The sequence below is a fragment of the Dermacentor silvarum genome, chromosome 2, assembly GCF_013339745.2.
Source record: "Dermacentor silvarum isolate Dsil-2018 chromosome 2, BIME_Dsil_1.4, whole genome shotgun sequence".
Taxonomy (NCBI): Eukaryota; Metazoa; Arthropoda; class Arachnida; order Ixodida; family Ixodidae; genus Dermacentor; species Dermacentor silvarum.
This window is the reverse complement of record NC_051155.1, coordinates 71,547,397-71,750,812: the sequence shown is the minus strand read 5'-3', so window position 1 is coordinate 71,750,812 and position 203,416 is coordinate 71,547,397. Positions and strand designations below refer to the sequence as shown.

General features: G+C 48.1%; 1 protein-coding gene across 1 annotated transcript; it reads left to right on the top strand.

Moving 5' to 3' along the window:
- Nucleotides 1-46,508: 46,508 nt before the first annotated feature.
- LOC119441555 (probable ubiquitin carboxyl-terminal hydrolase FAF-X) lies at nucleotides 46,509-187,882 on the top strand. Its single transcript, XM_049662784.1, has 10 exons — nucleotides 46,509-46,568; nucleotides 79,185-79,256; nucleotides 110,883-111,008; nucleotides 126,701-126,905; nucleotides 154,113-154,225; nucleotides 157,507-157,619; nucleotides 164,432-164,537; nucleotides 181,208-181,575; nucleotides 182,836-183,076; nucleotides 187,595-187,882. Exons 3-10 carry the CDS (start codon nucleotides 110,907-110,909, stop codon nucleotides 187,880-187,882), a joined length of 1,536 nt encoding a protein of 511 aa, XP_049518741.1. The 5' UTR covers nucleotides 46,509-46,568; nucleotides 79,185-79,256; nucleotides 110,883-110,906.
- The last annotated feature ends 15,534 nt before the right edge of the window (nucleotides 187,883-203,416 follow it).

Genomic DNA, 203,416 nt, shown 5'->3' with positions numbered 1-203,416 from the left:
CTGGAGACTGTACCACTACGCCAAAGTCTTACTCAAGATGGCGGCTGTATGACGTATGTTAAGACACGTTCTCCACCATGTTCAATTTCCTTCGCAATGCCATTTTTTTCTCCGGGATCTCACCTGGTGAGTGAATTTTTCTGCCATCATTCTGGGCATATCATATTCTCTCTGACATTGCTCTCTGACAAATGCGGAACCAGCGGTCACCGCTGAAAGAGTCTTTCTTTTCAAAACAGCGGCTGACCGCTGCATTGGCTAAGGAAGTTGCTGTCGACATTGACGTTCCGGGCTCACGTCTTCTACAGCCTGTAGTCTCTGAACTTGATCCCTGCACACACCTGCAGTGCAAGACGAGAAAAATAAAGTGCTGGTACCATTCACGTTCCTGCCACCAAAGAAGACATCGCTGCTCCTGTTTGCAATTGAGAAACCCTCCCGAGTCGTATCGGCTGCCTCATTTTCAGAACTGAGGCAGATGATTCTCATTCTCAAGCGGAAGTTGGCAATTGTGTAGTATCTTTAAGGGCACAGAAATTATGTATGCTAATAAAGATAAGGCAAAGAATAGCGTCAACGCATAGAAGATGTCGCACAATGCAATAGCACGAAACATCAATAAGGTCAATACAAAAAGTACAGCTGAAACGAAAACTAAGAACGGAAAGAAGTATGTTCGAGAAGGCATTATTAATTAGTGCACTAATATCATTGTTCTACAATGTTGCCACACAAACGCGGAAATAGCCATATCCATTGCTGAATCACCGCGACGCAATATGAAAAAAAAAAAAAAAAATAAGCTCGCCATACCAGTCCTGTGAGAATGGATGTCCAGCGAAGCTGTTGGAGGCCAGCGCTTCAACTGGTAAAGGGGGTTTGCAATGCTTTATGGCGTTAAAATAATGGTAGTGATCATATTTTAGAGTAATGTTAAGCAATGGGAGTAATGGTAATTTTGAAAGCGCGCCGCTGCCCAATGCAGTGCTGCAACAACAATGAAATCAGTTGCTAGGCTGGTTATTTTATGTACGAAAGGCTAGGGGCGTCGCACCCGACACGTCGCAAGCTGGCGTCGCCGAGGCAACTTGCACAGCAACAATCTTTATCGGGAAACGTATGCGGGGAGAGCTATGTTCTTCGCTTTGCTATCACGAGCGCCTTATGCTCAATTATGTGGTTTGGATGCTAATTTTGAGCTTGATCTTTATTGAAACGTATGCTGTTGTGTACGTTGTATGCGTGATTCCATAGAATGTATGCACTGTTAGCTTCACTTTGCTGAGTGTTTGTAGCCTCTGCCTTACGGGGCTGTAAGCTAATGCATTTTTTACTTGCTTGCGGGGGTATGAGTGCTTATGGGGGTATGAACCGCTGGTGGTGGTGGAGTTCTGTCGACGGGCACGAAAAAAGATCTCGGAATCCTAGCCATAGCCACCTTCCCTGTAAAAAAAAAAGACAGGCTTTCGCGGCACACGCAGCACATCCACAGCGTACGCTGGAGAAGCGGCTCCATAGAAGCTCCTTCTACTGCACAGAGCACAACAGGGTCTTCGCGGCTTAGTGTCTTCGCGTCGTTTTCACGAGAACAACTTGAATTGTCCGCCCGGTGTCGACGGCGAGCTGCGGCTTGTGCTGCTCTCTGCACAGCGGTCTGCTGAGCTCCATGTTGCCTGGTTGCTGCCGCGCGCGAAGCTGTACGATTCCCTTCTTGAGCAGATGCTCGCACCTCGCGAGGAGGGTGAAGAAGAGCTACGAGTGAGGACGAGCCCACATCGGCTCTCGTTTGTTCGATGTATTCGACTGTTTTTGTAACGAGAGCTACATTGGCCGTATTCTCGCCGTTTCGCTGCGGCCACTGGCCACACCGCGAGCTGAGCCGTCGCCTAGCAACCACCGCAACTGGCAGCACCGCTAGCCGCGCCATCTGGCATGACGTCACAGGAGGAGCCGGTGAAACTACGTTGCAACAACAGAGGAGGAGCCGGCGTTGCATCGTGTATATATATACACATACATACACGGTGTCCCAGCTATCACGCAGCGCTATTTTAAAAAAAGAGGAACGGCGTTACGCCAAGCAAACCTAGGGCGTATTGTTTCCAGTGTAGTGGAGTAGCCGCGAGTAATTTTTTCATTACTGAAATTTCATTAGCTAATTGTAATTAATTATCTAACTCCAAAGGTACTGTCCTAATTATCAAAGTGTCAATGAGAAAATTGTAGAGCAACATGAAAAACTCCCGATACAGCTTTCTGTGGCTCAATACGTGCTACATAAAAGTGTTTTTCCGAGCGTGAAAGGAGCCCGCGAATACACGCTAAGTGTCTCGAGTGGCCAGTCGCGCGGCAATTCTGCGTGTATTCTCGGGTTCCTTTCACACTCGGAAAAACACATTTATGTAGCACGTATCGAGCAACAGAAAGCTGTATCGGGAGTTTTTCATGTTGCTCTACAATTTTCTAATTCACACTTTGGTAATTAGGACAGTACTTCTCAAGTTAGATAGTTAATTACAATTAGCTAATTAAACCTCAGTAACTAAAAAATTACTGGCGGCTACTGCACTGTACTGGAAACAATTCGCAATAGGTGCGATTCGCGTAGCGCCGTTCCTCTTTTTTTAAATCGTGCTGCGTGATAGCTGGGACACCCTGTATAAGGGGCGGCTCGGTGGGATTCGTCGGCAGATATGGAAAGTGAGTCGGAGAGACTGAAAGAAGCCAGGCTTCGTCGTCGGAACGAAACCACGAGGAGGCAGCGAGCTGAGGAGACGGAGGAAGAACGAGCCGCACCCCTCGAGAACCTTCGTAAGTACGAAGCGGCTAGGCGAGTGGATTCAGATGAGGATAGCACCCGAAAATTGTTCAAGTCACTCGACGACAACCCCTTAACCTTCCGCCTCGCCGACCATCGGGCCGTCTTTGTGGCAATTGGGAAACAACAAGATGAAGACTTTCTAATAAATGCGTTACACTTTAAAAATGTCTAGTGTTTAATGTAACCATAACTTAACGCGAGGTAACAACCAAACATAAACACTCAGACGTACGAAGCTAAACGATAAAGATGTAACCGTAGACAGAACCAAGCTAAACAATAATATTAACCATACCTCTCTCTACGCACACCCAGTCATAACTGAGTTAGTCCACAGCCATTTTTTCTGAAAAGGATCCACGAAAACTACACCTTTTCTGAAGCGGCAAGTTCCGATGAATCCGCCGATAGAGGACTTTTATCGGTGGATGTGACTTTTCACCATTTTGTCGCGACTTTGAAGCAGCGCGGGAAGGCCTAGGCCTGATCCCCACGCCTGACGCCGGCGCTCCCGCACGCTTATCGCGCGGACGACCGGCCTTCCAAGCGAACTAATTACCAAAGGAAACCGTGCCCGGGACCATAGTCGTCTAGGGGTGGAAATCAACCCGGAGGAGCTCGAGGAAGCGGGATGGACGATCCACGAAACGGCGAAAAGACGAATGTTTACGCTTGCTGCTGGTCGACCTCCCTCGTAGCAAGTGAAAACAATCAACGAGTACACTGCCATATGGCGGGCAACGTGTCATCAAGAACATGCCGGTTGGCAGACGCACGGCCAACTCGCTGGCCGAAAGTTTCAGGAAGCAGGTAACGGCGGCCTCTAGGCTACCGAGATTACCCAAGGACCAAATCAAGATCACCGTCCGCCCCAAGGGAGGCCTCGACGTCTCCAAAATAGGATATCATACTTCTCGCCCAAGCCCTGGCCACGGCGGTGGCCTTAACTGAACAGCAGACTGGCGAGGACACCGTGTGTCCAAACAAGGTGCAGAACATCTTGGTTATCTCTACCCCTCACGATCCAAACGCGAGGGCTTATTCAAGAAACCGGAAGATACATACTAAACTCGACGCCTTTGAGGTGTCAACCTACTTCGCTGCCCCCGATGACACGTGCAAAGGTGTAATAATGAACGTCGACCCTACCCTTGACCAAGGCGCCGTTAAAGCATGGTTCTCAACCACAGAAACCCTACGGCATTAGAAGTCAGAAGAATTAAGAACACACAAGTAGTTATATACTCTTCGACGGCATACGGGTGCCCAACACAGTCCTGTGCGGCGCCACCCTCGTTCCGTGCTTTCTGTACAAACGGCAGGTGGATGTATGCTACGCGTGTGGCCACGTGGGACACCGAGCCGACGTGGGCACCAGTAGCGAAGAGGAAAAGAACAAGTGTCGCGGCTGTGGGACAGCTAAGTCGCAAGAATCAGAAGAGGGGGAACATTAGTGTACGCCCAAATGTGAGGCATGCGGAGGCCCCCATATCACCGGAGATAGGTCACGCACACAACGCTACCAGATCCCATATTTCGTAAGGCATCGGTGCCGAAGGCGACGACAAATAGCACGAAAAGCACAGATGGCCGGTGGCGATGACGTCAGCATATCCTACGTACAGAGCGCAAAGCAGGCTCCCTGCGAGCCCGCTCGCAATCGGGGGGGCGGTCTTACTCCAGAGGGCGCTTTCTATCCAAGAGGCGACCCGGCTCAAGGAAAGGCGGGATCAGCGGCGTATTCAGATCGAGATCACAGTCCCGGTCCCGCTCCGGGACCATGAAGCGGGCGACGTGGGCATACACAGTCAAGGGCTCCGGCACAGCGCCCTCGACGTTAATGAAGACTACAACAGTCAAAACAGCAAGTGGTGATTCACAATCAGAGCATGTGAATGATCCCCGAATCCAATCACTTGAGGCGGAAAATCAACAGCTCATGCGCGAACTTGCAGAGCTTAAGGAGGCCTTAAATAACATTAGAGGGCAGATGTCGAACCGCGATGGGGATACAATTACAGCTCTAGGCCCGTTGGCTGGCAAACCCAAGCGTAAAGTTCCCAACCAAGAACCAGTGAGCGAGACAGAAGAGTATGAGATGGCGGTGCCGAGCAAAGAGAGAGAGAGAGAGAGAGAGAGAGAGAGAGAGAAACAACTTCATTGAGGTAAAATAGGGTAAAGGGGGCGGGAGGGTGGGTCCTTAGTTTAGGACTCCGGTGGCCACCGCCACGCGCTGCGCCTGGTCGAGGAGGCTCAATTGAGTCTCGAGGGCCGTCAAGGCTAGGATGGCTGCCCAAAGCTCCCTAATGGAATTTTGTGCTAATCGGGGTGAATTTGAATTTTGGGGTCGTGATTGGCACTCCCATGTCACATGGGGCAAGGGTGGCCTCTCTCCCTACCAGGGGCATTGATTGGCGTATCTGGTTGGGGAGATGGCATGCCATCGCCCCAGATGTGGGTAGGTGTTTGTCTGGATTGTTTTGTATAACCGAACCTCCTCCACTGTTAATTGCGGGTTTTGCGCGGCGAGTTCTTGGCGAGAACGACGTTGATGCTCTAAGGCATCGCAACCTAGTATTTGATCGTTGTTTCCCATTGGGGTGTCATTCTTTTCTCGGATTGAAGTCTCGTGAGCAAGAGCGTCTGCCCTGTGTTACCAGTGACACCAACTTGGCCCAGACACCATGCAATGTGATGTTCTTGTCTTAGTCAGAGCCATCATCAGAGGCGCGTACAAAACGGCCCTGGGTCTCCCTGTTACCACCTGAAACGAGAAGTTAGCGGCTCTCGGGATCCACAACACCTTCGCTGAGCTGTCGGACGTGGTTATGGCTTCGCAAAAAGCCAGACTACAGAACACGGCGGCGGGCAGAGCCATCCTCCACCGGACCGGCACGGCAACGGAGCTTCGTGCCCTCGATGGGCCACGATCACTCCCGTCCGAGGTCAGAAGCAAGATCACGGCGAACCCCATACCAAAGCACATGAGTCATGAACTCCACGAAGGACGACGCAAGGCGCGGGTCGACGGACAGCGCCGACAATTCAAGGATGACTCGAACGTAACGTACGTGGACGTGGCGGCGTACCCTGCAGGGGGCCTCTTCGCGGTAGCTGCCGTGAATGGGAGAGACAACTCCTAACCCTCGCGGCCTCCGTCAGGGCAGAGACCCCTGCTGCGGCTGAGACCATAGCCGCGGCGCTAGTACTAAAGCAACATGGCAGGGTGGGCAGGGAAGTTCATGTCGTTACTGACTCGCAACAGGCCTGCCGCAACTTTACCAACGGACGAACACCGGTGCTGGCAGCTAAGATTCTAGGCGCGAGGCTGCAAGAATCCCATCAAATCACGTGGACGCCGGGTCACGTGGGACTGGAGGGGAACGAAAGGGCGAACGCCTTAGCTCGAGCGCTAATTAACCGAGCGGGGCAAAACCAATCTTCTGATCAATCCCCACCCTTTACCTTTGTGCCCCTGCCATCAAATTACTGCGACCGATTCGAGATCCAGCGACTCAACCACAGGATTTATCCTCCCCCTTACAAAAGCTCAGCACTGAAGAGGCAATAGCCCTCAGACTTATCCAAACAAGCACATTTCCAAGCCTACACAGATACAGCAAAATATACCCACAAACATATCGCGGCATCTGCCCCTGGTGCGGCGACACACGCCCTACGCTCTTTCACATCTCGAGGGGGTGCGGGGGCAAACCAGAACATTTAAAGACGCCTAACACGTGATTTGAGCGGTGGGAGGTACAGCTGACCGGCGGTACCCTGGCGGGACAAGAAGCTCTCGTCCAGCAAGTACGTCAAGCAGCCATGGCCAGTGGAGTGCTGGAATGAGGACACCACCCACTCGTCCTCAAGATCAACTCGATGGTCTAAATAAATTTTTTTTCTCTCTCTCGCTCTCTCTTTGTCTTAGTTGATCGCCCAAGATGTTGAGGGCGATCCTAGGGATTCTTCCGTGGAGGAAGAGTCGCCAGGCCGCCTGGGAGTCCGTGAGCATGTAGGTGGGCCTGTCTTCTCCCTCCCGTGTCTTTATCGCCAGGGCCACTGCAGTCGCCTCCGCTGTGCTGGTGCATGCTGTGCGGACTGAAGCTGTTGTTATGGTTCTTGGAACACTGGAGGTTCCCGAAGCAGTCACGATAACGCGTCCCTTAATGTCCCGTGCGGCGTCTGTGTATATTGTGTCAGGGTTATTGCTGAATCATTTTTCTAATTGTCTTTTAGGCCCCAGCTACCGCCGCCGCTCCTCCTGCCAAAACAAAGGCCAGAGACAAGCTACCTTCCATAGAAAAGACCCTAGGACGCATGATGTAAATGCTCACCGGGATGGAGACGAGGCCAACTCAACTAGAGAGACCCAAGGCCCAAGCCAAACGCAGACTTACGGTGCCGACAATACAGACTCAGGCAAACCCGAATCCCGAAGGTGCGGCTAAATGCTAATTGATCATCTTCAGTAGGCAAAATGGCGAACGCGAATATCAACAATCTAAAAATCTGGCAGTGGAACTGTGCAACTGTCCAGCGGCGCAAGGCCCCATTGGCACAGCTTATCAGGTCTATTGCGGACAAGCCGCAAGTCATACTGTTACAGGAAACTATGTGGCGAAGAAATTTGTCTCTCGGGGTACCGCACGATAGCATACAGGGGAGAAAAGGGCAGAGGTATTGCTACCCTAATCAGAAAGAACATCTTGTTCGTTGAGCACAAGGTCCGCGCGTACAAAACGGGCCGCGAAGCCCAGCTAATCATACCCAGCAGAACAAGCAATACTAATGCTTTCATTCTAAACGTGTACAGCGCGTCATCGCATAGGAAAAGAGGCTTGAAAATATTACTAGGCACCGCGGCTAGGGCGGCGGGAAATGCACTTCTCGTTGTGGCGGGTGACTTTAACGCCCCCAATACGGAATTGGGGTACGGTTAAAAAAGTGCAAAAGGGACGAACTTGGCCTTCAATGACTCAGAGCTCGGCTTGATACTTATCACAGATAGGCTTCTCAGCGGATCCGGCAATTCGGTTAGTTGAAATACGATGCCCGATCTGACCTTCCTCCGATGTATCGAAGGCACGTAGGACAACCTTCTGGAGGGCCTAGGCAGTGGCCATCACATACTCGAAATTATGTTGCGTGTCAAATCCAGACAGCCCGCGAGATATGAGTATGTGGTCTGGGACCTTTTTCGGAAAATCAGAGCAGAAACAGCCCCGCCAGACGAGACGTATGAATTCTGCTAGAGAATCTCAACAAGGCAGTTAAAGGAGCAACCTAAAGAAATCACTACGGATCTGGAGGTTCCTAAAATGGACTCGAGACTAGCTCACCTTCTGGAGGCAAAACGCGCCCTCTCAACCAGGTAGAAAGCCCAAAAGCGTAATCGTAGACTCATAGCGAAAATCGCGCTTCTTAATAAGGCGATTAAGTCCTATTCGGCCCAAATCGCCCGGCAGAAATGGAGTGAGACGTGCACCGAAACGGACGGGCGTATGCGAAGAGGTATCAACTGAGCTTATTGAAAAGTTTATTCAACGATAAACAGTCTTAGATAACAGACCCTTAGATAAACAGACCCTTAGCCTCGCGACAATTGGCTCATAAATAGGCAAATCGCAATCGGTCTCACCGAGAGGGAATTAGCCAACAACTTAGCATATACCCATTTCCCCCTCGCCAAATACGGGGATCGCCCGGTAGAGCATGTAAACTAAATGGGACTCTCGACACCTGATCTAGACCAAACCTTCACCGTCACAGAGATCAGACATGTTCTCTTCAATTTAAATGGCAGATCAGCCCCGGGACCCGATGGAGTCACCAACAAACTCCTCAGGAACCTAGATGATAGGGCAATCGAGATAGTCACGGCTAAAATAAATAAGGTGTGGAAAACCGTACAGGTCCTGGTAGACTGGCGCACTGCAAACGTGGTACTCATACCAAAACCAGGCAAGCCCCTACATATAAACACCCTACGGCCCATCTCCCTTAAATCATGCATGACCAAGGTTGCGGAGCACGCGATACACAAGAGGATCACTGCACAATATTGAGAACAAGGAGATCTTTAGACACAACTTCATCGGCTTTAGACAGGTGTTGTCCACACAGGACACTATGCTTTTGCTTAAGGGAGCAATCTTTGATAACACGACTCGTGACGTGAGAGGGATCCTAGCAATGCACCTATCCAAGGCCTTCGACAGTGTCGCGCATAGATACATCGTAACAGAGGTGTCCTCTTTTAACCTGGGTCAGCATTTTCATGACTACATCAAATCTTTCCTCTCGGATCGCAAGGCACACCTCCGACTAGGCACGGTCTCGGAAGGGCCCTATGAGCTAGGCAACTCCGGCACCCAGCAGGGCTCGGTCCTCTCCCCACTCTTATTTAATATAGCCATGCACTAGCTCTCCACTTGCCTCGCTGCAATCCCGAACGTGGTTCATGCCATTTATGCGGACGACATCACGATCTGGGCGCCGGGCGGCTCGCTAGCCATGCTGGAACAGTCGTTAAAAAGCGCGTTGGAGGCTAAGGAAGACTGTCTTTCCAGCACGTGCCTTGAACTCTCGCCCGCTAAATCAGAACTACTGTTATACCGACAGTCCAGACAAGGTGTCAGAAACCTTGAGCCTCTGGAAACTCTGCCGAAAGAAATTCGAGCTACGAATGGATATCCCATACAAAGGATGGACTCGGCCAATATTCTAGGTCTCCTCATTGATGTTAAGGGCTCTAACTCGACGCCCTCAACAGGCTCACTGGACAGGCTAGTAATGTCCTGAGACTTGTAGCCCGCATCTTAAATTGAAGAGGCAGTCTCAAAGAGGACAATCTGCTCAGAGCTTACCAGACATTCTCCCTAAGTCATGTTACCTACATCGCGACGTACCTTAATTGGGGTAAGGCGGAAAAGATCAAACTCGACTCTCTAATCAGACCGGTATCAAGCGCCTACTTGGCATTCCGCACTCCACAAGCACCGAGAAGCTGCGGAAGCTATGACTCCACAACACTATCGATGAGCTAAAAGAAGCTGACACAGCGGCTCGAAAAACGACACTATTATCCTCTAAGCGAGGGATCAAGATTTTAGAGGAAGCGGGTATCCAACCTACATATGAACCAGCCACCAAAATTAGCCTGACCCGGGAAACCAGAACTCGCATAATGGTTGACTCTGTCCCGCGAAACATCCACATAGTGAATAGCGAGGGTAGAAGATTGGCAAGAGCCAAGTTCATCCTTAAAAAGATCAATCAGCGCAAACTAGGGGCTCTCTTTGTCGATGCTGCCAGATATGACAGGGGGGATAAGTTCGCTGTCTCGGTTGTGGTGGGCAACCTGGTTAATACAGCTCCTCTGTATACTAAGTTTGCTCATGTGGCGGAGGAAGCGGCGATCGCTCTGGCTTTTTGCAGCGCAAAAGTTCCCCCTATCGTCTTCTCGGACTCACGCACGGCGGTTTGATCTTTCTCGGCCACACTAGTGTCTGAACAGATGAACAATATTGTGAACAAAGCACTTCAAATAACCCGGGAGAGCAGCGAAGGAGGATACCACATCTCATGGTTCCCAGCCCATCTAGATGGCTCTGTTAACCCTCTCGGATGTAATCCTAACGAGCAGGCGCACCGGATAGCGCACGATTTCACGTACCGCGCTGTCGCGGGTAGCCAGGCTCGGAACGAGTTCCACATCCCCAAAGATCCTTTATGTACTTTCCAAGAAATTGTTTCCCATTATCGTCTCAACAGGAGGACGTTTTCACCCCCTCCTCCCCACCGCAAACGGAACAAACCTCAGGCTAGCACACTCAGACTTCTGCAAACCCGTTCGTATCCCACTCCTCCGTCCCTTCACAGGATAGACCCTGACCACTCACAGTCGTGCCTCAAATGTGGTCATGACTCATGCTATTTTGATCACATGCTCTGGTTGTGCCCAACCCTTAACGCCTCTCCACTCATCATGAAGGAGCAATAAGAGGAAACCCTCAACAGCAGCAATCTTCACATTCTACTCTGGCTGTCGAGAGGGCCTAGACATCGCGACGGGACTTTGTCTCCCGGTCTCATCGTGGGCGGAACCACCGACTTAAGGCTCCCACAGATCTCAGTTTCTCAGGATTCAAAGTTCTTGTCATGTCATGTTGCGAGATGACGCTACAACGTGTACCAAAGAGCAAACACAGGCATCCAGACTACTTGGCGTACATTTCACATCCCCTGTCCCGTGACGCGATGCTGTTGATGATGAGAACGATGATGGTTTATTAGCATCCCCTTAGAAACGGAGTGGTGACAACTCGTCACCTAGCCCACTTCAGTTAACCAGGTACAGCTACATGCATCATGTAACTGGGGGGAAATAAACTTTATTATATAGAGAGCGAAAGGTAAAGGGAGCCCAGGCTGTACCCCCTGGGGATTAGGTCGGGGTCTAGGGAGCCGCAACTCTAGCCGAGCACTCTGCCAGCCCGGTTTGAATGACCAGGTCTGTCGATCGCAGTGAGCATGCAACTGCTATATGCCTCTGCTTCACGTCGGGACACCTCGGGGAATATAACACAATTCTCATGCAATGTTTGTACCTTTCGACGCAACGCGGCGCTCATGTCACATCGCGTGATAAATGGCAAGATACGATGCTAATGATGATGCCGATGATATTGTGATCAGTGGACGTGACTGCACGACGTAGGAACAAGCTGGCGAAACGGATATAAATCTCTCTTTCTACGATGCGAAGTGAAACAAAAACACGCAGACATTCGGTTTGTATGTTTTATTATTTCTCGAAAGTGTAATTCGCCTATTGAAGCAACAGTTTAAATAAGTAACTGATGTTGCCTTCAATAATTCTCTAAGTCACATGTCACTACGTGCGATGTCACAGCAATGGGAGCTACGTAGGCGCCCTTGTGCGATTAACGTCGAATCTCGGCTGGCAGCGCGGAGACCGCGAGAAGTGCGAACGGCGTTTAGTTTGAAATTTAACCTGTTTCCGCGGCGCGTAGAGGTGTAATACTTAGCAGACCCGATCGTTAGGAGCGCATTGTATGGACTGCGCTTCAGCTCAAAATGGCCAGATCTGGTGAGGGGCCCCGAAACTCTATATTGCTAGGCGAAATCGCCTGTCCACTGAAAACAATCATCATCAGCATTGGCTCGAGTGTCGTCGTCTTCTTGCAGAGCTCCGCTATTTCATCAAATTTCGCAAGCTTGGAGCTGGCTTAAATTTTTCACTTGCCTTCTGTCATCGTAATGGGGAGGCCGCGTTTACGAGGGTACGAGCCAATGCTTAAGGCGGTATGAGTCATTCCTTGTCTTACGTGACGGACAGGTTTCATTTTGAAGCAATTTAATTTCGAGGAATCACAAACGGCAATGGCGGGCGAATGCTCCTAACCACGCCTCTAGAGTGTCCTACATTGGGGGAGTAGGTCCAACGAGGGCTCTGTGCTGAGACATTTTTTATTGAAAATCCAGGTGGCGCATCGTGGCATCTCTTTCTCCCGAATGAGTGGCCCCGCTCGCCGGCCGGACGCTTGTCGCGTCGGAGACCGTACCTCAGCCGCATGGAGCTTTGACAGGCGGATACTCGGTGGCCGTAACACTGATATTATTCCGCACTGATCTATTGTAAATAAAATGTAAATAAATAAAACGGACGCTTGCCAAGGCGTCCGCTGGGCCCACTCCCCCAATTTAGTACGCTCTAACGCCACCGAGCAAACTGGAGACATCGAACGTACGGCGTACTGCGGGCCTTCCGTCAGTGACATGATTCTCTCCGTCACGGCCGAACGTGCTTGTAACCTCATAATTTCAAAATATTTTATTAAACCCTTGGGATTAACCCAGTGATAAACACCGGGGCCGCACGTTTAAGCTTCGCTGGTTAACCATGTTCACGGAGTGTAAGGGCCGACGTTTTGTTTTGCTTGCTTGCGGGGGTGTGAGTGCGTGTACGCATTGGTGGCGATAATTTTCTGTCGACGGACGCGAAAACATCCCGGGATACTTGCCATAGATAGCTTCGCTGTAAAAAAGAAAGACAGGCCGCAAATAAGCTCAGCCATCTACTATAAGCTACAAGTTGAGTGCGAATGAACGATGTGTCAACCTACGCATGATTTGTTTGAAAAAGTAGAATAAGAGACATGCCATAAGTACGGAATATAGATAAAACAAAATCAGTTGATAAGGCGGAAAAAAGGTACACTATAAAGCCAAGGTAGAGGAGATAGCACAATGTTCGAGGCAGAGCGTGAGGCCGAGATGAAAAATTGCCTGCGATATATCCAGTGAAAATCTTCTTGAAACGCGAGGAAATCCGCATGTTGAGATCACGCGCGGTCTGCCTTCTACGGCCGCCTGTGAGGCCAACACAGCCACCGGCAAACACCACCATCACGGTGCAGCCGGGCACGTGCAGCCCACTACACATTTTGCCTGGAAGCGCAGCGATAGGCACAACCGGTGAAAACCCTGTCAGTGCGCACAACCTCCGAGGACATGCACTGCGTATCTAACAAAAACAATTCGACAAAGATGTTTGACAAAAGCCGAGTTTGATGACGCTGTGCATGGTACAAGCGATATCGCATAACCATCAAATAAATTCCGGGGATTCCCTATGCTAATGGTTGGCATTTCCCGGACATTCAAAATAAAAAACAGTCTTGTATCAGCTGTCCCTCTATTGCACTACAGGATAAAGAAATCCTGTACCTGAATGGTTAACGTGTTCTGTTTTTTTTGGTTATTGTTGCGTTGTGTGTGGCCACGTGTGTGTATAAATCTGCTCTGTGATGTGGAATAAACCTTAGTTGTGAGTCGGCGCTTGTGTACGTGTGTTCTTTCGTCTGTCGTCTTCCTTGTTGCGCCCTTCTAAAACCATGCATCCGTACCAACTCGCCCAATTGTCAGTGCTACTCTGTTCAGAAAGCACATAAGAACTTTAGAAAAGTTTCACCTGCTGCATATGGCTTTAAAGCTACCATCCATAGTGCCTATACACAAACAAATACACAGGCGACAACAGCTACACAATTATGTGGGACGTAGGCCCAGACGCTGCTGGTGGCGTGGTAAGTGGTTCAAAGCTAGGGAGCCTACATGCAAGCGCTGTTTTCATATAGGCTCCCTATTCAAAGCCTATCTAAATCTCTATGTTTTTGTGCTGCTTTGAACCCTTGCAATAGCAACTATGGGCTCATCAAGCTGCTGTTGTGTTGCAGTTAAGGTGTTCGTGGTTCGTACTCAGGCGTCGCACAGAAGTTAACCTGCCTACGTACGCCGCCGGAGCGCCCAAAGCATGTTAGCTGGAGCACGATCGGAGAACTTTGTTCGAATCGCATTTTGTCATTTGCTGCGACGTCACAAACTGGTAGTATGCACATGTTTTTTTGAGAACGGGAGGGAAACAGCAGCCAATCGGCAAGCGGCGAACCATTCCGTAGCCGGAGCCGCCATTTGGATCGAATCCAATCCACCAGACGTGCCATGCGAAGCCGGTCTCGTAGCGAGCGGATGACTGCTCGAACTTCACATCTCTCGTCGCGTTCTTCTCCTAGCCGACCACGTGCTCGTAATCAAAATGACTGACAGGAGCGTGCTGTCACTTTGACGTCACCAAAAATGACGAACTCCAAGGACGTTCGTCTTCCGGGGAGTTCACCGCTTGCAGATTGACTGCTCTCTCCCTCCTGTTGTCACAAATTGCCCTGTTGCCACTTTGTGACGTTGCAGCAACTGAACAAACAAACAACGATCTCCGATCGCGCCTCTGCGGTGTACGGGTACGTCACACTAAGTTGACTAATGGACCTATGCCGTCATCCCTCTCTATCGCCGAGAGTTGCTTGTTGGTGAGGAGGTGATGTCACCAGGTTGAAGCGAACGCAGTGGTTTATTTACATATTTACAACGCACAACTGGCACCCTGTATATAGGAGCACACTCAATGTCAGAGCATTTTGCATGCCTGATAGCACTACATGTCTGAGCACACACAGCACAAAATCCAAAATGTGTGATTTTTACCGCGAAGCGGTTTATAGTTATGCTTCCGTGCATTTTTGTTGTGCGTGTGCATAAATGTGGGCCGATCGTGCTTACAGTGCCGAAAAGTCCCTACCCCTGTTGACTTCGGGTAGTGGGCTCCGGGACCTGTCACGCGCCCTTGAACTACCCTTGTCACACCTGGGACCCAAAGAGGTTCCAGGAACGAGGGTAACAAGAGAAGTGTTTAGAAAAATGTTTGTTACATTTTTGCGAAAACAACTGTTTGTAAATGACACAAGACACTAGAGTTTTTTAGTTTTTGAGCAGGCATGAAGTTGCGTCTTCGTTTAATGTTTGTTGAATATTGTTTAAGTTCTTGGGCTAGCATGGAAGTGTGTATTATTGTAGTGTATGACTGCCTAGTGAAGTATACTTACTAGGCAACTGATTCAACTGAGAATCAGGAGTTGACGCTGTTACGATGGAAAGCGTCGACGTCGGCCCCTTGCATCAATTCGTGTATTCTAGGTGACGGTCAGCTTGTAGCGATTTCCGGAGCCTTGCCTTGACGGTCGTTACTGCTTCTACTGAATGCAGTGGTTGCTGTCAAATCGAAGGGAGCTTCTTTGTTTGTCCGCAAATGGGCAGCGCCGAGCCCCGTCGTCATGTAGGCGGGAGTTCGTAAAGTGGTCGTTTCGTGCGAAGCATACCAATAATCTCTTTGCCGTTTTAACGCGATAGCGTTATGGGCCCCGTGTCACAGAAAATCCGGTGTCGGCGCACCGAACATGTCGGTGTCCGTGGCGGAGAAAATCATCCCCAACCACCCCGACCTCGCAGGCCTTCCTCGTGCTGCAAGGTATTGGTGAACAAAAATTCAACTTCTCACTGTGAAAACCGTCAGAAAAATGGTAAAGGACGACTTAACCACAACCTACAGACTTGGTGGTGTCAGATTGTAATTTTAATGTACGAGAAAACACAATTCTGTAACGAGGAAACTCAAACAGCATTTCTTGTCTTGTCCAGCATTTCATTTCTTGTCCAGCATTTCTACCATAACAACTACTGCCTGTTCGGGTAGTTTACTTGCGAAAATGCTATCCATATGGCACTCGCATCCTCGGCAGGTTAAAGCCCCTGATTTTTCCAGGTGCTTTACGGCAGGTCAAATTGGCACTTCGTCTGCCTAATGCGTTTCGGACACGCGCGCGCGTCGGGGCAATAGCAAAGAATAAACATTTAACATTTTAAACATTTTAACCTTAACATTTTAATGTACCATGACTTATATTCCCCCTGGAAGAACGTCTTCCCAGCAACGCATTTCTGTTTAAAAGTGAAGCCGACTTTAAGGGGATCGGTGTAAGCGTGGTCTTTGTAAGCTGGCTATCGACGTTCTGTGTTTCAGTGGGACTCTATCGCCGAGAGTTGCTTGTTGGCAGGAGATGACGTCAGCAGGTTGAAGGAAACGAATTTGTTTATTATTGCGATAGCAATGATATGAACACCCCAAGCGGATTTCAGCCGTCACCGTCGCCGTGAGGTTCCGTATGGCGTCCACGGGTGATAAAATTATCGCCGCGCGCCATATGCTGTATGTGCGATTGAAAGCGTGCAAGGGATGTGCTCTTTCATGGAGAGCGAACGCGCGGCGGAGAGCCATTGCGGAGCCTTCCGTTGTGCGAAAGATCGTGGGGGGTTGAGAGGGAGGGCAAGCGACGTTTAGCTGCGGCGCCAAATGCGTATCTTGCGACAGGGTGCAAGGGGAACTGGCAGCTCAATCTCCCACGCGAAAGCAGGCAAGCGGGAAGGCAACGCGGGAGAAGAGGGGGGGGGGGGGGGGGGGCTGCGGCTTCTACTCTGCCAGCAACAGCGTACTTGTACTTTACATGGCTGCGGGCGGTCACGCGCACCGTATCTTGAAAGCGATCTCCACACGTCTCTTACCTTTGTATGCAATGTGTTTTCGCCGCTGAGTTTCCGTTGAAGCGATAGACCGCACGAACCCTCACTCACCCACCGTGGTTGCTCAGTGGCTTTGGTGTTGGGCTGCCGAGCACGAGGTCGCGGGGTCGAATCCCGGCCACGGCGGCCGCATTTTCGATGGGGGCGAAATGCGAAAACACCCGTGTACATAGATTTAGATGGACGTTAAAGAACCCCAGGTGGTCCAAATTTCCGGAGACCCCCACTACGGCGTGCCTCATAATCAGATCATTGCTTTTGGCAGGTAAAACCCCATAATTTAATTTTTTTAACCTTCGCTCGCGGCTGCAACCGCGCTTGCTCACGCCAACGTTTCGACAGTGGTTCTCTGCGTTGATCGAGTGTGCTCTATTCATGTTTGCTTGTGCGGGCTGTTCAGTTGGTAAGCGAATGCGTCCAAATTTATGCAGCCGATAAAACTAATATCATCACTCCCTACTAATTTGCTATCGTAATTGATGCTTCGCCTTTCGGGCGAAACTGCGACTTTATTTACATATTTACAACTCACCACTGGCGCACGTACATAGGCGAACACTCGATGTTGGAGCACTATACCTGTCTTATCACACTACGTGTACCGCCGCGGTGGCTTAGCGGCTATAGTGTTTCGCTGCTAAGCCTGAGGTCACAGGATCATATCCAGCCACGGCGGCCGGATTTCGATGGGGGCGAAATCCAAGAACGCCCGTGTCCCGCGCATTGGCGGCAGGTTACAGATCCCCTGTTGGTCAAAATTACTCCGAAGTCGCCCACTGCGGCGTCCTCATAATCAAGTCGTTGTTTTTGGCTCGTAAAACCCTAGAATTCATTCGTTCATTCAAACTACATGTCTGACCACACAACGCACGGCATCCAAGGTGCCCGCTTTTGATACATATAGCATTCTTTGCTCAATTCAGCCGTTTTGAGGCTATCTATCTATCTATATACCTGCCTCTTCTCCTACTCGAACCCAGTGGCCCAAGTTGTATACCAGCTTGCGTCCATAGGAATGTGCTCGTGGTCGTGATGCCATCGCTGTCCTCCCATCGTCGTGATTTCAGCTTCACAATCTGGCACTCGTGATGCCGTCGTTGTCACACCTTGTACGCCTACCTAGCAGGCCAAGTTGTCTAATAGCTTGGGCCTCTAGGTATCGGCTCCGGGTCGCGATGCGGTCATGGGAATTTCATCGTCATCGTTTCAGCTTTGTCATTCGATCGTCGTCATGCCTTCGTAGTTGCACAACTGTCGTCATTGAGCCCTCATGCTTTCGTAATCCCATTACTGTCATGATGCCTTTGAGGCCTTTCCCATCGTCATTTTAACTATGTCACCGAACTCTCGTCATGCTATTGGCATTACACAGTCGTCGTCGAACCATTCTATTCACGCCATCGTCATCATATTGTCGTTTTACCATCGTCATCACTACGCTAACGGCATCGCACTGTCGTCATGCCGTCGTCATCGTTAAATCGACGTCAATCCTTCTTCGTCATTCTATCGTAATGCACTGTCACCATCGAGAATATAGTGTCGCTGTCATGTAATCGTCGTCATTGTGTCGTCCTGAGACAGTCGGTATCGTGCATCCGTTGTCATCCGCCGTCGTATTGTCGTTGTGGCCGTGTCATCATCATCATCCCTCCAGCTCACGTCACCCGACTCTGTTCATGCCGTTCTGGTCACGTCATTCTCGAAATGCAGGCTTCGTAGCAAGCGCATGAAGTCGTAGCAAGCGCACGTGAGTTCTGGGTGTTGTTACGGGCGTTTACTATGAAAATGATCTCACTGGTGAAGACAGTTGCCAAGCTCTAATCACTGCCTGCGCAAATTTTCCCATCTTCCCTTTCTCTGCACCTCCGTCAATCCATGCGTTCTCTGGAACTTGAAGAGGTATGTACATCCTGAGGTCCCTTCGCACGGCTCTTGTCATTGTTGTCGCCGACACATTCAGCTCCAAGACCAGCCTTCTGAGGCTTCTCTATGGCTGTAATTAGATTCTTTTAAGGTGAGAAGGTGCCACAGAGAGAGGACGACCACTACAAGTCAAGTAATTATGCTTGCCTCGTTTCAGAACCAATGGACAACCTTGCGGTGAATTTTTAGAATTTTGTCGATCTCGGAAGGAGAGAGTTCGGCCTTGCTCGAAGCGCTATTCGGATGGCGCCGCGAGCTATTCCTGTATGTAAAATAAAACACAAATGAAATTATCAAGAAAAGACACGTCGATCGAGAACCAAACTCACGCTTCCGGCGCGGGAGTCTGCAGATGGTACCGCTACGCCAAAGCTTAATTAAGATGGCTTGTTTATGCCGGATGTTATGACACGTTGTCAAGTATGTTCAATTTCCTTCGCAATGACTTCTTTTTGTGGATCTCGCTTTGTAAGGATATTCTCCTGCTATCATTATGGGCAAGTTATATACAAAACCTGGATCTCAGAGAAATGCGGAACCAGCGGTTACCGCTGAAAGGGACTTTCTTTTCGAAAACAGCAGATGACCGTTGAGTTGGCCAAGCAGCTAGGATGGTGTCGACATTGATGTTCAGCACTCGCGTCTTCTACAGCCTACAGTCTCTGCACTCAACTCCCTGCACACACCTGCAGTGTAAGACGAGCAAAATAATGTGCTGGTACCATTCACATGCCTGCCACCAATAAAGACATCGCGGCTCCTATTTTCAATTGAGAAACCCTCCGAGTCCCATCGGCTGCCTCATTGCCAGAGCTGTGGCACACGATCCGCATTCTCAAGCGGAAGTGGGTATTTATGCGGTGTATTTATGGGCACACAAATCACTATGCATGCGTATGCTATTAAAATGAGGCATTGAAAAGCGTCAAATCATAGAAGAATTCTTCGCACTCCGCAAAAGCACGCAACATTAATCATGTCATTACAAAATGTACAAGTCTAACGAAAACTAAGAACGGAAACAAGTATGTTCGAGAAGATACCAGTATTTCGTACACCAATATCATTGTTCAAAAGAGTTCCTATACAAACACGAACATATTCATTGCTGAATGGCCGCTGTGCAATGTGGAAAAAACTCGCCATCCAGGCCCAGCGGAAGTGGACGTCCAGCGAAGCTGTTGAAAACCACCACTGCAACTGCTGAGGGGATATGCAATGCTTCGTGGTTTTAGAATAATGGTAGTTGTGCCATTTAGAGTAATTGTAATTCTGACAGCATGCAGGCGCCCATAGCGGTGCTGCAACACTATTTAAATCAGTTGCAAGGCTGCTTATTTTATATATGAAATGCTAGGCACGTCACACCCCACGTCGGAAGCTGGTGTCACCGCGGCAGTTGCGGGGAGCACTACGTTCTTGGCACTGCAATCACCAGCACCTTGCCCTGAATGATGAGGTTTGGATGCTTGTTTTGAGGTTGTTTTTATTGACACATATGCTGTTGGGTATGCTGCGTGCGTGATACTAAAGAATGTATGATCTGCTCACTTAACTTTGCTGAGTGCTAGTAGGCTCTGCCTTACGGGGGTATGAGCCATTGCATTTTTTGCTTCCTTTCGGGGCTATTGGATAATGATGACGATAGTTTTCATCATGAAATTCTCCATGTTGTATGCGTGATTTGAAAGAATGTACACACTGTTCACTTCGCTTTGGGGAGTGCTCTAGCCTCTGCCTTCCGGGGGTATGACCCAATGGATTTTTGCTTGCTTACGGAGGTATGAGTCATGACTTACAAAAGTATGAGCCATTGATGACCATACTTTTGAACATACTGCTCTTTATGTTGTATGCGTGATTCCATAGAATGTATGCACTGTTCGCTTCACTTTGCTGAGTGCTTGTAGCATCTGCCTTACGGGGCTATGAGCCATGGCATTCTTAAAGGGCCCCTTACCAGGCCACATAGCAAATTTTAGTTATACGCTAGAAGTCTTTACGTGCCCGCTAGGGAGTGTTCTGCCGCAAGAATTTTTCAAATTGGTTCTTTAATAGCCGAGATATAAATATTTCAGCGCCGCGAAACCATGTTTTCAAGAGGCGAGCGCCACTGCCAAGAGGGAGACTTCTCCCCCTGTCCCGACTAGCCTCCGCAAGAGAAATTCCTTCCCTGCATTTTTCCATGCCGAAGCTGCAGAATCGCGGGACACATGCGCACGGGCCCTGCCTCTTTTGTTTTAGGCGAAGTTTTATAGGCTCACAAGTGTCGGCGGTGGTGGTGATGTCATGCTGAAAAGTGGGCCGATCCTAGCGATAGTGCAGTAAAGGCCCAAGGTCAATGGCATACCCCTGCCGTATGAGCCAATCCTAATGATAGCGCAGAAAACACCCAAGCTCAATGGCACATACCAGACACAAAAAAGAAAGAGAGAGAAAGAGAGTAAGAGAGAGAGAAAGGTAGAGAGAGAGAGAGAAAGATAACGAAAAAGAAAAAAAGAGAAAGAAACAGATAGAAAGAGAGAGAGAAACATAAAGAGAGAGAGAGAGAGAGAGAGGTAAAGAACGAAAGAAAATCACCAGCCCTTTCCCTGTCAAGAAAATGGGGGTAAGCAAAGGTTGTGTGTGTACTTGACCTACTACTTTCCATTCCCTTTCCTACTACTTCTCGTTCCCTTTCCTTTTACTTTTGTTTCTCTTTCGTGCAACTTTTCCTTCCATTGCTTTGTACGTTTCCTTCCCTCGATGTATACATTTAAACAACCTTTATGCTTGATTACGGTGACATGTCGCGAACTTTACGTTATTCTGACGAAACTTCAATGCACACACGACGAACTTCGCTTACCCTCATTTTCTCGACTATGGAAAGGCTGGTGTTTTTTCTTTCTCTATTTTTTTTTTTTTTTTTTGCTGTGCGGCGAACTTCCGGTGACGGCCTGGAGCGCGAGCTGTAGCGTTTGCCTTCAACAGTCAGTGCTACACGAACACTGATGCAGACGCAAGCGGATCAGAGAGCATGATATCGCGCTGGAACACAGTAGAACATGACAAAATTTCGTTGTCAGTGCGCGTGTCTGCACGACGTAGGAACAAGCTTGCGAAACGGAATTATATCTCTCTTGTTGCGGTGCGAATTAAAACGAAAACACGCAGACATTCGGTTTGTATGTTTTATTATTTCTCTAAAGTTTAATTCGTCTATTTGAGCAACAGTTTAAACAAATGTCGGATGTTGCTTTCAATAATTCTCGAAGTCACGTGTCAATACGTGCGACGTCACAGCACTTCGAGCTACGTAGGCGCCTTTTTGCGATTGACGTCGAATCTCCGGCTGGCAGCGCGGCGACGGCGAGGAAAAGGGCGAACGGCGTTTAGTTTGAAATTTAATCTTTTTCCGCGGCGTGTAGCAGTGTAATACTTAGCAGACACGATCGTTAGCGCGCATTGTATGGACTCCGTTTCTGAGCTCAAGGAAGGAAGGAAGGAAGGAAGGAAGGAAGGAAGGAAGGAAGGAAGGAAAGAGTGGAGAAGGAAAGGTAGGAAGGTTAACCAGTTCAGCACAACCGGTTTGCTACCCTACACATGTGAGCGGGATGAGGGGGATTGAAAGATGGGGAGGAGAGAGAGCATATAACACAGCACACTCATCGTCAGTTACAGTCCGTCACTTTTGCGTGGTACGTGACATCACTGGCACAGCCGCTTGTCTAAGGCCGTTTATTTTAAAAACCTAAGTAGTCCCTTCGTCGCCTTCCGCTGGGATGTCTTCTGTTGACGACACGTGAGAATCGTTTCAATTGACATTGGTCTATTGTCAAGGTGCGCTAGAACGGACGCCAGGGACTGTCTCGGAACATTATATTCAGGACAGTCGCATATAATGTGCTCTAACGTCTCCTCGCAAAGACAGGCATTGCAAAAAGCGTTGTCGGCCATTCCAATGATACATGAATAAGATTTCTTGAATGCTACCCCTAGCGATACGCGATAAAGCATAGTGGCCTCTCTTCGGCGGAGTCCAGTTGGTATACATAGATGCATCAAAGAGGGCAGGTGGTATTGACGATTGCTCCGGTTGGTCTGGCTGCTTGGCGTGCACCATAGAGAGAGCGCGATCTCCTGTGCAAGCACATGAAGTCTGCTGGCTGCGTCAGACCGTGAGAGTGGTATGGCCTCTTCCTGTGTGTCGTCAAGAGCTGCCCGAGCGGCATTATCGGCGTCATTCATTCCCTATGACGCCGCAGTGACTTAGAAGCCACTGAAACGTCACCTGGTGTACTTAATCATGTGATGTATGGAGTAGGTATCTAATATCGAATACGAGCTGTTCGTTATGGCCCGCGACGCAGAGCTGATAGCACAGATTGTAGGGCTGCCTGTGAGTCACTGAAAATTGACCATTATCCTGGTGGCTCCCGATTGACGAAACGACGTGCAGCGCTAAGAGCTAGTTCCGCAGATGTCGATGTCGTTGGGTGTTCAGTTCTGAAGCTAATAGTAATAGCTCTTCCTGGGACAACCACAGCACCGGACGAACACTAGAGGTTTATGGAACCATCAGTATAAATATGTATAGTCAAAATGGCCAGAATTGGTGAGGGGCCCCGAAACTTTATATTGCTAGGCGAAATCGCCTGTCCACTGAAAGCTATAATCATCAGCATTGACTCGAGCGTCGTCGTCTTCTTGCAAAGCTCCGGAGGATCATCAAATTTCGCAAGCTCGGAACTGGCCTAAATTTTTCACTTCTCTTCTGTCATCGTAATGGGGAGGCCACGTTTACGGGGGTACGAGCCATTGCTTAAGGCAGTATGAGCCATTCACTGTATTACATAACAGACAGATTTATTTTCAAGCAATTTAATTTCGAGGAATAGCAAGCGGCAACGGTGGGCGAATGCTGCTAACCACTGCCACCGAGCAAATTGGACACGTCGAACGTACGGCGCAATGAGGGCATAGCGTCAGTGATATGTCGTTCTCTCCGTCGCTGCCGAACGTGCGTGTAACGTCATAATTGCGAAAAAGTTTATTAATCCGTTGGGATTTACCCAGCGATAAACACCGGGGCCACACGTGTCAGCTTCGCTGGTTAGTTCACGGAGTGGAAGGGCCGACGATTTGTTTTGCTTGCTTGCGGGTGTATGAGTGCTTGCGGGGGTATAAGCAATTGGTGGTGATAATTTATGTCGACGGACGCGAAAACATCCCGGGATACTAGCCATCAATAGCTTCGCTGTAAAAAAGAAAGGCAGCCCTCAAGTAAGCTCAGCCATCTACGATAAGCTACAAGTTGAGTGCGAATGAACGATGTGTGAACCTACACATGATTTGTTTGGAAAAGTAGAAAAGAGACACGCAATATGTACGGAATATAGATCATAACGCTGCTAAGTACAGTCAACCACAAAAATTTGCGGACCACGCGAGCACGTGCCAGACTGCCTATCCGCGCCACCTAGCGGTACGCCACCTAGCGGCGACAGGGGCGCTCTCCCGGATATGAGCCCTCTTGGTACTCGCCTGACTGTTAATTTTTTATTCCCGTGCATGACATTGTTAGTTCGTTGTGTTGACGCAGAGCGCTGTCTGCGATAAGACGGCCACATATCTGGCTTGATAACAGTATCGGAGAAATCACTGCAACCTTTGTCGACTGGTGTGCCAGTGGGTAGATAAGTTTCACGAAGCGCTGCGACGATTTTTTTACGCGACGTTTACTGGCGCACTTTGGTTGGCAGCATCTTGGTCCAATGAGTGTTGCTGCTTCTGCGTCTTGAGAGAAAGGGTAGGGAGGTGTTTCACTGTCATCAAAAATAAAGAAAAAGCGGATGCATAGAAAATTTTCTTTCACACATAGGCGCATCTTCGCATCAGTCGCTGAAAACGTAGTAGACTTGCTTCAGGCGACGTGGTGATTGCCTATTTGGAAAGATGCCGCTGCGTGTTCCACTTGACGAAAGAAGGCACATTGTGCGTTTATTTATAGAGGGAATACCTCAGCGCGAAATCTGCCGCCGAACCAACAGGAGCCGGACTGCCGTGAATAGGATTATTCAAGCTTTCCGCGACGATGACAGATTCACAGATATGGAGCGCAGTGGGCGTCCAACGGTCACGACTTGAGGAAGAGGACCGCCTGATTATGGCCGCCATCGTGGCTGATCCTTTTCAAAGTGCAGAGGATATCCGAGAAGCGCTCTCGCTCACGGTATCGTCTGAGACTGTAAGAAGAAGGCTGAGTGAGCTTGGCCTGCAGTCTTTCGTAGCAGCACAGAAGCCCTGCCTCTCAGACAGCCAGCTACAAGAACGACTCATGTTCGCTACAGCAATGAAAGATTGGACAACAGAGAAATGGGGCGATGTCATCTTTAGCGACGAGTCAACTTTTTCCACGCGCTGGGACCAACGGAAGCGGGTTTGGCGTCCACTAAACTGCAGGTGTGTTTACAGTGTATTGGCAGTTAATTCACGAAGCTAATTCTGCATCACAACATGTTTCACGTAAAATGAGCTTTTGGACATTGCGAGATTTTTCTGTAGTGGTATTATGTTGAAAACATTAACGATTGTTTCATAGTACTACTTACTCTGAAGCTAATTAAAAGCTGCCAGTGGGTCTTTCAGTACTATCTAATGATGTTTGCACGTTTTCTATTGCAACTCTATAACAGCATTATAAAGTTCATACGCAAGAGGAATCACAACATTTTTAGACGCGCCACTGGAACCCAATTGTATGCTATTTCTTGCAGATATCTGCCTAATTACACACAGAGTGTTCTATCCAGTGGACGGTGTTCCGTGAGCGTGTGGGGAGCAATCAGCAAAGATGGCCTTGGTCCCCTTGTGCGTCTGGAAGGGCCCTTCACTGCGTCACGGTACTGCGACGTCATCACTAGACACCTCGTTCCGTATGCGCTGGACGGTCCCTTCAGCGACGGCTGCTATTTTTTTCAACACGACCGCAGCCCGATCCATAAAGCACGTATCGTCCAGTCATTGCTACAAGAACATGCTGTTTGCCAGCTTGAGTGGCCTCCATGTGGCGCCGACTTGAATCCCATAGAAAATGTCTGGGGCATGTTGAAGAAACGGCTGTCCACACGAGCCAACCGCGGCCGCACGGCCGATACGCTGTGGCAAGCGATCGCACAAGAATGGGAAAGCCTGCGCGGTCGACCGGAGATTACTGAATCTTTGTACGAGTCGATGCCCACACGCATGAATAAGGTGCTAGAAAACGGCGGCACATTTCACTTCCTACTAGATCATTGAGAGACCTATCTTTCATGACACTTCTGTAAATGTCTTGTGAATAAATTCATCCCCTTCAGACACGAATTATGATGCACTGTCTGCAAATGCGTCAAATGCGCATGGCATCATTTCAAGACGCTCACTATTACATTCCAAGAAAGAAGACGAAGCAAGGTGCTGTTTTGTGCGAGTTTCAGTAAAAAAATTAATTAGCGTATAACTCATTATCTAATTATTCTGAAATCCGTCAGCTTCAATGCTTGCATAAAAAGAATCAACTATTAGGCCCGAAACGCATGCACACTTGCTTTTTCGGTTGTATTCGTGTCGACCGGAGAAAAAAAAATACTCTTGACGTTGGTCTTGGAACGCGGCACGTCGAACGATTGTCTAACATGGTAGTGTCTCCAGCAAAGTGATCATCTGCAGCAATACGCAGGACAACTGAAGTTAACTGACCGCTAGTTGTCCCATCAGGAAGCGGACACGAATGTGCACACTGAGTTTTAGGTCATTTGAAGAAACACGTGGCGTGGGACGCGCCTCCGAAGTTCGAGTCCCCAAACGAGGACGCCGTGTCGCAAAGGGTTATAAAAAGAGTCATCGCACCCGATTATTTCTTATTTTTCTAAATGTAACCGCTATAGCAGCGCGGTGGTTCGGGCTTTGCGCAGCAAAACCTGGGCGCAGGCGATCAAATCCCGGCCGCTACTGTCACTTAGCGATGGGGGAGGAACGGAAAAATTCTGCCTACTGACTAAGCATCTGTGTCCCATGGCTGCCTCACCGCTCACTCACGCACTCACGAAAAAAAAAAAACAGCGTGGCTACGCGAAAATAGAACTGATAACAGCCGAAGAATACGCTGTCTGATTAATGTACTGATATTCTGCTCTCAAAATATAAGCAAGTAGCCCTGACTAACTAAGAGCGCGTCACGTTGAAAGAGATAGGTAGAAAATATTTGCGCGCAGTGCGAAAATAGACAGACCATAGATTTAAGGAGGGATGCGTCTTCAACGTAGCGCTGCTGTCGATCGCTGGTGACGTAGCGGAAGTGTCGCGAAGAGGCTCTTGGCCACGCGCTCGCGTGGTCCGCAAACTTTTGTGGTTGACTGTACCTTTTTTCTGCCTTATCAGTTGATAAGGCTGAAAAAAGGTACACTATAAAGCCAAGGCAGAGGAGATGGCACAATGTTCGAGGCAGAGCATGAGGCCGAGATGAAAAGTTGCCTGCGATATATCCAGTGAAAATCTTCCCTGAAACGTGAGGAAATGCGTATGTTTAGATCACGCGCGGTCTGCCTTCTACGGCCGCCTGTGAGGCCAACACAGCCACTCGGCAAACACCACCATCACGGTGCAGCCGGGCACGTGCAGCCCGCCCTACAAATTTTTGCTTGCGAAGCGCAGCGATAGGGACAACCGGAGAAAACCCTGTCAGTGCGCACAACCTTGGAGGCCATGCACTGCGTATCTAACAAGAACTATTCGTCAAAAAAGCCGAGTTTGATGAGCCTGTGCACGGTGCAAGCGATATCTCACAACCATCAAATAAATTCCCGTGATTCCCTATGCTAATGATTGGCATTTCCCGGACGTTTGTTCTGTTCAGAAAGCACGTAAGAACTTCAGAAAAGTTTCACCTGCTGCATATGGCTTTTAAGCTACCATCCCTAGTTCCAAGACACAAACAAATACACCACGGGCGACAACAGCTACACAATTATGTGGTTAGCAGCGTTCGCCCGCCATTGCCGCTTGCGATTCCTCGAAATTAAATTGCTTCAAAATAAACCTTTCCGTTACGTAAGACAATGAATGGCTCATACTGCCTTAAGCAATGGCTCGTACCCCCGTAAACGTGGCCTCCCCATTACGATGACAGAAGAGAAGTGAAAAATGTAAGCCAGTTCCAAGCTCGCGAAATTTGATGAAACAGTGGAGCTCTGCAAGAAGACAACGAGCTCGAGCCAATGCTGATGTTGATAGTTTTCAGTGGACAGGTGATGTCGCCTAGCTATATAAAGTTTCGGCGCCCCTCACCAGGTCTCGCCATTTTGAGCTGAGAAGCGCAGTCCATACAATGCGTGCTAACGATCGTGTCTGCTAAGTGTTACACTGCTACGAGCCGCGGAAAAAGGTTAAATTTCAAACTAAACGCCGTTCGCGCTTCTCCTCGCGGTCGCCGCGCTGCTAGCCGGAGATTCGACGTCAATCGCACAAGGGCGCCTACGTAGCACGCAGTGCTGTGACGTCGCACGTAGTAACACGTGACATGTGAATTATTGAAGGCAACATCAGTAATTTGTTTAAACTGTTGCTCAAATAGACGAATTAAACTTTCAAGAAATAATGAAACATACAAATCGAATGTCCGCGTGTTCACTGTAGGACTGACTATTGAAGGCAAACGCTACAGCTCGCGCTCGAGGCCGTCACCGGAAGTTCGCCGCGCAGCAAAAAATGAGACAAAGAAAAAAACACCAGCCCTTCCATTGTCGAGAAAATGAGGGTAAGCGAAGTTTGTCGTGTGTGTATGGAACCTTCGTCAGGTTAACGTAAAGCTCCCGACATGTCACGGTAATCAAGCATAAAGGTTGACTAAATGTATACATCGAGGGAAGGAAACGTACAAAGCAATGGAAGGAAAAGTTGCACGAAAGAGAAACAAAAATAAAAGGAAAGGGAACGAAAAGTAGTAGGAAAGGGAAGGAAAAGTAGTAGGTCAAGTACACACACAACCTTTGCTTACGCCCATTTTCTTGACAGGGAAAGGGCTGGTGATTTTCTTTCGTTCCTTCTCTCACTCTCTCTTTGTTTCTCTCTTTCGCTCGCTCTCTCCATTTCTCTCTCTCTTTCTCTCTGTTTCCTCCTCTTTTTTTCTCTTTCGTTATCTTGCTCTCTCTCTACCTTTCTCTCTCTTTCTCTCTTTTTTGTCTCTGGTATGTGCCATTGAGCTTGGAGGTTTTCTGCACTATCATTAGGATCGGCGCACACGGCAGGGGTATGTGCCATTGACCTTGGGCCTTTTCTGCACTATCGCTAGGAGGACGCCGAAGTGCGGCGACGGGTCGGATGGGCTCTACATCTGCTCCGCTCAGAAGCCACATTTTCGGCGAAATCACCCCGGCCTCCAGATTCTACGTAATCATCGTGTGTCTGAAGTCAGCCAGAGCACGTCGACACCGAACTTGAGGGTGTAAGTGCTATATTTTGCATTTTACGGTCACATCAAGTTTCGAAGCGGGGCCGCCCCGCTAAACCCACTACGCTATAGGCTTCGGCCGCCGCACCGCTGCAGATGGCGAACGCGTTGCGCAATACCGACGCCGACAAAACCCACCAATCGTCCACCGAGGCCTCGGAGGACGAGGACATGGAAATTCGAGAATCGCAAGGACCTCTTCCGGCCGCTGAGGAGAACGAAGAAGACAGTGAGCCATGGATCAATGTTACCAGTCGTGCCCGTCGTCGTCGGCTGCAGACACGCTCGACTACGCCCCAACTATCCCAAACACCACCGAAGCCCATTCTCCGCCAAAGCCGACCGGTGATGCGCAAGCCCCGACAACCGCCCCTACCTGCCGACGATTACAAGTTGGCGGTTCGTCCACGGAACGGCCTGCAGCTCAACAAGGTGAGCCCAGGGAAGTTAGTAGACGCCATCACAAACGAAGCAAAGCTACAAATCGGCTACACCGTATTCAAAATACGCATCGACGAAGACCAAAACATCCTTGTTCTGAGCACTGCCTCAGAAGCTACGGCCTCAGCACTAAGCAAGATGCAGAAAATTACCATTGGTGCAACAACATATGATATTGCATCATACGGAATATCCCCCGATAACTCGTGCAAAGGGGTGATATACAACATCGATCACGACACCACGCCAGAAATGCTACTTAAACGCGTTGAATCTCCCGGATACGAGGCGCTGACATGTAGAAGACTAGGAAACACAACAAACATGGTGATCACATTCCTGGGCAAAACAGTACCATATTACATCGAATTTTCCGGCCTTCTTCTGCGGTGCTACCTCTACAAGAGGACCGTGCCACATTGCCGAACCTGCAACGAGACAGGCCACAGAGAGGACGTCTGCCCGCGTCCCCCTGCCACACCCAAGTGCAGGGAGTGCGGCACTTCGCTAGCGACGGAGCAGCATGAGTGCCACCCTCGGGGCTCTCTGTGCGGCGGGAACCACCCGACGGCAGCCAAAACCTGCCCCAACAGATTCCTGCCACCCGTCAACCGTCGGAAACCGCAGCAGGCCCTGAGAGCAGGCTCCTCGTCTCCGACACCACGTGGCGAGCGTTCAGCTTCCCGCAAGTCGCGATCCCCGAAACGACGCGGAGCTGTCCTGGAGAGGAGCAGTTCCAGGCCGCGCTCCGGTTCCGGTTCTAGGCGCAGGACCTCATCGCGACGACGGACGCCATCCCATGGCAGGACCTCGAGCCGTGGACGTTCCGCAAGTGGCAGGAGGGGAAGCAAGGGAGCAGCGCAGGTCACGCAGCAGGTGAGCTGGGCACAGGTTGTTTCTCCCAAAGCTCGTCCCCCCCCCCCCCCCTGTTGACACAGAGCTGGCACAGGCACACGCCCACATTAGGCGTCTCACTGAAGAGAACGCAACACTCAAAGAAGAAATCAGTAAAGTACACGCAGAGTTCGTAGCACTTAAAGATGAATTGTTAGGAAGAAATAGTACTACCCCTACACAAAGCACTTCAACCCCACCCCCGGAGAAGCGGAAACGGGAAGAGCAACCAGCGCACACAGTCACTTCAAATCCGACACCGCAACGAGCAACCGCCCAGCCCACCACACCACAGGGAGTCATTCCCGTCCAATATGCCACTCCTCAGAAGGTAGAGGAGATAGTAGCAACGGCCATTCAGAGCCTTCAGACATCCCTACAAGCTACCATGCAACAACAACTCACAGCTATACAACAGTCAGCTGCACAACAACAACAATTCGCAACTCAACAACAACACTCTAACACTGAGATGGCGGAACGCATCATGAGACTAGAGGAACGCATACTAGCACTGGAAGCTCGTCAAAGCCGGCGCCCCAAGAAAGCAGCTCATCCGGCCCTACCAGATTTGCCAGATTCTCTAGGCTCACCAGAACCCCACCTGGTGCGCGCATCACCACCCCTTAATAACCAAGGTGGCTCCTCCTCAACATATATGCAGTAAGCGCGGGGACTCCCCCGGCGAAACCACGGTGTGGCAGTGGAATTGCCGGGGCTACAAGAACAAGCATGGATCGCTGATGCAATACATCGCCACATCGACAAGACCACCTGAAATCATCGCACTGCAAGAGACGAACACACACGTCCGCCTACCCGGATACGTCACGTATGGCACCGATACGGGTGACAGCCTTCACACCCTGGTCAGTAAGAAGCTAGTGGCCGTTCAACACCATCTCCAACAATCCGAACCGCTTGCCATTCTGCTCGAAATTATCCCGCAGGCAACAAAGAAGAAGGGTCCCATGTTCGTTCTAAACGCCTACTGTCGGCCGAAAAGCACGCCATCGGTCCTCAAACAGGTTTTGGAGCAAGCCACGCACGCAGCAGGCAACCATCCGCTTCTAATAGTGGGCGATTTCAATGCAGCCCACCCCCTCTGGAGTTATACGTACACCAACCCCAGAGGAAACCTGCTTCACAAAGTTATTGAGGACATGGACCTCACACTCGTCAACGATCCAAGGAGTAGCACGAGGCTCGGCACAAGTGTTACAAGAGACACGAACCCCGACTTAACCCTCACCAGAAATATCCCCCAAGCTTGCTGGACCAATCTGGCGGAGTACCTAGGCAGCGACCACGCGCTGCTAGCCACCACTCTCCATGGCCTCGAATACAAAGCCAGGATAGGCACTGCTCGCCTCACGGATTGGACCAAGCTGCGGGAGATAAGAGAAGAAAGAGCTACAAACGAACAAAGCCTACAGCTTCAGTCAATTAAGGACTGGATCACTCAGCTCCACCAGGATGTGAAGGCGCATACTAAAATACTTGAAACGTCCACCACCACTCCAAGCATCGACGCTCGCTTGCTCCACATGTGGGAAGCCCGGCGTAGCCTGCTGAAGCGTTGGAAAAGGCAAAGATTAAATCGCAAGCTCAAGAGGCGAATCGCAATACTCACACAAGAGGCTGCGGAATACGCTAACACACTCTGCCGCGAAAATTGGCTATCCCTCTGCGACAGCTTGAGAGGAAGACTGAGTACTTCCAAGACGTGGAAGTTATTGAGGTATTTAATCAACCCGGCCAGCAGCAAAACGGAATCCCACCACAATATGGCCCGAGTAATCCACCAATTTCCAGGAAACGAGGCGGACCTCCTTTTGACTCTCAAAGCCCAGTACTTCCCCACACAGCCATCGGAGCCTCTGCCACCCTACACCGGCACACCAAATGAGCTCCTAGATGAGGACATTCATCTACATGAAGTAACAGCGGCGATAATGGGCTTGAGACGCCACACAGCCCCGGGAATGGACCAAATCACCAATAAGGCACTTGTCAATCTTGACAACCCCTCGCTACTAGAGCTTACCGCTCACCTTAACGAAGTATGGAGGGAAGGAAAACTTCCCGAGGACTGGAAAATGGCCGAGGTTCGTCTGATACCGAAGCCAGGCAAGCCACCAGCCATTGAGAACCTACGACCGATCTCCCTCACTTCGTGTGTAGGAAAGCTCCTAGAGCACATCGTCCTCAACCGGCTACAACCATTCCTGGAGGACTCGGGGAAACTTCCAACAACGATGATAGGATTCCGTCCACACCTCTCAACTCAAGACATCCTACTTCAGCTGAAAGAGGAGGTGATTGTACCAGCGACACGCAACTCCCCCACAGCTATCCTCGCCTTGGATCTTAAAGGGGCGTTCGATAACGTCAAGCATACAGCAATCTTACAGAGGCTAAACACGCTGGGCTGTGGGGCCAGGACGTATTCCTATATCAGAGATTTCCTCTCAGATAGAAAAGCCATTCTAAAGGTCGGGGACCAAGCCACAGACCCCTTTCTACTGGGCGGGCGCGGCACACCACAGGGCGCAGTGTTATCCCCTCTCCTTTTCAATATCGCCCTAATAGGCCTCCCGCCGCTCCTCGATAACATCCCGGGGATCCGGCATGGCCTATATGCAGACGACATTACCATCTGGTCGTCCACGGGGTCCATCGGGGCAATGGAGAGCCGCTTGCAAGAAGCAGCAGACGTGGTGAGCGACTATGCTAAGTCTTGCGGCCTCAACTGCGCCCCCCAAAAGTCAGAGCTACTCCTGGTCTCACCGCGAAAGAAGCATGCATCCGACTCGCCCACTATCAAAATACAACTGGAGGGACACACCATCGTTCCGTCTCAGAGCGTAAAGATATTGGGAATGGTTTTCCAGTCGGATCGCACCAACACAATATTAATTAACAAGCTTAAGAATACTACAGCCCAAGTTACCCACATGATCCGGCGAATAACAACCAAGACAAGAGGCATGGGGGAGGCGGACACGCTTCGGCTTGTCCAAGCCTTCGTCGTGTCTCGAATAACTTACGTTATTCCATACGCACTACTGAACGCAACGGAATTCACAAAAATCAACACAATGATCAGAAAGGCATATAAGCAGGCGATGGGCCTGCCGATCAGTACGTCCACAGAACGCCTACTACGACTAGGCGTGCACAACACGGCCGAGGAGCTGATCGAGGCACATTTATCCAGCCAGCGAACAAGGTTGGCTGTTACGGAAGCGGGGAGGTCCATCCTCTTACGCCTGGGGCTATCTGCTCCTCTCAGCCATCCGCCGCCTCAGACTGTTAGCTTACCCCATGCCATCCGGAGCAACATCACCGTACCTCCTCTACCTCGCAACATGCACCCAGTGCACCACGCACAGCGAAGGGAGGCCCGGGCTCGGGCCATACACAAGCGATACGGGACTTTGCCCTCTACAGCCTACACGGATGCGGGGTCTTACCCCAGACGCGCAGCCACAACAGCCACCGTAATCGTCAACAAAAAACATCGGAGCAGCATTTCGCTCACCGGATACAATCCCCTCCAAGCCGAGGAAGCGGCCATAGCCCTCGCGCTCGCCCAAACACAGGTTGAAGTCATAGTTACCGACTCCCAACAGGCGTGCCGCAACTTCGCTAGCGGAAGAATTCATGCCACTACGCTCAAGATAATTAATCAAAAGCCGCCAACCAGATCAGTCATAATCATCTGGGCGCCAGCTCATCACGGCATTCCTGGCAACGAGGTCGCCAACCACGTGGCTCGAGATTTGACCCACCGAGCCGACGCCGAGGAATCTGAACCGGAGCGTATGCACCCTCTAGTCTCATACCAAGACATCACACAACACTACAAGCTAACCCGCAGAACATATGCACCCCCACACAAGTCACTACCTAGAGAGCAGGAGCGATTCCTCCGAGCTCTACAGGTTAACACATTTCCCCACCCAACCAGAAACCACCTCATAGCCCCTACACAATTCTCTCCGCAATGCCGCTTCTGCGCAGAGCCCGGGTCCCTCAGGCACATAGTAGGGGGCTGCAGAGAGGCACCACTCAATCCTCCGAACCCCTACCACACCAACGAGCTTTGGGAGAGAGCCTTGGCCAGCTCCAACCTCGAAGATCAGCAACGGCTGATTGCGAGGGCCCAGGACGCGGCCCGAGCTCAAGGCATCCTGGAATGAGGACGCCTCTCCAAAGCTGCATTTATACATTAAAGATGTTTATTCTCTCTCTCTCTCTCTGGCAAAGTCCCGGAATGTAACTTAAAGGGACCCTGAAACGGTTCGGACAAATTTTGTAGACGCGTAGGGTGCAGCTACAGTAAAACATTCGCGTCACAATTTAAGTGAAGCGTCTCCAATTTAGAGAGCTACGGACGATTACAAGTTACCCTCCTTTTCACTGGTGACGGGTCCCCGGTGCCCAGAGTGGACTCACTCCGAATATTGGGGATGTTTATCGAGTCTAACGGTGCCAATGGTGCCGCACTCAGCAGGATCATCGCCAAGACGGAGAGTGCTCTCGGCCTCATCTGGAGGATCGCCAACAGGCACCGGGGAATCAAGGAAGACAATATCATCCGCATTATACATGCTTTTGTGCTCTGCCACCTTTCATACTCGGCATCCATGCATAATTGGCATGTTGCAGAGAGGAACAAGTTAAATTCCCTCATCAGAAAGGTCTTCAAGCTTGCCCTCGGCTTACCTGTAAGCACTCGCACCGAAAACCTGTTAAAGCTCGGAGTGCACAACACGCTCGAAGAAATAATAGAGGCGCAAGAGCGTTCACAGCTGCTCAGGCTATCCGGCACCCCGGCGGGCCGCAAGATACTCGACGAGATGGACCTCTACCCTGTCGACCAGTGCCCCGACGCCGTGCGGATTCCCAGCGACATCTCAACTGCACATCGCGCCCATTCCCCGCAATATGCACCCCGCACACAACGTCAGCAGACGTCGGGCCAGGGGTAGAGCTCTACTCGTCTCCGTAACAACCACATTGAGGCAAGCTTCGTGGATGCCGCGGCATATGTCCAACAAGAGGCGTTCGCCGTCTCCATCGTCGATTCCAGGATCACTTGCTGCGCTACAGTACGCACTTCGAAGCCATTAGTAGCCGAACAGGTTGCAATCGCGCTGGCTGTGCTCGATGGTCGCAGAGAGGCAATATATAGCGATTCTAAGGCGGCCATTAAGGCCTACCAAACCGGGATGGTCTCCCCTCAGGCCCTTCGCATTCTCCAAAGCTTGAAAAGTATCTCTTCGCATTCTCTCATTTGGTTTCCCGCTCACTTGGGGTCGACTGAGGGCTCTCCCTCTAACCCTATATAACGAGAGCGCGCACGAGGCCGCGCGAGGACTCACTGACCGTGCCGCCTCCGCAGTCCCCCTACCCCGCGGGGGAACCATTGATGACGTGTAATGAGATCACCAAACATTATTATCTGTCAAGACGGGTATTCCCCCTCCCACATCCTGCCTTATGCAGGGCGCGGGCGGTGACCTTTCGACTTTTACAAGCTCGTGCGTATCCTAACCTTGCGGTTCTTCACGCTATATACCCTGAAAGGTATCCCAGTGCGGACTGCCCTGCCTGTGGACTAACGGCAACATTGAACCATGCGTTGTGGGAGTGTGAAGCCATCGGCTCCGCCTTCAGCGAGGATAGGTGGGCTGCGCTTTTGGGCAGCCCCGAACGCAACGACCAAACCCTGGCCGTCCAGAGTGCCCGCGATCGCGCCACCTTGATCGGGCCGTCAAGCTCGGCTTGGCGGTCCCTACGTGGGACTAGCCGGGTGGCGCGGGGTCTCCACTGTGTCTTCTCTGGACCTCAATAAAGTTATTTCACTCACTCAGAAGCCGTGATGATTTCGTATTCATGCGCTTTCGCTGAGGCAACGTATGGCGCGCCGCCGAAAGCGCCATCTCATTTCTCGAGAACAAACTGCTCCGCGAAAAGGGTCAATATCCCGAAATGGTGCATGGTCATTAGAGGTATGCGCCGAGACGTCGGCTCGCCGCCGCCGACTGTTCTCGAATGCTGGAGTACTACCGACAGAGACGTTATACGTATCCTCCTCCCCATCCTTCACTTAACAGAGCAGATGCCGTCGCTTGGCGGCAACTGCAAACTAATTCATTCCCTTGCCTCTATATGCTGCATCTCTTTCATCCCACTCTATACCCTTCCTACTGCCCCTACTGTGGATCCGAACCAACAGTCTATCATTCCACGTGGGAATGCTCTAGTCCACGGGGCGTTCCTCCTATCCCCAACCCCACCCTTTCCTCTTGGGAGTCTGCACTGCTCAGCTTAGGCCGGCAGGAACAGCAACAGCTGGTCCAGCGGGCTCGCAGGGTCGTGCAAGGCAATGGAGCCAAGGAGGTTATAAAAAAATGTCACAGTTTCGCCCTAAGGGCGAAGCAATGAATGCGATAGCAACACAGCAATGTCATACGAAGTAAGGTGAGCGGCTTTGGTAGCAACAACACGCAGAACTGTTGTCGACGCCATCGGCGTTTTGCCCGCGTTAGCTCAAAATGCGTGCGGCGTTGGTGACTGTTGCTGGAGCCTCTGATATAAATAGGCACTTGGTGCCGCAGCTAAACGTCGCCTCCCTTCCCTCCCCCTCCCCCACGGCCTCTCGCGCGTCCGAAGAAGGCGCGTTTGCTCTACATATATGGTGATTGTAAAGGAGAAAAGAGACGCCTACTTCTGCAGCCCTTAAGCGAGCACGGCGCAGAACGCGCGTTTGTTCTCCGCCGTGCGTTCACTCCCCGTGAAAGACGCGCCCCTCGCGCCCTTTCACTCGCACATACAGCGTTCGGCGACGATTTCATCTCCAAATGACGTCATACGGAACCTCACGGCGACGCCGACGGCGACGGCGACGCCGACGGCAGAAATCTGCTTTTGAGTGTCCATATAATTGCTATCGCAATAAAAACTTCTGGAGTGGAGATGCCGCGCCGCGGCTGACGCCGGCGACCGCCATATTGCTCCGGGCAGAAAACGCAGCTGCGCCGCTTCGGCCCTTGCGGTACTTCGGCAGTTGCGGCATTTATGCACTCTGAGTGCTTACTTACGTTCTGCTGAGCGGTAGTTCTGCGTTTGTAAGAGAACATCCAAGCTCTGCTGAACGGGATGGTGAACGCCTGCGTCGCCTTCGGCTGCACGAATCGTGCGAAGCAAAAGTCAGGAGTAACGTTTCACGTGTAAGTAGCGCGAAAAAGCCTTCAATCGCTCGTCTATTGCTGTGCACTATCTCCGTCGAGGAGCGCTGTTGTACCTGAAATCTAGCTTTTAACTGGCAAATATAGGCTGAAACAAGCTTTTTTCTGCGTATGTTTGTGCGACAGGTTCCCGAAAGAGAAAACGCTGCGTGACGCATTGCAGCCCACTGTTCGCAGAGATGGCTGGGCGCCTAAAGATTCGGATGTTTGCTCGGTGCACTTTGAAGAGGGTTGTTTTGACACAGGTCTGGTCAAACGACAAGGCTGCGACAGGGCAGCATTCCAACCATTTTTCCAGCGCTCCCCACACATCTGCATAAAAAGCGAGTTCGTAACAAATGCTTGCTGTTCGTATATATTTTCGGTGCGCTTACATATGAGATTCGGCTTGTCGAGAGGAATTATTTACTACTTATTTATATAAAATGATACAGCTCTCAGACCTGGTGGACGTCGTAGCTGCGTCTAACAAGTTGACTGTTTATAAGCGTGCATAAATATTGGCACGCAACTGTTTCGCGTCCAAGCAAGAAATAACTGACGTAACTGGTAAATAAAAAGTATTGCCAGTCACATGTTGTGTGTGTAACAACACGGCATGTGCCTGGAGCAACAACAGTTCTTGTGGAGCCATAGGTATCCTATCTCGGCGTAATTTACCTTAGGTTGGATCGCGAATATTACTGTTTTTTGAGATCAAGTTGCTGTTGCATGCCGTTGTGTAAAGTCATATGCAAATCCGAGTTCATACAAATTCGTCTATTCGACTCACGATCTTTACAAAATTTAATAGCCATTATTCGCAGTTACTGAACAGCGTGCCTTTAATTTTGGGCATTGGTGCAATTTTTTGTTTTTGCGCATGCAGCCAAAGATATGTTTGTTTTGATGCGTTTGAATTTTATGTATGCCTGTTTGGTATTGTTTTCCTATAGTATACACTGTGATGCACCAGGTAGTTATGCAATATTTTATTCATTTTTTCCACCGTGTTGTTTTATGCTTATTTTTATCAAAATAGCCAGGACATAATAAAGATTTGTTTACCACTTTACTGATTTCACCTTGTACTTCATGTCACTTCGGTAATGTGCCAAGCTGATGCGCATAAAAGGCGTTACAGCTTCAGCCCACGTATTCTTGCATTAACAACTGCCTTGTGCATTTGTCCTTCTTAGCCTGACATGACAAAGATTACTGGGAATTCCTAATGACACAACTAGGCGACATGAAACCCTAGCGTCGCTAACTCAATGATACGACGGCCGCTTTCCACTTCTTTTACGGAGGCTTCGTCGCTTTCTTTCGTCACAAGTTTTTCAGCAAAATATCACTCTAAGTTCGCCTAATTCACTTCTCTGTGCACTCATTATCGCCTCAGTTCAATTGCGTAATCACTTTTAGACTGTTAAATGTGGCTTTCTCATCATCATCAACTAATCCGGCACCGCGTGTTCTTACTCCTATCACCCAGCTAAACCCCTTTAATCCACCATTATTTACTCCTAATTCAACATTATTGCAGTCTTAATACACTTCATTCGCCTCTACATATTCATTCTTACTTGAGTTCACATGCCTAATTATTATTATATACTTAATAGTGGTTTTGCGCGCACTATCGCCTCTTATCCTAAGAGATCATTTCGTGTCAACAACACGATTTTGAAACGGCCTTGAGACAGACACCCCACCATGAGGTATGCATAAAAGGATGTTGCATTGAAAAACATCTGCGCTAAATAAATCATAGTAATTCTCTCGCTTTCATCATAAAACGCCACCTCGAAAGCGCACTGGTTACGCTACCAGCGCGCAAGTAGCGCTCGCTCTTGCCCGGAGCAAGATGGCCGCCAACCGGTTTCCCAGGCTTCAGCCGGTCGCATGGGCGCGCATAGGGGATCTCCACTCCAGAAGTTTTTTTATAACCTCCTTGAATGGAGCCCTGGACCGAGGGCCCCACCCAACGAGGAAGAATTACCTTGCCTTTGTGAATAAAAGTTTATTCTCTCTCTCGGGGCGCCGCCGCCGCCGTTTTTTCTCGGCGCGATCGGCGCGCTATTAAAAGTAGGAATAAAGATAAAAAAAGTAAATCCAGCTTCGTTTGAGATTTGTGTTGCCTTGTTGAATTCTTTTTCCTTTCTCAGGCATAGTACCATAGGGGAGCAATGAAGCAACATAAAACAAACAAAAGCAACCCTGCTCTCCGCGCGTCTGCGCATGCGTGTCGTCACCAGTCAGCGCAACGTGGGATTCCGAAACTTCTCTTTCAAAAGCGCAATATAGAGCGACGAGAGGGAACAGCGGCCTCAGAACGTTGGAATGACGACTTGACAGTTGTGGGTACTCGATCTTCTGTATTCATGATAACTACAGCCTTTGCAAATCTTGCCTCTGAACGAAATTGTTCGATCCAATCATTGTTTTGTTCCCAGTTGGTTCGTTTCCTAAATAAAAATATTTCTACATGTCTACTGCATGGTGCTGTTTCTTTGGAACATTCACATGAAAAATCGAATGCAATGACATCGATAGCTGCACTGAATTATAAAACAGTTTCGACGTGCAGGTTAAAAGAACTTATTTTTTCCCCTGAAGTAATTGTGCCTGCATGTCTACTAATCCGCACTTGGTTCAAACAACCTGGTGATGATGAGTTATCAAATTGAGCAAATTTGTTTTGAACCGGATCATAACATATCTCAGCTGAGAAAATACTCACCTGAAGCAAAAAAAAAAGCATTTTGATTCATTTTTCTTCCGGGAAAAAGGCCGTTATTAGAAAAGTTACTTGAGCAAAGGGTCACTAATATTCAGAACAAGTGATTTCAATTACTGCTTGACTGCTTAAGAGTTGAACGCAGCAATAGATGGTCATAGTTGGCAATAGATGGTCATAGATGGCAATAGTTGGCGAGTTCTGCTCTATTTTTTGTTTATTTTTACACAAAGCGACAAGTGGAAGCAGGATTAACATATCTAGAGTGTCACGTGCGTCGGTGCTGGTTTAGCAATTCTAGACGAATTCACGGACTATTTGCTCAATGGAACAATATCTCATATCAACCGAGGCACAGCAAAAAAGAAAACAATTGTGACTACGACGCAAAAATTAAGCAAGGTTCTGCATATTCGTGGGGGATGAAATGTACAAACACACTTTACGCGCCTTCAGATATGTGCTCAATGTTTTTTCTGAATGTGTCGGCTAAAAGAGCAAAATATTATCAAAACGTTTTGTGTTTCTCTCACTTTCAACGCCTCTGTATTCGGTCCTCTCCGCCCTTATTATGAAAAGCCCAGAATTTCAATCGGTTTAGCAATGAAGGATGTAGCGAAACAGCTCTTTAAATTTGTGGTTTCGGTTCCCACGCCGCCGCCGCCGCCAACGAAAAATGGCAGTGCTTGCTTGCTTGAAAGCCTTTATTAAAAACAAAAGAGAGAGGTGGAGCCCTTAGGGGGCTTCGCAGTGGGTGGAGTCCCTATTACGGGACCCCATTGGTACCAGCCGCCAGCTTAGCCCTCTGAGCCAAGGAAACCACGCAGGCCCGCCTCCCACTCCTCTCGGGTTGGATTAGGGTTGGGGGGAAGAGCTGAGTTGAGCTGGCAAGCCCAAACCATGTGGTAGGTGTCAGCCACCTCCCCACAGTATTGGCACTTGCCAGTGAAGGAAGAATCGAAATGTTTTAAGATTGCCGGGCACAATAAAGTGTTAGTGAAAAGTCGGAACCAAATGCGTTCATCAGCCTTGCCCAGCCCCTTTGCAGGAGTTGGGTATTGGCGGTGCCTGTCCTTGTAATAGGTCGTGATGTCTTTAAAAATAAGAAGATAGCCGCCTTCGGGTTCCAGGTACTCAGGTTCTAAGTGGGACGCCCGGTGGATGAGTGCTCGGCAGTGGCGTAGCCAGAAATTTTGTTCGGGGGGGGGGGCTGAGGTTGCAGCGCGGCCTCCTCCTTATAGAATTTGTCGAGGAATCAAATACATGAATAATAACTGTATTGCCAATGTCATTGTATATTAGATGCTGCAAACGAATTATTGAACGCTACGCACTGTCAAGTAAAATATGTATTTTTTCATAAAAGAATATATTCGTATGTCTTAAAAATTCTGGCAGAAATAACTGATGTCAATGCGGCTGCGTTTTTTTTTTGTCTATTTAATAAGGAAAGAAAATATCACACGGACATTAGAACTATATGAGTTCGAAACCAGCAAGGCAATGTATACAGCTGATATGAAGAACGTAAAGGCCATCTAATGAATAAGTTGAGGACAAATATTTTGATGAATCTTCGTCATTCAAGAACCTTGTTTACATTTTTGCACATATGCAACGGCCAGGAAAAAACCTCAATGACGCTGTCCCTCGTTGCAATAGATTACGCAGGAGCAGCTGTTATCGGTCGTGTATTGTAATTACACCGAGATTATACTCGCAACAGTGAGTACAAATAAAAAGTAAGAGAGAGAGAGAGAGAAGTCATAAGGGAAAGGCAGGGAGGTTAAACATGCTGAGCCCGGTAGGCTACCCTGCACTGAGGAAGGGGTAGAAGGGATTGAAAGAGAAGGAAGAGAGAAGTTCACAGTTCACACGTTTCATATTTATACAGTTAAGCGTTCATCGCTGAGTTTCGTCACAGGCGGTCATACAGACTTGTGCACTTCAAAAAACACAGCAGCGCCTTTATAGCCCTGCACATAGCAGACGCACGAGGCCACGCGCCCAAGATATTTTCCTCCGTAAAAAACCTGTCGTCTAAGTGCCCCAAAGCCGTCCGAAGGGCAATCCTCTCTTCTTCGTATCTGTGGCAGTCACATAAAAGTAGGAGTTCTGCAAAATATACATTAGAAATGCGAAAATGGAATGGAATATACAAATGAGAAGATCCAACTTGATGAAGGGCAAAAAAGTGTCGCTGCAGAAACAAAGTTCACTGCTTGTATACACAGCACCTCGCAACGAGATATTTAAATATACGTCTAAGTCTCCAATGAATCTACGTATTTAAGCAAACGTCACTGTATATTATGCGTCAAACAAGACAAATAAACACGTTGCGGAGTCAGAGATAGTAAACTTTGCGCACAGAAAGACAGATGATCTAGGCAAGAACAAAACTATGATCGCAGACATCACGATATGTACTCGGGCCATGCAGCGGTCGCGACAGCACCATACAGGTAGAATAATGGAGGAATAATGCAGAAATCAGTACAAAAATGTGTAATTTAACTGCCTGCACAGCGGCAACAATTATTCTGCACCCAAAATTAAAGGAGGGTTTTGCTTCGTTTCAAAAAAGAAATAAAAGCAGGTAGCTAAAAAGGAAAGAAAAGGACAAGCGAAAGACACAGATGATGCGACAAGTTACTACCCAATATCCGAGTGTATTTTTGGCAAACGCATCGTGGGCCGGGCTTTCAATGAGCAAGGTCGGTCAAAATTGGTTATTGATGTCCTCGTAATTTTCGTATTCGAATGATAATTTTGATCATGATGCTAACTGCTAGAATAAACGGCTAAAATTTCTGCGGTTTTAAAAGCTAACGAACAGTCATACGTTTTCGCAATTACGAGCTTATGGACCTGAAGGAATAGAGCTTTTTAGTTGCATTGATTTTTGCTGCGTCGCTATCTAAAGGACAAACTTCTCTCGGCGGGGAAGTTGAGCGAAGCGGTCAATGACTTCGGACACGTTGATGCCGACGTCTTTGTGGGTGTATAGAAGCACCAGTCTAACCATGCGTTTCACAGACATTGTGGAGCGCAAGTAGTTTTTTTAGTAAACTCTTGTAAAAAAATATTCTCTCTGCGCTGGCAGTGGTCACTGGAAGGGTGACTAGAATCTGGAACCGTTTGTACACATTTACATAGAACCTGCAGTCGCAATGAGACATGGGCATCTATTCCGGTGCTAAAACCTAAAACACTCCCTCGATGTCATTGGCATCCTTGTTTAGGTACTTTGCACAAACAGTAGGCTGTTCGATTCCGGCGATGTCCGTCGTTTCGTCAGCAAGTACGGAGAAGCAGCCTGCTTAAGCAACTAGGCTTTCTTTGATAATTCCGCCAAAAATTTCTATAATTTGGTTTTGTGCATCTGGGCTTAAATACGAGGCATTACTGGGGCAACTTTCCAAATGGTTCTTCAGATATTTATCTCCACAATCAGCTCGCATGCGAAGAAGCGCTCTGAAAATACCTGTATTTTCAGGGAGGCCTATGCTTGAATCCATAGGGCCACTGTCCCTCTGGCCAACGAGAGCCAGACCTTGTAGCCCGCAAAAAGAATTTCCTCAATAATAGGCCATTTCCTTTCTCCTGTTTTCTCAAATTTTACTTTGCCTGCCCTGGTCCAGCTGATCGATCACATTGGGCACGCGTCCTGATAATGTTTGGAGAAAATTATCAGCTGCTAGCTCACAGTCACGGTAATATTTAGTATTTTCGTGTGTGTGGAAGATTGCGAGCGCGTGCTTTCATTTCTGGAACGGCTTGGACACGAGGGCTCCAATGCATGCATGTTGGTCCAAGTTTATAACAGCATTAACCCCATAAAGTTCCAGAATTGAAAATCTTTTGAAGCACGCCTTTAAAAATGTCAGTGCACCTTTCGCGTCAAAAGTTTATGAGAACTTTACATGTGCACCCATAAAATTTGGAATTGAAATACATGCGCTCTGTATATTCCGCGGCCGCTGCGAGATGCCGCAACGCGCCCGCTCGCTATCGAAAAGCCCTTGAAAGTTTGTGCTCGGATGGGGCTCCTTGCGTTACGTGACCCCAGGTGCCACGAAATTCACCACAGGTGCCACGAAATCCAGCCCGAGTTCACAATGTTCGTGCCGAAATGTCTTTCGAGCGTGAAAAAGACATTGTAGACAGAATGCAGAATGATTGAACATAGCTCGCCTACACGAACATGTCGCAGCTTGATACACTAGGACACCTGAACAATGGAGAATTCTGCACTCAAGAACTAATTATGGTCAACAAATGCTTCGACATACACTTCCGACTTCACCTCAGTAACCTCGCCTTGCGAGAAATAGACCTTCTGTAATTATGCAGCCTGCACAACTACTTTCAGTCAAACTAATCCTTGTTGTTTAATGAGTTTGTTCATATGCAATACTGTATGACTTTCCCCCCCTTTATTTGCTTTAGTTTATGCTTCACTGAATATAGTGCTATGTTATGTTTTTTTCCCTATTTTTTTCCTGTTTTCGTGTAATAAGACTTTCTTTATGTAATCTATAATGCTCATGTATAAATTCAATATTTCCTTGTTAATGCAGACTACGTGTTTTTCTAATTGTTAAAGTGTATTACTGCCTGTCTCGTATACACATTTTTTTTTAAATTGACACCTTCCCATCTGTTTACTCACATGTGAGCGCCCGACGCCCTCTGTTGCCTTTGATGGGTTTTTGGGCTGGTCAAGTTGCCTGCGTGCAACTTTTTATCCAGAACCCCACCATGTCATTCTTTTCATGGGAAGTAAATTATTATTATTATTATTATTATTATTCCCGGCGTCGGTGGTAGTTTTGGTCGGCGGTGCATGCCGGCACGAAAAAATTTCGGGGGGGCTGAAGCCCCATCAGCCCCCCCCCCCCCCCCCCCCCCCTGGCTACGCGCCTGGTGCTCGGGCCACCGTGTTTGCGGCTTCATTCCCTATTAGGCCCTGGTGGCCCGGAGTCCAGACTAGGCAACGGGGGGTAGGGTCGATTCCCCTGTTGCTATAGTTCTGCAATATTCGTTCCGCTAGCGGGGTTACCCAACCAGCTTCATAATTTCGACAAGCCCCACGCGAGTCGGTTATGATATATTGAGATCGGGGATCAGAGGCAGCTAGGGCGATAGCTACTTCTTCAGCTTGCGTTGAGCCCGGGGCTTTGAAAGTGAGCCCATCTACTTGCTTTTCCTCGTGTATGACCGCTGCCGTATACCACCCCCTACGACATGGACCGGCCACATCCACGTAGAAGACAGTGCGCCGCCGCCGATCAAATACCCGGCGCCGCTATGGTGGCTAGCGCCGCGCCGACGACGCCGCCGACCAGAAATGACCACCACGCCGCCGCCGGTCGTAACCGACACGGCGCACACCTCTAACCATGGAGGTAAGAAATACCATGGAGATGCCTCTAACATTGGTCATTGGCATAGTTTTTTTTTCCTTCCTCCATGGTCATTGGTACATGATTTGGATCTCCATGGATGAAGTGTTGTCTCTGGGATGCTAATTTTCTGTCTTCTCGCTCTCTCTGTCTTCATAAATGAAACTAACTTAAGCTCCTTTACTATGAATATTCATTATAGTATACAAATATAGTCTTCTTTTCAAGTTGTAAAATTCTGTTTTAGTTTTTTTTTTCTCTTCTACTACCTCATCCTACAAAGTGGTATGAGCACCTTGACGTCACCGAGCAGCCTTTTTGCCGTTGTCGTCTGGCTACCGTGGGTGGTGGCTTGTTTCCCTGCTACGGCAACCCTGAATGACGATACTTGGCGAGATCTGGAATTTCTGATCAGGCCTACTAGCCTACGTCCCTGCGTGCTCTGGCCGGCGCGGTGCGCGTTGTGTGTCTGTCAGAGTGCCACAAGAAGGACTGGCATCGAACGGCGGCGTGGCCGATAGTCGAGCCTGCCGCTCGTCACCTCCTCCCGGCCGTCGCCACATCGGGCTGTCAGTGGCCCGGCGGAGCGTTCCCCGCACGTATTTCGGACAACACTCATCGTGTCGATCACGTAAGTGCGTTACGACGTGGATTTCGGGAGCCGGCGCTGATCGCGGTACCTCAAACAGTGTCTTGGATCGGCCTGGGTTTGTTCGCGGCACTGCGCTGACAGGCCGTGCCAGCGCCCCTTGCGCGGCTGCCCGTCTGCTTTAGCGCTGTAGGCTGGGACGTCTTGTGCACGCAGGGCTGTGCACAAAACGATCGCGGATGCACGTTTCGCCAACCTTCCCCCGAGCGTTCCTGCCCAAAAGGAGCGCACATAACGCAAATCATGTGCGCCATTCCACAGCGATTATCGTGATTGCCGACTTTTCTCGGGGAAGCATCCTCGCCCTGGCGCACCTCCAAACAGATCTGGAAACACGCGCACCAAAATGAATTGGCCACAAAATACTTTTCTCGTCAGCAAATGTGACCTTGCCTGTTTCGGTTGTAGCTCAATTCAACCTGCTTTCGCTAACCAAACACTGACGGCACTCTTTGACCACCCGGCAGGTGGTCAACTTGGGTATGATTTCTTTTTTTAACTCACTCGGAGATAAAAAGATAGTTAAACAGTTGTGGCCTGCTGTGGATGCAGGCCTGGGGGGACAGTCTTTTGATCTAACATTGTTGCCGAGTACAGGGAGGTTTCACTCTTAACAGTGTCAAAGACGATGACGTGCTCGAACAAGCGGTGCCGTTCATTTTTTGAATTTCATTACTTTAAAAATGCCATAAGGGCATTACACAAGAGATGGGGGTACATATATTCATTATACAGTAGTTAGGAATTGCAGAGCATGAGTGAAGTCCTCAATACAACACGCATGAACGATACGTGTACGTAATTCTGAGAAGTACATACACGGAATAGCACAAATAATGAAAGTGAGAAAGTTATCTCGTAGTTGATTATTGATTTTTTGCATGAAGGCACAGGCAAGTTTGTCGCACAAAAAAAGATGAGCCTGTGAGTGTAAGGGTGGCCAGTACAATATGATAGGCAGGCAGTGGGAATGATGTGCGGTGATTAAGTGGAGTGTGATAACACTTACAAAGAAGAGAGAGAGTTGGGATACGGTGGCAATTAGCGAGGGCTCTTTTTTTTAATGACGGCACACTGACATCATAAGAATATGTTGAATGAATGAACGTAACCTTTAACAGTGTACTTATTTGGAATTCTCTGCCAATACATATAAAAGAAGCCCGTAACTTCAGGTCTGCTGTCAGAAAATACTTTTTTGAAATACTGCCGATGAAAGTACACTTCTTTAATTTACATTCTTGCATAAGTTGTGCGTGTCAATTGCTTAAGTTGTGCATGTCAATTTCATTGTTATGTATTTGCTTTGTTCGCTCGCGTGCGTGAAGGATAATAGAACACTGAGGTTATAGTTACATTTGTGTATGAGTTATGCATGTTAATATTACTATTATGTATTATGTCTTCTGTTTCTGCTTGCTCGCGTGCTGCATTTCATCCCCTAAGTTGTTTGTGGACCCGGGACTAGCCAATGGCTAATGGTTTTCTATATTGTAAAGTATGTGGTAAATAAACAATGAAAAAAACCTTTTGGCACGGTTTTGCACTAGTGCATTTATTAACTACAACTGGGGGGGGGGGGGGGGGCCCCATCCAGCACATGCTTATTTGAGTTTAGGTCAGATTATGGCTTGATAGACTAGCAATTTCAAATGCTTGGGGGCTTGCTTTAAAAACCCAGAAATTTAATCAAGAATGCAATTACATTATGAACATGTGCGCTCCAAGACAAGGTATTTGCCAGACTGCGCAGTTTCTACGTGTAACTTATTTAATGTGCATGGACCCATGCACATTGTTGACCCATCCGTTGATGGGAGAAGACCGTAGTAGTTGCACTTATTCGGGTTAAGCATCATTAGCCAGCAATCGCACCATTGTTGTAATATCTTCCTGAAGGGATAGTTGATCAGACATGTTAGTAACTGTTTTGCAAACGATGCAGTCAAACGCAAACATGCGGATATTGCAGGATACATCCAGTGGTATATCAATAAGCAGAGGCCCTAGAACAAATCTTTGTGGAGCCCCAGTTGAGAATGAGATGTGCTGCTGTCACAAAAAATGGACTGTTAGCAGCTTTTGCGACGTGTAGATGTATTGCGTCTGTCTGTTGATTAGTATCTAGATTAATGTGAAGCCCATGAAGGAAAACTGCTACTTGAATTTTGCAGGAAAAGCCTTTGCAAAACCCATAAGCAGCACTGATTTCCTCAGTATTTTTTTAACACTTTTGAGTTTGTTGTCTACTCCAGCTGAGGATGTTAGTTTACGATAGTGAAATAAAGGCGAAATACCATTAGCAAGAAAAGTTACCCCATGAAGACTGCCTTTAGGATGAGTTCGGAAGCCTGTGACAGCAGCCGTAGACATTTGATGCTAGGATTGTACCTCTGTGTGCAAGCACAGGTGGCAGTGACTGACCTAAAGCAGCTAAGACAGCAGTGCCATTCAATATTTTGCTGTCGTAATTATGGGCAATAGAAAATGACAAACTTGATTGGGAATCCAAATTTCAGTTATTCTTTAATGAAATTTATGGCCACCGTATGATGCTCTGCCTTTGCACACAGGCTCTAAAGGGAGTGCAAACACATAGCAGCAAGATTATGTTGAATGGTTTCCCGCTCTCCCACTGTAGGCAGCCCCTAATAATCACCCTCCGCGTGAAGCTGACAGGAATGGAAGCTGCATGCAAGGTGCACAGTGGGTGGGGCCCGTCTCGGAACACACTCTTGTCACGGTGGCGCTGTTGTTCCTGCACTACTAACCAATTGACAGCCCTGTTGACACCGCAACACATCAAGGAGGCACCGGAAAGGCCAGGAGAGGAGCACGGGATTGATGAGCAGGGCAGGAATCCGTCGACCAACACAAAATACTTTCGAGCCGTTTATCTTGGGGTACACAAGCAAACGTAACCTGCAGAAAGCTATCTCATACATCTGGACTGATGGCTTGTTGTTGCACAATTTTCTCGACGTCTGGCAAAATTCAAATATATCACGCGCTCTTCCAGGCACATATCAAGTATTGCAGCGTAGTATCGTTAACAACTACTGAGAGAAACAGTACGAAAATTCACGTGGTAAAAAAAGAAAAAAAGATTGTTTGATACATTGCAAACATTCCGCACTTATCACACACTGACGTTGCATATCAGACCTCTAGGATTATGGCCTCTCGTAACATGTACAACTTTCGTATTTTGCACTCAGTCTGTTTTTCAGCCAGCTCCTTTCACAATTTCCTTATACACAGCATCACTAAAACCCGCACTAAATAACATATGCACGCGAAACCCTGACTTGTGGTTTATACCGCGTTTCTGCATCAGCTACAAGTTACAAACACTTGAACATAATTTACCTAATATACCTTTTAGGTGCAAGCATACCAAGGGTTTTACTTTACTTTGAAAGAGCTAAAAGAATATTTTCGAAACATGTCGCCTTATATTACTGCAAACTTTCAGTATGCTATGCAGATTGTACAAGTGTTTTTATTTTCAACCCCAACTAAACTTCAAACCTATATTATTGTTGGAAATGGATATGTTATAAATTTTTACTGTGTGCTATTGAAGTGTAATCAGTTTATTTTTGTATATATATGTGTGTTATTATATATGTTAGTATATGTGCAAGAATATGTGCATGTCACTTGTATGTGTTATTTATTAATGGCTGTGTTTTATCATTAATCATCTCCTGGATGCCACCACTGCTAAAAGTCTCCAGGTTGCCCGGGCCCAGTCAGGCTGTCTAAAAACAGCTTTTTGCCCAGGTATCCCTACCAGAAACATATATTTTTTTCTGGAAAATAAAACTGAAATGGGGAATGAACGATCTTTGAACTTGAGGCATTCCTGCTGCTTGTAGTGCAGCTGCATTTGCCAGAGATGATGGTCACAGCATTCTCTATGCGATCAGGGCATTTGTTTGAAATGTGTCAAAAAATGCCAGAGGGTTGTTTCGGTACCTTTAAAGGGCCCCTTACCAGGCCACATAGAAAATTTTGGTTATACACTGGAAGTTGTTACGTCCCCTCTAAGGAGTGTTCTGCCACAAGAATTCTTCAAATTATTTCGTTAATAGCAGAGATAGACATATTTTAAGTGCCGCGAACCCATGATTTCAGGATGTGAGCATCACCACCGACATAGACACTCTCTCCACTTGCCCCAGCTAGCCTCCGCAAGCGAAATTCCTTCCCTGCATTCTCCCATACCAGAGCTGAAGAGTCGCGTGACACATATGTCATGGGGCTTGCCTTTTCTTTTTTTCTCTCTCTCTCGCGTTTTTGCCGAGTGGTGCACATCTGGTGACGGTCTTGTGCGCGAGCTGTTTGTCTTATTTTGTGCAGCGGATGATTTTGCACATTCTGCACGAGAACACCTGATTAGCGGTGTAAGTCAGTGCCATAATCACGAGCACTGAGGCAGACGCAAAAGGATGAAAGAACATGATTGTGGTGCTGGAGCACTATAGAAAATGACATAGTTTAGTTCTCTGCACGTGCGCCTGCACCACATAGGAACAAGCAGATGAAACGGAAGTACATCTCTCTTGGCTGTCATCCTAATCATCAGCCCTTATTTATCTCTACTGCAGGATGAAGCCCTCTCCCTCCTGCGATCTCCAATTGCCCCTGTCTTGCGCTAATTTCCTAACTTCATCACCCCACCTAGTTTTCTGCTGTCCTCAAATGTGCTTCTCTTCTCTTGGTATCCATTCTGTAACTATGGTCCACCAGTTATCCATCCTACACATTACATGGCCTGCCCAGCTCTATTTTCTTTCTCTTAATGTCCACTCGGATATCGGCTGTTCCCGTTTGCTCTCTGATCCACACCGCTCTCTTCCTGTCTCTTAAAGGGACACTTAAGAGAAGCCGGAAGTTGATCTTTAATGGTAGATTATCCTTTCCTGATCAAAATCATGCCATTATTACTGCAAAGAGAGGTTTAATAAGCGAGAAAATAGCAAAAAACTGAAGGATAGGTGCTGATGTCTTTTCGAATTTCCCGCACTACACGTTCGTGACGTCTGAGATCACAAACGCAGCCTGGTCGCGATTGGTCGAGAGCGATTTATCGCTGTTAATAAATCGCAAAACGAAATACACCTTAAATGTACATGAACAGCATTTGCTAACTTTTTAAACCGTTTCAAGCAAGGAAGTACAAGTTTAGTGCAAAATTAAATAAATAAGAAAAAATTGCATGGCACTACGTGCAGGTGTGATAGTTTCGTTTTTGCTCCATGCATTATTGCGCGCACCTGTTCGGCTCTACAGTGTTGCAGTGTTTGGTTGCGTGTTGTGTGACTCTAAAAACATTGACTTTGCGGGAAACAGCCAGAAAATGCTTCGTGTGTGTAGTGTTGAGGGCTGTATAAACGGCACAAGGCGCTTGCTCAGGGGCAGCGGCAGTGTTGACCCGACTGTGTCCTTTCATGTGGTGCCGCGCGATGAGCCCTGGCGTTCGCAATGGCTCAGTGCTCTGCCGATCATAAAACGGCAAAAGAGCCAGAGAAACCGATGGTGTGCTTTCTGCATTTCTCGCCCTCGGATTATGTATATAATCCTGCCCTCGGAAAGTATTTTGGCGTGCCCCAGAGGTCAGTCCTTTCTCGAGCAGCTATTCCCTCAATGTCGCCTTCATCAAATCCCCTACTGTGGTGCCCCTGCAGCAGCAAACTGCCAGTTCGGTGAGTGCTGAATGTCATTAAAAAAAGCCACGAAAAAACCATACCGAGTACACGCGCAACTTTCTATGCTTAATCTGTCGGGAACATTGTTGCCTGGCGGACCGGATGCCTCGCCTTCCGTCGACAAAAACGAGGCTTCGCTTTCCGTCGGCACAGCTGGTGGCTCACCGCCATCGTACGTGGGAACACCTACCATGCGAGCACAGAGGATCATTTCGCGCTCCGTTTCACTGAAGTCGCTGAAATGCAGTCCTGCTGCCCTGGCGAGCTCTTCGTTGCAAGGTTCAGCGTCAGCAACGGTATCCATCGAGGCCACATAACACTTAAGCAAAAGTCGCAGCGAACACAAACACAGTGGCCATGCAGCCTATGATGCAGCCAGCGCCTTGGCCGTTTACGCAAGCGGTGACTTATCATGGCGACCTCTGATTCGCTGAGAGCAATGAAATCCGTGACACTGCTTCAGCGCCGAATCTGGGGTGAGGGAAATTGAGCAAGAGATATTTGGGGGGGGGGGTCTTTGTTTCGAATTTCTCCACTAATAACTCATATTTTTGCACCCAACAAAAACTGCAGGCATTCCTGAAGGTCCCTCTTTTATTCCAGCTGAACTTCCCGTTTCTCTTTAGTGTCCCTTTAACGTTAGGCCTAAGATTTTTCGTTCCATCGCTCTCTGTGTGGTCCTTAACTTGTTCCTGAGCTTCTTTGTTAACCTCCCAAGTTTCTGCCCCGTATGTTAGCACCGGTAGAATGCAATGATTGTACACGTTTCTTTTCAACGACAGTGTTAAGCTCCCAGTCAGGATTTCGGCAATGCCTGCTGTATACACTCCAACCCAAATTTATTCTTTTGTAAATTTCTTTCTCGTGATCAGGGTCCCCTGTGAGTAATTGACCTAGATAAAGGTACTCCTTTACAGACTCTAGAGGCTGACTGGGGATCCTGAATTCTTGTTCCCTTGCCAGGCTATTGAATATTATGTTGGTCTTCTGCATATTATTCTTCAACCACACTTTTACACTTTCTCGGTTAAGGTCCTCAATCAGTTGCTGTAATTCGTCCCCATTGTTGCTGAACAGGACAATGTCATCTGCAAACCAAAGGTTGTTGAGAATTTTGTTATTGATCCTCACTCCTAAGCCTTCTCAGTCCAAGAGCTTGAATACTTCAAAGCGTGCAGTGAATAGCATTGGAGAGATTGTGTCTCCTTGCCTGACCCCTTTCTTGATAGGTAATTTTCTACTTTTCTTGTGAAGGGAACCAGTGTAGCTGTGTAATCTTTGCAGATATTTGCCAAGATATTCACGTATGCCTCCTGTACTCCTTGATTACGCAATGCCTCTATGACTGCTGCTATCTCTACTGAATCAAATGCCTTTTAATAATCTATGAAAGCCATATAGAGGGGTTTATTGTACTCCGCAGATTTCTCGATGACCTGATGGATGACATGGGTGTGATCCATCGTAGAATATCCCTTCCTGAAGCCAGCCTGTTCTCTTGGTTGGCTGAAGTCAAGTGTTGTCCTGATTCTATTGGAAATTATCTTGGTGAATATTTTATACAATACTGAAAGCAAGCTAATGGGTCTGTAATTCTTCAATTCTTTAATGTCTCCCTTCTTATGGATAAGTATAATGTTGGCGTTCTTCCGGCTCTCAGGTACACTTGAAGTCGTGAAGCATTGCGTATAAAGGGCTGCAAGCTTTTCAAGCATGATATTTCCTCTAACTTTGATTAAATCTACTGTTATTCCATCTTCTCCAGCCGCTTTTCCCCTGGTCATGTCTTTCAAGGCCCTTCTAACTTCATCCCTAGTTATAGAGGGAGCTTCTGTACCCGGTTCATCACTATTTCGAACGAAAGTACCTTGACTGTTTTGAGAACTGTACAGGTCAGTATAGAACTCTTCCGCTGCTTTTACTATGTCATCTAAATTGCTGATGATATTACGCTGCTTATCTTTCGTGCATACATCTTGTGTTGCCCTATGCGAAGTTTCCTTCTCACTGATTTTGTGCTGCATCCATTCTTTACGGCTTGCTCAATCTTCTTTTCCATGTTATAATTTCGAATATCCCTAAATTTCTTCTTGTTGATCAGTTTTGACAGTTCATCGAATTCTGATCTCTCGAGTTGGGCACTTTCATGCCTTGTTGTTTCTTTATTAGGTCCTTTAATACTTGGGAGAGGTTACCTACTGGTTGCCTTGGTGCCTTACCTCCCACTTCAATTGATGCTTCTGAGCCTAGTTACAGTTTCATTCATTACCTCTGTGTTGTCCTCATCTTTCTGTTCTAAAGATACGTATTTGTTTGTGAGCACCATCCTGAATTGGTCTGCTTTTACCGTTACTCCGTCTAGGTTGGCCTGTTTCTTCGTGACTAATTTTACTCTTTCTCTCTTCAAATTGAGAGAAATCCTAGACCTCACTAACCTATGGTCATTGCGCTTTATCTTATCTAATACTTGTACATCCTGCACTATGCTGGGATCGGCAGAAAATATGAAATCTAGTAAATGGTCGTGTGGCGCAGAGGTAGAACACCGGGCTTCTAATCTGAAGGTCATAGGTTCGAATCCTCCTCCAGTCCACTACAATTTCAGGCGCCTGATACCGGCAAAAAAATATTGCCGAGAGCCAGTGGGGCTGTTCAGGTGCAACCAAAAAACTAGGAAGGCCCACTAAGCTTCAACACCCTCACCATTGGCCTCCCTGGTGCAGTCTTCGCCCACTACCTCCCTGCAATTAACTCTCGCTATGATGCCAAGTAAAACAAAAACACACAGACACAGGTTTGTAGGTTTTCCTATTTCTCTGAACTCATCTGTTGAAGCAACGGATTAAACAAATAACTGTCTTGAATAGTTGCGTGTCACAGCACTGCCATGCACATAGCCGCACTTGTGCAGTTGATGTCAACTCTCTGGCTGGGAGCGTGGTGCCCGTGAGGAGAAGGGCAAATGGTGTTTGGTTGGAAATTTAAGCACTTTCTGCAGCGTGTAGGGATTTAATGCTGTTAGCACGCATTGTATGCACCGCACTTGTCGGCTCAGTCAGCCCAAAATGGCCAGACCTGGTGAGGGGCCTTTTCGGGCCAGTTGGCAATTGACACAAGTGGATGCCAGAATGAAGAGATAGTCCAGCCTAACAAGACAGCCAGCTCTCACGGAATATAATCTTTGTTACTTAAGTTATGCATGTTGTTTTTATTCCACTTTCTATAGGACATGACTATGCTTCACCAGCAGTGAATCCGCCAAAATAAAAGCATTTAATATCTTAATTTGCTCAACTACAGTGTCCCACACCAATGGCAGATGTGAGGCACATATGTTTATGCTGTTCATTTTGATTGGTTTGACTTCTAAACGAAAAAAAAAATGTCTATTATGCTTTTTAAAGCTACATAGAGGTCTCACTTGTGGGCTATGTAAATGGAAATCCTGTACAACCGACACTAGGTGCACTATCCAATGGTTCACACAAAGCGCACATGTGTATAGGTGTTCTCTGGTGCGCTTTTCACATCGCTGGGCGCGGTGGCAATTTAGGTTCCTCAGAGGTGTTTCATCGTTTGGGGCAACGCATAGTACCTCACTTATTTGCAGGATATTGGCTTCAAATTCTGTCATATGAGAGGAACTCATATAGTTTTAATTTGCCTGTAAAGGTATCACAGCTGTCTACCGGTACACTGAAGACAAGCATACATGATGATGATGATGAAAATGTTGCATTATTGGCATCCCCTTTGAAGTGGGGCAGCTTCAAATAATCTCCTAGTCTGCTTGATCTAATGAGGCTTTACTAAATCTATCAGAGTCTAGAGCGCGTGTACACCATCTACTAATCCTGCATGTCAAAAAGCAAACGCTTCAACTTGCCAAGAAAGGGATCAACGTATGTAAACAACAATCAGCAAAGCCCTGATTGTATACCACCCCAGCTACCACTGTGAAATAGCCACATGCAATATGAGATGCTTCCTCGCACACCAGTTTATATTACCTGGAAGACGAGAGTCCACCTGTTTACTACACATGTAGCATGACAGATTTTGCGAAATGCGTCAAGAAAAGCAAGCATGTGCGCCTAATTGCTGTGCTTGTGGCTTTGAAGACTAAAGCTGCAGCAATTACACAACTCGTGAAAGGCTCGCATGATGGCACACAAAGCACCAATGTAACAGACGCGATAGCTGAGTGCACAATATTTGCCGTCTTGAATGCATGAAGTACACAGAAGCACACAGCATCTTTCACAACATGGTGGCAAACGTCGTGGCCGTCATATTCTAGTTGCTTGTGCTGGCTCGTCCAAAAATCTGTTGACAGCTCGGAGAGTTCACGGCAGTCCTCGTATTCTGGTCCGCGATAAACAAATGTGATTCTGGCAGCTCTCAGATTGGTGGGCGGAGCTTCCTAAGCGGTTTGAGAAAATTGAATGCGAGGCAGCAGTCCCAAGCACTCTGGGACGGTCAGGGACGGATAATCGAAGAGGCTTACTGACGCATCACAAACGTTTATTTGGTGTTGTGGTTGAATAAATCGTCAGATGTTGCTAAACAAGATCAAACAGAAGGCGTGGCTCTGGGTGGCTGGCAAGAAAAGTTTCGGTATCGCGGGATTGTAGGCCGCATTTTGATTGTAAAGAGCATTGAAATGCCAAAGGGTGTGTCCTTTTGAATTTGTGTTGAACAACTTTTGTTTGCCTACGTCAATTTTGATAGTTCGTTTTGCATTCACCTCAGTATAATGCAAGGAATGCATTGTGGTGCTAGACCTGATAAGTAAAATGAGGCCTTGCGGCTATGTGTTTCAGCGAGTGAGACATTTATGGTTAAACATGATCACTCACTATTTTGGACGTGGCATGTGCCAATAGGTGTTGCTTGGCACAATTTATTGATGTAGTGCTTGTGTCCTCTGATCAGATTAACTATGAATACGTTTCATAGGAACATACTCGAAATAATAATTAGACCACGCGCGGTGACCATTCTAACTAGATCAAAGTGATTTTTTTTGCTTTGCCATTGATGCCGATGGCAGACGTTTCTCGATTTGGTCACGAAGGTATAGCAGATTTTAATTTACCATTAAGGCTGCGTTTCCGAACTTTATATGATAATGCATGACTGCGTACTGCATGAACCGAACAGCCCTGAGTTTGTGTAAGCAAACCGTTCTTCCCTTTGTGCTTTGAATGAAAGCATGTGCGCTGTACTGACAAAAACTTTCTAATGTTGTGAATAGCAGGATGTCAAAATTGTTTTCTTATTAATGGTGAGAAGGTTGTACATTATTAGTGAACTATTAGAAAATATTCTATATTCGATTTGCCTCTGGCAGTGTTCAATTCGTATTCGATTCTGTCTCAAAAACTACTATTCACACACTTGTGATCTTGGGCGATGTTTTGTGTAATACACACAAAAGATTTATTGAATTCCTTGAGCAGTCTCACATCAGCCTCAAGTGCATTCGAGGGCATGAGGCATTGTATAGTGCTTTGCATGGGCTGCCGTAATTTTTTTTAAAGCTATTGCTATGACCAAACACCTGGCTATTATCACCTGTTTGATAAGGCCTGTATGTGTAGCACATCTATAGGTGGCTGTACTCTATTGCACTTGCTTAAGTGTTGTGCTTTTGGGCCCTCCTTATAAACTGCTAGATTCTCCACATTTGTCTGGCCTACTGGCGCTATCCTCTGATAGGGGTTATTTTTGTGTGCAATATCCTCGCTGCTCATTTATCTGCTTTTGCCACAGAGGAAGACAGAGCTGGCTTGCGCCTACAGGGATGCACCAATGGTGCCATCTTACACCAAACCATCGAGCTGTGCCAACCTGTGCAAAAACACTAATATCGAATCAAGTCGCTAAATTTTCTGGCATGTGCGTGTTATGTGGCAACCGCACAGCTATGTGTTGGCTAGCCATGGAATGCAAGCCTAAGCAATGCGTTTCATCATCTTTGGAGTGTGTTTGGTGGAGCATTGTAACTTGGCTGCAGCAAAAAAGAATCATTTTGTGCGGCATTACGAATGTTCATCAAAGGCACGAAGCTACGAAGAAAGCCCACACTGTGTAGCAAAGCTTCGTAGTTGAAGAAACATTCGTCCAGGATTCGAACCTGGGACCTTTCCATTGTGGTTTATATAAGCATGCCATGCGAATCAGCTAAAGAACAGGCTCTCAATTTGTGGGACAGTTGGGAAAGAAAGCCGCACTCTCAGCTGAATTCGTACAGTCTATTATTTAGCTTGTAGCTCAGCAGTTTCGTTATACATTTTAGGGATTGCTGGTGCGCCTTATTGGTAAATTTGTGCCAATGAATGGCGCACACCCGTGCGTGTAACGTTTCAAATATAATTTGCTTCACGTCCAGCTACCTGGGTGATGTAGTGCGGCACGTCGGCAGACGACCTGCTTGCTTTCGCTCTTGGCCAGAGATATCCAGTTGGCATCCGTAATCGTCACTGAAATTTGGACTTCGGGTACTCTGTTTTCTGCATGACGACACGACACAAAATTAGACTTTTGCCGCCACAAAATGCAAGCTCAGCATGTAAAGTTTCCGTTTTAGTCAACCTGAGTGGCCAAATGGCAGTTGTGAAAGGTTGGAGAATATGCAAACTACAGAAACTGCATTCACGGCAGCAATGTTAACGACGTCAGTTGTGCAGATCGAGTCCGAAAATTTTAATAAACCATCATTCGGCGTCCATAATATTGGTCACCATTTTACAGTGCTCGCCAGCCTCAGGGGCGAGCAGCGAACAGACGTACAGTTTAGGGTTGGTAGTATTGATGAACGATTAATCGATGAAAAGTATCCCGCAAAACGATGAATCTTCATTGATGTCAACCTTTCATTGAATCAACTGAATCGATTAGACCTGTTCGATTAATCGTTTTTGAGAGTTTGACAGGAGTGGCGTGACAATATTGAAATCATACTGGAATGGCGGCGCACGAGTAGTGACTGTGCGGCTGTGGTAGAGAGACTGTTTTTTCCTGAGTCCCGAGTGATGCCGAGCCGAGTGTTTGCCCTCTCTTCCCCCACATGTGCACCGTACACGCCACCCAAAGCCGGAGGCATGAAATTTCCTCGCAGTTAGTCGTTTACCACACTTCAGTCCGCTAAAGACATGACGCAGCATGTGCGCCAATTTGGAGCATGTATTTTACATAGCGATGGCGTTCATGTTAATTCCAGCCAATCTATAGCGTCCGAGCATTTATTCTCGCATGCTGATTGTATGGCCATTCAAAGATGGCGTAGGTTTCACTCAAACATCCCAGCCAATTGACATTCCTACGCTCTGTAGAAAAGAGCATGTGGTTTAAAATCCTAAAGAAGCAACTTTCTTTTACCCTGTGCATACTGCAATTTCTTGCAGTTGGACTTAACTTTTCACTTTTGCTATTTTTCTTGTTTCTTGTTTAACAGTACTGTACATGGATTCACCAGTGTCATTTATCTTATTTAATTCTGTACTAAATGCCATTTTATAACATATATTATTTATCATTTCAAAAGCCACTAGTTCCAACTATATTTAGTCTTTAACAAGTTAAAAAAATTTTAGGGTCCTTCAGCAGTAGATAAATGTGTTTAAACCTTTTCAAAAGTGCCAGGCAAAAATTTCAATTAATTAATCGATGAAAAGCCCTGCATCGAAAGCAATTAATTGATTAAAGGCTGACATGATGAATGATTAATCGTTAATTCAATAAAAAAATTAATCGACCGTCCCTAGTACAGTTGACTTGATTTAATTAGAGATATCATTAATAAAAATAAGGAACAGCAGGGGTCTGAGTACAGATCCCTGTGGAACCCCAGATGTTACATCAACACACGGAGAACATTTACCATTCAGAACAACTTACTGTTTCCGTGATGTCATCAATACTACCAATAGTCCATTATCCATTTTTTTTACCGAGTTATCAATGTTAATGTACACAAGTTTCTGTATTAATAACTGATGCGAGACAGTGTCGAAGGCCTTCTGAAAATCATAAAATAAACAATCAATCTGTCCTCTACAATCGAGACTGGAGGCTATATCGTGGTAAAATTTGAGTAACTGAGTTGTACAAGAAAAACCTTTTCGAAATCCATGCTGTTGAGTATTTAAAAATCCCATTGACGTAATGTGTTTAATTAACGACGTATAAACAATGTGCTTGAAAGTCTTACAACATTGTGGGGTGAGAGATGTAGGTCTATAATAACACACGTCTGCTTTGCTACCTTTTTTAAAAAGTGGTACTACGTACGCTAGCTTCCAATCGTCAGGTAGCTGACCTTCACTGAGAGACTTGTTGAAAATTACAAAAGGGTATTTAGCTTCCTCTCAAGAGCAGTTTTTTGAAATTCTAGGAGATACGAGGTCTGTTATAAATGTATCTGACCTTTGGCCGAAGAAAAAAAATTGGCATAACTGGAGCGTTGGAAACCTAATCACCCTCAAAGTAGTCTCCTTGGGACTCCACGCACTTCTTCCAGCGGTGCTGCCATTGTTGGAAGCATTCTGAGACCTCTTTTGGAATGGAGTTTAGCTCAGCTGTCGTTGCAGCCATAATGTACTCTCTTGTCTGAAATCACACTCCTTTCAATGGCCTCTTGATTTTGGGAAACAGCAGGGTATCAGGAGAATAAGGAGCCTGTTGAACTACAGGAGTCTGGTTTTTCACCCAAAAAGTCTGAATCAAGTGCGAGGAATGTGCAGGAGCATTGTCGTGATGGATGCGCCAATTACCTGTTGACCACATCTCCGGTCTCTTGCCCCGCACAGCATCACGTAGGCGACGGAAGCCATCCCTGTAGTACTGTTTGGTGATTGTTTGACCCTGTGGTGCGTACTCGTGGTGGACCACACCGTGGGAGTCAAAGAAAGCAGTCAGCATCACTTTGACGTTGCTGCGCACTTGGTGGGCCTTCTTTAGTTTTGGGTGACGTGGAATGCTTCCATTGTGCTGACTGGGATTTGATTTCCAGGTCGTACCCAAGACTCGTCACCAGTGATTATGGTGTTCATCAAGTCGGGGTCACTGTTTGTGGAATCCAGCATGTCCTGTGAGACTTCAACACGAAGTTGCTTTTGCTCCACCGTGAGCATCTTTGGCCCGAATTTCGCCGCAACTCTCTTCGTGTCCAAATCTTCGGTCATAATGGAATGTTAGAAAAAGTGCTGATGCCCACCTCTTCCGCAATTTCTCGGATAGTCACACGACGGTCCTGCATCACCTCAACGTTCACTTTGGCAATGACCTGGTCATTTTGGCATGACGACTGGAGCGTGGCTCACTCTCCACCGATGTGCGACCGTCTTTAAACCGGTTGTACCACTCTTTAATCTGTGTGCTGCTCATAGCATCGTCACCGAAAGCCGCCTGGATCTTCCTAATGGTTTCCACTTGGCTGTCGCCCAGTTTTTGGCAAAATTTGATGCAGTAGCGCTGCTCCAGTCGCTCCGTCATTTTCTTTGCAATAAAAAACCAGACGAGAGCACTGTGTACTACCTCACTCAAACGCTGCGTCCCAGCGACTGACGCTATCGGCAGGCGAGAAAAATTTCGCGCATGCGCACGAAGGTTCAAGGTCGGCTGATGCAACGCTCTTGCTTCATATCCATCAGGTGTTCGCAAAAAAAAAAAGAAGGTCAGATACTTTTCTAACCGACCTATCCGGTCCTATACCTATACCATCCGGTCCTATAGCTTTACATTCTTTGATGTTTTCAAGAAGCTTTATTATACCTTCCATGGGAAATCAATATAGGCTCCATTGCTGCGTATTTCTCTGACGATGGTTGAAGCGAAATCGTAGCCTTCGCAGTGAATACAGATTTGAAGAAATCATTAAGTACGGCAGCTTTTTCTATGTCATTGGTAATTATCCTACTATTATGTTATCTGGAGGGCCAGAACACTCCGTACTACACCTCTTAAAGAACTTCCAAAACTTATTATTATTTTTGAAATCGGTGGCTAGCTTTAAAAATTAACGGTCTTTACACTCCGCTAATTTAGTTTTATACAGTGCCGTCAGATTCCGTAATTGGTTTAGAGATAATGATCTTTTTCTTTTGCAATGTTCTGAATACGCTCTCTTGTGCCGACGGATCAGTCGAATTAGGTCGCCATTGATCCATGGCTTTCCCTTTCGCTTTACTTTGTTACTTCGAGCACTAGGGACGTAACTTTGGGTGACTGAAAGATCAACCATAGCTCATTAGTATTTAGGGAATCGGCTAAACACTCGAATGATAAATAGTGGTCGTCCAACTGTTTTGAAATTTCTGTGTAGTTTGCTTTGTGGTAAAAGTAAATAGTGCGGGACTCACTAATTTTGGAGGGCGGAGAAGCAATAGTGTGATGAGGAAAACAACAAACTCGCCGGTTTCCAGTTGGGCCCAGGATCCGTTTAATAATGACACGGCAGACGGGAGCTTGCTACACGAAACACAGACTTTAAACAGACACGCTAACAGGATACAGACGATTTACATACACATGTACATGGCCTATAGTTCGGAAGTTGTCCTTCCATATAAAACACGTGCCTAACATTCGCCCGTATGCATCGTCGTTGTGGTGCCCGTGACGGTGGTTGTGACGGTGGAGCGCTGTTGTGGCTACGTCGCTGCTGTCGCGCCGCACCTTTTCGCACCACGCCGCTCCTTGTCGCGACGTGGAAGCAGGAGAAACAGCAGGCCGGTAGAGCACCAGGCCACTGCTGTACTGGCCAGTAATGCCTGACCTGCAACGCCTCGGCTGCTAAAACGGCACTCTCGGTCGGCGGACAGGTAGCTCAGGTGCCCCGGTGGCCAGCAGGAAGCACTGCACCAGGCCGCTATCACAGCAGGCCGCTGGTACACAGGAGAGCAGAGCCACGAGCCGGATCTGCGACCAGGTCCGCACGGTAGCAGGACACCCGGTCGCCAGTCCTCGGGCTCGCTCAGCAGGCTGGTAGCGCAGGTGTTCCGGTCCACATCATGAAGCACTGCACCAGGCCGCTATTACAGCAGGCCGCTGGTGCGCAGGAAAGCCCAGCCACGAGCTGGATCTCCGACCAGGTCCGCACGGTAGCTGGACACCCGGTCGCCGGTACCCGAGCCTGGAGCCGCCGTTTTGCGAGCTTGCGTTCGAGGCTGCCGCTCGCTCTCACGCTCTGCCTGCTCTCGTGCCACTTCTTTGTTCGTGGCACGTGGTGGTCTTCTTCCATTACCATCATCACCAATCCTCTTCTTGTAGCCACAACACAATCATCATTCGAAGCAGGTCTTCTCGCCACCGCACGCCACTATCCACATCATCACAAATAGCCAATCTAGCAACAACAACGTCATGGTCACTTATACCGGGAATAACACTCACATTTAACAAAACATCCGGGACATTGCAAAACAAGTCAAGAAGATTGGGGCACCTTTTTGGCTGAGAAACATGCTGATAAAAACCGAGAGAATCCGACAATGTTTTCAATTGACCAAGGGCTCGAGAAAGAATAACAGGAGGTGAAACTATGGGCCAGCGCGAGCCCTTGTCGTGATGATGTCACGCTGGGTCAGGAGGAGACTCGTAGCTTCCGACGCGCGGGTGGCGAACGTTCGCGCGGTGCCCCTTGCAGCGTCGCAAGGAACTACTTCCCTCGCAAAAAGTTCCCACTCAAAGAATAAAAGACCTGTAGACCGTTTTAGTATAAATATTTTTTTCAAGAATTCAATTTACGATCACATGCTTTTTATGTGGCAGTAAGAGCAAGAAACTAGTGCACTTGAGAGATCAGACGATCTGCAATCGTAGCCAGGCGCGAACAGAAAAAGCAGATGATCTGCAACCATAACCATGCACGTATAGAAAACTGCACTGGGTGCTTTTCAAATTTTCTGACGTAACGAAAAACGAGACTTTGTTCTTCCTACTTTAATGTCATGCGTCATAAAAAAGGCCGATCAGAGTATGCGATAAATAGCTATTGTGCGGGAAGGTTTCTGCAGCACGTTTGAGGCAATGTGGACAGCAGAGCAGAGCAGACTCTGCCGCTCGCTTCGAGCAGTCCTTCCTTCGTAACTTCTGCAGTTCCTCAACTGCTCCTCTACGAGAAGTGTTCGCCATGTATGCGTTCACTGATTATAGAAAATGGGGCACCGATGCTTCGTCCCAAACTATGTGGGGATGCGTGACTCTCACACATCCCCTATGTTGTTTTCCCCGCATGGCTCTTGTCTCCTGTAATCCGACTTCGCCGTGTGGTGTTACGGCGGCAGCGTATTACGAGCGATGGCGCTAGTGTTCCGCACTAAAGCCACCTAGCGGCGGGGTTACTTGGGTGCAAAAGGACAAAGGCGCTTCCTCTTGGCTTGGGGGGGGCGGTGAGCAGCACGCACAAACTGTTTGTGCGTGCGCCGGCCCGCTTCGCGGGACCGTCCCGAGAAGGCTTATGAGCAAAACACCGGTATGGACGAACACGGATCGTTCGAACGCACCACCATTCGCGTGACCGTACGCATGAACGATTACGCGCTGGTGTCATAGCATGGGGCGAACATATTCGCTCGCTATCCAGTCGTGGTGAGTCGGACTTCCTTGATTTGTTGCATGCCCATGTGAATGTTCTATGGGTAGTAATTTGGCTAGCGTGTATCAGTGTATGAAAGGTGCAATAAATGCCCTTTTGATTGTTTACACTACTGTGTTGTCGTTCCTTACCCGCCGTGGTTGCTCAGTGGCTATGGTGTTGGGCTGCTGAGCACGAGGTCGCGGGATCGAATCCCGGCCACGGCGGCCGCATTTCGATGGGGGCGAAATGCGAAAACACCCGTGTACTTAGATTTAGGTGCACGTTAAAGAACCCCAGGTGGTCCAAATTTCCGGAGTCCCCCACTACGGCGTGCCTCATAATCAGAACTGGTTTTGGCACGTAAAACCCCATAATTTAATTTTTATTGCGATAGCAATTATATGGACACTCAAAAGCAGATTTCTGCCGTCGGCGTCGCCGTCGCCGTGAGGTTCCGTATGACGTCAATGGAGATGAAATCGTCGCCGCGCGCCGAACGCTGTATCTGCGAGTGAAAGGGCGCGAGGGACGCACGCTTTCACGGGGAGTGAACGCACGGCGGAGAACAAACGCGCGTTCTGCGCTGTGCTCCCTTAAGGGCTGCAGAAGTAGGCGTCTCTTTTCTCCTTTACAATCACCATATATGTAGAGCAAACGCGCCTTCTTCCGACGCGCGAGAGGCCGTGGGGGAGGGGGAGGGAAGAGAGGCGACGTTTAGCTGTGGCACCAAGTGCCTATTTATATCAGAGGCTCCGGCAACAGTCACCAACGCCGCACGCATTTTGAGCGAACGCGGGCAAAACGCCGACGGCGTCGACAACAGTTCTGCGTGTTGCCGGTGCTGCTGCATGTCCAAGTTTATACAGCTGATAAAGCTGCTATCATTACTCCTTATAGCTCTCTTCAAATTTGCTATCGCAATTGATGCTTCGCCTTTCAGGTGAAACTGCGACAACTTTTTTTTTTGTTGTCGTTCCTTTGTCCCAAGAGCACATGTGAGACCCCACATCTGGCTGCCCAACGTGGACCTCTTGGGACATCGGACGATAATTTTGACAGTTTTGCTCGGTTAGAGACAACCTTTGTTTGAACTGAAGCGTATTTATAGCGTCGATTTTGATCGCTAGCGTAGGTGGCGTGCTTTCTTGAGCAAGGCGACGGTTACTGTAGCGTGTTTAAACTTTTCAACATCCTTTTCGCGAGTGGATGTCCGGAGTTAGCCATGATTCGTTAAAGATGGCAATGTCGGTATCGCTGTCCTGAAGAAGAGCTTCCACGATATCCTTTTTTGGTAAGTAACTACGGCCGTTCGAAAGCACACCCTGCATAAGGTGATAAGTTACTTCAAAGACAGGAGTGGGAAAGTCAAGGGTGGAAGATGAAAACGGGGGAGTAGAAGCACGTGTTGGTGGCTAGGATTCAAATTCAATACAGAGTCAGTCTGAGCATTGTAAGCAAAATGTTCATTGTCTATGATAAGTTTATCAAACCTGATAAGCCTTCTCTCCTGCGCTTAACCCTCTGCGGTCCGTTGTCGGGCAGGGCCCGACAACGCAACACGGCCATAGTGGTCCGCTGTCGGGCACCGCCCGGCAAGGGTGTTTGGAGGTTAAATTTCGCGGTTTTTCTCACTGCGATTCGTGCGCATTCTTTGTATACATGATGCGCCATCTCTTGAGGGATAAATAAACTTTGTTTGTTGAAGTTTACTTTTTTTGCACTAGGGTGCAGCACAATGTTCAGCACGGCTTCTAGATTTATTTTTTATTTATTTCATAATACCCCTAAAGGCCCCCGAAGGGGTATTACATAGGGGGTACGGATACATGGAAAAAATTCGAGCTTTGCGCGTTACCGAAAAAAAAAGAAAAAAAAAGAATTATACATAAGTACGACGACTAGCAACATACACAAATAAAACAGTATACGAAATAGATTAGTCGAGTAACAACTTAAAACAAATTAAGGGCATAAATAGATACAGTGTACAAGAAGCAATACGAGGTCTTGCTGGAAACTGCGTCAGTTGTCATCTTAACAAATTAATAAGACATGAATACACTTATACAATGTACACGCAGAACGGTAAAACAAATGATCAAAACAATATATACACTGAAAAACTTATGAAGAAACGCTAAAATAGTACATGATGGATATTTACGCGTAACCGCTGCGTAAAAGTTCCTGAAAGGTTGCGAAATCGGTTTGAGTAGCAATGTGTGATGGCAGGTTATTCCATGCAACTATTGTTCGGGGATACCAGATACCAGAGCGTTCTCATTTGCGCGCGGAACAGCACGTTCGCACGCAATAAGCACGCAATAAGCACGATGCGCCATCTCTTTAGGGATAAATAAACTTTGTTTGTTGAAGTTTACTTCTCTTTGCGCTAGGGTGCAGAACAATGTTCAGCACGGCTTCTGGATACCCGAGCGTTCTCACTTGCGCGCGCAACCGCAAGTTCGCGCGGCTTGCTGAGAAGCGTGACCACATTTTCACCGCGTGCGTTTTATGGTGGTGCATTAAGTGAAAGCTTCTAGAGCTTTCCATTTTCAATAGCTTTATTTTGAGGTGCACACAGCTGCAGAATCATGGTGAGAAAGAACAGCGACACCTGCAGTACCGCCGCAACCTCATCCTACAGCTGGTGGGTGACGTGAGGGCTAGAGCCAAAAAGCGAGGCCCGTCTGCGCGAAAAGAGTGCGAGGAAAGGCTAGATGAGAGGAGCCATTTCATCTACAAGCTCCCAGGCCGAAGCAGCAAGGACTGTGCCGCTTGTAGCGATCGAAAAACAAACAGAGGCAGGAGAGAAACTGTGTGTTTCTGCAAAACCTGCCTAACAACCCTGGCCTGCACCCAGGAGAATGCTTCGAGCGGTATCACACGCTGCTCAAATATCGGTAGAGGAGTTGCCTGCAGAACGCAAGGGAAAAAATAAATATCCTGCGAGTTTTTCTTCCACAGTTGGTGGTTTTGTTAGCGGCGCCACAAACTGGCAAAATAGTTTCAGACCGGAACAGCCGGAAAGTGGGTAAAAGTTTCGGACCGCAAAGGGTTAAAGACAAAGTTTTTTCCTAGCCAGGCATACACATGCGGAATAATCTTCGCAGCTTGCAGGGTGCTTGTCCATCCTCCAGTGACACTATTCAGAATGCTAGTCCATAAATCACGTTTGGCAGACAGTGTCTTCTTTAGTAGATGTTTTGTTACTTGCACTCCCTTCGTTGCCAGCCCATTTGAGCGAAGGAAATTGCGGCTTGAAATGATATGTGTGAATGGCACTTTTTTTTTTGCATAGGAACAAAATTCTTGGGAAGCGATTTGTGGGCCACCATTTGTGCATATTTCGAGGGGAATTCCATGGCGTACAAATATAAGGCCAAGCTGATCGTTTACATGGCAGTTCATAGTTTGTGAAAGGAGGTGCAGTTTGGGGTAATTTGAGTATGCATCGTGTATGGCGGGGTATGTTTTCGTGTTGTGTTCAAAGAGGTCAAATCCTACGTGAGCTCATGGTACAGCAGGCATATGGCCTGTTGGCAGCCGTGGTTCACTTGGTTGCCGGTATGCAAGGCGTCGACATGTGAGTCATTCAGATACTGTTTCTGCTATTGGTGAACCCTACCTGGTGGCCAGTACTAGCTTTGCCATCCCCTTGCATTCTGCCATGCTCAAGCGCACTTCATGTAGTCATTGGAGCATTGCATTCCTGAGCCATTTCGAGATTATGACCTTCGATCCTCCCACTAGTATGCCGTTTATGCATGTTAGCTCCGCTTCGACTGGTGCTAGTGGGCCTGTGACACTGTGGCCACTTTCTAAGGCCTCAATTACCTGCCTTAGGTGGTCGTTTTCCTTGGTTTCTTTTGCTAGCCGGTCTGCCATTGTGAGGCTGAAGAGTTTATTTACGGCTAATGCTGCATGGATTGTGGTGTTGTCTGTCTCATTTTCACGGAACCGCCGTCTGCTACCGTCTGCTATCCTGGACAGTAAGTCGGCCTAAAACAGGTTCTTTCCGGAACGTACTGCAATGAAATGTCCAAAGGCATTAAGTGCAGGAGAAAATGCTGGAGACGAGGTGGCATGTTGCATAAGTTCTTTTGTGCAATTGCAAGGAGGGGCCGGTGATCTGTTTCAAATGTGTGTGGAAACCAATAATAAAATAACGGAAGTGTTTTTGCATGCATACATTATTCCAAGCGCTTCCTTTTCAATTTGGGCATATCTTGATTTGGCATCAGACAATGAGCGGGAAGCATAGGCGACTGTGTATCAGTTCTTGCCATGCAACTGAAGAAGAGCTGTACCCAATGTGAATCTCGATGAATCTGATGTTGTCTTTGAAGGTTTTGATAGACTGCTAGCTGTTGAAAACGTATCGCGCAACCCTTTCCACTCGTTTTGTCTGCGCTCACTTGTTCAGTAAAACAAGTGATCGGGTTCTGCACACATGTTCTTAGTTCTCCCTGACAAGATTGAAATAAATCTGCCAAAATAATTTATGGTGCCCACCAGCTTCTGTACGCCTTGCTTTGACATGGGTGGTGGCATGCTCACGACGCAATTTACCAGCTTTCCTTGTGGGTTGATGCCGTCTTTAGAAATGAAGTCACCCAAAAATTGTACCCCTTCAACGCCAAAAACAAATTTTTCACGGTTGAGGATTAGGCCGGCAGCTTGTGCTGTGCAGGGCAGCTCGAAAGTGCCTGTCGTGCTCCTCTTGGGTTGCGCCCCACACAAGCACGTTGTCGATGCATGTTCCGTCTAGGCCATCGTAGATGCTATTCATTGCCCTCTGAATCACTTTGCATGCAGTGCGAATTCCGAAAGGAACACTAAGAAAATAGTACCAGCCGAATGGCGTGCCGAATGTAGAGATTTTGGATGATGCCTTGTCGAGTGGAATTTGGTAAAACCCACAATTGGCGTCTCGTTTGCTGAACACCTTGGCACCCACCAGCTCGGCGTCTATTTGGTCTCGAGATGGGAGCTGATCATTGTTTTAAGCACCAATTAACGTGTCTCAGGCCCATACAAATCCGTAGACGGCCATTCTTCTTGGGGACAGCACCAAGTCAGAGGGTTCATGTAATCTTTGGATGATTTTGTGCCGTTCCATGCCTGCAAGCTCAATACGTTTCGGCTCTTGAATGGTGTGTGGAATTCGGCTGTTGGCAGCACAACTGGTGTTCCAGATGAATGCTTCCTTCGAGCCGGTGAACAGCTGTGGAAATTTGCTGAGCACCCGAGGCTCCCTTTGAACCTGCAGGCATTGGACTCTCTTAGAGACCAGATCGAAGTGCTCATAAGCCTCTAGTCCTAAAAGTGCTTGCCTACCTTTTTTGCCTATAGAAAAGTGTGTCGGCTCCTCGATTTCACCAATCCTGAGCACGACCCCAAAATGCTCGATAATGCCACCACTGTAGCCTGTCACTACTGTGGCCAAGGTTTTTTACCAAGCTCGACGGAAACTCGTCAGGAAGTCACACGAGAAATATTTGGTAACAAAGGCAACATTTAACTATATTCAAGGCATCAATACAAAAATGTCTTCTTTTCTCTGTCCCTTGGTCCGATCTGGCTGTCGTTCCGAGCCGCCGTCGCTCGGTTCGAGCTGGGGAGAGGGTTTCTTCCTCGCTTGCAGTTTTATTTCTTCGGGCCCCTCTTCATTCCCGGGGTTGTTCTCGCGCCTTTTGCAGAAGATGGTCCCCGCTTCTTTTCTTTTCTGTCTTTTTCTACATCCTCTCCTCCCAAATGACCAAGGCTGAACGACCTTGCCGAAGGGCAACTTGACGACACAAGACCGACCCGCACGACTCCGTCATGCCCTTTGAACAGCTCAGCAATGCAGCCAGTTTTCCACATATGTGATGGCGAGTGGTCTTCCTGCAAGATGACGAGATCGCCAGTCTTGAGGGCCTTGGTTTCACTCAATGATATGCAGTGAGCTTACTGCAGCTGTAGCAGATATTCTCTTCGCCACCGTTTTCAGAAGACATCTGTTAGTGATCGACGGTACTTCCAACGTCGACCAATGTCGGTTCTTGAAGAAGGGACGGCTACGGCTCTTGCTTCTGGCAAACTTATCACTCGACTCCCTGTCAACAGGTGAGATGGAGTCAGAATTGATTCTTCACCAGGCTCTTGTCCATCATATGTCAGTGGATGCGAGTTGATGGTAGCTTCTATGTCAGACAGTGCTGTGAGAAGTTCTTCAAAATTGAGGCTTTGGGGGCTGAGAATTTTCCACAAGGAAACTTTGACGGATCTCACCATCCGTTTCCACCAACCGCCCCACCAGGTGGCTTTTTCTATGATGAACTTCCAGGTGATTCGCTACAAACTGCAGTAGTCCTTCGCTTCGTGACTTCGTACAGTCTCCCGATATCTTTTGAAGCTCTCAAAGCATTGTCACTGTATATTGTTGTTGGCAGCCTTCTGCGAGCGATGAAGTGCTCGAGTGCAAGTAGAAAACATTCAGAGGATACATTTGACACCAATTCTAGGTGAATTGCTCTCGTCATGGCACAGGCGAAGAGAGCAATGTAGCTCTTCGCGCTGTTGTTTCTCGTCTTTGTATACAGGGGCCTGCAAAATCAATGCGGACTACTCCAAAGGCCTGATTGCAGTTCACTCTGTCGCTAGGAAGGAGCGCCGTTGGTGCAGTAGCTGGCTTAATTTGGTGCCGCAGGCATATCCGGCAACTTGAGATTACTTTTTTCATAAGCTGGTGGCAACCTTGTATCCAAAAATGTTCTTGCAGCTCTGTCATGTTCGCCTGCACACCTCCGTGCAGTGTCCTAAGGTGAGCGTCGTTTACCAGAAGCTTGGGGACAGCGTGTTCTTTAGGTAGTAGCACTGGGCGCCTTGGCTCGTGAGGCACCGAGGAGAACTGCAGGCGACCTTTCACACGCAGAAGCCCCTCAGCGTCGAGGTAAGGCTGAAACGTAGTGACTTTGCTGTTTGGGGGTAAGCTCTTCTTTCGATTAAGGGCCGCAATCTCTTGCGCGAAGCCCATCTCCTGAACGTGGCGAATCCAATAGTTTTCAGCTTCGTGCAGTTCAATTGAGGTGAGATGTGCATCGTTGCTACGTACTCGTTTCCGACAGTTGCTGTACTGCTCTGCCAGCAGCAATGGCGTCATTTGGGATACTTCTGTCAACAGTCCCACGATGTGCTTCTGTGTTTCTCCATTGATTGGCGAATTAAAGCAAGTAGTGTCCTCATTCATTGCAGGCCATACATCCGGCATCTCGACCAACCAATTTGGTCCTTTTCCACGACAGCGCGCTTTCACGCAGGGACTTCGCCCTCATACCCCTTGTTAGGCAATCCTTTCCTGGACAATGCCTCCATTTCTCCGGACTGCTGAAGCTTTGTATTTCCCTCAGGTGGTTCTCTACAAATGTCTTCCATTCTTTAGCTGTGCTCTTTATCCAAAAGAGTGTTATGGTGGAGTCTGACCACAGGCACACTGGTATGGGCTGGCCTATTACACTCTGAAGGTAAGCAGCCATTTGAGTCCCAAATAACGCAGCCATCAGCTCAAGTCGCGGCAGAGATATCGCCTTCAGTGGAGCCACACGGGACTTGGCAAAAATGAGGTTTGCACTCACCCCTTCGATGCCACTCTCTTCTCGCAGATAAGCGCAGGCACCGTATGCTCTCGGGCTTGCATCACAAAAGGTGTGCAACTGCCATGAAGCTGTTTGACTGGGCACAAAGCAATGCGGGAACCAGTACTCTCGTAGGCTGGGGATGTCCAGACACCAAGCTTTCCATTCTTCCGCCAAGTCTTCTGGAAGCTGTTGATCCCATCCTAGTCCTCATTCCCAAAGTTTTTGGAAAAGCATCTTAGCTGTAACCATGAACGGGGCGAATAAACCCAAAGGATCAAATACTTGTGCACTACCCGCACAATCAAATACTTGTGCCTGTAGCACTACCCGTTTTGTGCTGACACCTGTGTTGACAGCATTCAGCACTGCACCTATCGATATTGTCATATGGTCATTCATGGGCGTCCATAGCAACCCCAATACCTTCAGTACTTCATCTTGTTCTTGGGAATTGTCCTCCGTAAGTACCTCACGAACCACTCCTGAATTCGACGACCACTTTCTCAGGTGCATACCAGCATCATTTATTATTTTCTTAGCGTCTGTGGCTATGTTTAATGCTTGTTTTACTGTGCCAGCGCTGGTCACCAAGTCGTGAACGTAAAATGAACTTTTCAGTATAGCGGCTGTCTCTTGAAGCTCACCCGTCTGTTGATCAATATGTTGGAGTAGGGTGGCCGTCAGTAAGTACGGGCTTGCCATTGTGCCAATGGGTACTCTCGTCATTCTCCATTCTTCAATATCTGGCAAGTCGCTAAAGTTTAGCCGTGGGCGACTGTACGACAAAAATCATAGTGAATCTCTGTCTTCATGTTGTACCTCGCTTTCCAGAAATGCCTTTTCGATATCTGTTACGAGCGCCACCCTTTGTAGACAAAACCGCAACAGAATTCGCCCCAAGTCGCTGATGAGATTTGGGCCATTTTTTAGATGTTCATTCCATGAAAATTGTCCCGGCGCATGTGATGAGGCATCGAACAGCACTCGTAGTTTTGTAGTAGTTGAGTCATTCCGAATTACTGGTTGGTGCGGCATGTAATACAGTGGGTCGGGGGGGGGGGGGAGTGTCTCGGACTCCGTCACGTATTCTGCATGCCCCGATTCCAGGTATCCTTGGATTGCTTTGTCATATTGCTCAGTGAGTTCTTTGTTACGTCACAATTTCTTTGTCAATTTTCTAAGCCGTTGCCCCGCCATATTCCGGTTGTCGGCCAGATCGGTTGCTTCTTTCTTCCACGGCAACGCTACCTCATATCGCACGGCTTTCTTCGTTATCTTGGCAATGCTTGAATGCTCGGTCGTGTGATTCTGGGATTTATCTGAGATGCCGATGGGTGTCCAATTCCCAAAACTTCTGCAGCATCGTTTCCACATTCTCTGCAGTGTCCATGCCGATATTTAAAATGCAGACATTTGCTGTTATGACAAAGCTGGTGTTTACGCTGAAAGGGCCCTGGAACGTCCAACCGAATGTTGTGATGATAGCCGCCAGCCCCTGGTTCTCTTCGCTACGTTGAACATCCCCGGTTAGGAACTTCCAGAGATGGTCAGCTCCAATTAACATTGCAATTCCAGGAACAGCTGGCATGTCCTTGTAAAGGAGTTTATCGGCAGTTATTGCTTCTTCTTGTTCCAACTGCTGTATGAAGGCATGTTCTACGGGAACTGGTAGAACGTCCTTGCATGTGAAGGGCACCTCGACAGCTTCTATAGTTGTTTCCTTTCCAGTGCACTGACTCTAAACTCGAAGTTAGACAACACGGCGACTTCGGTCATCAGCCACAGTGCTGTCGAAAGTGTTTAGGTAGAAGTCGGTGGGTTCCCAATGTCTGCAAGTTGAGTACCTTTGCTACATCTTCTCGAATAAAAGTCCTCTGGCCGCCGCCGTCTATGCCGCCTCTGAGGTAGCCCCACCTACTTTCGCCAATGGTCCAAGTACGGAACGCTTGAAGAGCCACTTCTTTGTCTTTTTCTTTTTTTAAGGCTGCATGCATGTTAGTCGCGAGTACCTCCTTAAGCTCTGTTGCTCTCCAGTCGGGGTTGCAAACGAAGGAGGCATGTCGTTTATTGCAGTGAACACAGTTTACATTTCTTTTACACTGCTTCGACTGGTGCCCTCCAACTGTGCAGCGAAAACAGCGCCCCGCTCGTCCCATCTTCGCTAGCTTTTCTTTCAATGGGATGGGAGCCATGCAGACCTCTGTGTCGTGTTCCCCTGACTTGCAGAAGAAGTACCTCCTCACCCGCTCTGGGTGCGTGTGAACTGCTGCACTCGGGGTGGCTGGCGTCTTTCGTGATTTTCTTGGCGTGTTTGCTTTGGTTTACTGCTCTCCTTTGCGGAATGCGCAAACTCCCTGCACTGCTCCCTGCTTCCTGTTTCAAGAAGAAGAAAGTCGAGTATTTCGGAAAGTTTTTCGTCTACACCGGTCACCATTACACTCAGGGAGGACGATGCTTGTCCTCCCGATTAATCCGCAGACACGTTAGATCTGCTGACTCGGCTTGCTTGTCTATGGAATTCGACGATCATATCTTGAGGGAGCGATGATAGGATTATGTCACACAGCATCGCCGAGTACGTGGATGCGCTGACGCCTAGTCCTCGCAGACCACGAATGTGCGTCTGTATGTGGTCAAACAATCGACGCAGTCCCCATACATCAGCCGACGAAGACACTTGTGGTAGTGACCTTAATTTCCCAAGATGTTCTTGTTGTATCCTTTCTTTGTCGCCGTATCTACATTGTAATATGTCTATGGCATCCTTGTAGCATGCTTCTGTCGCTTGCTGTCCTTTAATGGTGGCCATAGCTGGTCCTGTGAGAAGCGACCTTAGGTAGTGAAACTTCTGCGACTTTGATAGACCGGCGTTGTCATGCACTGTCTGCTTGTAACATTCCCAAAAAGTTTGCCTAGAGGATAGCTCTTCGCTGAATGTCTCCAAACGCAGCGTTGCTAGTTCAATTCCATGCTGTTGGACTGGCATAGACGTGTGCATTGACTGTGTTGTTTGCACATTGCTTGGCAAAGTGATTGTCGCGACAGGAGCTGTAATCCTAGCCTCGAGAAGCCCCATGGTGTTGTTCGCTTTTTCGTCATACTGCATGCATTCGGCATAGTCTTCTTCGAAGATATCGTCCGGAAGGCACATTTCCAAGTCTGTGTTGACCTTTCGTAGTTTGCTGTTGTTCACTTCAAGACGTTGTAGAAGAGCCGATAGCTGCATGACGTCTGTGCCTTCCAACTCTGTGGTAGCCTCTTTTATTATGATGGTGTTCTGTCGCCGTAGGGTCCTTCGCTTTGCCTTGATTTTCTCCATGTTGCCTTTCCCTTGTTCTTTCTCGCGGGCCGTTGCGCACCTTTCAGACGATGTCATCCATCCCGGGTTTCGGCACTATGTTGTGTTTTGTAGAATACACTTTGTTGACGGAAACTCGTCAGGAAGTCACACGAGAAATCTTTGGTAACAAAGGCAACATTTAACTATATTCAAGGCATCAATACAAAAAAGTCTTCTTTTCTCTGTCCCTTGGTCCGCTCTGGCCGTCGGTCCAAGCCGCCGTCGCTTCGTTCGAGCTGGGGAGAGGGTTTCTTCCTCGCTTGCAGTTTTCTTTCTTTGGACCCCTCTTCGTTCCTGGGGTTGTTCTCGTGCCTTTTGCAGAAGAAGGTCTCCGCTTGTTTTCTTTTCTGTCTTTTTCTACAAAGAGTGTGGGGAAGAAGGTTGGCCTGCGCACCCGTCTCAGCCTTACATCGTGATTAGCCAGCTCGGCTACCCATTCCGAGTTTAGTTGCTGGCGCATTCTCAAGGTGTAGCAATCATTCGTTTAGGACTACAGTACCCTTCAAACTTCTGTACACTTACGTTGTAATCCTTGCTTTGCTCAGCCGGCAACTGAAAGGTGTTGAAAATATCGATTGTTTCCTGACCTGCCACGTAAAGGAATATCACGTTAAGGAATATTTTTATTGTGATAGCAATTATATGGACACTCAAAAGCAGATTTCTGCCGTCGCCGTCGCCGTGAGGTTCCGTATGACGTCAATGGAGATGAAATCGTCGCCGAACGCTGTATGTGCGAGTGAAAGGGCGCTAGGGGCGCGCGCTTTCACGGGGAGTGAACGCACGGCGGAGAACAAACGCGCGTTCTGCGCCATGCTCCCTTAAGGGCTGCAGAAGTAGGCGTCTCTTTCCTCCTTTACAATCACCATATATGTAGAGCAAACGCGCCTTCTTCCGACGCGCGAGAGGCCGTGGGGGAGGGAAGGGAGGCGACGTTTAGCTGCGGCACCAAGTGCCTATTTATATCAGAGGCTCCGGCAACAGTCACCAACGCCGCACGCATTTTGAGTGAACGCGGGCAAAATGCCGACGGCGTCGACAACCGTTCTGCGTGTTGCTGGTGCTGCTGCATGTCCAAATTTATACAGCTGATAAAGCTAATATCATTACTCCGTATAGCTCTCTACAAATTTGCTATCGCAATTGATGCTTCGTCTTTCAGGTGAAACTGCAACCACTTTTTTTAATCCTAGATGAAAGGCTGAGCATCACCCGCTGCGGTGGCTCAGTTAGCTAAGGTGTTGCGCTGCTGAGCACGAGATCGCGGGATCGAATCCTGGTCGCTGCAGCCGCATTTCGATGGAGGCTAAATGCAAAAACGCCCGTGTGCTTGCGTAGGGGTGCACGTTAAAGAACCCCAGGTGGTCAAAATTAATCCGGAGCCCTCCACTACTGTGTGCCTCATAATCAGAACTGGTTTTGTCTCGTAAAACTCCAGAAAGAAGATTTGTCCGCTCTGGTATCATAGCGGTGGAGGAAATATCATCCAGTTTTCTGCAGCACCCTCGAACAGCTCCCGTGGCGGCAATGCTTTCATGGTGCCGTTTCAGCAGACAGATCAATCGGCTTTTCTGACCCCAGGTAACATCAGGCTCAGAACGAAAGTGGTCTTTATTGCAGTGCCTTTCATACATAGGTTAGTCATCATCCTTGCCAGACTCACTACACAATTCCAATACACCATCTGGACATTTGTGGGGAAAGAACTTGAGTCGTCAGCTTCTTCGGACCAAGTGTGCCAAGCGGCAGTTAATGACAAACATTACTTTCTTTCCTGCTGTATGTACTTGTGGAACTGCAAAGACTAAAGTGCTTCTTCGTCCCGCTGAAATTCTGTAGCCGGCCCTAGTGTCCTAGAAGCAAATGTCCTCAGTGCCTCTCTATCCTGGTCGTCATCATTGTGAAAGGACAGCTTTCAAGTGTCGTAGGAAATGAGAATCTCTTTCTTCTTGTCGCAGTAAAGTTTGAAAAAGGACCAATCTCTTAAGCTGGTTGAATGTTTCTAGGTGTTGCACGATTCTTGCAGCAAATCGTTCTCAGGTAGTTTGACAGGCTTGTGCACATTTGGCACTTCCTGATTTCTCTGGCATAGCTACTTTTATGTCTTACCAGAATGTCGCATTTTTAGACAAACGTGCGCAGCCACACAAGAGATCTCGGTGACTTTCAATTTGGGCTGTTTCAGTCTATCATTTACGCATCTGTCCTTAGCTGGCAATGAGAGTTCATGTGCGACTGCTTCTCCACACATTTGACCAACTGGTTGCAATGACTCTTCGTCAAACTGGACGCAAGCTTGTGGCACGATATGTTCAGTTTATACAGTGCAGAAAAAAAAAATTATTCTTGTACCCTTAATTACTCTTGTACCATGGCTTTCTGTCCGGCTTAAGTACTGAACAACTGCAACTTTTGCTCACCTATTGATTATCATTAACTCGTTCATTGCGTAATTGTGCTAGGTGGTGATTAATTTTCTGCTTAAATGGGCCCATCCCTCAAATTGCCTCCATTCATTGAACACAGACTGTCTCATTGCAGCAGGTATATGACTTCAAGAGAAGTCGGTGCGCAATGAACAACTTGTGCTCTCCTGATGCAGTTTTGTGCACTAAATTTCAGTACTTGCTGCACATTCAGTAATGCACTATTGTCGGCATCGGCACAGGGAAGGAGGTGAAAGCATTTCTCGCGCCTAGTAAGAATTGGTATCTTAGGAATTAAGGCCTTCCAGTCACCAAACACCAAAAACGGCAACATGACACTGCATTTTAGACACTAAACATGTAGAAATACAGTCTGGCAATTTTGTAATTTTAACTTGAAGAAATGAAAGTTTGGGCATATTGCTATTAGGCTTATTATCTATGTTACCCAATTATCTCAAGGCTAGTTTGCAATTATAGTGTTATGAGCCTTATCTAGATAGTGTCCCTGATGAAAAATATACTCGTAATTTTGCTCTGGAATTGTGTTTGAACTGAAAATAACAAGCAGTTGTCACATGGAGACTTAGTATACAAAAGGTAAGGTACGAGGTGTGCTGAGGAAGACGACTTAACCAGCTGCTGCTGCTATGGTGAAGGCTGGCTAAACATGCTGTCAAGCACTAAACAAGAGTGCCTAGGTGCAGATGTGTTCAGTAAATTCATTGACCTATGGGGGGATAGCTGTTGAGTGACAGCTCCCTGGTGTGAATGTGTTGAGATATCCATTTTTGTTTTGTTTTGGTGCCTTTTCAACCGCTTCTGTGCAAGATACAGCTGTTTTTCTGCGCTGTGATCACTTGTGCCCTGCAATACCAGATGAAACAAATCCTGCCCTCTCATATCTGTGCAGGCCCCCGCAGAAGAGGACCATGACTGGCAGCTGAGCACTGCCTCCTCCCGATCCGCCGCCCCCACAGCACTGGTGCGTCCTCATCTTGCAGTGAAGCATAGCCAGCGCTGCTGTGAAGCATGCTGCGCTACAAACGTGAATCAGGAGGCAAAGTTTAGGGTAACGTCTGCTGTCGGGCTAATTGGTAATTGGTACATGACTAGAAGAGGTTTGAGGCACAAAACTTACGACACATACTACGAATAGACACTAAGAACACACACAACTCATTTATTTCTCTAATGCTTCACTATGTATAAGCCCCAGACATTAGCATAACAACACAATGAATGACTTACCAACAGGTTGACAACAAATTATCATGGCCAATCACCAAGGAACTGAAACTCATTTGTGTAGAGCGACAACGAAGGTACACTGATGAACTCTTGATAAATGAAATCAATTGCGAGGGTGTGCTTGCTTGGTATCGATTCTTAGTTTGTGTTTTATGTTGTGCTTTAAATACCTTCTAGTTCTGTAGACATTTTAGGGATTTAGCTAGTTCCTTCAATTTTTCTGTAATTCTTCCATAAGACAGATGCCACTATTTTTTCTGTAATGAGCAAAGTGTTCCATATTGGTGTTTAAATAGTGCTACTGTATGGGGTAATTTCAGGTAAGGTTGAGGGAAGGATGGCTTGCTAACATCTCTAATTGGCTTGATATGTTACTGCTTGATCCCAAAAATACATGGTTACATAGCCATGTTACTAAGAAAAGTTGTGCTGTTTTTTTTCTTGTTTTTTTTTCATTGGAAATGAATTTTGCAATTACTCCCAAGCTCTTTCCAGGACTTGACTAGCCATAACCATACCTGCCGAGTCTCCCGGATTATCCGGGAGACTCCTGATTTCGACCATTTCGTCAGGTTGTACGGTTGACAGGAAAATCTCCCAGAGATTGCAGTTGTGTCTTGTTTCTATCCACATCCAGTGCCTTGTCTGGCCACATTGGCAAAAAAAATCCAACCCTATCCAGTTCATTCGGAACTTAATGATGCATAGCATTGTTTAAGGAAGTAGTAGGGAAACCCTGCATGCATTATTTTGTTAACCGCAGCGCCTCTCTTTACCGTAGTGGTCCCAGTCTCATTCTGCTAGCGAGCGAATACTGCGTTCTGCAACTAGCAACAGTAGATTCTCCATCGTCCTCCTTGGCGTCAGCCGCTTCGGCGTTGCATAGGCCTACTGTCAGTCTTGGCTTAAAGCAAGAAGTGCGAGCTCAAAAAGTATCTTCAAGTATTTTTAAAGTAGTACTCAACCAAAGTGGTTCTGCGTATACCGCAGAGCAATGCAGAGTGTGAGCGGCAATTTAGCTCATAGTGAAAAAGACTATAATGTTGTTCCGCTTGCCATGTGTGACGAGACGCTCAGAAATGTCCTCCTCGCAAAACATTAAAGAAATGGAATTTGTTACAATCAAACATATCCAGAAGAATTTTTGAACACCGGTCATGATTGGTTAATGGTTTTCTAAAGATGAAGCACCAACAGTGACAGCACACTAAGAAGGAACAAAGACAGGACAAGGCGCTTCCTGTCTTTGTTCCTTCTTAGTGTGCTGTCACTATCGGCGCTTCATCTTTAGAAAGCTATGCACCAACTAGCCCCACAACGTGTTTTACCGCTGCTTAATGGATTTAGCATTGCGCTGCTAAGTGGGATTCGATCCCGCTGCTAAGGCTGCGGGATCGAATCCCGGCTGCGCATTTCGTACCCTGTATTGGGAGCACATTAAAGAACCCCAGGTGGTCGACTTCAATCCCGAGTTCACCAGTACGGTGTGCCTCATAATAAAATCGTGTTTGTGGCGCGTATCTAATTAATTGAACTTGTCAAAATTTTGCTTGCAAAAGTGAGATCTTGATGTTCATTTGGTCATTTCTAAAGCTGTAAAAAATTGTTTAATCAAGTTGTGTATGTGCAGATGTACTTACTGTCACTACTTGAAAAAAAAAAAAAAATAGTCGGTCGTCAGTGGGAGCGAATGACCGACCAAACCCTCCACTCCCCCAGTCAGAAAATCTTAAGGTTTTGGTTTGTCCAAATTTGGCAGGTATGCCTAACTTGAAATGTGTTTTGACCAGGTGTGTGTAACTTCTGTTAGATAGTTTGTGCTCAGGCTGATTCCTGTTTAACAAATAATTTGGAAGGCTGTTGGTTGGTCAATTGTTTAATTAGGAAATTGCAAACATTGTGCTCAGTAGAATTTTTCTTTAAGGGACCAACAGGCTGTGCAGAATGTGTCTTGAGGTTATCATGCTGATGGAAAAATTGTGACTCACAATGATATAAACAAGCATAATTTTACCTCTTAAATAAAGAACTATATTTTTAATCATCTCAAATTTCAAAGTATCATCTTACACAGGCATAGATAACATAAATTTCAAGATATTAAAAAATACCTTGTCCATCTCTAGCCAAATCCTATGCATCATTTTCACACAGTTGTTATTAATACTGCTCCCGATTGACTGAAAGGTTGGAAAATAGTTCTCGTGTTCAAAAGTGGTAAGAAGAATTTGTCGGAAAATTACCACTCTATCTCACTGACCTACGTCTGTTGCAAATTGCTCAAACATGTAATTGCATCTAATATTTTTAACCACCTCGAGTCTAACGATTTCTTTATTAATCAGCATGGTTTCAGAAAATAGTTTTCGTGCATCACCCAGCTATTTGAATTCACATCTGACCTGCGTTTTGACATGGATAGTAACTTTCAAACCGATTATATATTTCTCGACTACTCTAAAGCATTTGATCGCGTTGCTCACTCTCAGCTCATTTCAAAATGATCTACTGTCTGACTTGTCTCACAAACGCTATCTTGGCTTCGAAATTTTTTTACATTACATAGGCTGCTAACAGTAGTACATTCTTCTTCTTCTTCACTTTATGTGAGGTCTGGTGCACCACAGGGTTGTGTGTTGGGTCCTCTGCTTTCTAAGTTGAGTTCGTTATTTCTTGAGATAACTTTGCTATTTCTTGATTAAATCTGATAAATCTGCATATGTTCATTCAGTTTTTTGTGTTGATTTTAAATGTCCAATTATATTTTACATATACACAGTAGTGGCCAAGATAATTAATAATCACCTTCTATTGTTTGCTGAAACAATTAAAATTGACCTGCTAAAGTAAAAGTTGTAAAAACACATAGTTGGATACTACAGTGCATAAGGATAGCAACGCTGCAAGCAGATTCGAAATTGAACAATAATTTGTCATTTTACAGCCCTTTGAAGTTATGTGTATCAATAATAAGAGCAAATGTAGATGTAAATAATAACTTTTGGAGTTGAAAATAAAAATCTGCTCTCAGAGTTGCCCTCCCAACAAAGTTAGCTTTCTGCGGCAAAATAAAAAAAAATTGCTCTAGCTGTCCTAGGTCCAAAGATATTGCTGCAGCAAACAAAGTGACCAAAAACCATGTTTTAAGAAAAATGAGAAAAAAGAAACAAACTTTACTCAGTGCTGTACAGTAAGGCTATTTGCACGTTTACATTCAGAATTGACTAGTAAGCCCCGTGGTAATCTGCCTGCAGCACTTCAAGCATAATACATTTAGCTTCATTTAGCAAAATAAAGAAATGGTGTCGTTTGTTGATTACCGGTGCACCGCATTTCACGCGACGCGGCATCAGCGCAGATCGCGCACGAGTTGAATATCTTTAATCGCAAAAAATGTCATTGCCATTTGCCAATTACCGGTGCTCCGCGGGTCGTGCACAGCGAGATAGTTCACGAGGAGCGGCGTACACGTCTGGCCGCTGCTCACGCGCGGCGAACTCCGCACCGACGTTGCATCGCCGCAGATTGCACACGAGATGACTATCTTTAATGCGAGACTGCTGTCCCGCTCACCTTTGCCCACTTCGGCACCGCAACCTGAGCTTTACACAAGGGAAAAAACACAGCGCCAAAAAGACACGGACATGAGAGAGCGACACGCACACAGTGCTGTCACAAACACGCCCAAGCTTCCACGCGAAATCACTTTACACAAGACTGAAGAGTAATTATAGAATCGAGGCTTACGATAATGAAGCGTGCCTCCAGCTAGCGCATCCGAGCCAGCCGCGGTGGCATCAGCATGGCTGCTTCAGAGCGAGCGAGAAAATGCAATTTTCGCTTAGTAGCCGGCATAGAAGCAGCCTTGCAGTTTTTCTTGAGTCTTCTTCACCTGCTCCAAATCGTCAGGCTGCAGTAATTGTGCTGGAATGCTGCATGAACACAGGCCGCTGCCAGAACCGCTTTCATCTCCTAAGCCTATTTCGCAGTCACGAGGGGAGGCTTCGGCAACGCTCGGCACGGCGGCCAGCCATGTGCCGCCGTGCCGAGTGCATATTTCAAAGCTACTGCGCACTTTCGAAAGTATAACACCCCTCGTTTCTTTCGTTAGCGGCTTCTAGCAAACCGAATTTGACATTGTTTCGTGCCGAGTTTCGCACGCCTGAGCGGCCTGAGCAGACGACGGCGAAAATCCGCCAATGGCATGGCGTGCTTACGATCACGTGTCTCAGTCGACGAATGGAATCGGTGACCCTTAAAAGAGCGAGGGATTCTGGGATGCGCTGTCTGCTCGCTGTTTCCGGTTCTAGGAAGCGCAGCCAACGCCACTGCTTCACCGTATAAGCCTATTGATGTGCTTGCAGACCGGCTTTGTCACACTCGAAGATTACCCGGTTGCAGGCGCCTAGCAAAACCATGGTCGGCTGTTCAGCCGTTGGCTGGTCAAATTCAAGCGTTAAAGGTAAACTCATGTAACTACTGCCTTGCAGCGTCCTTGTGCTGTGCACAAGCATCAGAGGCTTGGCTGCCACTTCCAAAACTGTAACAAGGCAGAGACCATCCGTGAACAAAAAGAAAATGAACGTACAGTGCCACTTATCAGGCGGCGATTAGCTGTGTAGGGGCCGACACGGAATGATTCCACAAGATATTTCTTTCTCTAACGTTGACTCAAGCAACAATAACTATTTCAGTACTCGCATGCACATATAGAGTGTGGGGTCTCACTCGGGCTCTTGGGACAAAGGAACGACAACACAGTAGTGCAAACAATCAAAACGGCATTTATTGCACCTTTCATACACTAATGCACACTAGCCGAATTACAACCAATAGAACATTCACACGGGCGCGCGACAAATCAAGGAAGTTCGACTCCCGTTGGTCACATACCCCAACAATATCCAGTGGCACTTATTCAGCCTACGTTCTTAAACTGCACCATTTAGGGATTGGTCCACGGAGAAAGGCTAGAATACAAATACCCAATACTAAAAAGTGGGGCTAACTTCGCTAAGAAAGACGTCTTTAAAAGGATTAGCAGGTCTGTTCCTTCTGGTGATTCTCGCAGATGACGTTGCAGCTGACTGTATCCAATCTACCTTGATTACCTTGATCAAGGTAGATCAAGGTAAGTTTTGATGGCACATCATATGCATGCAGTGCAGGAACAATATGAAGAAGTAAAATGCGCACATTTGTTTTGAATGGCTTTGAGTAAAAATAGAGCTGTGTTGTAGGTGGATTCCAGATAGACGGAGTGCCATGTCATTGCCACCAACGATCAATAACGTCATGTGTCAACATGCTGCCTTCACTAGATACGCTTTTTCCCATGTGCATTCACTACTCGCGCTCACCCAAAAGTAGTTCTAATGCACTTTTAAAAGCACGCACTAAAATCTTGTGATCAGATTAATGTATGTCAGTGCTAGGCGCACCATTGCTGGCCTCATAACATGGGTGCGCAAACGAAGTGCTGTAGACACGGAAGATCACTTTTGTGAGAGCTTGTGTGACACTGCACTGGACCTATGGAAGCGTACGGCTGACGGTGCTGCTGAAGATGGCCTTGAACGCTGTTGACCATGTACACCGATGTACACACCACGTCCGCTGCCGAGTCGCACAAAATTCGGCCAAAGTGATACTATCCCCAGTGTGACTGCTCAATAATACTGCCTTGGGATGATGTAGGCGCAAACTGACACTGCATTGAAACTGAATAGCAAAGCAAGAGCACATCACGATGCTTTTGCAGCACCATTGTCAGCGTGGGAACAGCTCCTAAAGAAGCATAAATACATGTGCACTGGCACTGACAGAGCATTCTTGCCCTACCGACTGCTCATATTGCTTGTAAACAGTTATCTGCAGGGACCTCTTTACTCTTTCTCAACCGTGGGGAAAATCGGGTCTTTTGTAGATTACAGTGGAATCTCACGGGGTCACGAAAAATATTCGTATTATCCGAAATTCGTATCATCGAAACACAATTAAAACTAGCTAAATTAAAGAGTCCGAGGGGAACTCACTCAGGTACACGCACGTAAAAAGCATTTACAGTATAGATTACTTATAACGTAACTGTTTATAGTGCAGAACTGGCTACAACGCGGCCTTTTCCCCACTCCCGTTTACCCTCCCATAGAACTCCATGTATACGCATACCGCTTACAGTGCAGCCGCGTGAGACGAAATAGCGGTTATAATGTGACTTCCGCTGGAAAATCTCGCCGACAAGGGCGGTAGCGAGCACGCTTCTCAACGAGGTGCGCCCACCGACGGGAGAGGAGATCAACGAGGGCGATGCGGAGGAGGAGCATGAGACGTGGCGCATGAGTCCAAGGGCGATAAAATCGTCGCCGTGCGCCGTATGTGCGAGTGAAAGCGCGCCTTTCGCGCGGGGGACGCGCGCCTTCAAGCACGGAGAGCCACCGCACAGCGGAAAGCAAACGCACCTTCAGTCGAGCCCGGCCCTGCTTCCGTCGCGGGAAAGGCCGGGGGGGGGGGGGGAGGCGACGCTTTGTTGTGGGGCACCAAATGCGTATCTTGCAACCAAGCGCAAGGGTAACTGGCGACGCAATCTCCCACACGAAAGGAGCAAAGCGGGAAGGCAGCGCAGGAGGGAGGGAAGGAGAGAGGGGGGGGGCTTCTACTCTGCCAACAAATGCGTTCGTGTACTTTGCGCTTGTGCCGGCTGTCGGGGCTGTCGCGCGCACCGTATCTTGAAAGCGATCTCCACACGGCTCTGACGTTTGTATGCGCTGTGCTTACGCTGCTCAGTTTCCGTTGAAGCGATAGACCGCACTTCCCCACGCCTGCGTGGGGAAAAGCGCAAAAGCAAGAAAAGCGCCACCGCGTCAAACTCTTCATGCCCAGGTAGCGGCCTCCGCGCTGTCCGGTGCCGCGTCCGCGCCTCCGCACCAAAAGAGAAAAGGAGAAAGCGCGTGACTGCGCGCTGTTCTCTTTCGCGGCCATCGGTGGGGCGGCGTTTATTCATATCAACCGACGCGGGTCGAAAATCGATTCGTAACAACCGTTCTCTAGCACATTGCAAAGAATGGGGCTTGGCCGGGACCACAGAAAAATTCGTATCATCCGGAAATTCGTATTAGCCGTGATCGTATCATCGAGATTCCACTGTACTCCAGTTTTAGGTGCGAAGCACCTTATGCACCTGGGCCAGCCCGGGCTGTCGGCGTCTCCTGTCGTAGTCACGGTAAGCAAGCGGCTCATGCTCGTGCCACTGCTCTTGCATTCCTCGTTGTCTTCCACACCTGGCTGCCTTGCCGCTCATCATTCCAGCGTAGAATTTCTCTTCTGTCATCGTAATGGGGAGGCCGCGTTCACGGGTTATTAGAGCAATATGAGCCCATTAGCGGTACATCACTGCATGCTTCACACCTCCCCAGGTTTCACGTTAGGGGAGCTGCATTTCGCTCAATGGGTCATTTGAAACTTACGCATAACATTTAATTAATTGCTCAAACTGAGCCTACAACTTAACTCGTGCTAACTGTAATAACTAGTAAAATCTAAAACAGTAAGAAAGGTGACCATAATGGCCAAATTGCTCAGGGAGCTTTTTTTTTCGGATAGAACTACTGCTCTCAAGATTTTATGTAATACATAAACAAAAAGTAGAATTGATTCACTTTTCACGCATAAGTTTTATTGAGGAGATGTATGTCATAAAGAAAGATACAAATTGTCAGAATCAAGATTGCGGGATAAAATTGAACAAAGTTTTTAAAGACACACTAAGAAAAAAAATGTAACAAAAGTATCTACTAAGAAAAAAAATGTAACAAAAATTATGCGATGTACAATATGTATTGCTGTCTAATAGGCACTATCTCCAAAAAATCTAAATTTTTCATTGAATAGGTCTTCCGCTATAAAAATTTAACTGCAAGTTGGGCGTGTCATCTAGCGAAGCAGTTCCTCAATGTAAAACCTAGCAGAATGTTGCATGTCTTGTAGTACACTCTTGTTTTCTGCTTGGTTTTCCTGTCGTAGCATTTCTATAAGTCTCCAACTTGGCAGGCTGGTGCTGAATAGCTTCAGGTAGTGGGGGAGGGCGAAACTAACCGGGCTGTGGCCGCCGATGTTTCGGGCTGGTTTACGTCATCGTCGCTCTCGGAGTCAAAAGTCTGACGAAAAGGCAGCATCTGTAGACTTGCTGCTGCTTAGTCCTTCGATGAGATCAGCCACAGACGCAGTGACCTTTCGAAGCACATGCGCCGCTTTTGGAGGCAGCCATTCTTGCTTTCCACCTTGACGATCGCGAAATGTCGGAGAGCTTTCAAAAATCACCATCAAGTGGGAAAAAGAAAACTATTTAGGAAACAAAAATATACGAAGTCTGTTAGAAAAGTATCCGACCTTTGGCCGAAGAACAAAACCGGCATAACTGTAGCGTTGGAAACCTAATCACCTTCAAAGTAGTCTCCTTGGGACTCCACACACTTTCCCAGTAGTGCTGCCACTGTTGGAAGCATTCTGAGACCTCTTTTGGAATGGAGTTTAGCTCAGTTGTCGTTGCAGCCATAATGTCCTCTCTTGTCTGAAATCACACTCCTTTCAATGGCCTCTTGATTTTGGGAAACAGCAGAGGGCCATATCAGGAGAATAAGGAGCCTCTTGAACTACAGGAGCCTGGTTTTTCGCCCAAAATGTCTGAATCAAGTGCGACGAATGTGCAGGAGCATTGTGAGCAGCTTCGGCACGAATTTCGCCACAGCTCTCTTCATGGCCAAATCTTCAGTCATAATCGAATGTGCAGAAAAAGTGCTGATGCCCACCTCTTCCGCATTTTCTCGGATAGTCACACGACGGTCCCGCATCACCACAGCGTTCACTTCTGGAAAAAGTTGATGCAGTAGCGCTGATCCAGTCGCTCCGCCATTTTCCTTGCAATAAAAAAGCCGACGAGAGCACTGCGCACTACCTCACTCAAATGCTGCGTCCCAGCGACTGACGCTGTTGGCAGGCGGGAAAAAATTCGCACGATGGTTCAAGGTCGGCTGATGCAAGCTGCGCTTGTTTCAAATCCACCAGGTGTTCGCAAAAAAATTAAGGTCGGATACTTTTCTAACAGACCTCGTAGTTCTCCTTCACGTCCAATGGCGCAGTGTGTCTGTGAGTGGCGCAAAAGGTCTCAAAAGCAGCGTTTCAAACCATCTATAGCGGGCTAACGATGCCCAATGGGCACGGTAGGGAAAGGGTTAATGTATGCAACAAACAAATGGGTAAGCTTCTACTGAGCAGACTTATAGCTACAGTATGACAATCTGACTGTACTCGGACGACAGCCGCTGGATTAAAAAAAGGTGCGGCCTGCCGCGTCAGGCGGGCTGCAATGGAAGCGAACGTGACAGCCATAGTTGCATTCTCGGCTGCTTGGCTGGGCCGAATGGTGCTAGCCATCGGCAATGGAATGCATCGGCTTCTACGGGCGACGGCGTTCTAAGCACGTTCCTGACGCATTTTCTATGTCGATCCCAGACAAGAGCCCCGACGTGTGGTGCCACGGTGGATCACACCATTTTCGATGCACGCTGCAAGCCGCACCTTTTTTTTATCCAGCGGCCGTACTCAGACAATCCAAGAATTCAGTACAAGCTCTGCCAACAAAACTGCGCTGCTGTCTGTGCCTCTGCAATACAAAACAATTAGATATCACTATTGAAAGAAGTTTTCTTTGCCACGGAAATGAGTGAGTGTAATTCAATATAAATTCTCTGAGTGCTCTGCAGGTTGTCACATTCTATCCCCATAGGATGGTTAGCAGACGACAAGCGAGCACCTGCGCATGCACAACTGAGTGTAAAACTTGATACATTTGACTCCAGTTAAATCGATCCGGCCCAAAGGTCCCGGCCAGTGTCCACACATTCTATAATGGGCCATGACTTTTGTTATTTCGATCAGGAAATTGTCACTCAGCGCATAATTTTAACTTCAGAATAGTGTTTGCCTGAGCTCGTTGGTTGCACATAGCACAAATGGTTTCCAGCAGAACGTATGAACACGAACAGAAAGGGACGACGTCCCTTTCTGCCAGTGGCCATATGTTCTGCTGGAAACCATTTTTGCAATTTTAACTTGCCTGGTCAGTACATAAGTGCCTGGCACATAATGCTGGAACCATTTTTGCAATTTTAACTTGCCTGGTCAGCACATAAGTGCCTGGCACATAATGCTGGAACCATTTTTGCAATTTTAACTTGCCTGGTCAGCACATAAGTACCTGGCACATAATGCTGGAACCATTTTTGCAATTTTAACTTGCCTGGTCAGCACATAAGTGCCTGGCACATAATGCTGTTGGTCTTGGTGGGGTAAAGAATGCATCGTAGGCACGTTGTCTCCCACCCATTCGCGGCGTGCCCTCGGCAGAGTTTCAAGTACTAGGCATAGTCAATAAGTAAGGACTGTTTGGTGATAAAAAATATATATTCGTTGGTAACAGTTTTTATTGAAGTTTTTATTTTAGTACGAACCACTTTTCGTAATGCTGCACCAGCTCCTTTAATCCCTCTGCATAAAAGGTTTGCCACCTGGGAATTGAACCAGTTGACAACGGTGGTCTTGAGTTCCTCGTCGTCTTCAAGCCGTTGTCCACCAGGCCACTGTTTCAAGTGCAAGAGGAGCAAATAATCGCAAGGTGTAAAGTTGGCACCATGGGGTGGTTGATGAACAAGTTCCCAACCAAAATTTTGAATCTTCTCCTTGGTTCCGGCAGTGGTGTGACGACCCGCTGTCATGAATAAGGACGCGGTCATGAAGTAGGACGAAACAAAACCAAAGCTGCGTGCGCATCAATGCGTGAGCAGTCACTGAAACGCCAGCGTATAGAAGCCGTGAACTGAAAACCAAGATAGTACGGAGCAAAAGACATAGAAAAAAAAAATCCTTGTATCCACACAGAGTGGCAGCACTTGCTGGGTTTACAATGAGTCGAAATATTGCCGTGTTTTTCAAATATACAGACGGTGCCCTAAATATATGGCATCGACCATTCAGGATTTGTTTGCATATACTGCATTGACCCTGAAATGGTTAATGATTGAAAGCTACAGGAAGTAATGAAACAAGCCCAGTTTTCTTTTCTGACTTGTGCATTCTGGTCTGCTTCAAAGAGCTTCGTGACAGTCCTCCTAGCAATAAGGTTTTCCATGCACGCTCTTATGCTGCTGCTTTAACCTTTCGCGCTGATGACTTACTTCGTTCAGGATAGGAACCATTTTGTGTGTTTTGGATGGCGTGAAGACAGCGCTCTCATGTGAACAAATGCATAGCAAGTTAGTCATAATTTTCTTCTTATTCCCAGAGCACAGTGTATTTACCAGCCAGCATCACATTGCGGCCCCTAGGAGCCACTTTTCTCTAGGGTCGTTATTGTCGATTTCCTCTTCAGTGCTATTATGCTAGGATGTCTATTGGTCATCTAAAGGCAGAATATATTCCTCCTCGAAAGTAAAATTATCCTTAGATTCAGTAAACTCGTGCTAGTACTTTCCATAAAGCGTGCTGCACAGAGAAGGCATCTTGCAACACACACACGCAGTGCTTCCATTCCTGCGCCAAATGCACCAGATTGCGCCATATCAGATTTCCTGCGCCATCCTGATAAAGATACACGACCCGCAGACGTGCATAGCGCGCATAACTAAAGCGGCTTCATAAATCCAACTTCACGTCGGCGACCGATAAGTTGGGCTCGATGGGGACTGCTTCAAAGTCCAAATAATTGGGAGTCGTAAATATCCAAATTCGCCAGAAAAGACCTGAATTTATTCCGCCAGTGGCTAAAAAAAGTACCTTATCCTCGTTTGACCACTTTCGGGGATACGTTCACTTTAGCGGGATTTCACGTCACTAGCGTCAGCGTCGGCATACTTGGTAGTGTGCCAGGAACAGGTCGTGGCCAGGAACGCTATCATTCGTCGACTTGTCCAGTGCTAGTCGTGCGAAATGTCGCGAAAGTGAAAGTATCCCGGAAAGGCATTGTCCAAAAATAAAGCCAAAGTTTGTCAACACGGTCCTGCGCGCACGTACACTTGCCTACGTTCTGGTCAGTCCGTATCTTGACCGTTGTTATGCTGTTGCCGCAAATAGATGAAAGTACACTTGATGCATGCACCGAATCTTCAATCTTTGGCAACGGCTAAAACCGTGATTTTGTAGCGATGCCTTTCCGCTGCCACTCCTTGCGCTTCGTCAGTGGTATAAGATGTGGGGATTGAGGGTTGCGGCGGCGTCATTGCGCGGGCTAACACCTGTTCTGCCGTCCCCCGGTTTTCTCCGTCCCCCGGTTTTCCCCGTCCTCCGCGTAACCGGTTCCCGCAGTGGCGCTGCGCACGCGGCGGTTGCGCTGAGGGCGGGGCACTGACATCACAAGGCGGCCGGTTTTCGGCTGCTAGCGGCGGAGCGTGCCTCGGGACTTCTCTCCGGGACCAGCGCACGGTACGTTCATGCTTTCCTCTCGTCCGCCGACACCTTTGTGACTAGGACTGGAGCTCGCGCACGGTGCCTTTGCCCGTGCAGGGAGCGCGTACTTTGTGCTGATCCTTTCCCGACGCTAAGCCGACAAGCGGTGCCATTAGTGCGCGCGCGAGGTCGTACCCCGCCGAGCCGCACTTGCCGAAAGCCTAAGCCGAACGATATTGCCCGTGCTCTACCGAGTTGACCCATTGGTTATCGCCAGAGCACGTAGCATAGCCGCCGCGACTTTTCCTAGCGGCGTGTCCCAGCTTGAGCCTGTGCTCTCGCCGCGACGTGCTGTAGGCGCCTGTTATTGTATTTTCGCCCTGGTGCGGGACCCCTTTGGCTCCCCGCCGCGCGGGCGTTTGTGCAGTGCTGGTGCCGACGGTTTCAGTAAACGGTTTCCGTCAACTCAGGGCTTTACTGTGTTTTTGCGTGCGTCGCTCGGTAGCCCCTTGCGGCCTCTGAGCTCGCGCTCGAGCGGTGCTGGAGGCGACGGCTGACGCGGGCGGCCCTGTGGCTCGCTAAGCTCGACCCCGCGGTGGTTGGTCTCCTGTGAGACACCAAGAACCCACAAAGAGCGGTGCATTCCTTGCGTTATATGGTATCAGCTGAATGCATTGCTACAAAATCGCGCAGGAGTCGACCGCGCTATCATAGCCGAATGACGGCATTTTTTTTTTTTTGAAACAGTCACTGTCTTTGTCGGTGGAGACATCGAGGGTGTAGTCGGCACCGCTTAAACAGCTCAAGTCTCCGCGACTGTGTCGCTAGTTAACACGTCAATGAATAAACGCTGGATACCGTACGCTGGACGCGCAGAGCTAACCTGAATGCACTCCCGAATGGCTTGCCGGAGTTCGCTTGCCGGACGGTTTGGGCGTGGTCGGTGCTGGATCAGCTGGATTAACTAGGCTTCGCTAGTTTCAGTTTCCAGGAGACCATATGCTGCGGCGATACCTGCGACGTATCAGCGCCAAAATATTGCTATTTACACTCGAATCGGCGGTCAAATTAGCACGCAGTTTTGCAGGCAAAGTCCAAATTATATAGAATGGCATACCTTAAGGTGTCCAAAATTTCAATCATACATATGCTTAAAATTTATGGGCCAGTGATGGTGCCTCAAAGTAGTCTGAATAATCGAGCTTGTTTGAATTGCTGGTGTAGAAATAATCGGTCGACACCAGTTGTGAATCGGCCAGTTGCTGAACAGAGGCTTCAGCTTTACAAGGAAAAACAAACCATTGAAAAGTACCTGGTGTCGTCTGAAGCAATGGCTGAGTGTTACGAGAGGCTCATCAAGGATGGCCTGGCTCAGAAAAGAATTAATGACATTGAGTCTGGCCAGGTGTTTCTGACTGATGCTAGAGCCTTGCTGAAAACATAAAGTGTCAGCTATCAATGAAAAAATCATACGATGTAAAAGGCAACATCTGAGCAGCTTCACTGAACTTGCAATAAACTAATTACAGCACACTGTGTGAACAGGTTTGTTGTCTTCATTTGAATTAAACGGAAACTCATGTATATGTTTTACAGCAAGCAAATACTTTCTGGAATTACGCATGTCAATTTTAAGTGTTCGAAGTAACTTAGGACGTGTCCAGCAGCTGGAATTTATTAGCGCCAATGTGCTCCGAAATCTGTATCTGGATGCTCCAAACTGCTCCAAAATTAAGATTTTGCTGCTCCAAAAATTTCTCCAAATCTCAGTTCGTCAGTGGCACCACTGCACATGCAACAAGACGCATGTATAATTTACTGCAAGTGTGCCCTTTAAAAAGTGCTGTTCTTGTGCAGAGATAGTGTGAGGTGCAGTAATGAATAGTATCATGGTTGCGTGACTGCACAGAGTGAAAAGTCGGGGACACCACACGGTGCCGACTATCAACTGAGGTTTATTTCAAAAAAACGTCTAATGCCATAAAACATGGCAATCACATGATCATTCACCCAGCCCCTCGGCAAAATCAAAGAAAACAGAATCTTCATGTCAAAAATCCGCAACTTACGAATGTGCCACATGCATCAAAGAGGGAGAAAAATGACAAGAGCATTAGGAAAACCAAAAATGTCGCAGTTTCACCCGAAAGGCGAAGCATCAATTGCTATAGCAAATTAGTAGAGAGCCAAGCATAGTAGTTTTATCAGCTGTATAAACTTGGACATGCAGCAGCACCAGCAAAGTGCAGAACTGTTGTCGCCGTCGGCGTTTGGCCTGCGTTCACACTTGAACGCCCACGGCGTTGGTGACTATTGCCGGTGCCTCTGGCGGTGACTTCTAGGTTTTCGACGAGATCAGAATGGGACACTCGTTGAGCAACGTCGTAAATCTTCACCACCTTCTCGCCTCGCAACTTTTTTATATAGATACGCATTTGGTGCCGCAGCTAAACGTCACCTTCCCTCCCTCCCTCCCTCCCTCCCTCCCGTCCCCCCACGGCCTTTCGCGCGACAGAAGAAGTCGCATTTGCTCTGCGCCGTGTGTTAGCTCTCCGTGAAAGCGCACATCGCTTGTGCGCTTTCTTTTTATTTTTTTATTATAATACTACAAATCGCCCGAAGGCATTGATGTAGGGGGGGATGTTACAGAGGAGGGAAACGCGAATAATGGTTGCAAGGTGAACACACCAAAAGACATACCAAAAACAAGGAAAACAAAAAGCAAGCACACCAAGAATGTAGTTTCTTTAAATCAGGATAAGCGCTACGCGCTATCACAAATATGCCGTCTTAGCTCATGCACAAAATCTTTGTCGTTTGTCGACACCACAACATGAGGCAGTCTGTTCCATTGTTTAATGCTGCGGGGAAAGAAAGACGACTGAAATACTTTTGTACGGCAAGAAATTTCACGAAGTTTTCTGTTATGGTCACGTCTTTGTGACACGCAGATAGGTGGTTTTATGAAAACGTGGTGATTGATGGCGGAATTATTCCGATCAAATTGATTTAATAGTGAACACCTAGATACGGTACGGCGGATGTCAAGCGTGTCCCAATTGAGCATGTTTTTCAGGGCGTTGACGCTACTGTTGAACTGGTACGAGTTCGTTACAAACCGCGCTGCATTATTTTGGATAGCTTCTAACTTATTAGCAAGAGTTACTCAGAGTCCCACACTTGTGGGGGTATTCCCCAACCCGTAGCGCATATAATTGCAGCTACGTAGGGTTCGAGCGAATAAGGCAACAAGCGAGTCAACTCAACAACGTTTATTGCTGTGGGCAATAAAACACACTTGCAGAGGGAAATCCGCTCTGTATAATAAGTAATAAAATAGTCTTGCCTCGTCGCGTGTAGTAGTCACGCAAACGAAGTCACTCACGGGTTGCAGCGGGTATATCCGTATGGGCAGGTAGGTGTAGTGAGGTCAGAGAGCCCCGGGGGTCTCTCGGTCGCGCTCTTTATACTTTTTTAGCTTTCCGCGAAGGGAATGTCCTCCTCGCCCGCCGGATACTTTCCCTCTTCTCGCACGGGCACGCGTGTCGCGAGAGACGAGCAAGAACCGGGAGAGGGCAAAGTGAATTTCTCCCTTGTCTGCCCAGATCACGCTGCGCGCGCTGTGTGCGCACGAGATGTCCGCCCGGCTCCCGCCGTGTGCGCTCCGTGCGCAAGCGACAGCGAGCGCCCGCGGGAGAAGGTGGCAGCGTGTGCTCCCCACACACTACAGCAGCATATTCCAAGATAGGGCAAACATTAGAAAAGTATTAGACCTCTTTGACCCGATACAATGCTTTCTTGAAGTTTCTTCTCAAAAAGTTGTCGCAGTTTCACCTTAAGGTATGAGGCCAAGTCAAAATTGCAATTTTTTTTTTCAAAATGTCAATTTTTTGTTTTCCACTTTGTTAGATGAGGAATTTGTTTTCCATCATTTTGCCGAAAAAAGTATCTTCCTACGCAGTTTCTTTCAAAAGATACATAAAAATATGTAAACCCACCCGGCGTGTACGAAACCGAAACTGAAAGTGCCAGTTTTCTGTGGAACAGAAAAAAATGCCCTGGTTTGCACTTCTTTGGTGGTTATTTAAGAATCGTATCACGTAAAATGTTTAATAATGCTATAATAGCATTTTCAACATTTTCTTTATCAATTAAAATTATAAACGCCTCACCAGGTGAACGTGCAATGTTTTGCACGTGTTGTTAACGTTCTGGAGGCTGCACGCGCGTTAAAGGAGCAGGGGATTGTTTGATGGATGTGTTTACTCTCTGTCGCTTACTGTTTCTTACTAGCAGCCACAGAATAGGGAAGTTTAGAGCGCAAAGACGCACAAAATAAAAGTTTGCCGGCAATCAGTACAAGGCGACGGACCTGGAGACATACTGCAAATACCCGCAATACTGCAAAGCAAGCTAGAAAAAAAAGGAAGTAGAAGTGCCACACGAGCAAAATCAGACAAGAGCAAGACCCAAGGCAGAACTGGCTACAAATATAGGGGATTTTAGCTCTCCTGATCATCTTATGTAAGCGCTATGCTTCGAAATCTTTTTGTTGATTTTCTCAGAACCCATCTTTTTGCGATTTCTTCAAACGCAAACAATCATAACTTTTCCCCTAATAAAGATTTTTTTGTAAAACTTGGCACAAGTTTTTCTCACATTATTGGGTGTGCAATGAACCTCAACAAGTAAAATCGTACAAGTTTTGATATGGATGCCTTTTACACCAAGGCACACCCATCGGAAGCACACATGTTTTTGGTTATTTCATCACTATGCTTCGAGAATTCATCTGATCTCAGTAATTTTGGTTCATTGCACAGATCAAAGCATCCCCTCTACCACTGCCAAAAATCGTGTGTTTTTATTGAGTTAAATTAGAGTTATGACTGTTCGCGTGAGACCCACATTTAAATAAATCTTTTAAATAATAAAAATATTGAAAAAATAATGCAAACTTTAAAAGGCTCACATGGGCCTAAAAAAAGTGTGCTTTATGATGTAGACCAATAATTTCTATTGTTTACCCTTTTTTAAACTTTTTTTCCTGGCACTTGGCCTCATACCTTAAAGGCGAAGCATCAATTGCGATAGCAAATTTGTAGAGAGCTATACGGAGTAATGATAGTAGCTTTATCAGCTGTATAAACTTGGACATGCAGCAGCACCGGCAACACGCAGAACTGTTGTCGTCGCCGTCGGCGTTTTGCCCGCGTTCGCACAAAATGCGTGCGGCGTTGGTGACTGTTGCCGGAGCCTCTGATATAAATAGGCACTTGGTGCCGCAGCTAAACGTCGCCTCCCCCCCCCACCCCCCCGGCCTTTCGCGCGTCCGAAGAAGGCGCGTTTGCTCTACATATATGGTGATTGTAAAGGAGGAAAGAGACAGAGACGCCTACTTCTGCAGCCCTTAAGGGAGCACCGCGCAGAACGCGCGTTTGTTCTCCGCCGTGCGTTCACTCCCCGTGAAAGCGCGCGTCCCTCGCGCCCTTTCACTCGCACATACAGCTTTCGGCGGCGCGCGACAACGATTTCATCTCCATTGACGTCATACGGAACCTCACGGCGACGGCGACGGCAGAAATCTGCTTTGGAGTGTCCATATAATTGCTATCGCAATAAAAGTTAAGTACGCGGCTAGCTTTTACGGTTACGTAGTTTATATGGCTGTTCCAAGTTAGGTTTGATGAAAATATAACTCCTAGGTATTTTGCTTCCTCAGTTATTGCTTTTTGTTGACCATTTATACAGTAGTAGTTTCCTATTGTTTCCCGCTTTCTACAAAACCGGACATGATAACACGTGGAAATATTTAATGTCATATGCCATTTGCGGCACCACGAACGTATTTCACTCGCACATACAGCATATGGCGCGCAGCGATGATTTCATCGCCGTTGGACTCTATACGGAACCTCACGGCGCCAGCGCCGACGGCAGAAATATGCTTGGAGTGTCCATATAATTGCTATCGCAATAAAATACAAAGCAATATTGCTAGGCACTGGGCAGATCGGTGGCCTCATCCGGTCTGCCTATATATAAGGCAACTTCATTTGCTTGCTGCCATTTAGATGACTGACTAACCCAATCAGCAATCTTCTTTCTTGTATGGTAAGCCTCCATTATTTCACGCGACAGCTTATCGCGGTGCCTGAACAGCGCAGAAGTGCTATCAAAGGCTGGATGACACCCGCAGTCACGACAATGCATGCAAAGGTGCGAATGCGCAAAGCCCCTCAGTGAACTATGATTCGCTCTTAGCCTTATATTCAGGCCTTGTCCAGTCTCTCTCGTTTATGGAAGGCCGCAGGAAAAAGGGATAGAATACACTATGTTTTGTTTGCATGGCACAAACTGAAGGTTATGCTTGACCAAAGCGTTGGTTCGGGCAAGTTGGTAATCCATACTTATTAGTGTTTTACAGCAGAATCTACAATGAAGCATACAGAAACACGAATGAAACAGGTGCTATCTGCACATGACGTTTCTGCACATTCCATATCCGCGCGTGTTGCCGCATCGTTTCAAGAAGATTGGGGAAAATACAGCCGTGAAAATCGTCATATCAGCCCCAGACCAATTGACCAATGTGACGAAAGCATGGTTGCGCGAACAGAAAAGAAAGACTTGGTAAGAAAAGTAGGAAACGATAGGTCAGGCGCTGAACTTCAACTGATTTATTCTTACAGCAGAGCAAGAGGGAGTGAACAAATGCGCCTGCGCGTGTCAGTGTCGTCTAAGGCGATTACAGTGACGTTTTATTGCGATAGCAATTATATGGACACTCCAAAGCAGATTTCTGCCGTCGCCGTCGCCGTGAGGTTCCGTATGACGTCAATGGAGATGAAATCGTCGCTGCGCGCCGAACGCTGTATGTGCAAGTGAAAGGGCGCGAGGTACGCGCGCTTTCACGGGGAGTGAACGCACGGCGGAGAACAAACGCGCGTTCTGCGCGGTGCTCCCTGAAGGGCTGCAGAAGTAGGCGTCTCTTTCCTCCTTTACAATCACCATATATGTAGAGCAAACGCGCCTTCTTCCGACTCGCGAAAGGCCTTGGGGGGGGGGGGAAGGGAGGTGACGTTTAACTGCGGCACCAAGTGCCTATTTATATCAGAGGCTCCGGAAACAGTCACCAACGCCGCACGCATTTTGTGCAAACGCGGGCAAAACGCCGACGGCATCGACAACAGTTCTGCGTGTTGCCAGTGCTGCTGCATGTCGAAGTTTATACAGCTGATAAAGCTACTATCATTACTCCGTATAGCTCTCTACAAATTTGCTATCGCAATTGATGCTTCGCCTTTCAGGTGAAACTGCGACCACTTTTTTAGCAGCTGCATCTCGTTCTCAAACAGAAAAACAGACGTATCACTAATACAACTCGTGCACTCGTGCCTCTCTCTTTTATGTGATAGGCCTCCAAAAGTTCTCTAGCTAACGTGTCAGCACTCTTGCCAATTATCTTAATGTCACGCAGTAGTGGCTCACATGTGCCGGCCAAGCAAACCATGCAATGTGCAGGTAAGTGCGCATTACCTTTGTTTATGATTGACAGTTCATGCTCCCGTGCCCGGTCATTGACACATCTTCCGGTTTGGCCCACGTAGGACTTCCCACATTTTAGCGGTATCTCACGTTCAACGCCATTCGCACATTTCACATAAGGTCTGGTGTGGTTTTTCTGGCATCCTGACTTTTTGTCAACGCGGCTAATGCGCGGACACAGTCCAGCCAACTTGCGTGGCGCCGAGAAAACAACAGGTACACCAATCCTATTTGCGACTTTCTTCAAATTGTGGGAAAGTTTGTGGACATATGGCACCACTGCGACCTTGCATCCTTTTTGGTTAGGGTTAGGCACATGCTTTTTGTCCTTCACCTTCTGGAGCAATGTTTTTGAGACGGCCCCTACGACCGAGCTCGGGTAGCCGGCTGTCTGTAGCCTCGCCAATTGGTTGTCAAAGCTAGCCTGCATCGCGTGAGAGCACGACTTCATGAGAGCAGATTCAAGGCATAAAGTGGCATTGCTCTTTTTACTAACTTTGAATGTGCCAAATCGTACGGCAGCAATTCTTATGTGCACGTGGGCTATACTGCCAACAGACGTGGTTTCTGTCAAGAACTAAAAGCAGATCTAAAAACCGAAGATTACCATGGGAAGGGAGTTCATGTGTAAATAGCCATGCCCTTCCCATGTAGCCTAAAATTGCGTAAAACCTCATTAATACACTGGTCAACGGTAAAATCATGGTTGCTCTTCAAACAAATTAAAAAATCATCAACGTATCTAAAAGCCTTAAGATAGAACCTATCATCAAAGGAACAGTGTAGGTCGCGGTCAATTGACGCCAAGAAAATGTCACAGAGCACAGGTGCGACGCAGGGAGCAATGCATATTCCTTGCCGCTGGACATACAGGTCATTGTTAAAAGCAATAAAAGCAGACTTTAAATAAAATTCCAGCAAAACCATAAAATTGTCAATAGACATGCCCACTAGATTCTGAAAAGCTACTGCGCCGTTACGGTCAATGCAATCCCTAACGGAGGCACACATTTCCTGTTGAGGCACTGAGTAAAACAAATCTACTACATCTACAGAAAGAACGTATGCAATAGAGGCGTTTCCTTTTAGGAATTGAATTACATCTGTAGAGCTTTTAGTCCTGAAAGGATCATCCACTTGCAATGCTTTCAAATGATTTAAAAGGGACTGGCTAACTAACTGCTGCCAAGAACCTTTCTCGCTTACGATGACACGGAACGGAATTCCTTCCTTGTGCGATTTTGCCATAAAAAACACTTAACGAAACACCTTTACAGTCACCTATTGCCTTCACTAACTTCGAAAGGTTAAGTTCTTTGCAAAGTGCTATTGCTTGTTTCTTGACTTTTGTTGCCTTTTCTTTTACTTGGACTAAGTTCTTTGCTACCGCTTGTTGTGCCTTGTCATTAAAAATACCTGCTGAGAAGCGTCCTTCCTTGTCAGACTGTAGAAGTTGAAGGTCATTTTCTTTGAAAAAGTTTACGACGGTCCTTGTAGGGTCTCTGGACTTGCCGGTCGCCACCTTGTTCGCTGCCCTACCAAGTGCATCAACTTCTTCCAAAAGACATCTCTCCTGGTCTTCACTTGTGGCTTTCTTTGATAGGCGCCTATTTAAGGCCAAAAGTTCATGGGCGGGTATGCTCGGTTCATGGCTATACTTCGGCCCTTTGTCTAGGACACGGGTGACGCTTGTGCAGGACGAGATCACTGGGAGAAAACCAAAAGGAGTGCAAAGTAAAGCCTGAGAAAAAATTCGTTGCACGTGCCGAAGGTGTTGTTTGCGAAATACCTCTATCTTGTGGCAGGACGTACGTAGGGCAGACGGAACAATGCCTAAACGAGCGGTTAAAGGAGCACAGCAGGCAAAGGGAGGACAGGGACACTTGGTGTTACACTGCCGTGGGTGTGCTCCTTATCTTAACACCGCAGTCTTGTTTTGAGACAATGATGGCTGCACGCGTGAGATTATGGAAGCTGCAGTTATGAATAGTGATGATTGAGTGCATCAGCTCCTTACAGTCTCTTTTGTTATCTGCCAAAGAAATAAGTTTTCTTGATGAAAGCTGCTAACCAGTGCTTAGTAACGCACACATGTTGGTATGATCAAGTCATTAGTTGTGTTCTTCCTTTTCTTTTTGTCTATTTTGCTGTATATATTCAGAACACCGGCCATTAAACGTTAGTTGGAAGTAGCGCCTGTTTCGTTCCGGTCTCTGTGTGCTTTTTTTGTAGATTCTGCGCTAAAGAAACTGTGTTTGACATTGCATTCCTTTTTATTCTGGCAACTGTTGAGCAAGCGCTTCTTTACTGCTTCACAAATTCCCTTGAGCTTATCCTTAGCTGAAAACAGGACGTTGACCTGGAACTTTGATGCCACCTTCTTCATACTATGGAAAAGGAATGGACATAGGGGATTACGGCAACCTTGTTCCACGTTAGCTCCTCAGGCTTTTTCAGTACTGGTTGCATTTTAGTTGCCAAAGTAATTTGTTACAAGCCAGCAAAATAATCGATTCAGGGTACCTTGCCTCATTTAATGTGGTCACCTAATTAGTCACACCAGGGTCCTTCAATACTTTCTATCTGGTCACGAAATTTCTGCATAACGCTGTGGGAGAGCTTCATATAGCGGTCACTACCACAGCGCTGGTGCAAGTAGAAGGGAGACTGAAGCAGACTCTGTGTACGCGTGCTAAGGTCGACTGCCTGTATCGGCGTGTGAGTATTGTCAACACAACGTGCAAATGGGCGCGCTGTTTTTATGCAGTGTTCAGAAACTTAAACGCGAACACTTTCAAAACAACTACAACGCCTTGTTTCATTTCCAGGTTCAACTGCGTTCGCAACAGCGGTTTAATTCATAATTCACATTGTACACTTGGATTGCTCCATCATTAGAAACCGACTACAGAGCAAGTTCACGTTGCACTTTTATGTAATTGTGCGTAAAAAACCCGCATTTCAAACTAGCAAAGCTAACCAACTGATTAACTAACCAGACAAATAGGTAATTATAAACTATTTATCAAACTAATAACTAACCAACCTAACTTAATAATGTAACAACTTAGTTCAACAATAAGTAACGTAACAAACTACAGTAACAAAACCAACTCAACCAATAAATTACATGACAATAACTAAGTAATACACCAACTAAACTAACTAAATAAATAAGGTAACTAACAAAAATAATTAAATAAACTAACAAAGCGAACCAACGATTCACCAAGTTATCTAACTGAAATACCACAATTATTCACTAATAACCTACCTAACTATAATACCTAATACCTACAATACCTTACTAACTGATCAGCTAATAACAAACACACTGAACTAGCTAACCAAATATAACTGACTTGTCCGATTGACTAACTAGACAAAGTGCTAATAGAGACAGCCGGAGGAAACAGTTTGCAAGGAAGGCTACTAGGGCGGAGGGGTGCGACTTGAATCATAAAACGGTGCCGTGTATAATTTAAACACCAATGCATTGCACAATAAATTATTCTGCCAAAAGTTCCCATTACATGTTCACTCTACAAACATGGTGAAATGAATGTGGAAGAGGAGGCGCCTTTCGTCGCGATAGATTTGCATGATCGTGCAGCCCGACCATTTGGCGTTCTGGTGCCATCTTCTGTCCCTGTACGAAACTTTCAGGGAAGTTTCATGACCCGATGAAAAGTATTGAAGGACCTTGGTCACACACTGCAGCACAAGGCGAGGACAACTCTTGGTTAGCGCAGCTCTAAGGGCGTATGTAGCAATGCCGTGCCTAATCAGTTTAGAATGACTAGACCTGTAATCAACAGTGATGGTCTATATAGTGAATGATCATGTGATTGCTATGCTTTACATGCTTGATATTTCCTCGAAATGAACTTTATTATTTGAAAGCCAGCGTCTCATAGTGTCTCTTCCTGTTTACTCTGTCCGTGTCCGGTCACGCTGTTGCAACCATGAAGCTGCACCAACTTGCCAGATTTTTCATCCTTATGAATATTAGTAGAAAACATTTTTGAGAGGTGCCACAACAAGCACTTTTGAAAAATAACCACGTGTGTGTTGGGTGCTTCTCGACATCTGACCAGAACCATCATTTTCGCGCGTCGGGAGAGACCTGACTCATGACTGAAAAAGAGTAGTGGTTGAAACGAGAAAGGGAGGGGCCCGATTTTTGTAAATGAGATTGTGTGAAGCCAGCAGGCAATGAAGCCAAAGAATGTATAAGGTTTCTACTCTTGGACGCTGTACTCTTATACTCATTTTTACTCTTATACATTTTGCTTTACTAAGGGGCAGTGTGGTCCTTGTACGTGAAAAATCGTAAAGTATAATTTTTATAACTGATATTTTTAGTATCTACAACTCTTTTTCCACTATTTGGTAACATATCTCGCTTTACGGATCAATATTTTGGTCAAGTAATAACCATAATCCCGTGCCCCTCCTATCTTGAAGGGTTTGGGCTAGTTGGTTTTCCATGAGGCTGTTTGGTGTAGCGCAAAGCAGGACATGGAAGCAACAGTGCTTGTCCTCCTTTCTCTGTGTCCTTCGTCCTGCTTTGCATTACACGACACATCGTGAGTTTGTTTGTAATTTTCATGGAAATAATTTTTTATATTCCTTGTAGTCTGCCAGCGTTGATATCTAGGTATTACGAATTCCGGCCTACTAGAGGTAGACAGGGGCAAGTCGTACGTGTAAGATGAACATTTATAATTGAAAAAAAAACACGAAACAAAACGCTAAACAAACAATGCACATGCGTTGGAACACTCAAACCATACAATATATACAGTCTTACTCAGAAGTTAAGTCCTGACCGTTTACGTCTTGGCTTACTTGTAGTGGTGTCGAGGCTACTCGCCCGCGCAGCGTATGTCCGTGCAACGTGGTTAAGCCTGGGCTGGCCTCAAATGGGGCATGGGACAGGGCCGGCATAGCAGCGGCAACCTGCACACAAGCGCTGTCGCCACACTCTGGGGGTGGGTCTCCCCTCCGGGCCAGGCCTTGTGTTGCCGTCTCCATCCAGAGCGTGGCTGGAGACACGTCCGCATTAGCCCAAGGCCAAGTCACCCTGCCACCTGGTTCACGCCTTCCTTCTTGTTGCAGTCTGTTTCCACTTGTCTCGAGGACAACTTCGCTTGTTTGTTGTCTTGCTCTTCGTTGTCGTAAATCCACGCTCAAATTCATGACTATTTCTAAGCACCCAGATCAGGTAAAATAAAAATTTCTTGCAGTAGAAAGCTGCATGTATGATATGTGGTATAATACAAGCAGCTGTTAATGTTCTGGCTTCAAAATTTAATTTTGCTGGCTTCAATATTTAATTTTGCTCTATTTCTTGCTGCATTGTTCCCACATTGTAAAAAGTGATATTGATCACTTTTTAAGAACATGCATTATTTCATTCTTGACCCACGCACTAAAATGAAATTTTTATTTTCCCATTTTCTCACAATACAGGCCCGAAAAAATAGTATGCAGTATTTAATTAATTATATTGAACTCGTGAAATCACTGGTGTTCCACAAGAAATATCTGAAGTCAGCATGGAGAACTAAAGTATGCATATCCCATTGGGCAATGAAAGTCCGGTGGACATCCACTGGCCTGCCAGTTTTTGACATATGGATGTCCGTCGGAGATCCAAGCGGTGCCTCCAGACCCGACATGCCCGATAATTTAGACAGCTTCGCGGCACCACCGTGTTCCCCATAGAGTCAATGTATTAGAATGTCTCAAATTTCAGACCCAGGAACCCTTTTCCGTCCTATTTCCGGACTTTGTGCCGTGATCGGAGGTCCAAAACGACATTAATGAAAGCCACCACCACCGTCATTTTGATGATCTCGCCGCCTCGAACCGGTGCTCTCGCACGCAGATCCGCTAGCAGCCGTAGCCACCACCTCGGCAACGCTAGGCCTTGCTGCTTCGATGTTCGCTATTAAGGTTCTTGCCGTCGGTGCTGTGTTTTTCATTGAAAAAGTCGCAGTTTCACCCGAAAGGCGAAGCATCAATTGCGATAGCAAATTAGTAGAGAGCTATACGGAGTAAGGATAGTAGTTTTATCGGCTGTATAAACTTGGACACATTCACTTATTAACTGAATTAACAAGCATGGTGTCAGCGCGCACAAGCAAACATGAATAGATCACACTCGATGACCGCAGACAACCTCTGTAAAAATGCTGGCGTGAGGAAGCGCGGCAGCAACAGCGAGCAAAGGTTCGTGCGGTCAATCGCCTAAATGGAAACTGAGCAGCGAAAGCACAGCGCATACAAAGGTAGGAGCCGTGTGCAGATCGCTTTCAAGATACGGTGCGCGTGACCGCCCGCCGCCGTGCAAAGTACTAGTACGCAGTTACTGGCAGAGTAGAAGCCGCACCCCCTCCCTCCTGCGCAGCCTTCCCCCTTTCCTTGTTCGCATGCGAGATTGGGCCGCCAGCACATCGTCGCCCCTCTCCCTCCCTCCGATCCCCCCACGGCCTTTCGCATACCGCATATGGTACATACCATATACCGCACATACTGTATATACAAATACCGTATACCACACATACTGCATACGGCGCACGCACCACATATACACATACCGTATATCGCACACGGCGCGCGGCGACGATGTTATCGCCTTTGGACTTTATCAGAACCTCACGGGGACGGCGGCGGCAGAAATCCGCTGGGAGTGCCCATATAATTGCTATCGCAATAAAATTTGCAGCTGTCAGCAGCCGCGCACCGACTCCGCATTTGTAATCCATGCGATTGGCTTCGATGCTTGGAAAGCACGGCGCGTTGCATAATGCCGATTCCTGAAAGTTTTACGCTGCCAACAACCGCGCTCGTCGCTCGTCCGCACCGTCTCTTATCTCCACACGGCTCTGACCTTTATGCGCCGTGCATTCGCCGCTCAATTTCCGTTGAAGCGATAGACCGCACGTACCTTCGCCCGCTGCTGCGGCGTATATATTGTCACCTGTAGTAGTGGGCATAGGGCAAGCGCAGAGACGCAAAAAGAAAGAAGTGCGCGTGCTAACCGCCCCGCTCGATAGCCGCCTCTCGCTGCCGTTTTCGCCAGAGCCCCAGCCGCTCCCAATAAACGTCGTCAGCCCCTTTTGAAGACCCGTGGCAAAGTGGTGGAGGTGCGGGGTATTTATCGCTCATGCCACAAACTCCTCCTGGGAGCAGAAGCACCAGCCCTGTGTTAGTCCATACTCCCGTCCATCGGACCAGCCGCAGGATCCGGGGACTGCCCCCTGAAGACACCGTAGTGCTTCAGACTACCTCAACCGGTATGGAACGTGCAATGACGAACCGGTATACACTTCAGAATCCGCTGGCGCCGAAGTCGTTCCATGGCGACATCTTCGAAGACGTCGAAGACTGGATGACCGACTTCGAGCGCGTCGCCGAATACAACGAATGGGACGACGCGACTAAACGTAGGAATGTCTACTTTTGCCTCGAGGACGGCGCGCGTACATGGCTTCAAAACCGTGAGGAGCAACTGACGTCGTGGCGCGAGTTCCGCCGTCATCTACTGGACACTTACGCCAGTCCTGATCGCCGTGAACGAGCCGAACGAGCAATTCAGGTCCGCGTCCAGCTTCCCAACGAAAGCGTTACCGCGTTCGTTGAAGATATGACGCGCCTCTTCAGACGAGCAGACCCTGGAATGACCGAGGACAAGAAGTTGCGTCACCTGATGCGAGGGGTGAAGGAGCAGCTCTTCGCTGGTCTGGTGCGCAATCCTCCGCAGACTGTCGCCGAATTTCTATCCGAGACGGTCAGTATGGAGAAGACGCTTCAGCAGCGCCCTAACTTTTACGAGCGGCAAGTGAACGCGACTACGGACATGTCCACGGCCATCGGAAGCCACAATGACAACCTTCGAGACCTCATCCGCACCGTTGTGCGCGAAGAGATACTGAAGGTTTACGGCACCCCACAAGCCACGGTAAGCTCCATTGCGAGTGTAATAAGAGATGAAGTGCACCAAGCGCTCCGGTCCACCGTTCCTTTTTCTAACACCGCGCCTGCACCTTCTGTACACCACCGTGCGACCTACGCAGAAGTCTTGCGACAGCCTGCTTCGTCCCCGCCGCTGTTTGTTCAAGCCGCTCATCCGGTTGCACTCCCACCAGCCCAACCGGTGCCATACATCGAGGAACGACGCACGCCTCCACCGTTTCCCCATGCCGCTTCTCCGGGTGTGCTTCCGCAAGAGCGACCAGTGCATTACGCCGATGATCGACGCATGCCCCCTCGGAAGTCAGAGGTTTGGCGCACTCCGGATCGCCGTACTCTGTGTTTCCACTGTGGTGAGGCAGATCATTTGTACCGCCAGTGCCCATACCGACGCCTCGGGTTGCGGGGCTTTTCTGCCTATTCGCCGCCACCCCGACTGGGCCAACGACCTCGGGACATTGAGGATTATCTGGCTCAGCAACGCATGCCACCGCCTACCGGGCGGCAGTCACGCTCGCCGTCGCCAAGGCGATTTTCACCATCGCCCCAGCGGTATTCGAGCGGACGGTCGCCAAGTCCCCGTCGGGAAAACTAACTACAGCGACCTTTGGGGGCGAGGCCGCTGGCAGTCGACGCGCTGAAGACCTCCGATCGACGCGAGTAAACAAGGGTACCGGTACGCCATCAACTGAACGGAATGACCGGCTTTCGCTCGACATACCGGTGGTGATCGACGGTTACGCGGTTAGCGCTTTAGTGGATACCGGAGCGACTATTCTATATTAAGCGGGAAGATGGCGACGTTTCTGAAGAAAGTAATTACACCTTGGCATGGCTCGCAGATTCGTACGGCTGGCGGTCACGTCGTTACTCCACTGGGAACCTGCACGACAAGAGTTCGGATTCGAGGATCGACATTCTTGGCGAGTTGCCTTGTCCTACGCGAATGCTCCCGCGACGTCATTGTCGGAGTTGACTTCCTGCAGGAATACGGCGCTGTTATTGACTTACGGGGCGGTGTAGTCACCTTCTCAGCCGACCAAGCAATCGACGCAAACGACGACAAACGACGTGATGACGCGCTACGTGTTTCCACCGAAAGTGTTACGCTTCCTCCACGAGCCAGTGTTCTAGTCGAAGTGATGTGCGGTGGAATGCGCGAAGGTGGAGTGGTCGCAGAAAGTAACTTAGCGCATCTACTGACACAAGGTGTTTGTGCGGCCAGGAGTGTGCTACAGCTTCGTGATGGCCGATATAAGTTGCTAGTCACCAACTTTAGTAATGAGCATCGACACCTCTTCCGCGATACTTCGATAGCGTTTGCCGAAGAAGTGGAACACGTAGCTGAATGTTTTGCCCCTGAACCAGTGAGGCTGGCTGACAAGTCACTGGGCACCGTCGACATTAATCCCGAGTTATCTAACGACAAACAGGCAGCACTGCACGAGCTCTTGCTTGAATTCAGGGCATGCTTCGCAAGCTCGTCTAAGGTACGCCAGACTTCGGTTACAAGGCACAGGATCATCACATGCGACGACGCACGCCCAATACACCAGCAGCCTTACCGCGTGTCGGCAAAGGAACGCGCGGCGATTCGTACGCAAGTACAAGAGATGCTTGAAGATGGCGTGATCGAACCTTCCAACAGCTCATGGTCAGCCCCTTTTGAAGACCCGTGGCAATATGCGCTTGTGCCAGCGTTTTGACAGTCGTTGTCTGCAGTCATTCAGTGTGATCTATTCATGTTTGTTTGTGCGCGCTCACACCACGCTTGTTCAATCAGTTAGTAATAGTCGGGCCACATTTTACAACGCACGCTACACATGCAATGCTGCCCGGGTCGGCAGTGCAGCGCTACAGGCGTGTCCCTTCGCACGCGCTGCCCTCGGGAAGCGCTTCTCATCAACACCACCGTTTCACACACGCCTCCTCGTGGTCATCGAGTCTCTCTTCATGTCGGTCTACTTACGCCGCAGCACACCTGCTTACTTAATCAGCTCATGTTTACTACAATTCATATTGCTACCAAAGCCACTCACCTTACTTCGTATGACATTGCTGTGTTGCTATCGCATTCATTGCTTCGCCCTTAGGGCGAAACTGTGACATTTTTTTCAGTTATTTGTTGATAAGGTACAAACTAGCTTTACATCCCGTGTGATTTACGTGTGCTACTTTTAGAGCTGCTTTGTAGTTGTTTCTTTATGCTCAAGTATTTGTTTTTGCTATATATTTCATGCCTCTTATGCACATACATAAATTTTTATTGCTATTGTGTTGTTACTAGAACTTGTATTACCGTTACAGTTTCCTACAGTTGCAGATCGATCAAAATTCTTTTAAGTTGCTTGGCAAAGAGAGCACAGAATCTTCCACAGAAATTTCACCTTGGAACATAATGTTGTTGAAAGCAAAAGTTTGCTAATTTAAATGTTCTTAGGATGGCGACCCGCTCCAAAACTCACTACAAAACAACAAATTTGTTGCTTCGATGCTGCTCCAAAATATCGTATTTGCTGCTCCAAAACGGCCCATTTGCTGCTTCCAGTCCTGCTGCAAAACATTGGAGCCTGCTTCCAGCTCCGATAGTGCATGAAGCTGTGAGCAGCGGTGCACAGCCAAGCAGGTTCCCGCTTAAATCGAAGCACAATGCCAACACTGTTGCTTCCAGTCCTTGTTAAGTCATTGTAGGAGCAGGTATTTATCACCTTTTTGTGATGCGGCAAGCATATCATTTGAGAAAACTTAGCAAAGTGTGTGCTGACGAGTGACAGGGTAGGCCCGTGTGCATTAACAGGCCCCTAAAGATGGGGACATGTCAGCATTTGTTCGCTGTTGTGGCCCAATAAGCTTACGAGGAGGCCAAAGCCCCTCGAGATGTATGCACAGCTTTTTGCCTGGTCCTTTCTTGCAACATTAAATAGACACTGTTACTATAATTATTATTACGTGCCAGGTCTAATCTGCCGAACACTGGTGCATGCTGGGCAGAGCACCAGCGCTCGTGAGGATACGAGCATCTGCAAGTGATTTGATGCGACACCGATGCACAAGAGCTTTGCTTATACTGCCCTCGTTCGGCTGTTTTCTGCCGCAGCTAGCCTGCAAGACGGCTGGACAATGCTCAGGCACCAAAGTCAACACCTTGCAGCAGTGCATCACAAGCAAGACAGATAAACAGCAACACAGTTGGCTGCTTCATTTGGAGTAGTTGGAGGATGTGTCCACGGGAGCGCTGCAATTCAGTATCCTCTAGAGTATTTGGGCAAAATGTTAGTTGCATGTATCATACAAATGAAGCAAATACTGTGCAGATGGTTGCAGGGCACCTGAATATGCGTCAAGTGGTGAAATGTGATTGAACAGGCGTGTAGCATAATTGGCCCCTATGCAGAGGCTGGATGGACCCCCCCCAGCCATGACTGCCCGAGGGAACCCCCAGCAGCAGCAGCAGGGCAGTGGTGGGGGTGACCAGGAGCCGCCCCCTGCCAGCAATCATGAGGAGGTGAGTGTGGGGTCTGTGTCCGGGTGTCGAACTTCACTCCGTTCCCATTTGGGAAAATAAAATACTATAATGGGCTTGCGAAATTGTTCAGCAAATTCGACTTTATCCTCTGCCTTGGCTGCTCGTTGCGCACAGACTGTTTTAACTGTGTAAAGGAATTCAATTTTGAGGTTGCTACAAGTTTGTGCACCAAGGCAGGCATTTTAGACAGTGGCACTGTGGTAGTGTGTGTGCAGAAAGGACAATGCACAGAAAGCAACTAAAAAACATGCGGCACAATCGTGCAATGCACAAGTACAGTGGCATCTCGTTAAATCAAACCCCAAAGGGAGTGGAAATTTACTTGAATAAAACGGTGTTCCAACTAAGGGGAGCCCCTAGTATAGTGCCCAATCGATGGTGTGGTACAGCGTGCAAAGCGAAAACCGTCAAGGAGCTCGCATTGAAAAAGTCTTATCTTTCTTGCATGAGCGCGCGACATGTGCCTGAAGAAGCTTAGGTTTTGTACAAATTGCAAGTGCAATAAGATTGTGCCTCTTGCGCCGTTTTCTGTGGGTGCAAGGGATACGTGCGAGGGTGAGCCAAGAAGGATGCTGGCTTGACACACGCCGTACTCCTGCGCACCCAATCGTGGAGAGCACCGAGGGCTCCTGCGTACTATTATGGTGGAATTCCTGCTCCATGTGCACCATCCTGCTTCATTTGAACTTTCCTGCGCCATACTGCTCCATCGCCCGCCAATTGCACCAAAACTAAAGCCCTGCGCTGCACTGCGCCATACAGGAAATTTTGCTACAAATAAGGCCGGCCACTTTGGCTAGTTTCGGTTTCAGTACTAGGCAAGCTCGTCTTTTGCTGACTAGTTCCAATTCTGGCTACAATTTGGCTGTAGCAATTTTCAAGAGAAAAGCTGTTTAACCCAGCCGTAATTTGTGGTGCGTATCAAGAAACTACCAAGAAAGAAAATAAAATAAGCTTTCTTGCTGAGGTGGGATTCGAACCAGTGTACCCCCGCCCCGGTCCCAAACCGAGCGTCGTAACCACTAGGCTATACAGCTACACTTGCAGAACATGCATTTATGCGAACCATATGATTGCGTTCGACCGTCGTCGTCTTCGTCCACAGCTGGCACATTCGTACGCTCGTGCTCTGCGAGGTGAAGAGGTTTTGCGCGCTATGAGAGCGAGTGAGCGAGAGAGAGAGCCGCATTCACGGAGCGGGTCTTCTGGAACATGGTGTCGGCATTGGAACGCGCTGTCAGTGTTGCAAGCTGCGCTATCCAATGCGTAGTGACGTTCGTAAGTCCGAGACACGCGGAAAGAAATTATCATCATCACGAGTAATAAGAAGAAAAGTTTGCACACACTTCCAGAAAATGCTGGGCTATGGTCGCCCAGCTTCGCTGTTTCAAGCGTTGCGCGGCCGAGTGCAAGGCTTAAGCATTTTTTTTTTCAGAAGCGGTTACCCTAATGCGGTGGTTGGTGAAGTTGGCGGCCACTATCATTGTGTGCCGGGAAGATCAAGGACCGAGAAGTGGCCAAAAATTAATACTATTCTCTTGGTATTTCGTATAATGGGCAACTAAGCATACAATTGCCAAAGTGTAAGGGTCGTTTTGAGCGCACCAGCTAGCGTGTAGTCAGCTGTGCGGCGTCGGAAGTGGTCGGAAGCGAGCGGTAGGCCTTTAGCCTTTTCTCCGTGCTCGCACGTTTTCATTACTTGCCTTTGTCACGATTGTGAAGTGGTATAAACAGGTGTTGCGGCTCAGTTTGTAGAGCGCACGTGTAAGAGTTACGGCATTCTAGGGTTTCAGAGGAAGCTTTAGCTCGTGGACTCCTATCTAAATACATGGGAAAGGAGAAATAGTTTTTTTCGGCAACCACTGCAAAAAATTTGATGAGATTTGTTGCATACAAAAGATAAAGTTCAAATCTAGTGACTGGTGGAAGCAGATTTTTGATTTAGGCCATAGATCTTTTTATAAAAATTGTTGAACATCGCAACTTTTAAGAAAACGAAACTGTATAGCTTACAACTTTGTAAATTGGCCATGAAAAACGATATCACAATTCCGTAAATTGAATCTCATAGTACATCTAAAGCAGACATAATTTATGTTTAATATGTACACTGCTCTGCATTGTACCGTTATGTGTGTGACTTTTGCGAAACCCTTGTAAACAATGTACAAGTTCACGTAAGATATAAATTGATAAATAAAATTTTTCCGCTTTGGATGTTCTAACGGATGCAGCTTACAGAACTGCGATATCTGTCATGGTGCAGAGCTACAAATTTGTAAACGTCGTGCTTCTATTTACCGTAAAATTCCGAGCAAGCGCCCCCACCCGTGCAAGAGCCCCCCCTAACTTCACTGCTAATTTCAAATTTCCGCGCCGTACCGGGAAAGCACGCCCCCCCCCCCCCCCCCCCCCCCCCTCCCGCTCCGCACCAACACTGGCCTGCCACATCCAGTCCACGAACATAATAGCAAATTTGGCAAATTGCACTGGTGCGCATCGGGGCGCCCCAATGAGCCATTTCATCAAATCATGGTCGTACCCGGGCGCCCGAGTGGGCACACGAGTGCATCGGGGCGAACTGCGGCTGGCGGTCTGTAGTTCACGGACCGCCGGCCGACGGCGAGATCTGCCTCTCGCACGGCACAAAGGAGTTCCCTGCGGCACAGCGACATGACCATTCGGCGAGAGAGGAGTGGTCGCGGCTACGCTCTGGCATCGCCGGCAGCTTCACCGCTGCTAATCACTCGCCACCGATATCGTCGCTAGGCCTTTTTCAGTTCACTTCGAATCTGTAGCAGACGACGCTTCAGCACGAACCGCTGACGCTCCCAAGCAGCAATGTTTTGTTACCGTCGTTGCCGCTTTACCCTCTCCTCGCAATAATTTCACACGATGAAGTAAACATGCTGATATTTGCGGCGCCACTAGCTGCGATGCGAGCATGGCCGAGCCGCGGTTCGCTGTCCGCTGTCGGTAGCCATGCACTGCAGCTGAGCTTCACTTGTATCGGAACTCTCATTAGCGCTAAACGTTTCACCGTGGACATATGGTTTTTAATAAAGTGAACATTATGCGTCACTTTACTCTATAGCGGATATAATTTTGCCTGGAATAGAAGCTGCATAACCAATAACCAATGTTCGTGTCGCCGGTCGCGGCAACGCGCCGGTGCAGCGTCGATGCGCTCTTTTTGTAGTTCTCTCGGTGGTTTTGAGTAACGGTGGTTTTGAGAGTGATAAACACCACTAACAAATCTTTGGCTTAATAAAGTTCATGTTGAATAAAATTTTAATGCTATTCCCACTGCGCTTTTTTTTTGCGGGAAAATTTTGTCGTGGCCATCTTGAATTTTGGTGCCGTTCCGGGATGGCGCCCCCCCTAACTTTGCCGGTAATTTCGACTTGCTCCAGGGGGGGCGCTTGCTCGGAATTTTATGGTATTTCTTTTTTCGACCTTCCCAATTTTTTTGAAAATTCCTTTGAAAAAATTCAGGCATAAAGCCAAAATTCCGCTTCCAACAGTAACTGGAATTTAACTTTCTTTCACAAATGCAACAAATTTCATTAAGATCTGTCCAGTGCCTAGCACACCAGTGTTCCTTATGTGCATCAAATGGTGCAAGGCGATTGAGCCTCTTTTCGTAACAATGTTATCAGGTTGAACATTTTAAGATATGATGCATGCTCCTCTAATGCAAAATAAAGCCTGATATGCCCCTTCGATCTCTTCTGAAATGGTATTTTAGTTGCTCCAAGACAAACTATCAGTTTCACCCCTGTCAGATGCTAACTTGGCTGGGTATGTGCCACTGGTAATGTGCGAGTCTACAAAGACAGCTGGAAAGCAGTCTGTACATAAATGAAGCAAAGACTTACTCGAGCACCCAGCAAGGTAATCTGAAAATAAAGGGCAAGTGGAATGCTGCAATGATGAAACGCAACAAATATGAGGTGGAGTCTGGAAAGGAGTAATGGTGCCAGGGCTAACCTTTGCAAATGACATTTATGCTTAAAATTGTATATCTTGTCGGGGTTAGAAGTTAATCAAGGATTGGTAGGCTGGTTGGCTTTGCGAGCCCACAGTAAAACCACAAATGAGGCAGTGCAGGGTGACATGGGTTGGGCCTCTTTTCAAGTCAGAGAAGTGCCGAGCAAAATTAGTTTACTCGGCACTTCTGGATGAAAACATGGATGAAAATAAGTGAGCGGCTAAAGTGTGCAAGTATCTGTACCTGAAAATTGTGGACACAGAATGGAGGAAGAAGTCGGGAAAGTTGGCAACCAAGTACAGGGTAATTGAGAGTGTAAATAGACAACCAGGAGTCATCAGAAAGAAACTGAGAAACAGAGACAGTGACTTGGAGGCAGAGAATGGAAACAAAAAAGACCATGGATGTTTACAAGAATTAGAAGGGAAAATCTGTATAATAACGCAAAGGGCATTGCCTTGTTATTTGAGGCTTGAGCCAGTTGCCTAAGGACAAAAACATACTGGAGCAAATATTCGGAACTAGATGAGGGATGTGTATGCTGCAGCAAAAATCCAGAGACCACTCAGCACATCCTAATAGAATGTGAAGGGATTCACCCCGTGAGAACCATAGGTAACGTACACCTTCCAGAAGCGCTTCGATTTTAAGCGGACGGAACCGTCAACCGGTCAGCAGTCGAGATAAGGAAGAGACGTTCGGAGTATTGGTGGGAAAAGAAGCAGGGAAGAGATCCATATGACCAGATGACTTACAGGCATACTAGGTAGCAGTACAAGGTAGATAAAAAAAGTTTTGAACAAGAGAAAAAAGGTCAAGGAGATGTATACAAAAATGCTAGAACGAAATGCATGGGAAATCTTGATAGAACGAACTTCAAGGGACTGCGGCAAATTATTTGTTATTCGGAAAGGTCGTTATAGTGAAAGCCCCAAAATTAATCATTTTGCCCATCAACCCATCAGTTTATCAGTTGACACCGTATGAGCTATCCACAAAAAAGTTGCTGTTAGCTCTTGGCCTTCATAGGTTCTGCTGCCATGCACCGCCGTATTTAGAGTGGCACATTCAAAAGAGACGCTGATGCCGAGAAAGCCACCGACAATGAAGAAGCTCCATGTTGCTTTTAAAGCGTAATGTTTTGTTTGTTTGTTTGTTTTTTACATTCCTTGCTATGGACATCGCAACTTTCTCGCTCGAAGTGGACACCTCAACTATTTCAAAGTGCAAGTGCGTGTAAACGACACTGTCCGGAAAGTGCGACTGTGGGGCATCCACGAGGTTACATTTCTCCGCACACGTAGCTGGTACAGCTGCAGAAAGAAGCACGAAGGAAAGAAGAGGTGCGCGCAGAAGGGTGAAAGAAGGAACAGACGTGCCGCCGTTGCTAGGCGACACTTGTTTGGGCAGAGCATGCACTCGCAAAACCTGATGTGGCGTTGCCTCCGCACTATGAGGGGGGCCTGTCGGCACTTTTTTTTCTCCGGCGCCATCTTGGGTTTTGCCGCAACGTCCGCTTTTTGTGCCTTGTCGTCTGCTAGCCTACTGTTCCGGCTACTGTAAAGGATACACTGAAATCTAAGGATTCCAGATTTTGGAATATTAGTTCGTAGTACTGAGGCGTTGTTAATATGACATGGAAACTGAATAACGATCGTTATATTGAAAAGTTCGGTATTTTGAAGTTCGTAGTACTGTAGTACTGAAATATTTTTACAATGAAACTGTAAGCCGTCAGCAGGGGATTTGTGAAAAGTTTGTTAATGTGGCGTTCGTAGTAACGAGCTTTCACTTTTTCACTGCATAGCATACCTAAGTAACTGAAGCAGGCTAGGTGACTATTTGTCACCGCGTCGTTTCAAAGCGGATGCCAATAAATCGTCATCATCTCAAATTGCTGAGTGAACCCACGTCACAGGAGTTCATTAGCAGGCTGTGCCACAAGTGCACTGGTGTGTGTCGCTTTGCAATGAACGCTTGTCATGAATGCTCAGGGTCACTGAGTGTGCGTCAAGTGAGGGTTCGCCGGCACTGGTGCTCTTGGAGGCAAACTTCTCGGCAGTGCCAATAGAAGATGCAGCATGTCCAGAAAGAAGTGCGAGAGAGGCATTGTTTGCATGGCAGCCATGCATTTCGCACTTGGCAGTGGCGACGCTAGGTGGTTCTCTTAGGGAAGCACGGAAAAGGATGCAGTGCGCACCTCATACGTAATTCGTTTCCATGGTGGCAGTACATTGGGTCGTTATATCTATTCAATGCCAAACACATTACTGTCCACAGACATCGTGAGATGCGTTTTGCTGCAATTTTTTCGCAGTTTGAATTTACGGCACTTACATAGGACTTTGCGGGGCCAATGGAGCAGTTCAAATTATCTGTCAATTCGTCAAAATTATCTGTCAGATACTTTACCGAGTTTATTTATTTCGGTGTGCTAATTTTAAGCATACATTTTAAGTATTCATAGTGAATAACTTTCCAGAATTAAAAAAAAAATTTGTTTCTTGCATAACTTGCTTGGATGAAAGCTATTTACTGAACTATATATAGCGTAATAAAAATTTACATACGAAAATGATGTAGAACAAAGAGCGCAAATTAGCAAGGATAGTGTTCTCACCCAATTTTATATCAAATGGCAACATTGCAAATCTAAGAGACAGAAATACATCTAACTACTAAAAAAAAGAAACATTTATAAAAATGTTTGCTCTCTACACCTTGCTGGCAAAAAAAGAATTACAGTGACAGCATAAGTAGGAGCAGTGATATTGCATTTCCAATACGGCATCATCATCAAAATAGTGGTGTTGAGAAAAAAGCCAAAAACCATTCACAACTGATATATTGCAAGAGAGCTTGAAACAGTAGGCGCCAGGTGAATAATCCGACTGCATCTTGTCTCTGTGCTATCATTTTACACTTTTTTTTCTGTCCACTATGAGTACCTGAAAAGGATTATCATATAAACTGGAATATCAGTTGAGATGTTTTCATGAAAAAAGCAAGCTAAAGTCACCCCGTCATCTTATGTAATGGTCTTTAGCTGAACGTGAGTCGTCTGTGTGGTGTGCATGTATGTCAAAGCGGCATACGTTTCGGAAGTTTGGCATTTCGGAAAAAGCATGCGGTATTGGAGAGCGCAGAAAGGAAAGTGCAACCCATGCAAAACGTCATTTCGTGGGTGTGGTGCGGTTCATCCGCAGCTTGAGAACACACTCGCGGACTTTGTGTGGGAACTTGATGCACGCTCTCTGCCGGTGGCCAAGCCGTGGAGCTTGCATGAGAAGCTAGGCTCTCAAGAGAAGCTCATGGGTGCGTCACGTTAGAGGAGCAAAGGATCTTCTCTCTGCCTGCCTGAAGACCCCGGGGTGCCTGCAGAGAACTCCCTTGTCGGTGGCTTGGTGCTCCCGGCCTGGTGTTTTTTGCCAGACGCCATGGTGCAAAATGCGTTCAAGAAGTGCTGCATCATCACCTCACTCGATGGCTCCGAAGACTGTGGGAGGCGGCCAGCGACAAACGGTCATCTTCCAAGGACAGTGCTGCTACTTCCGACGAATGTGAGTGAGCGGTAAATGCGTTTCGGCGATTCTTGGTCGTCTTTTTTTTCTTTCCTCTTTTTTTCACCTGAACTTAAGGGGTCAACCTATATTGCCAATACACATTCTGGGGCCTTCCATTCTCCACAAGCTCCATCCCGACGTTACTTCATCGCAGTTCTCGCAAACCAGTCAGTTTTGTCGCAACTTGATAATACTGATCGCTCTATTCTAGCTTCACAGAACCACTGCTCATATTGCACGAGAGAACGCTGAGAAGACTGTTGACTGCTGCAAGTTCGAGGAAAAGGTACGGAGCAGGGGGCTCTGCGACCGTGGCTGTCGCATTATCGGCAATCGGAGCTTCATCGAAACGCCAAATGTTTCACTCCGTGGATGGCATAGATGCAATCTTGTCGAGCGCGTTCTTATTTGATCCACTTCTTCAGTTACGACAGCTGATTCTTGGACAACCGGAGCTGGCATGGGGAGATGTCTGGTTCGGCAGAGCAGTCAAGGCGTTGACGTTTGTCGGCGTTACGGCATCAGTGGCGAGCTGCTGGGTATACTGTGACGATGAAATCACTTTCAGAAGTTTCTTGCATCTTGTGCATTTCCGCCCGTTAGATGCACAGAACGAAACTTTGTTGGACCTGCAGGCGTATCCTAGGTCACACTTTAGAGACCAAGACAAAATGGCGGATGTTTTTCATTGTTTCTTCGCTTGTGGTCCTTGGAGCCAATCACAACTCACCATCTTGATCAGGTGTTCAAACTGGCCACTAGTAGCATGTGCGGCGCTCTATGGAGCTGCCTGCGCCACTTGTCGTTCCAGCGGTCGCCGCCAAGGGGGTGCTCGAGTTACCCCTCCCAAGTCTAGAGGGATGCATGCTTACAGCACAGGCGCGCGTGTTGTGCAAGTGCTTCGCCAGCGTGGCATACTTAACTTTAGGTGATAGCTGATTTATTGCAATTTTTCTGATACTGAGAATGTTTATCTGCGCTTCAGCCGACATTTCAAAGCTTCTATTTACAAAAGAAGCAGCGGCCTCAAAACTGGTGCACTATGCGGTTCCTCAGCAAATAATTACTTTTTCGCGCATTACTTTGTTTTGTTGACCATGCAACTGCAATGATTCCACTCCTGCGCCAACTGCGCCAAAGTGCGCCAATTGGGATTTACTGCGCCATCCTGATACAATCGACGAAAATTGCGCCTAACTGCGCCAAACAGTCTCGGATTTGACGGCGTCTATCGCCAATTGCACCACCGGGGAATTAAAACGTTCAACGTGACGATAGGGCGAGCCTTAGTTGCAACCTTAGCTGCAAACAGGAGACGAGAAAGCTCTAGCGCGTAGGTCCCAATTAAGGTCACTGGAACTTGGAAAGTACCGCAGCCCTTTTCTCTTAGCCGCCGCGCCGCCGATTGGTCAGTTGCCGTCAGGTGATCACTTTCCACTATAGATGGCGGATCTAAGCCGCGCCGGAGGAGATAAGCAGACAGACATCGCTCGCACACGCCGCGCGTACGAGTCATCAACGAGGTCAGATTTTGCATTTTGTATAATTTAGTGTATATGTAACTTTCGTAGACTTAAAACAAAACGAAAGGAAATGCCCGGGTGCTGCACGTTCGGCTGCAGCAACCGCCGGGAGTCCAGGAAAGCGCTTTTCGCGATACCAGTTAAGCGGAAAGAGCGACAGCAAGCGCCGTGCTATCTCTGGCTTCACCGGAAAAAGACCGACAAGTTCACTCCCACTTGGTGAACTTGTTGATATCGCAAAGCTGAGAAGCTCCTTGCGGTATTTCATCGAACTCCCTAAATGCTATAATGTGATGGAAAAGCTTCTTCGCGCATTTGCTTTGAAGACTGCGGTTTGCCTTGAGTAAACAAAGCGAGGAGATGTTCAGAAATATGCAGAACCGAGCAAAATGTGGCTCGAAGAGCGACGGAATACGGGCGGCTGTGTCAAAAATAATGAAGTGTAGTGAGAAAACCATTGCAATAAAAATCGATCGACCTGTCAATGTTGAAAATTAAAATATAGATTTTCTCGTGTGTTGTATAAAACAACACGAACATGACCTGGTTAATTCTGTTTTAGCATCCCTTTTCTTGTAGGGCAGTCAGGGACCGTTTATTTTCGTAGAAATAGATCTGTATGAAACATTTCGTGCGCGGTTAAATCAGTAGCCACGTTAGAAAGTGATAATATCCACGCGTGTAAACGATTTTGTGGCAGCGCTTGATACCTAGTCATCCGAAAAAAAAAATCTTGTGTGACACACGAGCATCGGGCATTTAGGTGGCGCACAGTTGAATGCTTCACTTTCCGAGTGCAGTAGCCAACCAATTTTCCGGACTTCGCGGGGACTGAAAAAATCGAGCAGTCCGAAAAACTCCCTCCCCCCCCCACGAGAAAAAAATTATGAGGCTTAAGAAAAATGTCGCAATTTCGCCCAAAAGGCGGAGCATCGATTACGATAGCCAATTAATAGGCAGTGATACGAAGTAAGGATGTTAGTTTTATCGGCCGTATAAAGTTGTAAATATGCGCTTACTAACTAAATAAGCACGGTGTCACGCACGCACAGGTTACATGAACACATCTCGCTTGATGACTGCAGGCATATTGACCTTCGCGCTGTCTATTCTCTCGCTTCAACGCGAACGTCGGAAAAAAAACAAGAAAAAAAAACGGGGCATACGAAGCAAGTGGCACTCGGCGCACGCCCTTTGTACCCATCGCAGATCGCGGGCGCACACTTCGGCCACATAGCAGATCGCTTTCAAGATACGGTACCTGCGCGGCAGCTCCGTCGGCAGCCGCAAGAGCTGAATGCAACTCCCCACCGTCTCCGCCGCCTTCTCCCCGTGCCCCGCGAGCGAACGAAGTCCGCACGCGCCTCTGGCCGCCTTTTTCTCTCGCGTGTGTGAGAATAAATTGCGGTTGCTGGCTGACCCTCGGAAGCTTTCACCCGCACACAGCGTACGGACCGAACGAAAAAAAAAGAAGAAAAGCAAGTGCAGCTTTTTAGAACGTTTTGTCGGCCAAGGAAGAGCGGGCATGGCCTCGGAGACGAGGGGATAGCGTGCGTGTACTAATCTTGAAGGCTATACAGGGGGGCACTGGAAGCCAAGAAATCCAACATGGCGGCCTCCAAGATTGGGTAGCGTATTTCCAGTTGCTAGTAGATACAGCGCTCGACCGCTGGCGCCACGCTGCGCCGCTCGCGCGTACCATGTTTCTAGCCGCCGCCGTTCGAACGGAGGAGGCGTTGACGGAGAAAACGCTGGGCCGGTGGTGACTAGCCTGCTGTTGGGATCGGTGGTATTATAAACGCATCACTGTTTTGATGATCCAAATATAATCTCACTATCAGGGAGGGAGCAGTCTACCTGACTGGAGCAGTATTTTTTTATTTGGGGTGTTGCTACGCTGCGCTCCGTAACACCCCAAGGACCGCCGCATCGCGTCGGCGCCCGGCACCACGGCTGCCGCCGTGGCACCGGGGTTCAAACGACCGCGCTGGCAAACAGAGAGGGGAAAAAAAGGAAAAGCGTGATATTAAGAAAAAAATTCTAGCCAGGACGGGATTCGAACCCGCGTGCGTATGATCCTGAAGCGAGCGCAGTAACCACTCGGACATATAGCAATGCTTCCGAGGCTTGCATTCATGTGAACCATATGATTGCGTTCAAAGCGCCCTCGGCGAAAGAAACCATCTAGAAACGCGGTACGCACGAGCGGCGCAGCGTGGCGCCAGCGGTCGAACGCTGTATCTACTAGCAATTGGAGTGATGCGATCGGGTAGCGTGGCTCGGAGCGAGCGATTTAGTCCGGAAAATCGAACATTGGCACCTAGATTTGTCCGAAAAATCGCTCGCGAAAATGCATTGGCTCTATGGGAATCCTGCCGGTACATCTATGAAGTCCGGAATATCCAATAAGTCCGAATTTTTGGAGTCCGAAAAATCGGTCGGCTACTGTACTTGTAATTTACATCGTATCTAGCTAAACGAAATGCGGTTTTGTTTGTGGATTTCACAGGGCCCACTGCGGCAGCCATCGTGCTGTTCTTCACTGTAGCAAGCCTAGAAAACTCTAGGAAGAGCTGCTCATCTTTTCCGCGCAGTGTTGCCTGCGCAGTGTTGCCTGCGCTCGCTCCGGCGGTTGCGGTACTTTCCAAGTTCCAGGTTCCAGTGACTTTAGCAGTGCCACGCACGGCGCCGACGTGGCGTCTGCCTTGCAAGGCAGCTCGACGGCAAAGTGCGGTTTCTGCCGAGGCTCGCGGCTTCAAGGTTAATTGGCGATTCATCGGCGGACGTTATCTACTCCGGAAACGCAGCTAGTAGCTTGTTTGAAGCGCAGCATGACGTGGTTATAATAACTGCGTGCCGCCAATGTGTCCATCATTTTTGTTTCTAGATATTACCGATGACATCTGGGAAAACTAGCAATATACGAAACAATATCAATTTGTGTCTTTGTGTGTCGCATGCACACAAGTGCATTTTTTTCTCCACGAGATCTGCAATAGATGGAAATGTTTACGAAGCTTCTCCTGAGAACATAAGAATTATTCAGGTTATTGAATGTAAATTGCAACTCGCTTTTTCGAAATACTTCAGGATGTGAAAAATCAGCTGCTCCAAGCTGCTCCAAAATGCCAAATTGCCTGCTCCAAAGTGCTCCAAAATGAAATGTCTGATGCTCCAAAAATTGCTCCAAATCATAAGTCCGCAGTAGCATCACTGCAACTGAGAAATGGCCTGATTATCCAGCATGAGCATAGCGAGCATATTTATGCTCTTTCATTGAGCGTTCGTGTGTGCAGTAGCATGAAAACTTCAGTGTCTACCTAAATCTAAGTACATGCAAAAACACCCGTGTACTTAGATTTAGGTGCATGTTAAAGAACCCCAGGTGGTCCAAATTTCCGGAGTCCCCCACTACGGCGTGCCTCATAATCAGATCATGGTTTTGGCACGTTAAACCCCATAATTAATTACCTCAAGAATGTGTACTCCTGTCTCGGGTATGGCAGCCCACTTTTCTAAGTTAATAATCATCGCAGTCACAGCTAGGACCAGTAAAGCGTGGGAGTCGCTCATTGATTTCGGGCACGCTAAAGGATTGCCACCAGTGTTTGCGCAGCAGCTGTACGCGATGCATACCGTGGTTGTAAACCTGAAACTGGCGCAAAATTTCGTAGATTTCTGCAGATTTCTGACCATTCCAGCATGCCTAACGCTTGACGTGCCATTTACAAGTATAAATAAATGTTTTATTTTTCAGTCTACATTTTTAACGCGAGAGCGTTAAGGGCCCTGTGACGCAGAAAATTTGGTGTCGGCGTGATTGTTAGGATAAATTTCCGTGTGTATTTAGGTATATGCCACGCCGTGCTATCGGACACGTAGTATATGCAGGTTATATTGCCACACCATTCCACCACTAAAGGTGCTTGTCTTACATTCTCGACATTTCTCGGAATTTTGAGAATGACATCCCACAGACAAATGTCATAATTAAAGGGCGAAACACTAACACAAACCTGAAAATGGTATAATCTATTATCTTAGCTGTGCACTACCTCTGGGCCGCGGCCTCTTGCCCATGCAAGAGGCCGCGTTTCTACCAGAAAGGTCGCGTTCGTGCATAGCATTCACCGCCAGCGTTGCCCGGTAAACATTACGGTTACATTAGCTGTAGTTTCCGGGAAGGGTGAGAAGCAGTCACGGATATTTGAATGCTATCGCGTTCCACTCTTAAAGGCGAAGCTTAAGCGTCCTCCAAGTTTTTACGTCTATTTTTTAGTGCAAGTGGCAAATTTGGGTTCGGAGTTACGAAGATATGTTTGGCAGCTTTATTTTAGAGCAGTCCAGATATAACAGTGATTGCTTATAATGATCGGATTTCTCGTTCTTTTTGATATCATTATAAGTAGATTGCTCTCTAGTTGTCTTGGTCTGCGACTGGAACCGGTAATGGTGCATAGGCGCGTGTATACTGTACTTGCACAAATATAATACAAGTAATTTGTTTTTTCTAGATTTCTGGCCTCAGAACGTTGCATTACATCGAGACACGAATATAATGTGTTTTTTATTTTATTTTTGCCGCAATTCTCAACAAGGGCTCAGATTGCCACAATGTTGACGACAACGGCTCTGAATGGCTGCCAGTACACTGTCGCGTACTTTGGCTGGAGACAGTGCATGCGCATGGTGTGTAATTAAGGAACCCATGACAGGGGACCCTTTCTACTCTTAATATGCTTCACCACATAACGAGATGATACAGCAACGGAAGTGATTTAAGGGAACCGCTCAATTTTTATACCACGCATATCAGACACGCACACCTCAATGCATGTCCCAATTTGAAGCGAACAGAGTTAGGCCTACGCTGTCTACACACAGATGGCTTGGATTTCAATCCGACTTGGCTAGCTACCTACTAGTACATAATGGGAATTATGATGCCAGCTGTGCTGCATGACGCAGTTGCTTTTTTTGTTTTTTACCGCTGGGGTTGGGGCAGTATTTTGGGAGATTTATGGTCGTTTCCGTACAATGGGGAGGATTGGTCGGAATTTGGGAGCCTCCCAAGTGAAATCGGGAGAGTTAGCAAGGTATGCATGGCTCGCTTGTTCTACATAGGATGATAAATAGGATGGCAGGGGTGGAGTGGAGGATAGCGTAGACATCAGTGCCACTGCAGTCTGTAGTGTTTGAAGACCTAATAATAAGTTGCATGGTTTACGCAGAGCACCTAAATTTGGCCCCTGATTTATTGATTGATTTCACATAAGGTTCTGAAATCCTGATAATTCAGAGTTTCTTAATTCTAATCGTCAAATAAGTAGAAATGCTCTGTTGGTGCCAGCGAAGCCATATTTATTTGAAGATAGTTAAGCTCCTGTGAATTTGAACGCTAAGAATGGTGCATTGGTTATTTCGAACAAAATTTCTCGCTCCCAGGGACTAGTGTTTGAACAAACCTGATGTGATGTCGAAAAACATGTCGATTTTGTTACTGCCAAAGCCTGCCGCGTTTTGGGCTTCCTGCGTTGTAACGCCAAACATTTTCCTGTAAAAACCAAAGAACTGTTATATTATCAAATGTTAGAAGCATACTTGAGTATGCTTGCAGTCTGGGACCCGAAATCTCTACTTGACATACAAAAGCTAGAAAGAGTTCCGAATTTGGCTGTTCGATTCGTTTTTAATGACTATGGTAGGTTTTTCAGCATATCGAGTGCGAAAAACACTTTGCGCTGGGACCCACTTCAAAAACGTAGGGAAGTTCTTCGGTTAAAATTTTTTCATAACATATTTCATTCAAGAACTGGAATTGACCGAACCCAATATATGTGTTCGTCCGAAGAGACCATTCGCTCAAAGTTAAAGAATACAGGTGCCGGACTGACCTCTTCAAAATGTCTTTCTTTCCCAAAACAATTTCTGACTGGAACAAATTGCCTAAGTGTCCATAACATCAAATGACTCATTTTATTCCTTGCTGTGAAATTTTTACGTTTAATAATTTTGTGTTTTTCCTATCTCAATGTTATTTTTTTTTTCGCCGCCTGTGCACGGTAGTACTTTGTGCACCTTTTCCTTCTTTCTGGCACTGTAATGCCAGAAATGGCGCTGTGGGTACTGTGATAAATAAATAAATAAAAGGAGAAGAGCCCCCTAGTGCTCCACATTCGGCACGCTGGAGGACTGCGTGCCTCAAGCTATCGTCTTTCTCGGCTCACCTTCGCATGTTATCTCTTGCACCTACAGCATGCAAGCCGCGATCTTATCGCACTTGGACTTTATCCAGAAGCTAGGCTTCTTCTGGCACGTGTCGTCGCACGCTGATGGTGGAAAGATGAGACTCGATGCGAGCCCAGTGACGGTATTGGTGTTGTGCGCTTTGCCAAACACTTGATCTGGCACGATATTTAAAGGGACTCTCCTTAGTTCGAGCACTGTTTTATTCTAATAAATTTCTGGTCCCCTTGGAGTACAAGTCAACGAGATTCTACTGTACTACTTCCTACACTGCTAACTTGATGCAAAGGTGTCGAAATTGTTTGAGGGTCCACTTAGCATTACTCCATAGAGCCAGCACGCATTCTTCTTGAAATGCAGCAGCAGCCGCAGCAGCAGCTTGCCGAGGAGCCCCCTGCGGAAGAGGCCCCCCCTTTCGTGGTGGTGGAAGAGGAGGAGGAAGAATTCCCACTGGCGGAGCTGGCGCGCCTCGACGAGATGATCAACCGGCCACGCTGGGTGGTGCCTGTGCTACCCAAGGGCGAGCTCGAAGTGCTACTTGAGGCTGCCATCCGCCTCTGCAGGCAGGGTAAGTGTTGCAGAATGGTTGTTAGCCGGGCTTGTTGGTACGACAGCACAAAAAATTAGCGTAGCTTGTACTAGTGGCGCAAGGCTAAAAAAAACAGCGGAGCTGATCGGCGATGTACTTGGGTTAGGCTAAGCACTACCAAGTCATCCCCAGCATTTCTGGAATTTATTGATTATTGATCGATTGTCGATTAGCTATTGATTGGCTATCGAAGGTTTTGCGCCGTACACTCGATTTACCATCCTCGAGATTAAACACTTTCACTAGTTCACAGGGGTATGTGCCATTGCGCTTGGACCCTTTCTGCACTACCGCCAGGATTGGCCCACATTTTCTATTCGCGCATTACGGACTGATTGTCGGCTTAACAGCTCCGCTGTTAAAAGGGGACAAAAGATAAAGAGAACAGAGGACACGGGCACAGACAGAGAAAGTATTCTTCATACCATTTTCTCCCTTGTGTTTGATGTTGTTACTTTTTTTTTATTGATTTTGTTTAGGGGAGCGTTGCTGCCCTCGGCCTTATCCCCATCATGCTTGAAATAGTTAAACCTCGATATAATGAACTTTAATATAACGAAACTCTTGATATAACGAAGTATTTAACTTTCATAACTTATTTGCCCATAGAACGCCATGTACTGCATTTATTTGAATCTAGGCTGATAGTTTTTTTCAAATAATCATATACGAAACTCTAGGGTCAGCTTTGATTCGAGGATTTAAAAAAAACGTGCCAATTTTTACTGAAACTGATAAATATGGTGCATAGTTAGCGCCATCTAGAAAAGTCAGTATCGCAGCCACTACTAACCGTGCTAATAGCCAACTGCAGTACACAGCGACGTCGCCATTTTGACCTGTGTCGTGTCGGTATGGGGTAGTATCGGCACGCGCCGTGTAATGGCACCAAACAGGCGATGCCACTATACAGTAGCCGACGGATTTTTCGGACTCCAAAAATTCGGACTTGTTGGATATTCCGGACTTCATAGATGTACCGGCAGGATTCCCATAGAGCTAATGCATTTTCGCGACCGATTTTTCGGACTAATATAGGTGCCAATGTTCGATTTTTCGGACTGAATCGCTCGCTCCGAGCCACGCTATCCGATCTTGGAGGCCGCCATGTTGGATTTTCCGCTGGCTTGGCCGGGCTTAGCTTCCAGTGCCCCCCTGTATAGCCTTCAAGATTAGTACACGCACGGTATCCTCTCGTCTCCGAGGCCATGCCCGCTCTTCCTTGGCCAACAAAACGTTCCAAAAAGTGGCACTTTTTTTTTTTTTTTCGGTCAGCTCGGCACTATCGTCATATCACTTTAAGCGGAAAGTGTCGGTTGCGCCGTACGCTGTGCGCGGGTGAAAGCTTGCGAGGGTCAGCCGGCAACCACAATTTAATCTCACGCACGCGAGAAAGGAAGGCGGCCGGAGGCGCGCGGACTTTGTTCGCTCGCGGGGCAAGGGGAGAAGGCGGCGGAGACGGTGGGGAGTTGCATTCAGCTCTTGCGGCTGCTGCCGACGGAGCTGCCACGCAGGCACCGTATCTTGAAAGCGATCTGCTATGTGGCCGAAGTGTGCGCCCGCGATCTGCGATGGGTACAAAGGGCGTGCGCTGAGTGCCAGCAGCTTCGTATGCGCCGTTTTTTTTTTTCGTTTTTTTTTCGACGTTCGCGTTGAAGCGAGAGAATAGACAGTGAGAAGGTCAATTTGCCCGCGGTCATCGAGCGAGATGTGTTCATGTAACCTGTGCGCGCGTGACACCGTGCTTATTTAGTTAGTAAGCGCATAGTTACAACTTTATACGGCCGATAAAACTAACATCCTTACTTCGTATTGGTGTCTATTAATTTGCTATTGCAATCGATGCTCCGCCTTTTGGGCGAAACTACGACATTTTTCTTAAGCCGGCCTCATAATTTTTTTCTCTTGGGGATGGGGGGGGGGCGAGTTTTTCGGTCTGTTTGGTTTATCGGACTGCTGGATTTTTCGGACTATTTTTCAGTCCCCGCGAAGTCCGGAAAATCGGTCGGCTACTGTAGTGCCGCAGAGTCAGCGCAATCGTGATATCTGCGATCTCCCAATTCATTAGCGACAATTCTGGAGCCGGACATTTTTGCGGTTCTCCTTTGACGATTGCGAAACGTCAGAGCTCGCTTAAAAATCATCGCCTGGCGGGAAAAAAGCAAACTGCTTAGAAAACTAAAATATAGTTCTCCTCCTTCACGTCCAATAACAGAGTATGTCCGTGAGTGGCGCAGAAGGTCACGAAAGCGGCGTTTCAAACCATCGATAGAAGTCTAACGATGCCCAATGGGCGCGGTACGGAAAGAGTTTAGTCGCAGACTCTCAAATTCAACAAATTTTTTTCTCATTCAAATTTACTTTTTCTGATTGCACTACAATTTGGAAAATGTTGCGGTCCCTTCCGAGTAAGAAAAGTCCACCGGCAACTGCGTATTTGCATAAAAGGCAGAATTTCTTTATACAGTCGCCGACCGATTTTCCGGACTTTGCGGGGACCGAAAAATAGTCCGAAAAATTGAAGTCTGAAAAATCTTGTTCGCCCTAAAAAAGAAAATTGATTGGGCTTAGAGTGGTATAAAAAAAATTAATAATGCCCTGCCTCATACTATGCGTGGAGGCGATAAGATTTGCTTGGATTTGCGCAAGACTGACGTCGTCTCTGCATACAGTCGAGAAGAGCGTCACGGCGTTGGCGATCTCTGTTAACGGAGATCGCCATGGAGGTCGAAAACACGAGCCTCGTTATTTCGCACGTGGCCTCCGCGATCAGCTCCAGCCATCCCATTCGGCTCGTCGGGCAGCGGAGAAGTGTAATCTTGCTAACTTCGTAACGGCTCAGCAACGGCGCATCTGTTGCTGAGCCGTTACAAAGTCAGCAAGATGACACTTCTTTGCTGCGCCACTAGGTGGCTAGAAGAGGAGGTGTGAATACCGGCGGCGCAAGTGTGACCCCTCAGCGTGTTGACTGCGGCGCGGGAAGGCACGCAGCCGAAATGAGCGCATCGCCAGCCTCGCGTCGGCTGCATCTCTACCACCGAAGTGAAAGTGAGCCCGTTTCGGATATCGCGCGCTTTCTGCGAGCGTCAAAGAATAAATCTTTATCATGAAAACAATGTTATGTCAGCCCACATGCTTACTCCTGTGAAATTTTACGGGCCCAGTTCGCATCGTATCGAGATTCAAACGCGTTTTGTCTGTGCACATTTCGTGAAGTGGCTCGGGGTGTTATGGGCTAGTGGGGGGGGGCTTCGAAATAATTTGATCACTTCGGGTTATTTAACGCACAATGACATCATACGGCACACGGGCGCCTCGCATTACGCCTTCCTGAAAATGCGATCGTTGTCCTCGAGATCAGCAATCACCCTATGCGTGCCGTAGGACCTGTAAACTGCAGACATTACCTGATAACGTTTCGACGTATTTACAAACCACTTTTCTTTCACTGCGCTTGCAGCAGTAGCGCACCCAGGATCTCTGCCAGGTGGGGGGGGGGGTTGACAGTTTGCCAATACCACCTAAGCAGCACTAATTTCAATGTCTTCACGGGAAATTGTCAAACAATGCACTTTTTGCGCAAGTTTGCGAGTGTGCAGACGATTGCGCATCTTACATCTTAGTTGCAGTACTCAAAGGCGCAAGGAAAGAAAAGGGTTAAACAACCCCCCCCCCCCGTCAGTGCGCCACTGGCTTGCAGACATGTAGCATGCCATTTCGACGCTCATATAAGCAATTTACCATGATTGCAGACAGTGAATCAAGAGATCTGGTCATGAAATCATTTATTTACAAGTGAGGAAAAAAAAAATTGGGAAACTTTACAACACACAATGTTTCAGTGTTTTCCGTTTCTTCTCACTTCCCTGCTGATTCACACCTTTAAGCAAAAAATGAATCCTTATGAGGCAATAAAAACGTATAACTGATGCTGTCAGGGCAGCAGAATGGTCTCGGCAACCAATTTTTGGCATATCACCAATTGACTGCAAAATCTCGGCCACAGCTTTGGCATGCAAGCGTGTTACACTGAATGCACGAGTGAGTTTGTTTTCAAGGGCATTGACCAGCTTATAGAACGATTCCGAGGGATATAAAAGGCCCTCAAGGTCCCACTCTTTGGATGCTTCTGATGGAAGTTCTCTGGGGATATTGCCTTTATCGCTAATACATGCTGCTTTGCAGTCTTCACAACGTGTGGGCAAAACACGCCTTCTCGCCAAATAACCTGCAATGTAATAGACTATCGGTGCGTCGCTGCGGTGCTCAACATAACTTTGGTGCCAACATAACAAACTGCCGAGTTCTCCTGCAATGCTTTGTCGGCCCTTGGGATCGCTCGAGCCCATTTGGCAAACGCTTGTTTGTAGGCAGGGGCACGAAAGACAGATACTTTTTCTGAGGTTTTCCTGTACCCAGTATCACATCCAGGCACAAAGCACCAACGCTCCCGTCTTCTTTTTCGGTGACGACTGCATCTCACCCTCGAATGACGGAATGTCGCGAGGAACACTCCAAAACAGGCGACGAGACCAAACTGACAGCAGATGCACGGAGGCGCAGACCAGCGTGGCTTTACCGCGTCGCAAGCGGCAGTGCCACATTCCCCCTGGTGGCATCGGTGCGCAAGGGGGTCACGCGCGCCCGAAGGAAAGCGCCGCCGGTATTCACACCTCCCCTTCTAGCCACCGTAGCGCTACGCGCCGAATGGAATGGCTGGAGCTGATCGCAGAGGCCGCGCTTCGCACCACTTGGCTCTCGCGAAGGCACAGGATGTGGCGCTGATCACGCAAATGCGAAGCCGCACACGTCTCTGAGGCGCACACACAAGGTGAAAAATAGCAAACAAGCTTTGAAAAAAAAAAGTAATAAAAAACGTATTTTGCAATGTGATTATGACGATAGTGGTAACCGGAAAAAGAAAGAAAAAAGTGTCGGTCCACTAGAGCGTTAGATCAGCTAAGGAAGAGTGGACATTGCCTCTGAGACAAGAGAATGGCGCGTGCGTGCGTGTCCCAATCTTGGAGGCCATAGAGCGCGCCACTGGTAGCCAAGCCTGGGGAAGTCAGCGAAAATCCAACATGGCAGTCTCCAAGAAATGGTAGCGTGGCTCGGAACGAGCGATTTTATTCCGGAAAATCGAACTTTGGTGACTAAATTCGTCCGAAAAATCGGTCGCGAAAATGCATCAGCTCTATGGGAACCAGGACGGTGCATTTATGAAGTCCGGAATATCCAACAAGTCCGAATTTTTGGAGTCCGAAAAATCAGTCGGCAACTGTAATGAAGCAAATTGCCGATTTTACCCACTTCTTTATCGAGGTTTAATCTGCCAGTGGCTGTTGTGTGCACCATTGAGAACAGCATATTGGCAGCAGCATAATCATGAACACATTGCATTTTCAAATGTTTAAAATGTTTTACACTGGGTTACAGCAATATTAGCCCTGTGTTTGGCTGGTGGAGCTCTGTGCCACGAGGTGGCTGGGCACCATGCAGGTCGTTCACATTTATGCCTTGCCCATCCGCCAAAATGGCCAGCTCACCTACAGTGAGCTAAAATAGCTCACTATAGCTCACCTGTGTTTAGTGGCATACTGGACACTCGACGCTGAACGCTCATAACGCATGCTGCTTGGATAGTTCTCGCTGGGGATCAACGGCCAGGTGGCTAGCGGAGAGGTCGGAGAGGCTTCGCACACTGAAGTAGACAACACGACCTCACATCGTGACCCAGAGCCAGTGAAGGTGGAGCTTCGCCTTGATCGCTCGGCGAACGAGTTGAGAGAAAGCATGGCTAGAGAGGAGGGTAACTTGTAATAATCAGCAGCTCTCTTAATATGAGACACTTCGCTTAAATTGTGGCGCAATTGTTTTACTGTAGCTGTACCCTATGCATCTACAAAATTTGTCCAAACCATTTCAGGGACCCTGTAATTTTTTTGTTCCTGGCACTTTCGCGTTTCTATCTGCAAGTTTCCTTTAAAATGTCATTTAAAGAATGAAATGGGGCGTCGTAGCTCTTCCAAAACGGTGCCCGGCTGGTTCCAATAACCTGCCATTTTGAAACTAGCAGCGCAGCTCTCCGCATTTTTTTTCACAAGCTTGTGATATACTTTACTATAGTCGAGTCTCGCTACAACGAAATTCAGGGGACATGCAAAAAATTTCGTTGTGGCGGAACTTCGTTGACACGAAATTAGCAAGTAAATACGTACGCCAAACGGCAAAGCTGCAAACGAAACTGAAACCGTCGTCCTGGCAATCTTCGCGATGGCATGGGGGCTGTGGGGTCTCACATGTTCTCTTGGGACAAAGGAACGACAACGCAGTAGTGCAGACAATCAAAAGGGCATTTATTGCACCTTTCATACACTAATGCATACTAGCCGAATTACAACCAATAGAACATTCACACGGGCGCGCGACAAATCAAGGAAGTCCGACTCACCGCGACCCGATAGCGAGTGAATACGTTCGCCCCATGCTATGACACCATCGCCTAGTCGTTCACGTGTACAGTCACGCGAACGGTGGCGCGCTCGAACGATCCGTGTTCGTCCATACCGGTGTCCCGCTCTTAGCCTCACGCGACGGTCGCGCGAAGTGGGCCGGCGCACGCGCGAAGCGTTCGTGCCGTGTTGGTCGCCGATCCCAAGCCAAAGAGAGAGCGCCTCCGACCTTTTTCTCCCTAGTCATCCCGCCGTTCGGTGGCGTTAGCATCGCGACACTAACGCCATCTCTCGCAACGCGCCGCAACCACCGCCGGGCTTAGCCACGCAGAGAAGCTGGACTACAGGAGACATGCGGGGAAAACAACATCAGGGGATGCGTGAGAGTCGCGCATCCCCACATCCCCCCAACCTTAAATCACTACACATACGCCGGCGAAACATGTCACAAGGCCTATCAACGCGCGCGTCGCGAACAAAAGTTAGTACATGCGACAGTGGCGCCGCCGAGTAAATGTCCACACGTTTTCCACAACATGCAAGCCGACATTGTCTCTGGGGTGCACCGCTGGCATCCGTTGGTCACAGCATCAGCTCTGCAGATTCGATGGCACGACTCGAGCACAGGACTCCAGAAACGGCGACGCAGAAGTCGGCCCGAGCAAGCGTCGCTCGCGCCGACGCGCCCTGCCGGCGAGAGCCGCTGTAGCCATTGGTGACTGCCGGCTCTTTTCCCAGCCGCCGAGGGTATCGAGCCGGACGAACTGGCCACAGGCATCTGCATCGCCTGGGGTAGCTCGATTGTAGTCCGGGGAGGCAGCGCTGACGATGTGCAGGTGACAGCAAACCAGGGGTGACTTCGCTCACGCTGCGTACACTCAATGCACTCGACAAACACTAAAGTAGGGCAAGGGAGAGGAATTCGGCATACGCATCGCCCACGTGGTACGATGTTCAATTCGGCTAGCGAAATTTTGGACGGCATTTCAGATGCTAAGTTCACGTGAACAAAGCTTGCTTTCTTGAGTCGAACGAGTAATTTCAATTCGTCAATTTGTGCGAGGCGAACTAATGAGGGAAGCAATGTGCGACATCTCAACACCACAGTCCACCAGGTTGTGTCCCTCAACGTGCGACAGGCGGCTTTGTTAAGCCTTAGGCCTAATGCGTCGCTACTTTGACAACAACCGGCATCCAAAAAAAAAAAAAAAAAAAAACACCCAAAATGGGCACAAGAACAGGCAGCCGCGAGGAGACGTTAGCTCTGTGAGGTGGTCCTACTCCGCTCGGTGCACACAGCATCCGAGTTGACGGCGCCCACCGTCCCAGACGGTGTCGGAGCGCCCGGTGCCAGGCCGCAATACCAGTCAGCCTGTAGCGGCACCCGTGGCCCGCGGCCACTCGGCTCCCTGAGCCTCGACTTCCGAAGTCAAAGGTATAGAAGAAGCTATTTACATAAGAAATTCGGACCACCCACGAGGCTTCCGTACTCACTCGCTTCAGGCTTGCCAATGCTCCGCGGGCGCTAGGCCTCGCTCTCCCAGGATGCAGACCACGTGGCACTCGTACCGACGAGTGTACTTCAAAACACTTGCGAAAAGGCTTAGCATGTTGAAAAGTTCAAACACGCTACAGCAACCGTCGCCTCGCTCAAGAAAGCACACCGCCGACACTAGCGATCAAAATCCATGCTAGGACTACGCTTCGGCTGAAAGATCTCGAACCGAGCAAAACTGTTAAGGGGGGACGCGGCTTTCGCATCGCGATATTTGGCCAAAAAACCGATTTTTTGAAAATCACATTTTCAGTTTGTATGACTTCTTTTCTATTTTATTTCAAAATTTCGTCACGGAAATTCGCGCGGAAATGATGTAAAAAATGTTTATCGAAGCTAAGGTGGCGAGGAGTTTCTCGAAAATAGCGAAAAAACGGCATTTTTCAAGCCGCGATATCTCCGCAACCGCGTAACCTAGCGCCGCCATCTTGGTCTCTATGGATAGCGCGATTCTCCGTCTTCAAATCTGGCACCTCGGCCAGCTGCACCAGGCAAGAGCAAGCGCACAGCAAGCAAAAGTTTCAAGGTCTCGCGGCGGTTTCTGATCGGCAGCGCGCGCCACGTGACTGTACGCGGCTCCGGATTGGTCTCCCGGGCGGTTGCCCTTAGCAACCGGCGGAAAGGTCGTCTGCTCGCCGCTACGGTGGCTAGAATCGCCGCGCTGACGGCGCTGAGGAGCCGATTTCGCGTCTTTTCAAGTCGTCGCGGCGTGGTTTAGAGATTGTATCTCACTTATGATAACGGACCGGCGCTCGCTTGTTAAAGAAACGAAAAACGTTGTCAAGCTCAGCCCTTCTTAGCTTGGAGAACGGCTCTCGTCTGTTATCATGGGCCGGCGATTGTTCAAGAAGAAACGCAAGACTGCGCATCAATTTGGTGCTCGTAAGTCGAAGCCACCGATCTCTAAAACAAAGTTTGCTCCGGCGACTTCAGCAGTGACAATGACGGTGGCATGCAGCGCGACGCGGACGTGCAGCTGAGCACCTCAAGCACGGATGGAACATCGTCCGCGCGTATTGGCGAAACTGTTCAGGAACCCAGTCGAAAAAGATGCAATGCGGAAAAAGAAAGCTGCAAAAGCTCATCAGACCATCAGGTCAGATGGTCAAGCGATGCCGCATCGCAAAGGACACAAAGGACTATAACCCTGGTGCCTATTAAATTTTGACAACTTTGAACTTTGTTTTCTCAGTACAGTTTTTTTGGCATGTTGCTCAGCTCGTGGAGCAGATATCTTGGTAACTACTTTACACATTTTGATTGCGTTTGTTTTGTCAGACTCACTGAACTGTACTTTAGGGGATAGCGCTCTTCTTTTTTTATCCTAGTGTTTTAAGAATTCGTAGTAGGGTTCCTTGTTTGCAGTGTAAGCGTGCTCACTGCAGTGGGACTGGAGAAAACATAAACTACAAATTTTAGTGTTGAAAAAAAATTATTTCGAGAACGCTATCCCCTTCTGCATACATTTGGCTGTGCATACAGTATTTAACAAACTTTTCACTTGATTTCGTAAATCCTCCAGTCCCTCCACGAGGTTCAAGAAAGAAATAATTTGTCTAGCACAAAGTTTTCATGGTACCACTTTGAAATTTTTATGAAAGCATCATAGAGCCATTCTTATTCTATGTACCAATTTTCATTGACATCCACCAAGAAACAAGAAAGTTGGTACCGAAAGCCGCGTCCCCCCTTAATATTATCATCCGATGCCCCAAGAGGTCCACGTTGGGCAGCCAGATGCGAGGTGTCACACATGTGCTCTTGGGACAAAGGAACGACAACGCAGTAGTGCAGACAATCAAAAGGGCATTTATTGCACCTTTCATACACTAATACATACTAGCCGAATTACAACCAATAGAACATTCACACGGGCGCGCGACAAATCAAGGAAGTCCGACTCACCGCGACCCGATCGCGAGCGAATACGTTCGCCCCATGCTGTGACACCATCGCCTAGTCGTTCACGTGTACAGTCACGCGAACGTGGCGCGCTCGAACGATCCGTGTTCGTCCATACCGGTGTCCCGCTCTTAGCCTCGCGCGACGGTCGCGCGAAGTGGGCCGGCGCACGCGCGAAGCGTTCGTGCGTGTTGGTCGCCGATCCCAAGCCAAAGAGAGAGCGCCTCCGACCTTTTTCTCCCAAGTGACCCTGCCGTTCGGTGGCGTTAGCATCGCGACACTAGCGCCCTCTCTCGCAACGCGCCGCAACCACCGCTGGGCTTAGCCACGCAGAGAAGCCGGACTACAGGAGACATGCGGGGAAAACAACATCAGGGGACGCGTGAGAGTCGCGCATCCCCACAGGGCAAAGGATGAGACTCACCGAAGGCAGTCAATAAAGTCTCAACTTCACAAGAGAATGCATTCCGCACCGCTGTTACAGCATTTTTTGTACATTGCGGCTGATACCTAACCCAATGCGCGTGCCTGGCCAATCGCGAAAGAACACTCATTTTGCAGCACATGCACCGCTGCAATGAAGCAGTTTGAATTACAGTAAAACCTCATTAATTCGGATTTCACAGGAGCGAAAAAATGTCCGAATTAACCGAATATCGAATTATCGAAGGTATCCAGAAAACAATAAGCAAACGCTTACTACGTTAACACGCGTTTATTTAGTGAATGAATGAGCAAACCCTGTTGCTATTTTGCGCAAAAGCAGAGCGGAAGGTGGAATTCTCGTCATCTGGTGACTCATTGGCTTTTGCAGTGGCCATCGAGGCCTCACGACTTCCTTTGCAGCACGGCCATGGCACTACCGTTCGCACTAGCGTGCGCACATCCTGATTATGTTTTCGCCACTGAGCTGATCGCCAACAGATCGCCTGTCCATCGTGATGTAGCCGGTGCTCTTCATCCTCGATAGCTTTGCACAGAGTCAAAACGAAATTGTTTGCCGCAATCGCTGCTGAGCAAACCGCAGCCGCTATTGACGCGATTATGAACGTAGATTTTGCGGTGCTGAAGGCACGCAGCCGACGCACGCACCGAGTCGGAACGAAACTACCGTTCGCTGCAACAACTGCGGACAAAACCGCGGTTGCTATCCATGCAATCATGGACGGTGACTACGCCGTTTTTTAGGCACGCGGGTGACATGCGTACCTAGCGAAAACGAAGCTACTGTTTGTGGCAATCGTTGTAAAAGAAACTGCGGCCGCTGTTGACGCGATCATGGATGGCGACTACGCAATTATGAAAGCATGTGGCTAACGCGGTGTTATGCGCGGCTGTAAACGCAAGAATAAAGGCTTTAAAGGTAAAAATAGGCACAAAGCATTCCAGCATTGCTGTCATTCACGTACTGATGACTATGGCGACGCGGACTCAGCCGCTTCGTTTCAATTGGGCGCTAGCGCCGTTTTTGCTCTTTTGCCTCGCACATTTGTGGCGCTCCTCGCTCGCTGAGCTCCGAAAGTTGTCCGAATTAACTGATATGGGGCCAGACACGTCCGAATTAACGAGAGTTTGATTGCATTGAATTATGCATACGCCGGCTGGGACCAGAGGACTAGTCCGAATTATTCGATTTTCCGAATAATGAGGGTCAAATTGACGCGGTTTTACTGTTTCACAATTTCAATGCACATTTATGACAAAGTCAGCAAGCTTGGAAAGCTTGTGCTTACCGGAAGTTTTATTCACAGAAGTCAGTCAGCCTGGATTTCTTACACTTCACAGCAAGCAAAGGCGTTATGCGAGTCTTACAGTTCGTTAAAAGAGCCATTGCAATGCCATTGTCGTGAGCTCTGATAACTTTTCTGATGAGGTCAAAATCATCCATCAATTCCAAAGCAGTCTCGGAGTCATGTGTCTAGCGGATTGTCATTTTCCCCAGACGAGGAGATGTTGGCGTTATGTTGACAGCAGCGGCTGTGGCGCAGCCTTGCGGGTGCTGTATCTTGATAGCGATCTGCGACGTGCACAAAGTGCGCGCCTGTGCGGGACTCATTTTCAAAACGATCTGCGATGTAGGCAAAGTGCAACTAGTGCCGGTAGAGTCGTGTGGGCTGTGCTTTTGACGTTCGCGTTGAAGCGAGAGACGGCACGATTGTCAATTCGCTCGCTGTCACGCCTCCTCACTCCAGCTGGTTGACAGTGAGTTTCCGCAGTTATCGAGTGAGATGTGTTCATGTTTACCTGTGCGCGCGTGACACCGTGCTTGGTAATTCAGTTAGAAAGCAAACGTTTACAAGTTTATACGGCCGATAAAACCACTATCCTTAGTTCGTATCATCATCATCATCAGCCTATGTTTATGTCCACTGCAGGATGAAGGCCTCACCCTGCGATCTCCAATAAAACCTGTGTCTTGTGCTAGCTGATTCCAACTTCAGAAGTATCGCAATCGATGCTTCCTCTTTCGGGTGAAACTGCGAAATTTTTTCCTTCCGCTTTCTGCTTTCGTGATCATATGTGCCTCCTCCTCCTCCTCGAGAGAAATTTACGCTTCTTCGTTGGCGTAGCCATTTCAACCGAACACGCATTGCATAGAAAACAATAAAACGGCAGCAATTGTGGTGATCCCTTAAGTCTCGTGCAGGCGCGTGATGGCCACGCGTGGCTATGGATTGCAGTGGCTCAAATCGGAACTTTGAATTTCATTTAGTTTGCGAAAACCTCGTTGAAGCGGACATATGATCATCACAACTTTGGAAGGGCCTTCTAATTTGACTACTCGGCAGTTCCAATTTCAATTCAGTCTCAGTTTCGTTCTCGAAAAGTTCAATGAAGCGGAAATGCCAAATAACACGCCTTCGTTATGAGGAGACATTTTTGTATTACTTTCTATGGGCAGCTGACAGGCAATCGGAAAATTTTTGTTGTGGTAGGAAATTTCGTTGTCGCGGTGTTCGTTGCAGGAGGATTCGACTGTACCAGTGAGTGATAGTGGATTCTGCATACAGTAGCGAAGCATTTTAGTTGGCTGGAGGTGGAAACTACTGCAGCATACCGGCATTTTCTAAAGGTCTTGCCGTTACGACTGCAGCATCAGCCTCACACGCACCGAGAGCTGCAAAGTTGTTTTCTGTGTTGCCTCGGCCGAAAAAGTATGAAGTTCAAAAGGTACAACGTCAGTGTGAATATTTATCAATAGAGATGTAAATGTAGCGTCCACCTCCCGATGACGGCGCAGTAATTGCTGGCTCTTTGCAACTGCTTAACAGCTGCGTGTCGTGCCACGCTCATGTCGATTCGGACAGCTTGAATATCGACTGCAATGATAAACTAGCAGCTTTGCCCAAATTGTCCAAATAGCTGTAGTGCACACGATGCCACATGGAGAACTGCGTAATAACTAGAGTGCCGCTGTCGTGGCTTCCGTACACTGTACTGCCCAGATACGCTGTAATGTGTTATATCTGGGATTGTTGTAAGTGGGTTCCACTGTATTTGTGGGCGCTGCTCTTGCCACTATGCCACTGATTTAGTCCTAATCGTGTACACTGGCCCATGGCATTGTCACATTAAACAGACCATGCCCTCCATGAGTGTACAAACTGCTTATGTGTGTGTAATGTAGCACTTGTGCTTATGTAATACCGTGATGCACAAGCGAACTGAAGTCCTATAAAGTGAACCCCTTTGCTCGATGGGGGCGAAATGAAGACAACACCAGTGTACAGGTGCACGTTAAAGAACCCCAGATTATCTAAATTAATCCGGAGTCCTCCACTATGGTGTGCCTCATAACCAGATGATGGTTTTGGCACGTAAAACCCCATAATATAATTTTTACTTTGCGCTAAAGGACCGTTATGAAAAGGAGTTTCACCGGTAACACGCACAATACGGCATGGTCTCCTTTATATTTTTTAACTCTAACTGACTATATGCTCAAGAATTGTGGATCTGGTAAAGCAAAACAAAAGTGAATAAAGCATTAAGTATGAGAAAAAGAAAGCATGATGCATAAAAGACTTGCTGCAAAGCACTAAAATTTGCATATTCATTATTATCGATGTGCTTTTTTGTCAGTAGCAAAAGTTTTTTTGAACAGCAAGGGGCAGTGATTGCGCACTTGAGTACGGCCTGTCAGGAATGCGCGTCAGGTGTCTGATCAGGCACGTATTCCAGACCGACCGTGGGTGAGCGACCATAAGTAGAGCCCCCATCGAGCAAAGTAAAGGGGATCACTTTAAAGGACTTTAGTTCGCTTGTGCGTCACAGGTATTACATAAGCACACGTGCTACATTACACACACATAAGCAGTTTTTACACTCATGGAGGGCATGGTCAGTTTAATGTGACAATGTCATGGGCCGTTGATCGGTGTGTCGCTATCTCGAAACTATATGCTGCACCGTGAGATGACGATGTTTTTGACGACCGTTAATTTGCGTGTCGCTGTCTCGAAACTATATGCCTCACCATGGGACCACGACGTTTTTGGCGGCCGTTAATCAGGGTGTCGATGAGTCAAAATTATGCCGCTCCGTGACACTGCCCCCTACTTTAAGAATATTACAGCATAATGTTCACTTGCACGAGTGGCATTTTCGGGCAAAAAAAAATTAATCGCACAGACCACTACACGCCTATGCATGCAGCACCAAAATCCTCCAACTTAACTGCAGTAACTGCAGAATGACCCTAAATAATTGATAATTGAAATGTCATATGTTCGTACTTTACATCCATTATTAACGCACGTAATAGTGCAACTGAGAGCCTTGTTGACTTCACGGATGTACCTTATGAGATTCACTCTCACTTTGCTGTCAAAAACCTTGCGTGCGACTCACGCATTAAAAAACAAACAAGAAACTTATGCAAATTACGCGTTCAAGACTACAAGAAGATTCGCGCTTATTTATAAGTACTTCCACGCACTAAACGAAACTCAATTGCTGCCGTCTTCTAAATATACGTGCGAGACACGCACAGCATGACCTTACATACCTTACCCTTACATAATACGTCGGAAGAGAAAAGAAATCTGTAGAGTATACCATTACTAAAAGCGATCCATGCAGTCCGTTTCTAAGGCACGGTACTCTCCACGTGCGTGTGGGAACAACCATCCGGCGAATTTTAATATCAGCTGAAGTAGACTGCAGAATAACCAATATCTAATCTGATACAGCCTTATTGTCAGAACTCGCGAAATCCGAAAACAGTCTTAGTTTGGAGACTCACGCAAACTTTCTACATATCTCTGAGAAAAAAAAAAAAACACAGACGCTATCCTTTCTTGAGTGTTCAGCTATCAAGTTTTCCTGAGAGCAAACATCAAATTAACTCTAAAATTTAGCTGCCTCTACCACGATCAGAAGAGACCAACACTGCCCTTTGCCTAACGAACGTTCCTAAAACTCCAAGTTGTTCCAAAGTATCCTCAGAGAAATAAATAATAATAAATGCGACTTACCAAACGTGCCTCGAAAGAAATGCACTACTGTCAAATAGAACACGACTTGTCACGAACTAAAAACGCCGTGGTCTCACGGTACGGCATAGTTTCGAGACAGCGACACGCCGATTAACGAGTGTTGTATCATATAGTTTGGAAGGTCACGCATAAGTTGCACCATTTGATGAGCGACGCTTCTGCACGAGTTCGTGACAAGTCGTGTTCTGTTTGACAGTGGCGCATTTCTTTCGAGGCACGTTTGGTAAGTCGCATTTATTATTATTCATTTCTCTGAGGATACTTTGGAACAACTTTGAGTTTTAGGAACGTTCTGTAAATTTAGGAAAGTTCTGAAAAAAAAAATGCGAGTTAATTTGATGTTGGCTTTCAGGAAAACGTGACAGCTGAACGCTAGAGAAAGGATAGCGTCAGTGGTTGTTCTTCAGAAAGATATGTAGATAGTTCGTGCGAGTTTCCATTAAACTAAGACTTTATTTTCTGATTTCTTCAGAAAGATATGTAGATAGTTCGTGCGAGTTTCCATTAAACTAAGACTTTATTTTCTGATTTCGCGAGTTAGGAAAAAATAACGCTGTATCAGGTTAGATACTGGTTATTCTGCAGTCTACTTCAGCTGATTTTTAGAAATCACCGCATGGTTGTTGCCACACACACGTGAAGAGTACCGCTCCTTAGAAATGGGCTGAGCGGATCGCTTTTAGTAATGGTATACTCTATAAGATTTCTCTTCAACGTATTCTGTAAGGGTATGTCTAAGGCTGTGCATGTCTCGCACGTGTATTTAGACGACGGCAGCATTTGAGTTTCATTTACCGTAAAAACTGGAATATAGGTAGAACTTTTTTTCGAAACACAATTGCGAAAAGAGGACGCTCGTCTTATATACCGGACATTGGCGGAAAAACTAGGGAAGTCTTGCAACAATGGGCAGATGAAGTAAACAGCCGCCTTTGCCATCGCATTCAGGCTGCTTTTTCACAAATTGTTTCAAAATGAGCAGAAGCCGACGGCAATTCACCGTCGCCTTCAAGAAAAAGGCGATTGACTATGTGGAAGCCCACGGCAACCCAGGTTGCCGTGGGCTTCGTATCGTGCGACCATCGACCCGCGTGTTTGTCAGCACATTATCATCACGGCAAGGAGCAGCATTTAAATAAATACTGTCACCATTGTGCAACCGGCTGAGTCGCATTTGTTTAAAGGTAAGGGTGTCTTTCGGCACTTTTGCCATTGAAAGAGATTTTTTTCATTTTTAGAATTGGTTAGTTAGGTTGTCGACCTATATTCCGGTTCGACCTATAGTCCGTTTTTTATGGTAGTGCCTGGAAGTACTTATAAATAAGCGCGAATATTCTTGTAGTCTTCAACGTGTAATTTGCAGAAGTTTCTTTGTTTTTGGTTCTTTAATGCATGAGTTCCACGCAAGAGTTTTGACTGCAAAATGAAAGCGAGTCTGATAGTACATCCGTGAAGTCAACGAGGCTCTCAGTGGCACTATGACATGCGTTAATAACGGATGCAGAGTACGAACATATGACATTTCAATTCTCAATGATGTAGGGTCATTCTGCAGTTAAGTTGCAGGATTTTGGTGTTGTATGCATAGACGTGTAGTGTTCTGTTTGATTTTTTTTTTCCGGTCCACTGCATTTTTAGGCATGGAGTGGCGCCTGAACCGGCAGAAAAAAAAATGCCGCCGAGAGCTAGTGGGGCTATACTAGTCAAGGTGCAACCAAATTAGGAAGGCCCACTAAGCTTCATCAAAGTCACTCCCTCACCAGAACAGGAATTGGCCTCCCTGGTGCAGTGTTCGGCCACTACCTCCCTGATGACTCCGACAATTAACCCATGGCCCTCAGTCCCCAGTGGCTGCGGAGCACCTGACCAAGGCGGCGGTCAGACCTGCTACGCGGCAGAGGGTGCTAAGAATCTCTGGGTCCGGACAGGCCGCCAATGGAAACTGAACCTGGCAACGTTCAACACGCGCACCCTCTCGAGTGAGGCTAGCTTAGCAGGGACTATTTGAGGAATTATCAGGCATTGCCTGGGATATTATTAGCCTTAGTGAGGTTAGAAGAACTGGTGAGGCTTACACAGTGCTGACTAATGGCCATGTCCTCTGCTACAGAGGTCTTCCAGGTAAGAGAGAATCTGGGGTAGGATTTCTAATTCATAACAACATAGCGGGAAACATTGATGAATTCTACATCATTAGTGAGAGGGTAGCAGTCGTCGTAATAAAGCTGAATAGGAGGTACAAAATGAAGGTAGTACAAGCCCAGTCACGAGGATGAAGTAATAGAACAGTTTTATGAAGATGTTGAATTAGCAATGAAAAAGGTGCAAACTCAGTATACTGTAGTCATGGGCGACTTCAATGCAAAAGTGGGCAAAAAGCAGGTTGGCGAGCAAGCAATTGAAACTATGGCATCGATTCTAGGAATACAAGAGGAGAGATGTTGGTAGAATTTGCAGAAAGGAATAGGCTCCGAATAATGAATACATTCTTTAGGAAGCGCAGCAACAGGAAGTGGACCTGGAAAAGCCCTAATGGAGAAACAAGGAATGAAATAGGTTTCATACTCTCTGCCGATCCAAGTATAGTGCAGAATGTAGAAGTGTTAGGTAAGGTAAAGTGCGGCGACCATAGGTTAGTGAGGTCTAGGATTTCTCTCAATTTGAAGAGAGAGAGAGAGTGAAATTAGTCAAAAAGAAACAGGCCAACCTAGATGCAGTAAGGGTGAAAGCAGACCAATTCAGGCTGGTGCGCGCAAACAAATATGCAGCTTTTGAACAGGAAGATAAAGACAACATAGAGGTAATGAATGAAACCGTAACTAGGTTAATCTCAGAAACAGCAATTGAAGTGGGAGGTAAGGCACCAAGGCAACTTATAGGTAACCTCTTCCGAGGAACAAAGGACCTAAGAAAGAAAAGGCAAAACATGAAAGTGTCAAACTCGAGAGGTCAGATAGAGTTCGCTGAACTGTCGAAACTGATCAAGAAGAAGAAAGTAAAGGATGTTCAAAAATATAACGTGGAAAAGATTGAGGAAGCAGTAAAAAATGGATGCAGCATGAAATCTGTGAGAAGAAAACTAGGCATAGGACAAGGCAAAATGTATGCACTGAAAGATAAGCAGGGTAATATGATCAGCAATTTCGATGACATAGTAAAAGCAGCGGAAGAATTCTATACTGACCTGTACAGTTCCCAGAGCAGCCAACCTACTTTCATTCGAAGTTGTTATGAACAGGATACAGAGGCCCCTTCTATAATTAGCGATGAAGTTAGAAGGGCCTTGAAAGACATGACCAGGGGAAGAGCTGCTGGAGAAGATGGAATAACAGTCGATTTAATCAAGGATGGAGGAGATATCATACTTGAAAAGCTTGTGGCCTTTTATATGCAATGCCTTATGACTTCAAGTGTACCAGAAAGCTGGAAGAACGCCAACATTATACTCATCCACAAGAAGGGAAACGTTAAAGAATGGAAGAATTATAGACCGATTAGCTTGCTCTCAGTATTGTATAAAATATTCACCAAGGTAATATCAAATAGAATCAGCGCAACACATGACTTCAGCCAACCAAGAGAACAAGCTGGCTTGAGGAAGGGATATTCTACGATGGATCACATCCATGTCATCAACCAGGTAATAGAGAAATCTGCGGAGTACAATCAACCTCTCTATATGGCTGTCATAGGTTATGAAAAAGCATTTGATTCAGTAGAGATACCAGCAGTCATAGAGGCATTACGTAACCAAGGAGTACAGGATGCATACGTGAATATATTTTCAAATATCTACAAGGATTGCACAGCAACCTTGGTTCTCCACAAGAAAAGTAGAAAGTTACCTATCAAGAAAGGGGTCAGGCAAGGAGACGCAATCTCTCCAATGCTATTCACTGCATGCTTAGAAGAAGTATTCAAGCTCTTAGACTGGGAAGGCTTAGGAGTGAGTCAACGGCGAATATCTCAGCAACCTTCGGTTTGCTGATGACACTATCCTATTCAGCAACAATGGGGACGAATTACAGCAAATGATTGAGGACCTTAACCGAGAAAGTGTAAGAATTGGGTTGAAGATGAATATGCAGAAGACTAAGATAATGTTCAATAGCCTGGCAAGGGAACAAGAATTCAGGATCGCCAGTGAGCCTCTAGAGTCTGTAAAGGAGTATGTTTATCTAGGTCGATTACTCACAGGGGACCCTGATCATGAGGAAGAAATTCATAGAAGAATGAAATTGGGCTGGAGTGTATATGGCAGGCATTACCAAAGCCTGATTGGGAGATTTCCACTGTCGTTGAAAAGAAAAGTGTACAATCATTGCATTCTACCGGTGCTAACATATGCGGCAGAAAGTTGGAGGTTAACAAAGAAGCTCGAGAACAAGTTAAGGACCGCACAAAGAGCGATGGAACGAAAAATGTTAGCTGTAACTTAAAGAGACGGGAAGAGAGCGGTGTGGATCAGAGTGCAAACGGGGATAGCGGATATTCTAGTTCACATTAAGCGGAAAAAGTGGAGCTGGGCGGCCATGTAATGCGTAGGATGGCTAACCGGTGGACCATTAGGGTTACAGATAGGATTCCAAGAGAAGCGAAGTGCAGTCGAGGACGGCAGAAAACTAGGTGTAGTGATGCAGTTAGGAGATTCCAAGGCGCAAATTGGAATCAGCTAGCGCAAGGCAGGGGTAATTGGAGATCGCAGGGAGAGGCAGTGGACATGAACATAGGCTGATGATGGTGGTCATGGGCCAGTGTACACCATTAAGACACTGGCACAGTGACCACTGCTACGAGCACCGCTTTGTATGACACGCAAAATAAGGCACGGCGTGGCTGTGGGCACACTGTCCGTATATTCTAGTTCACTGTATCGCTGCACCAATGAAACTGTGTGGCTGTAAAAACATGCGGACGAAGCTGCATTAAAGAGAGTATGGGGATGCGACTGGTGGCGACATATGCAAAGGGCCAGTAGCCTGCGTGGGAAAGTATGGCTGCACTGCGATACAGATGAGGCATCTGTAAAAAACATCTTTGAAAGCAAATAAATTATCACCAAGAGTTCAAAGTGTTCCAACAACTTTTGTGTTGTTGATTGATTACGCACGAGACTACGCCTTTACACCCATGAAATAGATCTCTCTTTCCACAAGGGACCAGGAAGGAGATACTCCTTTGTTGGGTGTCACCTCGTCTGAATGCCTTTTCAGTAGATGCCCCTTAGTTCAAGGGTCTTATGGAGTGCCCGACTGGTATAACAGGTCATTTATGTAAGACATACGCAAGACTTCTTCAAGCGCTAGTGACATGTGCTGCTGTAAATCACTGTTGTTTCATGTAATTTCTTTTAAAAGGTTGTGGGGTCTCACACAGTGCTCTTGGGACAAAGGAACGACAACACAGTAGTGCAAACAATCACAAGGGCATTTATTGCACCTTTCATACACTAATACACACTAGCCGAATTACTACCAATAGAACATTCACATGGGCGCGCGACAAATCAAGGAAGTCCGACTCACCGCGACCCGATAGCGAGCGAATACGCTCATCCCATGCTATGACACCATCGCCTAGTCGTTCACGTGTACAGTCACGCGAACGGTGGCGCGCTCGAACGACCCGTGTTCGTCCATACCGGTGTCCTGCTCTTAGCCTCGCGCAATAGTCACGCAAAGCGGGCCGGCGCACGCGAGAAGCGTTCGTGCGTGTTGGCCACCGATCCCAATCCAAAGAGAGAGAGCGCCTTCGACGTTTTTCTCCCAAGTCACCCCGCCGTTCGGTGGCGTTAGCATCGCGACACTCGCGCCATCTCTCGCAACGCGCCGCAGCCACTATGACCACAGCCAGCACTTAGCCACGCGGTGAAGCTGGACCACAGGAGATGCGTGAGAGTCGCGCATCCCCACATCCCCCCAACCTTAAATGACTACACATATTCCGGCGAAACATGTCACAAGGTCTATCAACGCGCGCGTCGTGAACAAAAGTTAGTAGATGTGACAGTGGCGCCGCCGAGGAAATGTCCACACGTTATCGACAACATGCGAGCCGACATTGTCTCTGGGGTTCACCGCTGGCGTCCGTTGGTCACAGCACCAGCTCTGCAGATTCGATGGCACAACTCCAGCACAGGACTCCGGAAACGGCGACGCAGAAGTCGGCCCTGAGCAAGCATCGCTCGCGCCGACGCGCCCTGCCGGCGAGAGCCGCTGTAGCCGTTGGTGACTGCCGGCTCCTTTCCCAGCCGCCGAAATCGCTGCGCCGAACTGGCCACAGGCATCTGCATCGCTTAGGGTAGCTCGATTGTAGTCCGGTGCAGCAGCGCTGACGACGTGCAGGTGACAGCAAACCAGGGGTGACTCCGCTCATTCTGCGTACATTCAACGCACTCGACAAACACTAAAGTAGTGCAAGGGAGAGGAATTCGGCATACGCATCGCCCACGTGGTACGATGTTCGATTGGGCTAGCGAAATTTTGGACGGCATTTCAGTTGCTAAGTTCACGTGAACAAAGCTTGCTTTCTTGAGTCGAACGAGTAATTTCAATTCGTGCGAGGCGAACTAATGAGGGAAGCAATGTGCGACACCTCAACACCACGGTCCACCAGGTTGTGTCCCTCAACGTGCGACAGGCGGCTTTGTTAAGCCTTAGGCCTAATGCGTCGCTACTTTGACAACAACCGGCATCCAAAAAAAAAACATCACCCAAAATGGGCACAACTGGCAGCCGCGAGGAGACGCTAGCTCTGTGAGGTGGTCCTACTCCGCTCGGTGCACACAGCATCCGAGTTGACGGCGCCCACTATCCCAGACGGTGTCGGAGCGCCGGTGCCAGGCCGCAATACCAGTCAGCCCGTAGCGGCACCCGTGGCCCTCTTCCACCCGGCTCCCTGAGCCGCGACTTCTGGCACCCGTGGCCCTCGGCCACCCGGCTCCCTGAGCCGCGACTTCTGGCACCCGTGGCCCTCGGCCACCCGGCTCCCTGAGCCGCGACTTCCAAAGTTAGAGAGGTAGAAGAAACTATTTACATAAGAAATTCGGACCACCCACGAGGCTTCTCCTTACTCACTCGCTTCAGGCTTGCCAACGCTCCGCGGGCGCTAGGCCTCGCTCTCCCAGGATGCAGACCACGTGGCTCTCGTACCGAGGAGTGTACAGTACTTCAACAAAAGACTCGCGAAAAGGCTTAGCATGTTGAAAAGGTCAAACACGCTACAGCAACTGTCGCCTCGCTCAAGAAAGCACACCGCCGACACTAGCGATCAAAATCCACGCTAGGACTATGCTTCGGTTGAAACATCTCGAACCGAGCAAAACTAAAATTATCGTCCGATGCCCCAAGAGGTCCACGTTGGGCAGCCAGATGTTGGGTCTCACACATGCTCTTGGGACAAAGGAACGACAACACAGTAGTGCAAACAATCACAAGGGCATTTATTGCACCTTTCATACACTAATACACACTAGTCGAATTACTACCAATAGAACATTCACATGGGCGCGCGACAAATCAAGGAAGTCCGACTCACCGCGACCCGATAGCGAGCGAATACGCTCATCCCATGCCATGACACCATCGCCTAGTCGTTCACGTGTACAGTCACGCGAACGGTGGCGCGCTCGAACGACCCGTGTTCGTCCATACCGGTGTCCTGCTCTTAGCCTCGCGCAACAGCCACGCAAAGCGGGCCGGCGCACGCGCGAAGCGTTCGTGCGTGTTGGCCGCCGATCCCAATCCTAAGAGAGAGAGCGCCTTCGACGTTTTTCTCCCAAGTCACCCCGCCGTTCGGTGGCGTTAGCATCGCGACACTCGCGCCATCTCTCGCAACGCGCCGCAACCACTACGACCACAGCCAGCACTTAGCCACGCGGTGAAGCCAGACCACAGGAGACGCGCGAGAGTCGCGCATCCCCACAAGGTACATACGTACCTGATGCTACTCATACGAGGCTTCCATGTGCAGAAACTGTATATCGTTTGTTCATTTCTTACTACCATATTTTAATTTTATAAATAAATTGACGGTGCAAGTGCGTCATTTCTCCTGTTTTGGTGCTTATTACTTGTTTATTCATGCACTAAGGTATGTTACGCTGTGTAATTGCAATCCGTGTTGATATGCTATGTTTATTATGCTTCTAGTTTTTTGTTTTACTTTTCACGGTATTGAGTGTGGTTTGCACAAGCTGATGCATTTGTACAGTGTTGTATGTAGCTATGCTGTGTGTATATCTGTAAACGGGGTCGAGCCTTGTTAGGCAATGTAGCCTTAAAGCGAGTATGGTGATCTTCCCTTTTACACTTTCTCAGGAACGAAACAAATAAATTGAATTGAATAATACATATACCACTTATCGGGCTGTGTAGTCTGGTGTGAAGATTTCCTTATACCGCCAAACCCACTCATAACAATCCCAGATATAACGATCTATCAGTTATAGTGACCACATTTCATGGCATTAACGTTTTTCTGACCCTGCCTATTGAAACTGCATCCAGATATAACGAACATTTGTAAATGTGTCACTCTAAAAGAAGGGTGAAGTTCCGAAGCATGGAAGCGCACCCCCGTGCTCCAGTCTGATTGCGACGAAGGTTTGACCGCCGAGCTATTTGTACCATTTGGACCAATTTGAACCAACAGCTGTTCAAGCATTGCTATTGATAATCACGCGACCTGTGTCGCGCTGCTGCATGCATAGTTGCAAAGAGTTGGTGGTTACAGTTCGTTGACGCTTTGTTTTCTTTGTTGCTGATAACTGTTCGTGATGGCATTCTACCTTTTGAACTTGGCACTTTTTTGGCCTAAGCGGCATAAAAAACATAATTCATGGCTCTCGGCGTGCGTGTGGACAATGCTGCAGCCATAACACCAAGACCTTTGCAGAATGCCGGTATGCAGCAGTAGTTGTGCTTCCAGCCTACTAGAACACTTCATTATCGTATGCAGAATCCACTCGTCCTACTGATAGTAATATATGCCACTCTCTTGAAGAAAGAAATGGCGGCGCATGCACTCGTAGTTTCGAAATGGCAGGTGACTGGAACCGTCGTGGGCTGTTTCGAAGGGACTACGATGCCACATTTCACTCTTTAGATGACTTTTTAATGGAAACTTGCAGTTAGATGTGGAAAAGTGCAGGGAAAAAAAAATGGAGCTACTGAAAATCCTCTTTTCAGACCGACATGGTGTTGAATCGTAACTGCCAACACCAGCTGTAGTTTTGTGAACTTTTGAGCATTTTTGAAGGGCGAGTTCACATGTCACAAACTGCTCACAGCGTCCACTTTTGTGCAGAACTGTTGAGTTAGTTACAAATGGGTTCGACTGTATTAATGATAGGCTGATCACTACTTCAAAACTACGTAAAAAGTATTTTTCCAGCACCACAATTTGTATCTAATTGTGTTTCCAAAATTACACTTTGAAGATGCTCAGTAAATATAGTCAAACCTCGTTAATACGTACCCGCTTAATGTGTAAGTGCGGTTTAAACATAGTCTTGAAGATTCCCCCACCCAGCCCCCATTGAAACCCATGTATTGGCTGACCGCTTAAGCCGTAGTCGCTCATTTGCCACCATACGGTTAGTGCGTACTATTTTCGTTCTAGTTCTACACACACAGGCTCAAACTCGGCAAAATGCGATGTGCGCAGTCATTCGATTCTTGAGTTGCGACGCCGGGCCGCCAGCCGCCAGTGAAAGTGACCTTAACCCCTTGCGGTCCGAAACTTTTACCCACTTTCCGGCTGTTCTGGTCCGAAACTATTTTGCCAGTTTGTGGCGCCGCTAAGAAAACCACCAACTGTGGAAGAAAAACTCACAGGATATTTATTTTTTCTCTTGCATTCTGCAGGCAACTTCTCTACCGATATTTGAGCAGCGTGTGATACCGCTTGAATCATTCTCCTGGGTGCAGGCCAGGGTTGTTACTGCAGGTTTTGCAGGAAAACACAGTTTCCCTCCTGCCTGCGTTTGTTTTTCGATCGCTACAAGCGGCACAGTCCTCGCTGCTTCGGCCTGGGAGCTTGTAGATCAAATGGCTCCTCCCATCTAGCCTTTCCTCGCACTGCTTCTACACAGACGGGCCTCGCTTTTTGGCTCTAGCCCTCACGTCACCCACCAGCTGTAGGATGAGGTTGCGGCGGTACTGCAGGTGTCGCTGTTCTTTCTCACCATGATTCTGCAGCTGTGTGCACCTCAAAATAAAGTTATTGACAATGGAAACCCCTAGAAGCTTTCACTAAATGCACCACCGTAAAACGCACGCAATGAAAAAGTGGTCATGCTTCTCAGCGAACCGCGCGAACGTGCTGTTCTGCGCGCAAGTGAGAATGCTCTGGGATCCAGAGGCCGTACTGAACATTGTGCTGCACCCTAGTGAAAAAAGAAGTAAACTTCAACAAACAAAGTTTATTTATCCCTCAAGAGATGGCTCATCGTGTATACAAAGAATGCGCACGAATCGCAGTGAGAAAAACCACGAAATTTAACCCCCCAGCCCCCTTGTCGGACGGTGCCCGACAGTGGACCGCAAAGGGTTAAAAACATGGCCACCATGACGTATTTCCTGCTCCTGTTGCCGAATGCAGCGCACATTCAGCAACAGCTTTGAGATTGTAACGCGAAGAAGCTGCCGGTAGGGGGTGCGAATCCAATTCGAGTAGTAACCACACAAAAGCACATTTGCAATAGCAATCTTACGGACACTAAAAGCGCATTTTTTCCGTTGCCGTGGTCGTCGCTTTGAGGTTCCGTATAAAATCCAAACACAGTAACATCGTCGCCATGTGCCGTACGCTGTATGTGGGAGTGAAAGTTTGCGAGGGTCAGCCAACGATTGCGGGACATTATCGCACGTGCAAAGGAGAAAGGTGGGACGGAAGCGCGCTTCTGTCGCGCGCGAGTCATGACGGGGGAGGTGAGAAAGTGGGGGGCCTTTTACTTCGGCGGTGGCCGCGCAGGCCGTATCTTGAACGCGATCTGCGACATGGGAAAAGTGCGCATCCGCGTCGGCCTCGTCTTCAAACCGTTCTGTGATGTGAAGAAAGTGCAACTAGTGCCGGTAGCTTCGTGTGCGTTGAGCTTTCGACGTTTAGTCGAAAGCTCAGCGCTAAAGACAGCATGAAGGTCAATTTGCTCGCTGCTTTTGCCACGCCTCCGCACTCCAGCGATGTAACATCGAGTTTCCGTGCTCGAGCGATGTGTTCATGTTTACCTGTGCATGCTTTACACTGTGCTTGTTAATTTAGTTAGTAAGCGAAGGTTTGCAAGTTTATACGACCGATAAAACTACTATCCATAGTTCGTATAGTTGTCTACTAATTTGCTATCGCAATTGATGCTTCGCCTATCAGGTGAAATTGCCACATTCTTTTTTTTCATTCTGCCAGTGTGCTTGCGGTCGTGGTGTTGTCGTAGCGTTCTGCTCGAAGATGCCGTCGTCGCTGCAAGTGAAGATAGCCGGTGTTTTGCTACCTATCTGCAAATAAAGCCTTTCTGAGTGTGTTTGTTTGAGAGCATCATGACGTAGTTCTTTTTTGGCCGGTAAGTAGCCGTTAAACTGGCATCGGTTAATCCGTACATCGTTTAGTGCATACCTAAACGTCGTACCCGGCCGACTACGTATTAACGAGGTTTGACTGTATGTGCTGCAGCTTCAGGGTGGGCTTCCTTCCTGGCTATGTACTACTGACACAAGCTAGACAAGGGTGTGTTGATTATAAATGCCAACACACTCACAGACATGTGCGAATGATCAACATGCAGGGCGGGACGTGCAGAGTGAGCCATGCCAGCGGTTCTTCCGTGAGGGCCTCACCATCTCCTTCACCAAGATCCTCACCGACGAGGCAGTCAGCGGATGGAAATTTGAGATACACGTGAGTTGGGCTTCATTGTGGTGCATTTCTCTCCCTTGTGGGGTTTCGGGCGCTCGCATTAGTAGTGCGACGCCGTTCCATTGCGATGCGTTTTTGAGAGCTCCGTGTCCCTTGTTTCTCTGCCTGGACGGGGTGGCAGTGGGTCATAAAACACTGTCACTCGGCTGTCATCCCGCCCACGGCAGGGTCAACGGGCTTCCCCCATTGGCCGCCTTTTTGGCGGAATTCGGGCCCTGCTTGCGTGCACTCTGGTTACGCGGGCGCAAGACATGGCCCGAGGGGACCACATTCAGGCGTCGGAGGTGCGTACGTGTTTCTCTCTGCCGGCGGTGGCCCCCCTTTGTCCGCCGCTGGCCGATGGTTACTTCGGCTCGTTGGGGTCCTCGCCTCGGCGGGCGTGGGCACTCCTCCATCGGCTCGATGTCATGAGGCAGCGCCTTGCGATCGTGCCCCCGCCTGTTCTTCTGTTTCTTTCTGTTACCATTTTCTTTGCTGTGGGGTGCACGATGGCGGGCGCTGGCCGAAGGATAGGCGGCCTCCCTCTCTGCTGCGTTCTCTGTTTTTTGTTTTCTCTGTCGCGGTGCGCCGTTCGGCCACCGGTGACCATTTGGCCATGTTTTGTTGTATCGGTGACCATTCGGCCATGTTCTGTTGTATGTTTTGTTGTAACTTATGTTGTATCGAACCACAGCTTAATAAATCTTGTTTGCGACCATTTGGATCTACCTTGTGCATGGCGGCTTGGAGTGCTCGAACCCGCAGTGGTCATCCGGCGCACGCGATTACAGAGCGTTCGTGCCGTGAGCGTAGCGATGAGACCACAAAATGACACCCCACGTTGGGTGCCAAATATAGGGGTACTACTCAAGTTCGATCGTGTGCACCTGACCCTTCTTTGGATTGCACCGCGCCAGTGAAGCGGCAGTCGCTCGCAAGCACTTTCGCAGCAGCCCTAACAGTCAGAGCTGTGACGTCTAACCCGCAGTTCGCAGTGAGTTGCCACCACAGCGGGTTCAGGCCAGGGGTACAGGGTGAGTCTTTCTTAAGGTGTTTATTCACCTTGAGTTTCACACACAACAGAGCAACAACAAGCCAGCAAACAAAACCACAGCGCCGGAGCGTTCCGCACGACTGATGTGACAAACCGCATAATAGTGGAAACACACAAGAGGCTGATAAGGGTTCAGCTCGCCTAGCGTGGATCCGCGCTCGGGCCCTGGGGCGGTCAGTCGCTCGCAAAGGTCGGGGGCGCTGTAGGGGGACGGCGTGCGGCGGTCTCCGCGGCTGAATTGAGAGGCAGCCAGTCGCAAGCTCCTCAGCCGAAAGACAAAAGCGCAATAGCGCTTCTCCCGGAGCGACGGAGAGGGAGTCTCCCCGGTTCCAAGAAAGGGGAAAGGAGGGAACGGGGTGGGGTGCCTCGGATGTGGTCTCACGGCCAGACTCGAAGAGCAGCGGGAGTGGTGAAATGTGCTTTCTCTCCGTTACCCTCCGCAAACAAGCACGTGATCATGGCATGATAACCGCGCGGCCGCTCCGAAGATATGGGGATGCGTGTGCGATCCCACACCCTGAGCACATCAGGTGTGGAATTTGGCCTTGTCCCCTGTTTACTCGTGACATTGGTTATGAGCACAGTACGCAACCCAGAAGGAGAGCGGCATGTTTGTTGAGCTGTTACTGTTATTGTGGCTCAACATTTGCATCAAGTATTTGTGCGCCACATCTTCTGTTACCCCCTGAAACTTGTCCTGGTACCGTAAAACTTTGTTAATTCGGATTTATCGGTACCAAATAAAAAGACAAATGTCTGAATGAACTAAATGCCAAATTATCGAGGGTATCAAGAAGACACTAAACAAATGCTTACTACGTCAACACACCTTTACTCAATGTATCGGCAAATTCTGTTTCTACTTTGCACAAAAGCAGTGCTGAAGCTGCAATTTTCATCATGTAGTGAACTGTTTAGTGCTTGCAGTGGCGAAGGCATCGCGCTCTCCTTCACAGCGCAGCCACAGACAGTAAACGCTAGAATAAAGGCTCAAAAAACACAAACAGGCACAAAGCCATTCCGGTGTTCCTGTCGTTCACCTACAATTTCCACTGTGGCCATGCAGCCTTTGTTTTGGTTGGAACACTCTCTTAAGTCGCACATTTCCTAATTAATTAATTTATTTATTAAAATATCTTCAAAGCCCAATGGACGTTACTGAAGGGTGTTGGGCTAAATGTACATAATGTTATGGCGCAATCAAGAATGACGCTTTGGATTGCTTGTACAGAGCCAAGTAGTTTTCATCCTTACACCTTCGATCAGGCTATTAGAAAATCTCGGTCCAGATGACATGGAATGTGAGAAAACTGCCTTCGTTACACCTGACGGCCTCTACCAATTCAAGGTTATGCCGTTCGGCCTTTGTAATGCCCCAGCAACCTTCGAAAGAATGCTGGACTCCTTACTTCGCAGCTATAAATGGTCCACATGTCTGTGTTATGTAAACAATGTGATAGTCTTTTCACCAACTTTCGCGAGTCATCTCGCGCGTCTGTTGGCCATTCTTGCTGTTTTCCGACGGGCCGGCCTGCAGTTGAACTCATCGAAGTACCACTTTGGACGTCGTCAAATTACCGTTCTTGGCCATCTCTTCAGTGCCGCTGGCGTTCAACCCTACCTTGACAAAGATTCGCACTGTCCAGAACTTTCCTGTTCTGTCTTCCACCGCAGATGCAAGAAGCTTTGGAGGACTGTTCTCGTATTTCCGTCGTTTCGCCAAGAATTTCGCTGACACCACCCGCCCACTCACCGACTTGCTTCGCAGCTAGTATTCACACGACAGAAGATGAAAGAGCAAACGGAGCAGCCCTTGCATCGCGATTTCTATGTTGACAGCAACGTAGAAATCGCGACCGAGTGGGAAATCCCAACCTGCCGGTTTGTGAAGTGCTTTGCATGGACCAAGAGCGTTGCGGGAATGGGTGACGTATGCTCACATGGTGTGCAAAGTCATTTGCTCTGTCATGTGAATACAGCTTTACAGCACAGCAGGAGCTGGAGATTGTCAGCATCGCAAAAGAGGGGGGCACACAACGGGGTCAAGTCGTGCATCTGCGAATGGATATTGAATGGAGTTGTGGTATGCAGTTATTTTTGCGAGTTATAGTGTGGATTTTTTTTTTCTGGGTCGTCGTTATTGGGGCAGCTGGATATGTGCTGAAAAACACGATGCGTGCATTTTCAAGTCTTCATTATTAATTGATTTTCTCAATAATGCTTGATGCAGCGCTGCATCATGAAGAACTGCGAGCGGCTGGTGGAGCTATGCGTCACCAAGCTGCACCAGGACTGGTTTCCTCTGCTCGACCTGCTCGCCATGGTGCTGAACCCACACAACAAGTGAGTGGTGGTGGGCAACGTGGTGATGTCAACACTCTCATCGTTTGTCAGCTGCCTTGTGTGTTGTAAATTAACGAGGAAGCTCTCCGCTAGGGGGAATGTTCTTCAAGAGGGCTGGGGCGCCCTTTCTAGGGTCTACACAAATATTCAAGAGGGCAGCCATCAAATTGCCAGGAAGAGGCAGATTCAAGCAACTCCTATAGTGTCTTGCATCAAGTCCTGCTTGTGTAACTTGGCGAATCTGTAACAACCATATAAATGAAGCCAATCGACAGTGAAGCCAATGAATAAAGAAAATGCAGTTGACTCGATAATTCAAACTCGAGGAGACCCCAGGATTTTGTTTGAATTGTCAGAAGTTTAAATTGTCAAATGTTCTCATCAATATGACTCGGGACAACATACCAGCTAGTGTTATAATGAAAAATTCACATATATTCAATAATACAGTCGAACCCATTTATAACAAACTCGATAGTTCCGCGAAAAGTGAACATTATATCAGAAGTTCGTTATATATAGACTTGCCCTTAAAAACACCTAAAAATTAGCTGCACGTAAGCTGGCGTCAGCAGTTACAATTGGGCAGCACTTTGGTCCGAAAACTTGATTTTCAGTGTCATTTTTTGTTCCTGGTGCGTTCCTGCACCTAGCTGCAAACTTCCGTTACAAGCGTCCATCTAAAGAACGAAGTGCTGCGTCGTGTAGCTCTTGCAAACCGGCGCCCAGTTCCGATCACCTGTTATTTCGAAACTATGAGTGCTGCCACGATTTTTTTTCGAGCTTGTTGTATTTTACTGCCAGTGGGGCATTCTGTACACGAGAGCGAAGCATTCTAGTTGGGGGAAAGTGTAAAAGTGGGGAAAGGACTGCGGCATGCTGCCATTCTGCGAGGATCTTGGATATCATGGTCTCGGCATTACGACTGCGCGTCAGCCACACAAGAGCCGTAAAGTTACGTTATCTACGTCGCAACCCACGAGAAAAAAAATGCAATGCTCAAAAGGCAAAACGTCGCCGTCAACCGTTATCAGCAATTGGCAACGCGTAAACGAAGCGCCGCCAAACCGTTATCGCCTGATAATGGCGTAGTAACTGTCGACCCTTTGTAACATTGCGTGGCGGCATCGCGTGGTGCAGCATTCTTGTCGATTCGGGCCGCGTCGACAGGAACGCATGAGTGGGCGTTGTTCCCATAGTGGAAAGAAAGTGGTGATTCCAAATCGTTGAAACAGGCGTAATGCACATGGTGTCGCACGGACAATTTCACAAAAACAAGAGTGACGCTGTCGTGGCATCCGTAATTGCAACGGCACATGCCGCGCGCCATGCTGTTTGTGCTGTACGCGGCACGCCTCTGCCCTGGAGATGTGCCGCATTCGGTTTGCATTTTCCCGAAGCTTGTTCTTTGTTTTGATGATGGTCGTCAGCGTGCTCTTCGATACACCATATTTCAGTGCTACTGAAGTCTTCACTCCAGCATCAACTTCTATTGCAGCCAATTTCTCCTTTACGGAAAGAGTTTGATACTTCTCTCGAGGCGGCATGATGCAAACGGTGGCGGTGATAGAGCGACAAAACGCGTGGGTGTGCGGAGTTAGCCGAAGGTCACGCACATCATTTTTTGTGCGTGCCGCGCCTGCAGAGACGTCACCTCAGTGGTTTGCGTTTTCTTCTCTTCCACTCTACCAACATGTGAACATGTGATTCTGTTGGTGCGCGCTATTTGACACGTGTAGGCAGGTAATCTGCTTTATTTGCGACTGTTAGTACAGTAAAAGCTCGTCAATTCGACCCTCGTTAATTCGGAAAATCGGTTAATTCGGACATGATGTGGGGAGCACACGCTGCCACCTTCTCCCGCGGGCGCTCATCGTCTCTTGCGCACGGAGCGCACTCGGCGGGAGCCGGACGGACATCTCGTGAGTGCACAGCGCGCGCAGCGGGAGCCGGGCGGACACGGGAGAGGTGCACTTTGCCCTCTCCAGGTTCTCGCTCGCCTCTCGCGACGCGCGTCCCCGCGCGGGAAGAGGGATAGTATCAGGCGGGCGAGGAGGACATTCCCCTCCCGAAAAGGTAAAAAGGTATAAAAGAGCGCGACCGAGAGACCCCCGGGCCTCTCTGACCTCGCTACACCTACCTGCCCATACGGATATACCCGCTGCAACCCGTGAGTGACTTCGTTTGCGTGACTACCACACGCGACGAGGCAAGCCTATTTTATTACTTATTATACAGAGCGGACTTCCCTCTGCAAGTGTGTTTTATGCCCACAGCAATAAACGTTGTTGAGTTGACTCGCTTGTTGCCTTATTCGCCCGAACCCTACGTAGCTGCGATTATACGCACTACGGGTTGGGGAAGACCCCCACAACGTCCTTTGGTCCTGGCAGGCGTTTGCATTATTTAATGTAATGAAACTCTCGTTAATTCGGACGTATTTGGCCACACATCGGTTAATTTGGACAACTCTCGGTGCTCGGCGAGCGCGGAGCGCCGCAAATGTGCGACGCAAACGAGCCATAACTAGAGTGAACTCTACCATAACGGCGTTAGCGTCCACGTGGGGTTGAGCCAACTTGAGATTTTCGGGTGGCCCAACGTCCAATTGAACGCCGCTGAGTGCTCTTTCAAATTACGAACTCCTCACGGGTAAGCGAGCGTGTTAAGACGCTTAGCATGTTTTTATTGGGCCTTTACGAGGAGCAGTTAGAATGCAGGCGAGAGCTTGTGTGGACAAGGATGCGTGCATAAGCTAGGCTTGTGAGAGCGATAGCGAGGGTGACTTGGCATTACGGCGATGCACTTTCCCCTCACGCAACACCTCACCCGCTCTGCTCCGTCGAGGAGCGCTCATGCGTGCCATTCCAGCTCAATTGGTACGATTGCTTTGAAGGAGCTGGATGCGGTGAAAAAATCTGACAATTCTCTACTAAAGCCTAAGCATTCTTTGCCACCGGAAAGGCCATGGGTAGACACGCATAAGCTAGGAAAAGCAAGTAAGCAAAAGCGAAGTCACAGCCGAGCCAAACATTGCTCACGCATTAGTAGACAATTCTCAGAATTTCTGTAGCTTTTTATTTAAGAAATACTGTGGATAGTTTTTCACCATCCTAGCAGTAGAGGGTTACATCATGTTCTTAACAAAAGAATGGAAAGCATTTGATGCTGGGGCTTGAACTCAGTTGGAGGGCAGTGAATTCCACTCGTCAATGGTTCATACAAAAAACTTGAATGTGTTATTTTTTAGAGCATATGGTCTAACATTTTTTGAAGGATTTAACCTTGCTGAGTGCTGGGGAGGTGACAGAATACAGCTGATACGTTTTTGACGGGACCGTAAAAAGAAAAGAAAGAAAAATGTAAGAACCGGGAAACGCAAGAGCTGAGAAACGGGGAGAATTGAGAAATGAGAGTAGTGGTAAACTGCACACAATTTTATTTTAATTCTTATGTTTTAAAAAAAGACGCAGTTTTTCACGAGAGCCTGTGGGTTCTTGGTGTCTCACAGGAGACCAACCACAGCGGGTTCGAGCTTAGCGAGCTACAGGGCCGCATCAGCCGTCGCCTCCAGCACCGCTCGCGCGCGAGCTCAGAGGCCGCAAAGGGCTACCGAGCGACGCACGAAAAAAACACGGTAAAGCCCTGAGTTGATGGAAACCGTTTATTGGGTCCGTCACGGCACCAGCACTGCACAAACGCCCGCGCGGCGGGGAGCCAAAGCGGTCCCGCACCAGGGCAAAAATACAATAACAGGTGCCTATAGCACGTCGCGGTGAGAGCCCAGGCTCAAGCTGGGACATGTCGCTAGGAAAAGTCCCGGCGGTTATGCTACTTACTCTGGCGCTAACCAAAGAGATTGCCCGTGCTCTCGCATGGGTAATCTCCTTCGGCTTAGGCTTTCGGCAAGTGCGGCTCGGCGTGGTACGACTCGCGCGAGCACTATGGCACCGCTTGTCGGCTTAGCGTCGGGAAAAGGATCAGCACAAAGTACGCGCTCCCCGCACGGGCAAAGGCACCGTGCGCGAGCCCCAATCCTAGTCACAAAGGTGTCGGCGGACGAGAGGAAAGCATGTACGTACCGTGCGCTGGTCCCGGAGAGAAGAGAGATCCACGCTCCGCTGCTAGCAGCCGAAACGCGGCCGCCTTGTGACGTCAGCGCCCCGCCCTCAGGGCAACCGCCGCGTGCGCAGCGCTACCGCGGGAACCGGTTACGCAGGGACGGGGAAAAGCCGGAACGGCAGAACAGGTGAAACCCCCGCGCAATGGCGCCGGCACCTCCCTCAATCCTCACAAGTCGATGCATCGATTGCGATAGCAAGTTAGTAGACAGCTATACAAAGTAAGTACAGCGTGCACAGGCAAACATGAACACATCACACTCAATGAGCGGGGGCACTTGCTATCAAAACGCTGGCGTGAGGAGGCGCCGCAGTGAGCGATGTGACCTTCGTGCTGTCTGTCGCTTCAATGCAAACTGAGCGCCGAGAACACACAGCACGCATAAAGCTACGAGCCGCCGATGCACTTTACACTGATTTGACTTTGCCCCCGACGCAGATCGCTTTCAAGATACGGCCTGTGCGCGGTCCATATCTTGAAGGCGTGCTTCCTCCCCGCTTTTCTTTTTTTTGTGCGTAAGGCTTAGGCTTGACGGCCAACGCCCTTTTGATTGCCCCGTACGGCTGGGCTTCGGCGGTACCAGGACAAGCAGAAACAGGACAATGCACAATAGAAATAACAAGCACAACAATGTTTATTGCTCCAGAGGATTCACGAGGAAGCAGGGTAGGTTCGACCGCGACGTTTGCCGGGGTCGGTTGTGGGGCGAACAATGGCAGGGTGCGACAAAGGATGGGAACGAGACGTTTACCTGAGCTCCTTCGTTCGTCGTGGCTCGCAGTCTTCTTCTTGTACCCCCGTTCGCCATCCGTGCCGATCTCGACCTTGTTCTTGGCACGGTCCAGTGGGCACGCCGCTCCGTGTACACGTCACCGCTACGTGTGCAACTGGTTGCCGAGAGGGTTCGCCCCACCGTGCGAAAATGCCGTACGGCTACCCGCACGGGAAGAGGGGAAAAAGGCGTCCACTCTCCTCGCTTCTGTGGCGCACGAAAGAACACGGGAAAATATGAACCTTCATAATTCCCACAAGGTCATCAGCTATATCATAGACATAAATCAAGAATAAAAGTGATCTAAGACCGACCCTTAGGGCGCTCCTGACAGTACAGTCCTGGTGACCACTTGCTGTGTGCTTCAGGTACAGTGGAAACTCCGCAGTGTTGACGTGAAATAATGACAAAATGCTGTAAAACATACAGGTTTGCATTTTTGGGCTTCCATCAAGTTTCCGGAAACCAAGTGCGAAGCCAACTTGCACATTTCCACTTGCTCGTGAAAGATGACCTGCACGAGTTCCTTCGAGATGCCCAGACATGTTGCAATGGCTTCCTGTATCACTCGGTGATGCGCCATGCTCATGTGCACTTTTGTGACATTCTCGTCTGTGGGAACTCTGCGGGGATGCCCTACATGTGGTTCTACACTGATAGACTGTTGCCCATGTTTAGATTCGTTCACGAGCCATTTCACTGTCGCATACAAAGGAGCAGCGTCGTGTAAGGTGTGTTGCATGTCCTCATGAGTTTCTTTGGCGGTCATAGCTCTCCGGAACGGATATCAAATCTCTGCGCTATCAGCGATGCGCTGCTCACTTACAGATACCTCTATGTTTCCTCATAATTCCACCTGCAAAGCAAGACATGAAATGTGGCAGGCAGTGCATACGAAACTTGCTATCGAACATGCTACAGTTTCATAACTATGAACTACTTCCTTCTAGATCAGGCGCAAAACTTTCCAGCTGACCCTCGAATAATGAACAAACTTAAACACTGTTTGGCCGTTTTCTTTACGCCATCATTGTTGCTTCTAGAATTGTACGCTGCACAACAGTGAAAATTTTAATGTTTTTTTTTTACACTTTCTCTGTGCTGAAAAAAAAATTAAATTTTTTCCTTAGTCTGTCTGAATTTCTTCCTAGCCCTTACATCTGTAATAGGAAGTGCTCCGTGGAAAAGTAAAGTACTCACCTTGTGTGTTAGTGAAATAAAGTTCCTAAAGTATGGGTACTGTATTGACCAGTCATGTGCTCTAACATCCGAGTGTGTTGGAGATGCAGCACAGTGTGACAGTTGCAGCACTTATGGGCAAAGGCTCACTGCAAGACTTTTATAGTATGTGCACCCAATGCACTAGGGCTAACCGGTTAGCGGTCCACCAAGCATCAGATCGAGAAGTTGGAGGAGCAAAGGTCCCACGTAACCAACTCGTTGCATGCCTGTGAGCATTTGCCGCAGTGATGAAGTGCTCAATCGGGAGGCTAACTGGCCTCCCAAGTGGCCCCTGACTGGCCACTCGGGAGGCCAGTCAGGGCGTGGCTCAGTGACATATGCCCGCGTGGTCTGTGCAGGAAATATGCTCCATCACGCTAGTCACCATGTTGCCACTAGGGCGGCAGTTCCCAGAGATGGGGCTAAGCACCAAACGTGATGAGGCGCGGCAAGGCACCTTGATCCCCACATTCCCCCCTCCTAAAGACCAAGGCCAGCCGGCAAGTTTGGCTCGGCCAAAAGGGCTAAGCGCACAGGGCAAAGTTCAAGTGGGTGTCATTGTCAGCACCAGGACAGACACAGCAGTTCAAAGAGGCGAATATGTTGCTTCACTTCATGAGAGTAGGACCTGCCGATTTCACCAATGTCTCGCCCATCGTCCATTTTCATTATCATCCATTTTCCTTTGCCCTTACAGGTTCCACTCGTACAATGGAACACGGCCCTCGGATTCAGTGCCTCCGGGATCTCAGATTCCAGATGACCAAGTGTTTGCCCGTCCTGTTGACACCAGGACGCCCAAGGTGGGTCACAATACACACTTTGCATGACCGTTTATAGAGCTTATTTCTCTGAGCGCGGATCTCATAAAGGGTTTCTCCTACTCCCCATGGCCACATAGTTTTCATCACCTCCCCCAGAGCCAACTTAACCTTGTGCCTTTCTAATGCCATCACACTCTTATTTTGCGGGTTGTTGCTGCTGCTGGTTTTCTGTGTGGTGCATGCAACAATTGCCTTTGGGAGAATGGCTCCTTCGAGAAGAAGGGCTTGTAAGTGTTTGTCTGAATTTTTATTTGATCTTTCTGTAGCATGCATCGCTGTAATATACCGTATTTACTCGCATAATGAACGCACTTTTTTTCCCACAAAATATACCGTATTTACTCGAAAATAGGCGACTCCGAGTCTGAAGTCAGAAAACAAAAAAAAACCTTGCCTCGAATGTAGGCCGAACAAAAAAAGCCAGAACAGTGTTCACAAAATGAAAACAGCATTTATTGAATATGAACATGCCGAGCTCATTCTACATCATCATCGCTGCTAGCCTTGTCGCTATCTTCCTTATTGCTGCCATTTTCAAACAGTACACTATATTCAGTATCATCAAGCGCATTAGAGATGCTGCACTTTTTGAAGAACGCACGATCAAAGTTCCTGCGTTAATGTCAACCTCCTTGCGGCGCACGCAAATAGCATCTCCCGTTGCCCCCTGCAACGACGGATGTTTTTCCTATCGATGCCGAAGTCCCGCCCGGCTTGAACGTTTGACGATGCCTCTATGGCTAGCACAACTGTTCGTTAGTGGCACTATACTGGTGTCGCCTGTTTGGAGCCATTGCGATAACACCACGCCACACACCGATACTACACGATTGATCCCTCTAATGACGGACGTTTTTCTAATCAATGCCGAAGTCCCACCTGGCTTGAATGTTTGACAATGCCTCTACGGCTAGCACAACTATTCGTTAGTGGCACTATACCGGTGTCGCCTGTTTGGAGCCATTGCGATAACACCACGCCACACACTGATACTACACGATTGACCCCTCTAATGACGGACGCTTTTCTAATCAATGCCGAAGTCCCACCCGGCTTGAACGTTTGACAATGCCTCTACGGCTAGCACAACTATTCGTTAGTGGCACTATACTGGTGTCGCCTGTTTGGAGCCATTGCGATAACACCACGCCACACACTGATACTACACTCTACGGCTAGCCATTGCGATAACGCCATGCCGCACGCTGATACTACATCATTGCCCCCTCCAATGACGGACGTTTTTTTAATCAATGCCGAAGTCCCGCCTGGCTTGAACGTTTGACGATGCCTCTACTGCTAGCACAACTGTTCGTTAGTGGCACTATACTGGTGTCGCCTGTTTGGTGCCATTGTGATAACGCCATGCCGCACGCTGATACTACATCATTGCCCCCTCCGACGACGGACATTTTTCTAATCGATGCCGAAGTCCCACCCGGCTTGAACGTTTGACAATGCCTCTATGGCTAGCGCAACTATTCGTTAGAAAGCGGCACTATAGTGGTCACCTGTTTGGTGCCATTGCGATAACGCCACGCCGCACGCTGATACTACACCATTGCCCCCTCCAATGACGGATGTTCTTCTTATCGATGCTGAAGTCCCACCCAGCTTGAACGTTTGACAATGCCTCTACGGCTAGCACAACTATTCGTTAGAAAGCGGCACTATAGTGGCGTCACCTGTTTGGTGCCATTGCGATAACGCCATGCCGCACGCTGATACTACATCATTGCCCCCTCCAATGACGGACGTTTTTTTAATCAATGCCGAAGTCCCGCCTGGCTTGAACGTTTGACGATGCCTCTACTGCTAGCACAACTGTTCGTTAGTGGCACTATACTGGTGTCGCCTGTTTGGTGCCATTGTGATAACGCCATGCCGCACGCTGATACTACATCATTGCCCCCTCCGACGACGGACATTTTTCTAATCGATGCCGAAGTCCCACCCGGCTTGAACGTTTGACAATGCCTCTATGGCTAGCGCACCTATTCGTTAGAAAGCGGCACTATAGTGGTCACCTGTTTGGTGCCATTGCGATAACGCCACGCCGCACGCTGATACTACACCATTGCCCCCTCCAATGACGGATGTTCTTCTTATCGATGCTGAAGTCCCACCCAGCTTGAACGTTTGACAATGCCTCTACGGCTAGCACAACTATTCGTTAGAAAGCGGCACTATAGTGGCGTCACCTGTTTGGTGCCATTGCGATAACGCCATGCCGCACGCTGATACTACATCATTGCCCCCTCCAATGACGGACGTTTTTTTAATCAATGCCGAAGTCCCGCCTGGCTTGAACGTTTGACGATGCCTCTACTGCTAGCACAACTGTTCGTTAGCGGCACTATAGTGGCGTCGCCTGTTTAGTGCCATTGTGATAACACCATGCCGCACACTGATACTACATCATTGCCCCCTCCGACGACGGACATTTTTCTAATCGATGCCGAAGTCCCACCCGGCTTGAACGTTTGACAATGCCTTCGCTGCTAGCACAACTGTTAGTTAGAAAGCGGCACTATAGTGGCATCACCTGTTAGGTTATTACGATAACGCCACGCCGCATGCCGATGCTACACCATACAGATACTACCAATACTACTGATACGTCGCTCGTGTACTTCACTTGGCTACTCGCGCCGCTAGTAGTGGCTGCGATACTGACTTTTCTAGATGGCGCTAACTATGCACATATTTACAGTCGACGTCCGATTTCCCGGACGCCCGAAATTCCGGACATGCCTGATTTCCCGGACTCATCTGTGGCACCGTCAAGTTCCCCATAGAGTCAATGTATTAAAGGTCCGAAATTCCGGACGCTTATAGCCTTCGCCATCCGATTTCCCGGACTTTTTACTGTTAACCGCCGACCCAAAGTCACCACCGACGCCGCCATTTTGGTTGTTTTCATATCCTCGAACCCACCATACTCACATCGCAGGTGTGGCCAGCAGCACCGCCGCACCGCGCCGCGGCTGCCGTAACCTCGAAACCGCACGTGTCAATCCGTTGCCAGCCGTAGCTTATCCGAGCCAAACCTCACTGTGTTCGTTCACGTGTTGTTTTGTCAGCTCTGCGGTCGTGTCTGCGGTTGATCGTTTGCTGCTGCGCGCTATCTTCAGTGATCACGTTTCCCGACCTTCAGCATCCACCGAGTTCCTAGCTGTTTAGTGCTGCGCTTTTCGTCGAGCGGATTCGCCGAGCTCGGAGTTGACGCGAGCACTGATTACACTGTCATCGGTGTACAGCGGCAACATGACGTTGACTGAAATTAAGGCAGACATGATCGCGGGCAAGCGGACCGTGCAAAAGAAAATAAGCGACTTCTTTGCGCCCAAGTGCTGACCTATGAGATAGCGCCGGCCACGTCGTTTTTTTTTGTTTCTTTTTTAATAAACGGCTCTTTTCAGAGCCACCTAAACGATGCATTGGCTGAATAGCAATGGAAATCTTGTACTCCGGCCGTGACCCTCTCCGTCAGCGAAAAATACCTACCAAAAAGGTGCGTTTTCACGTGCATTCGTTTTTCCGGACTGCCCGATTTTCCAGACGTTTTCGCGGTCCCTTGAGGGTCCGGGAAATCGGACGTCGACTGTATCAGTTTGAGTTAAAAACTGGCATGCTTTTCAATATCCTCGAATCTAAGCCGACCCTAGAGTTTCATATATGATTATTTAAAAAAAGACTATCGGCCTAGATTCGAATAAATATGGTATGCAAAGTTGGGGGGTGTGTTTATTATGCAGGGTAAAAGTTTGAGTGATTTTTTTTCCACGGCCACCTCTAAAAAAGTCGCAGTAGGCGAACCATCATTTGCGATGGCAAATGCGTAGACAGCTATATGAAGTGTGGGATCTCACACGTGCTCTTAGGACAAAGGAATGACAACACAATAGTACAAACAATCAAAAGGGCATTTATTTCGCCTTTTATCACGCTAATGCCTGCTAGCCGAATTACTACGCCAATGGACGCGTGACAAATCGAGGAAGTCCGACTCACTGTGACCGCATAGCGAGCGAATATGTTCGCCCCGTGCTAGACTCCATCGCCAGTCGTTCACGTGTATGGTCACGCGAACGGTGGCGCGTTCAAACGATTCGAGTTCGTCCATTCCGGTGGCCTGCAGCGCGAAGCGTTCGTGCTGCCCCATGCAAAAGAGGAACACCCTGCTTCCTCGTGGGCCCGAGTAACCCTGCCGTTAGGTGGCGTTAGCAGTGCAACACCTGCTCCATCTCTCGTAACATCTACGCCAACTGCCGCCAGCGCTTAGCTACACGAGGAAGGCGGATTCCAGGAGACACCAGAGCCGTGCGGAGAAAACATCATGGGACGCGTGAGAGTTGCGCATCCCCACGGAAGTAAGGATAGTAGTTTTATCGGGCCGTGTAAACTTGCTAAGTAACTTAAGGGGGGACGCGGGGATGAGATCGCGAAAATCGCGAGAAAAATCTATTTTTGGGAAACCACGCGTTTCGGTATCTGCAACGCCTAATCTACGCTGTATCAAAATGGTTTGGCTGAAAACGCACTAAAAGTGTCCGAAAAAAATTAATTTGTCAGTGTGCAGGGCGAGAAAACAGCTTTAAATTCTGCAATATCACCGCAATTCATGGAGCCATATCTCGTATTTCCCACCACCAAGCGCCGCCATCTTGGTATCGTTCGAAAGCTCAAAGTTTTGATGTTCTGCTTCTCAATTCGTCGGTCGTTGCCATCTTGTGACAACCGCACAAACACAAAAGAAGTGCGGGTCTGCTGGAGGTAGTCACACAGGCCCTCCGATGAAAGTGGGCCTCCGATTGGCTGCCGTGCTGAAAGGCGTCTCCCCATTGGTTACTGCTGCGGCAGCGGGCAAGATGGCGACCGCAGTTGTCTGCTTCGCAAACCACGCCGGTGTCTTCACTTGACACGCACAATTCGGATTTCTGAGAGCTCCCAGGTTAGTGATGTATCGTCGCTCGTTCGAGAAGAAATTTTGGACGAAGCACACTTTTGGAATACGGAAGTGCGAGCCTCCTACGGCGATTAGCGGGAGAAGCAGAGGAGCACCCGACTGAACGTGCCGCGCTACCTTGCACCATGAATTACGTGCCGTGCTATCTTGCACCATGTGACTCCATCAGCGAAACCGACAATCGCCTTGTGCCATCGGCACCGACAATGCAGTCGACGGAAGACTCGTCAATGGAGGCTCCGTTGAAGGACACAAGATCCCGCGCCTCGGCGTACGGCCACGCTAATCATCTTAGATCGTATCGACGCGGGTCGAAGGTCACCATCGCCGACAAAGACGGTGTACTCAGTTTCTGATGCATCGTGCGACACGGACACGCCGCCTCCGAGCGAGCCCCAACCGCCGACGCGCTACAGTGTGATAACCGAAGATTCACCGGACAAATAGTCGCCCGAATGGCGCACCATTCAGACACGCCTCGAGCCGCGTTTCGTGTCAGCGGTGACGGCAGAAGCACAAGCATGCAGCGTTCGCGACTCTCTTCGCACGGTGTCCGCAACTGACTGGAAGGTCAATTTGATGGACTAGCCAGGCTATGAAATTTTCAAAGCCCACAAAACGAAGAGGCAAAGGTGCAAGAAGATGCCTGACAGCAATGATGCCAAAAATTACCAGCCCGATGCGTTCTAATAAACCTGCACTGCTTGCAAAACTTTGCAGCTCTTTTTCTCAATTGTGTGTTTTTTTTTGTCGGTCACCTTGCTCATGGAAAGCATAGCACAACAATGGCTGGACTGATTTTGATCCAGTTTGTTTTGCTGTGTTCCATAAACTGTGCTGCACATCAAGACAGTCTTGAAATGTTCATTTATCTTTCCATTATTTAATTATTTCAGATAACCGTATTTACACGATTGTAAGTCGACTCGAATGTAGGTCGACCCCCCCAAAATTGCATGTCTCAAAAAAAAAAGGGGGGGGGGGGAGAAAAACCACGCGAGTGCATTTCACTCAAGGGAAATTTATTGATTGGGTTGCTAAGACTACTCATCGTCACTAGAGTTGACCTCACTGGTACTGCTGCCATCATAGCTGCTGCAGTCCCACAGCACGTCGTCATCAAGTGTGAGTCCACACTTTGCGAACGACCGCACCACGACATACCGCACCACGACATCGCGCGGTACAGCCGCCCACGCAGAGAGGACCCACCCGCACACAGTAGCCAGGGAGGCCAAATTTTCTTGCGCTGAAGCCACCACTGCCGCACCACACGTTCACTGACTCCAGACTTGCGCTTCGCTGTGCAGTTGTTAGTTTCCTCAACATGGAGGATAGGAGCCCATTTGAACGCTGCTTAGAACGAGTGCCGAAAGTTCTTGGCACTCATGACAGGCGTGACGATTCAGCACAACAGAAGAAGTGACAGATGCGCGTGGCCGTCGAAAACAATCGTATCTCAAACAAAAGCTCTTCCGCCAACTACTAATACCCCCAAACGACGGCTCTTCTGCCAACTACCAATACCCCCCTAACAGCGGCTCTTCCGCCAGCTACCAATACCCCCCTAACGGCGGCTCTTCCGCCAGCTACCAATACCCCCCTAACGGCGGCTCTTTCGACAGCTACCAATACCCCCCAAACGGCAGCTCTTCCATGATCGATGCTCCCACAAGAGCCGTGCGCTCGCGGTGCACGCAATCAAAATGTATGCAATACGGTAAATTAATACGCTACGCTTCTACCGTAACCATAAAAACGTCGGTGCAAAGTTGTAACCACGCCATAGCGCCCCTGATTTCTCGTTTCTCTTGCCGTTACTAGCAGTACACGGTTCGGTTTCGATTCTAAGTCGACCCCCCAACTTTGGATTGCCAAATTTGAAAAAATGGATCGATCTACAATCGTGTAAATACGGTAACTTCATGGCTCTATGCGGTGAAACACAAGTCACATGCATATCATGTTGAGTAAAAAATTAGGAGGTCGCTAAAAAAAAAATCTAACACTGTCTTAATATAGATTAGACATTTGGGCAAACATACAAAGTATTCCCAGTTCCGTACCATGTTTTGTTACTGTGCCAGGCTGTCCACGAGCAAGGAACTTGTAAACTTTTGTAAATTCTTATAAAACAAAAACTAATGAAGATATCTTAATGAAATTTTAGATTTGCCTCTCTATTGCAATGTACAGTGTGTGTGCCAAATTTCAGCCCTTTCTGCCAAGAAACAAAAAAAGCTATTTTTCATCCCCTCCTCCTCCCTTAACCAGCATGGTTTCAGCGTGCGCAGACAAACATGAACACATCACACTCGATGACCGCTGATACTCGCTGTCAAAACGCTGGCATGAGGAAGCGCGGCAGCAACAGCGAGTGAAGTGACCTTCGTGCTGCTTCAATGCAAACTGAGCGGTGTTAACGAAGCACGCGCAAAGGTATCGTCGCACATTGCTTTCAAGATAAGGCGGCCGCGCTGCCCCCTCCTTCCACTCTCCTCCCCTCCCTTGAACGAGGAGGGAGACAGAGCTGCGATCGTCGGCGCCGAGAGCAAAAATCCGCCTACAGTGTCCATATGCTTGCCATCGCAATAAAGGTAGGACAAGCGTACCCACCAGACGCCATATCGGACGCCGAATCCTGCCGTGTCTCTCCTACTTCACGGCAGCAAGTTCAGGGTGCGTTTATTACGCGGGAGAAAAAAAAATCTAAATTTTTGACCACTAAAGTTGGGAGTGCGTTTATTACGCGATAAATACGGTAATTTGCAGGCACAATTGTCATAGACTGATCTAAGCAGCGTGCTTGCCTCAATGTACACCACAATGTAAGCAAGTCATAGAATTCAGCACTCTGCGATGGGTGATAAAAAGTGTTGCAACATAGCTACAAGCAGCCCAAGTCCACTGTTAGGGGGAGCTAGGTAATTGCCCAGCGTTCAAACAAGTCAAGACAAGTCAACCGAGAGCCTTGCGAACTCTCCAGTCGGAATACCCTTGAGTCATTGACCACTACCCTCCCCTCTCTATGGCGACTAAGAAAAGTGTGAACTGGACGAGTCTCCATGCTACGCCCGCACATTATCAGTGAGCACCACTGCACTGTGGAAGTAATGCGCAACGTAACAGACAAAGGGTACTCTGCGCGGCCTTCTATGTGCCGGCATGCCCAAAGTCACCAAAATCAAGACCCTATTGGCTCCCTCCCGCAGCTCGTGTAGGAGCCAATCATGATCGAGAAATTCGATCCTGATCTGGTGCGCTTGCTACCAAAAATGCGCCGCGTGACACTCACATTAGACTTTCATGAAGTTGTGCCAGTTCAGCTCTGCTTTTTTAGCTTTATGGAGTAGTCGCTTTTATCAAATTACCACTTATATTGAATTTTTTGGCCATCGCGTTCACTTCGTTATAACGAGGGTTTGCTGTATATGTTTTAAAACAGTCGGGAATATCAGGCCAAGGCCTCTGGTATCTTTTGCTTCATGGTGCTGGAACTCCCATGTCTACTGATCCCCGGTCACAACAGTATCTTTCGGTCAGCTCATCTATCCAGTCAAACATGTTTGCAGTAGTGGTTCCACCCTTATTGTGAATCAACCAGTTAAACATCTCATCCTCGCACATTTTCGGACTCGAGTACTGTAGCATGATAACATGGTAAACTTCTTATACAAAGCAAGTTCCACCAAGGGTGGAATCATGAATGTACAATATTTACATGATTCTAATGCGTCCTCGAATCGAATGCGCGCCCAATTTTTGCGGGCTTACAAGGTGACAATAAACGTGCACCTGATTGTAATATGCACCTGAATGTGCATGCACCAATGCACCCAAGTGTGACATGCACCTTACTGTAAAATGCACCTGATTTTAAATATATATATATATTGACCCTTATTGAGACGATCCCATGGGCGCTGTCATGTTTGATCACGTGGCGCCGAGTCCACTGCTTGCCTCAACTGCCTTCATTGCCTCCGTGTTGACGCAATGGATGTGTATGACGCTGGTGCAGCTTAGTAAACCTCTGTTTCGAGAGATATCGTAGATGGTGACTGGGTAAACGACACAAAGCTTTGGCCACAGTTTCAAAGAACGTATAAAAGCACTTTCGAAGCTGATTAAGCTGTCCAAATGGCGTGAGCAGCATAGTATTCTATTAATATTATTCAAGATACCCCCAAAGGCCCTCATTATGAGGGTATTACATGGGGAGGGGGTCACAGGTTCAAGTTCAAGTTTATTGCTTCATTAGTGGTACATATATGCAGTAGAAAATATACAGAAAGAGGTCCCACAGTTAGAAACTGCAGCGGGACCTCTTGTTCTTGGTTACATAATATTATATAAATAAAATGGCGTCAATTGCGGTTATGAATAAAGAACGAATTACACAATTTCTAGAATGTTAAAGCAATACAAGTTATGGCAACACATCACAACATAAAAAATGTGCATAATAAGCAGCATAAAAAATTCATCAAAGAAATGCAGTTTACAAGGTACTAATATAAGCTCTCAGTGAACGTTGGTATGACGATAATGTAGGTGAGGATTTCACGTGAGCAGGCAAGTTATTCCACATTTTCACACTAGCAAAACCAACAGTTAGTTGGCCGTAGTTGCTGCGTGATTTTGGAAGTAAAAGGTTATTTTGTAAAGAGAACCTGGTAGTGTTAGGATTAGCAAGACTATTCCTGCCAATGATATAATGTAATTGTGGATTTTTAAGTAGGCGGTAAATAACAATGCTGTGGTTGTACCAGATAACTTTATTTATTGTGAGGAGATTTAACTCAGTGAAAACGGGGGTAACATGAGCGTTATATGGAGCCAAAGCAATTATATGGACAGCGTTATTTTGGATGTGCTGATACAGTAATTTAAATGGCTATAACAGGGTTCGCACAGCCCCTTGAAATCCTTGAATATCCTTGATATTGACAGTATAAGTTCAAGGGCCCTTGAAGCTACTTGAATACCCGTGGGCTCCTTGTAATCCTTGAAAATCCCGTGGGATTTGTTCCGCTACAGGAAATTAACGATGTACCTCCGCAAGTCATGCTGATATTTAAGGCCCTATCGCTTACGAATGCCCATGAAAACAAGCTGTGTTGACTAAAGGGCAACATCAGGAAGTTTCGGTTTTAAATCTCGCAGCCCCTACGTCGTCTGGCAACAAATATGCATTGGAAATCCAATCCAATGCGAGACATATCGCTCGCTCGGCTTGCGCATAGTGCCTAGAATATACTCTAGTGTGCCGTCCACCGAGAGTCTCCAACGCAGGACGAAGGCTGTGATGCCTGCCGCCGTGGGCCACCAGATGGCGATGCCTGTCGGCACCATGCTAAATCCTGCGGTGTTCGACTCGCGTTCGTTTGCGATGCATTGATTGCTACGTGTTGATTGCAATGCGTAGTTCATTTCTCGCCTTGCTGCCGCTTTCGTTGCATTCTTTTCTTCTTGTGAGTGGGTTTTTTGCATCTATGTGTGCACTCGTCTGTCTAAAGAAACTTTGAACAGGCTGCGAAACCGCGATTTCCCAGAGACGCGGAAAGAACCGGCTCATCTCATTACCCAGCGCGTCCGCAGACCCCGAACGTATTGCGGATTGGGACAAGAACATAAGAGGCAGATCGCCGGGCAAATGGGCAGACTCGCGTCGTGTCTTGCCTGAAGTCCGCCCATGTCTCAGCATGGTCCGGCACAGTCTCGAAGTGCAGCGCACCAAGCGGCCGGCGGCGGCAGGCATCACACTCGGTGCTACCGCGACACCCGCTCTCGGCACACTAGTATGTGTCATTTAGGTACTATAGTCGGGCTATAGTGCCTAGAAGTATATTCTAGGCACTATAGTCGGGCCGTTTGTCGGCCTCGTGTGCGCCATTGCAGTGAAGTACGCGTTTGCGTTGTGTGTTTACTTTGACAAGATGCCAGGCGGGAAGTGCAAGTTTCAGCCTGCGTGGCTGCAACATACGGACTATCGTCACTGGGTGAGACCGGAACCAAGCGATCCTTATCGAGCAATGTGCGCATTATGTCAGAAGACGGTCGACATTGCAACGATGGGGGAATCTGCCTTGAAGAGCCACCAGAAAGGCGAAAGGCGACGAAGTTTCCGTCGAACAGCCAAATAAAAAGAAGCGGAGATAACAGCTCTTGAAAGAGAAATTAATGCGAAAATAGGGCTCCTTTCCTAAGTCATCTGAGGAAATAAAATTACGCTAACACTCCTTGAATTCTGCCTTTTTGCATCCTTGAAATCCTTGAAATGTCCTTGAATTTCCAGCCAAATATTGTGTACGAACCCTGCTATAAATAAAGGCATAATACATTGTCAGGAGAGTGTGCTTTTGAAAGTAGTGTCTGGCCTTTAAAAGCACCCTGATACCATAAGCGGCTTTCTTTTTTATGAAGCTGACATGCAAATTAAACTTTAGAAAGGAGTCTAATTGAATACCTAAAAATGAGCACTCATTAGATGGTAATATTGGGTGGGAAGCTATGTACAGTGGTGGAAGGTTAGGGCGAGGTTTATTGTGTGAAATAAAGACCATAAACTTCGTTTTCTGAGGGTTAATTAGCAATTTATTTTTTTTGCACCAACTACTGATATTATTTAGTTCATCATTTAAACGCTCAGTTAGCGTACAGATGTCGTTATGGGAAGCGTAAACAGTGGTGTCGTCCGCGTACAAAAGACATTCTGTAGAAGTTAGACAGTTTGGGACATCATTAATGAAGATTAGAAATAAGAGGGGGCCGAGTATGGACCCCTCTTATTGGTCACAGATTGGTCACAAGCATTGGTCACAGATTATACTTATACATCGTACTACAGTCGAATCCCCCTACAACAGGGGTTCTCAAGCATGTTCGTTCCGGGGCACCCTGCTAAGCTCCATGAAGCGCCAAGGACACCCCCCCCCCCCCCGAATTAACTGAATAAAAATGTCCTAATTAAACTAATGGGTAATGGAAGTTCTGTGGATCGAGCACACCTCTTGTTCGCCGTTTGAGCCACTTAATTGGTGAGCGCGGGACCACGGAAAATTTATCAGTGGCTCGTGGAACCCCGAGCAGGGGCCTGCGGAACCCCAAGGTTCCGCGGAACCCACTTTGAGAACCCATGCCCTACAACAAATGCCGCTACAATGAAATTTCCACCAGAAACAAGATTTTCCGATTCCCCGTCAGCTGCCCATAGAAAGTAATACAAAAATGTTCCTTAATAACGACGGCGTTTTATTCGGTATTTCCGTTTCAACGAACACTTCGAGAACGAAATTTGGTCAAGCGGACAACTGATGCTGGACGTGCAGATGCATAGTCACAATAAAGCAGCATAGCTCTAGAGCTTTTATGGAAGTTGCCGCACATTAAATCAACACTTCTGTGCCCGCTTTGGTAACATTGCAGCTGTGGCGTTGCTTGAGATCGCGGGTTCTGCCACTACGGCGTGCCTGATAATCCGATTGTGGTTTTGGCATCTACAGCCCCATAATTTAGTTAAAGTGTAACACTTTTGTCATGATGCGAGGTGTCATGTGAGGCAATGATGATAACCTTCGTGGAGGTTATGAACAATGGTGCACAAGAACACTTCAAGCATATGGCCTCAGCTGTTCTGCTCAGCTGCTCAGCTGCTCCGCTCGTTCGAGCTGAGCGCGAGAGTAGAACGGCGACAAGACAGCAAGAACGGTGGCAAGAGCAACATAGTGCATAAATAAATGTGGGCAACCACAAGTCATCAGGTGACTGGAGACCGTGTGGTGACTATCGCGCCCTCAACAACTCAGCTGGGCGTTTTGATGGATGGGCGAATGCGTAAACTGAAGCCCCACCATACTTACTACCACTGTTTAGAAGGAGCTTTAGCGTAAACTTGAGCGGCCTGCATGGTGCAGCCACCTGGTGGTGGAGAGCTTAAACCAGTCAGAGACACAGCTAATGTTGCTGTAACCAAGTGTCAAACCTTTTAAACATTCAATATGACAACGGGTTTACGATTATGCTGCTGCCAAAAATTTACACCACCAGCAAAGTAGAGTACACTTGGTTACTGCTGTATTAGCTCTGTGTCTGGTTAAGCTCCATGCCACCAGGATGATGACCATGCAGGCCATTCTCGTCGCGTCCACTCATCCAGTAAAACACGTAGTCTGCTTGTGTTTGCATTTACCCAAATAACGGACATGCCTAACTCTATTGTGGTAGAGAGTAGATATCCTCTGTTGTGAAGTGACAGCCACAAACAAATACATGCTTGCACCGATTAGATATCGACAACCTGATGCACTGCAGCCAAAAAACAGTTAAAGCTTCTGACTAAAAAAAAATAGAAATCAATCAAATATGTACCCAGTTTTTTTATCATGTGTGGGTCTCACACGTGCTCTTGGGACAAAGGAAAGACAACACAGTAGTGCAAACAGTCAAAAGGGCATTTATTGCACCTTTCATACACTAATGCATACTAGCTGAATTACTACCCAAATAACATTCACATGGGCGCGCGACAAATCAAGGAAGTCCGACTCACTGCGACCGGATAGCGAGCGAATATGTTCGACCCATGCTATGACACCATCGCCTAATCGTTCACGTGTACGGTCACGCGAACGGTGGCACATTCGAACGATTCGTGTTGTGGAGATGGGTTTGCACAAGGCTTACCCTACGAGCGACGGTCAGGAAAGAGCACGACGCTCCTCCGCTCCGCAACGCACAAAGGCGCTACGGCAGGGTTCGTCGACTCTCCGACACGGCGCAGAGAAGGCTCTGGAGTCAGATCGTCAACAAACACGGCTTTATTTACCCAAGATACAGCACAGTGCGACAGTCACGGCGCTTACAGGCCAAGGCTCACCGCAAGACCGATCGAGTACACGCGCCCGCTGCGCTAGGGCTAACCAGGTAGCGGTCCGCCAAGTGCGAGAATGAGGAGTCGCGAGAACAAAGGCCTGAAGTAACCATCTCATTGCGGGCCTGTGAGCATCTGCCGCGGCGAGGGAGTGCTCAGCGGACGAGAGCTCGGTTGGAGAGGGTGCCTGGGGGCCGCCGCACGGGAGGCCAGTCAGGGCGCGTCCCAGTGACGTGTTTTTGCGGGGCAAGTCCAATTCCGGTGGCGGAGAAGCACTGTTTGTGCGGGAAAATAGGTCCAGCGCGCTCGCCATGTCCGCCATGTTGCCGTTACGGCGGTGGTTCCCGGAGATCGAGCTGGGGGACGAGGCACGGGAAATCACCTCGATCCCCACAGTGTTTGTCCATACCGGTGTCCTGCTCCTAGCCACGCGAGACAGTCTCGCGAAATGTGGACCGGCGCACGCACGGGACGTCTGCATTGCTCATCGACCCCAACCCGAAAAAGGAAGCTCGCATTCAACCTTTTGCTCCTAAGTCACCCCGCCGTTCGGTGGCGTTAACATCACGACACTCGCGCCATCTCTCGCAATGCGCTGCAACCACCACGACCGCCGCCGGCGCTTAGCCACGCGGAGAAGCCGGATTACAGGAGACGCGAGCTATACGGGGAAAACAACTTCAAGGGACCCATGAGAGTCACGCATCGCCATACATGCAAGATTTATCATACCTCAAATTGTGACAGTAAGAAAAAGGAAAAAGGCAGAACCTGCATACTTTACCGTCACAAAATGGAACTTTATTTACCTAATGTCCATCGTCATCACTCTCAGACAGCCCTTTATCATCGTTTATGAAGAACCACAACGTCTCATTTTCCGTACGGTCTAAGCACATTTGATGTGCAGCATTTATCGATGGAGTGAAACATGGTTGTCCTAACATTAAGAGACAGGAAGAGAGGGGTGTGGATCAGAGTGCAAACAGGGATAGGCGATATTCTAACTGACATTAACAGAAAAAAAATGGAGCTGGGCAGGCCACGTAATGTGTAGGATGGAAAACCGGTGGACTATTAGAGTTGCAGAATGGATACCAAAAGAAGCGCAGTAGAGGACGGCAGAAAACTAAGTGGGGTGCAAGGAAAGTTGCAGGTGCAAGTTGGAATAATCTAGCGCCTGCCAGGTGTAATTGGAGAGATTGCAGGGAGAGGCCTTCATCCTGCAGTGGACATAAATATAGGCTGATGATGATGAAGATTTATCAAAGAACTCTGCAACAATCGGAAACGGCATGGTGGCCCACGCCTAGACTAATCAATTTGCTAGTTTGTCCTGCGACAAATGCAATTCTCTGGAACACCAAGAACATGTGATGTAAATCGTTGCTGCTAGCTTATCACTTGAATGTGCTTTCATAGTCAAACTGAAAAGTGACGTGTCGTCATCGTCACAATGTGTGTGAACTCGTTTTGTCGCGATCCATGGTCATCATCTTGTGATGGCAATGGTTACGACACTGGCTAGGCTGGCTCTGACGGTAGGCTTTTGTGAATACCGTAAATGTGGTTTTGGTTTCCTATCGGATTGCTCTACCCAAGCAATTTTTGGACGAATTTTCTTGGGGGAAAAGGTGCATGTTAGAATTAGGTAAATACTGAAAGCTATTATTTCACTTGAAAATTTTTCTGGTAGAGGCCGAAAATAGGTGTTTTTGATGGGAGGTGAGGCATGTTCGATGCATTCCTTAAGCACCGCCGAGACGGATGTTGGGTGCGTGTGTGATGAACAAGCCAAGCTCAAATAATTTGGCGAAGGCTTTGTTTTTAGGATCAAAATCCCATAGAAATGCACTGGTGCGGGCCGGGACCACTTCTGAAACACTTCTGATTTGACACGTGCTGCAAGTTTGAATAATGTGTGTGCTTTATTAGAATGAGCTGGAAGGGCAGACGGCAGCATATTTTCTTACAGTGTCAGCATGCCGTCACATAGCTGGTTCATTTCTTTCATTGTTTTTCATGTGGCTGGATTAGTTCTTTATAAGTAATCTGGACATAAAATGGTTCTCATATCTGACGCTCCTGTACAGCATCCTTCCATGTAGAGAGTTCTCGCATTCATTAAACAAAACACTCACTGAAGAATTGACAATACTGAAGGCATTCTACAACTCTTGGCATTTCACCATTCTGAAGATGCAAGAAATGTTCTGAACCTAAATTTTAAATCGAGAGAAATTATTTCCGCCTTGAGGGATTAATAACTCTACGCGTCGCAAGCTGTCACACACTGCTGTCTTGCTCACACGGACAGTGTGGGGGATGTCAATGTTCACAGCGACCTATACTCTCGATATTGGGTGTACGTATGTGCTGAGCCACGGGTACGCTGCGCTGAATCACAAGAAAAACGGGTCACTTGTTTGGGTCGCATGTTGGCCGGTGTTGGTGCTTATGAAAGACAATCATTGCGAAGCGAACAAGACTGCCTGGCATACGCAAAGGCAGCAGCGATTTCCGTGCCGCCTCTACACTGCCGGTGAGTGATAGGTTGCTAGACTAGACGGGAAGATCCCTGCTGTGTTGTCCCCTGCCAAGAAGTACCGGCGCAACATCTCCCATTCACATGCGAAGTCAACGTCAGCCCTTTGGTCCCGACAAGATGTTACATTGTCGTCACATGATGCAAACTTTTCTCCCGTGACAATGAAACAGTCTTTTGCACCTTTGTCAAGGCTGGCATCTTTGATCGCCTGCTTTGCTGTTGGGTGGTGCAGCCTTCCAAGCCCAACGTGCTCTGTGCAGGGTTGGGTGGTGGACCTGATCAACCGCTTTGGCAACCTGGGGGGCTTCACCATCCTGCTGGAACGGTTCCGCTCGGGACCCCCACTGTCCGTGGCTGTCATAGCTGCACTCATCCGGCCGTTTGGGCTGTGCCACAGCCTGCTGACAGTACCCACAGTGGAGCGGTACCTGATGCCCATCGTGTCACTGGTGCCCGCCTTCCTGGAGCGCCTGTCGGACGAGGAGCTCAAGCGCGAAGCCAAGAACGAGAGCAAGAATGATGCCCTGGCGGCCATTGTACGTGCCTTGCGCTCTCTTGCCGCCATGGTGCCCCACCAGGAAGAGACTGTGCGCGCGCTCGAGATGTTCCGCCTGCGCATGATCCTCAGGTATGAGCTGCCGGTTGAATTTATTCGAGCCACACAGAATGCAATTTGATGGATTGCTTCCAGATGTTGCACGGTAATAAGAACATTGTTGTAGAGAGGCAAATGAGTAACATGGAGCAGAAGGTTTGCATACAGTCTTACTTACAGTCTAGAAAAGCCAAGACGACAGAAGCAAGACATGAACAATACTCGGCTGATGGTCGTCTTCCTCTGCTTCATGGAACTGATTTGAAACATAGCATCTCCTTGTGGGGCAGAGCACTGTCTCACAATAATATACCCACACACCACGGCGCCACCGTAGACCACAGCGTCTACACCTTCGCATAGCATAGCGAAAGCTTTACTCAATGTGTCCTCCCAACCGCAGCTACCTTTGTCTCATTGGCGCTGTAGAATAGGGGTTCAACATATCTCACTCGTAACTAACTACGGTGCAAATTATAGTTTTTTTTGAAGCGTAAAACAAATTTTTGTTCTAAGCTAGAAGGGCATGCATTCTTACTTTTATTGGTCAGACATGTGATTTTCTGTTTTGCTTCGTTAGCGAGAGTGACATTTCAAGGGCTAGGTAGCAGGCAGCAGCAGCGCATATCAAAGTGGGCAAAGTAGGCTAAGAATGCTGATCGCATGAGAATATTAATTGTGTACTCAGCTGCTGAAATAAAATGTGCTAATGAGTGAGGGCCTTCCTTGCAACCCTGCACAATTACAGTCGAACTTGGATATATCGAATCTGAAGGGCTTCACAAAAAAGTTCAATATATAGATAATTCGATATATAAAGTAATAGGCTCTGTGGCAAATGGCGGCTTCGGTCAGTTTTCGCTACACATGCAATATATTTTGTCCGTCTAGTGTAGGCTGTCTGGGTAAGTTTGAGAGGTCCCAAACCGCAGGTGTGGTATGCTTCTGCGGTGTAAACAACATAGCAGGTGCACGTAAGTGCAGTTTCAGTGACGCTACCTTCATGTGTGCTGGCATCTGCTGCGCTGCTGCTTTGCACCTGCACCTTTGCACCTGCACCTTTGCACCTGCACCTTTGCACCTGCACCTTTTCACCAAGCTGGCACTGTCGGCAGGATGAGTGCAGAAAAATTATGAACCAGCCCTGCACCTTTCCTGAACATTTTAAAACGAACTGCAGGGTTTAGAGGGTGCAACGCCTCGTATTTACCGCATCTGCATTTACCATCATCAGCCGCCCAGCTTGTTCTTCGTCGTAGCGCGAGCTCGACTGGAATAAACGGTTCCTTATAGGTGGTGGAAGGTGCTTTTCGTTCTGGAAGACCTCTCGCCCTTCTCACTGGAGCTCCGCTTGGGTCGCCGCATACCACCTACTGCCATGTCTGCTCAAGACAATCTGAGCACGTCCACTACTACCACCCCAGCACAGCCTTCGCAATCTGTCGTGGCTATCCACAACCGCCACCATGACCCACCAGTCTTCGCTAGTCTGCGGGGAGATGACGTTGAGGAATGGCTCCAGAACTACAACCTGGCAAGCGACTTTAATAAGTGGGATAACTCACAGAAGTTGCACAATGTCCCCTTCTACCTCACTGACGTCGCGAAAGCCTGGTTTTGAAACCATCAGCCTGATCTCCCCAACTGGGAAACGTTCACGCAGCAACTTCGTCAGATCTTCGGCGCTTCCACTGTTTGCACTGAGGCTGCGAAGAAGAAGTACAGTGAGCGCGTCCAGCTCCCCGGGGAACTGTACAAATCATACAATGAGAATGTGCTAGCTTTGTGCAAACATGTCAACGCCATCATGTCCCAGACCGACCACATAGGGCATATTATTAAAGGCATAAACACCGTCGCCTTTAGTGCACTCCCTACGCAAAATCCTACCACCATCCAAGATATAATAGCTGTTTGCCAGCACCTAGGGGAACTTCAATCTCTATGGCTTGTGGGAATCCTCGGGTCGCGTCAACGTCGAACGTCGCGTCAAGCGCATGCGTGCCAGGGAGAGTTGGGAGAGGGGAAACTTTCCTTCCACGGGCAGCGCGCAGGAATCGCAAGCGCTATCAGCGCCATCGGGTGGGTCACGTGAGATCCTGCTGATATCGCCCGGGTCTCTTTGGTCCCCAGCAAGCGGCGATGGCGGAAGTCTCCGCCGCCGCTCCCGTATTCCTGCACGTGGTTAGTCAACCGCGTTCTTGCCGCGGCAAACGCCGCGGCCCCCCCCCGTATTCCCCAGTTGGTAAGTCGGAAGCCCTTCTTTACCTAGTGTATTATTCTCTTCGAGGGAACCCTCAGCAATGTCAACTATAGCTAGCTGGCCTGCTCGAAGTATTAGTTGCAGTCGTAATAAATGCTTTCCGAGTGTACACGTGGTTGTCGTCTATTGTTTCCTCGAGCTTGTATTGGACCGCGGTTGATGTGCAGGCATGCGCCTACCGCGGGGCTCGGGGTGTCGAGGCAGACGGCCGTCGGCGATCCCCACCATATCCCGACATTTGGCGTTCCCAACGTGGGGCAAGCTCTTGGAAAACGGTACGACGATCGGTTCGGTGCGAAGAAGGCTTTGTCCGGACCATCGTTAGGCCTCACCCAAAGGCGTGATTGCTAGCTAGGTTGGGCGTGTGCTTTCTTCTTGAGTGCGAGTTAACGCTGCGCCAATGTCGCCGAACTCGTGTAGACGCTGAGATTTGCAGCGAGTTTTCTCCTAAGAGTACGCCCGAAGCGAGTGAGTGCAGCAGTCAGCGCGGGGGTCGATTTTCCCTGTACATATGTAAATAGCCTCCTTTCTGTATCTTTGGCTCTGGGAGCTGGGCGCCGGAAACGCTGGCTAGGACGTCAGCGGGGCGCAGTGCCAGGAGTCTGCTCGGAAGCTGCGTGTTGAGCAGCGAGCGGGGACCACTTAGCTAGGCCTGCATCCCCTCGCGGCGGCTCATTGGAACCCTTTATGGGTCTTTTGTGGCATTGGTATCCGTCATGGACGTGATTAGGCCTAAGGCTCTGCGGAGCTGCCGGTCGCATGTTCGAAGACGACCATGCCATGACATTTAGCGGGTGCAACCAGATTCGCTAGTTGTACTATACTCGCCCGAGTGGAGAAACCTCGTTCGAAATAGAATGCTTATTTTGTTCAGATGAATTCAATATTTTGCGGGCGGAATAACCGAAATCTCGGGGGACCAGAGAGCGCTTTGTTCATACGAGCATCGCACACTTTCGCGCTGTATCGGACCGGAAAAATTCGTTCGAAGCGAATAACTTCATTCAAACGAACTGGATTGTTTTTCTTTCTCGTTGCCGCATAAAGCTATGCGGTAGACGGGTGGTTCAGCATCGTGTCAGACGGCCGACGCTACGGCGGCCTCTACTGCCCTAATTGTAAGTGTTTGTGGAGTGCATTTGAGCGACTTTGCAGAACGAGTGAAGCCGCCTGGACTTGTTATTGGTGCCATCGTCCACGTCCCTGTCTGCTGTCTTGGCCTCAAATTGCAGCGGAGGCACCTCCCTGTTCTCGGCCCGATGCGGTAACTCATGGCAGCCACAATGAGGGAGGCCCACCATCATACACTCCCACGAGGATGCGTCGGTGCGAGGTTCATCGAGCCGTCGCGCGCGCCGCTTCGCGAAAGCCCTGACCCGCTGTTCCTGGGTGGACATTGCGGCGCGCATCTTGAGGGCAAGCCATCTTCAGCCCCCGTCATCATCAACCACTGTGACGGCTGCCACATGTGGGCGGCCGCCACACAGGACTGTGCTGTGTATCAACGTGGATTCGGACATTTCCTGCCGGTGTTTACCATCGCATCTGCCCGGATACTTTGTCAATGCCGTCGTTCCAGCAATTTCTCCGCCGTAGGGCAATATGGGTGGAGGGATGTGGGAATCCTTGGGTCCCATAACCGCCGCACGGGCAGCGAACGTCGCGTCAAGCGCATGCGTGCCAGGGAGAGTTGGGAGAGGGGAAACTTTCCTTCCGCGGCCAGCGCGCGGGAATCGCAAGCGCTATCAGCGCCACTGGGTGGCTCACGTGAGATCCCGCTGATATCGCCCGGGTCTCTTTGGTCCCCAGCAAACGGCGATAGCGGAAGTCTCCGCCGCCGCTCCCGTATTCCCGCATGTGGTTAGTCAACCGCGTTTTGCCGCGGCAAACGCCGCGGCCCCCCCCGTATTCCCCAGTTGGTAAGTCGGAAGCCCTTCTTTACCTAGTGTATTATTCTCTTCGAGGGAACCCTCAGCGATGTCACCTATAGCTAGCTGGCCTGCTTGAAGTATTAGTTGCAGTCGTAATAAATGCTTTCCGAGTGTACACGTGGTTGTCGTCTATTGTTTCCTCGAGCTTGTACCGGACCGCAGTTGATGCGCAGGCATGCGCCAACCGCGGGACGCGGTGTGTCGAGGCAGAGGGCCGTCGGCGATCCCCACCAACCTGACAGCTATACACGGATAACACAGACCTCCGTCTGCCTTTGGGAGGAACTTCACGGTGGACCTGATGGACCTCTGAGGATCTCTGAGGGTGCTCTCCCTGTGCGACAGGACCTGGCGTCGCCCCTTCTCCGACCGGCTTACACGAGATAATCAAGCAAGAGATCGCCTCTACGTCACGTCTAACGTGCTCCGACAGTCCCTGCGCTTGACAGGTGCCAACATATGCCGACGTTGCGGCTCTCCCTCCGGTTACCGCGGATCCTCTACCAACGGACCACTACAGTAGCCGGCGGATTTTTCGTACTCCAAAAATTCGGACTTGTTTCTAGAGAAGATTTCTAGAGAAGAAAATGTATGGGTCAATTCCAGTGACATTCGAGATGGCGACGTTCTCATTCTTCCCTACGGTCACACGCTATCTAGAGGAATTCTTATTATTCCTGGCCTTGTTCGCTTCTCTCATGGCTCTGCATTCCTCACCGCGTTCAACAAAACTACCGAACCTCCACTACCACCCCTTGGATCAAGTGTCACTTGCGCAATTGATACACAGCCTAATGCAGTTGTTGCCATTTCACCTGTGCGACCAGAGTCAACGTCCTCGCCACTCACTGCCTGCTTCACACCGCTGTCGGCAACCATAAGCCCTGATCGGACTGCTGCCCAGAGTCGCGCTCTGCTCGCACTATTAGAAAAACACCGTTCCTTGTTCGACGTCAATTCGCCAGCCCTCTGTATGATGGCAGCCGCGACTCATCACATACACACTGACGGCTCCCGCATTGTTCACCGGCGGCCATATCGCGTGTCTCATAAGTAGTGCGAAATCATAGAGGAAAATGTATCGGACATGCTTCGACGGAATATCGTACGACCTTCCTCGAACCTCTGGTCCTCTCCAGTTGTTCTAGTGCAGAAGAAATACGGTTCAGTGCGTTTTTGTGTCGATTACCGTGCCCTGAACAAGATCACGCGCAAGGATGTTTACCCTTTGCCACGGATCGACGACGCACTAGATTCTTTACAGGGTGCCGAATATTTTTCTAGTCTTGATCTTAGATCCGGCTACTGGCAAATACTGGTGTCAGAGTCTGACAAGGAGAAAACCGCTTTTGCCACGCCAGATTAGCTATGCGAGTTTAGTGTGATGCCCTTTGGGCTCTGCAATGCTCCTGCCACCTTCGAACATATGATATATAATGCCCTGCGTGGTTTAAAATGGAAGACCTGTCTTTGCTATCTCGACAACATCGTAGTGTTTTCAACCACGTTCCCAGAACACCTGTAGCGTATTGAACAAGTGCTAACCTGCCTCACAAACACTGGCCTACAGCTCAACACGAAAAAATGTACTTTCTCAGCGAAGTCTATAAAAGTTATGGGGCACTTAGTCAGCAAAGAAGGCATTCGACCAGACCCTGAGAAACTATCCGCCGTCCTTGAGTTTTCTCGTCCCCTGTGCCAAAAAGACCTGCGCAGTTTTCTCGGACTGGCTTCGTATTTACGGTGCTTCATACGCAACTTTGCTGCGCTTGCGTCGCCGCTCCATCAACTCCTCTCAAATAACATGCCCTTCATTTGGTCCACCGAATGTGAAAGTGCCTTTTTGACACTCCAGCAGGGCCTGACGTCCGACCCAGTACTGTGCCACTTCGACCAAAGTGCAGCTACTATCATCCACACTGACACCAGCAGTCATGGCCTCGGTGCTGTTCTCCTGCAACGTGACACCACCTTGCGCAAACGAGTCGTTGCTTACGCCTGTCGGGCGCTGACTGCTGCCGAGAAAAATTATACCATCACCGAACAAGAGTGCCTTGTTGTAACAAGAGTGCAAAAGTCTCGGCCATACCTCTACGGCCGCCACGTTACAGTCGTCACCGACCATAAAGCACTGTGCTGGCTATAGTCGCTAAAGAACCTCTCGGGTCGCCTTGGTCACTGGGTGATCCGTATTACGATTTCGACGTTACCTACCGGTCTGGAAAGAGTCACCCAGACGCAGATCATTATCTCGTTGCCCTTTGCAGAGCAATAATGACTCAGCATCGCCTAATCGTACTGATGTACAGCCCGAGACCACTTCATCACCCTTGTCCATCTCAACGCTCGACTGTTTGAAACCTAATCACTAGTCTGTCCTTGTTTCCCACCAATGTGGTGCCGATTCATACTGCCAAACTATTCTTGATCGCATGGAAGGTTCTGATTCACCTCTGAATGCCCCACTCCGTCGACAACTTAAACAATTCAAGCTTCATGATGGGGCTTTGCATCGCTATATTTATCACGTCATGGCAACAAATAGATACCCATCATACTACGTTCTCATACCACGCTTGAAGCCTTTCATGATGATCCGACGGCAGGTCATCTCGGATACCACAAGGCATACGACAGAATACGCAGTCGGTGCTCTTGGCCCGGCCTCTCTTCTGCCGTAGCCAGGTACGTCGCATCATGCGTTCTTTGTCAACGCCGCAAACGACCTACGACTTCTCCTTCTGTTTTTTTGCAACCTCTTCCTTGACCCCCTTCACCCTTCGAGGTCATCGGAATAGACTTGTATGATCCTCTTCCCAAGACCTCCAATGGCAGTCGCTGGATTGTTATGGCCGTAGACCATCTGACACACTATGCTGAGAAAGCCTGTATACAATCTGGGAGTGCTGCTGAAGTCGCCAATTTCTTTCTACGCCAGATCCTCTTATGTCACTGAGCTCCACGCGTTCTCCTCAACGACCGCGGCAAAGCCTTCCTGTCTCTTCTTATCGAAGTTCTGCAAGCCTCTAACGCTGTTCACAAGACCACTTCGAGTTACCACCCGCAGACTAACAGCTTTACAGAGCGTTTTCATTGTACTCTATTGGATATGATTGCAATGTACATCAGCTTCGACCACCCCAACTGGGATGCAATCGTGACATTTGCTTACAATACGGCTGTGCAACACACCACCGTTTTTTCTCCATTTTTCCTCGTCTCTGGCCGCTCACCTAGTTTCGTTCTGGACATATCGTTCCTTACGGCTCCCGTGTCCTCAGCAACGCCCTTCTGAGAACAATTTTTGTCTCGCCTCGAAGCCTGCCGTCATCGAGCCCGCATTAACACCGACATCGCTCAGGATGTTCGGAAGCATCGCTACGACTCGACTCACCGGGTTGTCACTTTTCCCCCTGGTGACGAAGTTCTTCTATGGACTCCTGTGCCCCGCAGGGGCGTCTGCGCAAGTAGGCGTTTGGTGTGTTGCGACACCACGGACCCGAGCACATGGGAGTTGGACCCTCCTGCGTCTAACCGTGCGCGGCTTAGCCGTGTCCGGGGAAAAGGGGATCCTGGAGGTTGAGCCGAAGCCGGGTGTTTGGACCTTTATGGCCCCCTGGCGGACGCAACACACCTCTTTGGCCTCGGCTTCACGTAGACGGCACCCCCGGACTGACCCACCCGGGGGGAATCGGTAGTTGCCCTTTCCTGTCCTTCTCTCCCAATCTTCGTCTTTCTCTTTCACTTTCAATCTTTCCTGTCCTCTCTTTATTTTCCTTTTACTTCCGATTTCATGGGCAGCAAGGGTTAACCTTGTGCATTATATCCAGCCTTGGGTATAGGTATTTGGTTATAGTGGGGATGCACCGTTGGCGTGCACAGAACTGAATAGTTTGTCCTGTGTCGTCCCCTAGTTGGGCTCCATGGTGGGTGGCGGCCATCCCTGCCGAATATAGGAATCTCTTAATGGAATCCAATTTCCCCCCACTACCTGATCGCTCCCTCAAGAGGGGGCGCACCGATGAAAGCTTCAATTTTTTCATGCAGCCGAAAGAAACATTCCCAAAGTACCACGTAATCCACAGTCAGCATGAAACCAAGACAGTCCGCACAATATCTCCTTTTGTTGTGTCAAAATCTTTGACAGAATCGCTCGGCCCAGGCTACAAAGTAACTAAGATGGGAAGCGGCGACCTTCTTCTTGAAGTTCGAGACAAGACCCAGTACAGCAAATTAACAAAACTCATTGCTTTTGGAGACATTCCTGTATCAGTGGGCCCACACAGATCATTGAACACTGTCCGCGGTGTCATCTCTGAAGATGACCTAATTGACCTTAGTGAGAGCGAGCTACTCGAGGGGTGGCAAGATCAGAATGTAGTAAAAGTACAACGAATAACCATCAGGCGCGATGACAAGCAAATCCCGACAAAACACATAATCATTACCTTTGGAACAAGTAACCTACCAGACTCAATAGAAACTGGATACTGCAAACTCCGTGTACGGCCATACATCCCGAATCCGCGCCGATGCTTCAAGTGTCAGCGGTTCGGGCATGGGTCGCAAACCTGCCGAGGGCGCACCATCTGTGCAAAATGAGCACCTATCTGACTCCTGCACTTTCACCACCCGCTGTGCTAACTGTGACGGAGATCACCCCGCGTACTCCCGTTCATGTCCGTCTTGGAAAAAAGAGAAGCAAATCATTGAACTCAAAATCAAATTTAATCTGTCGTTCCAAGAAGCACGCAAGCGTTTCTCTATGCATAACCCAGTGATTCCACTCCTGCGCCAACTGCGCCAAAGTGCGCCAAATGGGATTTACTGCGCCATCCTGATACAATCGACGAAAATTGCGCCTAACTGCGCCAAACAGTCTCGGATTTGGCGGCGTCTATCGCCGACAATTGCACCAACGGGGAATTAAAACGTGCAACGCGATGATAGGGCTAGCCTTAGTTGCGAACAGGAGACGAAACAGCACTAGCGCGTGCGTCCCGATTAAGGGGGGACGCGGCTTTCGCATCGCGAAAAATGGCTAAAAATCGATCTTTTGAAAATCACATTTTCAATTTCTGTAACTCTTATTTTATCTGATTCCGAAATATCATCGCTGAAAACCAAGTAGAAGTGCTCTAAAAAAATTGTATCAGCCAAGGTGCCGAAAAATTTCGCGGAAATCGCGAAAAAACGGCGTTTTTCAAGCCACGATATCTCCGGAACGGCGCAGCTGAGCGCCGCCATCTTGGACTCGTTGGAAAGCGCATTTCTCCCTCTTCAAATTTGCCGCTTCAGCTATCTCCTCCATACAGAAACAAGCACAGAAAAAGCAAATGATTGAAGATCGTGCCGGAGCCACCGATTGCCCGCGCCCGCCACGTGACTCCAGCGCGGTTCGCCAATTGGTCCGGTGCTCGCTTCGCGATGGCGTCGTCTGCACCGCTTGTTGCGGTCTCTTCGCGATCTCTGGGCAGTTTCCGTAATCTCGACTAGTATTAGAGAGGGCGCTACGTGGACATCACAGTAGCGTGGCCGATCCCGCTTTTTGTAGACGTCTCAGAACCGCGGCTAAGCATTCGGAGCATCGGCGACGCGGATTCGCGACCTAGCTTCGGGCACGGAATCCTCGGTCACGCGGCTAAGCCTTTCGCGCGTAGGCGTCTCCGACTCGGCGATCAAGCACATTGCGCGCGGGCTTCTCGTTTCCTTGCCTAAGCATAGGAGGCGTTGCGTAAGCATTTCGTGCATCCGCGCCTCCGACTGCGCGACTAAGCACATCGAGCGTCAGTAGCGCACCCAGGATCTCGGCCGGGGGGGGGGGGGGGGGGGTTGACAGTTCGCCAATACCATCTAAACAGCACTAATTTCAATGTCTTCACGAGAAATTGTCAAAAAAATGCGCTTTTTGCGTACTCGCAGACAATTACGCCTCTTACATCTTAGTTGCAGTACTCAAAGGCGCAAGGAAAGAAAAGGGGTTATACAAAAGGGTGGGTTAACTCGGCCTCAGGGGGGGGGGGGGGGGGGGTTACAACCCCCAAATCCCCCCCCGTCGGTGCGCCACTGTCGAGCGTCGACTCCTCGAGCCCGCGGCTGCGCATTTCGCGCGTCGGCACATCGCTCAGCGAGTCTCGACTCCTCGGACCCGCGGCTAGGCACTTCGCGCGTCGGCCCTGCGAGCGTCAACTCCTCAAGCCCGCGGCTAGGCATTTCGAGCGTCGGCACCTCGGAAGGCGTGACTAAGCTAATCGAGCGTCGCCTCCTCAAGCCCGCGGCTAGGCATTTCGCACGTCGGCACATCGCTCATCGAGTGTCGACTCCTCGACCCCGCGGCTAGGCATTTCGCGCGTCGGCACATCGCTCATCGAGTGTCGACACCTTGAGCGTTTATTCCTCGGACCCGCGGCTAGGCATTTCGCGCGTCGGCCCCTCCGACTGCGCGATTGAGCTTACCGAGCGTCTATTATTTGGACCCGCGACCAGGCATTTCGCGCGTCAGCACCTCGTACCCGCGACTTAGCACATCGTGTGCCGACTCTATTATCGTAATGCCACGATATCTCGTAACAATACCTATCTACCACCCCTTCATAAAGAGAACCTCATCATGAGCTCTGCTCACTAGACCACTTGGGCTGGCACAGACACCTGGCTGCAGAAGTGAGGCATCATACAAAAGTACAGGCTGGAAAGCACCTAGCAGCTGCATTGCTGCCTTTCTACCAGTGACTCTCCTAACCTCCATGTCAATGGAAGATGATTCAGAAGGCTGCTGAGAGCCTTCATTCAGTAACATGGTCGATTCTACCAAAAGAAAACAATGCCTCACTGACTGTACTAGAGACTGCTATCAATGAGGCAGTCTGCAGGTACAACACTAGAACTACTGTATATTTATGCCCACATAGTTCTGCACCTCACTTGGTTTGAAACCCAGGCACCATGCTCTTTGTAGAGCAGCAGTAAAGAATGCCATGCAAACATGAAAAAAGCAGAACGAAGGCACAGCAGCCCAGAGGCCACATGATGCGGGAATGGTCCCACATTTGCGACGCAACAGCGGTGCTACAATGCATTGGGTACTATGGGAGCTTAACAGCCGGGAAGACGCAGGGCCCGGGAACGTAACAGCGTGGGTTCTACTGTCGCTTGTTGGAGCGCAGCATGACAGGTGATATAATAAACTGCCTGCCGCCATGTGTCCATTCATTTCTGTTATGGAATACGGGAATGACATCTGGGAAAACTAGCAATCTATGACACGATATCAATTTGTGTGTGTGTGTGTGTCGCATGTACACTCGTTTTTTTGAAATACTTCAGGATGTGAAAAATCAGCTGCTCCAAGCTGCTCCCAAATGCCAAATTGCCTGCTCCAAAGTGCTCCAAAATGAAATTTCTGATGCTCCAAAAATTGCTCCAAATCAGAAGTCCGCAGTGGCATCACTGAGAAAACATAATTCTGTTACGAGGAAACTCAAAAACAAACCCCTTTTCCAGCATTTCTACCATTCATACAGCGGCGCGCCCGGGTAGGTTACTTCCGAAAACACCATCCAGATGGTGCTCGCTTCCTCGGTAGCGTTTTAACAGCAGCGGCGCGCAGAGGCGAAGGTGTAGAAAAAAAGCTGACAAGCATTCGGGGGCCTTGAATGCTATCGAGTTACGCTCTTAAGGTGAAGCTTAAGCATCGTCCAAATTTTTACAAGGTTTCTATATGTTTCATATTGGATTACTGGATATGGAGTTATGAGGCATATGGGCTTTTTTCAATGGGGGATGCTTTACAACACCAGTATATAAAGTTTATTATTGCTCTTTGGTGTCCCTTTAAATGCAGAAAACGTGTCTCAGTGCTCGTGGTCATTGTGGATAATGTGTGCATGCCAGCTTACTGGTTTATCAAAAAGTAACAAATTTGTAACAGAAGGCGGCCTTCCGGTCGTTTGTTGCAGCAGGAGATTCACAGTTGAAGTACCACTGTGCATTGTTCGCTCCATCAGCATAAAATTAGCATGAGCAAGTTGAAATCAACTGTGTGTGCTTGCCTTTCTACATTTGCCACTGTTGGTGAGTTTTGTGATTTTGGCATTGGAGGATAGTGTTTGGTTGCAGCATGTCGGTAACTAGCTTCACAGCACTTGCACTCTGAGTAAGGGTTGGGTGTAAAAGCACCTTGTTCATTTCTTTGTCTATTGTTTTTTTTTTTCACTTGCATCAATGTTACGCTTTAATGTTTTTGACCAAGTACCAACTTTTTCATAACCTTCAAGATCATGAAGTCCAATCTGTACCCTGTTACATACCAGCATATGATCAATTGGCATGGTTGTGTTTGTAATTTACGGAGTTGTGCTTTTTAAAAAAAAAAAGTTATCTCAGGTGGCTAAAGCATTGGGACCGTTGAGGCTTGTTCTCAACGTATCTAGCTGAATATTAAAATTTGTATAGGAGAGCTACAACGAAAATTTGCAAGGCTGTAAGTTACAATTCTACTAAGTGGGCCCATGGCTTGTATTTTGTCACACTGGGATGGTTCCATGAGGAGGTTCTTTACGGATTATTATATATTTTTGCGATAGCAATTATATGGACACTTCAACCAGATTTCTGCCGTCGCCGTGAGGTTCCGTATAGATAAAATCTTCGCCGCGCGCCGTATGCCCCAGCGGAAGCGTGCGGGGACGCGCGCTATCACAGAGAGCGAACGCACTCAATCTCCCACGCGCAAGCAAGGAAGCGGGAAGCCAGCGCCGGAGGGGGGGGCGCACTTCTCCTCTGCCAACAACCGCGCTCGTCGCTCGACCGCATCTTCTCTTATCTCCACACGGCTCTGACCTTTATGCACTGTGCATTCGCCGCTCAGTTTCTGTTGCAGCGATAGACCGCACGTACCTTCGCCGGCTGCAGCGTATGGGCTTGCTGCCAGCGTTTTGACAGTCGTCTGCAGTCATTTAGTGTGATCTATTCATGTTTGTTTGTGCGCGCTCACACCACGCTTGTTCATTCAGTTAGTAATAGTCGGGCCACATTTTCCAACGCACGCTACACATGTAATGCTGCCCGGATCGGCAGTGCTACAGGTGTGTCCCTTCGCATGCGCTGCCCACGGTAAGCGCTTCTCATCAACATCACCATTTCACACGCGCCTTCTCGTGGTCATCGAGTCTCTCTTCATGTCGGTCTACTTACGCCGCAGCACACCTGCTTACTTAATCAGCTCATACTTACTTAAACAATTCATATTGCTACCAAAGCTGCTCACCTTACTTTGTATGACATTGCTGTGTTGCTATCGCATTCATTGCTTCGCCCTTAGGGTGAAACTGTGACTTTCTTTTTTTTTTGATTTCGATGACAGCACAGTTGTTATCTCAGTGGCTTGCGAAATCCACACTATCGTTCGGTTGTGCATCTCTTCACCCCGGCAAGTCCTCCGCTGTCAGCTGCTACCGGTATTAAAGGTCAAGGCTACTTGCTGAAAAAACATTTGTGACTCCTCGTATTGCACCCGAATGCCCGGCACATCGCTCGGTTGTCTCAGCAGCATGCCGCTGTCTCTTCCGTCTCCTTGCTTCAATGTTCCGGCAGCAAAAGCACAGCGTTTTATCTATATACATATAACTCTGCGTTGGTCCACTCAGCGCGTGCTTCTCCAATGCCACCTGAAATAACCAGCTTTTCTCGGTCGTTCCATCAGTAACATCAGCGCTTGCCAACCCCTTTACCTAATCACGGCACTCCTCTGAAGTAGTGTGGCGTGACATCGAGGCACTCGTTACTAATCGAGACACTGATGTGCTCAACCATTTGGCATGCTGTACCTTGAACCTGTGCAACAAGCTGCACTGGTGCCAGACTGCCGGACAGAGAATGCAATTGGGTGCAAAAGATGAAAACAAAAAGTACCTTGGAGGTTGACAAATGAGGCAAGAAAGAAATCAGGAGGGAGGATCTGTCTGATAATACAAAAAGGCAGTGCCTCGCCACTTGGAGCCCAAGGTGGATGCCAGAGCACAAAATCCAGTGGGGGGAATGCTGCCACAATTGTTCCAATCTGCTACATTCCGTTCAAGCTGATACATCCATGCTACAAATGAGAAAAACTGCTCCAAAGCTGCTCCAAAACGAGCCATGTCATGCAGTCTCGGAGGCCACTGCAAAGAGGAATTGTGGTCATGCCTGGTGACGGTCACCGCCACCCTAGAGGCAAAGAGTTCCATCTTGTCTCCTGCCATAAAGCAAAATGAACTAAAGGGCCACTAAGCTAGTCCAATCCAGTGCATGTTGGCGGTCTGCCATTAGGAAACTATGCGCCGTATTCGCGAGTTTTGCGTCGTTTGGGATGAAGTTTTGTCGGGCCTAGTAGTGCGCGCACTGCCCATTCCGTGTTGTTGTGTCTCGCATTTGCACTTCGTACCGCAGGCGTGGCCTTCATTGGTGGTAGAGGTGTTCCTCAACTGACGGTGCGGACTGCACGCGTTCGGCATGGTGGCTGGGCCATGGCGCTCAGAAAACTGATACTTAACCCATTTCATGTTATCTGCTTTGCTGTGTCCTGTTTATCGGTGTGCGCCCGTAATGCAGCGGATTTCTAGCTGTGCCATTTTACTAGCCAGATGACATTAGACTTGGAATAAAATTGCTCGAAATAGCTACTTTGCTGTGTCTTGCTTATCGGTGTGCGCTCGTAATGCAGCTGATTTCTAGCTTTGCCATTTTACTAGCCAGATGACTTTAGGCTTAGAATAAAATTGCTCGAATGGCCATTCTGCATACCACGCGACTGTATTGCTGTCGGTATTTTGTGCCTTTGGGTGGCTTGCTTTACTGCTAAGGATGCGCAGTATTGTCTTTTATTCCGATAACAATTATATGGACACTCAAGCGGATTTCTGCCGTCGTCGTCGCCGTGAGGTTCTGTATGAAGTCCAAGGGCGATAAAATCGTCGCCGCGCGCGGTATGTGCGAGTGAAAGCGCACAAGGGACGCGCGCTTTCACGAAGAGCGAAACACGTCGGAGAGCAAACGCGACCGTCGCGCGAAAGGCAGTGGGAGAATGGGAGGGAAGGAGGGGGGCGACGTCTGCGGCACCAACGGCGCAAGGGGAACTGGCGAGTCTCGCACGAGAAAAGAAAGCGGGAAGGCAACGCGGGAGGAAGAGGTTGCTTGCGTCTTCTACTCTGCCCACAACTGCGCACTTGTACTTTGAGCGGCCAGTCGCCCGCACCGTATCTTGAAAGCGATCTGCGGATGGCTCATAGCTTTGTATGCGCTGTGCTTTCGCCGCTCAGTTTCCGTTGAAGCGATAGACCCCACGAACCTTCGCTCGCTGCTGCTGCGCTTACTCACGCCAGCGTTTTGACAGCGGTCGTCGAGTGGGATCGTCGAGCGTTTGCTTGTTAATTCAGTTAGTATGCGAATGTGTCCAAGTTTATACAGCCGATAAAACTACTATCCTTACTCGGTATAGCTCTCTACTAATTTGCTATCGCAATTGATGTTTCGCCTTTCGGGCGAAACTGCGACTTCTTTTGAGCGTGCAGATTGACTCCGTGTGGCCACATGATGGTTTTAATTTGTACGTGAGCGGGCGCGTATGCGGATTATCATTCTCCAGAAAATTCGCAATAATGTGCGCCGGTACTCTGGAACCATTTTTGACGTGCAGGAATAGTGTCCGGCCCACAATCATTCAGGTTCGTCATGGTTCTTTTCTACAAAATCTGCTCCAAATCCTCATTTTTGTTGCTCAGAAACTTGCTCCAAAACGCTCTTGGCCATTTCCATCACTGAAAATCATACCCGAGCAAATACTGTCAATAGGATGAGGCACGTGCCTGCGGCAGGAAAAGTCTGGAAATGGTTCATCACATCTTTAATTGAATGCCAAGATATTCACCTAGCTAGAGCTGAAGGGACGTCCACCTCCTAGAAGCACTTGGATTCAAAGTTAATGGAAGCATCAGTGGGTCAGCAGTAGAAATAAGCAAGGGATATGTTTAGAGTATTGGTGGAAAAGAAGGGAAGAGATTTAGAGCCGGGAGTCGTTTAGGCATATTTAAGTACAGTATAAATATAGATGCTCTAATGAAGACAGAAAAAGGAGCAACAGTCAAAATGTTAAATTGCTATGCATGTAATACCGGATGAGCAGGCTAGGAGACTATTTTGTCAATGCCCCATTTCGAAGGGGATGTCAACAGAAATCGTCATTATCGGAGCATTGGTATGTGCATATTCGGAATATCGAATACATAATTGAAGAGTCTTTTCTATTCAATAGGAGAACTCACTATTTGATTTATGAAATGTTCATTCTATTCGAATACTATGGGGGGCAAAAGGTTGCAGTTTCGGCCGAAAGGCGCAGCATCGATTGCGATAACAAATTAGTAGACAGCTATACGAAGTAAGGATAGTAGTTTTATCGGCCTTATAAACTTGCTTATGTGTAGGCATACTTACTAAAGTAACAAGCATGGTGTCACATGTGCACAAGCTAACGGGAACACACCTCACTCAATGACTGCGCATACTCGCTGTCAAAGCGCTGGAGTGAGGAAGTGCGGCCGCAGCAGCGAGCGAATTGACCTTCGTGCTGCCTCTAGCTTCAACGCGAACTACGCGGCACAGTGCACACGACGCTATTTGCACTCTGTACACTCTGTCCCCGTCGTAGATCGCTTTCAAGATAGGGCCCGCGCGGCCGCGCCATACGCAGCAGCCCCCGAAGTAAAACGCCCCTCGGTGCCTTGCGCACGACGGAAGACGGCGCGCTTCCTCCCCGTTTTCGTTCGTTGCGCGCGCAATATTGATTCACCATCGTCGGCTTACCCTCGCACGCTATCACTCGCACATACAGCATACGGCGCGCGGCGAAGATGCATGTTGTCGCCCTTCGGCTTTATACGAAACATCACGGTGACGCCGACGGCAGAAATGCGCCTGGAATGTCCATATAATTGCTATCGGAATAATAATAGTTGTTGCAGTCTACCGGAGAAAGACCAATGCATGTGATGATTCTGCCGTATATAGGAGAATCGCGGTTATTGGGCGCACGAACAATTTTTCGAGTGAGTGCCTCGAGAAGATCACTTAATAAAACGTTGTTTGGGATATATAGTTGGTACTGCTTCATACAACGAAAAGACAACGCGCTTTCCTTTCGCCTGTCTTTTTTCCTTGAGGTGTTGCGTCTTTTCGTTGTATGAAGAGATCATCTTATGTAGAATACTTTCAAGTAATTAAATAACCCTGCATTGTTTTAGGCAGCATATGTGAATTTGTTGTCTTCATTTAGGCAAACCATATTATTTGGCCAACCTCGCCATGTTTGGATTCCTTTAGAACAATATGCGGTTCTGCAAATTACACTTACGTATAATACGTCATGAGCCAGTCCGCCATTGACCCCGCCGCGCAGAACAAAGCAGCCTGCGCTTCGAACTGGGCCGGATCGCGTCAGCCGGACTATTTCTTTAGTCGCCTTCTCGCGGAAGCAATCGTCTGCCGTGCTTCAGTCATCTGGGCGGGGCCTCTCCTGCCTGCTTTAGTTGTACCCGACTATAGTTCCTTAGCACTTATTTCCAAGGAACTGCATGCATATAGGTGCATCTGTAAGTAGGATGGACAGCTGGCCGGACCAATTAGAAATACTTTATCCTTAAAATTTCAGCGTGGAAACGGAACTAAGACGAAATACAAAAAGGGCGCCATCCAGTTAACTCCTGTTTCGTCCTAAAGACCTGTTTTGGCGCTGCATTTTCAAGCAAATGTGAATCTTGTGAAGTGTTTGGTCCTTCGTTGCATTACGATAATTGTCAGTGCACCATATGCGATCAGTTTTGTTTTTATTGCGATAGCAATTATATGAACACTCCAGGCACATTTCTGCCGTCGCCGTGATGTTCCGTATACAGTCCTAACAGGACTGTATACCGCGCGCCGTATGCTGTATGTGCGAGTGAAAGCGTGCGAGGTAAAGCCGAAGATGGCGCCCCAATCTCGCGCGCGCTAGGGAATGAATGAATAAAACATTTATTGAAAAATTATGTGTTTCATTAGTTATTGCTGGAAAAGGTGTGGGCGGGTGCCCAATTCCCGGGACTCCGTTGGACAGGGCTGTCGCCCGCTCCACGAGGCTCCGCTGGTGCTCGAGAGCCGGGCTGGACTAAGCCTCCTCCCACCCCTCCCACGTCGGCTGCCTAATTTGCGCGATGCTGTTGTTAACGAAACCACGTGATACATGTCAGCTCGGCCGCCACAGAATTTACATGTAGCGTTAAATTGTTCGGTATTTTGGACAGCACGGCCGGGCTGCCGTATACGACATAGTTTGGAGCCTGCGCAGGTGAGTCTTTTCTGTTTTAGTAAGTCCCGTAGCGGGATGAGGTAGAGTTTGTATGCGCAGGCGATATAGTTGCAGTATATCTGCGTATGTTGTAATCGGTGTTGGTAACTGAATGCCGCGGTCTGAGGGGTCGTTAGACAACAGCCCGGGGAAGCAATGCTCGGGCCGAGTTGTGTGCCAACTCGTTTCCGTCTACCTCCTGATGACCCGGCACCCAGATGAGCTGTTTTCTCGTGGCTCTGTTCGTGCCCTGCCATAGGATGGCGTGAGCTCGAGGTGGAAATTCGTCCTCTCATGTAGTTCCTATATGCTACCTTAGAGTCGGTAAGTATATAATATAGTCCGCAGCATAGTTCATTGCTGCGAGGGCGATCGAGGTTTCTGCTACGATCGATGCATCCGAGCATCTTACTGATACACCGCGTCAACTGCCTGTTTTTGGTGGATGACTGCTACTGTGCACGGAAATCCCTCCCACTGGGCCCGCAGCGTCCACGAAGTAGGCTCCCTCCGTGCTGCGATAGCGTTCATTCAGGGCTTTTTAGCTCGGGATGTTCTTCCTTGGTATAGTAATCTGGGTGCATGTTGCGGGGTAAAGGTAGTGTCGGGAAACGGCACCGCCATTCACGGGGTATGTCTGCCTGCCTGACGCTGTAGGAGGAATAGAAATCTGCAGATCATCCAGGACTTTTCAGCCTGTTTTGGTAGTGGTCGGGCGCATAATTTGGTTCGTGAGATGAGCCTCGATAAGCTCCTCGACCGTGTTGTGTATATACTTAATTTAAGAAGCCGCGAGGTGGATGTTTTACGTGGTAAATTTAGTGCCTTCTTGTAGACGTTACGGATGATAAGGACATCTAATTTGTGTAGGTCGCACTTCCGTAAGCGAAGGTAGGGTGCTGTAAAGTTATCCTGTATATCCTAGCTGCAAGAGACGAGTATTACGTGCTCAACTCAACAGCAAGTCATACCCAATGTCAAGCAGTATAAGTACCTTGGCGTATACATAAACGAAGGAAAGACCTACTCAAGCTCCCACCAAGGTAATCGGAAAATAAAAGGGAAGTGCAATGAAGCAATACTAAAACCACTGTGTGGACCATGATTAAGTATAAAGTGGTGCGTGGAATCTGGAAAGAGTAATATGTCCAGCGCTAACGTTCGCAAATGTCATTCTATGCTTAAAATCGGATATCTTGGCGGGGTTGGAAGTTAATCAAAGATCAGTAGGCCGGTTGGTTTGGGAACCCACGGTAAAACCACAAATGAGGCAGGACAGGATGACATGAGTTGGGTCTCTTTTTGAAGTCGGGGAAGCACAAAGGAAAATTAGTTTTGAAGAAAGACTCAGGGAACATCAATCAAAATAAATGGGCTGCTAAAGTGAACAAGTATCTGTACCTGAAAAGCGTGGACACATAATGGAGTATAATAGCGTCGAGAAAGTTGGCAACCAAGTACAGGATAATCGAAACCGTAAATAGACAACAAGGAGTCATCAGAAAGAGAGAGAAATAGAGACAGTGAATTGGATGCAAAGAATGGAAACAAAAGGGACCATGAAGATTTTCAAGAATGAGAAGAAATTGAAAGGGAATAATCTGTACGATGACACAAATGGCAATGCCTTGCTATTTTAGGCTCGAGCCGGTTGCCTAAGGACCAGAACATACCGGAGCAAGTATTCGGAACTAGATGAGGCATGTGCATGCTGCAGCAAAGATCCGGAGACCACTCAGCACATCCTAATGGAATGTGAAAGGATTCACCCAGTTAGAACAATAGGTTACGTACACCAAGAGACGTTTAAAGTATTGGTGGAAAAAAAATCAGGGAAGAGATTGATACGAGATGATTTGATCTCTTACAGTCATAGTTAACGGTACAAGGCAGATATTGAGAAAAAAAAAAAGATTAATGAAATGTATACAAAAGGCTAGATAAAAAACATATATAGCATGATTAAACCAAGAAGGCTAGGTGACCATTTGTCAACGCCCCGTTTCAGAGGAGATGCCATTAAATCATCATCATCATCATATGATGAAAGCCTGTATAAGCCGTAGGATGTCGTGTTCCTGCAAGCCTCGGTTCCTGTTGGCGATTCTGGAGATCATACGCGTGATTTCCCCGCATGTGCCTTGTAGTGCGGCCGCATTGACGCCGTTGTTGCTCAGTATGACTGAGAATCCGGATGTTGTCTCGCTCGGGAATGGGTGTGTCGTGTACCTGAATGTGAACCGCAGCCGTGTCTCTCTTCTCCGGAACAGCAGCATGCAGTTCAGATTTCTCAGGTGCGCACCGGAGACCGCATGCTTCTGCTTGGTCTTTTACCTCGTCGGTTGTCATTTGGAGAGCTTCTTGATTTGTCCTAGATTTCCGCGTGTATCTAGATTGCGACGTCTCGCGTCTGCGTAATTAGTTGCGTGCTGCATGAGATCACTTATAAACGTTTGTTGGCATTGGTAGCTTCATACCGGAGTGCTGCAATGATGCGTCTTTTGTTAAAGAGCAGCGGGGATAGGGCGGCTCCTTGGGGCGTCCCTCTAGAGTGTCCATGCTTATCGGTGGGACTTAATGTGTCTCCAGTTTTGATGCTCGATCTCCTTGCGGCCGGATAAGAGTTGTATATAGTGGAAAATTATTCTGTCACATTCCGTTTCCTGCAGATTATCTAATATTTTCGAGTGCTTCACGTGGTCAAATGCCCACTTGAAGTCCAATACAAGAATGGCCCTGTGATTATATTTGCTGTAGGTTCTATAACTTCTCTCTTGAGTTGTAGCAGAACTTGTGTAGATAGATGTGTGCCCTGAACTTGAACATGGTGTCGAGATGAGTCCGCAGTCTTCGAGGTAGGTGGATAGCCGTAGCTGTACTGCTTTCTCCATGAGTTTACTCGGCTGACGTGAGGAGATCGGGCGGAGATTATGATGGTAACTCTTTGCCTGGTTTAGGGATGAAGCTAATTCCAACCATTTTCCAGGCATGGGCAAGGTGCTGGTTCGCCAGCACTCATTGATGTATTTTGTGAGGCTTTCAAGCATCTTAGCCCTGAGATTAGCCAGGATCCCGACAGTAATTTTGTCGCCGCCGTGCGTCGTGCCTCGCATCATGGCCATGAGTGCAGCCTGGATTTCGCGGGCGCTGAATTGCGATCCAGTTCCTCTTTTTCGGTGCCGATATATTCTTGCTCAGGCACGTTATCTTGGGTCTTGCATAAATTTTATCCTGAAGTGCTTGAACGAGTTCCTCGTTTGTGCAAACGAACCCGTGAAGTGCCCGTTTCAAGTTCCGCTGTTGCCCTTTCAAGTTCCACTG

Bases quoted from the DNA above. Each gene is read 5' to 3' on its own strand.
- LOC119441555 (XM_049662784.1), top strand. From the start codon at position 110,907: ATGACTGCCCGAGGGAACCCCCAGCAGCAGCAGCAGGGCAGTGGTGGG. The intron at 157,620-164,431 runs GTGAGTGGTGGT...TTGCCCTTACAG, and splicing joins GTGCTGAACCCACACAACAA to GTTCCACTCGTACAATGGAA. The intron at 183,077-187,594 runs GCAAGCGACTTT...ACACTCCAGCAG, and splicing joins GGCTCCAGAACTACAACCTG to GGCCTGACGTCCGACCCAGT.